Raw genomic sequence first — 264,702 nt, forward strand, 5'->3', positions numbered from 1 at the left:
AGCACCAACAGCTCATCCTGTGTCTGTTATCTCTTTTATGCTGTCAAAGAATCAGCTCTACCCCTACATAGTTTGGGTTTCTGTTACCTATCACTCCAGTCCCAAGTGACATAGCCTGAAGCAATGCTCTGTGCCACCCTTGTGTGTTGATGGACACAGCTGTAAATACCATGTAGTCTTTTTCCTTTCCTTCCTCTAGTCTTTCCTGCAGTCGTATCAACAGTGAGGCCCACAAAACACTTGATAACGATTAGACAGCTGGTATAGATTGTGAGAAGACTGTGAAAATAATAGAGCTGTAATTTATTTACTTTAGTTCCACAACTGGATCTAAATGAGTGAAAAGGGAAAAGGAGAAGAGAGATATACACATATCTATGTACATATGTGTATATATGTACATATAACTATGTACAGGAGGAAAATAATTTCATATCTGAAAAGACAAACAAATGAAAACCTGTTCTTTCATTCAACATCCCAATCTAGAAGAAAATAGATTTAGGGTCTTTCTGTAAAAAGGTACTACTGGAAAAGTGATTGTTCTTCCTTCTGATTCAATAGCCTGTCAGGATAGGCTATCAAACACTTGAGCAGGATTCAAAGGTTTTTTCAGGTCAGGGTCAGGGTCAGGTTCTGGTTGAATGCGTTGCTCTGCCTGAAGACATTTGAACCTACTTCATTCCCCCTAGAAGAATGTAATAAGTAAAGATTCATGGAAGCATTATTCCACTTTCTATAAATAAACATTCACAAGAGCAGAAGTTAGAGCATGTTTGTCACTTCCTGGTTGAATGTCTCAAAAAAAGTGGGTAGAATAACTAGTGCTAAGGTTTTAGTATAGACAATGTATATTTACCTTAACATCCTCAAGGGAGAAACTGGAGGCCATCTTCAAGATTTCTGACATTCTAGGACTGCTAAACTAATCACTTGAAATCATAATGTGGCTTACTAAATATTGAGAGGACTACAGTGGGAAGTGAAATATTTTAATTACTTTTGTTCTTAGAAACAAAATTTGATGCTGCATTTTCTGAATTCTGAATGAAATCTATGATGACTGAGCAAAAGAAGAGACATTGTTGCTATTTCTCTTTAAGGAAGAAACTAGCCCTTTCCCTTCCAATCTTGTAAAATTTTCTGGACACATGTGAGAATTAACACTTGTCAAAAAACAAACAAACAAACAAACAAAAAAACACTTTTACTGTAAATCTTTTTTTCTAGATTTAATCTGACATAACCTAATCCAAGCTTTTCAAGCCCATCAAACGTATTACACAGTCCAGGGTCTCATTACTATGTATACACATCATTTTTTTTTTTTTGCTATTTATTTATTCCCAAAATGACTAGCATCTTCTCATTTGTATTGCACATAGGCATTTGATGTATGGGCATCCTGATACTGTAAAACAATAATTCCTGATGAGAATTATTTTCTGGATGTTCTGGAATTTTTCTGTTCTGTTTCTGGAAGGATTTTCTGGATGTTCAAGAATGTAGAAATCTGAAAAACAATCAGATAATGACACAATATTTATTGGTTGGAAGCTCTTGTTTTTACTGTCTGATGATATCACAATATCACAGTAACACTGTGATCCACACTGCATCTTCTGTGCTATATTTTATTTGAAGAACCACTACTCCCATAATATAATGTTTCCTAAAGCTAAAATTGAATGTTGAACTTTGAATTCTCTTAGACAGTATCTTAACCCCAGCTGAACTAGAAAAATGATCTACACTAGGTGTTCCCAGCTTAAATACTTGAACTGCTTATTTTGGAGACCACATCCCAGAGAAACATAGCAGAAGATTGTGTTTTCCAAAAAATAACTGTCTTGATCTATCTTGGCTGGTTCATAAAATTGTTGTATGAGGTTACTGCAAAGCCTGATTTTTAGGTGAACGTATTCCAGGTTAGATCATTGGACTTTGAAATGAAACCTCTACTTCCGTAAAGTAGAGGCAAAGTGTTGTATTCTTCAGAAAGATCCAAGTCCAAAAATGCCTGAGGAAAGCCATGGTCATGGCTTAAGAATCTGTTTTCTGATTCTTTTTCTTATGAGAGGTGGAGAGGAAGGCTGGAGGCAATGCAGATAGAAGGAATCCTGGTCAGGAGGAGGAAAGACAGCAGAGCTAAATTATGACTTATGGATAATCACTTATTTTGCTGTTGTAAGGTTTTATTGCATTTGGCAATGAGTGGCTGTGTTGTTATATGAATTCATGCTCATTCCTTATTCAAATGAAGAAAAAAGAGTCATTAGTTCATTTCTAAAACAAAAAGAACATGCAGAAGCATCCACAAAGAAAATGACCTCTTTCATTTGATAGAGCTTTAAAAATGCGTAAAAGCAGGACTCGATTGCCCAATTAATTTGGTCAAATTCTTCTTGGTTACCTGTAGATTTCACAGTTAGTTAAGCAGTAGGAGGAAGTTATTACTCATGTTCTAAACTGTGCAACAGTGGATAAGGGAACTTAGAAAACTCAGAGTACTCTAGAGGACTTTTTCATACAAGTTTCTGGAGTTGCTAGTAGAATTAACTACAAGAGTTATCTATCTCTATCAGAGAGGACTCTTTGAGAAACAAACACTGTGTTCTTAGAAGGGTTAGGTACACAGACTTTAAGAGTTAGTCAAGTGGAACCAGTGTCTGTGGAGCCTGATGTGAGGAAACAAGATATCCCACCTCTGTCTAAGCTGGATATTGTATTTGTTTCTTTTCTGTCTCATCTCAGAGATGGACCTATTCAGTGTCTATACATACTTCCCCTAAAACTCCTAGGTTGCTTTTAAAGCTGAGTGACAGCAATACTTGTATTAATAAGAAGTAGGGATTGAACTTTTGTCCAGCAAATCCTATGTATGTGGGTGTTTTCCCAGTTAGACACTCGTGCTCACGGCAACTGACTTGTCATGATGTCCACTTTGATGTGTTATTTTTGGACAGCTGAAATAGAGAACACTTTTACAGCTATTTGCTTCACTTGACTGAAGATGGAATGGTTCCAGTTGTGTAAATACTTCCTGGTGCTCTTCCAGCTTTTCTCCTCACTACCCCCATGGAGATGCATTTGCTTAAGGAGGGCATGGCATGGGAGGAAGCATTGCTGGATTCCTCCCTCCAAACCTTCCAGCATATCTCAGACCTGAACTACAGGATCTCTACTAAGTCCAGACCTTGACCTTTCCTTGAAGAGAAAGAACCAGTTGTACACCTTCTGGTCATGGTTTTGTCAAGTGGACAATTCAAAAAATAACTAAATATGTGCGACTCTTGTTAGGACTTAGATCTCCAGAGATAATCATTTAATATCAAAATTAACTTCACATTCCTCTAATCCTAACTTACCTACCTTATTTTTTAACTTGAGATAATGATGATACAAAGTGAAGTAATGAACACATTAGGTTGGAATCTGGTATTTCTTTTTCTCTTGGAGTGCCTCAATTGAAACCCCTCTTACAGCACTACAGGATTTATGAGGATTACATAAAGAGTTTTTCCCATACCCATAGTGAGTATGAGTTTCATCCATCAATGCAAGCTTGTATAAGCCCTGTGAATGAATGGTTATGCATAACTTTGAAACCCAATGTCAAGTGGCAAAATGGGACTTTTCTCATGTATAATTGCAATCTGTGGTTTATGCATATTGCAATGAGGTTAGAAGGTATAACTTGTTTTGTAAACATGATTTTACTTTGTGTGCTTGATAAAATAAAAATAAGCAAACAAACAAAAAATATGGGAATAACAAGCCATGTTTTGATACTCTCTGTCAGAGTAATAATATCTGAATTATAAAAAAAAAATAAAATATAAAAAATCCTGTGCTGATATAAACTGATGCAGTTACATTTGTTTCTGGAGCTATGTTGTTGATGGCTGTTGAGTATATGACACGCTGTTAGAAAAGTATTAAAAAAAAAATAAATAAAAATTACTGTTGTCTGGCTCTCCATCTGGCAAGAATGACCCTACTTCTCCACAGATATCAAATGACACAGCATGTTGAACATGACAAATCAGGGTGTGAAGTTAGCATTACGGATCAGACAAGAGGTCCATGTAGCCTTTTCTCATCCAGAGACTAGTGCTTGATGCATACAAAGAAAACAAAACCAAAACCTCAAAGAAACAGTACAAATATGTAATGACTGCTGCCCTTTTATATCCTTTCAGCTTTGCCAAGATGAGTGGATGAAACCCTTGAAAGAAGTATGAGATGGTTGAGGCTTCAGAGTACAGATCATCTTTCCTTGTTCCTCCTCAGCATTAACCTTCTTTTTGAGCTCTTCAGTCTACTTACCTCTTATTCTTCAATGAAGCATCAGTAGCATCAGGAGACCAGACAGTGTAACCTTTCAGAAAAAACAAACAAACAAACAAGCAAACACTTACCCTCAAGGCTAGAGAGATAAAGTCAGCAGCAGTCTTTGTCCATGAGCTGATGATCTTTGGCATCTGTTGGTGTTTTGTAACCTCTTTTTTTCACAAGAGGTGAAAATTAAAGTAGTTCTTGGGTTCCTTAAAAATTTTAGTGTATATATATTTATATATATATAAAAGGCCATCAGCAGTATCCTTGTTATCTTCAGAAGAGCTGTCCTAGGGTAGAGAGTGCTGCTAATCATAAAGTCAAGATAAGAAAGAAGTAGGTTTAAATCCAGTTTGTGTAATATAAATAGAGTTCATATTTGAAAAAGTGGTGAGCACTGACCTGGAAAATCAATACCAACACAGAATCACAGAATCATCTAGGTTGGAAGAGACCTCCAAGATCACCGAGTCCAACCTCTGTCCTAACACTAACTCCACTAAACCATATCACTAAACTCTACATCTAAACGTCTTTTAAAGACCTCCAGGGATGGTGACTCAACCACTTCCCCGGGCAGCCTATTCCAATGCCTAACAACCCTCTCAGTAGAGAAATTCTTCCTAATATCCAACCTAAACCATCCCTGGAGCAACTTTAGCCCATTTCCCCTCATCCTGTCACTAGGCATGTGGAAGAATAGACCAACCCCCACCTCGCTACAGACTCCTTTAATGTACCTATAGAGAGTGATAAAGTCGCCCCTGAGCCTCCTTTTCTCCAGGCTGAACAATCCCAGCTCCCCCAGCCTCTCCTCATAGGACTTATTCTCCAGAGCCCTCACCAGCTTTGTTGCCCTTCTCTGGACTCGCTCAAGCACCTCAATGCCCTTCTTGTAGCGAGGGGCCCAAAACTGAACACAGTACTCGAGGTGAGGCCTCACCAGAGCCGAGTACAGGGGGACAATCACTTCCCTAGCCCTGCTGGCCATACTGCTTCTTATACAAGCCAGGATGCCGTTGCCCTTCTTGGCCACCTGAGCACACTGCTGGCTCATATTCAGCATCATATTCATATTCATACCCAGGTCATATTCATACTCATATTCAACCCAGGTCTTTCTCTGCCAGGCAGCTTGCTAATCACTCATCTCCCAGCCTATAGTGCTGCTTGGAGTTGTTGCATCCCAGGTGCAGGACCCGGCACTTGGCCTCGTTGAACTTCATACAGTTTGCCTTAGCCCATCAGTCCAACCTATCCAGATCCTCCTGCAGAGCCTTCTTACCCTTGAGCAGATCGACACATACACCAAACTTGGTGTCATCTGTGAAGTTACTGAGGGTGCACTTGATCCCCTCATCCAGATCAGATATCTAAGAGATGGCACCAAAAATCTCCAGATAGTTCTAATGGCTAAACCCACAAAATGGAAAATGCATTGTCCAGAGAATTCCTAACATCTGTGAAATAAATAAATAAAAAAAACCTGTCTCCTAGACTAGATACCAGTTTGAATGCTTTACTTAATCATTTTTGAAAAATAAGACTATAAAACACAATATATTTCCTGGTAAAAAGATATTGTTGTATTTGTACCTCATTCTGTCCAGTTAGATTAAGTTCTTGAGAACATCAGACAGTTTTTATTTGCTTCTTGTCATGGTAAATTGAAGGACATTTAGTATTACAAAATAATTTGAAAAAACAAACAAACAAACAAATCTTTGCCGTTTAAAAAGGACCTGCTCAGACTCAAAATCCTGTAATTTTAAAATAAATTCACTTAAAGAGCTTTAAATCCAAATCAATTATCTTTTCTCCCCTTCTCACACATATTCTTTAGTTATCTCAGTATATTTTTTTTGCTTAATAAATGAGTTTTAAGTATGGTAAAATCCTATTAAAGAAAATAAATGTTTAGAACGCAGACCACAATCCAGCTTTGTATGCCAAGGGAACTGATACATGTCTTTCACTATGGAGTGTTGTATAGCAATAAAAATTTTTGCAAGTTAAACCGACACGCTTGAAACAGATATCCACTCTGAAATGCCATCATTCTGCAAACATAAGAAAATCAATAGGACACTTTACGTGTCATAAACTAATCATTCAAATGCAATTGGGAGCATAAGCTACTTAGACAAGTAGAGGCTTTAGAATTTAACAACATACCATATTGTTTATAACAAATAAATTAGCCATATAAGTTTTCAGCTCTCTGTCATGTACAGATGTAGACATTCTTTTATTTCCATAATTCAGTTTTTATAATGAAAATGCTTCTGAATCATATGATCACATAGGTCAAACATCATCCCTCCATTAAAGAAATGTGACTCCTTATTTCAGAAAAACGTGGAATGTTGTGTATGTATATAAAGTCCTACTCTTTACTTAGTCTTACAAAATAAATAAATAAATAAATAAAAATTGGACTATCCACAAATTGAATTACAGACCATATTTTGCAGCAATGCTGATGAATCATGAGGGAGAAGAATTGATTTAGCAAACAACTCAGTCAGAAGTACTAAATGAAAGTAGTAAAGAAAACGTTGCATCTGGAAACAATGTGTTTTAGAAAAGGATGCTCATTTCAAGACTGGCATAGGTTTCTCTTTTTAGTTCCATTCACTCTTGAGGTGAAAAAGGCATAAGCTTCACTGTTAACTCTAATTGCAGACAAAATTACCAGGCATTATATAATTAGTATGCAAATTCAACTACCAAATGAGCTGTTTCCTCCATTTGTAGGAAATGTTCATCTACCTAAGTACTTGTCTGCAGTGACTCTTGATTATTGGTGTTTACACAGTTTTTCTGCTTTGAAGTCACACTTTACAATTTAGTTTTTCTAACTGATATTAATAGAAGACATAACCTTCAAGTAACAAGATTAAACAGCCAATATACATTTTGGATGTGAATTTAAGGAACCAATGGAAAGACCCTTTCAGAATACATATAGAGAAAATGTCAGACACCTCTACGCATAATGAAAATGAATTTCCCTTACAATTTCTTATTGACTGTGTCTAAATCTTTCTCTATTTACGATGTTTTTGGTTTGAATATTTGAATTTAATTGAAGTGGTATTGTAATGTCATCAGTGTAAAGCTTTATTCAGAGTTTTCATCTCTCATTTACTCAGTCAAGTGTTATAGACACAGCAGAAAGGATTACAATGAACAGAAATAAATTGCAAGGATGAGAAGATATCCCTCAGGAATTCTAAAAGAAACTTGAAATGAATAATATTAGTAGGAATTCTGTAGGCAGAATTAATCTATATCATTCCCAAACACTTGAAAAATTATGCACTGGCCTATGTGAGAGATTTGAAATACACAGTTTCCTAACAGGGTCTGCAGTTAGGTTTTATTTGCTTTCTACTTTTTAAATTACTGTAGTTTGCATTTCTAAGCTTTTCTCTGTCACAATGAAAGCTGGGGTCTTATATTTTATCTTCTTTTAATGGAAGTGGCTCTTATATGAACACAAAGCATGGAAGTGCAATTTTCAATAAATATTTCAACTATGGTAAGATTTAAGATAATATGATAAGACTCACAGGTAAGAAGCCACTCAGTTAACACTGAAAATTTACTGTGTAAAGTAAGCTTTAATGTCAATTAGACCTTATGAAATGTGAAAAGCAACCAACCAAACACAAAAACATACTTTAAAAAAAAAAAAAACAAAACACTTTTACAAAGTGTTCCGTTGTTTGAGAACAAAGTGTTCACATCTGTGCCCATGGCAGCGGGGTTGGAGCAAGATGATCTTTAAAGTCCCTTCCAACCCAAGCCATTCTAGGATTCTATGAAAGTGCAGAGTTTTTCTATGCAGTATTTTGATGATTTTCACAAGATGAGCTAGTAAGATTCTGAGAATGTCCTAAACATATTGTAGCTGTATTTAACTCTCTTAAAAATACACCCTGGTCCCTTTCACCAACAAAGTAAATAAGTTAGCCCTCAGGTTGGCATTTGAAGATGGGAGGTAGCATGATGTTTTACTTCTCTGATTCAGTGACAGCTTGGGAGGTTCCCTTAGAACCTATAGAACCTGAGAACGGTTCTACAAAGACTTGCTCAAAATACTGCACTATAACTGTCTAGTAAAAAGAGCCTAAGAAATAATCCCTCAGGCTCTTTTCATTGGACCTGGGAGCTTCTACAAAGTACAGAGACTCTCACATGTGATTATGTACAGGACTCTGACAGAAGGAGACAGTGGAAGCCTTCTTGTGATACAGTGCTGGGTCAAGGTAAGATAAGGGCATCACTTGCTCTAAATCTTAAATTTTTTCTTGTTTCCTATATGAGAAGAGAGATAAAAACCATAACGTGTGAGGTGCTACAGCAGAGGACTGCAAGACTGTTGTTTGAAAAGTGCATTATCTATATCTAATGAAGCATTGTAATTCCATCATTAGATGTAAGAACTAGGAATTATACAATATCTTCCTTATCTCAGTCTTTCTCTGTATTTACTTTCTCAACAATTTTCACGGAATTGGTATTAGATCTTCCTCTAAACTGGAAGACTGGACACACAGATTAGATTACCTTGGACAAGTATTCAAAAGAGTTGAATCTGGGCCACCACCAGACCACACAGCTGTTCCACACACTCAGCCAGGTGGAATTCATTTTTTTGTTTCCATCTCAAAACACAGAGATTATTGTAACTGTACTTTGAGTCTAAACTATGCTTTTACTTTATCTCAAAGAGGACATTAAATTTGTACCATGAATTTAATCTACCTTTTATTTCTATCAGGAAAGCAGTCTGACTTTTAAAACTGGCCTGTTGTGATTTCTAAGTTGAAAACAAACACTGAAGGATTTTATTAAAACCAACTACTTAGCTTTTTGTGAAACAACCCTGCTTGGTATTTGCTTTCTACACATAAGACCTGTTTTTATTTTATCCCTCCAAAAAAGTTTGACGAAAAAGACCCTTAAGGCTTGCTATTCAAAAATTGGGCCTTTGAAAACAAATTTTGGGTAATATGAGCTTTAACAACACATTAATATATTTGTTTCTTGGGTTAGTGTATTTAAAGGCTGCAAGGAGTTATGGAGACTGCCTGCTTTTTTTTTTTTTTTTTTTTAAATCACGTGGGTTTTTTTGGCATTAGTGATGAAGCAGTTCTATGCCAGATAACCAAGGTTTACGAACAAAGCCACTTAATTTTAAAAGTTCACGTACAGGTTACAGAATCACCAGTAGCGTGAGCAGGTTTTCTTCTCCTTTCCTCTTCCAATCCATTAAACACCTACCTTGACAAACATACCCAACTGCAACCAAGGGTCATATATGTTCTTGGAGTAAGCAAAATGTCTGTGCTCTTGCTTCCCCAGGCTTGCTCAGTAAACCTGGACACAGATCCTGTGGCAAGCCCTCACTTACTGCTTAATTCTTTTTACAGGCAGCAGGTATTAAGCAAGCTTCTTGTAGCAGCTGCTCTGGGAAACACTGGTATGACTGTAATCCTCCCAGCTGAAATACTCCTAGGTATTTACTGATTCTCACTGTGCACAGCTGAAGAGGCTCCAAGTCACTGGAGCCAAACTAACCCTGGGGTCTAAGTGTTAGTATCCAAACATAAAAATGAAGAAAAAATATGTGTTCAGGATCAGAATTTTAGGTTAAACAGGAAAAATACCCAGATCAAAAACTTCTACTGTGGGGCACCCAGGAAGGTTTGTTTTAGCTATTGAACCCTTTTCAAAGCCTGCTTTTTCTCTAAATTTAATTCAGCTTTTGAAATGTAGAATATAATTTCAAACTGGAATGAGAAACATACTTGCATATGCCTCAAAAAAAAAAATAAAAAAAAAATTGAAGGATTATTATTTTTTTTTTTTCCTGGATCTTTGTTTTAGTTTGAACTATTTTCAGACAAAGATCCATTTCATACTTTGGTACCCTGAAGCTTATTTATTTATTTATTTATTTATTTATAGAAAACTATAGAAATAAAGCATCTACTGAAAAAATATTGCTCAGCTCTGGAAAATCACTTTGGCAACAAATACAATGATGAATGTTCTCAATGAAAACACTGAAAAGGAACTATCAAAAAATTTTAATCCAAGATGAACAGAAATACAAAGAATATAGATTTCAATAGAGAGATCAGTTCTCATAATAGCCTAATCTAATAATCAAGCTGAGTAGGAACATGTAGGAACATTGTGTCCTTTGGTGAAAAGACGGCTATAAGAAATAACTGCATGCTAAAATCCTGCTTCACTGGTTTCTCTCTTAAGTTTTGTATTATGTTAAGTTTTATATTACAACCTCAGCCTTCTTTAGCTTCCTTATCCAGGGACTAGTTTTATGGGCTGAGCAGACAGGGTACTAACTTCTGAAGTTAATCAGATTATCCACTTCTTATTTTACAGAAAATCAGAACATTTTGGAAGGAAAACTTTTACAATATTTATGACTAATATGGGCAAGATGGACCCAAACATTTTCCATCCATAGGATGAGACGTCTATATTTATCTGTCAAACTTGGGAATGAAGCATTTCTTAGAAGAACATAGAGATGTTTGAGATTTCAAAAACTATATGGGATTTCAGGCAAGACTAGGAGGATCTCTACTGCTGCCATATTAATTTACATACTTTTAAAGAGTCAGATCATACTAGATTGTGGATATTGACAATGCAAAGACACAGTGAGAATCTGAAATAGGTTGTACAGAAACACTCTTCGCAGAAACTATTCAGATATTAATATTCTTTTTCAGACTTCTCTGCTAATGTTTCAGCACCATAAGGTTGGTGTCTTTGAAGTAACATGAATGCTCCTTCCTTAGGCTTGCTGTGCTATTGGACTTGTTTTCATCTGGCCATTTTTATACAGAGCAGTCTGAAGAGGCAGAGAGGCTAAAACACAAAAGCTATCACAGTCACAGGCAGACTATGAATATTTTGATTTCACGAAAGGAAACAAAATGTAACTAGTGTTTGGAAATTTTCCAATGACTTCCATATATGACTGCCTGACATGTTCTTTTGTTCCCACTTTACCCTGTCTTTCTAGTGTTTGCATACAAGACTGTGTGCACTGCACCAGATGAAGTCTTACAGTGTACATGGTACACTGACATTTTTCCCCACATACTCTTTGGATCACATATGCCTTTTACACACCTCAACAATACTAGCAGCTCATGGTCATGTTGTGAGTCTATAGTGTGCACAGTCTTTTACTATTTACTATTACAGTCTTTTACTCTTTACTATTTTCAAGTCCTCATCATCCCATCTCTCCAACAGAAAGTTTTAATAGAGCATAAGTGAATGTCCTCTGCTTCTCATAGCATTGAATTTTCTCCCACTTCTGTGTCTTTATCTAATAGCCATCCAGTTCTTTCTCTGTGACATCCCCATCTTTCACCATAGTGACGATGATTTTCAGTTCTGTTGTCATGTTTTATTAGATCACTCACGGGTTTCTGTGCCAAACTATAATGAAAACATTATAGAAATTTAGTCCAAATATGATGCTCAAGAAATTCCACTTCAATGTCCGTGTGATTCAATGTTTCTCATTTAGATATAACTTGTCATTTCCCCTTTTAGAAATTTATAGCCAAGTTCCAGTTCTTGTATTAATCATCTCCAGTCCAAAATATTTCCCCTGTGACCCAGTCTCATATATATTACTACCATCCACGTATGTGACTATACTTACCACATTTTCCTCATGTGAAATTCAAAGGTTTTATCAAAAGAAAAGTGACTGTCCTTATTACAGGACATGTTTGATAATCCATTTCTTTGTCATGTCATAAATTGACTTTTAAAATTTTGTTTGATTCTTTTGTCTTCAATAATATTATTAAGAGTATTGTTTTCTTTTTCTTTTTTTTTTTTTCATCCTTTTGATATATAGAGGTCCTACTTTTTCTCGTTTCCCCATGATAACACTGCAAATTCATAGAATCGTAGGATCAGAAATGTAGAATACCCCAAGTTGGAAGGGACCCCCAAGAATCACTAAGTCCAACTCCCGGCTCCACACAGGACTATCCCAAAATCAGATGCTATGTCTGAGAGTGTTTTCCAAACACTAAAACTCCAGCAGGCTCAGTGCCAAGACCACTGTGAAGAAACATTTCTTAACCCCCAGCCTGACCCTTCCCCGTCCCAGCTCTGTGCCATTCCCTCAAGTCCTGTCGCTGTCCCCAGAGAGCAGAGCTCAGCACCTGCCCCTCTGCTCTTGTGAGGGAGCTGCAGGCCTCCCCTTGGCCTGGTCTGCTCTGGGTTGAACAAACCAAGGGACCTCAACTTAGTCTCATATGTCTTGCCCTCTAGACCCTTCATGATCTTTATTGTCCTCCTTTGGCTACTCTTTAACAGTTTTATGTCCTTCTGATATTGTGGTACAGAAAAGTATACGCAATACTTAAGGTGTGTCTGAACAAGTGTATCTGATGAAACTGACAAATTTATTAACACTTCTTCATATCAGAGCTGTTATTTTATCAGCATTTTGGCCATTGATTTGTTTTTTTTCAGGAAAACCTGAATACATATTATTCTGTAAATGTTCATTTTTTCAGATCAAGGAGAACCTAACACTAAGCTTTCCCCCTGTTTCATGGGTCCCATTCCTCACTCTTACTTCACTTTGCCTTTATGAACAACGTCTTCATGAAAACAGACAAAAATTCACAGGGGTTTGGTTGCTGATCCTTTAATATCAGCTTAGAATCATAGAATGGTGTGAGCTGAAAGGGACCTTAAAGATCATCTAGTTACACGCCCCCTGCCATGGCAGGGACACCTTCCACTACACCAGGTTGCTCAAATCCCCATCCAGCCCAGATTTAAACACCTCCAAGGACGGGGCATTCACAACTTCTTTGTGCAACTTGTTGGTGCCTCACTACCCTCTGAGTAAATAATTTCTTCTGAATATCTAATCTAAATCTACCCTCTTTTAGTTTAAAACCTTTACTTTGTTCATCTGCATGGTTGTCTTGTGCAATCAAGGCTTTTGCTATATTTTTCGCTCGTTCTTTCTTTCTTTCTTTCTTTCTTTCTTTCTTTCTTTCTTTCTTTCTTTCTTTCTTTCTTTCTTTCTTCCCTTTTTTTTTTAATTTCTTTTTTTTTTTTTTTAATTTCTTTTTTATTTTCTTTTTTATTTTATTTTTTGAAACAGTCTTGTTCTCTTTTTACATATTTTGACCTCCATGGTGTAGCTTCTTCATTGGTCATTGGTTGACCCCTTAAGATCTTCTATAATGTCTCTATAACACCTTCTACAATGTCTAGGTCACTTTTAAAATTACAGTTATTTCTTTCTTGCTTATTGTCCATTCATAAAAATTGAATCACACTTGAACACCAACTATTGATTTCAAGTCTATATGTATAAATCTCATACTTGTACAATAGTAGAAATCATGGAATTATTTATTGTATTAGTACAGCCAGACTTGTTTCATCAATGCTCTGCAGGAGGACATTCAACTAGAAGCCTTGACCTCTTTCTGATTGACAGCAGGAAATGACAAAGTACCATCAGTTTTAAGAAGGAATCAATACTACTAAATTTTCTGCCAAAACCTGATGCAAAACAAACCCTGCTTGTGACTCAGAACTCACCCTCCTCCCTAAATTTCATGAGTATATTTTCATTGTTGTCACAGGGCATCCCTGAATTTATCATCTTCTTCTGGCATCAGTAAGACTGAAATGATATTACAACTTGGCAAAACACTACAGTTACTGAGTTTGAAGACAAGAGATTTCCAGTCCTGGGAAACTGGAAAATGTGTACTTAGCTGTATCACAAAAAAAGGTCATGTCAGTGATGCAAAAGATGGCATAAATTAGATGTGGGCTTTGGTATGCATGCAAAATGAAAATAATGTTGCATTCAGAAGATGACAGTAGACAGTCTTCTTTTTGCAATACACAATGCAAAGTCTGCTTGTGATCTTTTTGCTTTGGTTTATGCAGATGGAGCTCTACTTTTGACCATTACTTCTCATGAATGAGGCAGATCTCTGATCAGATTCTTCACCCAAATGACAAATATTTTATTGAAAGTGATACAAGTTTACTTGTATTCAATACCAGTGAACAGGCATTTTTAAAATTCAAGTATTCTAACCTAGTTTCTTAGAACAGTTCTGATGCAGTTCTTTTGTCCCACTTAAAACCTTGAGGCCAGAAGTAAATAAAACAATAGACCATAGAGGAACTTTCCAAGTCATCACAATAGTCACTTTAATATATTCTTTTTTTTTTTTTTTTTTTTAATCCTGATGACAACTCATCACTTGATCTGCTGAAGAGTAGGGTGCACTGGGGAATCAAAATCTAAAATGTCCCCTGTGTCATCTTAACTTCTATTAAATTATTTTGAACTTAAAACTGGGTGAGATGAATCCCAACCATTGTTTCTGATTCTGAACATTATTGTTCAGAATAGGTTTGCTATAAAAGCTCCTTTCAGCAAAAACAGGAAAGATTTAAGGATATCACCTGTCTTTGCTGCTCTAGCAACGTGTGCATGATTCCAGATATAAACATTAGGTCACCTGGAAATACATAGTGTTATCTTAAAAGCCCAGAACAAAAAATGGATAATTTAACAAAATCAATGCTGTGGTGAAAACAACAGCAAAAGAACAATATGAAACTATTTTAGGGCAATTGATGTTTAGAGGTAATCAATTAGCTATGCATATATACATATAAGTAACTACATTAAGACGTCATGCAAAAACAGTAGATGGATTTTTGTAGTGTACCAAAAAGACTTAGATACCCAGACACAATGTCTTCCATTATCTCTGCAGTAAGACTTTTTATAACCACAGAGTAATTTCTTTGGCTGGCATACACTGACATGGTTCAGCTGAGCTGAGTGGAACTAAACAGATTTATGAGTTAATTCCTGACAGTTAATTCCTTACACCTTTATTTTATTTTATTTTATTTTATTTTATTTTATTTTATTTTATTTTATTTTATTTTATTTTATTTTATTTTATTTTATTTTATTTTATTTTATTTTATTTTATTTTATTTTATTTTTCCCCATTCTACCTATACCACTTAACTTTCCCTGCAACTACAATTTCTTTTGGGTGGCCTCTATGTATTATAAAAGGAAATTCCAAGCAAATGTTATTTTTATAATATGCTGCGAAGCATATTATAAACATATTATTTATAGCAATACTGCTGTAAAGTTTTTCTTGGTTGAGTATCTCCCTTACATCTACATTTGGTTATCTGATTTTGTTCTTATTCAGCTCTAAGGCTCTAAGGGTTTTGTTTGTTTGTTTGCTTGTTTTTTTTTTTGTTTTGTTTTCCATCACAATATGTCATTTTTAAATGTTTGCTCTGAACACTTGCACATGCAAGTGGTTCTACCTTATTTCATGGCAGCAAAGAGAACCAGTCCTCTGGGAATTGTGGAAAATGCTTAAAAGTACATTATAAACCCAAGTCATTAGGCTCCAATTACTGAATGAGCTATTCTGAAATCTAATGTGAGCTCCCAGATTTCTGCATCAAACATTGATAATTTTAGCTGGCATTCCTGCGATGAGGTCTTGCAAATTCAATTATTGAATATAGATCACTACTGCAGAGTTGCATTTTTACATTTTTTCTCAGTTCAAAAAGAAAACAAACAAACAAACAAAAAACCACAAACAACAAACATTTAAAATTAATGATTTTTTGAATGTTTCTCATGTTCTCTTTTCTCATGTTCTCATGTTCTCTCTTTTGCTTCTTTTTATAACAAACCTTCACTAGAAGTAGTGGGAAAATGTTAAAACAATCAAAGTTTATGGAAGTCCTTACTGTAATTCAGTTGTTAGTTTTTATGAAGCTGTCAAATCTATGTGTAAATGTCTACTTGTGAAAGTATGTGCTGAGGTTTTCACTGCAGTTGCACATGCAGATGTACTCTAAGGCACCTCAAATGGCACTAAATTGCTACTTTTAAGAAACAGTACTAAATAAAAAGTACAAAAAGCTTTTCACATTATCCTAGACTAGAGGCCTTTATTTAGAATGAGAGAATTAATAGTTATGAAAAGGTGTCAGTTCAAATAAGAATGATTACTAAGTTTACAAAGGATGTGAAAAAACAATAACAACAACACAATTTTAGCTTGTTTACATGAAGGCAACAGAGCTTAAAAGAACAGATTAGGAAATGAGCCTTGTGTTGTATCATTTTGATACTTCTATCAGCATTTGAAAATATGTGTGCCAACATAATGGTGCACTGGGACATACTAGCTCTTACAGCATTTTAAGAATATTCAATAAAAATACTGGGTTGAAAAAATGAAAACACACATTCTAATTTCTGCTTGGATAGTATATTTTACAGTATTGCAAGACAACATGTTATTTAAAGACTTGAAAATTTCTGAGTAAAAAAGATAATCCAGACATGTTCCTTGCATTAAAAGGACCAGCTACCTTTGTGCACCAGAGTATGGTGTTTGTAGATGTGATACTGGAAAAAACAGTGGGCTCTGGGCACATGTAACCATCCTCAAGATGGTTTCAGGCTGTAATAATCATCCTTACTGTCTTATCATTTCTTACATAAGAAGTGCCTAAAATAGTGTTGGTCACTATTGGGGTCAGAGTTTGGAAGACAAACTGTGTGTTCACCATTTCTTCACCTAAATGACTTCAGTGTGTGCTACCTAAGGGGTTCTAGACTGAAGCAGATGAGAATAAAGGACAATTCATGCTAGCTAGTAACAACAAGTAAGCCAGCTTTTTCTGGGTCATGACACCCTGGGTTCTTGGATTGAAGATGTTGCTTTTGGAAATGCAGCAGGAGAACTGGGTGGTGTTTTCCTGGTGTTTCAGTCTGCTTTGCACCTGGTGTCATCCACTCATGGCATGCTCCCATGCTGCAGCAGAACTTCTGTATTTAACAGCTTTATCTGCATTTTCCCTTTATCTGATGGAAGGATATATTTTTTACATAACAAAACTGTTAATTAGTTCTTGACAAGATTAACAGGGCCTTGCTTAGACACAATTGGGCCTAGTTCCATTACTCCTGAGGCTAAGGCTGTATTAGAACAGAGGCTGACAAGCTTTATAGGTAAGCATAACTTAAAAGGTACTCTGCAAGCAAACATATTTTAGGAAGTTTTAATAGACTTATACATGCAAAAGCTGTGTATATAAAATGTGTTTTATAAGCACACTTTGTGAAAAAAGAACATTTTTTTTTTTTTTTGTAGGATTATACTGGAATATAATATAGTGAATAGTTTTTACTTTTCACTGAATTCTATATTTCCAAGCTAAATCATTTATATGTATATATTTGCATGTTCAGTGTTAGAATGAACACAAGTTAGCTTTTCTAATATAAATACTTCTCTAATACTTTTCTCTAATATAAACACTTTGCTAAGGCTAAAACTCTGACTTCAAACTCCTATGTAAACTGTCCTTTGACTGACTAGGATATTTGAATCAGAACAGGTATTTATGGGTAAGTCAGAATATATATATATATATCAATTTAAAACATAAAAATAATTGTTTAGACTCTTCTAGATTTTTTTATTTTTATTATTTATTTTTTTTTGGTCAAGTTCTGCAAGAGTTAGTACAAGGCAGAATTTCATGTACTCCTCTGACACATTGCATGCAACTCTTACTGGCAAGAATATTAATTTCAGAAGCATAGGCAAGATACGAGTTAAACAGAAAAATCACGAACTCAGTATACCATCACTTGTTTAAATTTCTGTTACTTAAATAGATACGGAGAAAAATAACCACTTTCTGAGTTTTGATCTGGTAAAACCCTTTCTTTAAAATTCTAAACCAAAAGAGTATGTCATTAGAAATGTAGTCCAAAGTTCGTTGGATTTAAAAGAAATAAGCATTACTGCAGGGTTTTACTGATCTTAGAAGAAATAGGTCCACTTTAGACAGCTGACACTTCTAGATCTGTTGTGTGTCTATATTATGAAGTACAGGAGATTATTTTTTTTTAACCTTTTAAGTTATCTCTGTCTTGAATCCACATGCAAAGTGCACATTCTAGACCCATTCCTGAATCTAAGGAGCCTGCACAAAATCTTTATTTATGTTACTTGCTCATAGTCTCTGAGAGATAATCTGTTTCTGAGTGGTTATACAAAAAAATATTTTTTCTTCCTGAGACATAATTACCACTTGTGTTGTTACTTTAAAAATATCTCTATAATACACTCAAAAAGTGTAGGACCTATTGGATGTAATGTTAAAGGAGATATAGTTGTACTAGAATACGTTCACAAAGGAACAACTAATGATCATTGATTTATTTTATGAGAACTTTCTGAATGAATAAAGCCTGGAAAACAGAAAACAGAATGAGAGATGTCCGGTCCCTATGCTCCTGCCCATGGTAGAGGGGGTGGAATTAGATATCTTTAGTGTCCCATCCAACCCAAACCATTCTATGATTCTATGAGATTATGACAAGGTTCTGCAAAACCATAAGCAATATTGGAAAGGTGAACAGGGAGTGTCTGCTGACTAGTTATGATACATGAGGTTTGGGGCATTGCATACTTTAGCAACACCTACTGACCAATTCATGAAAGAAAGGATCATGGAAGCATTTCTCACCATGTCAAGCTTGAGAAGGCCATTAGCTGTGAATGAGCTCTTTGGAATGGTGTCTTGGAGAGTCTTCTTGCATAAAAGTACTGTCTGCTTGCTTATTTTGCCCACTCTTGGAGACTAAACACTGATACAAATGAGTTTTGACCTGTTCCTGTACTTTTGTTCTTAGGTTCTAGGAAGACTTCTTCTTAATATTAGAAATGGCATTGCATGTGTTAAATCACAAGAGGCCTCCTATTCAGATAAAGTAAGAAGGTTGGAATGGAAGCAGGAAAAAAAGGCAAAAGTAGACTCTAAATTCTGACTCCCTGGAGCCACATGGCAGTTTAACCCAAGCTGTGAATTAAGGAAAACAAAGCGAGCCTGGATGTGGGCTCTTTGGTAGGCCAAGCATATCTTTGGGAAACAGCCTGAATAGAAGGCCACTATGCACTGGTGCCAACGGAGGAAGCTGGCCAGTTAGAAAAATTTCCTCCTGCTCCTCTTCCCAGGCTTGTTAGCACAGTGTTTAGAGTCAGAGGGAGTGGGCCCTCTGAAATACCCCAGTGTTGCGTCCCTGAAGCAAACAGTGTGCTCTGACCACTTAACAATAATAGTTTATGGGTTCAGTGTTGCAGTATGAACCACTTCATCTGGTGCTTTAATCTCAATGTTAGAATAGTGCACTTGACTTAGAAGGCAAGAACAAAAGAAAATGTCTTGAGAGTAGAGATCTGGGAATTAAACACAAGTAACATTTCAAAAATTGAAAGTTTCTAAAATTTCAAGCTGATCTATTTCTAAAAAGATTTCTTTTACAACTGTTATTCACTTATTTAGCTTTAATTCAACTCTCCCAGTCTTGGTCTTATTAAACTGTATAGAAAGGGATTTTTGCCATATATATAACTTAATTTCCAATGTTAAACATTTCCCTTTTATTTTATTTTATTTTCAAGCCTTGTTTTCAAACACATATGAAATATTAAATGTTTAAAATGTTTTATGCTAAATGTTAAAAATGTTTTATACTAAAATTCTGTCAGAAATTCATTTTATCATTAAGCAGTTAAAAGGAAGCATGTTGAAATACTGTGTGCCAGAAATGTCCCTTTGCTACCTGAAACAAAAAGAGTTTACCCCAAGTTAGAATACATAGTTACAAAAAGGTGACAGGAGTTCTTCAGAAGGCAATTTCAGCGTCTAAATGGTGCTTTAAGGATCATTTAGGTGCCACTAACGTTTGTCAAATTCCCACCTAAAGTTGTAGGTACATTAAGTGCCTAATTTAACAGATTAGAGGGTTAGTCACAAACTTTTAGTATTATGAGGCTTTTTAATTTGTTAATGGACAGAATGTAGCTCCTACAAGCAGACTCCAAGTGGCTGTATTAGGCTTCAGCACTGAAATGCCCTGCAGGGCAGACCCCTCTTTCTCAGCAGGGACTAGAAAGGACATTAGTCTCCCTCAAGTCATCCTCTGTGATTATTCCACATAATTTCCCATGTGACATCTAAACTGAAAGACTCCAGAGCAGAAGAAGGTTCCTGATCTAAGTGTAAATCTTAGCCTGTCCTAACTCCACATGAAAGTGGACTTTAAGCACACCCCAGACATCTCCCACATCATGTTTAATTGGGGAAAGATAACTGCTGAGCAGGCTGGCTGTCATCCATGGTGAACTTTAAAGAGGTCTTTGTTTTGAGACACTGCAGGGGCTTCCGTGGTGCAGAGCCAAAGGTCAGTTTAGGAGCAGCCCTGGACATCTGAATATCTGTGGCAGGAAATGTCTATTTTGATGATGTCCAGGAGCAAGGTGTTAAATTCATGCCTTCCTCCTCCTGGATGTCTTCATCCTCTTGTTCTGCCTAGCCTACCTGCATGACATGACCCAACAGACTTGCTTACAGTAGGTCTCACTCTGATACAGAACAATATATATGATACTGGTAATTCCCCCTGCACTCCATAAACTAGGTTGTAGACATCTTCTGCCTGAGATTAAATTCTATTTGGTATGAAACACTTGAATATTTATTTGATCAGAAAGTAGAATAAATTTCTGTGCAATCTTGTTTGTGTCTTAGAATTAGCTACAAGGTTAAATTGAGTCATGGGAAGATTTGAGTTCAAGGTTTTTCTTAAAGATCTGTCATTTGTCCAAATCTAACTGAAAAATTTCTTTTCAAAATCTCTTTCAAATTTTAAATGTGGAGAAGGTTTTTTCTAAAGTTGTTTTTAACAAAAATTATGGTTTTTAATAACCAAAATAACAAAACATTCATACTGTATTTCATTCTCCGCCATGGCAGAAGACAGTGCTGGGGATGACTTGCATATGAGAGCTGCTCATCATATCTACCAATTGTTTTAAAAATTTTTCATCAGGTTTTCATTCAGAAATGCTGTTTTAACAAAACTGATAAAACATGCTACACTATTTCCAATATGAGATGCTTTGAAATGAACATTTCATTAATCACTACATTAAAAAATGTCCTTAGTAAACTTCTATGGCTTTTCATTTTGCATGTTAGTTTTGGCATGACATTTCATACATCTTTGTAACAAACACATATGTCATAACATAAAAAGTAATAATAAAAAGAAAAAAAAAATAATCCCAAGGCCTTTTGAAGTTCCATTCAGGTCCAATAATGCCTGTAATACTGTACCTATAGAGATATAATGGTAGACAGGTCTCACATTGATTTTCCACTTCTCCCAGCTCTTTCTTGATTCTTCAAAACTTAAACTGAATTTATCTTCTATCAGGTTTAGGTCCTAAAAACAAATCTATTGAAGAGATTTCTTTCATGGAGCATCAATTCTTTTATATATAGTCAGTTAGCCCATATGTATTATAATTATTATTATTTTTATATACATACATTCATGTAGATGCATTTGCTTAATTTCTGAATTGCGAAAGCCTGAATGATTTGCTTTGTTCTTCATCCCATCATTTTCCTATAGTTTACTTAAATTTAGTTAAAAATTTTGCTCCAGAGTAAAATCCCTTCACATATTTCTTTTCACATTGAGGAATTAGAGGATTTTATATGCATAAACTTAAGATATTCAAGAATCATCTGTCTAATAGGATTCAACTGGAACATGCAGAATCTTCTTTCCTTTCAAGGTAGGAAACAAATTTATCTCGTATTAGCAGTGAACCAAAAAAATGTCCATTTTTCTTTGTACTCACACATAATGAATTTTAAGGTTTTCAATAATAATCTTAATGAACAAAACAGGGAATTAGTTGGCTATTTAAGTAACTGCAGTCAGGTCACTTAAAGGGTAAGACAATCTTAAAGTTAGTGAGGCATTGAGGAGGGCTATTTAGAATGTTTCAAAATGTATAAGTTGAGGTATTCAGGAAACCTTTTTAATTCCATCTTTTGCTATGAAGAGAAGGTCTCCCACTGGCTGAAAAATGACAAAACATCCATATATAATTTAATTTGTTTTGTAGAATTTTACACATTATTTTATTTGGAATAGAAGATACAAGTTTGCAGGGCTTCTCAGCAAGTCTCTACTTTATTTGAATTTCTGCGTTTTTGTAGTGCACAGCAGGATAAATACATGGAGAGTTTGTTTGACCTTGTAAGTAATGGAGACTGACAGCGGATTGAAAAAACATATGGAAAAAAAAAAGAATCTATGAATAGTGCATGCTGCTATTGCTTTAATAAAACAGGTCAGTGGTGCTACAGAGTGCCAGCTGATAGCACCTGTGATGACAGTGACATACACAGTGTGCATGTATGTCTTTCCTTCATGTGTTTACTGAGTCCATGGATGACATTTTACTACAGCAGCAATGAATGGAACTGTGAGCTCACCCAATGGAGGACTCACTAAAAAGTCCTTTTCAGACTCCAACTTTTTTTCCATTTAGTTCCAACCCCTCTGACATAGACAGGGACACCTTCCACTAGACTAGGTTGCTCAAAGCAACCAATCTGGCCTTGAACACTTCCAGTAATGGGGCACCCACAGTTTATCACCCTGATGGTAAAGAATTTCTTCCTTACATCTAATTGAAATCTACCCTCTTTTAGTTTAAAACCATTATATATAGGGAGTCCTACACTCCCTGACAAAGAGTTCCTCCCCAGCTTTCCTGTAAGCCCCCTTTAGGTGCTGGAAGGACACTATAAGGTCTCCCCAGAACCTTCTCTTCTCCAGGATGAACAACCCCAACTCCCTGAGCCTGTCTTAAGAGAGGTGCTTCAGTACTCTGATGATCTTTATGGCCCTCCTCTGGACTCATTCTAATACATCTATGTCCTTCTTGTGCTGGGGGTCCCAGAGCTGAACCACCAGGCTCTAGGTGGGGTCGTACAAGAGTAAAGTAGAGGGGAAGAATCACGTCCTTGACCTGTTGGTGACACTGCTTTTGCTGCAGCCCAGGATACAGTTGACTTTTTGGGCTGCAACCACACACTGCTGGGTCATATTGAGCTTCTCATCAAGCAACCACTACTCCCAGGTCCATCTCCTCACGGCTGCTCTCAAATCATTCTCCACCCAGGCTGTATTGTACTTGAGATTACCCTGGCCCAGATGCAGAACCTTGCATTTGACCGTGCTGAACTTCATGAGGTGACATGAATTCATCTCTCAAACTTGTCCAGGTCCCTCTAGATGTCACCACTTCCCTCCAGCATGTCTACTGCACTTCACAGCTTGGTATCATTTGCAAACTTGCTGAGGGTGCACTCAATCCCACTGTCCATCTCACTGACAAAGATGTTAAACAGCACTGGTCTCAATACCAATCCCCAAGAAATGACACAACTGATTTCCACTTGTACATAAGCCATTGACTGCAACTCTTTGCATGTGACAGTCCAACCAATTCCTTCTCCATGGACTGGTCCGTCCATCAAATACACATCTCTACAATTCTTCTCTTTAATGGTATCTTTTGATGTTCCAGTGGTCTGCTACAGAAGTTCTGAGTCTAGTATACACATGTGTGTTATCATAGGAAGGTAAAATGGCAAAAGGCAAAAACAGCCATTAGAGCATGGGTTTGTCTGAGAAACAGAACTGAAATAAAGCAAAGATCAAATTGGTATGCAATAAGTAAAATGGTGCTCTAACAGCAAAACACTGACATTTTTAAGGCATTTTATGTCTTTCACTTCACATATCAAGCAAGGGCTGACAATAGCTAACACAAACTAACCGTTCTGTATTGAAACTGATCTCTCATGTTATGGCTAATAACATAGAACACTAACGTGTTTAATATACTGTAGGTCTAACTCAATGTTGCAATGGAAAATGAGCAATTTATATATATATATATATAAATCATTTCACCACTTAGTTTTTCTGAGAAAACACAGTGGAGAAAATACTTGGCGCAAGTGGTAGGATATTGTGCAATACACAACAGAATTCATACTTTCAGTCCATTGCAATGTTTCAGCATAGCTTCACCGAGGTCATTGCTGCTGCACGGAATTACATCAGCCAAGGATCTGCTTTTGAGCTGAGTTGCAGATTTAGTGTGTAACATATACAGGCCAAAACAAACAAACAAACAAACAAAAGCAACAACAACGAAAAGAACACAGAAGAACTACAAAAAAAAACAAAAACAAATACACTATTCATAATGAAAAAAATAGAATAAAATAAAATACCACAACCAATAAATGTTATAGCTACTGTTGATTTCAATGAGTCATGATTCAGTCCTCGCTAAGCTGTACTAGATATTTGTTTTGGGATATTTTGTTTCTCTATACCAGTGATACAGGAAATAATGTAGCTTAAGGGTCATGGAAGGGGCAAAGTGACATAATAAACCCCAGAAATAAAGCATTCTGCAGAGATAACTGGGAGACCAAAAAGTACAACAAAAAGCCCCAGTAAGCCTATTCCTATGAAAGACTGATATGGGAAAAAAAAAATAAATAAAGGAAAAGAAAAAAAAAAAAAAGATTCAAATATTGTCCTTCTGTTTTTTAAATGAGAAAATTTGTTTGCTTTGATCAAATCCAAGAGTCTAGGCGATCTAAGTAAAATCTCTGTTTCTGGTTCCTCTAATTTAAAAACTACATAAATGTTCAAAGAAATTGCTAATCTTTTCTTCATTCGGGCCTCAGAAGATTCCATTTTTTTCAAGTTTTAAAGGAAGGTGAGAGAATTTCTCTAAAGGACACATGCAAAATTATCTGCTATAAGAGAAGTTCTGCTTAGAAAAATGTATGCCAGTTTTGAAAGGTGCCCTCACTGAAAAATAGTAAAACTCAACCCTAAATCTACTTTTACACATCATCTCTCAAAACATATATTAGACCATGAACAAAAAATGTCACTGCCATTGTAGGGTATCAGTTAAGAAAAATATACGAGGTTTTTATTCTACAGTTTCCTTCACATATTGTTGAGTTTCTGTCTGCCAGAAGATTATCTGCTCTTTGCAGAACATATGTAATTTGACAGTTGTGAATTCAATCACATTTTTCTTCTTGAGTGTTCATGGACAGGATACTGCACTTTAAAGAAATACTGTGAGACTAAAAATTAGAGGTCAATGAGTCTGGCTGGCTATAAATGAGTAGATTTAATTAAGTGGCTAATCCTGAGAGAAAAATCATCTGCTGTTTCCACTGACTGAATATGTGTATTCAAGACATCTAGAGTCACTCCCTAAAAGTTGAGATTAGCAGTTGAAGAATCTATAGTGACCCAAGAGACCTCAGATTCAGGCCTCTTTTTTTTTTTTTTTTTTTTTTTTTTTTCAGAAGAGTATTGAAATGTGTCTGGTTCTGGATATCTTCTCTGAAGTTAGTTGTGTTAATTATTTTGAAGACTTCTAACCTTCTGGTATTCTCCTTAGGATTGCATACCAATGACTTTCTCGGGTTATGGTACTCCCTGCATAAAATGTCTTGAGGATCCATAAACCTTTGCTGCAGTGGTAGCTATGGTGAAAAGGTGTTACACAGAGGTCTTGATAAAAGGTAAATTTCTGCAGCAGTCTGCAGAAAGGGGATTCATAGTGCAGAGGTCACAAGGCAGAAATTCCCACCTTCATCTCTTTCCAGCTGTGTGATACACATGCTCCTTCCTGCTACCATGACTTTCGATGAGTCCCAAATTTGGCTTAGGTTGCAAATCTGACTCTTGATTGCCTTTAAATGAGAATAAAATAAAAAATTCTGTTCCCAGAGTGATTTTTCTTTGATTGTTTTTGTGTGTGTTTGTCTTTTCATTGAAAAATGACTATACTGAATTCTGCTAATTTCTTTCTTGTATAGGGTTTGCAAAATCCTCCATTGATCTATGCCAAAATAAGCCTGACATGCATGAGCTGCACGGGACTTGATTCTTACAGCCATGTACAAAAGGAGTGGGAATAATGGACATTGTCCACTACAAAAATACTTGTTTGATATATGGTTTGTATTTTGTCTCAGAAGTGGTGTAGTATCACAAAAACAGGCTTACATTTTTCAGTGAACTCCAGGCTTACAGTTTTGGAAAAGTAAGAATGTATCTTTGCATAGGCATCCAAAGATATTCCATAAAATTATGAACACAGAACCCATTTCTGCTGCAACCACCACAAAACCTGGGAGTAAGTCTCTTCAGATCACTCCAAAAGCCACTTAGATCTTTGCCAAATCTGTTTTCCTCTATAGTTAATTCTAGATTCAATAAACATAAAGAAAAGGCCATCAAATGAGCAGAGTTTACATAATTTACAATTAGAACATGTAACTGGTGTTTCATAAAAATATGGATATGGTTATGTCTGTAGGCTGAATTGAAAGAACCATTAGTTTTGAAATCTTGCACCTGCAATATAAATTTGCTGGATTTTTTAGAAACTTAAAATACTACATTACATGTATACAACATGTGTATTCCTTAGCTATGGTCCTTTTTTTTGAAACTTAGCTCCTAAACCATGTTGCCAAAAGAAACAGCTTTTGTGCTTTCAGACAGCCAACATCTTATAAAACCAGGCAGACGAATGATGTTATGTGTAAGGGATGAATAAAAATATCAAAGATTTGAAATTCCAAACAGGATGCACAGGCCAAGAAAATGTATTAAAATTCACCCTGTAGAAAATAAAAACAAATAACATTGGGGCGAACCTGAGCATTTAGTGCTGCAACAGAAACTAAAGTCTGTAAACATTCCTGAAGCAGTACGATCTCTGATTTTGCCATCAAATTTCCTACAGTTTTTGAAGTGTGTTGCTACATTGGGTTTATTCATTGACAATAAATATATGAGCCTATGGTTTGTGAAATTTGTGCTGAATGGATATCTGTATTGTTATTTGAGACTGACAGAATTTAGAGCCTTGTTGTTGAAGTCTGACTATTGAATTTGAAGGGAAGCTTTTACCATTGACAGCAGAAGACAGGGATTACATTCACAAGTTAAAGCAAGAAGAAAGTTCTTGATAACTTAGATAGATTACCTTCATGATTTAAGTTATAGAAACATATGCAAAAGAATTTCTGCTTGAGTTAGCACTATATAATTTAACTTCATGAACTCATTCAACTTCATTCCTCAGTGATCTCCAGAGCTACATGTATATCAGTGTACAACTTAAATAAAAATATATATTCCTTAATTTATGTAAATGAAGGAATTAGATCCAGCATTAGTCAGCAAAGCCACACACTGCTTTTAAACTTTCTCATGCCAGTAAAATATGCAGGTGAAAATTTCCTGTTCTTCAAAGCAGTTGCTGGTTCAATCTGTTTTTACTCATATGTATGTAAAACATAAATATTGGTACCATAATGAAATACTTCAGAAAGAGGTAATCCATTTATGAGATGCTATACAAAGGCACAGGAAAAGTAATTATTTTTCTTGGCTACACCTGACCTTAATCAGGAGCTAGCAACTGACCATCAAAAATGATAGGAAGCCTGGCAGCATGCATTAAGAGGTCACCTGTGGGTTAGTTATGGGTAACAGTCATCTCACAAGATTTTACATATCTGAAGATAAAATTTCTGAGTATGAACTAGTTACCTACTCGGCTGCCTTCATGGGGCTCCTCCAAAGAAGAAATCATCTCACTTCTCTAGAACAGAATCATGCTCTTTGGAGATGTCTATTTCCCTTCTTTGACTGATATGGAGTCTCATGTGACTAGAAGACACATAATGCATTACTTTTGTCTCACAATTGCATGGTTGACTATTCTGAACCACCAAGGAATATCCCAAAGAAAAGACGAGAAGAAAAAAAGGTAACTGTAACAGGAATAGGAAGTGAGGAAATAAAACGTTTCATCTGTATGTTTTAAAATGTCTTATTTAATCATAATATATATATATTAATTATTGTTATTATATATATATTTAAGTCTACTCAGGAAAAGGATTGATTTAATATAAAATGATTCTGGCAACAGTCCTCACGGCTACAATACACATAGTGGAAGAATGTAGGAAGCTGAATCAGTCTTTATCCCTCAGTCACACAAGTAACAGCTTGGATATACATGTATATTAGAGCTCCTTATGATCTTACAGATGCTTCTGTTATGAACAATCACTTCATATGTTTCGATCATTCTTTAAATTCGTGTTTTATTTTCTATTGAACCCCAGACCTGAAATCTTTTTTTTTTTTTTTTTTTGTCTTAAAAAATAAGTTCACAAGAAGGAATGTAGTTCATTGATCCCTTTGACATCCAAGTATAGGATAGACTTAAATGGTCCAAAGTAAACGCAGAAATTACCAAGTATTTTCAGTTCTGCTTAGACATAACCTTGAGTTTCCCAACGTCTGTATCTGCTCTGTTTCTTGGTTTTGCCAACACTACATTCACGTCTGGTAAATTGTCTACAGCGTCTCATGTACCAAAGGCCTTCACATTTACGAAAGGATGTCAAAATAATTTGCTGTTGTTCCTTCACTTTCCAAAAATTGGGATGATGAAGCATATTGCTACAACAGGGTTTGCTTTAACACTACTTTAAAAATCAGTCATCTTGATAATGATTATAGTTATTAACCATTGGAACCATTTCTCCAGGGACCACTGGATTCCTCTTTCTTCCAGTTGTTTAGCTCAGAACTGACATTCTTCCTCATGAATAGACTCTAGGTCAGCCAGGGATTGAAGGTTAGACTCAGATCACCAGCTGAAATTCCTGAGTCAAGTCACAGATAAGTAATCAAACCAATTTTGGCCTTCTTTCACTGTGTAAACTAAGTCTTATCTGACTGACACTAATGTGTAAGTGCTGAGTAGTTTAGATTGCTATAATTAAAAAATAATACTAAATCATGGAAATGATTCTATATAGTATCGGTAAGAGAAAGTAGTAGTTAGGTTTCATTTCCATCCTTTTCTCTACTGTGAATTTAATCAATAATAAACTGCAGAAAAAATAAAACTGTAGATTTACTTTTTTTTTCACACTGAACTAAACTAATGAGAAGTACCCAATTTGTAAAAATTCTAGTCTTTCTTTTAATCTAAGGCACAGTTTTCCATTTCTATTATTTTTACTAGTGTTTCTTTGTGAACAGAAAGAACCTGGAACTATGCATTGACTTGGTAGATGCAGTCACTTCCACCCATAAATGCAGTTTGTGCAGGTCTATTTTCAAAAGTATTTACACATTGTAGCTTCTTTTCTATAGCTTCAGGTTCTGTTCTCATTGCAATCCAGGGCAAAAAGCCCCTATTTATTGAAAGGTGAAAGTCTGAAAGATAGTAAATTACAGTTAGCTAAGCCAAACCAACTAATTTCACCTCATATCAAACTGATAGGCAAGAAGAGAACCACAAACCACCCAAACCACAATATCAAATGCTGATTCTTAAATGCTCTGGTATCCTCCACATTTCAGTTTAAGTTACGGTATTCTCAGCTGATAAGCCACTGAATATATAAGCATTTTTATAGATGCACATGGTTTCAATGATGCTAAACTTATTATTCATTGGTTTTGTTGTTGTTGTTGTTTTGTTTTGTTTTGTTTTGTTTTAATTATTATTATTTTTGAGCCATAGCCCTGAAGACTGAATGGCAGCCAGGCATAACCACATGAAGAAATATTGCTGATATAAACTGGATTAAACCTAGTATAAAAGTGAATAAATTATTTCTCCTGAAAGGAGAAATAAACAAAATTAATTAAAAATCTGTTTGTTTAGTTTGAATAAAATATATTCCTGTTAGACTCTGAAGGTAATTTTGTTCAACAAGGAACACCAAAATGTGGTCACTCTGTTTCTAGGTTATAATGCTGAAATGAATAGCACCTTTCATAACAGAGTCCTCAATAACCTCTGGACTTGATCCTGAAAACACTTTGTATGTAATTATGTTGGCTTCAGCTGCACTACTTCAGGGTGGGTTTCACTCACTTAACTGTAGACATTTAGAAGTAGACATGTAGGCTCCCTCTGCAGTCAATGAAGAGATACAGAAAGAAAGCACAAGGAGGAAGTTGTGTTCCTTGTCTCCTCTGAAGTACTTTTTTTTTTTTTTTTTTTTTTTTTTATGAATCATTGCTTAGAGATAATAATTTCCTTCTATTTTCTGGATAATGAACCTACATGCTTTGAAACCTAGATTCTAGGAAATAAATTTATTTTCAAATTTGAATGAATATTTTTTTTTGCCTGGGATCCATACACCGGTCAACTGATATGCTTGTGTAGAGAAACAATCGGTGCAACACTTGGCACAGTATATACAGTGGTATATACATTAGTAACAACCGATACTTTCTTTGGATAGAAAGGTAGCAGTTTAAAGTACATACAGATGCTGTACAACCAAACTTGGATGCAGCCTTGATGCAAATGGGAGTATTATGTGAGAAAGACTCACTACATCACGTGGACCAAAACCATGACAAAGGAATGAGGTGTTGCCCACATTATCTTCTCACCTGATAATGTGGGAAAAATTGAGGTATTCTCTCATAAAAAGCGGTATTGAATTGTGAAGCAAGAAAAAATATGAGAATATTGTACTGGTATTTTCCCAAGAATTACCCACAAAATACATTTCTAATTCAAAATGTAGTTTATTGCAGATTTTTGTGATACTGAGAATATGATGATGTGCTGCAGGGATTTTGCTAAACTTTTGGGATTTGGTTTCCATTCACTGGGTTTAGATGCCTCACTAACCTCTTTTGGCTATGCTAATTTGCTTATACAGAGAAACACATAAACATTTAGGGTCCCCCTGATCCACAGCTTCTATGAATATGAGCCTGTCTCCATTAGAAATGATGAGGTGATCTTCAAATTCAGAGGCATTTTCCTTCAAAACTCTTGCACAGGTACATCACAAATGATTTAAACAGAATATTAACACAGAACAGAGGGAGCATGTAAACAAACACACTATACCATATTACTGTTTTCATCCTTCTGAAAGTGCTAATAACTCTCATATTTCAGATGAAGTTTATACTGACTTGGCTAGTAGCATATTATTTTAAACTGTTAACGACAGTCTGTTCTCACTGCTGAAGTTATAACAAATTTAATGATCACAGTTTAAGGAAGAAAATACTTTAATACAATCCAAATAGTATTTATTGAGGACAATGAACATGAGTCCATGTAATGTACACTGTGAGTCATTAAGGCATGTGGTTTCATTTAACACTATTTTGCTTGTGATGTGATCACCTGGAGTTAAAGTTTGCTCTAAAATGAGTAGGAAAAAAATATCCAATAATAAATAACAAATAGGGTGTGTTTGGGATAAAGCTATGTTTTAGAGCCAGAAAGAACATTTCTATCTATAGAGCCATTGCTTGGATGTTTGTCTTCTGTTAACCACAAGTACATATTTTCAGTAGAAAAAAGTGGCTTTCAGGCATTCACAAAGATTTGTTCATTCTAAGGATAAACAGAACTAGATATACTGTGTTCTGAGATAAGAAAATACATGGAATCTTTTCTTGTAATAGCACTCATGTTTTATTAAAATGAGGGGATATTTTATTATTGCTACACTGCTGAGGGGAACTGGAGTTCTCTGGACACATCTCAGAGCTGAATTTATATTCCTACACTCCCCTGCTTGGTGCTGAAACCAATAAATCTATAGGGCAGTTTTTGCCATTCAATTAAAGCAGGATAAGGCCTTAAAGCAATTGCTTCAACCACTGGTTTCATTGGAAGTCGAGGCAGGAGGTAGAAATGCCTATCCTTAGAAATATAAGAGAAATACAATTTTTATAAAGTGGGAAAATGAGCTTCAGTTAATTTTTAATGGAAATGAATTTCTTGTCTGACTCATAAAATACATAGCACTGCAGGACCTCAGCAGTTGCTTTCCTTTCCAAACCAGGACACATGGAAATAGAGTAATCTTTTTTCTAGTCATAGTATTTATTTTATAGAAACCATGATCTGTAGAAAAGTTTATATTCTTTTCACCATGTTTGGTCCAGATCCCACATGAGCTGTGCAGCAAAGTTTAGACTGAAGTCAGTAGAAATTGTAGGTGCTTCACTAGATGGTTACAGATCTTCAGAAGACAGGGACTAAACAGTGGCAAGAAAGTACCTATGTATGTTATTTAATTTCTACCTAGGTCTGTAACATGCTGGGCTAAGTTAAATGTAGTGAACTCCAATGGAGTTTGAACATGTTCTGTAATTTAAGATCAGATGATTAAGGTTTGAATTATCCAGGAATTTGGCAGCAAGACAAATCTGGATGTTCTACTCTTACCTAATCATTTCAGGAAGCTTTTGTCTGATTTTATGTAACATCTTAAACTTTTCTATGCACCTTTCACACCTTTTATAACAGTTTCCTTTTGTCTCTCTCTTTTTTTTTTTTTTTTTTTTTTTTTTTTTTTTTTTTTTGGTACAACAACTCAGGGAATCAGGATTATCTTTTACATTTTATAGCAATGAACTAAGTGAAACCTGCTCTTATTTGAGATCAGTAGAAGCCAGAGAAGCCCTCTTTTATCCACTCTAACCTGCAGTAGAATTTCTCCTGAGAGAATCTTCACTGCTTGCTGAGCTTTTTCACAAACCTGAAAGAGTCTTGACCTCTGCTTTGACTGCATCTTGTTCTCAATGCTTTAAATAAGGCAGAACTTGGGATGATTGGGTAGAAACAAAACAAAACAAAATAAAATAAAAACAAACAAAACAAAGAAAGTAGAGCGGGACAAGTGCCTTGTGTTGCTCTGGAACCCCCAGTGAGCCTAACTGAAGCAGCACAAATCAATGTGCAAACTCTGTCTGTTCCTACTTTGCAAGGCAAAATTCTGAAATACAGAAAGAAAATGAGAAAAGCCTTTACCTTCTGGTGGACTGCAAGGTGGCAGTTCAGTGCCTTTATAATACCATTTGGTTTCTTAACAACTTTTTTAAACATCTGTCTTTTAATAACTCTATTTAATACCTCTCTTTAATAACTCTATTCTATATTATATATATATATATATATATATATATATATATATATATATCTGTTACATAGCCCCCTCCATCAATCAGCAGAAGATACATTATTGTCAGTGGTAATATGCCTGGTGTCTTCAGAAAACATTGATACAGATTTTTGGACAATGCTGAAGTCTGAATTCGACTGTATTGTAAGTGGAGGACCCAGCTTGCCCAAATGCCTACTCCTGATGTAGGTGCTTAGTGACCTAGTCCTCCCCAAGGAGACATTTGGTGGCTGAGTAACAAATATGGGTGCCTGAAGTTGAGTGGAAGAAGTAGGTTCTGCCCTCATCTGATTGACCACCTACTCCATCTTTCTACAGTATTCTCTGCTTGCAGGTGGAGCTGGCTGGCATATGAAGCACCTCCTTTACCACACAAGTTCATAATCCACCTGATAAATACATCAGGTCCTTTTTTTTTTTTTTTTCTTTTACTTTTTCTTTTTCTTTTTTTTCCCACTGACTTTATTATACATGCCAGGTAAAGATGTTCCATATTTTGTATTTCCATCTATGCATCTTGATCTGAGAATACTTTCAGGACATCCAGGTTTTTAAATGAACAGCCTATTTCTTGGTCTTGTTAGTAGAGAATGAAGACTTTCAGAAGATCACAACTTCCAAATGTATATATTTGGACATGAGTGACAGGATCTTCCCATGAAGGACCTCAAAGACACCAAATGCATAGAAGTTCAATCAGAAGAGATTCACTAAATGCAATTTAGTGTTTTTTTTTGTTTTGTTTTGTTTTTGTTTTTTATCAAATTTAACAAATGTAAGCAATAATAATTTAAAGCATTGTGCAGTGCTACAGAAATTCCTATCACTGTTTGCAGGCGTACAGCACCCAGCATAACAATAAATGCCTACAGTGTGGCAGCATGCTGTGTCACGCTTCTCCTGAAGCCTTTACTAGGAGACCATGTATCTGCTTTGGCAATTTTCTTAGATGAAAACTGTTTTCTCTGCAATATGCCAGTTTGACATTACAGTAACTGGACAGTGTTCAAACTTATGATCAAGCAGAAAAAGAAGGGAATAGAAATTAACAAAAACAACTTACCACTCTTCCTAAATTTAATTATTTTCTAAATATCCATTTGGTCTCTTAATTCATGTTTGTACTACTGTTCAATGAGAGAAGGAAAAGGGAGATATCTGATGTTCAACTTCTGCTCTTTTATGAGCCACTCAGCCTTACAGGAAATCTGAACAGTTGCCCAGGGCACTGGGTGTGGAATTTGGTCTTAGGGGAGCCTCAAATAGTTATGAAAGAAAGAGAAAAAGAAAGTGAGAGAGAAAACACAGTTTTCAATTTCACATTTGTAAGAACCTGTTGAACACATCTTCCACCCAATTGTCCCTTTGGTAGGACAAATAATGTAAACATCATTGCCATCATTATAATCTTCACATCTTCAAAATATTGTAAAGAACTTTTCTCTTCCTATAAAAACTTTAGCTAATTTTGGTAAATTTGGCAGAAATTCCTATAACTTTCAGGGCACTTCTAACACCCTGTAAGGGGCAGATACAGCCCTGGTCAAAAAGGTCACTCAGAGAGTTTCCCAATATTGCTGTACTTACCTATATTAGGATTTTCTGAATAGTGATTTAAAATACAATGCCAAGAACTGTATTAACTAATCATTTAAAATGACATTGTTCAGATGGTGAATGTCTCCTCAGCCTGTGTCCATGGTATGACTTTGTGTAACCTTGTTGTACAGCCTTAATAATAGAATAAAAAGGCATGCTCATATCGTGCTCTCTGCACAGAAATTTTTCTTTCCGTTTTCATTCAGCAAATAGCCACAAGAGGGCATCTTTTTCTTGGTTTCTTCCGTTTCAATAAATTAAGAGCTTAATTATTTCCCAAATTCTTTTGTATAACTCTTGAACGATGAATTTTCTGCTATTTATTCCACTAAGAATATGTGTTTTTATGATCTGCAAGAAGGAAAAGCAGCTCTTAAAATAAAACTATTTCCAAAAAAGTTTTTTTACACTTCAGAGAAACTGCAAACACCTTCAACAAATGAGTGAAGGGGACATTCACACTGATTTCTTTTTCACTTGAGTCTGAAATATCTCCAGTATATGAAGCAAGCAGTATATTTCATACCTTTTTTTTTTTTTTTTTTTTTTTTTTTTAACCAGGATTTATGCTTTCAGAACACATCAAAGTTCAATTATGTTGTTTATTGAATGCTACAAAAATCAACAGGGATTTTCTTTCCATCAACCTGCTTCTCATTTTCTCTTTGCCGAACTCCTTTGGTGTAAAAAAGAAGTTAATAAAAAAGTGCCTGTGATAGTCAGTCAGGATCTAGAAACAAGGTGAAATGCAATAATTATTCCATAGGAATTTAAAACAAACTCTGCTCTGAACTGCATCCTACCTATCACAATGATAATTTTATCAAATCTAGGGGTTAAACCTGTGGAAAGTTTTGTTGATGACAATGTAATGAAATGGGAAAAACAGGAATTGAATCAGGCCTCCCTTTTGGAGGCCTTAAAACAGCAGTAATCAAAGGCAGCTATGGAACAACCTGTCTTTGAATTGCTCCATTTATTTTGTGGGCATATGAGGCACATGTAGACAAGCAGAGTCTGTGTATCTCTGTGTACAGAACTTACAAAAACAACAGGTTGGTACTGTAGTAACAAACTGTTAAAAAAAAAAATAGATAAAAACACGTAAAACCAGCTTTTGATGATTTTTTTAAAAAGATATTTAGATTCTACACTACACCGAGACCACCCATCTGACATGAATAGTAGGTGAGGATGAAGTCCTGATGCCATGGGTAATGCGGTGGAAACTCCAATATATTCCTCTGGACTTCTTTGATTCTGCTGTTATTTCATGGGAGCAACAGTTGGGGTCTGTTCTGCAACTGAGTCACCAGCTGAAGACTTTCAATCTGAGCTCTTCACTAAAGGAAATGCAGTTTTTGACAGAGCCGCAGTGTGTCATGTCTGGAAGGGTCTGATACTATCTGTGCCATGTGTTGAATGGCTCTCAGCCTGTGGGCAGAAAGGCTCTTCCTTGGGCAGCCACAGAAGGAAATGTGTTGGGGAGAAGGGTTTGGTGTGGGAGTGGGTTAGTCCAGGAGAGAATTTCTCTCTTAGGAAGTGGTGTGCAGCATGCGAAAGCTGGAGAACCACTGATGTAGCACATTCCATGGGCAAACAAAAATAAATGCGAAAGCAAATGTATCCCTGGCAGCTTTGCACATGGGCTTCCCATAAACGTGCACCAAACCCTAGCACTGGGCCACTGCCCAGCTCTTTTCTCCTTATCAGAGAGTGTGGCAAGCTTGCCTTTTTTTTTTTTTTTTTTAACGCCCAGTCTACCACCGAGTCACTTTCCCTGGCAGCAACGTGCCATGCGAATAAGGTGAGGACCTGAGGCTGCTTTAGACTTTGTAATCTGGACCAGCACCTGTGCAGGGCGCATGTAATATTAGGGAGAGATGCTCCTGTTGCAAACACACAGGGGATCCTGCAAGAGCAGGCAAGGTCTGTGGACCAGGGGAAAGTGCCACGAGTGCAGGGGCCTCGTGTGCCCGATCTCAGCGCAGTGGGCATGCTGCTGCCGTGTCCGTGGGTGCGCTGAGCTGCTTTTCACGGAGCAAAATGCCTCCCCGAATACCTCCCGGTGACCGGGGCTGTGCCCGGCTCCGGGAGCAGCAGCAGTGGGTGTGAGGCTGGGTTGGCTGACACACACCCACACGCACACACAGCCACACACACACACACACGCACGCCAAGCAGCCCATTTGCTGGAGGGGTGTGCATGTGCGTGCGAGGGAGTGGAAAGGGGTGGCGGGGATGGAGGAAGGGAAGCCAGGGGAAAGTCTGACACTCGGCGCAGAAGGAGCGAGACCCTCCGTCGCCGCCGGCGCCGCCGGGGAGGAGCTCGACTTTCTCGCAACGCCTCCCAAAACCCAGCCACCGGCCCCGGCCCCGCACCGGGCTCACCCCGCACCTCGCAGCCGCTCCGGCTCCCCGGCAGGTACCAGGCGGCCCCCGCGGGACCCCCGCCACTTTGCGCCGCGCTTTGCCTCCGAGGAAAGGGGTGGGGGGGGTGGGGGTGGGGGGGAGGGAAAGTGCATTGGGTCCCTCTCCCCACACACACAGATCCGTGCTCGTTCCCCTCCACTGGGGGCCACCTGCCCGGCTGTCATTCAGCAGCTGGGAGGCGCAGCAGGGATGCGGGGCATCCCCCGGCTCTGCCCCGGGAGAGCAAGCAGAAATGGAGTTTTGGGGTCGGGGCGAGGAGGTTGCAGTTTTGGGGAGCGGGGGTTGAAGGCTGCAGGTCTGGGTGCGGTGCGGAGGGAGGGAGAGGGTTGGGTCCCGCAGCACCGGCACCCTTCTGCTTCGTGTAGGTTTCTGGGGACGATGCAAAGGGCAGGGTGGGGATAGGTGGCTCATGTGCATCAGCCAAACTGTTGCTTGCTGGAAGGGTGGCAAAATCTCTTCTTCCCCGTGGAGTCCACCAGCTCTGCCATGAGCGCGACTCTGCTGGATGTGTCCATCACTTGAAGCAGCAGAGCACCTGGCTGGCCTGGGGTGCTCGGTGGAATGAGATTATTCCTCTTTGGCACAGACAACTCCTCTTTTGCTTTGTGCAATAACACAGAGGGGGGTAAAGCTTCTTGTTTTGCAGCGAATATTACAAAACGAAAGTTGTTGCTACCAGAAAGGAAACATTCCTAAGTGCTTTAGGTAATTGGTGACTGTACTGAAGAATCGTAAAACAGACACCTATGTTTCCTTTAATACAAACAAACAAACAAACAAACAAAACACCTTTGGTTTGAAATGGCAAAACTTGTCCGAGAACAATAGAGATCAATAGGGCAATCTGACCATCAGCAGAGAGCACTTTGCAGAGAAAGCAGCAGCTCAGCCCTGCATCTGTGGCTCTTGCAGAGGTCATGAAGATGCAGAGTACAACTTTTGCAAGGATTTTAGCATGCCACTTTCTCTTTTTTACTACTTGACTTGCTGATCTGTGTAATAGCTAGAGTGATTTGATTTTGCTGCTAACCATTAGTATGTGATTTACTATAATGTGAAATATTTTAATGGAGTTTTTCAAGCTCTCATTAGTATAGCTGATGTGACTTTCACCTGCCTTTATTTAGCTCATTTAGCTTACTACAGGCCTGATTCAGAAAAGCAGTGGTCATAGTTTCCTGCAAGGTGTGTAGGGGCCAAGGTCATTCCCAACTATCTTTCTGAACTGTCTTTCTGAAGAGGAGTTTGGGTATTTTAAACCATAATTATAGTCTTATTGCCAGACAGAGGTACCCAAATTCTGCAGATGTCATACCTCTTCTTTCTTAAAGTTTCCAAAACAAGTCCTGCTCAGCCTTGATCAGGCAGAGCAGCTTGGCTTCACTTTTATTTGAACTTTATTTTGGCTTGGACATCCAGACTAGCCTGAGATCCAGGAACTAAATTTACTTTCCATCTTCTTGCCACTGGATCAGTCCAACAGGGGTTCTCAGCGCTGGCTGAACAGAGTGGTAGACGCAGTGCTGAAGTACAGATATGTGCCTCCAAACCAGGCAGAGAGCTTGGAGCCCAAGTCTCCTGCAGAGTGCATGAAGGCTCTGCCCGTGGCATGCTTTAACCAGAAATGGAAATAGAAGCTTCACTAGAACCCTTTGCCATGTCTCAAAAGATAAGAATGACTGCTCACGGGACAGTCATCCCAGGAAGACAGAGGTGCCTTCAGTAGTTCTAAGTAAAGTGAATAAATCTCAGAAAGATGGCTGGGCGGGTAGCTGCAGTCAAAGTCCCTTGAAAGGCAATACCTGCTTTAGAGCCTCTTCTCAAGCACCAACCTCCACCTGCTTCTCTGCAGCTGTTGTGCTGACAGCCTATTTTAATTAAGCTAGAATATAAAATGGAAAATCATGTTGTGCACTGTGAAAGTGCCTTTTAAAGTGTTTGAGGATACTGCATTGTTACTACTTAGAGATTCAATAATGATAATCAGGCAAGTCAGCACTGTAAGCACCAATGTATTATGAAAAGCCAAGCCAAAAAATGAAACACTCCCCCAAAATCCTGCCCTTACTTAGGTCCTATCAGGAGAGGTATGATCAGCCTCTCTTTCCCTGTTCTATCGCAGAACAAGTGGAGGTGTAACTGTCCCACAAAGTCAGGATTTTTATGGTTTAATTTGCAGAAGGTAATAATCACTGTGAGTTGCTCTGTGAGCATGCTGTCGGCTTAGGGTGGTAAAAATAATGACGTATTACTGGATTCTTTTTTTAATCTTTGCTTGGTGTTTACTCTGGTTTTACTTTTTTGTTGTTAAAAATAGAGAAATTGTGATCTCAGGTGTCTCTTCACAATGCACCGCTGCAATGTAGACATCCCATTTACCTGAGGCTCTGGAGAGGCTGATTCATTAGCCAGTAATCAGCTGAATTCCCAGCACATACCAGCATTTCTTTGGCTAAAACCCCTAGTGCTGGAATTGGCCACTCAGCCACCTCTGTAGTCTTTGAGGTTTCCTACATGAGGGAATCCTTCGGTGCCGGTTACGCAGGATTTCCCACCGCTCTCTCCTGGCAAGGCAGGCTGCGGGACAGCCAGAGCTATATTTGGCCCATTGTCTTTTTAACATGGGGAAAATGCTTAAGGGGCATGCTGAGTGTTATTAAATCAAATAGATGCGGTAAACGCGTGATATGTTTGTTTTCCTTGTTTTCTGGACTTTTTCCAACTGCAAATAAGCAACAGAGAAGTTCAGAGCAAAGCCATGTCTGAGAGACATACAGTGTGGTGACTGTATTTAAACTATGAGTGAAACAAATTTTTGCTCCATGGATGTGCTATTTTCATCTTTTTTATACTACTGTGTTTCTGTCGTGCTTAACACAATTTCCCCCCCACCCTAATATTCTGTCTGGATTTCATGTATTTTATAAACTAAACAATGGCAATGAGTCAGTGCTTAAATCATCCCTATGTAAATTTTTAGCCTTTTTATTTTCCCCTCTCTATCCCTCTGTACTCAGAAAGACACCTCTCTGGTATTGTTATTTGTTTTATGTTTATATAACATATCTGTTTATATGTTATTTTTCACATCTTAGAGGCATGCTGAGTGAATATCCATGTGTTATCTGACAGTGGGTGATAAAAAAAAAAAAGGAGAAAAAAAAAAAAAAGCCCTTCTCTTCTACTCTCCCCAGTTTAGATGGATTCAACGTCACATGGAGGGGATCCAGGATGAGTCAGAGAGCAGTACTGTTGTCCAAAATTCCAGTTTGTGTTACAGCTGGGAGGCAGCATTTAGCATCATGTGGATTTATTTTCTTTTAACGGGAACTCCAAAATAATTTATGGAAGTCATATAGCCTAATGAGCAGAACAGATAACAGTAAGCCAAGAAGAACCTGGATTCCCATCTGGGTTGAATCATAGACTCAATTTGACTATCAGTGTGATGGGTGTGGTATTAAAGCCTAGAACATTATATTGACCTTAACCAAATCATTGCACTTCCCTACAGCATAACTGGAAAATGTGATTAAGGTTCAGAGCTCTTCTGGTACCTAACAGTTTACTGAATAGTCAGCTTCACTGCACAGACCAAGCACACTGCATTACAGACATTTATCTGCAACCTAAATTTGCAGGTAGATTCCTAAACAGTTTGGGGTATATACGGCTAAGGATAAATTTGTGCTGTGGATCTTCTGCATACATGGGGACCTGTAACTTGTGAGGACATTCTGCACTGCTTGAATGCCACACTGTATATTGCTCAGCTTTCAGTAACACATATCCCTTTTGAACATTCTTTTTTTTTCTTCCTGTGTTACTGTAAACACAAAGAAGAGTCGTGTGAGCTTTGTCTTTTGATGTGGTCAGTTTAAAAGCTAAACAAATATCCAGAATTAAACTGTTTCCAATCTAGTTGGTCAGTGAATCAGGAGCCTTGCAGGAAGCAGATGTTATGCAAGAGAAAAGAGACTAAAAATTCCTGTAACAACTGAGCACACTCCGATGATATGCTCTTTTCCTTGTTGTTGTTTTGTTATTTATTTTCTTTCTGAGAGGAGAAGGAGGAGGAGGGAAGATACCCATTTTCCTGGAACGTCTCCTTCCAAAACTCCTGAAGACACTGCAGCCCTGAGTCTGATCTCATCTTGCGTCAGCATAACTAAAGACTACATGCACTGGAAACAGAAAGCCTAGGATTAACTGAAAATTATACAAAACTAAGGCTGTCATGAAATGAAAGACTTGCGCCTGTTCACAGTTAATCTGTATTTAGTGACTTCAAGGGATTTAAGCATGTGTTTAAAGACAGACTGCTGTGTAAATGCTCTCTTGAAAGAAGTACTTTCCTAAAGTCTAAATCTAGAGTGAGATCAAGTCTTTTAAAAGTTAAGTGCAGTCCTGAGGGCTGATGTGGCCAAATATTCCAGCATAATCTTGGCTAGAATTTTAACATTTTGAACAGCTAGATCTAATGGTATGTGCCTACCTAGCTTGTTATATTCCCCTGGAATTTATCAATGACACACTCCATATAATTGTGGTTACTTTTTGTCCGTTTAAAATCCTTTTTTGGTTTTGCAAGGGAAAGACTGCAAAGAGGGAGAATGTAAAAAATTCTTTCTCAACCCAAACCAAAAAAACTTTTTTTTTTTTCCTTCCACAATGAAGAATTAAAACAATGTCTGTTGCTCTCATGCTTTATGTCAGAATCTCTGCTAAATAATAGTAAGAAGGAATATGATGAATTTTTCATATGGAACTTATTCCCTGTAATTTTATAATGCACATATGTGAGGTTTTATGAAGACTTATACTAAAAGGCTTTTGAAGAGTATAATAAAGGAAAATTGTGTTTGTAACATCCTTTGGAATCAAAAGAGCTGAACAGCTACAGTTAAGAGAGTAAATAAAATGAAGAGGCAATGACAAATAAGATTTACAGAAAACAAAACAAAACAAAACAAAACAACCAACAACAAAAAACACAACTCCAGCTATAAGGTTGTGCCCCTATTTGTCTGACTTTCTTTACAGTCTGTGCCATTGCAAGGTGTAACATTCTTATGTCCGGTCTCTGACTTCTGAAAGACACGTTCCACCTGCATATAAAATACTTTTTTTTTTTTTTTTTTTTTTAAGGCAGGTGTCTGAGAACCTTTATTAAGGACATAAATAAATCTTCAAAGCTATTAGATTATGTTCGAATTACAGTGTGATTGTGCACCTCTGAAGATCTGTTGTTGTTTAAGGAGAGAAGACACAGTTGGGGTCAAATTATTTGCATCTGTTTTCCAAATTTCTTAAAACTTTGTTTTTTCACACTAAAAAGGACTGTGGTAGTTTTACTTGGGTGGGCAGTTGAGTTTCACCATGGTAGGAAGTGCAGATAAAGTAGCCATATAAAGTATTGATTTATTACTTCTGTTTCATCATAGAATCATAGAATATCCCAAGCTGGAAGTGACCCATAAGGATCATCATGTCCATCTCCTGGCACCACACAGGTGCCAAAAGTTTACACAAAAGTTTAGACCATGTGACTAAGTGCACAGTCCAATCGCTTTTTAAATTCAGACAGGCTTGGTGAAGTCACTACTTCAATGTTCCAGTGTGTTCTGCTGTTCCAGTTGCCTGTTCCAGTGTGCAATCACCCTCTCAGGTGCATAGTCATTAGTTGCAAAGCAGGGTACCTTTTCTCATTCAGAGAAGGTCATAATAATTTATTAGTAGTGCAGTAACATTGGTCCCAGTCCCTGTCAGTAATGTAATGAAGGTCCTCTCGTGTTGAGCACTGGTGATGTATCTAATTAAACAAACAAACAAAACCACTTACAACCAAAATGTAGGGGAAGAGTCAGCAAGCACAAAAGACTGAGATGAGGGTTCCTCAAGAAAACAAGTAACAAAAACTGTTTTATTTGGTAGAATAAACAGAGGTCTCAGCCTGTTTTTCTGTTGTTGAATAGAATAAGCATCAGGGCAAAGTTGAATTTATAATGGCATTATGAGATCCCCTATTGTGAAAGATAAATAGCAAATTTGGCCTAATGCCTCAGTAAATTAATTACATTGAATTAACCTGACTTTTGATTCCAGTGACCTCCTTGGTTTAGCAGATTAATTTCTGAACAACGCAGCTTCAAAGAATCCACTTTATTTTGTGGAGGTATATTATGGCAAAGTTAGAGGATTTTCTAGAAGCACAGAGTCTCCACATGAACAAATCTGGAATTCTTGGATCCATTGAACCATGTAATATTTTGAGTTGGAGACTCTAAGCCTTTGTGTTTCAACTGGAGCAGAACTTGTCTTCAAAAAAAAAAAAAAAAATCTACTAGAAATACTATGCAGAAACACAAATCTAAGAGGAAACAGAAAATATATATTTTTTTTCCTTTTTTTTTTTTCTTTTATTTATCTGTGGAGCAGACACACTGCTTTTTATCTGGTTTTCACATATCTGAGCACATTAATAGTACAGACGGTGTCATGTCATTTGCTAAAAGCAAAAATACTGTAAGTCATTTATCTGTAGGAAAAAGACTATTCAAAGAACATAAATCCAAGGATAAAGCTGAGCTAATAAAAGTAGATATATCTATTACCTATTTTCCTCCCCTAAAACTGAAATATAACACTATTTTTAGGTAACAAGTTGTTGGTTTTTTGTTTTGTTTTGGGTTAATGGTTCTTTAAATCTGCATGTGTTCATTTCAGAGTTATAATTAAATAAAATACGATTCCTGAATGGGATCCTGCAAAAATAGTCTTGAGTGAGGGGTTTTGTAATGGTCATATTAATTATAGGAAAACTATCCAAAAAGAGGTGGGCTTTAATTTAACAACAACAAAAAGTACTTTACAAGTCCCAGTGTTGGGATACAGTCTGGAGCTGAGAGTCAAACTTCTGCTGAAGCCTGGAGAAGTGGAGAGTGTCCTTGGGAATGATGGTAGCAGAGGACAATCATTGTGTTGGAGAAAAAAAAAAAAAAAAAGTTATAGCAAGCTGCATCCTCAGTTGGTGTAAATTAGAGATACATAATTGAAATTAATGGAGTGGTTAGTGGTTTGTAATAGGTAAAGGCTCTTATCTCTTCAGAAGGACTGAGTAGCTCTAGCTCTAAAAGCTGAAAAGGAACATCAGAGATTTAAATAAACTGTATATACTGAAAGCATTTTGGGGAGTAAAATTATAAAGAGAAACCAGAGACTCAAGTACTGAGCAAGAGTCTTGTGCACTGACCGGCTGATTGTGGCAGGATCCCCAAAAGTCAGAAGTCTTGAGGGATGACTGCAGAAGCCATCTTGCAGGAAGTTAGGAAAAACATTTAAGTCCTGAGCCACAGATTTAAATGCCTAAGTTCATTAGGGATCCTTAGTCATGAGCTCTACCAGCAGATAGCTGTCTATGTAGGGTCAGATGTTTTCTTGTGTCAAAAATAAAATAAATGAATAATAAAAATAAATAAATAAAGGGCTCTAGTATATATTTCAGTGCTTGAGGAACCTTCTTTTGTCTGAGGTGGCACAGAAGTGCAGATTTTCCAGTGCGTGCCTGAGCAATGCTGTTTCTTGTGCTTGGGAGTGTGGCTTTCTCAGCTGTTGTGGGTATCAATGGCTTAACAGAAAGGGTCCATGGCTTGACATGGTGGTTAGAGCACCATCTTTCAGGGACTTATATTTCTGGACCTGCTCCAATTAATATTTTGGAAATAGGTGGTAATATTTCCTGATTGATACTGAACTAAACTATTGAGTCCCACTAGCACAATACCACCTGTCCCTGAAGGAGGGTGCTAACCTCAGGGCAGGTGGATAAAGTGTAATGGGAGAGATAGGTATTGTTCTGGTGTCAGTCTGTGGGAGAACTTGGTACCATTGGGGCCCAGCCTGGGCTTGCAAGTAAGGTGGGCAGAACAATGCCTCTTTTCAAACACCACAAACACTGAACAGCTTGAGATAATCATGACCTCGTTGTATGTGCACCCAATAATCTGGTGACATGGGGGATATGCTGCTAAAAAAGTTTGGATGCATACAAAGCCTTGGTAGGTAGTTTATATATTGGTTTCTAATACTGAACCTGGCTGGCAGAAGAGTCAGTTAAGGTCACAAATCCCTGTTATTAATTCAATCTTTCAGCTAAAATAATTTTAATAAGCAAGGGTGCTTTACATAACTAGTGCCTGAATCATGGTCTCTTGAACTGATGTCATATATGACATCAAACCTTTGTTAGAACAGAGGTTTTCTAAGACCTGATGAAATCCAAGGTGTTCTTTTAAAGACTCAATTTGTTCTTTTATGTTGAACTCCAAATTTGAAAGCTTGGAGGAAAAGCTAACCAGAAGTAATATTTTAAATGTCAGTCTCACGTAACTGAGGAATAAATGACAGAATTGATGCTTCTAAGAGAATTACTAACATTGTCCATGTTTAAGGATCTTTTAGGTCCTCTTTATAGAGGAAAAGGTGCATTTACTTCTGCTGTATTGTGCTGTCCATCTTTTTAAGATGAGTTTCCTGAGTAATACTGTTTGCAGTATAAAGATTTTTTCTGGAATTGCTACTCTGTGGTTATAGTCCTCTAGTGACATCTACAAAAAGCAGACATATATTATATCTCACTAAGCTGCCTCAGCTTGAAAAAAAAAAAAAAAAGTAAAAAATGTGTCTATGGATATGTCTATGGTAAATAATTATGTCATGCAGATAATGCATACACTGTTCAGTGAAATTAAGGGAGATTTTACATGGGAAGAATTAAATCATCAGATCAAATCATTATAGACTGCTGAGGGTGAAGGCTAATTAAACTTAAAAACTAAAATATATGTGAGTGGGGAAACAATAGACTGGTATTTCTATGGTATCCCTCTGAATATTTCTGTGTCTGCTTACCCCCTCCAAAAAATAATAATATATATATATATATTTCTAACTACAGATTGGATATTATTATGTTGTGATCATGAGCTGAAGCTCCTGTGCCTTTGCTACAATTCATTCCTTTCCTGAAAGGCAGCACAAACACCAATATGAAACTATTACCACAGTGATTTATTTCCTCAACCATGTTTAAAATCAATGCTGGATACTTACTGTATGGATGAATTATTGCACTTTGGTTCTTGGTAATGACAACTTTTCTTTTTTTGTTACTTTTGGTAATTACAACTTTTCTTTATTTGTTGCTGTTGTACATTGACATGTAAGGATGAAAAATAAATACTTAGGCACAAAACACTGCTGAAAGCTCGAATGCCAGTTTCTGCACTTTTTCACGGCCTAAGAAAAAAGCAGGAGTTACGTGCAGTGAACAGGGTAGGGAGCTTGTCTCTCTTAATCCCAAACACCTGTTTTGAAAGCTAAAAAAATACAAATAAAAAATAACAGAATGAAATTGTCATATTCAGTTTACCATCCTAGGTGAGATTTTGCTTGTTTTATCCCTGGATTTTCTATTGCTCTGGGCCTGTGCTGGATGCCAGCCTGTCCTGTGGTACAGCTTCATTCCTCCCAGCTGGAATTGCCCATCCTCACCTCTTTGCTGCAACAGGTCTCCAGGTGGTTTTGAGGTACAGGACATCCTGCTCCAACCTCCAAACTCTTCTCCCCTCTGAAATTTCATTTCCTTCCTGCTCCAGTTTAACATGCGCTAGTGCTTTAATATAAAACTCCCAGCAGGATACACAGTTAATTCCCAGAAATGGCTCTGACATGATGAAAAAACTTCACACCCTGAGAATACTCTGCTCAGTAGCAATATTGCCTGTGTGGTGTTAACAGATTTCAGATTTCAGGTCTTGTGTCAGGTTTTTTGTGACAATAGTAAAAATACCTTTGTTTGTGATAGCATTAATGCCACTGATATCACAGGCACAGCTGTTCTGTTGTTGGTCAGTGCTGAAATATGGATAGCAATTTTCTTAGTACAGACAGGCTGTATTTTTATTTTTGTCCTAGGTTATCAACGTGTTTTAATGGGACTAAAATCTGCCTTAATGAGTGATGTTAAAAAACAAAACAAAACACCTTTCCATCCATTCTGTCTTTTCCTTCCTCCCTTCCTTCCTTTCACTGCATGCAATGTAAATGCCACTTAAGTGATGTGAGAAGAACATTTTGGAAAGTGTTTGAATTCATTATGTTTTGTTTTCCATCCAGGAATTCACATGACACAAAGGAAAGTGGTATATGACACCTTCAAGATAAACTGTTAGACTGTCTATAAAGTGTTGCAGTCATCTTTATAAGTGAAATGGCGTGTGTGGCCAGAATAACTGGGACCAAGTGACTTCATTTACAAGTAGCATTGTTATCTGTGGTACAAGCGTCAGCAGAGAATACCATGGTCAATTGTGATGTCCTTGGGGGAAATCTCACAAGGCCTTGCAGTAGGCAATGTAATATTCCTACTGTCTGTTTTCATTCTTTTCTCAACAAAATAGTATTTTGATGCTTGGAAGGAATGACCCATTTTAAATTGTACTGTCTCTCTTCATTCATCTTTGAGCCACGTGGGAGAAGAGGTGTGAGCACAAGTGGTTAAAAGTTGAAAAGATGCTGCCAGAAGATGGAGAAATCCATGATTGGCATCTGTGGAAACAAAGACTGTTCCATAGATCTACTGGGGCCCTGAGGGTGTTACATTCAGATGGGTCATTGCCTCAGTCATTGCCTCCCATGTTTTCTTCTAGAAGATCTGTAGCTTTTTTCGAAGTAGTTTTCTTAGATCCCACTGAACACTTGTATTCTGAGCTTCAGATATATTACATTATGGAAAGCATTCCAGGCTTAACATGCATATATGCCACCACTCAGAAAGGAAACCCAGAGATACTGTGGAGGCAGCAGCAATCGCTCAGAGCTCTTTGCACGTGCTCAGGTTGAAGATGTGGCCTCAGTCCTGTGGTGTTTTTTTTTTTTTTTTTTTTTCCTTGTGTATCTGCTGTCTTTTCTACCTCCTGCTTTTCTCTTAGGCTGGCACAGAAAGTCCCAAAATAGGCATTTGAGTTTTTGGCAGTGTTTGTTGCCTAAGTATTATTTATTCCCTACAGAGATATGGTGGTGATTTGTACAGTTTTGAAGCAGTGTGTTCCTCTTGTGTTTCACATAATGTAGTTTGGGAACTCTGATGCAGAACAAACATGTTTCTTTGTTCTGAAGCTGGCTGATTGGACAAAATTTTATCATTTTGGTGTAGGAGGCTTATTGTTTTTAATTTCAGAAGACAAGTGCGGCAATACAGTAGAAAGGATGTTGCTTTGTCTCATGTGCTTGCTGTCCACAGATACTGAATCCTACCTGGAAATTAAGTGCTAATTCATAAACAAGCTACTGGATCCAACATAAAGGCAAATGTGTAAAGTTCTGCAGTCTGTTTAATATAGGAGTTGGTTTTATTTCCCTCTAATAATATTGTCTAGAAAACCATTCACAATTATTTGAACATCTTGCTTGAAAGAGGTATGATATTTTTACCTGTATGTTTCCCACAAGCTATGCTTATAATTTCTAAAACAAACTAACAAACAAAACAAACAAACAAACAAAAAGACAAGAACATGACTTTGATGATAATTCAAAGTTGATATAGTATTGTTTTGACTAACTACAGTTCAAGGTTGTTGTCCTGGAAGGGGAGAACTACACTTGTGTTACACCAGAAATTGTTCTACCATGTTCTTTGGACAGTGTGAGACCATCAACTCTGCTTTTCTGTTTCACTGTACTGAAATAATTAAAAAAAAAAAAAAAAATTAAAAAAAAAAAATCAGCTAAGATAAAATGAATAGAGCCTATTTTAAAAATCGACATTTTACCAAGATCGAAGTCTCAGAGGGGTCAGGGGACGTGCTTAGCATTCAGCATTTTTCCCCAGGATTATTCTAAGAAACACGTATCACCCAGTACTGAAGCCTGCTCTGGTCTGATAAGGTTTGTCTACATGCGGAAGTCAACATGCTGTTAAACTAAAATGACAGTGTACAGCATGTATCTGCTTCACACTAACTCTCTGCATGATCTGTCACAGGGTACATGTTCTAAGTCTGCTCTCAATGTGAAGTAAGCTGTTTTCTAATTAAAAGCCTTCAAATATGTGATTGCAGAGTAGTCAGTATGCTGCTAATTGGTGTCATCTTATGTTTGGACTCTCTCGTTGACAAGACCTAAATATTTCAGTTTTAAGGTCTTGGTCAGTTATTTGTAAATGTGTAACAAACAATATTTGTGTACTGTACTGTGATACAGAGTGCCCAGATGTTACATTTCAGAACTCTGTGCTTATTGAAGTGAATATACTATTTTCACTTATTTTAATAAAAGCTCCAAAGTTATGTTCATGTTTTTACTTGTTTCACAATAACACTTAAAAGTCCAACCTGGAAATTTTTCCCCATTCTACTATTCCTGGTATTAACATTTAAGGATAATTTAGAGAATAGTAATAAAAACGAAAAAGGAGGCACTGAGTCAGGTTTGATTTATGAGGAAAAGTTAAAGGATTTCAGTGTATGTAGTTTGATTGAGTTTGACAAAGAAGAAGACATGACTTTAAATGCTTCAGAAATTTAATTCCAAAAACAACAGAGGATCTGATTAATGTTAAGGACATTCCAAAGGTTAAGATAGCAGCTCAGGGGACTTGGGGTTCCATGATATACGCCTATGATATACGTTCTTAGGCAAGTCATTTCTGCTTAGATCCTAGCAAATTCCTATAGGCACCCAACTGCAACTTCTTTGTCATCATATTTGGGTGTTAATCAGATGATACTGAACAGCACCTAATTTAGACAATTAGCTTGTTAAAAACCTTTGTGTGTCTGGATCTTGACCTCTACCTGCCTTGGATATATATGTCTGTAAATGGGTAAAAATTACCCTATGTCATAAAAAAACAGAGCAAGAATAATGGGTTCAGAAAATATGGATGATCAGAAAATGTAAAAATGGGAGTCATGCAGATATAATAAGCAAAGAGAAGTTCCTTCTCTTATATCTCATAAAACAATTCAGGAAGTCTTTTATTAAAAACTAACTACAAGATGGAGCTCCCACTTCTCCATTTTCTGGTATACAGTCCTTGTACAAACTAGAAATAGACCAGAAGTGTTATGGTGAACATGCTACCAATGAATACTGTATCAAGTTAGATCTATATTTCCCAGGTTACCTAACCCTACATTTGAAAATCAAGGCCTTTATAAGTAAAAGGGAGCTGAGCAATTTAGGAAATCTATCCCTATTGTCTCATGCTTTAATACAGAATCCATATGCTAGTTGGAAATATCTCTAGGAGGTATTTAGTAGGAAACAGCTACCTTTTAGAAAATGACACTCAAAGAATATACAGTTATGGGCAGCATGAGTTTAAAGAAAAAGAAATATATAAAAAAATGAGAATTATTTGTAGGAGAGGTACAAAAATTCTGGACGCTTCTATCAGAGCTGCTGAAGGTCCATGTGCAAAGAATCTGTAAGATGTCGGGGCTCTGTGGAAAAGTTGATCAATAAATACTCATGATGGAGATCAATATGACCCATCTGAAGTCCCTGCTAACCGATGCAAGTGCACAAGTTTGCACTTCAAAGAAAAAGGAGCTATTTGTTTATTCTGCTGTAGGCTGTGCTTGGCAATAAGAGTCCTCCCTAGCACTATTACTTTTGTTACCCTGCAGGACAGCAACATCTCTTCGTGAGGTTTACTCTTTTTGGTTTGCACTCTTCAAAGAAAAGTCCTGCTTTCATGCTTTGTCCCTTTTGTTTTGGTAGCTCCCTCCTCCTCCTTACACAGCTGGACTCTTATTTCTCTCACAGTTACTTGTTGCTTACCTACTTCATGTTTTCTCAGGGAAGGGAAAGAGAGCATCCCCTTGCTATTCACCCCTTATCTTCTTTCTCATCTATTGACAAAGAGGCATTGGTAAAGTGAGCAATTGGACCCTCCTAACAACAAAGATCTGGTGTCAGAGAGCCTGTGGTTACATCTGGGCTAGACTTATAGTTGAGAATGTCTCAAACATTCCGAATTCAGAAGAACAAAATGTGTTTGCAGATGTTTGTTTGTATTTTTTTTCCTTGACCTTGCAAACCTAGTACCTATTGCTAATCAGAGATCAGCTGTTGTAAGGACTTAGAGGGGGATATGAGGTTTGCACAAGGGATCTAATCACTGTGGGGATCTTGTCTGGGTATGGAACAATCCTGGCTCAGATTAGGATGTGAATTTTATGATTCTATGATTCTATGAAATAAGAATTCTCTCACTGATGATGAGTAGTTGGAATACAAGACTCTGAGCTTAAAGCCCACTGCAAATGTCTGGCCATATTCAACCTCAGAAAGACTCTGGCAGTAAGGTGTATGGGACATGTACCTACATCTGGCTCCCCATAGAGCCTGGGCATGGACCAAACATTGTTACTGTATGCTTTTACTTGTTCCCACTGCAGAAACTCAGATGTCTGAGACACTTACTTTCTGAACTGTTAAGGCATAAGGGAGTAAAGGTGGAGATTATATGAATTGCACTAAGACCAGTTTATTGCTGGGTTCCCTCAATACCCAGAAGTCCTAATCCTTCATGTAAGAGACTCCAGACCTGTGAATTCAGATCACCTGCTTTATGCTGTAATTCAGGGGTTTTGAGTCACCCTCTCTAGGTACCTACAACATAGAGAAACAGAGAGAAAGCGGACTACAGTGACAGGAATGTCACATTACTTATATATAGCTAATTAGCTGCTGTGTTCTGCTTGTTACTTTTATTTTTAATAACTTTATCATATTTTGCTCCGTCTGACTGTTTAATCCATTTGTTGTCATTCATCAGGCATTTAGAACACAAAACGACAAGGGCAAAGGACTCTTGTATCCCCATCACAGTATCTGCAGCACTATGGGGTCCTGCCCCTGACTGGGGCCTCTAGGCACTATCCCAGTATAAACAATACATAAAAATAGATCAGCAAAGTAACATCCATCAAGAAAACCATACAAAGACCTAAATAGTGTTTTACTATTGAATTGCTCTATTGTCTCATGTGTGGTTCACGCAATAGCTTGCTGTAGTTTTCAGAGTTAGAAACAGAAGACCAATCATACAAAGCCTTATATCAATGGGCTATGTGTGGGGAGCTTGGGGGAGATCTATAATTACTAAAATAGGGAAGTGCGCCAAAGACGATTTACAAGTATGGGGAAGAATGCATCTTTTGTGATGTTCAGGACTTTATCAGGTTTATTTTGGAGGTTTTCCAAGATTAATAGCAGAAAACAGCCAAAATTTTTAAAGTGAAGCAATCAAACCAAATTTCAGCTGCAGGAATAGCTGCAATAGCCCAAGGGTTTGCAGTTGCTTCCGCTCTTGACACAGCGCTGATTGTTCATGCCGCAACAGGTAGGATCACATTAAGCAAATCAATTTATCTCAGTGATGTAGACAGCTTTTGAGGTGTATAAGGGCAATACTTAATAGAAATGGGTATTAATAATATTCCTACTTGTATTTGAAACCCTTGTTTCTAAGCTCATCCACTCTCAGAGCCTCGCTAGACTACAATATGTCCAAATAGCATGAGTTAAAACTCCCCTGGACAAAAATGGTCAAGTATGTTAGGGAACAAAGATATATCACAGGAATGATGTATTACAATCCTCACGCAGCTTTGAGTCATGAACGTAGAGTGATTTGCTGTTGCATAGTTGTAGATTATTATTCCTTGCAGTGGATTTGATGGGATTTTGATGGATTTGGGGAGGTATAAATGCCTTTGATAAGTCCATGTCACTAAGGATATTGTGACAGTAGAGCTTATAGCACCAGTTCTCAGATGCTTTGTGAGAGAAATTGATTCCAGTGTTGCTCTCCATGTTGCTCTCCACTTTCAGTGTAAACGTGCTTCAGTGCAAGTACATTTCTACTGGGCTCCAGTACATTTCAAACTGACTCCAGTTTGGCTCAGAGCTCCATGTCTGTTTGGCAACCCCAGCTGAGGGCTCCGAGAAGCAAGCTGGGAGTATCTAAACTAAGATGGTCATATAGATTCTTCATTTAATCAGCAGAGAGGCAGATATTTCAGATTCCTGTCCAAGAATTCTGAAGTGGCTGAGAAGAATCAGCTCCTGAAGTGCCCCTAATGATTAGTCTTTAAATGCCAACTAGATGAACTTACACTTATTTTTTTTTTTGAAGACTAAATTTAGGATGGACAAATCACAGTATTTCTTTAAATCATTTTAACTGTTTTTTCAGGCGTTCAAAGATATTGAGATATTAATGGCAGCAAGAACTTGGAAAGTGGTATCTCTGAAAGCAAACACTAGTCAAAAGGATTGAAGCTCATTTAGGTTCCAGTGTTTAGAAGCAGTGAACTGGGGTGAATCTCTTAATTGTCAGTGCAGAAGCCTGTCTCAGTACCAGAGGGTTTAGACACATAACCTCTGCACTGTGTTTTTGTTGCCTTTTTTTTTTTTTCCCCTTCACCATTGGAGAAACATGCTGTTGCAAACTTGGATGACAGGTTGCATTTCTGGTTTCTGCCACTGAACTTAGAATGTGCTTCTAAGGTGTTGGATGCTGGAACTGTTGTTCACCAACAGCGCTGCAGGAGTGTATGGTATTTAACGAGGAAAACCAAATAGGATTTGATTTTGGAATCATCATTGACATGACTGTTGAGCATCTGCATAGCTCTTTGTTGTGGAAGGAGCATAACAGCTTTCTGGGTGCTTTCATGTCACATCACAAATGACATTAATAAGTAAATCAAAGAGACTGAATCATTTACCTTAACTTCAAAGAGTCAGATAGAGCCTATTAAATCCAGAACTGTGTCTACAATGTACAATGCACAATGTACAGATACAGAAAACAAAGAGAAACTTTCTTATTTACCTACTTTCTGTCGAACCTGTGCTAGTCTTTTATGGTTAAGCTGGATCCGTGGTAGCAATTTTTCTGCTGTCTTGTTGGAATAGGAAGAGGGAGACTTCTTTGTGGCATCCCGTCATTTATTTCTGTTAGGTTTCTGGAGGTCCAGCCGCCTCAGAGGTGAAAGCACTGAGAACTGTGCAAATCAAGCTCCGAGCTTTTTCTGTAAAATCAAACAAACATGTGGCTCCTGATTTCAGAATGTCTTACTAAACAAATTCCTTTGGTTCTGCAGAAGAATTTATAAATGGATGTAGGAGGACATAGCATCCTTGGTTTCCACAGATACAAACAAACTCATAGAAAGAAAAGAAAAAAGTCTCTTTCATTGGTATCAGGAAGAGTTAGGCAAATAACTTGAGCAGCAAGAGAAGAGGTAAGTAGTTGTACAATCTTCATTCATATCATTTACACTCATGTCTTGGGAAAAGAATTCCCAGTATGAGACTGGGCTCAAAATTAAAAGAGAAACATCCCCAAGGCTTTTGGAATAGGACAAAGAAAAGAAGCTGCAGAAGCTCCATTCTCATGAATTGTTAAAACATAACAAGCAGCTGGATGGCAGAATGGATGTTTTTTGCCATAAAACATTCCCTGAAACTCTTTCTTCTAAGATCTATGTTGATTACTTATTTGTTTCAGTTTTTGTTTCACATGAATTTATTTGACTAAAAATAAAAATAAAAATTAGGCATCTCATCTTCTGAATATGTCAAGAAGATACTAGCAATAATTTTGCTAGTTTCTTAAGTGTGATCAGTTATTAATCTCTTCTTGTGAGCATGTGGTGGAAGAGAACAAGGGATTTATCACTCATTCTTGTTTGTATCCCTAACAGCTGAAAAATTTAATAACTGCTTCATCTGTCACAGAACCACAGAATGTTTGAGGTTGGAAGGCACCTCTGAAGGCTGTCTGGTCCAACCCCCTACTCAAGCAGAGCCACTGACAGCAGGTTGCCTGAAATCATGTCCTGTTGGTTTTTGAATCTCTTCAGGGAGGGATATGCCACAGCCTCTTGGTCTGGTCATTGTAAGCTTTCCATCCTCAGTTCTGCAGATCCATTTCCAGGAAGTACAGCAGCACTGCTCTTAAGGTGCCTAAAATAAACCAGCCAATGTCGATTGTACCACAGAGTGTCTCCATGAACAGGTTCTTTGGCAGAAGGGAAGACATGGTGGCATGGTATAAGGACCATGATAAGTACTGTAGGCCAGAAGTGCCCCCGTCACAGTGCTGTCCTCATGGGTTTTATCTCATTTTTCTAATTTTTGACGTCCATATAACATGGAAGGTGAACTAAGGACATCTGTGTAGAAGTCAGTGGACATTTGCTCTAAAAGCAGGCCCCTGGACAGGAACTAGTGGGAGGATACTTGTATGCATTGTAGTGAGTATCAGCTATTTACTTTTCCAAGCTTCTCAAAGCTTTTCTGAAAACAGAGGGTTTTAGTGGCTATAAAAAGCAGCTGATGTTTTAGGCTAACACTGCCTTTTTTTAAAACAGAGTTAAATTTCAAAGACTTCACCTGTAATTTAGCTGTCTACTCCCTCACAAAACCTAGAACTCATTTCCCTTTTTTAATTTCTATGTGATGGTCATGTTCACCTGATTCTGGCACATGTTCACACTGAGGAATATTTTGTGCTGTTTTTACCACATCTCATTTTCTTCCACAGAAATTACAGAATGAAAGACAGTATTTTTTAAGTGCCAAAACTCAACGGGAGCCTTTGCTGGCGCTGTCACTCACTGGCTATCTTTTCTGATGGCTTTAGTGGCTTGTTTCCCTTGTGGGTGCAGGGACTCTCAGGGAGACTGCAAGAGACACAGATGTGTTACATCTGTATTTGCAAGTTAAACACGGCCAAAAGATGATGTTTGCCTGCAATAGCCTGTGATGTTTGTTAACGTGCTCAGTTTCGCTCTTGCCAATTAGCAGTTTTTCAAACTGCTTTAGCATAATCTGGGGGGATATGGAGGGCTCCCAGGAGGCAACGTGGATGAGACCACTCTGTCCTGAAGGGAAAAAGAGTTTAGTTGTATGGACAGAAGCTGTGCCAGGCTGCACTGTCTCAGGACCGGCAAATGGTGTCTGTCACATTTTATTTATTGATACAGACAGCCCTGGGGTCTGGAAGCTCGTCAGAGCTGCACTGGGTGACTGTACAGCTGTTGTAGTTGCATGTGCTTTTCCTCCACTCACCTTTTGCTTGTTTTGTCTTTGTAGATGTAAGCCCACCAGGGAAGGCATTAATACTTGCTCTTTATTTGTGGAGTTTGTAGTACCATGTGGCCCTGACTGCCATAGATTTCAGTGCAAATAAAGGCAGTTGAATCTGGTCTTGCCTGTTTTCTTTCAGCTTTCTGTGTTTTCCTTGACTTTAACTGTACAGTTAAGGAAGGAACAAAGGTACTTACTTAAGAACTGTAAAGCCTGCCTCATTTCAGTCCTGGCTATTTAATTTTGTAGGCTTATGTCAGACCTTTAAGGTTAAAAATGTTTCTTTTCTTGTCTTGTCTTGGCATGAACAGTAAATGGAATGTTTCAAAGGAAAAAAAATAAAAAAATAAAAAAGAGTCCATACAACACAAGTCAGAATGATGCAGCCTTGCCTGTTTTTCTTGATCTGAAACACTTTGCTAGCTGGAGCTCAGTATGGCCTGGCTGTCTCAGTTTCAATCCCATTTTTGGATGGAATTTTGCACACCAAATAGGTTCAGAAGCAACCATTTTCTTCATGAACGGGCAAATGTTTGTCCATGTTCTTTGCAGCGTAACATTTTCTTGGTAAACATTATTCCTCCATCACTGCTCCCAAAACTGCAGAATAAATCATTTTTTGTGAATAGAGGAGAAAACTTTTAGACATTACTGAGAAGCAGAGAATAAACTCTCCATGATGCAGACTTGAACTCTGCATAAGAGGCCTTACTCAGCAAGGTCAGGACTGTGATGAAGTATAAGTTTGGAAGGGAAATCTGCTCAGGAGATAGCATAACCCACTGAGTGATAAGTGCTGACAGACTGGCACCCTGATGTTTGAAGTGCTTTCCCTTGTGGCAGAAATATGTCTCTGATCCTGTTGTGTTATGGCCAGACTCAGTCTGTTTTGAAAACCTATCCTTTCTTCACATTGAGACTCAGAAAGATTCAGGCTGAATGTACTTAACAGAACCCTGAATTTTGGGCTGCAGTTAAAGAAGATGAGTTTTAAAGATTCAATATGGCCTTCTCAAAAGGCATTTGTAAAAATAATCATAAACATATGTTAACCCATTTCCATTATTATTATTATATTTTCACAGTAATGTTTTTCTAATACTCCATTAAGTTATTGTGCTTAGTGCACTAGTTCATAGTGGATGAAAGCATTAAGTTATAGTTTCAAAGGAATGATAAAACAATAACACCTGTGAAGTTCAGATGTCTTCTATTCCTTAACAAATTGGGGGCATTATTCAATCTGTCCAGGGAGGCTCTCACACTGTTCCTGTTCTCTGTCTCTTTCCTGTGGGTTTAGGTTGTGCATAGTCCTAGTATGGCCACACAGGGAGAGCAACTGAAATATATGAGTGAGACCCAGAATGGGAGAGTGAAGATTAAGTGAAATGTCCTGGGACCTTCTAGGAGAAAACTGCTCTACTCTTTGACCAAAACTCAGTGACAGAATTATAATCAGAAGCTAGCCATGGGTGGTTTGAGTAATCTGGGGTCTTAAGTATCAGTAATGATATGATTTCAGTTGCTTGAATCACTTTGCTTCAATTACAGCTGCAAATTTATATATATTTACACAAATATAAAAACAAACAAACAAACAAAGCAAACAAACAAAAAAAAAAAACCCAACAGATTTTGTAAATAGAAATAAAAAAGCTTGGGAGAGAGAGAAAAAAAAAATAAATTTTTTTTTTCTTTTTATCCTTTAGCTTTTGGGGCAAGTTTCCCAACCCCTTTCCTTTATCTCCAGGAGAGCAATACTTTATCAGATTTTTCAGAAGATTTCCAGTACCCAACATGGCAATTCTAGCATTTTGTCTGGTTGTTCAACCACTGATCAGAACATCTGCTCTGGAAGATAAAAGGGGGCAGGTGTATAATGCTTAATTATATACAGGGCTAATCAGACCTCTTTTTAACTACTTGAATACAAAAGGTATACCTGCATAGATAATAGAGGAAAACAATGTTTTTCTTTCAATCAATAATAACAAAATACTAACAGACATTTAAATATGTCATTTTTCAGTGATTTGCACCACTCTCCCCTCCATTGGCAACAATGAGAAATGACTCAAAAGTCCTTTCATTGTCAGCATCCCAAAGGATAACTCTTTTCACTTTGATTCCTTCCCACTCCCTAATGTATATGCACTAGGCTTCATTTTTTAAATATGCAATCAGATATCATATGTACCTAAAGACCTCTGGGTCATTCATGCAGAGGGTGGACATTGAATGACAGATACACCAAGGAAGTAGAAATGTTGTCTTTTTATTTTTAAGAGTTCAGTAAAACATTGTCTTTACATTCCCTCTGCTTCACGGACTTGCCATGAGAGGCAGGATCATGTTGTTTGCCATGACATTCCAGCTGTTGCTCTGACATTTACAACTTTTCTGTTCTTGGCCATGCTCTTCTTGTTTAATTTATCATGGAATCTGTTTTGTTGAATATAACATTTTCTTTCATTTCCTCTCATTTGAGAATATTATAAGGACATGTACACCCAGCATGGCTAATATAATTTTCCTTTTTTATTAACGGAAGGATAAGAGCCTGTTAAGCCACCACTGGAGGGATTCATTCCTTTACCTCCTACAGCAGAGGACTGTGCTTAGACATGCCAGCAGTTTATGAGGTTTCAGCAAATGATACACTGAAGGGCATCATGTATGGAGTGCCTATATGTAAATTTGGAACTGGAGAAACAAAAATAATTGTTCTAGTTATGTTTCTGTTGGTTTTGGAAGTATTTATTTTGGGCTGCATATAGTCATACAGATAAACAAGTAACAGCATAGGCCCCATTTTTTTTTTTTTTTCCTCAAATATAGTATGTGGTATTTAACTAGAATCAGCAGAAGGACCTAAGGAACTCAGGCTGATGGTTCACATGATTAACTTCACGGTGGTTGCCATTTCTCTCTGTTGGTTTATGCATTTAGCTTTGAGTGACCAGGCTGCCAGCTTCTACTTCTTGGGCAGCTGCACTGAATGGAGGTGAGTCTGTTCATCTGAGATGTCATAAAATATTTTTTTTACACTAAATTTAGTAAAGATGAGCTCTACTTTCATTCAAATCATCTGAATGAAAGTGCTTCATATTTATTCTGTCAAATAATAATTCAAAACTGGAACTAAGATTATAAAGTTAATATTTGTGTACTAATGAATGAAAGTATCACTGATATAGCATCATGATGGTCATGATCCTTTTCTATCAAATTAGTGCAACTTAAAGTCAGTGTGAACATACCAAATTATTATTTACTGATTACTTTATGCATTACTCTGATACAGCTCTACAGTGGAGATTTTTTATAAATCTTTATTATAAATCTCAGCTACTTTCATTAAAAATGTGAAGGCATTCACTAAAGTACAATGAAGGTAGTTTCTGGGAAAAGAATGAAGAAGAGAAATGAGTATGAATCAGATAATCTCTGTGCACAACTGGAAGTTTTACTGAAGAATTGATCATCATGATTTAGGCAAAAGAAATCAATTTTCACATTAGCATGTTCAGACATTGTGTGCTCTCAAGAGGCTTGTGTACTTTAAAAGGTATTTTCTGGACAATATTATTACCTCTATATTTTTATGGGCAATAGTACTACCTCTGTTAATAACAAATAATCATATATAATAATTTTATATATTGGATCTAAGTGGAAATCTATGTTTGTAGAAAAGTAGATTAACATTCATCTTCAATACCATGCTTGAATTTAGAAAGGTGAAAGATTTCTCTAAATGTCTATTTCTCTCAATATTTCTCTAGAGTCACTACAAAACTTTCATCTTTACTTCTGTAATGCATTTCTTCAAAAGAATCAATTTACCAGATGGACTCCTCTCATGTTATGAGACAGCTTTATGCCTTTGTAGAGATGCAGTTCATCTTTGTGAAAACAGAATCAGACTGTCACTATGCGGTAGTTTAAAATAAGCTCCATGCTTTACCAATGTGGTGGGTAAGATCAAGACTTAGTTTATAGACCTACATGGGATTTTAGAAGGAATTCATAGGGATTCCTTTGGGACTTGACCTTGTTGACAGTGTTATTGGCATTACTCATTTTCTTCTTTGTTACTCAATGGAAATACAAAATGCAGCCTTATTAAATAGACTCAGGATTGTAGGAGGTCAAACTTCTTTCAACTGTATTTATTTATTAAATAAATACATTTTTCTGTTGGGGGAATTTGCTGTGGAATTTTCAGTTTTGATATTTACAGAATTGATGAAAAAAGTATTTGATGTATCATGTGTGATTAAGAAATATTTTAAACTGAGTATTCTGGAATAAACTTTCTCCTTTTTTTTTTTTTGTGAGGAAAGTGAAAAAAGGGGGGAGGGGTGCATTTATTCTGTTTATTCAGTAAGATGCTTCTGCTGTAACATTTGATACAACAATTATAGAAAGCCCTATAGGAAATGAATTAAAGTGAAAACTGCAGTGCAGACAAGGTGATATAGTTGTGCACTGTGACATTATTAACACTTGACATTTTCTCGTTGTTATACAGCACAAATTTAGTCCACAATATAATAAAAAATGGGCTGCTGATTAATAGGATGGCTTGTGTTTCTCTACACTTGTGAGTGCTTCTGAAGAACCATTGATCATGTTAAGAAGAATATTTTGCACCAATGTTTGTGCCTCTGTAGCTGATCACTTTTTACACTGTGAAAGAACCTTTGCTCTGAAGTGAGGAAAAAAAACCACAAAAAACAGATTATATTGGCTTAGTGTACTGAATGTCTGCCCAGTGATATGTCCAGGATCTATCTTGTTTTGCAGTGATAGTTTATAATTAAACTTCTTGTTCCCTTGGGGGCCCTTGTTTTGGCTTTATAAGAGTGAAAATGCAATGTGATAGATGTGGTGGTTTTTTTTGTTTGTTTGTTTTGTTTTGTTTTTTTTCACCTCAGACAAATGAAACAAATGTCCAGATTTGCCTAAATTACTGCCAGCATGTAATCTTTAAAAAAAAATAAAAAATTTAAAAAAGAGTTGTTTGTTTATTTGAAGGAATTCTGCCAATATTTTGAAGCAACATAAATGTAAGAACAAATGGTTATTTAATTATTTTAAAGCACTAGTATTGTATTTATTGGTCTATTGTTTGTGCTAAATTGAGCTGTTGTCATGACGTTAGCCTTCTTAAAACAACACAGAAATATGCAGTTAATATCCTGAGGATTTTGAAAACGTGGTTGTCTTTTCATATGTTGCCTTTCAAAAGTGGCTGGGTTGTAACAGTTGCATTAGACTGCCTTTTGTCTGGGCAGCTATTGTTCCTATAGTCAGTTCACAAAGGATAATCGGCTCAGCCTTCTCCCACTTCCAACTCTTGTAGACCCTATCTGACCTCTTTCCTTCCTCCCCCTCTCTGCTCCCTACAGGTTCTCTCCCAGAGATTCTCTGCAGCTTCCCAGCAGCAGCACTGGGCAAAGTCCAGCCCAGCAGGGCTGAACGGGGTTGTCAGATGGATAAATCAAGGTCCACAGTTTGGTTGATTGAGCTGAACATTTTTGTGAAGAAATGACAGCTCAATACCCCAGTAATGAATGTGTTCCCAACCTTGTCCATGGCTGATAGCATGTTAGCACTGAGGAGACTGCATTGCCTTTTGGTTCCCCTCAAAACATTCTGTTTTTATTTGAAATGCTTAATTTATTGAAATTAATGCATAAGGATTTTACAGGCAACATCCTGCCTGAAACCACATGTTGGAGAAGGCTGAAATAGAAGACACTTAGGGTTGGGGTTAGTCTGACACACAGGAAAGAAGGAAAAGAGTTGTTGCCAACTTTCAAAATTTTGTGTCTTCCAGCTTGGATATCAGACTGGGCCAGGTACCACTGAATGTATCCTTCAGTTCACTACTCGTACTCACCTAATTCTAAAAATTGTTAAAGAACAAGTTTTTGAAAATGACCAAGCTCCTTCATTTGTTATCTTGTTTCTCTGTCTGCCATTGGATGTACTGGGGTGTCATAACCAACTATCTTGCCACAGAAGCATTCTAAATTAAACATCAGCTTAGAATTAGGTGCTTAGTATGAGCCGAGATGTCCTGGTTGTCCTGTGACTGATAGTCTTGAGTTCGACAATCTGCCAGCTGTAGACATGCAAATTCTGGTTCAACTTTTGCTCTAAGGATCATGAAACATTTCTGTTTTGTGTAGGTGTGCCTCCATTTCTGAAGACAAATGGGAGGCAGGAATCTCTCCTTGGATGGTCACTGCAGGGTTTGGGACTTATCCCACGCCCCACATTCCTGCTTGACACAGCAATAATGTAAATGCAGTGGTGAGTTGGGGCAGCATTTGGAAGAACAGGCACAGGCCTCAGCTTGCTCAGGAAGCTTCATCCTTTCTTGCTGTCATTTGCACTCCAGTGCTCTACCACTGTTAAACCACACCAGCTGTCCCCAGGGTGAGACTCACCCTTTGTGGTGTTGTGTTGCCACCTTACAGCCAGCTTCACTGTATTTATTCCTGCCTTTGTTACCCCACTAAGGTTGTCTGTGAAAAGGGACAACATTTCTTCCCCAGCAGTTTGGGGAGATTTCTCTCTGTGCCTCCTGCCTCAGGAGTTAAGCAATTGCAGTTTCACTGGGTGTAGAACTCTGCATGACCAGTGTGAGGGATTTTTCAACCTCAGCATCCTGCTGCACTGCACCAGAGCCTGCCACCAATTAACACGGGAGAACAGTTCCAGACACATGCATTTGGTTCGGCAAATGCTGCTTGTTTGTTGGGTGATGATGTTTTTCTAAGTTTACACTTTATTTGTGGCATGAGTGACATTTCTGCAAGAGGTAGTGATGTGCCTCTAAGTCTTGTGCTTTTATTTTTTTAAAAAAACTTTTTTTTTCTCCTCTATTCTGATTTTGCAAATATGCATCAAACAGCAGGGTATGTTAGTTTAGCTTTGTATGAGCAAAAGTGCAGCAATAGCCAGGGACTTATACATTAAACTGAAGTCATATAGTCACTAGTTTTTTTGAAATAATATGTCTTTACCATAATTAAATAAATAATTTTGATTTTCTTAGTCCTTAGTGGGCAAGGATGGGATAAATCTCATTTTTAAATTTAATATTAGGTCATTAATAATCCAACACTAATCTGACACTGATAATCACTACATTGCAGTCATCATCATTAAATTACTCGTGGAACTTAAATACAGCTTTTAAAATATAGAAATATGAATATTTAAATAATTCCAGGATCACTATGTACAATATCACCTTGTCTACAAGACAATTTTATAATTGCTTTGATTCCCTTTGATCACAGAAAGATTGCAAACAGCTTTCAGGAGTTCATAACATTTCTTTGTCAATATTCCCACGACTAGGACTAAATTGCTTCCACTGAAGATGTTCAGTGGCCCAAATGACTGCACTTGAATTCTGATTTTTTTGGATCTCTCATCCAAACATCTAATTTTTTTTGTTGTTGTTTCTTTTTTTTTTTCTTTTGTCCTGTTTTCATATTGACAATGGGAGAATAGGTAAGCTTCAGAAAAAAATAAAAATAAAAGGACCATATATTTCATCATGTTACCCCAAAATAAGCTATTATGCATAATTAAAAGAATAAAACTATGTCTTTTTTCAGTGTCCCAAAAATAATACATTTTTTTTTAAACCCTTGCATCACAGTTTTGTACTCCTGTGGGAATGTAAGTGATATCAAGAGTAGCATTTTTTTGAGTGCAGCTGCAGTTATCGTTAAAAGAGATAAACATTTGAAGGAATTTTGATATTTCAGCCATGTTTTGATTTAAAAAGTCTCTTGTGAGAAATACACAACTATGCCAAGAAAATTATAGATGATTATTGATTGGTATTTCCTCATTTTTATTATTATTATTTAAAAAAAACTGTAAAACATATTCAGTTTTTAATGTTTAAGGGATAATATCATAATAAGCTGAAAATTCATATTCAGTTGCTGTGAATCACAATAATTCCCTATGGAACAAGATATCTAACATGCACACTTACATCTGAGTATGGACAAGTTACTTTTCTTTGATTGTTGTATCATTTATATCCTTAGTCTATTTTGGCTATAAGAGTATTCATTAAAGCTCACTGCAAAACTGCTTTTACATTGGCAGCCAGAAATTTGGATCAAATACATTGAAAGACATACATAAAATCTGAGATACTACACATTCACATATTGCAAAGGAATACAGCGTATACTCTCTGTCTGTTTAATTTTCCTTACTTAGTAATATGAAAGTATGGAAAAATAGGATTCTAAGAGGCTAGAAAGTTATTAAATACTTAGAAGAACTGCTTTAAGCTTTCATTGATTTCAATGAGAAGTGAAAAGAGTTACCACACTGGAAAAGGTGTTCAATAGCCTCAAAACAATGAAATCTGTGTCTTGCATACAAGATGAGAGATTAAAATGTAGCAGAAAGGGTGCTAATGTGATATTGAGAGGTTCCATATTCATTGTGAGTCCTGGTTTATCTGTTAGATTTGCTTTTTTATAACTTCAGCTGTGTTTTAGCCAAATACAAGTCTCAAAACTTCACTGACCGACACTTCAACAACAGGCAGAAGTATAAAAATTGAAGGAATTGAAGTTTTACCAAAATCCCTTATTTTGCCATTCTCCCAAAGAAAAATCTGGAGGCTCTCAGAAGGCATTTGCCAGCATTTGCTTTTAATCTATCTCTAGCTTTCTTTAGATTTTCTTTTAGACTATCCTTTCCTTCCTTCCTTCCTTCCTTCCTTCCTTCCTTCCTTCCTTCCTTCCTTCCTTCCTTCCTTCCTCTCTCTCTCTCTCTCTCTCTATTTCTCCCTCTCTGAATCATATTCAAGTAATTTATCATATTAATAAATCTGCCATCCATTCATCTAAGAAACAATACAGTTTAACTGTATTGTGTTGTTGTTATTGCTTTTTTTTTTTTTTTTTTTTTTTTTTTTTTTTTTTTTTACCTGAAGACAGAGTGGATTCAGACACTATACCTGCCAAACTTGGAGGGATTTTGGACATGGGTTCCAGTTTTCACCAGTTCTAGTGATTTGTGGATCTAGATTCAGACATTCTAACTTTGGACATGCTAGTATTTTCTTAAGCATTTAATATTTGGGAGTCAAAATGTCATATTGGCATGGAGAAAATATAGACATGCAGTGCAAAAGTTTGTGGAAGAATGTGGTTTCATTACAGTTGCTTAACAAGTTATTGCACATCGGATAAAGTAATAGTCTGTCCATGCACTTTAGCTTTCCCAGAGTGAGGTAAACATCCATGTGCTCCAGAGATTACTCATTAAATGAAGCATTATGCACTCAGTACTCAACAGTACTGAGAAGTCTCTGCTCTCCTTCCTTTATTTTCTACTTTAAAGAGAAATTCACTCTGCATAAGAGTAATTTTAATTATGTGGTTTGTTCTGTGTATATATTGGATATTTTTCAATTGCTCACGCAGACTATAGACAAATACATACATAAGTGTGCACACAATATTTTCCTTGCTATAATTAGGTATTTTTGGCACTTTGCAATAGCAGGTCCAAAGCCAAATTCTAGGTACCTTTGGAAAATCTTAAAAGTAGCTGTAATTGAAAAAGGAGGTGTGATATTTCTGTTTTAAAACTTAATGAGATTTTTTTTTTTCCCAGAAACTGTTATGTTTTCCATCACTGTTTCAATATAAAGTTTTGATGAAAAAGTCACAGAACTTTTGAATGTGTGCATTTTTTGAAACATCCCTGAAAACCACTACACAATGACAGGAATGTCATCGTATTATTACGATCCTCTGCAGTTAGCAACTTACTTGAAACTTGAAGTTTTTATAGAGATGATCAAAATAACTACAGAAATTTGAATTCTAGATAAGTAAAGATAACTCGCTTCATTCTTTAGCATAATTACAGTTTATGTTATTAAGCTTTAAATCTTTTTTTTCTTTTTTTTTTTTTTTGTCAAAGGAAGTTTTTTTTTTTTTTTTTTTTCATTGTAATATTTCTATGAGATATAACCCATTTGGATATTTACTACCTTTCATGGTTCACTAAGTAGGATATCACTAATGAAGCTGTATTCTGACAGGCCCTTAAATTAACGTCGGTATATATATGAAATACAAGCATGAAGTATATAAAGCACAATTGTTCTTTAGTGTTTATATTTGTCCACAGGTCTACTAGAATATAACACACTTAACTGAGGAATTCCTTTCATGAGCTGTAAATTTCAAGTTTTGACCTACTGACTTCATGATAAAGATAATTCTCCAGTGGGAATAAGATGGTCATCACATCTTAAAATAATGTCCAAGAGTCAAGGAAATGTCCTGGTTGGAGTAAACAAGTAGCTCATCCAGTCTGCCTTTCTGGCACCAAGAGTGGGTAAGACCAGATTTTTCAATGGAAAACATAAATCTTCACAATTTTAGTGTTTTCAACTGTATATTACTGTTTCCTACATTACCCACACTTTGAGACATAAAGATTAATAGATTTCTTAACTGTATTTCCATATACTCTGTTTATAGCATAAATCTTAAAATACATTTAAAAAAAAATCTATTGTATCAGTTTTGAGAACATAAGATTTTTGAGGTTTATTCTCAACTTGTGCAAAAACAACACCTCTCACCCCTTACATTTCCTTTACAATGAGATTAAAATTTCTGGATGTGGGAAAAATTATGTCAGTACGTTAAAATTTAATTTTGCTCAACATGAGAGCACCTTGTCAGGGAGAGAGGTGACCAAGCAATTGAGATGGTGGGTGCTGAGGGTACTGGGGCACTTTTTTCATCCTACTGCCTGAAGGTGTTCACCAAGAGCAATGCATGGAAGTCTTTCTGCTACTGTTGTTGAGCCACCGTGAAACACTGTGATTTTCCCCACCCATATATTTGCCAAGCTTGGTAAAAACTTTTATAGTCAAATGCACAAACCTTGTCCTGGGTTCCAAGCACACATTCAGTTGTGAACCCTTACATCTTCACTTGTGCAGTGACCATAGCAAGGTATTTTCATCTGGCAACAAACACTCAGAGCTGACCACCACTATCACCTTCTTAATTTTTGTTGATCAACTTTCTCTTTAATTTCCCAGACAATTACATCTATAATGAAGTATAGAATGCATAATGCCTCTAATGGCAACTTATCTGAAAGATCATGACTTTTAAATCAGAATCTTCCCATTTTTATTGTCCCAAATAGGAAGATATCTTTTTATATTATTATTATTATTAATAACAATAATTTTATTGATCTAATTTCTGGATAATATTATGAAAGTGGTGGAAAATAAGATGAAAATAGTATGTTGTCATGTTGTTGGTGGTACTAGAGGTGGCTCCACACACATTAGGTAGTAGACATGCAAAATTGTTTGCCAGGTTGTGTTGTAGATGCAAGAATTCTACAATGGCTCAAAAGGAGGCTGGTTAAGTACTTGAAAGTGATATCTAGTGGGGGTTACAAAAAGCTCAGAAAATCTTCTAAACTGAAAAGAGATGAAAAAAAAGAAAAGAAAAAGGGAGGATGGATAAAGGTAGAGAAACATCATATATGAATGCTCCATTCTTATTCTTCCTTAGTATTAATGTTGAAAGCAGACTACTAGATTGGATGAATCTTTGGTCATTGCAAACATGATTATATTTTCATTTAAGTAAGGAGATGTTGTCTAAGAGGGTTTTTCTGGAGTAAGATGAATGTTAAAAGTGGAGAAAATCCAACATTGTTTAAATGTAGAAAATTGGTAATGTGTTTTGTCCTACATATTGCTAAAGAAAACAAACTGAGAGGCAACATTAATGTTGAAAGAAGCTCAAATGTGATTACTTTTTCAGCTACTGAGTGTATGTGTTTGCAGTCTTGCCTTTATAGCTTTTCCATTTCATCTTATATTTCTGAGGAAGAGATTTGCAGTGTTTTCCTGGTGATTTCTCCTGGTAAATTTCCAAATACATACAGATGGACTTTTCTGCATTGCATTGCAACTTAGCTGCAAGTCTTCTATGTGCTGCTTTCCAAACCTGTAGCTAAACTTCAATACCGTAACTCACATTACAGTAATTACAGTACACATATGCTATCGACCAACAAAACCCAATCAGCTGCAGTAACTATATCTGCTAAAAAATGTCAGTCTTCTTCAGAAAGGAGATTGTTTTGTGGAGCAGTTAAAAGGGACGTGGTCAACTCATAGTTCATGAGTCAATTCAATGACTCATAATATTGAAATTCTTTTATTAAGCACACAAGGCATTTATTTTAATCTTGTTTTCATCTTTGGTCTCATCCGTTGTTGAGATTGGCCTTGCATGCTGAATTCTTATCTTTTTTTTATTATTATTATTTTATTTTTTGTGTGTTTTTTAAAAATGTTTATACAAACACTTCTGAAAAACAAGAATATAGCTGAGGTGCCTCTAAATGAATAGAGATGCCAAGGTATGAGTGGGATTTTGAATTGACTCACTCTGCATGTCCTGACTGATACACCTGTGTTATAATTCCAAATGTCACTGCCAACAGACAACTTTCTTATCATATAAATTTGCCTTTGGCAGATTTCTTTTTTTGGGAAAAAAAGAAAGAAAAAAAAAGTATAAAATATGTTATTATAATGGGTGTTGTTATTATTGTTCTTATTATGTTAAGTGTTAATGATGATGGTAAAAACTGTGGTATAACTGTCCTTACTCCAAAAATTTCTCTACTTAATGTTAAGAATAAATAAAATATCTGCTGCAATGTTTTTCTCTGTGTATGTTAATGTTTTGGCAGACAATATCTGCCATTTGTATCAGCCATCTGAAATTACTGCTTGATGATTGCTAGAGTGAGAACAACCCACAAGCTTATAGATGCTCTGGAAACAGTCAAGAAAGTTCTATGACAAGGTATTTTTCCATGAAGTCCATCTGAAAAAAAATAATAAAAAAATCTTGCCTCCACCCAATTTCTTAATTATGCGATACAATAGTAGTTTAGCAGTAATTTTCTTGGTAGAAATTTTAAGTTGTCTTTGTTATTTCAAGATGATACTTTCAGTGTTTGTTTTAATGGCACTCCTGTCACCCTATGTCTCAATCACAGATCTTCAGATAAACAAAGCTCAAGTCTGCGTGCATGAGGCTATGATTTTTCTGGGTTCAGGAGAAATGTGACTATTCTGTGTGTCCTAGAAAAAGTCGTGAGACCTCATCCTGCACTGTATATTATGCAGAAAGAATTAGCAATGAGCTCTTTCTATGCCTCTGGAGGAACACAAAGCAGCTGCAGTGGAGCGAAGGGTCTAGACAGCTGATCTCATTGAGGATGGAGGACGGTCAGCACAACAGAAGAAATGTTCGATAGCTTGTCAATTCATGACCCTAAGGTCTAAGAGGCTTCCATTCCCTCAGACAAATGCTGATCCTATTAATATGAATGGTTGAACTTCATTTGACATCAGCCAGTCCTGGGTTTGAGTGCAAGTACATTATAGCCTATGAAATTAATGCAAGTCACATACCCGTACTGAGCAGACAAGGGAAACAGTTTCCAGCAGTCATTGATTCTTTGGCTTTTGCAGTGCTGTGTGAAGATGCTGAATTGTTTTTTTGCGTGAAGATGCTGAATTGTTTTTTTCCTCTGTAACTCTTCCATGCTTTAGCATCTTCAGGATATTTGCTGAATTTTGTAAAGTTCACCTTTACACTTATAAATAAACATATGCATTTATTTAAAACTTATATGTCATATCTGATAACTTATTAAACTCTGTAGAAAAGAGCATATCACATTTAAGGTAGTAACATGAATAACTATTAATTAATATAATTTGATTCCACATCTTATCCACTTCAAGTCCACCTATGATGGCTAATGAATACATTGCTATCCATGAAACTAGAATGATAATAATGCATTTCCTTTGCAAAGACTCAATAAAGTATGTGCTAGTTATTGAATATTTTGAATTAAAAATGAGAGATGTATCATATATACATTTTAAAAAATACATCTTTTTATTGTTTTATTTGCCTCTGGGCACAGGGATTTTGGTTTTGCGGTGCAGATCCAAAAAAAAAAATAATCAAGTATTAGTTTGTCTAACAGGTTATTATTTTTTTTCCTTATTGTATAGGTGATTACTATTTAGTTTGATGGAGTGGACCAAAGCATGGACCAAGTTTCCTTTTGAATAGCCAGTTATAATAGTTGTTATGATGCTTCATTCTTACTGGTTCTAGTTTTCAGATTTTTTTTACAAAGAAATTGCACATCATACAGACAGTCCATGTACAGCTTTTGTATAATGCATGTTCATTTAGTTAGTAGTTATATTTGTAACTCCAGCTGCAGCCACCACTCTCTAAATCTGTCACTGAAGGATTTTGTTTTAAATTCTGCCTGGCTTTGTTTTCAGATGCTTCTGAATTCCTCCCTGTGTTGAGTCACAGCTGTGAAAAGAGAAATCTACCTCTAATTCAAAGGGTCAGTGGTTTAAAAGCACTAAAGCCCAGTGGGGAATAGCTTAAGGAAGATAGTTAATCATCATGATCCCAAGGGATTTAATAAACTTGCATCAGGCTCATTTGACATGAAGAGTCCTGGATGTCTTCAAGCCCTGGTTTCTTTGGGGAATGCCTGTTTTACCAAGGAATGGGATCCTCTATAGAACAAGCACCTGTGGTGGATGTTTGACACCTGTTCAGTTGTGGTTATGGAAACACAACTTAATCTTCTCCACCACGTCCCTATTCTAGCTAAAGCTGGCATTGAGGCCAAATCCTTTCTAGTCATTTTTCTTCCCACACCCCTAAGAAGCATTTAGTGTAGTAAGTACAGTGGCCTTCATTTCTTGATCTGTCTGGCAGATAATAGACTGAGAGAAAGGAGTTTCTAATTTAGGAAAAAAAAAAAAAAAAAAAAAAAAAGGAGTCAGGCTGGAATACACAGCTGATATTTTCTCTTCTGGGTGAGCAAAGATTGTTGGTATTGTTTGAATGTCACCTGTCCATACAGTGGTATTTCTCACAGCTTCCTCTTCTAGCTCCAAAGGAGGAACCCTGGAAGAAATCCCCTTCTCATCTGTTCAGTGCAGACAAAAGCATTATCTCAAATACAGAGTCAATATTTTAAGATTTTATTCTGGTGCTAGGTTCTCATGGGATGGGCAAGCCAGGACTGTTTATGTGAACAATATCTAGCGTTCTTGAGGTATTGGATTAAGTTGTATAGCTAATGTGGTTTCTATACCCATTCTGTGTGTACTTAATACATCTTGTGTGCATTGCTGTTCTTGATACAGGGATCGTGATCTGCTTGTGAATCAGCTCTTGAATGATTGCTGCTTTCAGACAGTTTCATAGAAGGAAAGACTTTCTGAATTCATATTTCAGTAGTAAAAGGGATTGATCTGTGAGCAGATCAGATAAGTGATGCCCGCATCGCAGGAGTCCTTGATGAGAATGCTCACTGTGGAATAGGAATAAACATTTGATGGCTGTCAGAGCCTTAAGCTGAGGAGTACAATATTGTTGGATGCTGCTGAAGACCTTCAGTGTATGATCTTTTTCAGTTATTTCTCTGTCCACTAGCTGTTAAAAGAACTAGTAGAAAAATGTAGGTAGGAATAGACATCAGGAGATCATATGGAGTTCAATCTGCAGTTCAAAGAAAAGAGAACTTCAGCTTTGGATCAGGTTGCTCAGAGCTATGTCCAGTCCAGATTCAGATGTCTGCATGGAAGTAGATCCCACAGCTTCTCTGGGCTCCTGTTCCACTGTTGACCACCCTCATAGGGAATGATGCTTTAGAAATCCCTCAAGATCAAGGCTGACTAGTCTTCTTAGAGGACAAGTGTTTATCAGGGCAAAAGAAACTAGAGGTGACACTTTACACTCTACCTTTGTTCGTATTAACATACTGGTTATGGCACTTCCTTAGTTACCAACTAGTTAACTGTCTATAAAGCGTTGCTATTTTTCAGTTAAGTTTTGATTCGTCTGTGCAGTCTGTGTCCTCACTTTAACCTCACGAGACAAAGGAAAGTTATTGTGGTTTGAAACCAAAGTGGAAATAGTTCTGTGTTGAATGGAGGTGGTGATGCCTGAATTTTTTTTTTTTGTTTTTTTCAGTATGGCTGTTTCAGATTCCAGGAACTGTTGTGTTAGCACCCTTCACAAAACAGCTTAAAAATAGACCTCCAGAATGACTCTCTTGAACCAAATATAAATTGATTTCTGTTGCAAAAATCAAGCAGAAAGTTCTCTCAGGGTCACGTAGCAGCATGTTCTAACCCTTGAAAATCTTCAAGTTGGTTAGCAGTGAACATAGACTTTGATAACCTGATGTCTGAGCTCACACAGTGTGTGTGTTAGGCCTTACACAGCTCTGTGAAATTCTTGTTTATGGAAAATGAAAGGAATTAAGGAACTGCCTGGATGTCGAGGGGATGTGGGTACTGGTCCTAACTGCTGGTGTGACCTTATGCAAGTGATGTCATCTCCTATGGCAACATTTAAAAAAAATCAATTGTCTCCTAATGGTGAGGATAGTGGATAGTGAATAGAAGCATTAAAGCTTTTAAACTGCTCAAGTGCTGTAGTGATCGGTACTCAGGGGAAACTTACTAAGAGAAATAGGTGCACATTAAGTTAGGATAAAATGAATTGTGTAAGCGTACAAATAGGACGTGTTATAGTGGTTCTGCTACCTCCCTATCACTTAGTCTCCAAATGGAAATGAAATAAAAAATGAAATTAAAAAAAAAAAAAGAGAAAGAAAAAGAAAAAAAAAAAAGAAAAAAAGAAAACAAACACATTCATCCTAACAATAAAATAACTAGGCTAATAAAAAAACATAGATCAGTGTACTGCAATGTGCACGTTGAGTTGAATATCATTTTACACATTGGCTGTACAAAGCATTGACACAAAATTAGTTGGACAACCAGTACAAAAAATATTCATCCAAAAGAGTTCAAGTGTACGATCATGAATTATTAAATCAAAATCTGTTAGAAATGTAAATTAAAATCCTTCAGGCACATCTCTCCCTGTACTGCAGTTTATATATTAAAGCTTTTCGAACTATGCTGTATGGAGTTCACTGACAGTGCATCTAATAATGAGGCCATATACTGATGAAAGGAATTATATGAAAATATGCCGTTGGATATACAGCAAACATATTTGATCAAAAGCCAAATGTCACATGAAATAAACATTTTTTAACCATCAATAAACTGTAATAGCCTGAATTCTTTTTAAAAACTATCACATTAGACAGCCGACAATGAACTAGTAATACTGGTAGGTAATGAAACATCCTATCAGAAATAGTACAGTAAAAATAACTCTGAAAATGGTTGTGTTGAGGCCAACTGTAATACAAAGAGGCCTATCCTTAATATATGCAACATTCTAGTTTTCTTTAAGAGTCCTATAGGCAGCTTTTAGATACAGCTGGGATGTCTGTGAGTACCTACAAGCATATAAGAAAAATTCCAAGAACAATAAACTAGCTGGCGAAAAATTTCTGCTTATATCAGACAAATCTAGCTACAATTTTAACACAGTATTTGCTGTGACATGAAATAAACATAATTATATTTGTAAATGTAAGTATTTATTCTTCCCTTTCTACCAACTTTTTTGCTTGTTTTTGTTTGGTTGGTTTTAGTAGGATCTGTTGGATTATGATTCTATGGATAAACTGGGTGGCTGTGGGCAGAATGACTTTTATATTGTTGTATAGTATGGAGTTAATAAAGCTATTTATAAGCTGGAGAGAGCTTAGGTCTGGGTTGCTTGGATCAAGGACAGATGATCCCTATATGTTTGCATCTGTAGATGTAGATGTAGAAAGCCCACTGGCTATACTCTTCCACAGTATGAACAGTTATATACCTTGCTTTTGTATGGTGACTAGAAATGAGTCTGGACTTGATTCATGACAGATTTCAACAGTGTGAAATTCACTGTCTTCCCGTCACAAACACGCAAAATAAGTAAGAAAAGTCTCCATGCATGTAAATAATCTGTAAAATACTCCTTTGCCTCTAGTTACTGGTGACCCCAGAAATACCAGCAAGTCCAGACCTCTGATAATTGAACTGTCAGTGCTGGAGGACTCATGCTCTACCCCTGCAGATGTTGGCAGGTCTCCTATGAAAGGATGTACAGAGAACAGTTTTTCCATAGTAAAACACTGGCAAGAACTCCTGGAGGTGAAAAAGAGACTGTAATCCTTCCTTTGAGTTGGCTTTTGTAGATGTATATTTCTTCCAACAAAATAATGGTGGTTGCAGGGTCAGTGGTTTAGCTGGCTTGACATTGCTGCCTGGGGTTAATTCAGGTTTTAGCAGCACCAGTGCAATCTGTAAGTGTTTAAATGTTCAAGTAGGTCTCTCCAAAGCGAGCATTTATTTTCTCTGATGGCCATCATGACACTTTTCTGGCTTTTCAAGTATTTTCCCAGTAACAGGCCAAAGCTGTTCCACAGGCTGAGCTTTCTGCATGCCTTCTTTCCCTGCCTACTTTACTCAGCCGAGCCACCCCAAGTGCTCCAGGTGGTGACAGATGTTTTAGAGGAAAATTCTCTGGCTCTCTTCAAAAAACTTCAAACATCATGGTACTCGGCAGGAAGTGGCTTTCATCTAGTCTACCTTTTCGTTAAATGTCTTGAGGAATTTTCATCCTACTGCCTTTTCCTTTTCTTGGATACCTAAGTTACAAAACCCAAAACAGAATTGCTTTTCATAGTTTGAGAGGCTTTTTTGGTCTGCTGGGAAGGCATGCTGTACCTACGATATTGTAATGTTGAGGTTTGGCTTAATGTTCCTTTTGATTCTTATATGTGTTGCTAAATCATACAATACATTGCATTTTTTTTTTCTTCGTCTTTTTTTTCTTGTTTTTCTTCTTATATATATATTTTAATGATCAGGTGTGTAGGGTGTTCTCATATCGTTCTTAAAAAGAGCTTAGCTTATGGGAAGCTGTTACTACAGACATAGTATCTGAAGTCACAGTTCTTCCCACACAAAAGAAAAAAAAAAAGAAAAAAAAAAAGAAACAAACAAACAAACAAAAAGACGTTTGAGATGCATATGCATCTAATATTAGAGTGAATGGCACTCTTTTTTTTTTTTTTTTTTTAATATATATATATATATATATATGGAGGCACAATATACAAAGAATTCATGTTCAGGAATAACATTTCAAGAATAACATCATCAGTCTTGGATTTATGCATTACACATCCAGAATACATAGTGCCACAGATAAAACTTCTCAAAATCACTGTTTTTAGTAATATATAACAAGTTTGTGTACATGGTTATCTATCAATCACATTCTGAAAGGATTACTTCTGTGTCTACGTGAAATCTTTGGGCGTAATCCTGACCCTTTTGACACTGACCTGAAAAATATCCCAGTATCTTCTGAGGATAAAGTACTCATTTCCTATACGTATAATTTTAAGTGCATTATAGTAAAGTTCATGGTCAGATGAACTCTTCATGGCAGTGTGACAGAAACCACTCTATAAAGGTTACCCATTTTTAAGAGTTTTTATCTCCTAACAGACTACATGCCTTTTATAAATGCTTCCATCAGCAGACTAGTTTCATTTAACTCTGTATTCAGAAAAATGAAGCCATAAAATTAAAAAAAAATAATAATAATATTATCTTCAGTCTTCTTCTCTTACATTTCAGTTTCTTCGTCTCCATTTTTACTCTAGCTTTGTCTTAATGAACTAAAAATCCAGTGTAAGCCTCAAGCGTATTTACACCCATTGGAGAGCTTTTTTTTTTTTTATTATTATTATTATCAAATGATTCTCTGCAGTGAAACTAATTTTGACTTCTTGCTTCCTCAATTGCATCCTCTTCGTTTCTCAGTCCCATAATTTTATTTACCTCTACTTGGCTGTTGTCATGTGGGAATGAAAACAGCAGTTTTTCTTGCTTTCTGAATTACTGGTGTTGAATGGATAGAGTATAAATCCTGTGAGGAGCTCAGTAAAGATAAAGCCTGTAAAGCTTTGTAAAACTCCTTATAACCCAGCTGGGTTATGTATCATATGAATTGTTACTATTCATCTGGGTGTTTAACAATAGCAAGGTCTATTTTATGACAAAACCTTATCTAAACCAGATATACCTAAAACAATGATGTAAAAAAATAAAAAAATAAATTAGTCACCCACTGTAGGCTGTAGTGTTAGGAAGTGATGTGATATTGATCTCTCTCTCTCTCCCTCTCTCTCTCTTTTTTTTTTTTTTTTCTGTAAAAAGAATTATTTTTCTGAATCCTGGAAGAGAACATTTGCTGCATTATAAACAGCACAAAAGCTACTTAATAAATGGGAGAATAGTGATGAATAATACTGTTTACCAGTTCTTGGATGGAGTTAGCTTTAAGCTGAGATTTCACAATGAAGAGAAAAGCATCCTCTGCCAAATAATATATCAACAGAGCCTATCTAAGAGCTACATTAGCATAGTTACATTATGCTCTGGATCAATGTCATCTTTGTTACTTAAAAAGCAAATTAAAGATTTTAAGTAAGTCTGGAGATACAATTTTACTTTTAGTCCATTTTATTTTATGAATTATTTTATGACTCATGTGTTTACAGTTTCCCTTCCTATTGATGCAGAATGCTCAATATCCAATCCATGATTATAGTATAGTATTGAAATACACTAATATTATTCCTGAAAAGGTATGTGATAGATGAGATGTTTACAAGAAAATGCATTGGAAGAATATCTATGTATTTGTGGTTAAAATAATGTGCTTTAAATGTGAATGCATATATATAAAACTTCTGTTTGATGTAGTTAAACAGATAATATATCTTTTAATACATTTGAATTGTGGGTGGGAATTTTGTTTCTTTTTGTAGTTGAAAAATTTATTTATTATTAATTATTATTGCTAATAAGCAATATGTTCGTCTAGTAGTACGCTCATGCTCTGTGGTTGATGAAGATATCATCACAAGGGACATCTTTTATTCTCTTCTTATTCCATGGAAAAATAAAATAAAATCCTCAAATCCCAGTCAGTGACAGAGGAAAAGAAAGAAAACCTTGGGTATCAAAGATAATAGTTTACATATTGAGATTAGATGACCTTGGTGACTTATTGAATCTACTTATGAATCCATAGTGATTATCAGATATTTTTCTATTCTATTCTTGCCTTTTTAAAATAACATGAGCCAAATAAAAGATTTTCAGTGGTTATTTGCAATTTATACCATTGCTATTAGATGCAGATCACAATCTGGTTAATCACTTTAGCTTGCATTTGTTGCAGGCTGTTTTCATCATCCTCTTCATCGGAGTACAAAATTCTGAATTTTAAAATGGCCATGGAAAACTAGCACTGGAGACTGGAGGTTTTAAATTATCCTCCAATTCAGAAGAGGTTTTTCTTATGGAATTCAGTTGAGTTACATGAGCTACTGTTTAAAAATTGTATGTTTGTGGATGGGTCACAGTCCTTTCAATTCTGGACTTCATGATGCCAAGGGAGGTCGGACACCTACTCAGTATTTGTGAATGTGAAATTTTGCATTCAGATAGGGTTTAGCTGAACAATCTGAAAAAAAACAACACAACACTCCCATAAGCACAGAGCTCCCTACTGGCTGTGTATTTGAGAAGCCTGAAGAGCTCTGTTTATTGCAACAAAGGGCCTGGAATAAATTATGTTTAGTAAATTGGCTCCAGGTTTTCCTCTTTCAGACAGTAGCTTCAGAGTGATCTGTTTTATAGACTCCACTAAATCTGACCAATTGTAGAGAGGTGACACCTCATTTAGGGGACGTGACATCACACATGTGCCAGTTACATCCAGCTGCCTCTCTCTGGCAAGATGGCAGGACACCGGCAGATCCATGTTTTGTCTTTTGGCAGTTTTCACCCACACTCACTGTGAATTTACAGGCCCCACAGGGAGGTCCAGGCACGATGGAGCCAGGCGCCTTGTCCCCTCTTCAACCAGGCACCTCCCACCCCCGTGTGGGGTAAATAATAGCTCCTTTCTTCTAGTGGAAATACCCTGTTACTGGTGAGATGTGTACATAGCCTCCTTCCTCAGCCAGTCTCACAGGTGATAATTAACACAATGCAGATATTTCCTAACTGAAGGCAAGGTGGGAAAGTGGGAAAGCAATTTTGGCCTCAGCGTTTTTTGTTTTTTTTTTTTTTTTCAAGTTAATTTTCCTCATTTATTTTGTGTCTGACTATGATGAGGAAGTTTTAGAGCATGTTGGTGCTTAGCAGAAATATTGAAGAACTAAAGGAAACAATAATTTTGCTCCCCTGACAAAGCTCTTGTTTTTTGAGCAGAGGAAAAAAAAGGAGTTAGATTAGCTTTTAGGTTTCGTATTTTATTTCTGTTCATGGGTCTGATTATTTTAGAACAGCGTGATTGACATTACATATGGTACAGAGAAGAAGGGTACTTCCTGAAGATTAATGGCCAGTTATTTGGTCTGAAGTTCATTAACCTGGGCTGGTCATTAGACTGCTGGAAGGACTCTGTGTGGAAGCTGGAACTGTATTAGAAGATCATCATAAACTAAAAATATATGTGACAATCTGGCTGAGTTGCAGTGAGTCTAGGACAAGACAGTTGGCTCAAGCTCACACAGCAGCTGTCTTCAGTGAAAACTAAAAGCCTTATGTCAAAAATTAAAGCAAATATTTTTTCACAGACATTGTTCAAGTGAAAGGAAAAAAAATAAAAATTTCCATTAGCAAAAGAGCCTTACATGAAAAAACAAGGTTTCTTATGACCAAAAAGCCGAATTCGGTGCTGATCTTCAGTCTGCAATTAAGCAATTGCAGAAATTTGCAAAATTTGGGCAACTGCTTTCTTTTTTTCTGCCAGTGGTAATTTTTTTCCTGACTTGTCACTGTACTTTGTCTTGAGCAGATGAACCCCAAATCCTTTAGTGAGATCCCTGTTGGCTGAGACCCAGAGCCCCAAGCCACTAAATCTCATCGTACTTGCAGTGAGACTGATTCTCTGTTGTTTCTTTTTCAAGTACGGTTTATCTCTGTCATCCCTGTGAAGATGAACTGGGCTGTTATGTCTTGTCTTAATACCCCCCTGCTTCTCTTCCCTCATTCTTTTCCCCTTTTTCACCCCAAAATGATGTGATAGGACCCTGAAACAGACAAATCAACATAAGCTTTTTTGTTTGTTTTTTGTTGTTGTCCAACTACAAATATGTGTACCAGCATGTAAGAAATAAGGGCTATCATCTCTCAGGATCCTACACTCCAGTTAAGAGAGTGGAAAGAGGAATGAGAGACATTTCAAATTCCTCCCCTCCCCTCCCCTCCCCTCCCCTCCCCTCCCCTCCCCTCCCCTCCCCTCCCCTTCCCTTCCCTTCCCTTCCCTTCCCTTCCCTTCCCTTCCCTTCCCTTCCCTTCCCTTCCCTTCCCTTCCCTTCCCTTCCCTTCCCTTCCCTTCCCTTCCCTTCCCTTCCCTTCCCTTCCCTTCCCTTCCCTTCCCTTCCCTTCCCTTCCCTTCCCTTCCCTTCCCTTCCCTTCCCTTCCCTTTTTCTCTTTCTTTTCCTTTTTCTCTTTCTTTTTCTTTTTCTCTTTTCTTTTTCTTTTTCTCTTTTCTTTTTCTTTTTCTTTTTCTTTTTCTTTTTCTTTTTCTTTTTCTTTTTCTTTTTCTTTTTCTTTTTCTTTTTCTTTTTTTTTTCTTTTTTTTTTCTTTTTCTTTTTCTTATCTTACTAATATGTAACAGCTCTTGGCCAAAAGTAGTGCATTCAGACACAGAATGGGGGTGTTGAGGAAGGGATTGAGAAGAAAGAAGTTTAATGTTCTGCGTAGGAAGGATGCTTCGGGCATTTTACAAATCTGTTCCCCTCTCTCTTTCCTCATCACGCCCTTCCTGTACACTCCCTTGTCCTTTAGTATTGGCAGAAGTGCTGGAGGCTCAGAAAGCCCCAACTTCATCTGAGAAAGGTTTCCTCTGTCAGAGAGAACTAAAGGAGTCCTCTTTCCAGTCTCTTTGTGCCGGGAAGGAGGTACTACCTGCCTCATGAGCTGGTGAATTGATTTTGGATGCCTCAACAGCATGCAGAGAGGTTCTGGCACCAGTGCTGCAGCTAGGTAAAGTTCAAGACAAGGGGTGGCTCATGAGGGGGGTGAGCTGGATTGTATTTCTCGTGGGCTCACAAGGAGCCTTCCTTCTGGTGCCTGTGCAAGTGATAGATATTGTGGCCTTTGAGATCACTCTTTTTATCAGGCTGTTTTGGTACCTTTCAGAAAAGAATTTTCATGACAAGTCATGAGCCATTAATCTCATTATTAACCATAGCATTTCCTTACATCTTGATTTACAGAATCACTCAAACACTGACATTTGTCATTTTGCTGTCTATCTTCCCTAGCCTTTTGTTATGGTGCACCTCCAGGGGAAAGGATCTGGTCTCATGTATATTTTCATGCTCCGACCTCTGTGATTTATTAAACATAAGTTTCAACCTTTAGAACCTCAGGATGTCATGTCAAATAACTTCAAATCAATTAAAAAAAAAAAAAAAAAAAAAAAAAGCAAAATGGATCTTTTATAACTGGGTACAAAATAAGACAACTGTTGCTGCTTTCTGTGCAGCTACTGGGGTGGCTGTGTGACCTGTGTGACCTGTAGGAATTAGGTTCACTACAGTTTTATGATTGCGATTTTGCATAGGGAAAATAAGGACATTGATAATTACTTTCTTTTGTTAAACACTTTAAGATTTATGGAATATGAATGATTGTTATTAAGTGAAAAGTGTTGCAAAGCTGGCTTAGTTGCATACTGTGTTAACATAGTCTCATATCAGCCTATTGACCTCAGCATGAACCACTCATTAAAGTTTATAGGACATTTTGGTGGATGAATTGAGGCAGTTATTCCACTGAAAATATCTTACTGCAAAGCACATTGAAGTCCATCATCTGTGTTGACTTTTTTCTCTATTAAAACTAAACACAACAGCTTGCTGTATCCAATTTTCTTAGTTTATTTATGAAAGTTTATGATGGGTATGTACTCACTGTTAACTCAACTTGTTCACTCATGGTATCTCAGATATTACAGCTTATTCTAGTCATACCATAAACATACAATAGCTGTTGTACTGAGATAAAGAATGAGTTATAAAACTTTTAAGAAATCTAATGGAACTGTATGAGATAATGAGATACATTAATATTTTTGAGTGACAAATGATGTTTTTATGGATATTACATTAATTTAATTTGTGCTCAGACTTTAGTTATGCTAGACATTGGTATTTGAAAAGTTTAAATATTTTTTCATCCCTAGTAAGTGTAGTATTAAAGAAACAGATATACAACATTTAGATTTATACTAAACAAAACAAAACAAAAAGCAAACTTTTGTAACAAATGTGTTAAATTAGCTACTCTTTAAAGATAGGTCTGGCTTGTTTTCAGAAATACTATCTTGTTTTCAGAAATACTATTTATATGATAATGCAAAAGATCTACAGATGTTTCCTTTTTGTTTTCAGATTAAATTTGGATTGTTTGAAATAGCAGGGAGGTATTTCACCATACTGCAAAAGATACAGAAGAAGAGAGCAGAATGAGAACGTCTCAGATACCGAATGCCTGCTGCCTGTTATCTTTAGCGATGCTGCTCCTTCCAGTCACTGGAACATCAAAGCAAACTATACCAAGACTGAAGCTTTCCTATAAAGGTAACTTAACTTATGTGTAATCTTACTTATGTGTATTTCTTGTTGAGGAGGTTGAGAAGGTTGAAGGGTTTAAATATATAGTTAAAAAATTCTTTAATGCCCATGTTCTGTGTGGATTTCTTGTTGCTTTGATTGTACAGTAAACTTGAACAGTTTTCACAAGATACAGAGATATATCACTGATATTGTCTCCTTTAGCTAAAGCAAATGCTCACCAGATTGTTATTTTTCAGTTATGTCAGCACCCTGTGCTTATGGGAGCTCAATTTGCTCTCAGTTTTTCAAACATTGGTCTTTGTATGCATTTCAGAATCACACTCGGGATTGTCTGACAGGACAGGAGGCTGTAAAGCCTTCATCAGTGGTTATGATATGTTTATCATGAGCTCTAACACTCACAGGAATTTATTGAGTAAATAGAATGAAATATTATTTATTTACAGGCTTCTCTTTTGCTAGATGTGTATACCAGTGTGTATGGAATTCCACTGTGTATATCTGTGTTTGAATGTGTTTGCAAGAGAGACAGAGGAAGAGAGATCAAGAGATCTTGACAACATTTTTATAAATTCAGGAAACAGTTACACTCACTTAAGCCAATGAATACAGAGACTGAAAGACCTGACATGAGTTATGAACGTTAGCAGTAAAAAATCCCTAACACATAGCCAGACTTTTCACAACTAGGCTTTTTGGAGATAATTCCCAATAGCAGCATATACCATATGGCAATGGCATTTATTGTGGATTTGACACTCATGATTAGTGAATTCTTCTTGACTTCAAAAGCAGATAGCCTTTAGCAAAATCCTGATGGATGCATTTGGCAGGTAAGGAGAAAGGGAGAGAAAAATTATTGAGGTCAACACAGGGAAAAAAAAAATCACTGCAATCTTAGTTTGAAATAGTGGCAGAGACCTGCTGGGAGTGGTTGGGAAAATGCCTGAGCTCGTTCAAAAAGATAATGAACGGATGATTGATATTTAGGCCCTGACCCAAACTTTTATTAGCAACTTTATAAACCTTTCAGTTTGGCTTGAGGGTTACAGTTTCCTATCCAAACTTATCCACCTATATCCCTCTAGGGGGAAAAAAACAACAACATATACAAACCAGCACATAAATCTTAATTTGGAGAGCTGCAATGTAACTGAAAAATCAAAGGAGAGAGAATTATCAGATTTTTTTTTTTTTTTTTTTGGGGGGGGGGGTGGGGAGAGGGGTGGAGGTGGTAATTTTTGTTCTTCCATAACGTACAAGAAAATAAATTACTGCTTTTAAAATAAGAAAGAGGGAAAAGAGTCTTAAAAAGCAAAACAACAACAACAAAAATCTCATCCATTTTATTCATTTGATATTATACCTCTGAATAATATATGGAGAACAAGTAAAGGAAAACATGGAGCTTTTATTCTTTCTGAAGCAAAACACCACTTCTCTTACCCAGAAGGAAAACAAATGAATTGTTCATGTACATGTACATATATATATTTTTTAAGAAACTGCATTTGATTCCCAGAAACATTGGATGCCTTTCTAAGCCATGATATGAAAAGTTCTAGTGTGGCCATCCACTTCAAAAACAACCAAGATCAGGCATGTTTAATCCACAGATGATATATATATGTATATACATATATATATATTTTTTTTTTTTTTGTCAAATAACCACCCTGCAGCCACGTGTCTGGGTTTTAAAGAGCAATTCTGATTTTTTTCTTGGAGCTTGCTTGTCAATGGGTGATGGACTTTGCGTTGTAAATGATCCAGCTAGTATGTCATAACAAAATCAAGATTTTGTTGTTGACAGCAGTGTGTCAGATGTTATGACTATTTAATATAGTTGTCAGAACTAAACTTACTTTTCTTTTCTTTTTCTGAACTTTTTTTTTTTTCCCAAGCATTCCAGCCAAAATAACTTCAAGGTTTCTGTGCATAAGTTGTAAGAGAAATGAACTGTCTTGCCAATTCTCATAAAATTGGTAGAGTCATGTCATTGACAAGTCCTGGCATCTCCATTCTTTGGAGTTTGAATATCATGAGGATAATATGAAGCCTTTTTCCATCTTTATGGAAAACTGACCAAACTTGGCCACTCAGGCAGCTCTGAAGACCTGAACACACTTGTGTGTTCATTTCACTGCTAAAAATGTCTTTCAAGGGAAGGTTTCATCCTCTTCCAAATGCAAAGTGTTTAGGGAATGGCACAGCTCCATCTTCCCGGAATGGCTGAGCATATACTAAGGCAGTACAGCCGGAAGTGAGCAGAACTTTCCCCTGCAGTTACTTTGTCTCACAGCTGTAGCTGCTGCAGTGTAGTAGCACACACGTCAGCCAAGGGCTAGGAAACTGCTTCTTCCCATTCCCTAAGAGCAAGGATAAGAAAGAGCATGCAAAGTATTGCTTACATGCTGAGGATGAAGAAAGGTAGGAGACAGGAAGAGAGGAAGAAGAAGTAGCTGTATTGAAGAAATATGGAAAAGGAGAAAAATGAGAGAGAAAGAAAGAAGCCGGTGGTGGATAGAGGAAGAAGAAGCAGGGTGGGGTAGCTAAGGAAGTGTCTACAACCACAAGAGCACTCCAATAAAACTCTGTTTGTCACATATCTTCTGTGTTCAGACAGCAATTAAAAATGAGGTACTTTAAGGGGCAGAAGTCTGGGCTGTAAAAGTTAAGATGCAGATATTGCAGTGAATCATAGGGGTACCAACATGATGCCATATAGTAGATTTCCTTCATTCTTTGCCCCAGTTCTAAAAATACAAATGCAAAAAATCATATACCCATAAAACCACATATATAAAACCACTCAAGTCAATTAAAATATCTTTTTACTAGAGGTGTACAATTAAGAATATATTCTACACCTATGTTGATATAATATGTTACGATCTTTAATTACATACCTCATCTTATATTTCCATTTTTTTCCTGATTAATTAATTGAATAATTCTTCAGTATTTCTTTTTATGACTTATATTTAGCTATTAGATATTGGTGCATGCTGTTCGTAACCCAGAAATTATTACTATTCTCCACAACACCTCTCAGTACATAGTCCTTAATTAATTTATTAATTTATTAATTAATAATTAATTTATTTCCTAGATGTTTTATCTGTCATTCTTATTATTATGTTATGCTTGTAAAATTAGGACAAGGTAAGCAAACTGTCTACCAAAAGATTACTACTAGGGCCTGATTTTTGAGCAATACTCCATATTTTATGTCTTTAAATACACTACATTAATTCTCAGAGCAAAGGTGTGTATTCTGATTCATTCATTCTGTAGCTGGAGATAAAATATGACTCTCATACAAACTGCAGAAATAGTCAAGCACAGAAGTGACATTCAGCTTCCCCAAGCAACACATCTTTGCTGTCGACTAACCCATTTAACATCCTTATTTCAACTTCTACAACAAATGAAGAAAATTATCATATACTAATCTCATTCAATACTACCTTTCACAGGACACCAATTCTGTTACCGAGGAAGGGAAGTTCCTGTGTTATAATTCGTACATAAAAAACATGTTAAAGACTTTATGAGTAGTCTGGACACTCAAAGAATACATTTGTATTACAAAATTGTGCACCCTGTTTTGCTGTCTGGGGAACATACCCCACTCTGGACATCATCACCAGTGATATACCCATATTTACACCCACAAACATGTATCACGCAGAGAAAATATGGCCAGGTACCAAGACAAAGACATACTTGCTGTGACCAGTGCTGATATGAATGGTCAGGGGATCAGACTCCTACATTTCGACATAGCACACAAGGAAAGGCAAGACTGAAGACAACCTTGGGTTTTTAAAACAGAATTTATAATATAAATTATAATAGCTATGCACTTATAATAGCTATGGTAGTAATTTAAATCTAATAAATAGGAACATTATACTCAGATGACTTTTTCATATTATTATTAAATGCATCTCATTCCCACTAAAATTATAACACAAGGTTTGCCATTGACATAAATTGAAGCAGGATCTAATATCCACACCTTGCTTTTTCCATCTTACCTAAGCAAGCTAACAATATGCAATTCTGTCTTCTCTGTTTAAGGATGACAATGCTAAATCAATAGCTCAACATAGAAATTAGCCACTTTTCAGAAATGTCTAGCTTCATGAAGTTTTTCATATACATGTTTTTACTCCTTTTAGGAGTGAACCATTCATATGATATGGGGAAAATAAAAGCAGAAGATTACTTCCTGGTGCCAGGAATTCTTTTGAAAAATTGACTGTATTAGCACATTTCCTTAATATTCAAAAAATGAGCCTTTGAATATATTAATTTACAAAGTCAAGTGTCCTCCTGTTTTCTAAATTATTTTTGCTTTAAATGTATAACTTTTGTTATACATTTGTATATATGTATATATATATAACATATATACATATGTATATATACATATATGTATATGTATATATAACATTTTGTTATACATTGTATAACTAAAGAGATACTTCACTGTTGCATCAAAAACAGTTTTTTTTTTTTTTTTTTTTTTTTTTTTTTTTTTTTTTCTGTTTTAGTAAGCCAGCTTATTTCCATGGCATGCATCATTTAATTACACATGTAAAATACAGTTCCAATCGTATAGCTCTGTGAGCCTCATTTAAACTGTCTGTGACATTGCAGTAATCACAGTACTAAGAAGCGGGTGTTGCACAGCTATGAATGGCTGGAACGTGGTAAATTTGTCATGCCTAGAAATTAGCTTCCATTTCTGCAGCTGTGCTTGCTCCACCGGAAGAGGAAGGAAGATCAGTAAAATCATGCTTTTCTGGTAATATTAGCAGCTGTAATTCTGAATGCCTGTGAAGATCAAGAAAAATCTGCCCAGTGAGGAAGTGCTGGTTTTCTCAAATCTCTTATTTTACTTGATATTTAATTCATTTTAATGATTTTTTTATTTGTTGGGAAAAATGTCTAAGATTACTTTATAGCGTAATGTGAGATCTGTATATGAGAGTTAAGATCTCAGTGTCAGATGATTTTTAGTCATGAAATAGATTTTGCCTGATTTGTCTCAAAAATCCTTTATGGAGGAAGTGAATATTGAGACTTAAATGTATTCTATGTTGGAGGCAGATGGGCATTGCTGTCCATGTGATTTAAGAGTCTCACACATACTGTACACTAAGTATAAACTTAAAGGGGTTAATGATGTTTTAGTAACAGGAAAAACGAACAACCTTCTTGCATTTTTTTCCCGTTTTAAACTAGTGAACTTGGAGGTCAGATCCAACTATATGTTGCATTTTCTGTCATATAATTATCACATATATAATGTCCTGGAGAACAGCCTCCAGTCAGTGACATCAACAGTTTACATAGCAGTTGAACTAAGAATAACCTTAGAGAACTGACCCGTATCAACCTCTTAACAGTGTAAACAGCCTGTAGCTCACAACAGTTTTCTTTTTTCATGATCACAAAAGGGCCTCGATTGGATGAAAAAAGAATTGTGTTCACAAATACCAAACTATTCTGTTGAATGTTCACTTGATTGAATCTCAGTAGATGAGAGAAAAACAAAAGAATAAGACTTTGGGAAAAATGACTAGTGCCTTGTAAAAAGGAGGATGAGACAACACTGAAAATTGGTTCCTTAGAACAAAAATGTAGTGATTATAAATGATCGATTGTGTCAACTTTGAAGAGGGTCCTGTAAACAGTATTTCTCTAGTTGCACTTTTACTAAAGACAGTTGTAAAACATAACCAATTCTTAGCTTTGAAGATCCCAGCCTTGCTCTCTTTCTATGCACTAATTTGAGGGCATGATCCTCTTGACGTCAGTGTGTGTCTAGCAGTGGACATCTGTGGTTGCAGCACAGGTCCTCAAGGCACATCCTATTTCCTTTTCCTCCCTCCCCATTTCTGCTGTTCCATATATAGATGAGTTCTTCAAACAAGGGCTGAGGGATTAAGAGGATATCTGTTCTGAAGTCAAAGTCATTTGGAGATAAATAAATACACAAAGAAACAGCAGAAAGAGACAGACACAAATTTTTGTGTATCACACTGGAGCACTATCATAGAATCGTAGTCATAAAATCATAGAATCACAGAATGGCTTTGGTTGGAAAGGACCTTGAAGACTATCTAATTCCAACACCCCTGCCATGGACAGGGACAACTCCCACCAGACCAAGTTGCCCAAAGCCCCATCCAACCTGGCCTTGACCGTTTCCAGAGATGGGCCATCCACAGCTTCTCTGGGCAACTTGTAACAGTGCCTCACCACCCTCTGAGTAAAAAATGTCTTTCTAATACCTAATCTAAATCTACCCTCTTTCAGTTTATTACCATTACCCCTTGTCCTATCACTACATGCAAAGAGTCCCTCCTCAGCTTTCCTGTAGCTTTCTTTAGGTACTGGAACCTATGAGGTGTCTCTTGAGCCTTCTCTTCTCCAGGCTGAATAACCCCAACTCCCTCAGCCTGACTTCAGCCTGACTTAGTAACTAAGTACTCCAGCCCTTTGATCATCCTTGTGGCCCTCCTCTGGGCTCTCTCCAGCAGGTCCATACCATTCTTGTGCTGGGGACACAGAGCTGAACGCAGGGCTCCAGGTATGGCATTCTACTTTGTGATCCATATCCTGGCTGTCCTGGAGAAGTACGTTGTGTTGTACCATAGGGTTTCATGGTTAAAATATTACTGGAGACACCAAAGTTTTATGTTCAACTTATCTTGCAGCTTTGAAAAGACTTTACAGATCCCCCCGCGTCACACATGCAATCTGGATTGTTCTGAAAAAAGATTTCTAAATAATATGTAATGCAACTTTTGTCTATGTGACATCCATTGCTGCCAGAAAGAGAAATAACTGTAAATAATAATAATAATAATAAAAAGTAAAAACTCTGACATTCTAATATTTAATGATACCTCATGCCTATATACTACCAACTGACAAGAAACAATTGGAAAGTGCACATGGTTAGCCTGTGCAGACACACATATCTGATACCTGTCTCAACATTGCCTAAGAAGCCTATAAGACAGGTATTGGGTCCACCTGCATTTCTGCATGTGGGACTCTGAATCTGACAGAGGCTGTTAAGCACAAGTCCAGCACAAATAACCAACATGTAAAGGAATTAATGTAGATATTTAGTGACCTCTCATTTTAATGGTTTAATAAGAGGTTAACTCCTGTCAGTATCAGAAAAAACAAACAAACAAACAAACAAACAAACAAACAAAAAAAAACCAACAAAATTATAATTATGATAATTATGCTGCATTTAGCCAAGTGTAAGTATTATGCAAGGCCAAGCTATTTTAATGCGATTTGTTTTTATTTTCATTTCTGGAAGTGGTTCTTTCCTAATGCTAGTGCAAAACTATTTTAAAAGTCTACCTCTGCATTAGCTAATTGAATTACTGTGTTACACTTGCTTTTTAATCAAATAAAATGTATCTGGAAAAATTGAAAAAAAAATGTTTTCCTAAATATCTTAAATTTCCTGAAAACAATAATTTTCTACATTTAAACCACATTTGTTTTAAAGAATATCCATCCTGTGCAGTTACCACAGATGATGACTACGTGACTTAAACAGTGCTTCCCTACAGCAATTGCATTTCTTTGCATGCCTAGCAATTTAGAACAAGGACATTAATTTGCCTTGAGAGATCAACCAGTCATAATGGAAAAGCTGAAATATTAATGCCCCAACTGTCATTTATAAATATTCTCTTTTCTCATTCAGAACATGAGAAAATAAAAATAAAAATAAAAATCTGGCTTATGTCAGAATGGGAACCCCCTGTGGGACAGGAAAAAGCAGTCACATGTGGGAAGAGCAAGCAGGAACCTCTAAAAACAGGTTTTGTGCCAACAGAGGAAGTGTCTATCCCACTGGCAGGTAAATCTGCTCACAGAGGTCCCTGACCTTCCCCTCCCTTCCTGAGAACACACCTCTTCCACTCAGCCCTGCCAAAGTTTATGCTCTGCTCATGGATTCACACTGGTCAGCTGCTTGCTGTTTCACAGACCTGGTTCCACCTCCTCACTGTATCTCTTCAGCCTCCACATCCAACTGAATATGTTTTGGTGGAGTGGAGAAAACAGAAAAGCTTTTCAAAGTGAGTGATGTGGAATTTTGTTTACCCTCAGAGGGACTGTGGGAAGCATGTTGAAGGACCATCAGCACTTAAGAGATCTTATAGGCTCTTTTAAGGCTTCATGGCAGCTGAGACAACATAACACCATGCTACTTCTGGAAGGAGGACGTCTCCCTCCCTGCACTTCTCTCCCTTTTTACCTGCTCCCAGATGCATGGACCTGCCCTTTCTCTTGCACTAGTTCCAGCTCTCATGAGCTCCTTTGGCAAGGATCTGTTAGTATTTAGGATTTTACATCTTATTTAGCTTTACAGCCTGACCATACAGCTTGTCAGGGCTCTGGTCCAATGTTTGGAGTCAGAGAGAAGAATAGCCCACGTGACTTCTTGCTATACACTCAGAGCTAGATCCTCAGCTGATTAAATTGTTGCAGGTCACAGTGGTTAAACTGAAGGTCTGGCTCCAAGTCATGATCAAAGTGAAAGCAGGGTGTGTGTCTGTGTGGAGCGTGTAGAGGATAGGGGAGGTTGGGACATACAGTTATTCAATGTTTCCATAAAAATCTGTGTTGCACACAGACACTGGTTACAACTGGTATATGATAATGCTAGTAGGGAAATTGCAAATAGGTTTCAATAATAGAAATTACAGGCAAAAACCAAATAAACAAAACAAAACACTGTTTTATATATTTTTTATTATTATTATTATTTTTTCTTCCCTGTCTATGAACTGTTCTTTTAAGTTTTGAAAAGAGGCACTAATGAAGTAACTGAGCAAATAACTCTGGTTGGCAGGAACTCTCCTTTGCGCTGTCAAGTCACCTACTTCAGGAATAGCTCATGCTACTCTGTATCTCTCCTAAGCCTGTTAGTATCAATATTAAGGTGTTTTCCAGTCCCAAGCCATCTGACACTTATTCCAACTGAGTTGTTCATGCCTCTGCAGTTCAAGGTCTCTTGTCTTTCACATGAAGGCCTTGACTGCTTTGTTATGAACATTACTCTCATTAAGGAAGCTGGCAAATAGACTTGAACTTGGTGAAAAAAAAAAGTATTCTTAATACATATGACCTTTTGAAAAACACTATATTTCATATTCAACAGATATAGGCTCAACAACGCAAATTCTGGCATCAGATTAGCAGCCTGAGAACTCAGGTCTTAGCAAAAAGAGGCAGGCTCCCCAAAAGACTTGCCAGCACCTATCTATGGTGTCAGACCAGCTGCTGAGCAAATCCAGACTTCTGTGGCCAATTAGACCTTAGGTTTACATGAGAAACATCCTTGCAATTTCAATTCCTGGAGAGTGAAATCCACAATACAATTCTCATTTGCTTCAAGTATGAAACAAAATCCAATTCTTTTACCTCTTAAGGATGACATTTCACCTACAGAGCAAAAATTGAGTAAAGATTTAAACCTGTGTCCAGTTCTGTACAACTGATACTAGATAATATAGGTAGAAGAAACAGCACAACCTGCTGTTTTATCCCATGGATATATAGGCTATAGAAGTCTTTCTGTAAGGTGCTGTGTGCATCTTCAGATAATGCTATGTTCTCGGAAGTTTCTCCAAAGAAACAGTTACGTGAAAATTGCAGCTCCAGGTGCTGCAAAATACTTCAGCCCTTTTCATATCACTCAAAAAAAAAAAAATTAAAAAGTAAAAAAAGTTGAAAGGTTGGTATTTTTTTGAAGGCAAAAGCAATATGGTAACAGTCATTTAAAACAAACAAACAAACAAACAAACAAACAAAAACAACAAACAGGTAACACTGAATATCACAGAATCACAGAATTGTAGGGGTTGGAAGGGACCTCAAAAGATCACCAGGTCCAAACCCCCTGCCAAAGCAGGTTCCTCAGAGCAGGCTGCCCAGGTAGGCGTCCAGACAGGCCTTGAATATCTCCAGAGAAGGAGACTCCACAACCTCCCTAGGCAGCCTGTTCCAATGCTCCGTCACCCTCACCGTGAAGAAGTTCTTTCGCATGCCAGTGCAGTGCTCTAACTTGCAGCCATTGCCCCTTGTCCTATCCCCACAAACCACTGAGAAGAGGTTGGCTACATCCTTCAGTTCCCCACCCCTCAGATATTTATATACACTGAGGAGATAAATAAATAAAATATAATAAATATAATTTTGTGTGCCATGCTTTGACAAAAGAGCAATGTGTCTTAAAGTGTTAAATATGATCACTGCATAATATTTTTAACACCTGGACATACTTGCAAAGTGCAATACACATCTCCAGCCAAGCAAGAAAGAATGAGTCCACTGCTGCAGACTGAAATGTGTTCATTCATGCAAGTTAATACAAGTTCCAGACCCCAGTATGATTTTGATGATAGATATCTACAAGGTGCAATGTACTGTCAGTGCACTTTGTATGTGTTGCACATTTCTCAGAGTGTGGACTAATCTCCACACTTTCTAATTACAGGTCATATGATTATGCACCTAAAGGTAGGTGGAAAGTTTGTAATATGAGATGATAGACTAATTGAAGCAGTAAAACTATTTCACAAACAATGAGTCAAGTCTCTTTAAATAAGCCAGTCAAGGATTTTAATTACCAATATTTCCAGCTGAAGCTTATCACTGATCTTTTGCTTTCTGTATATTTGCTTTTATATTGTCTCATAGATTGGAGTATACATGAGGCTGGGAAAGGGTTAACCAGGGCAAAAACTGAAATTTTAATGAGAGTGAGTAGACCAACAGTATTCAGCTGAAGGTGTGGGGTTTTTTTGTTTTGTTTTGTTTTTTTTTTAATTAATTTTTTTCTCCAGGTTCAATGAATTTGGAGTTGAACCTGGAGTTGTTTGCTATTGTGGCTTTATTAATGGGGAATTTTGCAATGGCTTTAAGAATAGGTGAGCTGATGGGTTGCTCCCTCAGAATAGATGAAAGATTTTGTTCTTAGAGAACTACATCCCCTTACCATTGGGATACTTTGAATAAAATAAAAACAAGATTAAACAAGATTGCAGCAGAAGAAAGCACATTTAATTCACATAACTCAGATGATTTACCCATTATGTGTGAGACTGACAGCCAGGCTGAGAATCTGTATGAGATAAATGAAAAATAGGTAAGTGAAGCCCTGACAACTGAAACAATTGAAAAAGAGGAAATTGAGGTGATTTTTTTTTTTTTTTTTTTTTTTTGCATAGTCTACCTTTCACTTAGAGAGGAGCTTTGTTGTCCTTTAAGTCCATCCGTGTGCCAGGCATTCCTAGTGGAAAGGCATGTGTGATTAGATGATGCCAACAATTACCTACACCAAGTACCAATTCTCTTACGCTTGCCAGTCATTTTTGAATTCATATTGAATTACGTCTGTAATGCTTATGCTTTTAACATCCATGGTATTTAAAAGGAGAGAAAAAATAAAAATAAAAATAAAAATAAAAATAAAAATAAAAATAAAAATAAAAATAAAAAAATAAAAATAAAAAAGGAGGATTTAATTTTATCTTGGCAATAACAGTGAGTTTGCTTTCCTTGGCAATTTTTCAAGAAAGATAAACTACTTAGAATAAAGGAACCTTACTAATCCATGGCCTCAGATTTTTTACACACACAAAAAAAACAACAAAACAAATGTTTCACTCAGATACATTTTCAGTTGTGCTGTCTAAAAAGTTAATTATTTTGTTTGGCTCTTTGAAGGTTGTGAATTGAGCCTTTGCATTTTGTGCACCAACTACATGAAGTCACAAGACAGCTTTTAATCACCTCCGCAATAATAACACTTTACAAGTTATTTGTGCAGCTGTTTCTCTAGTCAAATTTATTTGCAGTTACTAAAATACACTTCCATAAACATAACTGACAATTGTTTAGCTCGTGCTTTAACAGAGTGTATTTTTGGTGGTTAGCACTTACCTATTTTGTTTTACTGGATTACCATTTTTGCAGACTTAAAATACACAGAGCCAGACAAAGACAGCACTGTATGTTGATTATACCACAGGCTATGAAGTAAATGGACTGAATGTTCTTTAGTAGTCTTGACTCTGATCTTGCAGAAGCACCTCCTTGCAAGTGACCTCTACTAATATGAAAGAGAATCAGGTCCCACATCACACCAGAATTTAATATAGTTTACATATATATAGTTTACATATATATACATACATACACATAAATAAATGTGTTTCTTTTTATGGGAGCAGTAGCCCTCATAAAGCAGACTGGAAAATAAGATGATATTCCTTTCCTGATGAAAGATACTAAAGTATCTTGACAGGACTGCACGGAGTGATCTATTGCTTAGTTACTATTGACTGTAATGATGATTTGAGGAACATTGTGCATGAAGGAGCTACTTATGTTTTCTCTGTGTTGTAAAATGTTGACATTTGACATATGTGAATAACTGTTTCCAAATAGGGATTTGGGACATTTTACTCTTACTTATTGCTAGAAGTGCCTGCAATTTGACATGGAAAGTGCCCTGAAATGCTTTAACGACTGCAGCAAAGCATTCTTGAATTTTTGAGCAATCTTTGAAAAAGTTCTCTTTCCAGTGTCACCTCCTGAGGCTGTAATACCTTCCTGTAGATCAACACAGTCTTGAAAGAGGAACATAAGTGCCTAACCCCAAACTATGTAGTAGAATATGAGGTAGTTTGGGGCCTACCTAGAAACAGAATCAAGATTTTTACATTATGTTGTGCCAACAAAAAATTGTGTTTTCTCTGCTCCCAGTGATCCATATCCTTTTGAAAAAGCCCTGCTGTACCATGAATATGACATTTTCCTCAAGGCCAAATAAAATCCATTGTATAGCAATGAGCCACATGGCATGCACAACAAATCTGTGTCCATGTTGAGCTGCAATTAAACAAAATAAAGCTTACTTCTTGCAATAATTAGTAGAGATTCATAGATGGGAACTATTCATACAAATACATCTGGGGTTAATTGTATGTTTGAACTCAGAATACTTCAGGAATTAAGTAATTTGCTGTATTTATGCTATTTTGACACTTCTTTACCCCAATAATTTAGTTGAGGATTCACGCAATAAAAATGTGAATTGTAATGGATATTTTCCAGCATGTGAAGGAACTTGCTCACATCTAGAGTAAAATGACATGATGCTTGCCTTTCGACTGTGAAAATTACCAAATTATACATATGTAGTGTTCAAATTCAGGATCTTTTAAGGATGTCATTAGATGCAGCTGTTTTGAAACAGGTTGAGATCCCTTTCTGCATTGTCCATCATTACACACAAAAGTCTGGCCACAAAGGCAATTCTGAATCTTCATGAACTATTTCCAGATTGCTCTGTTCTTACACCATGCTGGGGTGAGGAACAACAGTACTGTCACCAAATACATGAGCTCAGGTTAAGAAGTCTAAATATGTTGTGTAAATGTAAATACATATTACCAGAATGCAATGACATTTTTTCATCAGAAGTTTTACACAGTGGCTCTGATGCCATATATTGTTTAAGTAAGCAATGATCAAGCTGTTGTGAGCTGAGACCTCTGAAACAGTTTCCTAAATGACTAAAAAATAGTTACTAATCTATCTTCTGCCACTCAGCAGTGAAATATTAACCCAGTTAGGGAGTTTGCTGTTTAATTTAATGGCCATTTAATGGCCAGACTGGAGTCTGTGAAGAAAAAAGTGTTTAATTTTCAGTAAAACAGTATATACACACTATAAACTGAATGGTGAATGTGCACTTATAAAAGACCATACCTGTAACTAACTTTGTTTCTGTGCACTGCAAGAAAACTATTTCTACACTAGACAGGCTTCAATGATTCAAACCAACAGCTTTCTTTAAACAGAATATATGCTCTGGAACATGAATGGGCAAATATGCTTTTCATGGTAAATTCTTCCAGTGTGATATCCTAGGTCATATTTAAGATATTTGGCTGTGATGGGCAATTTCAACAGATAAAGCTGGGTTGTTTTGTTTTTATCTGGTGAGAACAATGATTAATTTGGCTGTAATTTAATCAATTCTCTGTTAATGTTTACTTGACAACTTGTATTAGGTCATGTTTCAGTTTTAATCTTATCAGTGGCCGTGTTCGGAGTCTTATTTCCAAGCTTTTTTCAACAGTAAATAACTGTCCAAACCTGACTCTTCACCACTTTGCAGCTTATGTTGTCATTTACATTGGTAAGAAATCAGTGTGAAGTGCTGTCATTTTAATCTGGAACATTTTACAAATGTTTTCCTTATGACACAGTGAAATAAATCACTGTACAAGGAACCAGGCAGGGCTCATTCCCATTTGGGCATTTCACCTATGAGACAACATTTTCCCTCTCTGTTGTAGCTGTCCTAGGTGGTTCTCTACTAAGAAATACTAGAAGTGTTAAGGAATAGACAACAATTCTTTTGGGATGGACATTGCAGAGATTCTTTCTACCAAATAAGAAAGAAATAGGAAATAAGAGTCTCAGTGCACTTCTTTTAGATATGTAGAGAATCAGGTTGAGATATTTTGGCAAGTGACATGCTTGCAAAGGGCAATGGATTTCATCAAGGCAATGAAACCAAGTGCTATTGAGCATTTGCACAAATATATTGTATATCCTTACTCAGATCACGTTTCTACTTGACGATGTGAAGGAACTGTTCCTTGTATTCTACATTTTAGTTACCCATCCCACACAGACCAGCACTATGACAGGACTGGAAGCTTGTCCTCAAAAGAGATTGAGGAGTCATGTAACAGAGGATGATTTAGGTTGCTGAAATACAGTAGCCTCTGAAATCCATCTCTATCTCCTGTTTATTTGTGTTAATGCCTGTAAATTACTAATTACTAGATATTGTTATCCCTCATTTCTTTCTCTCCCTCAGTCCTATGTACTAAGTGTTAGAGACAGTTGTTGAATAGGGGTTAAATTTAGACTGCAGAATTTATAAGGAATGCTATATGCAATGGATTGGGTAATCTAGTAATACAGCCAGCTCTTACATCATGGGTGGAGCAGAGAAAGACATTTGCTCAGAAATGCAGAGGTGGTAAACAATATTTTAGAGATCAACTGAGAAGAATCTAAACAGCCCAAGAGAGCTAAAATCTTCTTTTTCACTGTGGTCAGCGTCAGAGAATCCTTTCCCAATAAACAGCTCCATCACATCCAGTGCCAAGAATTTCCGGTCTGGAAAAACAAGGGAGGAGTTTTATAGAGTCTGTGACATCTGATGAAGATGTATTTACATCACACAAAAGTTAAGAGTAACTGGAAGTTGCTGTCCTATAACAGAGAGCCCAACAACACTGAAAGTGTCAGGAGTAATGTATCTTTACCTCTTTCTGTGTGAAAACACACTATTGGAGTAAGATAAGTTTCAGAAATTTGGAATTTAGAAGGCATTTATTTTCCCTTTTTAAAATTTGTATTTATTTTTAACACTGGTTATTAGCCAGGTAGCTAACAGTTTCTTCAGACAGTTCTACTGTAAGTAGTAGTTTGGGTGGGATTTAAGTATTTCTAGTACTGTGCTATCCACAACTTTTTCCTCAGTGATCTTGCTGTCAACTGATAAGCAAGTCTTTTAAACTGTTACCGATTTGCAGAACAGTGACATTTTTGTCTTCACAAAAGGTAGGCAAGAAAGAATAGTGCTGGTGTAAAGCAGCATAAAGTTTAACTTTTGATTTAGTTTTTTAAGGTGAAGTAAGTTTTTTTCAAAGTACTGCAAAATAAATCCCACTTAAGGGAATAGGAGCTGTAATAAAGACAATTTGTTTTAAGACTGTACCTAACAGTATTCAGCAGTGAGCCAGACAAAACCACATAAGCTTAAGCAAAAGTGACAGAGCCAAAAAAATAATTGTAATAATTCTGTTCCAGGTAGTCATATGAATAAAGTTATTATTATTATTATAATTGTTTTTCCCATGGTGCTGTTAGCCATCAACAAGACTTCATCTTTTGCTTTGCCTATCACACGTTTTTTAAGAGACCTTGGGGAATTTTTTTTTTTTCCTTCTTAATTTTGATCCAGAGTTTCTCTTCAAAATGCTGGCTGTGGTTTTAATCATGACCAGGAAATGTAAGTAACTTGTGCTTTAAGTCTAACCTCTTTAGCAGGAAGGATACATTGTCCATCCGGTGCCAAGAAGATGGAAATATCCTTAAGTTTGTATTCAATTAAATACAGGATTTACTTTTCTGTCCCAAAATTTGTGAATGGTTTAGCTTGGAGAGGTTGCTTGTGGAAGAACTGATTCACATGTTTACTTTTGTTCTCCCCAAATTAGAGACTGACCAACATGACTATACTGTCGTTGTGCTCTTTTCTATATGTTATTTGTGTCCTCATCCAAAATTACGTCTGCAAAGTTTTCAGTGAGCAAAAGATTTCAGGCTCTTTACTTTATGGCTTTTTTTTTTTTTTTTTTTTTTTTTTTTTTTTTAATGGGGAAAAACATAGATTCTTTCATTAGTTTCATAGAGAAGCATATTTTTTCTTAATCACCTTTTGAAGGGGAATGAAAGCCACTACTACATCACAGTAAAAGTTATGTTGAAAATGTATGCTTTTAAAAGGGTTCTAACAAGCTATAGCCAGAGCTGTGCCCTAACTTTCCCCACAGAGAGTACAAGGGTGCAGGAACGGCAACTGGTGCCAACTCTGTAAGGAAAGTACAGACCCCAGGAGCTTAGAGGTATTAGTAATCAATGCTCCCCTTAATATGCCTCTATATTGCCTTTTTTTCAATACTATTACCTTTTTTTTCAATACTATGCTTTGGTATACCTACGCTCGATGGGTGTTGATTCAAGTTTCAGTTCTCAATTAAACTTGTAGTAACTGCAAATATAATTGTAGAGATTTTCTGTATTACCACCAAAAAATGAATGGTAGGCAATGGAAAAAATGAACCTTACGCCAAACTTTCTATACTTAAAGTGTCCCTACAGTACTTTAAGGGGCATACAGAAAAGATAGTGAGATACTCATTACCAGAGAGTGATATGACAAGGGGTAATAGTTTTAAACCAAAAGACAGTAAATTAAAGCTGGATAACAGGAAGAAGTTATTCTTCCTGTGTGGAACAGGTGGTAATGGAACAGGTTGCCCAGAGAAGCTGTGGCTGCCCCATACCTGGAAGAGTTCAAGGTCAGGCTGGATGGGGCTTTGGGCAATGTGATCTGATGGGAGGTGTCCCTGCTCATGACAGGGGGTTGAAATTAGATGATCATTATGGTCCTTTCATCCCTATGATTCAACACCTTACAGTTGTTACCTCCTTCCCCCAGTTCTTCTCATCCTTACATGCCTGCCACACCTACCAGCTGTTTCCAGTTCCTTGCTCTTCTCTGTGCTATTGGCCTTTATATGTTGCTGCTTTATATATTGAGCACCAAATATGGTGAAATATTGATCCTTGGTCCTGTGTATCCATGAGTATGACAATATAAACACACATTAGTTTTCTTACAACGCAGTAAAGATATAGCTCTTTTTGTTTCTAATTTCTGCCAAGGAATGTGATTCTTTTATGTCAGAGAGGCAGTTTATTAAGAAAGTTTCATACAGGAAAATCTTTGCGAAAGTAAATATTACCCAATTTGGAAGTAGCAACACCCCTCTCTCCCTCTCCCACAAAGAAAACCAAGGAACTTGGTTTGAAAGGAACTGTATTATGACCCTGGAAAGACATGCTTGAAGACTGCAGTTATGTCATTGGCATACTCCATGCTGGTTGAATATATTTATAAAAGACACCAATGAGTCATATGTAAACATTTTGATTATAAAGATTTTCTTCATTTTCCCACAGACTTGCTGCTTTCAAACAGCTGCATCCCATTCCTAGGATCTACGGAGGGGCTTGATTTTCGAACCCTGCTGCTAGATGAGGAGAGGGGCCGGCTGCTAATTGGGGCTAAAGACCACATCTTCCTGCTCAACTTGGTTGATTTAAACAAAAATGTAAAAAAGGTCAGTTTATTTTCCACAGAGTTCATCCTATAAATTCAATTTTGTTCCTTTTTATCTATTTTTTTTTTCTTCACTGGGTAACTCTGATCTGTTGTGTGATGGACTTAATATTTATAATGTAAATAGTTAGTATTAATCTCACCTTCCATAGTTATACAGGTTATCTTTAATAAAATGAATTTCTCATGGTATCTGACCTTCTGTGAGATTGAAGTCCTACAAGAGGTCACCCACCTGTAGGAGCCCTGCAGTGCATTAAAACAAAATATCAACAAATTGGCAAACATGCACCTGTAAGTGCTTGTTTTTTGCTCTTTTTTTTTTTTTTTTTTTTTTTTTTTTTTTTTTTTGTCATGGTCACCCTTCTGAAATAAAAGCATTTGGAAGATGGTAACTGCAGGCAGATCATTCATTGTTTTCTGGCATCACTGGGATTACATTACTCTGATATTAAACACAGCAGAGGCAATTTGGGTGGTTTAAATTATGGCAATGTTACTGGCAATTTAATATTAATATTTACACTAATATCTGGAATTGCTAGTGATATGAGAATCTTCCACTGGGATCCAGTGTACTCTCTGGCCCTTGCCCTGTGACAATGTGTTAATTCCAGATAATAAAAAGGCAATGTAGCCTTCAATATTTCTAGTACACATGGTGAAACAGAGTTTTTGTAAGCACAATTGACGGCTACATATAAAAAACAGATGCTTGTACAGAAACACGCACAGAAACAGCTTTTCTGCTTTTTCCAGACATGCTACTTACTGAAGAAAATTTAAATTCTCAGCTGTTTGATATATTCTTTAAGCTCCAGCAGGAGGTATTAAGTGACTATATTTTGCTGTCAGCTCTGAAGTGGTAACTGATCCTAAATTAATATGATGGCAGCACAGGGCTTAACAGGTGTAACAGGAGATGATTTTGCCCCACACTTAAATGCAACACTTGCTGTTGTCGTATACAAGTGTTTCTAGTATCAAGTTGTGTATCTTATTTTGACTTCTACAATGTTCCATAGACCACTTTAAAAATCTTTTTATTTATTTATTTTTATTTTTATTTTTATTTTATTTTTATTTTTATTTTTATTTTTATAATCCTTTAAAATTCATATTGTTCCAGGAGATTTCTTCCCTAGGATGCTTTATGAAACACCTCATGTTAATCTTCCATCTCAGTAGTTTGCTGAAAAACCAAAACCTTTTCAGGACATTGCAGTTATAACAGCATTATTAATATTGCAGATTCAGATTATGGATTGATTTTTGGCATAGGCTTTCTGTAGCAAACAAATTGTGTTTGTGTGAAAAGCAGACGCCTGTTTCTGTGGGTGCTGATTGCCTCCTGAGAGATCCTGAGTGCTGTCACTTTGTATTATGTTCAGTGGGGATTGATTAGTTCAGAGCTTTCTGGAGGCATTCACACCCTGGATAGTCTACCCCTCCACCCAAGTTGGTAACATTTCACTTTAGCCATATCACCATTGATTGTTATGGATGTTGCACTTTCCAAGAATTGCAGAAAGAAGATTGAGCCAGGAGAATTAATTTGTGATCAGGCAGTGCCATCAATCATATATGTTTTAGAGCAAAGATTCTAGATTTGAAGTAAAGTTTGCACTTCGTAAGCTATTTAATATGCCTAAATATCTGTAGTAACCCAGGGAAAAAAAAATAATAAAAAAATAAAATAAAATTCATAGCCACTAAGATATCTGGAGTAAAGAAAGAATTATGTGCAGTTTCAAATACATTTAACTATTCAGGTTGTCTTTAACTTTTCAGAGAAAACATTGAGGCAAAGTGTATTTAAATAGCTAAAAGTGACACTGAAACCTTGCAGAGCATTCTGGTTTGTTGATTTCCAAGGTCTCCATGGGCATTCAACAACCTTATAAACTTACCTGGTTGAGTACATGCCCACAAGGCAATGTCATACAGACGTCCTCCTTGGTTCTTCCGTTCTGGGCTGGTTGAAACGTGTGAGTGAGAGGAGAGAGGAGATGAAGGAAGTTGATTTTGTATAAATCTCAGTCACTGATGAGGTTTCAGTGCTCAAGGATACTCTCCAGTAGCAGGGAAGTGTCAGAAAGTAGCATTAGCCTGTGCTGTGTTTAGACTGACCGTGGTTTGCATTGGCTCGGGGCCAGGCGGCTGGCTTCCAGGCTCTCCCGGTGTGAGGAAACCACACAAGTTGGGACTGCGAGGGGCTGAAGTGTGTCCTTTGTCCTCTCCTGTCCTGGAGCAAGAGTAGTCTGAATTAATTAGAATATTAAGCATCTTCTGATTCAGATTACTTAATAAAAGTTCTCAGTTTCAGATATATATGTTTTTTGTATTAGTAACTACTGATACACCAAAAGGCCAAGTTATCATCCCTAACAGTTTATTCCCAGAAAATCCCTGTCTGTGGACATAAATACTTGGCAAAATTATATTGTAGTGTTCATATGTCTTGATATGAAGACATATGTCATCATATGTTCTTCATATGTCTCTGTGTTCATATGTCGTGAATAGTACTCAAAGAAACATTTAAAGCATTGTATTGTGTTCCCTCTCTAATGTATACACACACATCATTTCATAACTTCATTTTTGCAACCTAATTATTTACCTAAATTAATTAAATTAATTTAAATATATTAAGTTATGGCTTTATTTCCTGGTATAGTTTTTCCTGATGAAATAAATCAATAGTTCCTCCGGAGTTCCGATTTCTTGAATCATTGTATTTTTTATTCAATTTATTGTGTAATTGGTTGAAAACTTCTTAACTGTCAGCTCGAAAAAATCTACCCAGTTTCCAGTGCTTTCAAACCTTATTATAAAGCAACAGTAGCTAGAATAATATAACAGAAAAAGACTCCAGAACGAGTGGTGAGAATAAGAAAAATACAGATGACTAAAAATGTAGCTAAGGGATATAATTGTCTTTCTGTAGTATGAAAAAAAAATATCTGTGAACTTAAACTTGTCTTAAATAGCAGCCTGTAGCTCTTATTGCACAAATAGCATTATCTGTGCCATAGTCTTTTCTTGAAAGATTCTGAGGAGCCTGACAGATGTTGCAAGCTATTTACACACTGTAAAATAAAGAAAAGGCAGAGAAGAGCAGCAACCTATATTTATCAGGTCATTGCAAATGTAGACAAAAACTATGTCACAACCAAGTAAAAGTGTGGTGTAAAACAAAATTTTTACTAGCATGAGAGAATGAAAAGCTGTAGAAGAATTCCTTAGGAATCCTAATCTCTGGGATCTGTCTGAAAAGATGACTTCAGTCAATAGAATTTTCTTGTGAGTTTGCCTTAAAACTGTTATTTTAATATTCAAAAACAAACAAACAAAAACTAGAAACTAAATAATAAATACAAAATGTGATCAGCTGAGCAAACACATATGCAGTAGCTGTAAAGAAATTCTGCACCTTCCTGTAACTTGCGCTCACTACCAGTGTGAGCAGGGTTATATGTCAGCACTATTATCGCTGTGCAATCTGTGGTGTGACCCGCCCATCTCTGCAGGAATAGGAATGCTATCAAGGCCTGACAAGCTTTTGAAAGTCTGCCAACCTGCAGGAGCTGTCAGTGCTAGAAGACACAGCCACATGTGGGCCAAATAGATAAACATGTCAGATCCCCAACAGCAGCTTTGGAAGAAGCTGTTTTCATCTGCCCCAGTGTGTACTGGCACTAGGTCACAAATTATTGTTGCCTGGAGTATCCTTAGTTTGTGGTTGCTACCATTTTTTTGGCATTGCCAGGTGCAGCTGTCATGTATCCCATCCTTTAATCTCCTTTTGTACTGATTTCATCTGTGGGCATTTCACAGTAGAAAATACATATGCATATATTTATATATATATCATTTCAGTAAATGCTTATGAAATAGTTGTGAAGAAATTCTGCACCTTTTTATAACTCCAGTGCTTACTAACAGTGTTAATAGGGTTATAAGTCTATCTAAATATTACCACTGTGTGATACCTGCAGTGTGATGCACCCATCTCTGCAGGAATGGGGATATACTTGAAAAACATATGCATGTGTGTATATAAGTATATGTGTGGTTCTTATAAAAATATATATATAAACAATACCCTTCAGATATAGGTGCCTAATTTCATCTTCATTGCTCTGGTAAACCTGTCAGTCTATATAAATGTCTCAATTAGGAATGAAACCAGTGGGAATTAAGCCAGCATTGAAGGGAGGCTTTGGTTGTGCCACCATGCCGGAGCCTCAGGAGTACATGCACAGCCTGAGATGTTTATTGCAGCCTTGAAGCACAGTAACACCAAGATTAATCCTTCATAAAAAAATATGTGCTGTATATATTATATTTCAAAGGAATTTAGCTTTCTGCCTGTTAGCAAAAGCTGTAGACTGCTTGAGGATGACACTTCACCTGTCAGGTGAAAAAGGATTGCCAGGTGACATCAGTAGAGACCAGAGAGTTATCTGGAAGTCACTGGAGATTTCTAAGTTTTGAAAGAGGGGACACAAAGACCAAAAAAATCAAAAAAATAAAATAATCTCAGTGGCAGGGGAGGAGGATGGTCATGAGTCCGTTTGGCAATGTGTTGGTTTCTTTTCAGTCTGTTAGTAGAGAAGGTTCTGAGAAAAGAATGAGGGTGGTGTTGAGGTCTGGCAGGGCCATGTTTTCACCTTCCTTTCATGAGGAATTAGTTCCCAGGCATTAAAGTCATGCTCATGGCCCTGCTTTTGAAAGAAAAACAACCTTTCTGGATATTGCAGTTCATAAAGTACTAATTTCCACATGTTCTAGGGTATTTCCCATCCTTGTAAAATTCGTGGTAATAAAACTCTTCTATCATTTACAGTAAAACAAGACTGTTTCTATTGAGTATCTATGTAATTTAATGTGCTACTACCAAATGCTATTAACATTGTATAATGAAGCAGGATTGTAAGAAGGAGCTATGATGGTGTTTCAAGTTAGGGATGTCCAGAGATAACTGTGATAACTATGCTTGCTAGCCCTTGGAGTGCCCTTGCCATTGATCTATGTAAAGGTTGTTTTGAAGCTCTGGAAACCTTTAAGAGTCCATAACATTGTTTGATAGAGTGAAATTTAGGCAGCTGTGTAGACAAGGTGGAAGCTTTTAATTGATGTTTACAGACACAGAACAACAGACTGAGGCAAAACGTGGAGAAAGCATTATGTAACCAGGACAGAGATCTTAGGTGGAAGAGGGTGTCTCTGTTATTTCCTTTTGCATTGTTGCCATAAATTATTTTTCCATAAACATCCCCTGTTGTTTCTATATTTTACCCATATGTTTAGGTATAAAGAACAGCCAGTATCCTGCTCTCTGAAAACTCATATTGGGCTTTGACTTTTTCAAAAGTAAGATTTATTTTCAGTCTAAAGTGATAAACAAATGAGAAGCAAATTGCGTTTACCCTGAAAATGCTGGTTTATGGTTTCCTTTTAGGAGAAACAGACAGAAGGCTGAAGTCTGTTGTGGTTATACTGTGGAAAATGAAATGTAAGGCCATTGAAGCCTTTCAGGATGTAAATGAAATCAACATCTGGTTTGTTTTCTCTGAGGTTTCACACTTGCTCATAATGTACACCTGAAAATGCACTTTTCAGAAAACCCTTGAGTAGTGAAAGCATTGGCTACTTTTTCGGTTGTGCTTGGTATGGGTCAGGGTTTTAAGAGCCCTGTGGCAAGCTGATATCTGGCTTCATCTTAGACATGCAATACAAATAGCTCATTTAATTCGGACATCTCTCTTTAACAGCCACTTGCCAAATTTAAGCTACCAAAAATCTGCGAATGTATCATTTAAATATACAACTGTTGCTTCCCTATGACTTTCAAGTGCATTAAACTCAGATTGCTATTACCATGAAAATGAAGAACAGCATACACTGGCACTTCGCATAATCCAAATCGATCCTTATATCCCCTCTTCCCTTCCTCATGCCATATCAAATTAACTCTTTCAGAGATCTGATTTTCTGCTGTTATAAAATAATCGGAAATTCCAGTCAAATGTCTCCCTGGAGGTGTATTTCAACTATGGGAATTAGTGTGATGAATGTAGAAATAACTGTTGAAAGACGAGAGGTCTGTGGTAGATATTAAAGTAACAGAAATTTAAGAGAATTTCCCCGTTTTTTAGGGGTCTCTAAGTAGTCCTGAGAATTAGCTAACCTTTGATAAAACTGTTAAAAAGAGAGAAGAGTGAAGAATCCAATTCTAAAAACAGTCTAAGTTTCAAATACAGGGAGAAATTCAGATAAGGCACTTAAATATATTAAAGTCCGTTGTTTACTGATGCTTTAAAATATTGAATTCCAGAATACAGCAAGTACAGTCAGAGCCAGTTACGAGAAATGCTTAGGGTAACCTCCCTCTTCGCATTTGTATATGAGAACAATCTCTGCAGTTCCCCAACTTGTGAACTTCCCATACCAGATACACGAATGCAACAGATGTGAGGTATTTAGAGACCAACTGGTATACTTGCATAGTATACTAAAAACAGCTCACATTCCCATTAATTAAAACACTCTTTTTTTACAGCAAAATAATATCAAAAAAAAAAAAAAAAGAAAAAAAAAAAGAAAAAAAAAAAGCATGAAATTATTTCCAGCATTTCTTAGGAAATTGTCTTAGGAAATTCAACAGATATTTCAGTAGTTTTTTTTTGGTGACATGACCCTAGGTCAGTATACAAAAATGACAAATGTCATGATTCTCAGCAAGCAATCCATGAACACCCACTCTTACAGTATTGAGTTGTGATATTTACGGTATTGTTGTAGAAACAGTGTGATAGTCTTATCATTGGATCACTCATATCTTTTTTTTGTGCTCCTTGATCTTGTTATTTTTCCTTGTTTTTCCTTTTTTTTCAATGAATTACTAAGTTCTTAGTGAAAGAAAGGAGAAAGTCATTTTACTGGTGGGAAAACTGAGAACTGAGTGTTACAAATAGTAGGGTAATGACATAGCTGGGATTAGAGTGTCTCCTTCAACGTTTTTGGATCATGTTGCCCTCTTTATTGCACGTCTTATGATCACATTAGGGTAAGTCAGGATTTTTTTTTTTTTTTCTTTCTTTAATCATGCAGAGGAGTAGAGGCATAGCCTCTCATGGAGGAGAGTTTCTCAGGGGGAGCACTTTGCATATGCCAGAGTGACAATGGGTTTACAGCTTGATCTGGCTTTGTTCTTTGGGTATTTCATTTGGAATTGTCTTATGGGGAATACATTAATACCAGTGAGTTTAAGCTTCTGAATTATGGTCTGTTTGCTTCACAAAGTCTTAATGGGACATTTTGACATCAAAGATGTAATTTTATTGCATGCCTTCTTCTATGAAGCATCAGTACAACAAAAATGTACGACAACATAGAATAAAGTAAGGGAAGAAAGCAGACTTGCTGTATCAAGTAGCTGATTAAAATCAATGTATTTTTCTCTAAGTGCTTCCATTCACCTCTTATTCCTTCAACGTAAGAAGGAAACAATGTCTTTCTTCACAGGACTTAAATTCAGTGAGTGAGTGATACAAGACACACTGATCAGCTGATGTCCGTCACTCCAGATACGGACACATCCTGCTGGTGCTGCATGTACCACTAATGAAACACTTTGGGGTTTCTCGTACCAGAGACTGTACTGATAGAGAAGTGCTGAAGCACGTGTGCAGCGTCAAGCACATGAGAGGTTCCAGTGAAATCCCCAGGGCTGCTGAAAGCCATTGACCTCAATGGGACACTCAAGTGCTTGCTGCTGGCACGAGCGTGACTATCTTGGGGATGTGGAGCTGGGAGGAATCAGACTGGTCAATTGGTCTCACTCCCTGCTATCACAAACAAATACCTCATACAACAGTTATTCCTTTAATAACCCAGTCCAACTCTTTTGGAAGGGATATTGTGGGATACTTTATACGATTTCTGTAGGATGGTCTTTAATACCAGAATCTTACTACTCTGATATTTCATTTTTATTTTTATTTTTATTTTATTTTTATTTTTATTTTTATTTATGATCTATATTTATTTATGTCCAGTTTATATCATTTTCCTCTTACTATTTATAACTCTGTTTTTCAAAGTGCTTTGATTCTTCCTGTGGATTTGCAAGTCTTCAGATTTATTACTGATGTTTCTTAATTTTATATAATTTCTAAATTTTGCTGCAGAGTGCTGTGTTTTTGCCAAGACTACTGAGGAGTACATGATATGATATGAGATATGACATTATTTCTTGAAGAACTACATCAGTAACTTCCTACCACAAGTTCTTTATTTATCAGACCATTTTTTTCTTATTAATAATTATCTAATTTCTCTGGCTGAGCTAATCAATTTCCATGTGGCAACTTATAAAATGCTTTAGTGGAGCCTTTATGAAGAGGATTTTTACCACATTAATGTTCAATTCAGATATGTTATTAAATATCAGATATGTTACAATATTAACCAGGAGCAATGGCTCTTTACCAATTTATATTGTGTAATACCATATTTGATATTTTCTAGAAAATTAAGTTATCCATTCCATAGAAATTTTTCTGAAGCCTTGCAAACAGATGAAATAAGACCAATAGGATTGTATCTTACTTAGGTATCTCATGTTCTCATTTCTGTGTGTGTTGTGATGGTGTGTAGTAATTTCCATTCTTTGGAAAAGCTTTGTATCATCCCAGGTTTAGTAGCTTCATTAGAAATGATTATTGGAAAACCTCTAACCTAATAAAAGAGTTTATTTGCAATCAGAACTCAGTGTTTTGTCTTTGAGCTATCACTTCACCAAGGGGTTTATATTCTAAGTGTTAGTGTAGGAACAAAAGTGGATAGAGAAAGTTACGTACAGAAGAATAAGGGAAATACTGGCTCATAACCAGTATTGTTAATTTATGATGGCAGCTGAAATGAAACTCACAGAACTGTGTCTAGGTAATATACCACTATATATACCATAATTGTGTATATATACATATATATACACACATATACACATATATACATATATTTACACACATATACATATATATGTGTACATTATATACATTATACTTAATTGATTGGTATATATAGCATCCACCAATCAATTTATGTATCAAAATCATCTATATTTTTTGAAAATTTTTTTTTCTTTCCACTCTTCTTACAGTAAAAATGTATGATTGGAGGAAGGAAAAAGTTACTTTTAGAACTTACTTTGCTTCTGATCTGAAAAATATCTTTGTGGTTTCTAATGTTTTGTTTTAATCAGAAATGAATTTCCAGCTACCCTTTAATGTGATACCTTATCTGTCCTACACTTCTGTGTTATTTAATTTTGTACTCCTGGGAGGTTTTCTTTCACTCTGCTAGCAGAGAACTTATAAGCTTACAGTTATTTGGAGATTTTAATTTCTTTTCTGTTGCTAAATTTAAGAAAATATTTGTGCAATTATTTAAAAGTAATGCTAAGGTATTTTGTTTTTAATTGGTCCATAAAAGATAAAATCAGGAAACCATGACAGTAGCCCTAACCTTTGGAATTTTGATATGGATATCTTAAAAGGAAAATAAGCTGAAGCTTAAGAGAAGAAAATAATCCTGTTTAATTATATTGTTCATGTATTTCAACTAGGTAGAGTCTTCCCTTAAATTGAGTAATTGTACTTAGCTATTCTAAGATTTCTCCAGACACTACAGATATAGACCATGAAATATATCATATATATAATTCGTGCTGTTTGAAACATGAAATGATTCTGGTTTTCCATATGAATATCATTGTCATTGTTTTTATTGTTATTGTTGATACTGATACTATTATTTTCCTTTGAAGTTCAAGTTGATTTAAAAGTTAGTTGGATCACTTAACTACACTTTTCATTGACTATTTTGGCCTTGTATGATGCTAAGTACTGAGGTTGTTGAGTAGCCAGAATGTGAGACCATTGATTTTTCTTTCATAACTGACTGCGGTCTTTTCTTTTACAAAGGCAGGGAATGTGATGTCTCAACCTGACTAGTCCAGTTCGTATGACAAACATTATTTCCCATGAAGGAATCTTAACAAGAATTGAGGCTAGAGTTATATTAATGTATATTAATGAAGACATTAATATACCTGATGTCTTCAAGTGGATGTTTTCCATATAACTGGAACTCCCAAAGCAAGGGTCCAGTACTTCTGTGCAGTCAGCAGGAAGAGGCAGGCATTTTTGAAAGCTTACAGAAGGAGATCTTGTCTGCATAACCAGACACCTAAACAATTTTGGGAGAAAAAAAGAAAAAGTCTTCAAGAAGATCAAAGACCTCTAATACCCTTCTCTGTTGTTGATGGGGTGTGCTTGGGCAAAATTGGGCATGAAATTTATGTGACAGAGACTTGAAGAATAGATCTCAGCTTAAGTAAACCAAGCTATTTGGAGATCCATAATTCATATTCCTCTGCCTGTTCTTTTTCATCATATTTTTTTTTTCAACAGCACCAATTGTGCCTCAGCGTCTCCTTCTCCTTAACCCAATGGCACTTGTGACAAAACAGTGCTGCAAGGGGAAGCTGTCCCACTCCACCCAGACAGAGGGCAGATGAGTTCACTGGTACTAGCTTCAACTCTTCCCAATGTATTTGCAATGTTCCCAGTGCTTCTTGCTGTACATTCTGGAGTTGTACACTGTGTAATCCAGACATGCTGGTGCGGCTGATTTCCAATTGCATTTTCATACCTGGATGCTATCATGACATCATTCTGAGAAAATGCTCTGGGAAAATAAATTTTTACTCCAGTGCAGAGATGTTTTTATACTGCCTTATCTCTGACTTTAGGTAAATGTTGCTGTAAAGGGTTAAGGTTTATATAACTTAAAATACACTATTAACCTCTAATCACAAAGGTAACTGCAAATTCATTGAGAGGAAATTAATTTCCTTGCAGAAAGCCAACACATCCATTAGCACTGGGAAGAGAAGAGAAAGAAATTAAATAAAAAGATAGTTTCCATATTGAGAGGAATATTGGCTGTGTTTGGGACTGTGATAAAGCTGGGCACTCCAGCTTTCCATCCCAGAGCCTATGTATGGGGCAAGCCACATCTTAAAAGTTGCCAATACCTGGGTGAACAAAAAGAAATATTACAGAAGCTAACTCCTCTCGCATGTTTTTGAATTACTTGTCCTTACTGGAAGATCCTTTTTAATGATTATTATAACATTTTTTTATTCATATATTCACTATTCACTGCTTAGGATTTTACCAACTGTGATTTGAGACTCGAGTAAAAAAGCGTGTATGACTACTAGCAATCTTCATATTGGTCTCTGGGATGAGGCAATTTCCTAACTAATATTTGCTCTAAAATTATGATTTGTTGTTGTTATAAATTATGAGAAATGGTTGTAGCTTTCTTTTGTCAAAATAAGGAAAAAAAGATACACACTTAGCATAATGTTTCTGAAAAACTTAGTATTCAGCTTCTTTTTTTGAATTTAGTAGAATCAAAAATATACTGGAATACTGGATAATATCAAATTCTAACTGTTTAATTGAAATCAATGAATCAGAAATGGAGCTGTTGCTCTTTGACTTTTCACCACTAATATCATTGGGGTTACAGTAACAGATAACGATTTGTCATCTGGCTCCATCTGCACTTAAACCTAATATAAAGAATTCTATAATACAAACGAAACAAAGAGAAACAGTAATAATATATGCTGCAAATTGTCTAAGGTATATGATTTTTCTCTAAACTTCTATGTCATTTTCTAAATCTTTATGTTTCACTCAGTAAACTTAGTTATTGTTGATTGATGATGTTTTAAAACAATGTGCTATTAATTTCTGTCAAATGTACTTCTTGTTCTACAAATTTCCCTTCAGCTACTTTTAGTTTTTCAAACAAAACTTCTTTTCATTTGGAAATTGGCAGTAACAGCTCACTATTTTTCTATAACTGCTTTGCCAAGTTCACTGGATCAAATTCATCATAAATGTAAATTGCCTTGTTCTGCAGTCAATTTAGTTTCAAGATGATTTAGCTCATCTAATCTTTGAGAAAAACATGTGGTTCATAATGCTTACAAGGTGTGTTAGGTGGATCAACTAAGTACTTTAAAAAGGTAGGTATACACAAAGAAGAAATTAACAAAGAACAAAGGATTTGATTTTAAAGCCTTGATACTAGTGACAAAAAACTGTACTCAAAGCCACATTTACTTCTACTCGCGTAAATTCCTTTGACATGCATAAGTTTTAACTGTTCATTCAAGGAAATAGCTAAGCAGCAATCAGAGGACTATTTATAATACATATCTTAATAATATATTTTTGTATTTTTTAAATTCTCTTCCAGATTTACTGGCCTGCAGCAAAAGAAAAGGTGGAGCTATGCAAATTAGCTGGGAAAGATGCCCACGTAAGTATAGTATCTATATTTTTATTAATGCTGATAATAATATGTGCATCCATATACTCATTTCTAAATGCATTATATAGGTTAGTAAGCTTCTTTTACACTTTTTCTTTTCAGGATTAATTGAAAAAAAGTCTTTTTCTTCTTTTCTTTTCTTTTCTTTTCTTTTCTTTTCTTTTCTTTTCTTTTCTTTTCTTTTCTTTTCTTTTCTTTTCTTTTCTTTTCTTTTCTTTTCTTTTCTTTTCTTTTCTTTTCTTTTCTTTTCTTTCCTTTCCTTTCCTTTCCTTTCCTTTCCTTTCCTTTCCTTTCCTTTCCTTTCCTTTCCTTTCCTTTCCTTTCCTTTCCTTTCCTTTCCTTTCCTTTCCTTTCCTTTCCTTTCCTTTCCTTTCCTTTCCTTTCCTTTCCTTTCCTTTCCTTTCCTTTCCTTTCCTTTCCTTTCCTTTCCTTTCCTTTCCTTTCCTTTCCTTTCCTTTCCTTTCCTTTCCTTTCCTTTCCTTTCCTTTCCTTTCCTTTCCTTTCCTTTCCTTCTCTTTCCTTTCCTTTCCTTCTCTTTCCTTCTCTTTCCTTCTCTTTCCTTTCCTTCTCTTTCCTTTCCTTCTCTTTCCTTTCCTTTCCTTCTCTTTCCTTCTCTTTCCTTCTCTTTCCTTTCCTTCCCTTCCCTTCCCTTCCCTTCCCTTCCCTTCCCTTCCCTTCCCTTCCCTTCCCTTCCCTTCCCTTCCCTTCCCTTCCCTTCCCTTCCCTTCCCTTCCCTTCCCTTCCCTTCCCTTCCCTTCTCTTTTTCTTTTCAAGTCATAGAATTTCTTTAAATGTTGATGCTTCAAGAAAAATATTCAATATTAAGAGCAGCAATCATACTTAGCCATTCTTGTATGTAATGAATTTAGTTGAAAGATGAATGGACTTTCCTCTGAAATTTATTGTGAGAAAGGTTCCCCTGAAATCTTTCCCATTGCAGTGCTCCTCTTTCCTTGGAAATATCCTGAATGTAACTTCATTATACTTCATTGATGAATCAGAGTAGAAGTGGACACTACAAATTAACTTAACTTGTAGACAGCTGCAGTTAAGGTTAAAACAAGATCTCAGCCTCATTAGTGTTTCCCTGGAACCACAAATCTTCTTTAAGAAGTCTCCGTGTATATAAGGTGCATTCATATATACAATAAAACTTTCATATCTCTTTTGCATAGCACAGATTACATCGTGTCTAGAGTCCACTAGAAATGTAAACATTTCCCAGCTGTATAATAAAATTTCTTCCTTTTCTCTCCACAAATCCCATGCTTTCTGTCCAGCTTGTCTGTTACCAAGGTGGACTCCAACTCAGAACAGTCTTTGTGCTCTTGTCTGAGGAATTCCAACTTTTTATCCTAACTTATTGCTACCCTTATCTTTACAGCAGACAAAAGCCAAACAACACCTCTGCTGAACACTGGGAAAGTTCTGATACTGGTCTATATGGAGGATTTGTGCTGAACTATTCCTATGCTAAGACAAAAGGAAAGGCACGAGAGAAAATTAGTTTCTAACATACATCAAAACTATCTCCTTTTTGCTTCCTGCAATGTCTCTGCACTTACGTGTAGGATGGTCTCTTGGACCTATACAAAACTTTTGTGCATTACCTTATTATATGTGCACTACCTTATTATATGTGCACATATTTCTTTAATTTTGCGGAAAACTACAACTTGCCTTTATATCCAGCTCATCCTTACAGCAAGTGGCATCTGTGCTACTTACCTGACATTACCAAGCCCAGCTAGAGCCAAGACTTGACCTGAGCATTCCAAAGGACTCACAGGAATTCCCAAATAAAGGTGACCAGCTGTGGTTGGTGCAAAGAGAGGTCACTTGCACAAAACATCCCCTTGGAAGTATGGTGAAGGCCTTCAGATTGCCACAAGGATTTCTATCATGTAATCTTCAGTGCTAAAGCTTGTGCAGAACCCTTAATTAGGAGCAAAGGTGGGAGGATTTGTGGGCAGATTAATCCAGTGGCTATTTGACCTTTGTTGACAGGGGATGTGTCCACAGCATATGCTGAAGAGATGTCCTCTAAACTATACTGTTACCACATAGCTTCTCATGTCTGTAAGTGTTACAACAGAAAGGCTTACAAATCTGATTGATGAGCTGCCTGATACATTGCCACTGTAAAATTTTAGCCATCACAACTTTGATCTATCCAGTAAACAGTCACTGTTACAGTAGTTTTGAGGTTAAATACAAGGATATTATGGCTAACACCTAGTACAATAATGTCAAAGAGAAAAATAAACATAACAATTAACATTTCTCTCCTTTCCTTTCACAACAGACAGAATGTGCCAATTTTATCAGGGTTCTTCAGCCCTACAACCGAACCCATGTTTACGTCTGTGGCACAGGAGCATTTCACCCTCTCTGTGGATACATTGAACTTGGCACTCACAAAGAGGTAATTTAATTTCCTTGCTACTCTGACATGTCAAGGAGTAACCCTTGTCTTGTTTAGCATTCATCACAGATTGGAAAATACCCTGTGAGTGTATAAAAAATGAACTGACAGCAGCTTGCCTAAATAACAGAGTAAATGGCGGATTTTCTAGGTCAGACGGGAACTTGTGTTCTCACATTTGATGTGTGTATCGCTTTTGAACAAAGCACTTTCCTTGGTAATACTTACTACACAATGCTTTTTGGAATGACATTTCTACATGATTAACTAAGTGAAGAGCACATTTAACCCAGATATCTTTCCTTCTAGTAAGTCATTTCCGCACATATTTTCTGCTTACATACACACACACACATGCAGAGTTCAAGACGACATTCATTGCTCTACTTTTTAAGGTACACATATCCCCTGCTCCTCAGGGCTTGTTTCCCTGTAAGGGTAGTACAGAGTTTGTAAATGGTCTCTGAGCTGAAGGATGGTATCTCAGGCTTTGCAGCTGGTTTGCAGCCCTGTCACTGAGGAAATGCTGGGTATCCTCCATCACAAGTGGCATAGTCCTGGACTGAATTTAGCGGCTGATTGGTCTTCATTTGCTGGTGACAAAGAAATCTCTATCCTAAGTGGCAAATGTTTGAGACCTAACCCCCACAACAGTGTTGTGTCAAGCAGCCACTTAATACACAAGTCTCTTTTTAACTCCTATATGTATCACACCTTGGCTATATTTATAACACTGGCTCTGTTCTCAGACAGTGTCTGGATATGACCTGTCTGGCTGCTTGCCTGCATTGCAGGCTTACTGTGCTGCTGTAGAAATAGCTTTATTTTTTTCTCAGGGTCTAAGTGAAATACTAGAATATAAGAAAAGAGGTTTAATGACATGTTATTAAATGCAATACCCTGAAATATGTACACGCTGGATTTATTCTGACATACAAAATCAAGGGCAGATGCTCCCAGAGAGAAAAAAAAAAAAAAAAAAGGATGTGAGGGGATGGGTATTAATGCTAGCCCTGACTGAGACTCATTTTATTCCATAAAATTGTGGGTTGATTGACCAGGGGTCTGCCAAAGTTGCAGAGAACTGAACTATCTGAAATCTGCATTGTGGTGTTCTTTTCCTAATAAGCCATTAATAAAACGTACTGAATAATAGATAGGGCTTGCAAAGAAATATTTTAGGCTTTTTTTTTTCTTTCTTTTTTTTCTTAATTTCCTTGAATATTCCAATTGAAACAACTGGATCCCTTGTACTCTGTTGATTCCTTAGCATGAATGATTAAATATAAAGCTGAACTGAGCAGAACAGCTCTCAGCAAAAGTTTAAGTAAGTCTCTGGTTTACCTCTGGATCATTAACGAGATTCCTTATCCACTCCGCCACTGCAACTTTATTTGTGAAGGCTGTTTTCATCAGACTTTATAAAGTTATGGAGTTGGCCTGATTGTTCAGTCTGGCAGTCAGTCTAGACAGGGGGTCTGTCTCAATTAGACATGACCAATTACCTTATGAGAGGAAATGGAAGAAGAATTCCCATATTGTATTTCCTAATCCCCTCACTGTCTCCCAGTCTTGCCTTTCTTGCACTCACTGGTTGCTCAGCTGTAGTGGTGAGCTGTGCAGCATTCATCACTACTCCCACCTCCACAGATGGTGCAGATCTTTTACAACCTCCTACTGGAATAACAGTTTGAATGAGACATGGTTTAGTAGGTAATATTGGTGATAGGGGGATGGTTGGACCAGATGACCTTGGAGGTCTTTTTCAACCATAATGATTCTATGATTCAATGTTTTCCATTTCTTCCAGACACTATATATCTACTGTCCTGGCACTGCCTGTCCAGATAAATCTGACAATAGCAGAAGCGTGCTGGGTCTGGTCTCCTTGCAAACCCATTGTTCTGAATTTGACAGACAGTTCAAAGTGTCTCCTGGTCCTCCTGGTTGCAGGAACTGAAGCCAGGAGTACTGTATGGAAATTCAGGGTGCTTTTGTTGCAGATCTGTTTTTTTCTCTGGCCTGTAAGGATGAAGAGTGGATATTTGGTAATTAACAACCTCTACAGGAAGCTGTGGGATGCTTGGGAGAGCCAAGGACTGAGACAGCCTCATGGAGGCTGTGCAATCAGGCAGTGCCCTGCTGACCTTTGGAAGCAGTGGAGGATCTGCCCAGTGGTCTGCTGGCTGGTGCCAGTGCTGCAAAAACAGGCAGGAAAAGAGTGTGGATCAGGTGACTCAAAACCACAGCACACACTGCTTTTGAAGCAGTACAAATCCCCTACAGGATCACACAATTAAAGGGGATTAAAGTCCTAGTCTTGCTATTACTGAAGTCACTGCCAAAACTTCTCTTGGCTGGTGAAGACGAGGTTTGGCCCGGTCGGTGCCGTTAGCCACAGCTCTCCAAGGGATGCTCTTTTCTTTGAAAGCTTTGTCCAAAGTGAAAGCAGGAGTTTAATTCTGTGTGAATGCCTGGTAGTGTCCATTAGTTTGTCTGGGTGCAGTCTGAAATACTTGATGGTGATCTACAAAGCCCTCGGTCTCTGGAGTACTGCTGGATATTGGGACAGTCTCTTGGCATGTGATACTGCAATGGTCCTCTGAGCAGCTCAGGATTTAATTTCTTGGAAGAAATGAGAATGGGACATTAGCAATGTATTGCCAGCAAAATAATGCTCAGTTCTTAATTCAGTTTTGTCCTCACTGTGCTCTGGCCCAGTTCAGTAGCCTGAGAGTTTGGTTTGCCTGATATCCACAGGTTTGAGAGGATAACAAGGGTTCTTGTTGGATTATTAAATTCTGATTTATAGCAGACAGTATTGCTGGAGAAAATGGAATTTATCTTCGTAGATTGGAATTGATTCTTTTTCCCTCTTAAGTAAGGAGATTAATTATTAAACATCCTGGGCTTTTGTCCTCTGAGCCTAGAGAATTTAAGAGACTTCTCAATGAAATAGAACAGCTTGGTTATTTATAATCTGATGCACTATTAGCATGAATTGAATTAATGTGTTGTGAAGTCTGATCTTATGTGTCTATCTTTGGACATAGTAAGCTCAGTTGCACTCTTCAGTCCTCTTGTAATTCAGAGGTATAGAAATAAATAATTAAAGTCACTTCACCATTTTTTAAATGATGGTTTAAATCACAGTTTTTTCTTTGAAACTAACTTCAAATGTTGTATCTCTACAATTAATATTAAACTGACAATAATTGGATTCCTGACCACTAGTCAGGTCATGTGATTTTTAAATGTCATTGTAAATAAGAGAATATATTAAAAACACCTCTGTAGGCAATCTCCCTTCTCTAAAAACAATAAAATTGTGAAAATCAAATTTCTGAACCTACAAAGACTTCATTTATCTGAGTAATCATTTTGCCTTCTGAGGACATTTGGGTTTCAGTTAAGTGTGCTTTTAGGAAGCTAGTGAAAGGAACAAGTGAAACTGACCACTATAGCAATTCAAAACTATAGCAAAACTTCAAATTAATGCTTACAAAAATTGAATCAGAAATATAAGATTCCCCACTGAAATCATCAGAAATTATTTTAAAATAATTTATTTTCTTAATCTCCCTCTATGCCCTTGTTCTGAGACCTAGGCATTAATCACACTGTATTTGGGAACTTTAAGGAAGGATCTATTCTAATATCTCTTGTATCATTAGCCTTGTTAAAAATAACAAGAGAGAACATATGCTGCTCTTACTTAAAAGGGTCTGAACTGTGTCTGCCACAAACATTATTCAGCAGTCCCTAGAGAAATTTAGGAGTCAGCCAGAATCTCATCTGGGTCTCCTGTTGCAACATAGTCTATCAGCACTTTCTCAAATAGAAGCCAGTGCCTTTTAAGTACAATTCAGCCTTTAATTTGAATAGAAAAGAGCATTGGATTTTTTTTTTTTTCTGAAAATAATTTTACTTTTCCGAGATTTATTTATTTATTTATTTATTTGCTATGGAGTGAAAGAGATACATTAAAACAATGAGTGAAAAAAATAAAAAATAAAAAATCCAGATATAAAACAGAGACATGGACTGTAAACATCAATCCTGACATGACAGCTACATGATCTAATACACCTTCACTTCATATGTTAGCAGAATAGTCTGAGTTTTTTCTCTGCAGCCACACCAGGCTAATGAATATGTGTTTATTCTCAGGAAACAACATTCAGACTGGATACCCAGAACCTGGAGTCAGGCAGATTGAAATGCCCTTTTGATCCTCAGCAGCCGTTTGCATCTGTGATGGCAGGTAAGAAACCATCAGAGCCAGACGCTCAGTGGCTTCATGGGCAGACACCAGGGTCAGAGGCTCAGCAGATGTCACTGGTGAAGAAACTCTGGCCGTGGTCGTGCTTCCGATGCTGCTTTGTGCTCTGGGACCTGGGGGAGCCTTCAGACTGCAGACACCAAACAGTTGGAAGTGCAGCAACACAAACAGAGAAATTTGAGTGGCTGTGAAACCTCTGAGCAGGGTTTCATTCTCACCCAGTCACTTCTCCTTTAAAAAGACAACAACAACAAAAAACCACATGGACAGACAATGTTTCAAGCACTTCTGGGCCTCTTTCCACAATTATCAATATGTTCTGCCCTTTGAAGTCTGCTGACATCCACTATTTCCATAAATACATTTTCGAGGTTTCTATTTACTCGAGTAGCCACTTCTGAAGCTGGAAGCCTAAGAACAAGATAGCACAATCTGCCTGTTGCGTGCATCACAGCGCTGTGTGGTCTGACATTTGGTGCCGAGGAATGTCAGCTTGACCTCTGGATTTCAAACCACTATAAGAGCTACTTTTGTCATGGTTTGGTTCATAGCTTTGGACAATTTTCATTTAACTTGTCCATCAAGCCTATGAATACAAGATAAGAGTGAAGCACCATGACGTTTTCATTTACAGCCAAAGAGTAGTGGTGACAATGCTTTGAAGTATCAGTCACTCTGTGTTATAAAAAGAATATGACTAATGTTCAGTCTTTATTCTCAGATAGTAAGATAGATGATTTGTGATTCTGACCCAACAGATGGGGCAGGACTTCCTTTATTAAAAACAATAGATTAAAGCCAGTGCTTATTCTTCTCAGAGATCCCTAGAACTGTTTAATGACCGTGAAGTCTATTTTTAAAATGGAATTCTAGAAACTTTAACTATTTCTTTTTCTTAATGCAATATAGCTCCATGATTTATTATAGAGTTGGCTAATTTCAGTAGCACTTTAGTACATCGACTTCTTTATTAAATCTTGTGAAATGAAGAAGCTGCTGCGCTTTAGCTAACTAAACCATGAACTTTGGTACATAAAAATTTTATGGCTAGATAATATTAATGATTGGGCTGTTCCAGCATCCCTTCCCTGGTGTCTGTGCCTGGTGTCAAGTGCTTTGCAATAATGTACAAGGAGCATTGTAAAGAGTTACAGGCCTGACCAGAGAATGCATTCTTGACCTATCTTTGGATGATTACTTTATTCCCAAAAGTGCTAGGAGAGCAGTATAGCTCATGGATAAGATACACTGGGACTCAGGGAGCTCAGTTCCCATCTCTGCTACTGGAGAGAGGAATAGCCTTTGGAACATTGTTTCTCTCTGCATGGTTTAATTTATCTGCAAAATGGCAATAAATATTACTTCCTTCCTTCAAAAAGCACTTTGTAATCAGATATAAATATGAGCTAAATATTATTTCCTTTTATTTCCGTTCCTGTATGTAGGTTAACATAAGTGAGTAATTTTCATTCTAACAGCTAATCTCTGAATTGTGCACAGCATTTCCCCCCAAGTAAATTCCACAGATTAATTACATGCTATTGGAAAAACTAGTCTTTCCAGCTAAAAATCACCTGCTCATCATCCATCTTCTATTACAAATTACTGCTCACCAAAACCATTCTGGAAATAACTGGAACTTGGACTGAAAGCCACAAGAAGTGCTGAAAGCGCCTTGTCAGCAGAACCTAGACAAGGATGAGCAGTTTCTGTTAGACCTTCAGGTTTATTGATCACTGAGTGCCTGTCAGTTAGCAAACACCAATTACCCTGCCCATTCCTCATTATGACAAATACCGTACTGAATGCACTATTGTTTCTTTACAAAGGCGACATGCTGTCTGAAAGATGTGCTTTCCAGTACGGTTAAGGAAATAATACATGAGTAACAGCAATATTGAAAAAAAAGAAAGCTAACAGATCTTTTTTTTGGCCAAATAAGGTGTTTGCGGGTCACTGGGTTGTGGGGTTTTTGGTTTGTTTTGATTTTTTTTTTAATGTGTTTATAAATTTTGCAAATGAAATGATACAACGTTTGTGTTGATTGATATTTATTGTAAGTTTGCTCTCAACAAAGGACTTCTCACTAAAATATATTGTGAAATGTTTCTACTCAGAGCATCAGAAAATCTGGAAAGTAATTTTATGTATCACACAGATCATTCAGCTTTTTATATGATTAAGGTCCACTTTTTAAAAACTGACTTACAGTTGCAAGCCATTAAACAAAAACAAAGTTTCTCTGACCAATAAAGATATCTTGTTATTTTTGTAGAAATAAAAGAGAATTGTAAAATGCACAATGTGGTTAAAAAATAATAAAAAAAATAAAATCACAGTAACTCTTTGCTTCCCTTTAGAAAAATACTGAGATCTGAAGGAAAGCAGAAAATATTGTGCAATTCTTAAAGTTGTGAAGTTTTACATTGCTCAGAAAACTGACAGAAAATTAAATAGTAACTGCAATTGTAGCAAAAAAAAAAAAAAAAAAAAAAACAAAAAAAAAAACAACAGTATTATATTAAAATTCTGGCTGCCTTATTCAAGCAAGATGTCATTTATTTTAGTGGATCTACTCACTATGTTAAAATGATCACAGTTTGGGTCTGTAGCCATATTCCTACCATTAACGTTACATAGTTGAGAAGGTGCCTAAAGGTGCATAGTTGAGACTAGTGCCTATATTCCTCTTCATGAATGAAGTGTCAGGCAGAGATCCCTACTTCAGGAAAGGGCCAAGATGAGAAGCTCCTGGGTTGGAGCATCCATAGTGTTTCAGCTCCAACCCAGGATCAGCAAAGCCATGTGTGCTGACAAGGCTGGGTCATGAGAGCAAGCTTGGATTACTAGATGGTCCTCTCCACATCATGCCCCCCCACGCTCATGGGGCATAATTTTCAGTTTGGATATTCTTACATCCCCTTAGGCCAAAGCTTATCAAAGCCTGGAAAGGAGGAATTTTTGATGCCTAAAAGCCTTCCAAAATTATGCATGGACTCCTTCGCTTCTCAGAGATGTTATTATAAATACTACTTCCATTTAATATAAGTAATTTCACAGAACCACAAATCCTATTAAAATATAAGACTATAACACTTTAAAGCATTAAATTAGTTCATAGGCAAATTAGATGCAGGTGATATTCACCCAACAGAACACAAACAGTTGTAATTTGTTTACTCCACAGCTGTAGAAACCCCATTTCTTTTTCATTTGTAGATGAGTATCTTTATGCTGGAACAGCTTCTGATTTCCTTGGCAAAGACACGGCTCTAACACGTTCCCTGGGCCCTTCTCACGACCACCATTACATCAGAACTGACATTTCTGAACATTACTGGCTTACTGGTAAGATCCCAAACATATGCTGTTGTCATTTACATTGTCCCTGTCTCTCTGAAGTTAACAGCCCCTTTCTTAAATAAATATATGTCCAGTAAGTATAAATATAGATACTGTATCATGGTATCTTTGGATTATGTAGACTCTTTTGGAAAAAAGCTCAGTGGAACAAAAATGCACTTGAGAAAAGTCAAAAAGGTGAAAATACTAATTAAGGAAAGAGGAGGAGAGTAAGACCTAATAGTTCTTTCCATCTTTGATCTGTACATCTGTATATAGTGCTATAATTGGAATACTATCATGACTAAAATGCTTTTATTTCCAGTCTTGTTGGAATATTCTTTTTTCCTGATCACTTGTTAAAAGCTGTTCCCTCCAGTATGTTGAAATGACAGACTAGAAATTCCATGTTTTTAGGTAGGAGGTCTTCTCTCTCTCTCTCTCTCATTTTGTATTTTTCCCCCCTTTTTAGACGGGGAAAAATACCTTTTGTTGCTGTCAGAATCATTTTAAAACCACTGAGGGCACCCTAAAATAGCTTCCCAAGCAAAACACTGCTTTTTCTTGTCCGTTAAAAACATTCTGAGCTAGTAAACCCTCTAGAAAACTGGCCACATTTACACCCAGCCGGTCTCAAACCACACACAGAGTAACGTGGAAAACTTCGCTCACAAGCTAACCATGCTCAGTTAAAGCGTCCCCCTTTTAGCTGTCATCTGTCTCTAAAGATGTGGCAACACTGGCCCTGATTCAGGCTGTCTGTGTAACTATTATGGGTGTATTGTAAAGCCAGGGTCTGCTGACCACAGGGTTAAGTTGTCTTCCCAGCAATCAACTTCTGAAAGGCATAATTTTGCCTGTTAACTCTTTGAGACCTCAACAAGAGGAAATATTCATACTTTTATTATTACTTCCCTACTCCTTCTCTCCCTCCTCCTAAGCTGTTGCTCTATATTTATGTCTAGATGTGGCTCCATAACCTCAAGATTTCTCCTGGGGAATGGGGAGGAAAGGAAAAAACACTTCAAGTCAACTTACGTTTCCAGATAGGAGTAGCCCTGCAGAGAGATAGAAAATCTCATACTGCAGTGCTAACATATCCCAGTTTCATCACCTGTACTCTTCAAATGTATGGCTCAACATCTCTGTTGCCCCACCTCTTCTATCTCCTCCCTCGCGTTGCTGCATGTCCCTTGTGCAATTTAGACCAGAAATGGGCTGCATGCAGTATTGGACTGGGATGGGTCCATCCCAGAGGCAGCTCTCTAACCATGTTCCTTAGCATCTGATTTTATTACTGTCTGCTTAGCATGGAAAGACAGTTGGGGTAGCATCCTAAGGGATGCTATAATATCCTAAAAAGAAAGATTTACTGCAGTTTGATCCTAAGGAGCATCTGGTGTTATCATTAGTACATATCCACATCGATGAGCATTACAGGGGGATGAAAGAGGGCTCAGTTCCCAGCACACAAGAACTTATAGCTTAAATATCCAGTTCCAAACATTTCTTCATGATATTAATGATTCTTCATGAGCAGTTTGAGACCAGGGAACAGTACAAGAACATAGGATAAACTAAAGGATTGAGAACTCTTTGTGTTTTAGTTTAGAGGTTGTGAGGGGAAGTCTGCCTTTCTTCTTTCCTATAGATTAGATCATTTTTTTTTATTCTGTTTTCACATCTGTATCTGTGAAAGATTTCTAAGGAGAATAATATATTAACATGTCTGGGGTTGAAAAACAGCTTCAGTGTGGCTGCAGTGTGAAAATATACCCTTGTTATGTAATCACCAAAGACCCCATATATTCTTCAAGTTTACTCTCTTTCCAGCCATATAAGAAACCACAGTCATGTTATAAGACTTCACAAACACAATCCATGCAGTGTTATACTAAGAGCCACAGGCATAAACTAGGTACTTTTAATATTTTGAAATGGTCCTTTTAAAGCTGGAGAAAATTTTGAGTGTAATTCTAAATAATGGGGTCAGTTTTGCAGTAAGCCATAGCGTAGTCAGTATATTGCTAGGTGATTGTGTAACATTACCAATTTCATACATTTTGTGCTTTCAGCCGATATTGGTATAAAAAAAAAAATTTACTTAATTTCAGTTTTAAAACCTCCACTTCATCTAAATCCCGTCTTCCCTAAACCTACTACCCATTGACCAAATATGTGTTAGACCTCCAGGAAAGGTCATACATATTTGAGTAATTGTACAATTAGAAATAAATTATTTCCAGGCGTGAGTCATGTTTTACTTAGGATAAGCATAAAATGTGTAACTTGATTTTTTTTTTTTTTCCAGTGGGCTGCGGAAGTTTTTCTATAATGCACCTTAATATTTTAAAGTGTTTTTGTTGTTGTTGTTGTTGTTTTTCCTTTTTTTTTCTTTTTCTTTTTTTTTAAATTATTATTCCATTCCTGGAAACAAGATTATTCTTTCCTGGGGGAAGGCAGAGAAAGACAAAGCACAAGGGAAAAATGCGTAGGATACCTTCCAGTTCCTTGCAGGGCATCTCTATCTTGACTAATTAAGACATGTTTTAATCTCAGTGACTGAATAGCCGCTCTACAAAGGAGAAAGGGAGGAAGGCAGCTAATCTTTCCCATGACTCACACTCACACAGGCTCATACTCCTGCACGCAGTGGCACTGAAGGATGCTGCCTCCACTCAGCACTGCAGGGCTGGAGAATTGAGTGCTGTCACAGCAGCTGGCCAGAGCTGTTTGTTCCAGAGCTGGGGCCCTGGATGATGTACATGGGGCTGGGCCCCTGCTCCGGAAGGCAAAACCGCCCACTGGAACTGTGTGCCTTCCTCCAGCTGAGATGGCAGAGGAGGGCATCCTGCAATGGGGTACCAGACATACAGGCATCCACTAAATAGCTGCACATTCCTCCCTCCTTTACAGGAAGTTAAAGTCAGAGTTAGGATGAGAGCTTCCCTGCATACATGAATCTTTTTTTTGGTTTGGGGGGTTTGTTTGTTTGTTGTCATTTCAATTTAGTCGTCTTTGCCAGGGACAGATACTTACAGGCAATAACTTCTTTATGTCCTGAATGTTTTGGATGGAATTCAGCTCACTGAGCTTTAAAAGGCAAAAGTTAGCATCCTGTCTGAGCTCAGCCGTTTCAGTTGTCTCTGCCTGTAATTTACAGAGAGAGGTGACACTTCCATGGGGTGACTCACTCCACCTACTGTAGGAATCTGTTTTAAAATAGGATTATTTATCATCACTTTCTTCCTTTCCCCAATCAGTCCCACCCTGAAAGAGGACCTGGGTGAGTGTAGGTTAGGAGCCTGACTACTTTGATGGTTGATGGTTAAAGGTAAATGAGGTGAGCACTGTCTTTTGTATCTTATCATGCCCCATATTTCTGGCAGCCCAGATACAAAGAGCTACTGCAGAAAGTGTCTAGCTGTTTTTGTTCGCCTTTTGATTTCTTTGTTCTAGGATTTGCTATGCATTTGCTGTCCTCTTTTTCTGGATTTAATAATTTTCTCTGGAAGCATTATTAATGCATGAGAGGTTGTCCAGGCTAAAATTAGTGCTTGCTTTAGAAGGGTGAAAATAGAAGGCAGGTAACCTACAGCAAACATGACCACCCCTGGGAACCAGCAGTAAAGGATTGGGTGTAGTAACTATTCCTACCAGACCACAGGAGCATGTTTAAAAAAAGCATGAGCAATACCTGAACTTCTAGTAGCTTCTTTCTCAAAGCTCCTGAAGCCTTTAATTCCCTGTTCTGTTGCATACAGTCTGGCTAGGAAATTAATATGTGGGAAAACTTTCTATTGAAATAATTAAGCGAGGACAGTGGTGTGTATGGGAAAACAAATACTGGTTTAAAATGATCACCATATAATTTATTTCCCATGCAAAGAATCCAAAAACCTAATTCACAATTGATTTGAACTTGCTTTTCTATGTTTTATGGAATGATTACAAGAGATGAGACAAATATTTCATTTGCAGAACACAATGTGCTTTTCAGTTCATGATCTCTTTTATTAAATTGTTTTTAATCTCTTGTTCTTCATATCTTTTATGGTGTATTTTTGTTTGGATTTTACTTTCAAGATCAGTGTTCTCCATTGTGATTTAAAATCATTAAATATTTGTGTTCCTTTAATTTGTTAGAGATTCTTTAAAATCTATTCCAGGAATTGGTATTGAGACATTTGTTTTTTCATTTGGCTTGCCAAGTAAAGCAATGAAATTTATTTTTAAAAGAGCATATATTCAGGGTTTTGTTATGTGATTGTGGATTAAAAAAATAAAAATCTATATGAAATTCAAAAGAATGCTACAGAAGCATTTCACAGGTTACTTTATTTATGAATTGTTTAATAAACTCCATACTACAGAAGCCATATTGGAAGTCATTATGTATTTATTCATTGTTGAAGATCTAATCTTCAGAGGCCTTAAAAGCCCTGAGGAGTATCTGAATATTTGCTTTAGACTCAATTTGAAATCTTCACTTAAGTTTGTTGGGCCTGACATCTTCATCATTTCATTTTTCTGTTGGTGCCATTCTGTAGTGTCAGAAAGGTTTAAAATGGAAGAGGCAATTATGGCAATTTTGACCAATAAATTTACTCTTCTGTTATGAAGGTCCATATGCAGCAGCCCTTGAACATTTTGTCTCAAGTCTTTGACTGTGAACCTTTGAATCAAGGACCCTATTTTTGTTCTCTGTGTACCATAAAGTACATTGTGTAAACTCCTTGAGGTGAATATGAAGTAATAATCATTAAAAAAAAAAAAAAAAAAAAAAAAGTAAAGACATGAAGATGCAATAAAAGCTATTAATAGTATTTCCCACAAATCACCAATGTTTGCTCTGCCATCTTACACCATACTCCTTACTATCTTTCACTGCAGCCTTACCTGGGACAAAGACCATGAATTTATTACTGAAAGAATGTATCTCAGAGTCAAGGGTCTCTTTGCATTGTATTTGCATAAGCACTTCTGTTTAAAGAAATATAGCATTGCTCCATGGGCCCTCAAAAGAGCTCATTTATTGTAGCACACTGGGGAATGTCTTAAAAAAAATCACATCCCAAAGCATCTGGCTAACTTGTGCAACACAGTGTGGTTGCCTGCCCTGTTGCAGTCTGGAGCCTATGGAATTTGTTTAATTTTTGACTGTAGTCTGTAAGGAAAAAAGAAAATAAAAATGGTGAAAAAGTAGAACAGAAGAAGATAACATGAACATGAGATCTGAATAAGATGGTCAAGAACATGGATGAAGTTCTTGGCCCAATGAGATGCAGGCAGAGATAGGCTTTCTTTGTCAGAGACCAGAAGTAACACAACTGCCATGCCACTCCTTGCAAAAATCAAAATAGCCCAAACAGAATGTTATAGAATCAGCCTGGCTGAGGTTGGAAGGGACCTCTGGAGGCCATCTGGTCCTCAATCCAGGACACCCAGAGCAGGTTGCTCAAGACCATATCCTTTGGCTTTTGGAAATCTCCAAGGAGATTTCTACTTTACTCTACTCTACTCTACTCTACTCTACTCTACTCTACTCTACTCTACTCTACTCTACTCTAGAGGAGACTACAGCCTCTCTGAACAACTTGCTCCCAGATTGATATAACTAACATGTTTTGATGCAAAACAAGGAACTATCTCCTTAAAACTAATTAGAGTCGTGGAGTTTGGTGTGCTAACCTTTTGCTAATGCAAGGCACTGTGTTGGATTTGTAAATAGAGATGGTAGGATTGTTAAAGCACAGGTTTGTAGGAAACTTTTAACTTGGAAAAGATGTCATTTATGTTTGAATTTTTAATCCCATGGATCAATCAAAGTTCTTTCATTCATTTGCAAGCTATCTCTAGTAAACAGTAGTGTATTTCTATACTCATAACTACTGAAATGTGTAATTAAATTAATTAAATTCTACCATGGAATTTGGGGAAAAAACACTTAGCTTGATATTGGTGGTTAGAGAATGAGTGATATGGCAGACTTTTGCAGTCATTGTATTAAAGGTCTTCTTCCTTTCAAACAAGAAATGATATCCAATGCTGCATATTTATTTAAGTTGTAGTAAACTGCATACATAAAAACATCACACCAAGAGCAAATATCTCAGAATCCCTGCTGGTTTTCTCTCAGAGCTTATAACAAACTTGCCACTGTGTGTCTATATAGTGATATATTTATTTCACTGAAAGATGCAATATAAATGTAGATATTTAAGAAGAATTTTAATAACAAGACTTTTCTTCATATTTATAACATCTTTTTTGGGGGGAACTTCTAGGAGCAAAGTTCATTGGAACTTTTCCCATCCCGGATACCTATAACCCAGATGATGACAAAATCTACTTCTTTTTCCGAGAAATATCACAAGATAGTGGCACATCTGACAAGACAATTCTTTCTCGAGTTGGAAGAGTTTGTAAGGTGAGGGCTCTGTCTTTTACACTATTTAAAACGACGTACATTGTTTGAAAAAGATAAAAAGATAAAAGATACAAAGAAAAAGATAAAAATAATTAAAAAAAAATGGTTTGAGCTGTCCTGAAATTTTTCAGAACATACAATGCTACTGCTGTTTGACATGTACTAATCCAAAAAAATACTTAATATTGACTGCATATATTTTATAAAAGCTAATATGCTTATAAATGAAAATCCTTTGTCTAAATGATGATGTATTGACCTTCAGATATGCAACAATGACCTCTGTTTCATAAACTTTTATTAAGGATTGACTTGATGTTGTGTACACAATGGCAAAGTATTTGGATTTTTGTGAAAAGTGCTCAGTGAATGGAGGGATATACAAATCCATCACTTCAACATAGATCAGCACATCGTTTGTGGGCATTACTGAGAGCTGAGGTCATTTGTTTGTTTTTAAGCATTCCTGATAATCAGTTTGGGTGGGACTGGTTTAAAAAAAATGTAGTTTCTGAGCTACATCCACACCCACCTGGAGGTTTTCTTTCCTGTGAAGTGCTGTCTTTGACCTGTTTACAAGCATGAGCCAGGAACTGACTCTGCTGCAGTATAAGAAGTCCCATTTAGTTGGTGCCTGAATTGCTTTAAGAGATTATTTTCTTTACTTTCTCAATCATTATGTTTGTTTTTGCCCCTTATGAAAGATTTCTCCCCTTATGGTATGCATAATGTAGATTTTTATGAGCTGCACTCTTTCTGAATAAGCATCTTTGTCAAGGGAAGAAGCCTCTTCAAACTGTAATGAGAAGATAAACCAATTTCTGTCATATGAAGGCAGTAAATAGTTTGCGGTTGAACAGCCTGCTGGTTTTGCTAATTTAGTCTTCCTGTTATAGTGGAATGGTCTATTGACTTCTGTGACAGACATACTGTCTATCCTCTCCTTTATCACATAATATTTTAGGAAGAGATGCAGTCAAAGTAGATGCTCCCATCCTGTTCTTAAGTCTTTAGTGAATCCGGGTGCACAGGAATTGCTGGCAAAAGACAGAAAATGGGACTTTAAAGTTGTCTTCATATTAATAAACATAAACTTTGAGCAAATGTTTTTCATGTGCCTAACTAGGTATCAGCAACACTATTATAGCAAGCACATTGAGTATGTACATTTCTGTGATATTTTGTTCATTTTTTTCATTTACATGCATTTTCTGAATAAAGCAGATCCTCTGGCAGTGAAAATAGTCTTCTTAAGGAGAAACTTGATAACTAGGGAAGAAGCAAAAGAGTTTGTGATTTGCAGTAAGATACACCTAGCAGAAAGGCACACAGAAAGCTAATGAACACACATTGAAAACAAAGAGCAGATACATGTGCATGAATGCATAAATCTATGACTGTTCTGCAGACCAGCAAACTTCTAACAACTGAGATTTCAGTGACCACAGCCATTTCACACTTCTGTCCTTGACCTAAAATGTTAAGAAAACAGAAAAAAACACCTCATTCATAAATCAGTTCTCTAGTAGGTTTTTAGCCAGACGAAAGAATGGATAATCTGTAGTTGGGTATTTCACAGTGGTGTGATTAATGGCAGAATGGAAATGCAAACACACATGATTTGCAGCTAGACATGGCATTTGCTGATTATGAGAAAGCACTTAATGCATTAGGAAAAATTGGTAGACAACAATTTTCAAGTCAAGGCACTGGGGAGATTATATTAAACTAAGATATATTAGCTAGAGATGTCCAACATCCTCTACCTAGAGAATAAGCTGATAAGGTATCATAATAAAAGCAAAAGTATTGCAAGAAGATCCTAACAACTGTGTGTAATCGTACCTTGCATTCAAGGTATTGAATGGGCAAAAACAAGACTGAATTTGTAGGGTAACCATGTTAAGTGGAAATAAATTGTTTTGAATTTTATTTTTAATAGTCAAACCAACACAACAGAAACTGGTAAGTAAGGTGATTATTATTAATGTTATTATTAATGTTTTATACCATCTTCTTTACTGAGTGCTTCCTGATGGATTCAGAATTCTCTTGATAGTTTATACTCCTGTGTTTTTGTATGACTGTCTTCATTATCTTGCAAATTGTGAAAATTATTAAAATATAAGTAGAATTATTATATTTAATATAAGTTAAAATGCACAAATAAACTCCTATGTTTACAGACTAAGATCCTCTGTATCTGTGGTCTGCTGTAACACCTCTGTTATGATTAGTCCTCTCCAGTATAAGATCCATGTCTTTGGTTAAAATGATGGATAAAACTACAATTTCTGCTTGCACTGTCTCCTAAATGTACTGTATAACATTAAACTTTTGCTTTCTTTCCTCAGCAAGCATGGAGTAATGGTGGATGGGAGAGCAGAAATTTTTGAAATCATTTGCTTGGTGTAATCCCAATTTTTCTCTACTAGAGCTCAATTGCTGTCTACCTCACTGTGCCTTAGGGCTCCTGTACATTAACGCCAGAAACACATGCTGAAATTAGAATAGGCTTTGTTTTTAATAAGGAGGTTAGTCAATGCAGCCTATTCTTTGGCTAATTTTCAGTGACTCAACAATATGGTCTCTCACTGATCTTACCCCTTAGGGAAAATCTTCTCTGGAAAGCATTCCCTTTTCCCAGCTACTTACACACCCAGAAGATTATAATGCTCTCACTGGCAGCTCTTTGCCCAGAGTCAAACAGCTGTCACTTGTCCTGTTCATAAGACCATACTTATACTTACCGTCTCGAAGCTTGTGTTGTAATAACACAGCCACTATAGCAGTAAATAGCACTAATTTAGATTTGCGTCATCTGCATTCTGTAGATCACCAGGGGATATCAGTATGAATTGGAAGGAAGTGTTTTCAACAGTCACTTTCAGAGTCAGTTGTGTAATTTATCATGGCAAATGGCATTTTCTATTTTTGGTTTGAGGGAGGTGGAAAAGTAGCATTGGCCTATCCATATTACCTGCTACTACTTATAGTATGTTTCTCCTTTTATAAAGAATAATGTGTTAGGTTATTTGCTTTCTTTTCAAGAACAGTCATAAGTGAAGAGAGAGAAATACTATTAAATATTTGCCAGTGATATGTATCTATTTTTTTAAAACATACAGGTACACTTGTGCATATTACATGCATCATACAAACCTTAACATCTTAAAAGCATGGGTCCATATATTTCTATTTCTAGAAACACAAGATTAAACTGTTACAGCTCCACTCTCTTCAAGCCCACACTGCAGAACAATCTTGCATTAGCCAAAGACATGACACAGTCATTACACACTGAGTCTCATTTTGAAAACAAAATGCATCATCTCTGCACTGTGCCCTTTGCAGTCAAATAACAAGTCAGCTACTTTTTTTTTTTTTGTATACATGTCCACCACAAAATAATTACAGAATTGGGATTGCATTTAAGGACAACCTCGCGTATGCACAAATCTAACCCTAGAAAAGGTTTCCCTCCTATTTTTCCCTCACAAAGTGAGAAATAAAAATCCTAACTGCAGAAGCCCACATAAATGTTTTGAATAAGGAAGAAGGTTGTTGGAGTTTTTGTTTGCTTTCTCTATAACATCACATTTTTTTCATAGTTAAAACCTCATTCTATTGGAATGGAGTGGAAATTAGCCAAAAGTGGTAGTTTCTCTGCTACAGTATGAAAATCCTGTTTATTGTTACAGCACTATGTATTTGCTGTATTATAAGCTTCTCTTTAATGCTTTTGGTGATGTATTGCAAAAATTAGTGCATGCAGTCTCAGAGTCTGATTTCCAGGAGAACTCAACTGCCAAGAAATCAGACTTAAGCCCCTGATGTTGTTTTCGTATTTCCCATAGTGTTCAACACCCAGAAGTATCCTTTGTTCTAGTGGGAACAAGTGAGCTCTTTGTCTTTTTTTTTTTTCCTTTTTTTTTTTTTTTTTTTTTTTTTTTTTGAGGGGGTCGGGTTTGGTGGCTGTTATGCCATTCCACCCTAATATATACCCAGCTGTACCTGGGGATGAGAATATACTAATTAGGCACAGCCCTCTAGGTTAAAATGTACTTTCTAAAGGCACTGGAATGTAATCATTTTAAGCACTCCTGAGTTGAGAGTGCGGGACACACCCTGCATTCCACCTTAGGGTAATGTGATTTATTTCCAAAGCCATGAACACGAGCAGAGTTCAAGGCCATGACCTTGCCTCCTGTCTGGTGTTTAAGGCAATTTGTATTCCTGGAGTGGCAGCAGGGAGCTATTCCACCCCTTGCCTGAGTACAGGGTCTCCAGTGGGCTCTGATGTGGGACTGCTGGCGTGCAAAAGCTGGGGGGTGGTTTTTTTTTTTTTTTTTGTACTGGAAATAGTCTAGCCATGCCTTTACTGTGACTGGAAGTAACTGGGTCATTAACATTCTTTGTACTTCTATATCATGTAATGCATCATTGTGTAGATAATTGATCTCTCTCCACAAAACATTGGAGTTATCCACATAGTGTAATGCTTTACCAGTCAGCAATATTAGCTAGGATCCCGGAAGCGAAATAGCCATGTTAACATGTTCTCAGCAGGGTTAATTAGTCTGGGCTCACCGCCATACTCGTGTAACTATCCTGCTTCCAGTTCTGCAGGCAACTCATTCCAGACTAGATTTAACTTACTGCGTACTACATGCTTACATACTTTCTTCGTCACCATAATATTGCCTAGCCGCAATGCTAACCAAAGCTAGTGGTTTGTATATTTATTTATTTATTGAAATCTCTGTGATCATGATTAAAATCATTTAGAAAAAGTAATCCCTAAGAAAACTTTGGCCCTTATTTGACAGCTGGGCAGTTTTGCAGCTGTGTATCCTTCAGCAGCCTGCTCCTCCTGGACTTCCAACTTTGACATTTTAATGTTATATGCTGTCTGAAAGTTTTCAGATATTGTAGAAAAGCAGATGCTCATCAAGATGATTTCATTTTAAGGACTGGTGTGCTGGAGACAGCCCAGCTCCATACAATATTTGTTTTCTAACTGTGATGAATTATGAGATATAACACCAGGCTTTGACAAGTCTTTTGGTCCAGCTTTCCTTATTGGCAAGGGTACAGGCACAGTATAGGAAGTTTGGTATGTTTTTGTCTCTCATGGGTGCATTTCAACAATGTAACTGGAGTTTGTTTTGTTTTGTTTTGTTTTGTTTGGAGGTGTGTCATGAGTTGCAGATGAAGCAAAAATATGTAAGATATGCTTATATATAAAGAGGTGTGACTGCATTTTACTGAGCCTCAGGGAAAATGAAAAAGAAATTACAGTGTCAATATAGTGCTTTAAAAGCTGGATTACGGAAATGCAGCTGCACAACCTCTGAAGCAAATTCTAGAAATCATCTCAGTTGCCTGAGACACTCATTGCCAGAACATGTTTTTGACAACCCAGAAGCTCAGAAGTGAGGAACTTGCAGAGTTAATTGGAGTGATGTACCAATGCATAATCCAAAATTCTGGAGTTCAGAGTGCTTTGATTCAGACTTTTGTACATCTTTAAGACAGTAAATGACTTTGTGATTTTGGAATTTTTCTAATGTGACAAAATTAGCTCTCTGAATTTTTTCTTTCAGTACCATTAACCTGAAGATGTACTCTTCATGGTTTACTGTTCAGACTTTACTGATGTTTATTGACTAGTGCTGAAATCTAAAGAGATCTGAAAGACCTACCTCTGTTTTGTTCATCTGCTTTTCCTGCTCTATGTCTTTGGTTGTGTATACTGAGATCACACTGGCCCACACTAGTGGCTTTAGGCGCTTGACAGTGTCAAAGCTAAGAAAGTATCCAGGCATCCACCTCAGTTGGTAAATGAAGATGACTATTTTTTTAAAGGAAGATGCAACACCTTCCATCTTCAATCCAAATTGTTCTTTGAAGGCCATATTTTCCACTAATTATAATGGGAGCTTTGTTGTACTGGGTCCTGAGGATGTGAAATTCAAAACATTCCTATTTAAGAATGTGAAATTTTATGGCAAATTCAGGCCTATTTGTTCAGACAGAAACCAATTTAACCTAGTGTTGCCTCACGCTGTTTTACAATACTTCTGTATAAGATTTCACAGTGCCCTTAATGCACTCAAACATACAAACTCACCCCTTCTATATGACACTAATTGTGTGATCCTTCTAACCACTTGTCTTGCTTGCGGCTTCACGATCAAAATGGTAGATATCGTAAGTTGAAGTTTTGTTGTTTTTTTTTTTTAACCTGTCATTTTATATCCTTTTATGTATTTATATCATGTAATTTATATTAAGTATATATGAAACTACAGATAAAAAACAGGTAAAGGCAATTCAAACATACTGGAATAAACCACAAACAGATTATACCCAAAATTTAAGGTAGATTTTCCTGAGAGTTAATTAACATTTTTGTTTGGTTGAGCCATAATTTTTTTGCTCAATTCAAATTTCCACTGAGGTTAAAGCGAACAGCCTAATGAAATACATCTATTTTGTGTCAGCCTTTAAACAGTTCTGGGGAGTGTTCTTAGTATTGTCAAACCTGTTGGAGGTAATTTCAGCAGGGTTACGAAATGACTCTGAATGACTCTGCAGTATAATGGTACTTTATCACTTCAAAGTCTAAAAAGCTTAATTTTATTATTTCATTTGTCCCAAATCACATTCCGACATGCTCTCTCTCTCCCTTTCTTTTTATCTTAACCTGTTAGTTTCTGTAATGTCCCTGTTCCCTCCTCCGCCCCCCCCCCCCCCCCATATGCTTTGCAACCATCCAGAAGATCTCTTTGCTGGTTAGATTTTCCAATTTGGATCTCATCCAAAGTTAATTCAGTAGAAATGTCTGAGTGTGTGATGTTTAAACACTTTCCAAAATAAAAATCACCATTTTCCATAGTGAACCAAACAATTATGTATGCTTAATGTGAGTACATTACCATTCTGAATGAAATAACAACAAATCCACTTGACGAGCAAGAACTCAAAGCTACAATATAGTTTCTTACACCCATAGTTCAGACAGAAGGCATTTTCACACAGATGTGGCCTATAGTCTTGTAGTTTGAGCTATGGTTTTCAGTTGCAGTAACGACCCTCTTTCCACTAGTCTTAATGCCTAGAAAGATGTGATTGCCCAGAGAGGCATTCTTACCCATAGGTTTCATATCAGTTTTCCAGTGATGGGTTGTGTGATCAATGGGCTTGGTAATTTTGCCATAGATCCAGCTACTTGAGTTTCATTCTAGTTTCAAGCCAAAGGCTTCCCTCATTCAGTCCTTCTGGGCATTTACTCATTTCAGCCACGAAAGTCAAAAACAAGCATTCCACTAACCACAGCACTCCTGCATGCTTCTGGTAATAGAGATGTGTGCCCCTCCTGTCTTAAGTCTGCTGTCTAGATAGGGCAGAGGTTGAGGCAAATGTTTATCTTTTCTATTTGTTTTGGTTTCAATATCTATATTTGACCCTGGTTGTACAATCAACTTTGTACATGCACAGCGGTTGATAAATGATTTGATCCACAAGCTATAATCTTAGTCTATAGAAGATACTAGTTAACCTCTCCAACTCCTTTTGCACCAATCAGTGTGGATTATGCTAAGGGAATGAAGCCAGCCAGTACAAAGGTATGAGGGCAGTGAATCCACTGCACTAATGCTGAGGACCATTTAGTCAAAGTGCCTGACCAATGGCACTGTCTCAAGATGGGGACAGTAAGCAGGCAGCAGGACAAGGTATGCAGTAGGCTCTGGACTGTGATGGGCTATGATTTCAGAAAGGTATTCAAGAGTGTCAGCTCCCAGGGATCAAAAAGCAGTCTGGGGTTTTCCACACCTGTAATCTTGAATTATGGATTGTCTGTTTCAAGAGGTGATGGTATTCAACTCTCCAGAAAAATATAGAAATTATTATAAAAATATTCTCTGTAAACAGGTTTGCTTAGGGAAAACTTAATGGCAAATTAAGCAAATCTAGAGGAACTTCTGAATATGCTGTTGGAGGTGATAAGGGACAGTTAGTCTGCTCTCTGAGACAGTTTGAGAAGCACCGTAGAGCTATCCAGTTGATGCTTGGTTGCATCAATATATCAATATATTAAAAAGAACTTCTTTACTGAAAGGGTTGTTAGGCATTGGAATAGGCTGTCCTGGGGAAGTGGTTCAGGCGCCATCCCTGGAGGTCTTTAAAAGACATTTAGATGTAGAGTTTAGTGATGTGTTTTAGTGGAGGAATTGTTAGTGTTAAGTCAGAGGTTGAACTAGGTGATCTTGGAGTTCTCTTCCAACCTAGACCCTGGTAAGCAGGAAGGCTAAATTTATTCCAGGCTTTCTTGTTGAGGTAATGTGTGACTCAGGCTCTTCCTATCAGTGGTTCATGTACATTCACATCTTTAGTTCTCCTGTCTGATTGTGTGCAGATGCTACTGCAGTGTTAGAGAACTTACAATGTACAGTCTGTAGGCTGAAGCATTTATCCCATTCTGCCAGGCTAGACTCTGCAAGGGATATCTCTGTGACAAAACACATTATGCACAAGGCCAAGTCCTGAACACATCATGATCCTTGGATCAACTAGCTTAAGCAGCAGAAACAGCAAAACTAGCAATATCTACTGTGTCCAGATGGGTTGGTGTCTTATATGAAGCAATTTGCAATCCTGTAATAAGAAGCTTTCCCTGTGAAAGATTCGGTCATCTCATATAAACAGCAGAATTACTAAATAGTCACCACTCTCACTTGAAGATGGAAACTGTGCACATAGAGATGAACTGACTTTCCAAGTTTACTCTAGGTATCCATAGCAAAGAGCAAGCAGTCACAGATCTAAATTGCATGCACCTCCTTTCTCTTGTTTATATTGCAAGTGTATTTTTATTCTCTCTCTCAGTCACACTTCATGGATTGCTTGATGTTTTTGGACCTGAACCATAGCTTGCTGAAATCATGGGAGGAATCTTTTATCTGACATCAATATGGTTTAGAACAGAACTTTTCAACCTAAATTTATGAAGAAGGAAGTCTTACTTTCCTGTGTTATGCCAGTACCTGACAGGATAAGGCCAGAATACAGAAAATAAAACCTAATAATTAAAAATAAAAATAAAAATAAACATTTGAAGACAGAAGTCCACTGATAAGGCTGTTGGCTGTTTCACTGTTTATAAACATAATTTAAGTCTGCTAGAAGTGTTTTTTTTTTTGTTTGTTTTGTTTTTGTTTGTTTTTTGTTTTCTTGTTTATGTGCCCCCTGCCTCCCTTCCTCCTCATAATGTATGATTTTGCTGCTGGGCAATGCATTTTTTTTTTTTTTTCTGATGGCTTTGTAACTTAGCTAGGCTGCCCAAAAGGGAAAAGGCTCCAGGGTCTTTTGCAGTTTCAGCACTTCTTCCCTCTGTTCTCCAATATTTCCTTTTACTGAGGCCAGGAATTTGCTTTGGATGGTCCTTTTGCACATCTTGCCACTGGCTCTAATTAATAACCTGCTTCTAGAATTTTCACTAATTGTCTTTTTTTTTTTTTTTTTTTTTTTAAGTGACTGTTCAGGATAATCACTGTCTTTAAAGTTTTATGAATCACAGCGTTTGACATCTTTGATGTTGATTGATTTTCAGAAAACTGCACTTTTTGTTCTAGTGTTCATTTTGTCACTGTTACTCACAAACAAATAAGAGATTTAAAACCCCATCGATGCAGATGTTCTTTAGCCTTGCTGCCATCTGTTTTCCTGCCTACTGGATTCCAACACATATATTTGTAAATTTCAATGAAGCTATATGATGTATAAGATAAAATAGAGTAGAAAATATGACCAACCTATTTTTTAAGTGAATTTTTAAATCATTTATTCATTGACTGTAGTCTGATATTTTTTTTATTTTCTCAATAATCTGGTAACTTATCACAGATCAGAGTTTTTGAAAAGCAAGTTGTTTTGTTCTTTTGTACATAAATTACAGGACCAAAGTTGAGATTTGCATAGAGGTCTCCAAAGGAAGACATTTTATACAACCTTATTTTACTTCACAAATTTTGCATTGTGACATTTAAACAACATTCTTTATTGCTTTCAGAAAACCTTACTTACACGTGAACCTGGGTTCACTGAAGTTGTGTATTAAATATTTAAATTCTTACAATAGCTTGGTAGTAATTGTTTTTTTGTTGTTTATTTATTTATTTATTATTTTTAGAACAAATTCATAACAAAAAGATAAAAATTGAAGATTTTTGTAGAATAAAAATATTTTTAATTAAAAATACATATTTAATTTATTTTTAATTTATTTCAATTGAAATCATACTGGATTTCTTCCCAAATTTTGTAGATATTTTCTGTGTTTAGGTCTTTGTGTTCTTTTTGGTATTCTTTCCTCAACACATGACAGATTGAACTGCCCACCTTCTAGTTGGCAATAATCTAAATCTCTAACCCATGCAAACACTAGCAACTGAGATTTTACAGGCACTTCTTCCTGTTAAAAAAAAGGTATTTCAGGCGGAAGTGTTGGTATCTCTTACAGTTTGTGAGATTACGAAGCAGTAAGTGCTAATTAAACCTTTATTTATATTCAAAAAGAAATATGCAGTCCTAAGTGCCTTCATCTGTAATGTAACAAAGTTTATAGTAAACACTGCTAATCCAGTTTGCTTAGAAGTGATATTTATGAAGATAAAATTTCAGATGCTTGTGGCTGCTCAAGTGGCTGTTACAAGTACATTAGTAATGTTTTGGGAATGAAGGTTTTCTTCATTCTGCCTTTCCCTTCTCTTTGCACTTAAATTTTTCTTGTCTCATCTGCCTAAAATGTTTACTGTTCTTTGTCTTCAGTATCAGTGTCTCTTGGCTGAAATAATTTCAATAAATCAAATTTAACACACATTTCTCTCATTGCTGAGACCAGTTCTTGCTTGGTGTAAATTGGTCCAGCAGTCATTTAGGATGTGGAAACTTTGTGCTGAAACCCTGTTCCTGGTCACTTATGCATTGACTGGTCTCTGCTTTGGTGATTTGCTCTCCAGTTTTTCTTATCTACTGACTATCCAGCCTGTACATCTTATTATATAAATACCATACTTTACAACCAGCTTGCAGTATTTGAACACATCATTAATTCATTGTAGACTGATATTAACTATTGTCTTCTTTTTGTACCAACGCAGTCTCAAACAGATTTTCAGGCTGTACATGTATGTCTTCTGACAAACCTTTCAGAGGCCAATAATAATGAACTATGGTGGTCCAAGGAATCTGTAGCAGAGTAGGCAGATATGATTCAAAGCTAATGAGTTTATACTAATGTGGTCTGAAGGTGAATCATCACATGTTCTCCAGCAGCTGAAGCTTTGAGACATATCTCATAGTCTGACCTAATATGAACCATAAAATGTTGTTAGGAAAGGAGGGGGGACACCTCCTTTAAAGCATAGAGATGTTCAGAGATTTCTCAGACAACTACTGTTTGAGAGCCCAGGAGCACAAATATGCCTAAATTGTTAATAGGTTTTGAACCCTGTGCTTTGAGCTGAGCTAACACCACCTGTAGATAAAACTGCCACAGCCTTTGGCAATTCCTGCACTTTATCCACCAGTGAATCTTGAGCACATTTTAGGAAAACAAAGACACTGCATTATTCAGAGATGACACGAAGAGTTGAAGAGTATTATATGACTGTAAATCAAACTAAAAAATTACATTTTTTTTTTTAAAGGAAAAAAATAGAAAATGTTCGTTTTGCTATATTCAGCAAAAGCAGTAGGAAGAAGCATATTGGTGGATATGTCAGTACAAGTACACATTTTTAAACCATTGAAAGGTCCTTTGTGTCTGATTTCTGCAACAAGACTTTTTTTTTTTTTTTTTTTTTTTAACACTCTGGCCTCAGAGGAACTTAGTAAATCATGAAGTGCTGGCTGGTCATTGAATTCCCTTGCTGCTTTGTATATAGTACAGTATTATTGGCACCATTTGGATCTATCCTTCAAACTTAAGACACACTTAGTGAATGTCTGTATTAATGTCTTTTACATTCAAGTAACATAGTTAACATCATGTCCTGGCTTGAGAGTGAGGAAATACGGATACATCTTATACTCAGTGGAATCTTATACTTTAAAGAACATAGCACTTGCTAAAACTGCTTCCTTCAAGAACAGGATTTGGTTCACACTACTCTCTAGGAATTCAGTGAAACTACCGATACATTTCAAACAAGCATTTACAAAAATTTTCTGTTGGATTAAGGGTGGTAAAACACAAGTATGTATTTTCCAATCTGTTGCAGGAGGAGCTCAATGCCTGCAATGGCAGGAGCCTGAGAAAGACATTTTTCTTTTTTATTATTATTTTTTGCCCCCACTGCAGCTTCATCATATCTTGCTTCCTCCCCTGTTCCTGATCCTAGCCTGGTTTTTAGAGACATCTCAGGAGCCAGTGATGCTGTTCCCCATCCACTAGAAACCTAAGTGGATGCCCTGCAATGTGAGAATTCCTTAGCTAATCCGAAATGCTAGAGGAAGAAAAAGCTTAAAGCTTTTTGGTTTTTAAGATTCTTTCTTGCATCTTTGTTTGGGTTTAATTAGTCAAAAAAGTTTATCTGTCACGCCTTTGAACAGAACACACACATGCAAAGCTTATTTTTCCTATTGGCTTAAGGCTGCTAATTTTGACACCTTTGTAATAAATCTGTTGGCTAGATGCAAAGCTCCAGGCTTGGCAGGACTTCAGGAAATCAAGAGGGGAGGTAGCAATTCTTGTAAGAACATGAGTTCCAAAGGCGATAGATTAACAAGAATCATTTCCAACTGAGCTAACCTATTTAAAAGTAGCAAATGCATGAAAAGGAGAGCTGGTTAGAGTACATTACCAGAGAAGTGTTACTCCTTGTGAGATGAATTTCAGCACATTAAACCATCTTTCTGAATGCCTCTAATATTTATGATACAGCCCTGAAGGGCCAAATACAGTCCATGGAAATACTACATAATACCCTTACAGTTACAAAGCCAAAGAAAGAAAGAAAGATTTCTCCTAATAAATCCAGATGAAATGAATAGTTATGACCAAATTTGTTGTGCTTAATTATACAGCACAGGCCCAATGAGCTTCAAATTTTGTAAATGAAAACAAAACGGCATCTCCTACAGCTGAGAGACTACTCTTGGCGATAAGAACATTTCTCTTACAGGATTGAATTCATGGTTCCTGCTGGAGTAGCACTGTCCTTAAAGATGTCAGCTTGAAAAACCTGGGGCATAAATAGAATTGCAGAACCTAAATGCATCTGTTATTTGGAGCCAAAGAGGACAGATAAATGTCATTCAGTACATTCTTCATACACTCAGTGGAAGAAGAAAAGCTCCTAAACAGACACTTAAATTGAGCTTCCTATAATTTAAAACTTTCTTCTAAGTGCCACTCCTCCCACACAACTCCTTCTCTCTCTCTTTTTTTTTTTTCCTTTCCTAACAGTCTATTACTACGTTTTTTTTTTTTTTTTTTCATATTCCTTCTCATAATGCTCATTTTTTTGGGGAAAATTTCTGATGTGGTATTCCATTTCCCTCACAGAAAAAAAAAAAAGGATAATGTCTAAATATTCTAGAAATATCTTAATTTCTGAAATGTAGCTAAATGGAATTAGTGTACCTTTAGTGTATCCTTTCACCTATGTAACTGAAGCATGTGGAATCATAGGATCAAAGTCAATAGAAGGACACCTACTCTTCAGGATAATTCAGTTTTCAAGTGACCCTCTGTGATGTTTTTCTTTCTCTGTTAACCAAAGGGAACTTGGGCAAGTGTGCTCATATCTTGGAAACCTACAGTAAAAGATATTTAAAGAAAAAAAAAAAATCCTTTCTGTGGAGGAAGAAATGATGATTCCATAAAAAAGACTATTGAAATAATATGACTGTTTTTCCGAATGCTGTGCACTTGTTTTTCCAAAATCTGTGTACTATATAAACAAAACGACACAGTACTTACGTCTCTGGAACAGAGGAACAGATGATGAACATATTTTCTCTCTTTTTTTTTTTTTTTCTTTTCTCTCTTTCTTTCTCTCTTTTTTTCTGTCTTTCTTTCTCTCTTTCTTTTCCTCCCTGCCTCCCTCCCTCCCTTCCTTCCTTCTCTTTTTTTTTTTTTTTAAATCTATCCAGAATGTTGTGTATTATTTTTGAGTTTGTAAACAATTCTTGAAGAACCATTGATTGCAAAAATTAGCATTACAGAGAACAAGAAATCACATGATATAACATATGCTTCACAGCATTCCAGCTGTGGAGCAGTTCTAAGAACATTGCAAACAGATTTGGGTATAATTAGGAGTTTTTAATTGCTCATTGCTGAACTGAGAAGTGACTACTCTAGCTACTTATAAAAAGGTTGTCTTGCACTTTTATATCATGTGTTAGAACTGTTCTTATTTTTTTTTAGTAATTTAGTCTTTTCATTTTGTTTTTACTAGAATGATATGGGAGGTCAACGGAGCCTAATAAACAAGTGGACTACTTTTCTGAAAGCCAGGCTTGTGTGTTCAATACCTGGTCCTGAAGGAGCAGACACACATTTTGATGAGCTGCGTAAGTTGAGTTATCTTTGATGGATTATTTTGTCATCAGCTTTGCTTTTTTTTTTTTTTTTTTTTTTATTTCTTTGTTGGTTGATTGTTTTTGTTTTTCTTTTTAGAAAAGTACCATATCTAATTCTGATTTTACTAAATTTCCAAGTAGCTCCCAAGTTGGAAAGTATATTATTTATTATAATAATATTATAATTCTATATAAAAAACAGACTACCTGCAAATGGGAAAACGTCAGAATATTAGTACAAATTTACATGGCAGATGTTAGACAAAAATAAATATTTGTTATATTTTTACAAATCTTCAAATTATAATTGATAAATGCAGAAATGTTCAATGAATGTTTAATAAAAAATAAATAAATATGTTCCCATTACAGAAGATATATTCCTGCTTTCTACAAGAGATGAGAGAAACCCTCTTGTATATGGAGTCTTCACTACAACAAGGTGTGTATTAGGAACATGTTTACCTCTCGAAACAAATGCAGAAGACCTTAATTGGGGATAGATTAATTATTTAATGAATCTCTCAGCTGTTTATTTTATTGAGGTGCTTTATGTAATATTGTCAGGAAGGAAATTATTATTTTGTTCCTGTAACCTTTGATTTAAGTGTAAATAATAAGGATAGGTAATATACTGCACAGTGCAATTACAAAGAAAAATTACCAAGATACTCCTTAACTAAGAAGCAACCACTACTGTGGCTCCATAGCCACATATTTTGTGTGATATATAATCACACAAAAATATTTAGAATTGAATTGAGTGTAACACAATTAATGACATAGCACATGAAGTAGCTGAAATACATGCCACTCAACAGCCTGGGATGGTGTTCTTTGGGAAAGTGATTTCTTATTTATTTATTTATAGAAAAATACATAGGAAAATAAACAAATAAATAAATGTTTATTTCTAACTCTTTAATTATCTCGTAAATGCAATTTTAATTCTCGGGCACATCATCTGTGTTATCACTAAAATACAGACTTTCAGAAGTGAACATAGGATGTCCTTCATCTGTAGAAAACTATAAATTTAATAGTTAATAAATGGTATCTGGAATCTGCTGAATACTAGAAAAAATGACAGTCTATGAAGTGATCCCAAAGGCTAACAAGTTCAGGTTTCATCTGAGCAAAGCTTTACACTGTAATGATAGTAACATTAAATATCTGTACTTATCAGACCTGTCCACATTGTCTGTTATTTAGCACCACTTATATCAGCTCTCAGGTGCAGGGTTGATCGAAAACCCATCTCACTCAGTGGAATTAATTAATTCACTGAAGGAGGTGTGCACTGAAGATGTGCTTATCAGTCTGTCTTCTTTTTGCAGCTCCGTCTTCAAAGGCTCTGCAGTTTGTGTGTACAGCATGGCAGATATCAGAGCTGTTTTCAATGGCCCCTATGCTCACAAAGAGAGTGTGGATCATCGATGGGTGCAATATGAAGGTCGTATCCCATATCCTAGACCTGGTACAGTAAGTGTCTCCTTAATTACATACTTCTATTTTCACTCAAAGGCAATCATACTTTTCTCCCCTCCATGGACTGTCAATTTATATTTTCCACTCAGGATGTTTCAAATTATCCTCACAACCCTATCTCTTCTGTTGAGAGCTCAGACTTCTACCTACCCTTTTTCTGTTTATATATATAAATATACATTTTCCATTTCTTTGAGATAACATTGTGTCCAGACTTTTTATTTTCTGATTGTCTCCTATTGTGGTCTCTTACTGTCCAGCTGTATTTCCATTTGTTGGGATCACCTATGAGGCACCAATACTTTATAAAAAGCCAAAAACATTTATTTATGGAGGATTAAATTATGATAAGGTATTTTATTTGGAGTCTTGTATTTCTGTTAACTTTGCATTTGTTAAAATCCCATTCCTTGAGATATGGTCATTGATTCTACCATGTGTGTTTGGGCATGTGTTGTGTTTTGAAATGAAATAAAGAGTTAGTTGTTACAGATTTTGTGTGATGGAAGACAAGTAATAGGAGGAAAAGTGAAGTTTAATACCCGAAAAATTCTAAATTCAAATCTGTTAGACTTGAGATGTAACCATCAGGTCAAAAATGTTGAAAGAATTTAGTAAAGGCTTTCTGTACTTCTGTCTTGATATTAAATTTGGAAAGGCATGAACCCACAGCTACAGCTGGGGGGAAAAGGGTATGTCTAAAAAATGCATTTACTTTTAAAACATCAGCAAAACTTTGAGCAACTCTTGCTACAATCACTGTAAAAGAGCAGTGATTTAAGAATAAGACAGATACTATCCAGGACATCTTTACATTATCTTGGTCTGGTATTCATTGAATTCTAGTATTCATTAGTACTAGAGAGCTGCATAAATCTAGCCAAATACTGAGCTACTGAGGTTGGACTGCTGCTCCTACCTTGCCTAGAAGTCACCTGGTTGTCCCTACACTATTTCTCTGACATCTGCATTGGTGTAACCGTTGCTTCAAGCCATATTATCTTGCTCATTTACCTCTTTCTTTTTTTTTTTTTTTCCACACTCTTTCTTGTATCTTTGTGTTTTCTTCATCATCCAGTGGATCCAGTGGATCCAACTGTTTGGTCCATTACCTTGCTCCCTGTTGCATTTGGTCATCTTTAGCTTCAGCAGGTCATGCCATGTGCTCTGATTATCTCCTCTCAGAACTGTAGGCGGGTGGGAAAGGAAAGCTTTCCATAAACAGTAAGGCAGCTCCAGCCTAAGATCTGCGCTGCTGGAGCAAATAAGCTCCTAATTTAGACACTGCAGGATTACACATCTCTCTCTCATGCAGAATATATGGTGCCCCCAGAAAAGAAGACTACATTTAATTCTTTTACTATTATTATTATTTTAGCATGCGCAGCTCTGGTTAAGAAGTGCAGATACGTTTAGTTTTAAGTACAAAAATGGTGCCTGTGAGAACAATAGCTGGTCCCATGGTATCTAAAGAGATTAAAATAACTCTCTTGAAAACCTCACAGTGCCCCATAAGGATGAACACTCTGCACAGATAGATGGGTCATAAGCTCATTGCATTTTTGAGTGTATTAGCCATCACATGGTTGAGCTGGGATTCACAAGGAAGGAAACATGTCAAGCTGAAGCATGTCAATGCTGATCTTTATCACTGATTTGAATATCTATACTCAAAAGTATTTTAAAAGTTGGAAAGTTTAAAGTAAATGGATATTTTCCATGAGCAACCCCTTCACTCTCTAACTGCTTCCTTTAAACACCTGATAACAGCCGTGAGAAAATGGTCTGGTAAAAATCCTTAGGAACTCTGTACCCAGTGGATTTCTGTAGGAGTTTGTCTGATCAGGAGCTGAGAAGGGAAGTGGAATTTTACTGAAGAAAGTTCTCTAAAGGGAGATATCTGTAATATTTACTATGTAGATAAGGTAAACATATTGCTGCATACTTATTTATCATTAGTCTTACAGAGCTGGAATAGGCTTGGATTACAACATACTTCGGGCTTGGTAGTTTAAAATAGAGTACCCAAATAAGAGGTGGATTCACACCTTGCTCTAATCCTGAAGTGGACTAGGCCAAATTTCTGGATCTGAGCAGATTTAGGGTGGGATCTGGAAGGGCAGTGCAGGGCTCAAAGACAAGGAAAAGAAGCAGCATGTTACATGCCCACAGAATGCTGCAGTGTGTCTGTATGCTGAAATGTTCTTCTATAAAGATTAATTTCACCATTTCTTGCCAACTATGGGGTGATTCAGGAATGCACAGAACAAAGCCAAAGAGGGATAATCTGTCCAGTTTTTAGTTACTAGAGCATTTTTGAAATTTAAGCTGTACTTAAGTGTTGCATAAAGCTTAGCATAGCCAAAACTGCCCTAATCTTATATTTCTTATATTTTAAGTTATTGGCAAAGTCTAAAAATGGCAGTACTAGGAAATCCATTTACTTTGATGTTTGTCTTTGCGAGAGGCATTGACTTCCTTTTCAGCATTTACACAGAAGCAAGAGACTGCTTACCCTAACTTAACTTTTTGCTCAGCTGCCTTTATCTCCTAAGTAAATAAAGCTGTTCACTATAGAGGCTGTGACCGCTTTGATATTGAAATTTTGACAAAATGCTTCCTGTGGCAATTTGTGTTGGAGATAAACTCCCAGCATGACCATGATATCATACCTTGGCAATGCTGAGCATCATGAGGGCGATGCAGTGGGGTCTGCCTGCCCTCTGGCGTCCTGCGAGACCCTGGCCAGGCTGACTTGTGATCAGATGCTGCAAAGCATGCAGCATTTCTACTCCAATTTCTCCCAGCAGTATTAAAGAGCAAGTGGAAATGGTGGAAATTAAATGGAAGCAAGGCTTGAAATCTATTTCAGTTTGGAAGATGAAGGAAAAAAAAAAAAAGAAAAAAAAAAAGAGAGAGAGGAGAATCAAGCAGCAGGCAGCCTGGTACAAAGGGCTATTTGAAAACCAAGAAAGCTTTTTCTTTTTCTTCTTTAGATGCCTAAACAATTGGACTTGCATATCTGCAGCTGCCCCCAGATAACAAGTCCAGTTTTCTTCCAGTCTTTTAGGGTTTCATCCAGAAAATTATCCTTTGATAAAGAAATCCTCAAGGACTTCCTTTAAAATGTATTCTGTGTTCTGAACCAGAATTTTCATAATGCCCTCCTAGTAATCACAGAAGACTTTTGAACAAGATTTATCTGTGAATTAGAAGAAAACAGCAGTTCTAGTTTATTTATATAACTGTAACTATTGCACCGAGACCAGCTTTTGAGAGGAACATCAGTGTTTAAAGATGCAGATTAATACATAGTCTGGTATGTCATAGGGCCCAGGTATTTAACTGCTATTCAAAGCGAAACTGAATACAATGTATCTAGATTTCTAGATCAGCAAAGCATATTGCAGTTTAATTGACTTCTTTGCTACAAGAAACAGCCCAGCACAGAAGTCACTGCTTTTCTCCATTTGTGGTGTTATATCTCACCTCTTTCCACTCCAGATCTGAATACCAATATATGGTTCTGAGCTTCTGTATTCTTTATGGTTCTCTCTCTCTCTTTCTTTCTCTCTCTTTTTTTTTTTTTTTTTTTTTTTTTTTTCTAATAAGTTCCTTTACCCTCAGATCTTTCTGTGATCTTCCTCAATTTTTCTTTTCTTTCTCAGTTGGTTTTTCTTCCTTTCTTTAGTGAAATCCCTTTATTTCTTCTGCTAATACATTGCAAAGCCTCATTGAGATGTGGTGTCCATCCCATTGTGACTTGGCTGAGCCACAGAGAAATACTGTCTGGCAAAAGCCTCCTCCTGTCCTCACGTCTGGTTAATTTTCCTGCTTTAATAAGCATGTTCATAAAACACTGAGGGTTGCACAGGTTTCCTTTGTTATTTTTAGACTTATCTTTCTCTTTACCTGATCTTTTATGGGATAGGCTGCATTCTTTGCTTCTCCAATTCCTCTCTCCTTTGATCTTCCCACTGTAAATGGGGCTGCTTAATTAAGTGAAATGTTTCACTTTATAGGTTTATTTTCCTGAGAAAGCCTCCCCCACCTTCTCCTACGTACCAACATGTTCTCCCCAACATGAATCACCTCTCAATTCATAGCAGCCTTTCAAAAGGCTGCGAACCCAGTCACCTTTCCAGTGTGCTGAGGTCGGCAGAAAATTGCAAAGTGCCACATACAAAGTCAAGTTCACTCACCTAGCTGATCTCAGATTGTTAACCTCACATTAATGTTCACTTATGTCAGCCTTTGCTAACAGCAACACAGGTGTGTTAAATGGAAAAGCAATACAAGGGGTTCAAGACAGACATTAGAACAAACCTTATACATCGAGTGGAATACAGTCTATAGCTAAAAAAATTAATAATAAAAAAATAAAAATGTTAGGGATCCTATTTGTGTGAGTGTGCATGTGTTTGTGTGTGTGTGCGTATTTAGGGGGGTGTAGTGAGATTAGACGTTGATTTAATTTAAAATTTTGGCTGTATCTGTGTCCAGCAGAACCTAACTCAATATGCTGTCCCCCATCTTCTTTCAGGCTTAAGCTGCAAGGTTGTTGTGAACATCTTTACAAGATGGACAGTCACAGTATGTTCATCCTCTAGAGAAACACTAAAGTTTCAGAGGGGCGTGTCCAAATGTAAAATGTATTGTGAAGCTCTGATCAGACTACAGAAAAGAAGCCAAACCATATTTAGGATACTCAGGAATTGAAGTTCCTTCTCCAGAACAGATTATTACGGAGTCCCTTCCAGCACATTAAGTGCTTAAGCCCCAAGAGTCATCTCTTGGCTGTCATGTAAATCACAGAATATCCAAAAATATAAGTACCCAATATCCTAAGGTTCTTCTGGGCATCATACCAGTTCCTCAGTGCTACATCTCAGTGGCTCAGTCCTCAGAACCTGCATTTCTCATTAAACTTATATGCACATAAAATTCAGTTTGTTGGGTGGGTAGAGGATCCCCTTTTAACACAGAAGTGACTAGCTGTAGGTATTTTTTGTGTTTCTCTGCTTTTTTCTTGATGGTTCACTGATAATGGAACTCATTTGGAGTTTGGAAAGCTCTACCTTGCACAGCAGGAGAATGCTGATTATACAGCCATATTAACTCCTACGTAGTTAAACATTAATTTACTGAGAGCTTGAGCGAAAAGGACAGCGTCAGTATTAGCGCCTGGCTGCAGTTAGTACATTCCCTCCGAGGGAGGGTCTGGTTCTCTAGTTCTTGCTAGAGAACCTAGCAAGAGTAATATAAAATAGAGAGCTTTCCAGTGGAAAACAGATCTTCTCCATTCCTGCTTAACATCTAAGCAATATTCTTTCTACTCTTGGCTAAGCTGAGACCTAATTATCCCATGAAAAGTGAAAACACTTTCAAACAGGAAGGAGGGGGGAGCTCCCAGAATGGCTCTGGTCCATGTGTCTAGAACAAATGGACACCTCTACCAGAAGGGAAGCCCAGGCTAAGGCATCTAATCCCCCAAAATGAGAGAGATTTAAGTAGTATTCCATTCTTTCATGTTTCACACTGGCTACTTGAGATGATCCCATGAGAGTGCCTTGCTGGTCTGGTGCTTAGTACTGCTTGTGAAATGCATGAAAATTTCCAGCCTGGATATTGCAAGATCTCCCCAGCAGATGCCTGCTTCAGTCACTGTTATCAAGTCCCCAAATTTGCACCTAGCCTATGTGTTTGAATCTCATTGTTAAGTGGGTCTAAGGGTAAATGTGACAAGTCTCTTTTAAAACGAGGTTTTTGACACATTTGAAATTGAAACTCTTGTAGTTCATAGGGAGCATCATTGTATTTTAAAATGATCAGCAGACAACAGCACTGCTGAATTAAAGATACATAATAAAATGAAAAGGATTTTTTTTTTACATACCTTAAATTAAAATTCCCAAATAATTGTCGCAGTTTTAATAGGTGTTAGATCCAGCAGCTCTTACTGACTTCACTGGCTGGTGTAAAGCACTATGATTTTGGCAAATTGGATGTTTATTTAGGAGTCTTACTTCTGGCACCAGCTTTTAAAAATCTTGGCCAGGGTTCCCATATAATGTTAACACAGTCACACCATACATCTTAGTATTGTGTGAGATCTACACGTCCAGCACTCTACTAAGTTGTAAATTTAATAAAATGAGAGGAAAAAAGGAAAAAAAAAAAAAAAAAGAAAAAAAAAAGAGAGAGAGAGAGAGAGAGAGACGTGCAGTATTGCTAACTTAAAGCCTACTTGCTTTTATTTGAGAGATTAGCCTTAATTTACCAATTCATGATTGCATTTGGATACAAATAAAAGACGAGGGAATAAGTAAGTATTTTTGCAGATCACCTGGGCTTAGGACTTGGTCCAGGGTCAAAGTGAGCTCATACTGAAGACACTGGAAAGGCTTTAAGTTACTACTGAATTGATTCTTTAAAAGTTCATATAGGGGTATATAGAATGATTGAATAGAGATACTCAACAATTCTAACTCTGTTTCTGTTTTGGAGGCTTGTTTTTGTCTTTTACTTTTCACTTCTGAACATTTAGATAAAGATACCATTTATGACAGTGAACACCTGAAAACTTTGAAGAATAAATTACATGGTGAATATGTTTCCTGCAAGATTCCTACCTAGCAGTACTAATTTTACTAATTTAATTTTTCTTGACTTCATCTATCTAAAAGAAAAGCATCTAATCTGAGCTAGTTGTTTAGACTTCTCTATCAGAAGGAAAGAGACAGTCCGCAGCTCAAACACGGCCAAGATAATTTAGGTCAGGTGAGATGAATCCCATGTCTGTTGCAAAAGCAGAAGCCAATGAGATAGCATAATGATGATACTCTAAGAACTTTTATGGAGCCAGACTCTCTTGTAGACCACATGAAACATCCCTGGCAGTGTATTCCTGTGACATTTGATATAAATGCAAATCTTTTATTGTCTCCAGTGGAAGATGTCACATATCTGAAACAGCATCTGGTGTTGCTGATGTGAATAAATGTGAACCGGACAGAAAACACTGATATCATTATCACATATGACATACACCAGGATAAGAACTCACATTTTCAGAGGTGAAATGCTGCTTCACTTACTTACTTGGCCATAAAGCCTTTATCTCTGTGCAGCCTATTGATTGCTATGAAAGGAAGCACAAACCTACAGGAATTGTTCTGTTATGATGGGTGGATACAGCTTCAAACAGCTGCCTGAGGACTTTGCCAAAGGGTGGCCCAAATGAATTTTTCATTCCCCTGTTCCATCCGTCATGACACAGTTAGTGATGCCTTTGGAAATAGTTCCCTTGGCCAAGCATAACAGGGTCACACCTGCCCAGCTGCTCCTGGTGGTCATGCTGTCTTAGGATGAGATCCAAAGCCTACTGAAATAATTGGAAAAGTTCCTATTGACTCAAGTGGATCTTTGGATCAGACCCTTAGTTCTTGTTTCTACTAAATTAGCTCTGCAAACTGGCAAAGATTTCCCTATATTATGCATGGTAGGGTTTAAGTCTTTGGTAATACTTCAACAGCTTTATAGTTCCATATTGGTAGACATTTTATCCTAGTAATTTTTTAGTAAATGATGCCATTGCTCTCTCATCTTCCCCTGTTGATAAATTTTTGGCAAAAATTTAGGACATTTTTAAGATCTGTGGGTCTACTCCTTTTTTTTTTTTTTTTTTTTTTTTTTTTTTTCCAAATAGAAATGGACTTCTGAGATTGAGCTATGAATAGGTGAGCAATCAGCAAAGTTCCATAAGATGTGACCTGTAACTCAGAGTTAGTGGGTGGTAGTATGGACCACAGAAAATGTACATGTAAGGGAAATCAACCTCTAGTACGCAGTGAGGGGGAAAGTGAATTACTGCATGGTTGGGGATGCAAAGAATATTTTTTTTTTTTTTTTTGTGGTTCTGTATAGATTAAATTGAGGTACAGGTAGATAAAGAACATGGGTTTCTTTCTATTGATTCCAAAAAACTTTGAATCAGCCCACCTTAAACATATAACCTTGCAAAGCCTTTAATTTCTGAAAGCATAGCAGAAAGCAGAACAAGGGAGATTCTACTCAAAGAGTGAATTTCTTACGGAAAAGCTAGCATAAAGCCCCTAGGGATAACTCACTGCAACATACATTTCTAAATGAACTTTTTTTTTTTTTTTTTGGTAGGATTTTCCTCTTTTTCTTCTTTTCTACCTGTATTAAATTGGGTTTGCAAGGAATGTCCTTTGAGCAATTATCAGACAACAACAATAATACAGACCAATTTTTGTTATCTTGTTAGTTCATTCACAGACATACTTTAAATTGTATATTGAGAAAAATGTCTGAGTATGTGATGGATCATATCTTAATTCATAGACTTATTGACGGTGGAGAAATTTGCAAAAAAATTTGCAAAAAAAAAAAAAAAGATGATTCATGAGCCTAAGCACTGTTCCTGTCTGGACTCCCATTTCAGTAAGACCAACACTTCTGCTGAGCTCTCTCCTGCTGCTCCAGGGTGTGTTGTGTGCATCCCATAGTCCAGGCAGAGAGCAGGCAGTGGAAACCCAAGGAAGGGAGTGTTCCAGGCTGGTCCTGAGCCTCTGGGGACAGCTTTGCTGCTGGTGGCTGTGAGAAGGCAGTTCGCCAGCAATGGAGAAAGGACAGGCTCAGTTCTTGGCACTGTATGTATTGTTCTTAATGTGAATGTTTTGGATAATATCAAACACTACATATTGGAATGAATCTTAACATCAAGACCTTAACTGGCACCATAGACAGAATACAAGTCAAGCTGGAGATGTGGGAATGTAATCTAAAGTTTTTGTAGAAATTAGTTCTGAAGGAGTGTACTGCAACTTTATTACATATCTTAACATTTTTTTCTAGCACACTACAAAAAACATTATTTCATCACATTGCTTTCTTCACAGCCTGTGTTATGGCTCCATCTGGCAGGAAATAAAGGGATTACTTAGTGTTAAAAAAAGCAGAAATTGGCAGTTCATATGTAAAAATGTGTATTTATATATAAAAATGTGTCATTCCAATGTAACACTGGAATAGTGTTTCCAGCTCATCTTATTAGTATTCAGGATTAGTATCACCACAGTAACAAATCTAGGTGTCTCCAGCTTCAAAAGAGAAGCTTTCTCAGATTCAAATTAGAGACTAAGTTTAAAGCAAAGGATGACAAAGAGATAAGGACAGCCATGGGAAGGAAATCAGATGAGCATGAGAGATGATGGGTCACCAAAATGATTGGACCTGAAAGCAAATATTGCTGGACTCACCTGGAAAAGCGTGGAAGGGAGAGACTTGAAAGTGGTTGAGGAGGTAGGTTTATGGGTCTAACAGAGGTGGGAGTTAAACCCATCAGTAAATAGAATATCCTGGGAAGGTGTCTGGGGGGGGAGGGGGGGGGGGGACACAGAGGGTAGGGTGTTCACATTAACAGTGGTCTGGACCTGAAGAGGAAGAGGCTACAGTGTTCAAAATCAGAGAAAAGGATGCTGTAGCAGACAAGCTGTCAGCCTGAACAGAGTTTCAGCTATGTAGAAGAGTAAGAAGAGTAAGAAAAGTTACTTCTGAGAAATAATGAGCTGCAGGGATCATCTGGCATCTGGAGAATCTGCTTTTATTACAAGAAAACTAAATGTGAAGTGTAGGATGTTCAGTTCACCAAAAAGTTGTGGCCTCTGTTTACAGGCAATATACAGGGTATTTCAGTCTAGAAAAATTAGCATGATTAAAGCACTTGTTAGCGGCCTTCTCCCACAGTAGCTCTGGGAGTAATTCCCAAGAGAAATCAAACTTTAGTCAAATGTGGGGCATACTGGTGTGGCTCTTACCAACTTCTGGCTCACTGCACCCACAAGGCAAAAGATCAGCTTCATAAAAGGAGCAGCTACCCATCTCTGATCACACCAGAGCAGGGAGCTGGCAACAGTATTTCTGCTTACATCCCTCTCTTTTCTTGTTGTACTTTATTCTTCTCTCCTTTGCTATGCACAGATGAAGTATTCTGTGATTTTGCTGAAAGAAATACTACAAGAAGTCTTCAATCACTGAATAAATAGAACCTGCATTTTAAATACTTGAGATTATCCTATATTAGACAGCAGAGGGCACTCTAGATTTACTGTTGAAAGTCACAGAGTAAAACTATTAAGCATGTAACAACTTTAACTGCTTATAGCTATCTGTGCCTTGAAATGGAGAGCTAGACTGCATAATAGGTCATTTAGTTCTTCCTTCACCCCAGACTTGATTTCCTTGTCTTGTAAAATAGCCAAAGTGATAATACTCCCATGAGGGGGGTAGGGAATGAGGAAGTGAAATTCTTTGCAGATGTACCGATCCCACCATGAGAACTTTTCTGGTTTATAGCAGTGCTTTTGAAAAATGAAGTAATGGTGTCCAAATACTTCTTTTGGATGAGAAGAAGAACTGAACAACCTGATTTCTGACTGGCTTCAAAGGTGTTTTAATAGAAAATACGATTTCTAATAGAATATAGGTTTTATCTGTGACTTCTTTATAAGATCAAATTTCTCTACTAATTACCTCTACTGATGGCATCTATTATAGTATAATATACAAGTAGTTCCTAAATATTTTAATAGGTGTTTTCCTACATTTGTGTATTGTTTATAACTAAATTTTGCTGTCTCTACTATATGATGTGAAAAAATGTTAAAAATGCACCACAGTCTTGGGTGAACTGCTTGAATGTTAGTAACAATGATGTATTCTAATTACTGGTGATAGTGGTGTGGATGTTAAGGTATATCTCCTACTCTCTTTAGGAGCACTGCTAGATGAAGAAACAGAAAGAATTTGGGACATGGTTTTAAGAGACATTTGGTGATAAAATTAAAAAATTATACATAGTTTCAAAGAAGTTTGTGTTTGCAGATTTGTTAGTGCAATAAATATTAATCATTAGCATTTGATTCAACATCAAACATCTCTTTTCTAACATTGTCTTTTTCTTTTCTTGCTGTCTTATAAAAGCAATTAATCTCCCCTCTAACTTCTAATTTAAGTTATCAAAACTCTGACTAAGAAAGAATAAAAACCTACAGGAGTTTTTTCTTCAAAGCTTGCATATATCTATAGGTAGGTGCAGGTGTGGGCACATAACTAACAAGAATTCAAGATTATTAATTCTGAGTAGCAGTAAGAAATAGTGAGATGAAACAAATTAGCAAGTGTTAGATGATTTTAAAAGATAAAGGAGAATATGCAGGATAAATAAAAATGAAGATGAAGGGAAATCACTTTTGAAGACAGATAAAAATTAAAAGAGAAGAGGTGAGAGTAGAGAAATAAGGAAGAAAGCTGCCCTTTGAAGAACTGGAGGAGCACATGATGGAGGTGAATACAGAGCTTCCCAGTGTGCTTCCACACTTTCAAAACTTCACAAAGCTTTCTAAATTGTAAGTCAAATTACCATCCAACTGGTAAACGTGACTTACAAATGGATATAGCTGATGTGCTAGCAGCTATTCTTTGAATTGGTGTGTGTTTATATAAATACAAAACAAGAGCACAGAGACCAAAATTTCACTGTAAAGAAATAATTGACTAAATTTACACACCTATTTAGCCATCTAGGGAAGTGTTCTGGTTTTCAAGGTAGGTGAGGAGCTGGATAGAGTCCTTGAGATTTCAAAATGGACAGGATGTTTTTCCCAATAAGCAGGAAAACCTGCAGATTTCAGGTATTTCTTTCACAATATTCATCGCAACTTCTTGGTCTCTCTTTTTCTTTCAGTGTCCAAGCAAAACCTACGATCCACTCATAAAATCTACCAGAGACTTTCCTGATGAAGTCATTAGCTTTATAAAACGCCATCCTCTGATGTACAAATCCGTTTACCCGGTGACTGGAGGACCGGTATTCACTCGGATCAACGTGGACTATCGGCTGACGCAGATTGTGGTGGATCATGTCATGGCAGAGGATGGGCAATATGATGTTATTTTCCTAGGAACAGGTATGACTGGATTTCCACTATCATTTTGTACATGCCCCGCCCTTTAAAAATACAGTTTTAAAAAGTCCAGCAGGTCTAGAATAAACTAATTGACTAACATATTTTCCCTAATCACACAGCTTCAGGAAGAATTAGATGCCCCCAGTTCTGTGCCAGGGCTTCATAAAAATGCTAAGATTATAAGAATTTGTCATCTCAAGAAATTTCTCCTGAGATTTAGATTTTAACGTTGCTTGGTCCCCAGGTGATAACCCAGTTAAGGGTCAGAGTACCTGGACTTTCAAGTGTCCAAATGTCCTTCACGACTTGTCTTTATGTTATGTGGCTCCTGTTCCTGTTGGCAGCACATCAATAAGCAATTAAAAGAAAAAAAAAAAAAAATTAACTTCAAGGATAATTCCTGTTATCAAAAGTGACATGTGCTTCAATAATATACCTCATGACACTGAAAAGCTAAGAAAGATTTCAGATCAAGCCTAAGGCAACAATTCCACTTAAATACCTTTAAAGATACTACTTTGCAACATGAATAGTTCCAAACAAGAGGGCCAGGATTGAACAGAGAGAGGCCAAACTAACTTGTTAAGGAAGAAATCTGCTTTGCAGTCTTTTTTCAATAATTACGTACGTATTTACATTTTTATGGTAGCTTAAGGAAAAAATTCTGTTTTTACCATAGTAATTAAATTCAGAATCACTGAATAGATCACCCAACAGCATGGCATGCTAAAAATTATCGTGTCTATTCATAACATTTCTAAAGTATAATCCCTCATCTTATTCCACAGAAATGTCTTGTTCTTAATCCACAGTTTGAAGTTTCCTCAGTTGTAATAGCTCTTACAAAGCACTTTGCACCAGAAGATCTGAATGCTTTACTAAGGAGGCCATTGCCATTATCCCCATCTCACTGAGGGTGAAACTGAGGTACACAGAGGGGAAAAGATTTATCTGAGGATTCACACGAGCTTTGGAGAAACCAAATCTTGGTTTAAATCCTACCTCATTGTTGTTGGGTTGTGCAGCATTTTGTCTGGACTATACAGTTTGATAACTATGCATACCCTCAAGTGATCTGGGGACTGGTGTGAATTGTCACAGAACATCGTCTTTTAAAATGTGTGGGTTTTCTCAACCTTCAGGAGGATCTCAGATGCACTGTCACATACACAAGTTCAGAGAGAGCCTCTCTCTTTTCATTTACATCTTTCAACTCAATCCACTTCACAACTCTGTCTTCCAAAAAAGAAGGTGTGAGACTCCCCTACAGTCCCCACAACTCAGTACAACCACAGTGCAGTGGTGTCAAATGGAAAAGTGAATTTTCATAGAAAAGAACATTAATGTGGCATTTGCTCCCTGGCTGCCTGAGGAGGCTAGGAATAAAATTTACCCATGATGACAGAAAATCTTTGTTTCTTTCTGAATGTAATCTTTAATATAGTCATTGGCAAATGAAAGTGAACAAATTCAGGCTGTGAGCTGCATAAGATTTGAGAGTACCCATTAGAGATTGCTTTTCTAGTCATACTAGTGAAGAAAATTAATGTAAAACAAGCTATAAGAAAAGATGAGTTAGAGCTAAAATATACAAGATATTCTTTCAGTGATTGCAGAGGTTGCATTTAGATGTTTTCTATCCTCTGCTACAAAATCTGTCATAGGAATAAAATTATACTGAGAGACCAGCAACCTGAATATTGCCATGTTACCTGTCACTATCCAGCACTGGTGCTAACTCTTCAGAGTAATTCATTCGGTTTGGACGTGTCCAGGCTCACAGGTACCATGCAGTCACTAGGTGGCACTCCATAACATGCAGATACTTTTTTATCATGCTTTCATTAAAAATGAGTTTTCTTTTCCAGAGGCATGTGGTTTTGTTCCATTTTATCTTCTAAACTTGTCCTATGGAAAAAAAAAAATATCTAAACACAAATATAAAATTTCAAATAGCACATAGAGAAACTGAATACAAGTATACCAAATAACCTATGATTTTTTTTTTTAGCAGCAGATCAGAAACCTACTCTGTGTTTGAATGTATGTAACGATGTTATTGTAGAATTTAGAAAGTCAGGCACATGCAACCATGCTGCAGGTCTTTTAACATACACAGTCTTTGGAAATTATGTCCAAACAAAACAAATGTCTAATATATAAGACAAACTGAAATACTTTGATTGGTAATATGATCTTTTTGTTTGGAAAAACAAATAATTTCTCATTCTTTCCATTACAGTGTATTATTTTCCATTATTTCAAAAAGATGAATGCTTAGCACTAAGCACTGTGTCATTTCCACACTGAATATTCCAGCACCCAACCCATTTCCCTGCACATTTTTTTTTCCCAAGGCCAGTAAAGATTCACAATGTGTAATGGTCTGAAACAATATTTTTATTATTATTTTTTTTTACAGATGATGAATTCAAGTTGAAATTAATGAGCAGAGAAAATAAAAATATATATATTAATAAATAATCTCAAGGTAGCATAAAGAAATAAATTTTGCAATATTTAATCTTTTTTTTTTTTTTATGTTGAATGGAGATTTTGTGTAAAAATCTCCCTAAAATAAAAAGAGAAATGAAAAAAATGCGTCACGTAATTTGCCAGATTAAAACGAAACCTACTTCTGATTAAGAAGCTGTGCTGATGAAAAATAATCCTAAAAAATAAAAATAAAAATAATAGAAATAAAACCAAAAAATGGGTCTGTTTGGGGTCAGATGGGTCCCAATTCCTGCTCAAGAAAACATGCAGAAAGATCCAGCTGGGATCATGAATGTGCTTGTGCTTATGAGTATTTGCATGTGTGTGTATTTGTGTAGAAGCAGTGCTAGTCCACCCCTGTTGAGCACAGTCTACAATTGCATTGGCTCTGCCATATGATAAAACCAAATATCTTTTATAGAGTTATGTAGGTAGTGATAGATACCTACATGGCACCAAGGATAGGTCCCATTTGAAGGCTACATCCTTGAAGATGCATTAGGTTTATTTTCAGTGCACAGTTTTTGTTTTCTTTTCTTTTTTTTTTTTAATTTTGTATTGTTTATTTTTTATTTATTTTCTAGTTTAAGTATACAGCATCACTTTTTAAAATATATATATGTAAAAGTTGATATAAAGTAAGAAATGGAGTAGCTGAGATGTAACAGTGGGGTTTACTTGCTAAACATTTGTTTCAGATGTAGGCACTGTCCTGAAGGTCGTGAGCATCACCAAGGAAAAGTGGACTAAAGAGGAGGTGGTCCTGGAAGAGCTGCAGATATTCAAGGTAAGAATTAACAGACAGTATTTCTATAATTCAGGGAACTTTAAGGCCCAAACTGGCCTTGTCTGTATGGTTGTTTGCTTGTTGGAACTAGTTCGAGTTTTCAGAGGGACACTATGTAAATTTTTAAATGTCTTGGTATTCTTTGGTGACTTAATTGAAAACAAACAAACAAAAAACCAAAAAAAAACAGGCCATGATTTTTCAGGCTCATAGAAAGTCCCATTTTTCCTTCTTTGTTCTAGTCTGCAATCTTATTATGAGAACAAATTATTTATTATTATTGTATTTTTAATGTTAATTTTCCAGTTGTCTCAGCTTTATGATTATTCTTTGTATAATTGTAATTTACGAATCAAACAAACCAAAAAAATCCACAGATATAGAGAAGTTCTTTAAAATAAAACACCTTAGGAACTGAGAACTGAAAGAAAATAAATCAGGTTTTGTTTATCATTGTGTTTTAATCTTTTGGAGTGGGTTTTAATCTTTTGGAGTGTTTTTGACCATTTTGATTTGGTTATTCTGGCTGAGAAGAAAAGTCACCAGAGCCCTGTGAAAACCATTATCTTATTCATAAATAGAACTTGTAAAAAACAAACAAAAAACCTTCTTTCTGTTGCACAGGCATAATTTCTTATTAACCTCATTGCTGGTGAGGAAGCTTACACACACATTCCATTACAGTAGAAAAATAGAGATGTGCTTTTCTGGCTGATTTTCTTTTCCATTTTGCAGTTTCTTCTTCATTCTTTGCATTCTCACTTTTCTTCCTTTTCACCTTCACCTACATAGCTCTTTTGCTTCATCTTCACCTATATAGCTCTTCTTCAGTTTTCACTTTGCTTTTTCATTAAAGTTTATCTGTGTCCCTGGCATCTTGATCATGTCCCTGTATATTCTTTCTCTTATATGAGGTCTCAGCCAGAATTTCTGTCCATGCTAAAGAAATGATTTTGAGTCTTAGAGGCTGTGTTTTCCAAGCATGAGGACAGAATCTTTAAAAATTATTTTTGTAATGCTTTTTGATATGTCAGATGTATGATAAAACTTTGATTTAAAAGTTCTCCATGCCTTCTTCTAACCTTCTTGGACACAGATTATAAATATTGCTCTGAAAATACCAAGATTACTCACTGGCCTGCCAACTAATCAGGAGTTTCAGCATGTGCACCAATTTGCTGCATTCTTAAAATATAACGTCAAGGGCAAATGTACCATATCATATTTAAAACAAAACAAAATAAAAGGTTATTTATTTTTTTTTCTACTCAGCAGACATTCCTTCACATTTTTACTGGTAACATTTATTTTACCTCTATGGTTTTGAATCCAGAAAATTAAAGGGGGTGAGGGGCTGAAAAAAACATCTCTTATTTTCTAGAACCATATTAACATTAAACAGTAGGCGTAGATTAATTATCTTCTATCTTAATATCTTCTATTAAGAGACAGATAATACTTAGAGCTTTGTCCTGTTCTTACATCAGTCACCGGCAAAAGATTCACTGTTTTTCACAGAAGTGAAATGTATCCTAGTGAAGAAGATCTGCCTTTGTATCTCTTAAATGCCATGCAAATAGCGTTTAATAAGAACTTAACTTGATGCAAAGGCTCATTGCCAGTCCCCAGGTCAGGATACTTTAAGAATTAGAGCCAGTCACCTTGTAAGTAGCAGGGAAAAATTATGGGAGGTATTTTTGGAAGCAAGAATTGAATGTTTTGTTTGTTTTTGTTTTGTTTCAATATTAGTTTAAACCACATAAATTAATCTATAATTTAATTTACCTTTTGGGTAAGTTAGTGTCTGTTCTCATTTTATTAACAAAAGGGAATGTGTAAACTAATGCACTTTCCTAACTTATTTTTTAGCACCCTTCATTTATCTCGACTATGGAGATTTCTCAGAAGCAGGTAATCACAAGCTCATTTAATTACTGCAGGATATATGGTACACTGAACAGTTTGTAATTTTCAGGTGGTGCCTGTTACTTATTGGCCAAACTTTCCATGGATAACTCTTAAAATGGATGTGGAAAGAAGGGGATATGTTTGAACTTGTTTCCCTGCCTAATTCACATTTGCTTACAAACAGTAATTTGTGTACCCAAGCTAGTAATTATTCATGGAAACAAATCTTCAGTCATATGGCTGTGGGATTTGTGAATGAAGTCAATGCACATTCATTTTCTGGACACTAGAAATACTTGGCTCTTTGCAATCTAACAATAAATTATTATTATTATTATTATTGTTATTTTTTATGCATTAGTAGTCAGGAGAGCTCAGGGCCTCATGGTGCTGAATGTTGTGCACGCACAGCCTGCACACCAGCCCCCCTCCTCTTAATTCACAGTCTAAATCCGGGTGGTCCCTTCCTGTCAGGGACTGGTCCCAATTGGCATTCCCCCTATGGGAAAGGGTTTCAGGGTAGCTCCGAGCTCTGTGGCGGCTCCGTGCAGACTCGGGAGGCAGCATGACACCAGAGCCACCCCTTCTGTCCCCATGGAGGTGGCCAGAGCATCTTCAGCAGAACACACCAAATACAGGAGGTATTTTGTTGTTCAGGCACGCACAGCACAGCTGGGTCCCATCTCCCCCAAAAAAAGGTGGCAAGCCAGCTGGAAGTGCTGCATGAGCCAGCTCTGGCTCAACAGCAAGCACTTGGACCACCCTTGTCTCAACAAGCAATCCACTCACCCACTGGGGGGGGGGGGGTAACATTATCCTCATATTACTTGAAGATCAGAAGCAGAAGATGATGCTTTATTCACACAAAGTCATCACTAGTTCCCAGACTCATAACATCATGAACGTCATGGCTATCCAGCCCCTTATTTTTAAATGTGTTAATAAAGCCTCCTTGCCATAGATTGCTTCTGTTTTGCTTTTGGTTTGGTTTGGTTTTTGACACAGTGTAAGGGTGTTGAGTGCTGGTGTCTTTCCAGAACAGCAGTCCCCTTTCCATCAGGGATTAGTTGGGAATGGCCGGTTCACACTGAGCCCTGAGAAACAGCTTACAGTAAAAGAGAAATTCTCCCTCTTTTTTCAAAAATCTGGGACAAGGTTGAAAGTCTGCAAGTGTGGCACGGAGGAAGGGAACTTTTTAACTGGGCTACTTGGAGAAAGATCCTAATTCATTCGCTTTGCCTGATTTGCAGCAGCAATTGTACATTGGTTCCAGGGATGGATTGGTTCAGCTCTCTCTGCACAGATGTCACACGTATGGGAAGGCTTGTGCAGACTGCTGCCTTGCCAGAGACCCATACTGTGCCTGGGATGGAAACTCCTGTTCCAGATATGCCCCCACTTCTAAAAGGTAAGGAAAAAATATATCATGTGCTGTAAAAGATCTTGCTGCTTGCAAGAATTTAAGAGGTTCCCAATAAGAATGTGTCACCTTTTTCACTTTTTTTTTTTTTTAATTACTTTAACATAGCATGTCATTTACCTTAAAATTTGATCAAACTCTGGCCGTTTTTCACATTTTCTGCTTGAAGAGCTGGGAAGACATCACAGCATTGTTTAAGTGTGTGTGACAGTAACTCAGCTACTGCAGCTAACATAATAAATCCATCACTTTCCTTTTTTATGCTGAATTCTTTAAGGCATGAGATGCTCAGATCAAGGGCCAGGCTGTGACAATAGAAGAGAGATGTGAGAGCCTCATAAGCTTTTGCTTTTTGTTCAGGGCACCACCATAGTTATGAAGCAAAGGCTATCAATCCTGGGGTTGGGACTACATGATCCTTAATGTCCCTTTCAACCAAAGCCATTCTATAATATTACCACTACTGGGATACTACTACTCTATTATCCCAGATTGGTCAGCAATGAAATGCATTTAACTCGATAAATTCATTTAACTCCCTGATCTAAAAGAAGAAGCTTTTCCTATCTGATTTAACTAACTCAGATAACATAGTTCACTCTCCTAAATTTTATCTGTGGTCTAGCCATGAGAGGGAGACAGAGATTTAAGTAGTGCGATTGGTCTGCAGCAGGAGCAGTTTTTCTACAGTGACAGAAGCTTTATTTGAGCTCTCTACCTACCAGCTAGGGCTGCAGCATGGATCTGCATGGAGGAAGAGTGTGCTGCAGCCTCCAGCAGTGCATTACCTAAGCTGTTGATTCAACGTGGGATGTGCCTGTTGGAATTTTTGGCTGATTTAGCCATTGCTCTGAGCTGGCTGATTGAGCTGGAGTCCACAGCCCCTTCACTGCTCTTTGCACGAAGCCTTCCTGACAGTAATTCTTGTAGCCAGGGTCAGAGGTTGCAGTCTGAGCTCAGGATCTGGAATGAAATTTTCTACCTCAGGGGCTGCAGGGCTGAGACCTGAGCAATTAGACAAAGCATTGAAGTTAATGAGTCATAGGTTATTGTGTCATGGTGTCAAGGAACTTTATGTGTTTTTCCTCAAAGCCAAAGCAAACTAAATTCAGAGAAGCGTAAATGAAAGGAGAAAAGCAAGTGTTCAGGCTCACTGCAAAGTTAGTCACACATGAGGCCTGCTGAAGTCTGAAGTGGGCTGGAGCATGGAGATTGATGGTCCATGCATTTCAACAGATGTGCAGTTTGGTGGGTAGGCCAAAAGTCTGTGGCTCTGAAACAAAGGATGGGGTGGCCAGTCTTGGGAATCCTCCAGTAGATCAGTTGGATGTTTTTCTTCCATCTAGCAGCCTATGCCTCCAGCATGTCTACAGCTTTCACCGCAGCAGACAGTTCAGCCTTGGGAACCCACTCTCCTGCTGAGGCATTGCTCTGTAGATGTGAGGTCTTGCTCTAGTGTGACTGTGAGAAAGGGAGCTCCTCCCCAGGTCTTCAATTATTCCACCAAAAAATTAAAACATAAACATGTTTGTAACTCTTGGGAGATAAATGCAATCATTCACAGAGGAAGAGTTTTTTTTTGTTTTTTTTTTTTTTGTTTTTTTTTTTTAATACTATGACACTAAAATTACACTAAATCACAGTGAGTTTAAGTAACACACCCAGAAGTTACAAAGAAAGTTAATTGTGGAACCAGATCATTGGCTTAAGCTCTTTTTCTATACATGCAGATGAAACATAATCAGATTTGGCATTTTTTTGTTGACAAATTAAAATATAAGTTTTCTCCTCTTCATTTTAATGGCAGATTTACCAATCAGTATTACCTTGGGCTGATGCTGAGCTCAAGTTTTATTATGACTTGTTGAACCTCAGATCTTTTTCATGGCACAGCATTAAGGATGTTTCCAGATAATTCCAAGACTGTCCATCCCACCAAGAGACCTACACCCAGAATGGACAGTTTTAAAGCAGTTTTAGCTATTCTTTCTGTCACTATATGGCACGTTCTTTATTCCAGGCAGATTTATTCTTCTCTCTCTCTTTTTTCCCCCCTCTCTTTCCCCTCACAGCGGTTTTCCCAAATCACAGGCCTTTCTCTTGATGTCAATTGTACAAATCTCTCTAGGCCACATGCAGCTTTGAGGGTGAGGCTGGTTTTAGTTAAGACTGTAATTGTCAGCAGTAGGGTGGGAGCAACGTGCATCCACATCTGCTGAGCCCCTCTGTATTTTGCTGTTGAATTCCAGCAATTATGCCTGAAGTGTTACAAGTTTTCATGCTCTTCCCATAGGCGAGCCAGAAGGCAAGATGTCAAATATGGAGACCCGGTCGCACAATGCTGGGATGTGGAAGACAGTGAGTATTTTGCACTTTTCCTTGCTCTGTAGTCCTTTTGACAACAGAGTTTGCTTTTAGGGTTCCTGTTTGTCTGTGAAAACATGCTAAACTGGGGAAAATAACACCATTAAAGTAGCTGCCCTGTGATTCAGATATATTAACCCACAGTTAAATTCATGGAGCCAAGCCTAGGGCAGTATCATTGGATGCTGCATGGGCATCCCTCCCCGGCACCCACCCAGGGGAGGGAAAACATCACACATATCACCACGAGCAGTTATTGGGACTTTGGTTAATTCAGAAACAGGGAAGACAATCCCACAGAGAAACCCTCAGGGGCTAAGTCAGAACACACCAACTTTTCCCCTTCCATCACATACACTGGATGCAAGTCCTAAGACCCAGCTCCAGCTGGTAAAGCATCCCCTTCCCCTCCCCACAGCTACTTAAATACTCCTGTTATTAACAAGAGCCTACGCCCCCTCCTGTCAGTTCCCCCCTCCCTTTCCCACACCCTGTTTTCGGGTGCCAAAGAATCTGGCTTGCTCCTTTGGCAGCTGCAGCAGTTCCCTTGCAGCGTGCACTGTCAGTATGAAATCCTGTGGTTACACGGCAATCTCTGTGGCAGCATAAAATAAATGAAAAGCATTCAAAACCAAGTTTGGGTTTGTCTGGGGCTCTTATATTTGCTTATTAAAGTGAGCAACACAGTCAAAACAGTATTGATTGTATTGCTGCACTCAAGCTTTGATTCAGGAAAAGCCACCACTTTCCATTGATCTGGTGATTTTCATGCCGCAGCAATGCTGGATGCCTGCCGCAGATCTCGGCGTGAATCCCTGCAGAAATCAGAGCTGCTTGCCACAGGATCAAAGCTTAAGTCTGTTGCACAGTGTAGAGGACTCTGGCTGTACATGTGTACATATAGACATAGTAACAAAGTCAGGGTAATGTCTCATTACCATTAAAGCCAGTGGCAAAACTCTTGTTCTTTACCAAAAGGCCAGAATTCACCCACTTGCTGCTTGCCATCACTTCCAAGCAGTGGCATCTGAGACCATGCAAAGCTCAAGGGTGTAGAAATGCTAGCAGAAAGACTGACAATGTCATGTTTTTCTGGACGGATAAAGAGCTACTGGAAGAGTCAGTTTTCCTGACTCTTCCATATAAAATGACTTAGCACACAAATTGGTATTAATCCTTCTCCATGACATAGCACTACCAAGAGAAATTTCATCCAGCTGGGGATAACCTCTGTGTGCCATAAAACCATGAAGCTGACCTGTGCCACTCCAGGCTCTTGGTTAATTTATGCTATTTGTGATAATTAACAACATTATGGCCCCAAAACCTACTTAAATTCAGTGCTCCAGTGTGCGAGATTCCATCCCAGAAACTGCATTGGTTGCATGAAGTTGTTTGGCTCTACTAAAATCTCTGTGGCACAGTGAAATAAAAGTATTTAATGCAAAGAGCTTGAATTTCTGCAGATCTCGATGTACCTTCAGCAGCTGCTCCACCTCTCTCATGTTTACTAGTTGCATTACATAAAGGAAAAATATAGGCCAGATTTTAAATTCCTCAAAGGCAAAAGCTTCAGCTTTAAAATGGAGCAAGCTCATGCTATAGATTTTATTGACCTCCTTAAAAAACAGTTGCACTGGAGGAAGGTTAGCAGCCGCCTCTAAATCCTCATAGTTATAGTTTAAGCTAAAAGTTAAGTTTCCTTTTGCTTTTTTATAATTCACTCACTCTTATAGCATCTGTTCTGAATCAGGCTATTTTCCCATTGCTTTAAAAAAAAGGTCAGGGTTAATCTCCTGTACCATGTTTGCTTTCCAGGCATTAGTCATGAAACTGCTGATGAAAAGGTGATTTTTGGCATTGAATTTAATTCAACTTTTCTGGAATGTATTCCTAAGTCCCAGCAAGCCTCTATTAGGTGGTACATTCAACGCTCTGGAGAAGAACATCGAGAAGAGGTAAGTTATAGTCATCAAGACAAGTTTCCTCTGCAGAGAATTCAGCTGAGTATTGAAAGGCAGGAGTTACTGGGATTAGCCAATGTTTTACTTTTCCTTGCCTCACCTTAGGTATTGCATAGCATTCTGGTAACACCATTTAGGGAAGAGAGAAGCCATTTGCACTGAATCATAAGCAGATTTAGATACTTAATTTGAATTACATGCTCATTCTATAAAAAAATAAAAAATAAAAAAAATAGAGAAATTAGGCTTTAAATGCTGGTAAAAATAAATAAATACTGCAAGTAAAAAAAACAACCAAACAAACAAACAAACAAAAAAAAACCCCTTTTTGTTCAGTAACTAGCACAACTACTGCTTCAGGCAAAAGTACGTTCAAACCTCTGCTCCATTTAGTGTCTGACCTTCCCTCATACTGTTAAATATTGTGGCTTTGTATGTCTTGCTGCTTCTCTCTTTGTCTCCCCATCTCCCCAGAGAAAGAACAGTTTGTGCAGCAAGGACCTTTTTTGTTTTGTTTTGTTATGTTTTTTTTTTTTTTTTTTTTTTTTTGGAGTCTGAAGATTTTTCTGAAATGGCACTCTGTGCTGATGTAGAGATTCAACTTTAAAGAATTGTACCTTTCACCTGAAGTAGAAAGCAGTGAGATTTGTGATGGCCCTTAACTCCTGCAGGAGGCAATTCTGGGGTCTGTACCAGTGGAGAAGTGCTGGAAAAACCTCCAGGTGCCCCTTGTACCATGTCCTGCGGACTGCTTTCTGGCCTAGTGACGAAGGGGACCTCTTACATGCCCAAAAGGTCAACAACTGGGACTAATCTGGACTGGGTTTGAGAGAGTTTCAAACCTCAGGAGCCTTCATAGCCTTTCTATTACATGAATGATTTTGTGTCTGAGGCCAAGTCCTGCTGTGGCTGCAGCCATGGCAACGTGGAAGGAGAAGATGGGAAAAGAAGAGCCCTTTCAAATGAGCTGCTCCCAGGTGTTAGATATGCTTTTTTGTTAAATGTTCATCCCAGATAAAAATTAGGAACTAACAAACACACAACCAGTCTTCCACTCTCAATGATAACCTGTCCTGTGAGGTTTTCTGAGTGCATAAAGTAGTCTAGTTCTTTGTAAAAGCTGGGGAGATGCAAGCCATGGCAGGTGCCCATGAGAGCATCACCTCTGGTTGAGACCTTCCTCACTGCTGTCGTCCCCTAAGCACTGCTTGTAACATGAAGGGAAGTCTGTAGGGATGAAGCCACCTCAAAGTTGAGACCTCAGTTATGGTTTGACCCAGGAAGCAAGAGTAAAGGGATATGAGTCACCTCTGAGTTTTCTCCTTAAGAAATGGAGAAATTTTAATTTACTCCCTTTTACTTACTTATGCTTTGGATTGGCAAAGATTCTTCCCTCTGTTGGGAATAAACATCTCACTAATTTATAGACATACTGCTTCCCCCAACATGAACTAAATGCCAAAGTAAGGAGCTTACTGGTTTGAAATACCACCTCTAACCTCCATTACAGTCCATAATTGGGAAAAAAAAAAAAAAAGTGGTCTTCTGATCAGCAGGCCAAACATGATCATAGCCACAGGTGGTTAAAGTGAAAACCCAGCTAGAAGTGTATCAGGCTTTAAAAACCTATGGGCATTCATGGTTTTTGCTTTAATTGATTTACCTTTAAGTGTCCTGTACAGAAGACTCTGTGCTCTACTTCCCTAAGGCAGCAGTTTGCAAATGCAATTACATATTTGATCAGAGAAAAAATAAAAGTATTTGCTTAATTCAAACCATGTGTTTAAGAGTAATTTTAAAAATAAATTTAAGCAGGTACTTTTTTTTTTTTTTTTTTTTTATTCTGAACAGTAGTTCATATCAAGTTATGAGGAGACCCAGTCATGTTTTTTAAACAATGCATCACAACTACAGCGTGTGTCCAAGTTCCTCAGAGCTACAAGCTTCACCTGAAGCAGTCAGGTCTCTGTGAATAACATAATATATCTATATCATAAGAAGCAGCACTTTCGAGATTTGAAAGCCTCTTATGGAGTGCTGTTTCTAAGTTTTACCTGTTTCAATTTAGGAAAAAATAAATAAATTGATTTTCTCCTATGTCATAGGTGCAGGTACCTGAAAGTCAGGAAGCCAAGTTTATTTATTTATCTATTTCTCTTTTATTTGATTACAAAACAAACAGCAGATCAAACTGGCTTTTGAACAAAGTCAGAGCAGGCTAAAAGCCCATATAACATAGCTTAAAGTAAGGCTATGCCATTTTTTGCCAACATCTGTGTTTCTAAAAGGTTAATTGTGGGAATGTCTGGGCTCCCATTCCCATTTTTGCACTAAATACCAGTAATCCAGACACCATGATTCCTAATACTACAGGAGTACCCAGCATGCCAAGATTGTGATCTAGGGAGAGAGGATGGAAATGTGCACTTATGTGTGATGGCATTTGAATCTCCAGCAAGCGCACAGTATACATCTTTGCACATTAGCAGCCTTCCACAGAAATGTTTACTGGGCTTGCTCTGTGTAAACAATCTGACATCTGTTTGTATGAGAAAAGTAAAGCTTTGCTAAAAGGCTAGATTAACCTCTGAGGCAAATTTAGAAGAAAATTTGAAGAAGAAATCTGCAGACAGATTTTCTACATTATGAATGCTAACAGTAGGCAAATAGCTTCTTACCACATATTGTCCCTAAAGCCATAGCAGTGTTTCTGTGATCTAGCTTTGATAAAATAGAAGTTGGAGCACATGTTCCGGAACTCCTTGGGGTGGTTTTGTTAGTTTAGTTTATTTATTTATTTATTTATTTTTCCAGTCTTTGAAGGTTGCAGCTTGTATAAATGCATATGCACACATTGACAATTACAGGATCAGATCACTTAAAGACAGTATATAGCTATTAGTTTTGCTTGATTCCTGCCAGAGAATTCTTTTTCTTATTTTCTAGTGTTTTGACCCAGTTTAGTTCCAGTCTCCTAAGAACTGGAACTCATCCTGAGTAAACTCAGCTTTCACATCTCAAATTACCATGTTGGCACATTTCATTTTTTAGAAGGAAAAGAGAGAAAAAAAAATATATATATATATATATTTAAAATAGAGTTAATCATATATGAATGTCATGTTTAAAAATGCATGTGCCCGAAGTTAAATTCCTAATTTCAGATATGACTGCCTAAATAAACCCACTCAATCTGTAGAAAAGCTGAGCATCACTCTTCCTGTTAAAGGGAATAAGAGTATTTGCAGGTTAAAATGTTAATCCCTTTTTTAATTTGGGCATTTTTAAATTAAGATTTTCAGTTTTCCTAATTTGGAATCTATTTTATCAGTGGAAATGAGTTCATTGGTATTAGAGCCTAATTGGAGGCCTTCCTGGAAAATTCAAAGACAAGCATAGTAATTGACTTTCTTTGCAAAGTACTTCAACTTGACTGAAATACCATATGTGACAGCAACAAGGTAGTCATATTTAATGTGTAGCTTGATCTTTGCTTAGCCAATGCCTCACCATAACTTTTCCCATTACAATTATATTTTCTGCTCCCTCTCCCTTCCTGCAGCAGATTTCTCAAATAACACTGTGCATTATTTCAGTGCGTGTCTTAGCGGTGTAACTTATTGTGATGACGATACCATGCTTTGCAAATGACTCTGTGCACCTGGAAGTTAGGTTACGGACTTTTAGTTCCAGGGCTGTAGCTGCAATGTCTCAGCAAGTCTTTAAGCCTCGCTTTGCAAATAGACAGCTACGCACTCTCTCTGACATGTAGTACAGCTTCCTGAGGGAAGGAAAAGGGCAAAATCCAGAATAGGTGGGAAGCGTTGTGCCCAGCAGGATGTCTCCAACATTTCACCCTTCGGGTCATGGTTCAGAGTGTGACTTCCAGCCAGAGCAACCTGTGGGGAGGGACCGGATCTCCTGTGGTCCAGGAGCTGTCACCAGGTCATTTTGCTGCCAGTGGGAGTACATTTTCCTGTAGTTTAGGGCTGTTTTAAGGTCAGGAGTCAAATATCTAGTGCTTTTGTGGTTAGTGTTGCTCACGCAATTGATCACATTTGTTCCTGTGCTTGCAGTTTCAGTCACTGAGATGAGGGAGAGTGTTTTGGTGAATGGAGTTCATAAAATAAATAAATAAATAAATAAATAAATAAATAAATAAAGTGGGGATGTCATTTCTACATAATGACTTAAGGTGCTGAAGTTTCCTGAAGCTTAAACTCAGTTATTTATTTATTTTTTCCTGAAATTCCTATGTGTTATATTCCTAGGTATATAATAGGCATCAGGACTGGAAACAAACAAACAAACAAACAAACAAAAAAAAAAAAAAAAAAAAAACAAGTGCAAGGCTTCCTATGAAGCCCTCAGTTTTGGTGCCTTGTGGCTCTGGAAAGTGTTAAGCCTCCTGCTTTAGGCTGGCCTTCACTCTGGGCCTTCTGGGGCTTGGGGCCTGCCAAACTGCCACACATCCATGCAGGGGACAGAACAAACCATATGGTCTGAAGTGACAGAACAGGTGCAGGTCGCTTTTAACTCTCTCTTTCCTGGTATATTCATACCTGGAGGTGAAAATAAATCCTCTGAAAGGCAGAAGAACATTCCAGTTTCTTCTGCAGCCATTCTCACCCTGTCCCATTTTCCTACCCCACAGGGGTAGGAAAACAGGCTGTGTTTTTTCTGACAGACCCAGCCCAATGACCATCTGATGTTTTGGTAGGTACACTAACATGATTCACTCTTGTATAGGACTTCTAGATGGGCGCAGGAGCATGACCTTATCAGGGAAGAGCTGTTTCCTTTCAACATTTTAGCCAGACTAAGACATTTTTCAGTTTGCCCAGGATCTGTGTCCTGTTCAGTTGACCTTAGTGGGTGTATGCTGGTGAATGAGACGTAAGTTTCCATATCTTTTTGTGGCTGGAGATTCTTGCATCATGATGGCTGTGATTTTCATTGTTATAAACATCTGTTCAGAAGAATCTTGTGAAAAAAATATAAAAAAGGTGATAAAGGATGCATAGGCCAGCCCTAAAACCTAAAAGTCAGATGAGAGAACTGAGTAAGGAAGAGGACATATACCAAGGTCTAAATTTCTAGTAGTAATTTCTGTAACAGGAGTGAATTTCAGTATTTTTGTAGCAGACACAGACTTAATCCTTCGGTCGATAAGAAACAGATCAAGAGTGGGAGAAAATAAGATTTATTCTGCAGCCTAGGGACTAATTATAGCTCTTATGCTTTCACTCTTTTATTTTATTATGACTCATTGGCTTGGCATTTTTTTTCTAATACCTTGAGATTTTCAAGTAAGACTAATATTTTTGACAGTTTCCTAAGGGGAAAAAAAGATGTAACTCTGAGCTGCTATATAAGGTGATATTACTGCTTTCATTTGAATATATCGGGGGGTAAAAGTTTAAAAATTAGTCATGGAATGAGAAGTTAGCTTCATCTTGAGAATAATAGAATGCACATGTCTCCATAATGTCACTACCAACAACACGTTCTTCATTTTAGTTGTGAATTCTTAGTAAATAAATTAAAAAAATGCTAAAAAAGGGAAAAAAAAAAAAAAAAGAAGAAGAAGAAGTAGAGAAATTAACTCTACAGCTGTGTTGGAGTTACATGATTAGTTTACCAGGACAACAGAAAAAAAAAGTTGCATATAATAATAATTCCAACAAAAGCAGAGTAATCTTTATTTCCACTCAAATGGTGAGAATGAATAAGAAAGCAATAGAAAAAAAAACACAAAGTTGAATGTGATTTCTAAACAAATGTTCCTCATTTCTCTCTCCTCCCTGCAACAGTTTGTTCAGGGGTTGCTGCTAACCCATGATTAGTCCAGCTTTACCTCTAACATTTTTTCACATGGTGATTAATGAGGGAAGGCAGGCTTTGAAGCCACTTTCTTCTCCCAGACAGGTGCAGTGTTTTAACTGTGAAAGAGTTGACATGTGAATTATTTGTAAAGAGGGAGCTATCTAAACACGTCATTAGCAAAGGACAAAAGGTATTGACCTAACCTGGTGCCACAGCACTTTCAAATCCTTGGTTGTTTTCCAATTTACTGATTGTTTGAAGATTTGCCATCATTATTGGCAATGTCTATTGATAAATTTAGGTTGCAAAAATCAATTTGATTTACGTGGAGATATTTTTCCTTTGTCAAATATTGCCAATTCCTATGGCATGTGCCATGCTTTATTTAGTGTAATTTTCAAACCTCAAGTGCCTACCGTAAAGAATAAAATGTATAAAATTCAGATATTAAAAAAAAAAAACAAAAAAAAACACCTGCTCCCACTCCGGTAAAAAAAGAAAGTTAATGGTAATCAATTGCTTCATTTTTTGTGGTTTACAATTGGTTCCCAATTGAACAAAACTATTTCTCTCCTGTTTAATTTTTATTGTATGCTGAAATTTAAGCATGTCAGCAAGCTTTTTGTGAATTAAAGCCGTTGTACTTCTGAATTGTTAAAACCCTGTTTATAAATATTTAAGGAGAGGTATTGATTATAACTGGGGGGGAGAAGAATCCACAGTTGACCAAAACAGAATGATGTATTTAATCTAAGTAGCCTTTTCACTCTCCTCAAAATTTAATAAAATGTGTTTTACATCTATAGGTCAGGAACCAAAGAGCACATTAAACATTCAAGTGAAAGGTTAAAGATCTACTACCAAGTAATGAAATGCCAGGTGTTTATGAAACTCCAGAGCCCTATGGGGGAAAAAGTAGAGAGGAAAGACAGGAAGAGTTCTGAACCTATGGGTAAAACAACATAAACAGGATACCAAAAAGAGAAGTGAGGGGGGAAAACAATAATGAAGTGTTGCTCAATACGTGTGAAATCAGAGCCATAATTTCATCCTACCAGAGGATAAGAAAAGAATGAACAATGAAGGCCCAGAGAAGAAGGAGGTGACAGTCACTGTAAATCAATATCCAAGGTTAACACAGGACATTCTGTAAGAATGCTGCTTCATTAAAAATAGAATCTGTGATGGGCTGGGATTAAGGGACACAACCAATTTAGCCTCTGTTAGCTTTCTCTGCAGTATCCTGAGGCAGAGTGGGGCAACTCTCTGAGTTAACACATTTACAACTAGAAAGGGACTGCTGCTACACAAACGGTAAATACTTATGAGTAGCAGGGTGCTAGACTTGGGGGTCCAGTCATCTTTTCAAGTCTAGATATGCCATTATTCTCCCTTCCTTTCACTGAAAATAAGCGAAGCACTAGTGAGGGCTTTTTGGCCTGGTGCCGAGCCAGCCAAAAGAGCCAGCTGGAGCACTTCCAAGTGTAGGAGGTACACAGCTGTCAAGGCACTCTAGACTACAATACTGGCAGAGCCACGATAGGCAGATGCTACCGCTGCAATTGCATCCAGCCCTGAGCTCAAAGAGGTCTGTCCCGTTTTCACTGAAACAATGTGGGAACTGGGTCTTTGCATAGAGCTTTATGAAACCCAAATGTCTGCAAATTAGCTTCACCTTCCCATCCCTCTCCCTAAATTCCTCAAACTGGGGGTCTGTAGGATTTTCCATTGTTAGCATGAAGCCTGGGCAGAAAAAAGAGGGGCTTCCTTGTCATGTTGCAACAGCCAAACCCCTGAGCACTTCCACCTGGACTCTGCTCCTGCTTCGCTTTGTGGAGTACAACAGCACAAGGAAACACCTGCCCTAGACATACTTCTGCCTACAGCTACTTATCTTTGGGTTCATTTTTACCTTTTATGATTCTGTTTTTTTTTTTTCTGTTTTTACTGTAACCATGAGAAAGGTACATTTACTTGGGACAAAGTGTCAGTATCTGATAAAATTGAAGACTATTATGCTGTAGCTTCTGGAAGAGAAAATTTGGTCTTTTCTAATCTGTCTCCCTGCTATCTTCTGTGTCTGTTCTTCTGTTTTGACCATAATTTCTCCAGTTGGAACTCCGTATAGTAATTCAAATATGGCTGGTGCTCATGTAGCACCTGTTGTCAGAAAATAATCAATTTTCCAGGAATTTTCAGAAATTAGCATGATTTCACCCTGCTGGTGCCAACGGGCATGATTATATCCAATTTACAAACAAAGAAACTAAAACTCAGGGTTGACACAAGACTATCGACATGTGTCAGGATCCAAACAATGCCTGGCCACAGAAGCAGGCAGCCAGAGCCATGTTCTAGCATAGGTTTTTGTAGCATTTGATTTCTCCTCTCTGATGCAGTCAAAACAATTGCAGTACACAGGCCAATATCTACCTATATCTAATCTATAGGTAGATATACAGGTAGATTAATCTACTAATCTATAGGTTGCTGAAGATTGTAATAGCTGATACAGGCTAGCAAGGAAAACTCTCTTTCTGTTCATGTATTACTTAGATACACGTGTGTTATATTTTCTGCTGATCTTGAAAAGGTCTCTTAAATCATTTAACCCTTCCAAAGTCTTTATCAAAGAATATCAGAAAATGGGAAAGCAAAAAGCCCTGGGAAGGGCACCTCATCCATCTTTTTGCTCCAAGATACCCTCTTATGATAAAGTACCAGTGAGTTAGAATCATAACAGATGGAGAATCATATGTATAAATACATTTTTTTTTTTTTTTTTCCCATGGAGTAGAAGAGGGAATTGTGTGCAGATTTTTTACATAAAGAAACAGTGTGTAGCTTACCCACTGTGAATAAATCTAATTTAGTCATCTTTATGCCTCCATGATCTTCATTCTCTGAAGTCTGTTGGAGGGTCAGATGTGCACTCCGGGAAATTTTCCAGATTCTGTGTTGGTTCTCTCTGCCCCCACCCCTCTTTTTAAAGCCGGTGCTCAGCCCTGTGCAGAAGATTTTCTTCATTATACCAGTACCACCAGCAGCGCTCAGGCTGTGATCAAGACACTGGCTTTGCTGCAGGCTGAGTAAGCGGCACCCCGGGTCCTTCAGTGCTGTTGTGGCCTGCAGCCTCTGTGCGGCAGCAGAACATCGCATGCCAGGGAGATGACAGCTCTGTGCTGGAACAGGATTGTTTTCAAAGGAAATGCTGGTGTTGGAGTCTGGGAGTTAGGGCTCTGCTTTCTGCTTACACCTCTGCTACTAATCTTTATATGGTCTTTGGCAAATCATTTACTTTCTGTGTTCCCCAGCTGCAAAAATACTTAGATGCCCAATGCCCAACTTGTTTTTTTATTGTATTGTATTGTATTTCTATTTTATGTTATTTTTATTTTATTTATATATATATATATATATATATAATTTTAGTTTAGTTTAGTTTAGTTCAGAGTTAGGTTATTTTGGAAGTAATTTTCAGATCACCAAATATGTAACTTATCTTACAGTGTTATTACTTTAAGGTGCAACTTATTTTTTAGCATTTCATATCACGCTATGTTTTTGGAAATATTTCCATTTATAAATGAAACTGCAGTTCCATGATGACAGATTTCAGCTCTCACTTACAATCTTTTTTTTTTTTATTTATTTTTTTATTTTTTTTCCCCTGTAAGTTCTTCTAACCTCACTGGGTGCTTTTAAGCATGTCTCAGTAAGTCAAAGGCAGGATCAGTTTCCTTTTATAAATCCCAGTTGAAGAAGATAAAAATCAGAGCATTTCACTTTAAAAATCAGCAGTAATAATGAGACATTATTTTCAATGCAATAATGTCTCAGATCATTCCAGATATACAAGTACCCCCATATATTGGATATATTACGGATACCTCAAGAAAAGCAGTTAAAAAACAAATGAGATTTATGGCACTAAACGCCTAACCTTCCTTGGAGAATGCAGCCTATCTATTGCATTCTGGTGTGATGAGTGCTGCTGTCTGGCCTTTCAGCTGTACACTGTGTATCTTTTACTAATGCATGCTGAAATGTCACTGATGCAGATGCTATAGTTAGGAGCAGAACTCAGGAATTGAAAGGATCTCATGGTATCTGTCTGAGCCATGCATGCCCCATCTTGTGGTGCGACAGGATGTGCAGTGTGCCCGCCCTGCCTTGTCTCCACTTTGGTATTGCACTGACGCATGTTCTATTTTTTTTCTGAGGAAATTCACATTCACAATTCACATTCTTCTCTGTCTAACCATGCAGCTGAAGGCAGACGAAAGGATCATCAAAACCGAGCATGGGCTGCTGATCCGCAGCTTGCAAAGACGGGATGCAGGAGCCTATTTCTGCAAAGCCCAGGAACACACCTTTGTCCACACCATCGTAAAGCTGAATTTAAATGTCATTGAGAATGGGCAAATGGAAGGCACTCAGAAAACTGAGGACGAGGATGGCCGGGTGAGGGATTTGCTGACAGAGTCCCGGCTGCGGTACAAGGACTACATCCAGCTCGTCAGCAGCCCCAGCTTTAGCCTGGATGAGTACTGTGAACAGATGTGGCACCGGGAGAAACGGCGACAGCGAAACAAAGGTGGTGCCAAATGGAAGCATGTGCAGGAGATGAAAAAAAAGCGAAACCGAAGGCACCATGAGCCGGCCAGGCCACCATCTACGTAGTTTGCAAACACTATTTAAAGAAAGGACATTTTCCACACACACAAAAAAAAAAACAACAAACAAACAAACAAACAAACAAAAAACTGTGTTATGTTTTTGTGCATCTTGCCTATGAATTAGTACTGCTTCTTACTGAAATCAGATAGCTCACCATCACTATTAATCTGTACAAGACTGTACAATGGGATTCGATACCAAATGAGATGTTCCTTATTGGAGTACCACATGCCAGGCAATAATTTTGAATGCATTCATTAAAAAGAAAAGATGTACACTTTTAGCTATTTTCTGGGTAGCCTGAGGCTACGTGAGCTGTGTTCTGTACTTCTTGCATAATTTTCACATAGGATTTAGCGTCTGTGTTCCCATGTTAATATTTGCTGCCATGTTCCACCCCAGAGGTGGATCCATTTCAGGGGAGGGTAGATGTATTCATAGTTCTTTGGCATCTTTCTGAATAAGAAGCACGGTAGAAATGTGTGACAGATCTGCAAAAATACCCACTAATTTACCCATTGGGCTTGTATACAGGCACATGGGTGGGGTTTGCTAGCATAGAGAGGCTCAGTGAAAAATCAAATTAAGTATTGGTTTAGGGATTACATTGATTTTCCCCATTAAAAAAAAAAATAAAATAAAATAAAAAAGAGAGAGAGAGAGAGAGAAAGCATAATCAGAGTTTAAGAGAGGGAAATTATCAAGCCTTATTCATTAGAGTTTGATAGCCACCAGTTTGCAGTCCATCTGCTGAAATGAAATGTTCACCCTAATTGAAATTGCCACTGAGATGCTTGGGAGTAAATTTCCTAAGTGGTGTGTGGGAGGTATGTGCACAAATCCTATTAACAAATAATGGGATTCCTGCCTGCACCTCTCCTGTCCCTCTCAGTGTTGTACTCTGGCTGTTTCTCTGGCCCTTTGCTAGCCTTATTTTATGCAGAGGAAAAGAAAAATAAAAGACAACAAGAAAGCTAAAACAAATGACGATGAGGGAAGATATTTAGTGGCTGAGATCAGTGCTCTTGACACAGAGCTGACATTCCTCAGATGTGTGTATTCTTTGGGATTTTCTCCCAAAGGTCTTATGTATTTTTAAGTTGAAAATTTGCATTGTCTGAATTAATACTTTTATTATAAATAAAGAAATCAAAAGATGTCAAAGTGTAAATAAAACTTGTAAGTTAGAAGTTTGCTGTATACCATGATTCCATTTGTAAAATGTTCCTTGTTCCTCAATTCATATTTTTGTTGTAGGAGTGTAAATCTTTTTAAATCAGGAAACCCTGGCCTCATTCTTGTCTGTTTGACATCAGTATGATTTTATTGAACTTATTCCTGATATGCAGCAACAAACACAAGCTCAAAATCAGGCCTACTGTCTCTTCTCATGAGTCACAGCCCTTCTTTCTTCTCTTCCAGCTAACGTCCTCCATTTTGCCTTTCACGCCTTTTTGAGTGTGAAATGACAAATTAGCCACTTCCTCACATGGAAGAGAGCTTTGATGGATACCAAAATGACAGACTTTACTCGTTTCTCATGCATTCTACAGATCAGGAGAACAAAGTCTGTGGGAAATCCGTGTAATTGGTGTGCGCCTCATTAAGGAACAGAGAGCATTGCTTCAGAAAGCTGCCCTTACCCATGCTGGTGTTTGTGTGCACATTCAGTCCCGGGTTGATAACTGTGTAGCTACCATTTTCATCACTGTTCATTTCCTTTCTGTTGTAAGTCAGATACAGCAATGTGTATGTCAGACTTCAGAAAGGGAACTCAACTTACCCATGCTTCCTGTAAAAACCAAAAGCTGAGTCTGCATGTATTGTATAAAAGCCAGCAATACCATATGTCATTAATTTTTAGTGTTTTTTTTTTTTTTTTTTTTTTTTTTTTTTTGTAGGAGATGTATGAGTTAATTAGGAGATACTAAATGGCATGCATACAATGCTTTGATAGTGTAAAGCACTGAGTGCTAGATACTATAATGTCTGTGGGGAGGAGGGAATTTCTCAGCACAGGACCTTTAATCAGCAGAAAGACTGATGCTGAAGACACTAACCAGCAGTACAGTACTTTGAGCATGTGCCGAGAACTTTTTTTTTTTTTTTTTTTGCCATTTTTGCTGCAAAATAACTTAGGCCAGGCATTTCACAGGAGTCTCATGGTTTTGAGTACCTTGATTTTAAGGCCAATTACAACTACTTAAAGGAGGTTTTGGGGGGTAATAAACTACTAAATGTAAAGCACCCTATGACTGGCATTCTCAATATTCTTGGCTGGAAGGTTGTACTGTCATCATACAGAACCTTCTCAGTTATTCCTTATTAGATTTTTATCAGTCCATAAAGTCCCATTTCTCTTACTTAATACCTAAGTAAATGAGTGGAATCACAGCAAGGCTGTGGTCTGCATTTACATGCACTGACAAAGGGCCTACTCTTCTCGCCAGTGGTGACAGCATTTTAATTTTAGAAAACCATCATCTCATGTTCACCTAGAAGCAAATCAGTTCTTCTATTTTTTTTTTAACGTCCTTCATGAAAACTAAATTACTTGAATTATGTTTAGATATAACTGAGGGTATGTATTCTAAAAATGAATCCTCGCCTCACTGACTTTAGTAGAAGTCTTGAATGGCTAAGAGTCTCAGTGCTGGGAGCATTAGATTTAAATGGTTGAATTAAAATGTTTTTACTCTAAAAAACAACTTTCATTTCTTTTACTTCCAATGTTGTTGCAATGAGATTCTTCTTAAAGAAATTATCTCATCAGTGTGGGTAACATAAAACCCCAAGTGAGATATATGACCACTTCCATCATGGGGAAATAAATTCAATATCCTCCAAACCAGTGGCCTGTACTAGGTTCATACCACCCCAAGGAGAATATTTAATAATATTGCACTGATAAATGTCTCTGTTTTGATACATTGGATAAGAGGTATGTATCCTAAAGCTGTCAGGGCTAGCTCAGTTTCTCATGCACAGAAGATCTGACATGTCCAAGGAGGCCAGAGGATGTTGGGGACCAGGGATTGAATAGGACATGTCAAGGATCACTTCAGAAAACAGGGTTTTGTTAGGCAGGACTCCATAATGCAAACCCATCAGTAGGAGCAGGAGGAACCATGGGTCTTTCAGCCACCTGCAGGCCCAGAGAGGAGTTTACAGCATGAGCTACACTAGAAACTAGATCAGTAAAGGATTGGAAAGTATAATTTTCTTTTCAGAATAAATAAATAAATAAATAAATAAATAAATAAATAAATAATCATCTTGTGTATAATATAAAGGCTAAAACCTAAACCTAACTAAATTTCAAACTAATGATTTGGATATTGCTTGGGTTGCTACGAGCAGTACTATGAGCAACAACAGGCTCATAGTTAAAATGAAACTGAGCCTTGCCTCCTGCAAGAGCCTAGTAAAAAGAAGTTGAACAAAGTTTTGTTCCACAGTGGAAAAAAAAAGTTGCCTCCACCTTAATAACTGCAGGTTTTAAGCAGCTCCCTTAGTGCATACTATACAACATAGATATTTATTTATGGATTCATTCATCCAGGAGTCCAGTTATTAATACATTATCTTTTCCTTCAACAAAACCTGCCCACTGATCCTGCTTCAGAAAATGGCCAGTGCCTGACTGAACTGCAGTGGCTTTAAACAGATTGCTAGAATTACTAGCACAATGTGATCTATAGTTATAAAAATGCTGAAAACTGACATAATCTTTAAAGCTCAACAGGGCCCTAAACTCTGTAGCAATCTTGCAGTCGGTTAAAATAAAACAGAAAATGGGATTAGCAGAAAAAGGAATAAAGTATTAACACTTATTGTGATAAAGTAGTTCCGTTACTGGAAACTGTTCCAACAGGTGTGAATGTGTGTTCATGCATTAAGCAAATACTTTCCTCTCCAAACAGTTTAACTTACACTTGCTTGAGGTATCAACCTCGGAATGTGAATGCTTTCCAATTCATAAGTAGATTTTAGACCTGGTCCTCATGTCACTCATAATGCAGTAATTAGGTTAGACGCTACAACTTTCCTTTAGTTCATGTGCTTTTCTGAAAGTCATGACTTTCCCTACAGTTAAAATGCTATAAAGTCTTTAATATATCCATTATACATATTGATCTACATTTAAAATTTCAGATAACGATTGTTTGTTATTTTTACTCATTATTCGTATAATTAGTCCATGTGTCTCATAATAATATCTCAATATTTAATAGAAACTAATGGAAATTGATTTTGCTAAAGTGTTGTCACATGAGCATATGTGTATACCAGGACATATTTGAATGTGTTATGTTCATTTTGTAATAGAGTGTAATTGAAAAAGACAAATATGATTTTTAGAGCTAAGGTTCAGATAGGCTCCCACTGACAACAAAGATTAAAATCGTATTGGAACCAAATCACAGCCTAAGTAGATTATACTCTATTTACAGTCTAGTAGTCAAACAGCCAAAGCTATGGGTTATCTGGTACAGTATATTGGCCCGGTTCTTGCATACTCTTGTAGTTGAGATGTGGGGGTCTAAGGAATGACATTTATGTGAATGGAAAATTAAGCCCACGTGTCTCTCTAATATATTCTGTTACATTTTATAAACAATAATGGTCTTCACTGTAGTATTTTACCATAGTGCTTCTAATATGACCCTGAACTAAGCTTCTGTAGCTAGCTGAAGTGTGACATTCTTTGCAGTTGTAATCCAGTTTTCAGGGTTCATAAAATAAGTTAATTACAGTAACAAAAAAAGGCACAAGATAAGAGTTCAATTAAAAATTCTAAGTTCAATTATAAGACAGATTTGTAAGATGTTTATTTCTGTATATCAAAATAGTGAGTGCCCTTAAATGTGTCAGGAACTTCAGTATTTGTTTTTCTTTTCTTGGTAAGGTAAGGATACATAACAAATTATAATCTTGAGATCATCACTTGCCAATGTGAGGCTGAAACATCTGTTCTGACAGCTGTAGCAAGGATGGATTTTTACTTGCTTGTTTTTAACTTCCACCAGTTAAGCCCATTTTCTGCTACGTCTGAGACTCTGCTGTGTCAGGTAACCCTGACACAATGGAGAAGTATTGCAGGATCTGCATTTCCTCAGCATATAAACCTCCCCACAAGTCACAGTATCACAATCTGCCTTCAGACAATGACTTTCCTAAGCATTAGCTTTTGTATAGAGCTGCAGATGTAAACCAAATACCGAGAGGTAAATTAGAGACCAGATAGGCTTGCATTTACAAAGGAAATTTTTGGGACTTGCTTAGAGCTCTCCTTTTTCCTTTTGCTTATGTGGTTACTGTGTATAACACTTCAATTTAAAATCAAAGTTTTTAGTGCTTTAAAGTATAAGGTTTTCCATGTGATATAAGAAACAGAACATTTCCAGGTGATCTGTTTGATTGATATGGACTGCTGGTTAATAGTTTCAAACAGTACAAACCAAGGAAGTCATCTGTCCAGCCATACATGGCTGTGATATTTGTAATGATCCTAGACATATCTTATTTTTTGGTATATTAGTGCTGTGGCTATCCCTTCCCTTCCCTTCCCTTCCCTTCCCTTCCCTTCCCTTCCCTTCCCTTCCCTTCCCTTCCCTTCCCTTCCCTTCCCTTCCCTTCCCTTCCCTTCCCTTCCCTTCCCTTCCCTTCCCTTCCCTTCCCTTCCCTTCCCTTCCCTTCCCTTCCCTTCCCTTCCCTTCCCTTCCCTTCCCTTCCCTTCCCTTCCCTTCCCTTCCCTTCCCTTCCCTTCCCTTCCCTTCCCTTCCCTTCCCTTCCCTTCCCCTCCCTTCCCTTCCCTTCCCTTCCCTTCCCTTCCCTTCACTTCCCATTTTATTCATGCTACTTCTGCTACTAAGAGGAACCATGTCCAAAGCCAGACATGTTCTGAAGGTGCTTCATCTGATAAATCAGTAAGAGGAACAGAAGGCTTGGGCAGATATTTTGATATGGAAACAGCATAGTACATTTGCAGGGAACAAAGTCTGATGGGTTGAATGAGTATGCTAAAATGTACAAAGACCACAAGGTCGTTTATCTTGCATAGACTGAATTAGAGAGTAGATTTTAAAAAGGTATATATTTATTTAAATTATGAAATGCTTTTGGTATAAACAGATCCAGAAAATATAAGCTCTTATTAGGTTCATTATTAAATCCATCATTTTCCAGAAATATCAAAATAGAAAAAGAACGAACAGAATTTTGCAAATTTCCACTTTCTAAATTTATTTTCCTTTTCTTTTAATTGAACTTTTATTTTAAAATGTTTATTAAAATGTTTCTCTGTAGGACAAGATTTTTTTTTTAAACCTATACTTTCACATCTCTGAAAAAAAATCAAGAAAAACTGGGAAATTTTAAATGGAACTGAAATATGTTTCATATTTTCATGTGTACTTAAACTTGAAAAAGCAGCATCAAAAAATGCTCATGCTCTCTTTCTGAGACTATATGTGGCTTCCATCAAGGACTTATTCCATAGAAATGAACTGCAATAATCACATTTTAAGACTGCCTGTCAACATATCTCAGCTGTAAAAACTGGATACAAACCATACAAATCTATGAAAATACAAGTGAGAACAGATTATCTCCAAATGTTTACTTTTTTTTTTTTTTTTTCATGATACATGTATCTCTATTCCTCTCTCCCCCAGTGACTATCTCAGGATGTATGTTGGCTGGGGAGAGAGGAAGAGATTACAAAAGCATATCTCCAAATTACAAAATGAAAAGTCACACTAAATGGACTGCTGATAAGGATTATGATTAATACCTCACATTTGACCAATAAAGACTATATTTTCTCCTAAGGTAAAATTCATCACTCCTTCCAAACCCCAGCACAGGAATTATATGCCATATATAATCTTTTTTTAAATTGTGAGGCATAAGTGGTACTCAGGCTGACCTTGTGAGTGGGGTTCAATTTCATTCTTTAATGTAACTATTTGTAGAGTAATACAGCTTTTTTTTTTTTTTTTTTTTTTTTATAATAAGTGTATGTATTTGTAAATGCTGCAGCTAATTAAGTTAAAATGATGACTGAAGTATCATTTAAAACTGATAATAAGCTATGTGTTTGCCATGCCTGCTGTTTTACTAGAGATTTAAATCTTATATGCAAAGGTAACACAAAAAAATGTATATTTCGTTCATACTATAATAAAAGACAAGTACTGAGTTTCGACTTCTTATTTAAACCTATGTCAAACTACAGAGTAAACATGAGCTTTCAAAGAAACAAAATCTGCTTCATGTCTCATGGAAATGAAGCAGCTTGGGTATTAATGCAAGGTCAGTAACCTAAAGCATCTTAATTCATAAGGTTTTGTACTGGGTCTGGCTGGAATGTTAACTTTCCCGGCAGCAGCCCATACAGTGCCGTACTCTGTACTTGTAGCTGGAACAGCAGTGTTATCACACCAGTGTTGTGTCTACTGCTGAGCAGCAGTGGCACAGCATTGGGCCTTTCTCTAACCCTCCTAAGGGGTGGGCAAAAAGTGAGGAGAGACACATCACTAGGGCAGCTGACCTAAACCAATCAAAGGCATATTCCATACCATGTGATGTCACACTCAGCAATAAAAGGTGGAAACAGGAAGAAGAGGGGAGGGGTGGGCTCTCGTTGGGAAAATGTTGGTCTTCCTCTCAACACCGGCTGCGTGCGTTGAGGCCCTGCTTCACGGACGTGGCCAATCATCGCTCATTTGTGGGAAGTAGAGAGTAATTTCTTTCCTCTGCACTTCCATATAGCCTTCATTTATTTTGTTTGTTTTCCTCCCTTCTTTTTATTTTTCCCTTTTCCCCCTCCCTTTTCCCCTTTCCCTTTTTATTTCCCCTTAGTTAAATTGTTTAGTTCATGGTAGTCTTTATTTAATTATTATAATTATTTCCCTTTAATTAAATTATCCTTATCTCAACCCGTGAGTTGTTCTTTGCTTTACTTCTCCCCCTACTCATCTAAAGGAGGGGGAGTGAGAGAGTGGTTGTGGGGTTTAGCTGCCCAGCATGGTAAAACCACCACAGGTTTACCTTGATAAGGGCTGTCAGAGGTTCAGCCTTCATGGAGAATACGCTTACAACCAATAGACTAAGTCTACAAAAACGTCTTTAAGAAGCCATGGACCTGAGCCATTTGGATTAGTATGTGTAAAGCAGTACACAATAGGCATGTTCATAGTTATTAATTTAAATTCAATAATAGCTTTTTAATGCATGCATTTATAGACATTGAGCAACTATCGTTTTCCTTAAAAACTGCACTGTCATTGTAGTTTGGAGTTGCCCTCAAGACAAACAGATCACCCAACCATCCTAGACAGTCTCGGGAGCACTTTTGGCTTTAAGGGAGGGTGACTGTTTCCTGCCCTTCAGAATGTTTTCAGGATGGGGATAATTGGGTAGAAGGAAGGGCTGTGCATTTTTGTAATGAAGCAGTGTAGCCTTCCTCCATTGTTAAAGGGAGAGGGAAATTGCTGGGAAAAAAAAAAAAATAGGCTCACCGGTCACCTCTTTTTCTTCAGAACAGCCCCCTGTGTTTCACAGGATTTATTAAAGGCCAAGGAGGATATTTTGTTAGCAGACGGTCAGCATGTCATTTCCAAGGACATCCACACTGGTGCACTCAAGGATGTCTGCTTCCCAATCCCATGCTGTGTCCATTAGACCTCTATGCTTCTGACCCTTCGCTGAAAAGGTCCCAGGGTACTGCAGGCCTGAAAGCTGACTCCACTCCAAATCCCAACTGCAGCAATTGCCTTCTGCTTACCTCCATTCCACCTGCAGTTGCAATTGGATATGGTATTCTTCATTTCCGAGCCTGAACTCTCATTTCTATGTTCCTGTGCACTGCTAAACAGCTGCTGGGTTCCCCCGCTCCCTCCCCACAGGTGGCTGCATTTGATAATATCTCATGTAGGATCAATCTTGGTCCCATTGAAGTAAGTGGGAATTTTGCCAGGACGTCCCAGCTCTGGTCCTGCCTCCAGCTGGTAAAGCACTTACAGCTCCTGCAGGAGAAGAGGTGCTCTACACAGGCTGCCTGATTAACCAGGTTCATTAGCAGAGGCAGTGTAAGAAAGGAAGAAACCCTTCAGCTCCTTTCTGCAGCCACTTGCTCAGTAAGAGATTACATGCAGCACTGCTTTGTGTGCACTCACAGAAACAAAAGCTAATTAAGCTGAAATCTGTCATTTTCTCTGTAAGGATTTAAGCAGGCTCAAACTTCCAGACAATTAGTGATGAGTCTCGGGAATGAGCAAAAGAACTCTTGCTGCAGTTGCTCAGAAACATTTCCAGAACTGATTGGCTTCCTGAGCAATCTCTGCTCTGCTCTTTGCTGTGTGTGGTGCCTCCTTCCAGACCCTTGGAAACCAGAAGTGCTGTTAGCTGAGGAAGTCTGTGCTTAAAGTAAGAGGTATGAGGTAAAATCCGGCCCTTCATGATTCAAATCACGGGAAGTGTTCTGGGATGTGTTCACACACAGAATCCATAGGTACTGTGAAAACAAGCAACTGGGAGCTAACAGTCTGTTCATAATCATTTGTATTTCTGCAAAGTAAAATATGGTGTAGGGGATGATTAGGGGTTCATATACTTTGCACTAATGTGTCCATGCAGTTACTGCTACAGTAATATCTGCACTGGGGCAGAATGACGCAGTTTGCAGTTCACAACCACATTTCTGCAAGAATGCTCATCAAACACTGGACAAAACTGTACACCAGCACACGTGGGGCAATTTATGAAATGCTAATAAATGTTATCTCCCACCGTGCTTTTGCCTACAACTGCTTAGAACAAATTTGTAACTGAATATGTAATGGAAAAAGCTAGCAAGCATTTTTAAGAATTGCTAGATGAAACTTAAGTGTTAAGACAGGAAATGACAAACTTTGACTCTTTAGCCAGTTTGATTCTTTGCCTTGCAATAAAAATGTTAATGACTATCATTTCATACATCTACCAGCGTTGCTATTACAGTACTTTACTATTACGTCTTCCAGTATTACATTCATTTCCACACGCAGGGAAGAAAGTCAACAGCAAAAGAGTAAGCTGCTCTTTTCCCGTTGATTTCTTACAGGTTGGTGTGGTCCATAACTTTCTCCAAGGAAAACTTGGTTGCTTTTTTATTTTTTCCTCATAAAGGAAATAACCACAAGCATGCAGTGTTTGGACTGTATCTGCTAACACATACTAGACTTGCTTCTCTCCATTTCTTTCCATGATTGGGATTATTCTTTGTGACTTCAAGTTGAGCACAGATGTTGGCATTTGCAGCACTGGAACTGTTGTTTTAGCTTTGGAAGTTGACAGCTTGGGCACATAGGAGGCTTTTAAAAAATACTCACATGAGAACCATTGTCATGAAGGTTTATTGTTTAAGGAAACACAGAATTTTGTTATGGAATCAAAGTAGTATCTGCTTTGGGTAATATCCATTCTGCTGTTTCCCAAAGCACATCAGTGGATGAAGGCTTTTTGAAGTGCAGGTTTCCAGACAAATTACAGGTTAATTCTCTTTTAATGGAGCAAAGACTAGAAACTTTCTCTTAGTCTGACACAAGCTGATGTTCAGAGTGTGTCTTAATTTGTATTTTCCAAAATACTTTTAAGGTAAGGAAGGTACTTGGGGTACACTTAGGGTGTGCATGGGCTGCACTGTGCAAGAGATGTTTTAGCTGATACTAAACAGATAAGTGTATCTACTGCTGGTTAGTATATTAAAAAAAGGCACCATTACTTCTAGCTAGATGGTAAACAGTGATCTAACTTTGTAATGTGAAACTGCAGACTCATTGCCAACTTCTATCATAGCCAGCATTCCAGCCCCAGCTTTTCCTAATGGCTTGCTATAAGCTTGTCCCTTAGAGGTGCAAAACAGGAAAACAAAAACAAAACAAAACAAAAGAATAACAAAACAAACAAACAAACAAAAAACACTTGAGAACTTCTTGTTGTAAGACCACTGAATCTCCATGTATGTGTTTGTGTAAGAGAGTGAATCCAATGTATTGGAGACAAGATACTTGCTCAGGGAATCCATTGCAAATACTGTTGGGCTTGAAACATTTGCATAAGTGACCCTGAGAGGCTGTGCAACTGCAGCATACGCAAGGATTTGTGGATATGAATGAGTCAGTCATGCACTGAAAGTAACCTCAACACAGCATGCCACAAGAAAATTTAGCAGCTACTTAAGTAGGCAACAAAGCAGGATTGCCAGTCATTATTCTAGCCCTCAGCTGTTTTCTTGTTGTTGTTGTCTTCCTTTTTAGTTCCTTTGTTTGTTCTTTCCTCTCCACTTTTCCAAAACCATTTCAGCTTTCTGTAGTCAGCCCAGCCATAAAAATCCAGAACAGTAAATATCCTTCTGGAGATTAAGCAGCTAAAGTTTAGGAACTGCATTGCAGACTGGCAGTGCGTCATACAGAGGATTGAGCCCTAAATAGAAATTTAACATTTGTGGTACAGAGAAGTGAGTGAACTCTAAACCTTAAGATATTGGCTAGCAATGTAGATCTAACCTTTTTCTGTGTGTATCTGTCTTTTACTACAGAAACAAAATCTCAGTGTGCTTGAAATTCAGTGAACACCATAGTGTCATCTGCAGTATGCCACTAGATAAAGAGGAGGAGGATTGCTTCAATTACATGTAGATAAAAGTCAAGGTTTTGAACAGGGTGGAAGTTATAGCATTTTTCAATTTTCAAAATGTTCACATTTTTCCACCTTAGTTAAGTCGTGAACTAAGCTGAAAACATGGGAATCTGTTTAATTTGCTTTAGGATGGTTTCAGAAGTCTCTACTGATGTACCTCCTGTACCTTACAGAAGGAAATGGCAGTACTGAATATGCTGCCAGTCAGAAAACCATAATCATATACTCATTTTGGATAGAATGGACTATGAGTAAAGTATATTGCACAAGACAGGAATATTTACCTCTTAATTCAAATACCTTTCCTTTATGAAAAGAAAATCTCAGAACATGAACAGGTAGTTGTTGCAATCTACTCTGTTGAAACTGTATATTATTTCCTTTGTTTTTCTCTTCCAGCTGGTAAGTATTTTTATTTCCTGACCTTCTTCTTCTTTCTTTCTTTCCTATTCCTGAGGGGATGGAATATTCTCATGTGGAGCATGCTTCAAATTGCATTCCTGACCAGAGGATTTAAAAGAGGGTGAAGAACATAACAATGTTGTAGTTCACTTAATGCAATGTAAACTTCATTTTGTAGAGGTGCCTTTATCTGAGGAATTCACAATTCACTTGTTGCATACTTCAGCTTCCCTCCCTGGTCCTTTTCGATGTCACTAAAGCAGCATATGAAAGTCCTCTAGGCTAAATGAAAATGCTCTGGAAAATAAGTGGTAGGAAGCACATGCTATTTTACGCACTGATGCAACTCCATTCTGTTCCTATTAAAAGACTTTTTTCATGAGTGCTCTTGTCCTTTTTCTCCACACACGAACCTATTTAATGACACTAAATCTTCTGGGTTTTATTTTCTAGCTTTTGTTGTTTGCGCTATATGTTCTGCTTTTGTTTAGACTGCAAGGAGACCTTTTTATTCATAACAGAATTTAGGATCACATTTATGGATAGAAGTTATTTGAAAGAGGAAAACATAATACACATGATCTGCCAAAATTTCAGACATAATATGGGAAGCTTGGTTTATGTAATGTGCAACCAGTTGGCTAAATGATTCAAAAGGAACTCAAAGACCTGGAAAGTATATGTGGAAGACTGCTGTATGCTGTATGTCTTATGCTGTATTGCGTTTTGTTATACACTGGAGTTTTTTCAAAGACAAATCTTTTTGTTTGCATAGTATAGTCTTATATTTAATTAAAAAATCCGAGCTTTGGTTACAGCATATATAGAGACAATTACAATAACAGGAACTGTGTTTGAAACATATTAAAAGTTATACTTGTGTTAAGACAATTGAAAATATTTTAGTAAATCGCAGTCTTGAAGAAGTATCCAAAACTTTTAGCTACCATACCACCTTTGGCAGTGATATGATAGGTGATACTGGTAAGAGAAGGATATACAAAATAAAGAATCTTGATCTTAACTTTTTGGGCAGTAAGAGATGTATGCACAGCTTTTAATGACACATCTTAATATACACCAGGATAAGCATTTGTGAGGTAAACCTAAACTAGGTGAGTGGCTAGGACTGTGTCATAAACATCACTGTTTATGAGGTGGAAGAATTAATAAAAGTTCTGCTGAAATGAAGATAGAAATTTGCCCTTACCCTTGATCAAGAACTAGTGGAAATGATAATGTATTTTCTATTTTTTATTATTTTGGGAAAAATACATTTGTGAATGTGATGTGTCTATCAAAAAAAAAAAGAAAAAAAAAAAAAGAACAAAAGATACACAGATGTTGCATATTTGTTCCTATGTCTTTGTAGACATTGTTGCAGGACTAACTATAATCTTCAAAAGGGAAAAATAAAAAGCTTTCAAAGCATTTTCCAACATGCTTTATAGCCTATACACAAGGATCTTATTTTATTACAAAAGATATTTTATAAAAAGCTATTGGCAAAAGTCGTTGTTATCTAGATGTGTCACTTGTAGCTTTACTTCCTATTGAAATATGGGATCCATCTGCTTACTGATGGTAGGATAACAGCCATCATTCCCACTTGCTTACTGTAAATGATATATCTGAAAGTACCAGAAATGTGATGGAGTGCAATCCTAGCCCTTGGTCATTCCCTCAAATGATTCATAGTTAATTTAGGCCAGATTAATATACTTCCAGCATACTGACTGAATTCCAGCTTTAGTAAGTTCATTCTGATTCACCATACGTTTCCAAAATATGCTAAAAAATATATATCCTCTTTTATTAATTTTCCCAGTAGCCTTGTCCAATCCCTTTTCCAGCCATACAAATAACTTAAACTCCCAAATTTTAAAAAGGTGTTATGGAGTTCTGATTAGTCTTTTGGATTCACTTATCTCCAGCTTGAATTCAGCTAACTATTTTATCCACCCTTCCTAGCCAAAGCCATAAAAAGTTTGTTCAATTGAAAATGTTCTGATAAACCCACCCATGAGATACCACTTAATGTTATTCATTCACAAGTGGCACAGAATTCTTCTGAGAAAGGCCAAGTGCTGCTACTCTTGTTTCCCCAATTACTGTACAAACAAACATGATGAAGGGCTGAAGCATCTGTCCTATGAGGAAAGGCAGAGAGAGATGGAAGAGTTCAGCACTGTAAAGGGAAGGCTCAAAAGAGATCTCATCAGTTTATATAAACACCTGAAGGGAGGGTGAAATGAAGAAAATGGAGCCAGCCTCTTTTCCGTGGTGACACAATAAGAGACGATAGGATCAAACTCAAACACAGGACGTTCTCTTTGAGTATCGGGAAACACTTTACTATGTGGATGATGGAGCATGGAAACAGGTTTCCCAGAGAACCTGTGGAGTCTTGCTCCCTGGAGATCTTCGAAAGCTAACTAGACATGGTCCTGGGCAACCTGCTGCAGATGGCCTTTCTTGGGCAGGATGGTGGGAACCCCAGAGGTTCTCTGAAACCCCTTATCAAAATAATCTTCCATATGCTTAGGATAAAGGGATGTCCTTTTATTATTCATAATTCCTTCCAAATCAAATGTTTGAAGTTATTAATAGATAGAGTCCCTACCTCCTGGATTTGGCAAAGTGAACATTCTTCTTCAACCTTAACAATGTTCTGTGTGGCAGCAAAGTAAGACATTTTTATAGTACTGAAAGACCGCTGCTTTGTACATTTTTTTAACATATAATGCAGTACATGGAATGGAGATGACCACAAATTCATTTTGCTTTAAAAGGTAAAAAATAAGAGCCCCAGGGCTGCATAGTATTTCCATGTGACTTGACCAAAGACACACATTCACTGTATAATTTTAGAATCCCAATTCACTGTCTGACCTGCACTAAGTAGGACTCTATTAAACTAGTTGTCTTGTTGAAATCTTTTGATGTCCCTCCATGATTAGTTAGCAGATGATGTAAGCAGGGTTGAAGAAATGGATTGTAAGCCTTAGTTGGACATTATTCCTCACTTAAAAGCTTCTGCATCAGAAAACAATTTCATTGATTAAAATGAAGGACCTTCTGTTCTACCCTAGCAAAACTCAAACATAAAGTTAACTACATTATTTCACAAAGTTTAGTAAACCACTGGATTTTCCTTTGAAAGTTTTTAATGGAACTATGCATACAGAAAGCATCATGCTAAGTAAATATCACAATCTAGTGACGTGTTAGCTATGCTGTTAGAATTTTATATGAAATTAATAAAAGTACGAGTTCTAGTATATATTACATCTATTTTACTTGCATAATATTGCTGGAATTCATGATGAAATTTCCTAGTTTTATTTTTATTTTTATTTTTTGCCAAGTGTTTTAAATGTTTTTCTGTTACTCATATTTAATTTTGCAACTTTTCCTATAAAAGTTCAAATATGGTGCGTCTCATTATTTCAGTGTTTCTAAATGTCAGCTAGTCTAAATATCAAACAGTTATTGTGATGCTCAGAAGGAGCTGGGAAAGAAAAAGACAAAACAAAACAAAACAAAAAAGCAACAACAAAACCCCTTTTTGCCAATCAAAATGAAACTTGTTCTAAAATATTTTATATATTTTTCTTGTTTGTTTATTTCTCTAAAAGCAACGCTTTAGTATTGACTATGGAATATTCATTTGCTCTGGCATGCAGGAGTAAGAATCCAGTGGAATTATTTGGTAATTTACACCAAGATATTGTCATAAACCGTAAATTCAGTGTTACCAGGAAGTCCAACTTCAAAGAAAAGATTTTCAGAACCATGGCATTAAGCAATTGCTAGCGCGATCATGAGGGATTGACACAAATACTTTACTTTTTCTTACTTCCAGCTAGGAAAACACTGCTAAGCATCATTCCAATGCCCTGTGGAAACAGATGGTATGTGATAGTGAAAGACTATTTCAAACTAAAATATGCTCACTCTTTATTCTTACCATTCTTATCATTTTTGCCAACTGTCCCTTATTATAGTAATTTGTGTGCATATTTTCTATGGAGTCTTCTTTCAAAAACATAACCCAGACCTTTAACATATTCTGTGCTTCTGTGCCGAATCAGATCAAACCCAGGTCACCAAAGGAAAGATGCTTATATTTTCTGCGTGTGCATTTTGCCACCCTGTTCATATCATTTTAAAAATCTAGTTAAATCCACACAGACTGGTTTCATTTGTGCATTTAACCTCTGCAAAGGTACGACCAATAAAGATCATATCCAACTGTCACTGTGTTAGATCAAGATCTTGGCCTAAACATATGGTACAGAAAGATTTAGGTATATAACCCTTGAATATGGATTTGTGGTATAGAATTTCTCATCTTACTTGGTAAAAGATGTGACTGTCAGCAATACAATTTTCTCAGCTTATATAGCTACAGGTCTGGCATGACTATAAATATCACTATATATTATAAATAGAAAAAGGCCAGGCTTTATTATGCAGCCTTTGTAAATATGTTCCACTGAATAATTTAGTAATTAAACCTGTCTTTATCTGATACTATCTGATACAGAACAATTTTACCAACTCCTACTATCCTTAAAGCTTTCCAGGCTTTTTTTTTTTTTTTTGTATTATTATTATTATTTATTTATTTATTTATTTAACAAGGGAAAGCTTCTTCTTATTTGAGGATAATTATTATTATTATTATTATTTTTTCCATCTTCCACTGTGTACTTATACTAAGTTGAGTAAGTGAACTTATACTAAGTTGAGTAACTATTTAGATAACCCTCAAAGGCAATACTTTCCTGCAGACATATGACTATTGTGGTAAGAATCATTAAAACAATTTACTCTACTGAGAAGTAAAAATAAAGCACATTTCTGAAAGAGGAGAGGTTTTCATTCTCATACTGTCTCAGAATTTATTTGCCTATTAACTATTCCATAATAACCTAACTGGTCATATTGCATTCCTGATTCATCCAATAACTTTTTTTGAAAGTTGGAAGGCTAATTGCAGAGGTGATTATTTATAATATCTGAGTGCTTTATTCAGGGGACCCATTAAAAGAATAAACAGTGGGGACAGAGAAAGGTTACAACTGTTTTAATGAAAAGAAACATATGAAAGGTTTATACAAATATCACTCCTAAACTTGTCCAGATTTTTAAATAAAGACTTCTAATGAAAATAATGTTTTCCTTCAGAGGATCCATTATGTTTTATACTAAGCAAAAGAGGCTATTTTACTCCCAGTATAGCTATTTTATTTTACTTGTCAGTGTTGTTGTCAAGATTTTCTTGTGGTATGCTCAAAATCAGATGTTTTTGTAAAGCCATGGTGTTAAATGAATAGTGTGAATTTCAGCTTGTACTTTAAAAATAAAGGTTCCAAAAAGCCACCATTCCAACTTCAAGTCATTTTTTTGTTTGTTTTGTGGGATTTTGTAACAATGTTATTACTGGAAAATCAATCTGGTGACTCTCCGGGATAAGAATATTTTACATTAGCACTATGTAAGATCTGCTTTTAGATGAATATAACACCTCTCAGAGCCCACAGGACAAGTGGCATCATGCACCGTCTGGTATTCCCTTACACAGGCCAAATCATCCAAAAGTATTTTCCTTGCTACATCCATGATTCATGTGTTAAATGTTGAACTGTTTGGAAATATATATATTATTTTTCTTTTGCATATTCATTATTTGTCAAGACTTTTTACTTGGTGATAACACACACAGACACACACAACTGTTAGGTCCTCATGCCAATTGTTCCCCAAAAGAGTAGGTTCTAACACTTTTGATTAGCTTTTTGGTTGTTGTTAAAATATGATTTTCATTAAGACAGAAATGCCCTGCAGGAACTATCTCAGTTTTAGTTCCACAAGATGTGATTTTGGATGGAAAGAGAAAAGAAAGAAAGAGGCTGATTAACCCTCCTTTTCTTGTGCATAGAAGCCTTATGCATTACTGCATAATGACACTGAGCAGGGATGAGATCTAAGTTTAGTGTGTCTGCAACAGACTGATCTTGTGCATCTGTAAAGTAGGAAAGAGAATCTGGAGATGTGACTATTTCACACCCCTGTTAACATCCTGCATGCACAATCTCAGTTTCAGACTAATGTTTGAATTCATCCTTTGAGACAATCCTTGAATATCCTGAATATTTCATTTTCAAAGTGATATTTGAATACAATTTTAATTTTTACAGGTTTTTATTAACTTTTGTGTTGCCTCCTGATGAAGAATAAAAAAGAAGTCATGAATGATATTATAAGAGATGATTCCAAACCTCCATGTATCCCTAAACCTGAGTGTTTCCTACTCCACTGTAGTCAGTTGTATTATGGGGTACTCAGCAACTCCAAGGCATTTTCATAATGAAATATTTTCTTCGCAGATAAGAATGTGCTGGTATAGCTTGTCACAGTTTTTCCTTAATTTAAATTTTACTCTAATTTTTGTATCACTCACTGTTCTAAGCCATGATATTGTTCACTTCTTTCATTCATTTCCTGGTCTTTGGGAAACATTCAGAGTGATACGCAGTATGAGCAAATCATTCTTTTACTTTGCTGTGCCAGATCTCTGCCATGTTAACAGCCAGAAGGGAGGTTCCACATCTGGAAAGTAGATGCCCTCCTGCGGAGTTAGGTAGACCACACATCTGTATCTGGATACATCCTGGAGCAAAAACATACCTTTACACAGGGAACAGTGCTACATCTTGACCTCAGAAACATTCATTATGGCTGGAGAGGGATTTTTCAGACAAAATGTTCTTACCAGCTCTAATTTTCAGTTGATGGGTAAGGTAGGTGATGGCTTGTGTGTGATGTGGTGAAGAGAAAGACATGGCAAAACTCTCTACTGGGCTCCTCCTGGGACACCAGGAATGAATTACTTGTGACAGATGTTAGTCACTTAATGAATAATTGGAAGAGCCTCGGATACAACAGTGATGAGAGCACTGCAAGAACCCATGGAGAATATAATCCTGATGGTAACAAAAGAATGTCCAGCTTCACAGCAACATGCCAAGAGCATGATCTAAAATGCTTAACTGGCTAAAATATCAACAGATCAAACTGAGCAAGGCTAAGACATAATGTCATCCTTCAAATTGCAGATTTGGGACTGAACTTGCACTTATAACAGTTTGATACTCTTCCTACTGAAGACAGTGGCAAGCTGCCAGTTGACCTCAGTGGGAACAGACTTGGCCAGAAGCTACTGTGCAAGTCAAATGTGCAAAGTGCTGGATTGGTACATTGGAGACATAGTTCACAGTTTAGATGCCAGAGAATACTGGGAAAAAAAATAAAAAATAAATAAATAATAATAAAAAAAAGCTAAACCAATTTTTTAAAGTACAACACACAAACACACAGTCCAGGATGAACAGTCAATGGCATCTGTTAGTAGAAGAAGGTAAGTTGACAAAAGAGAAACAAAGGGAAAGAACTCAGCATCAGTATCTACTTGTAAAAGAAGGGGATTTGGTCTCTGATCAGACAAGTGACACTACGGATTTCTGGCTGCTGAAGCTGGCAGTCTGGTGCTGGGGTAGCCCTGCAGAGGGCAGGTTGAATGTAGTGTTGAAAACAATACATTCTATTTATTTCTTTTACTGGGGGCATGGGAACACTTTACTTTGGGGGGCTGCAGGATTAAGTGCAGTAACTGTATATAAGTTTGGAGTAAAACAGAATCACAGAATCACAGAATTTCTAGGTTGGAAGAGACCTCAAGATCATCGAGTCCAACCTCTAACCTAACACTAACAGTCCCCACTAAACCATATCCCTAAGCTCTACATCTAAATATCTTTTGAAGACTTCCAGGGATAATATGCTATCTATTACAGATAAAACGCATCTGCCCACTTGAAAGAATGGATAGAGAAATGCATATTCTGGAAACAACTGGAATGGTGAAGAAACCACAAATGTGAAAAAAAAAGGACTCATCCATTTTGTGAAGAAGCCACAAGTGCTACTGTAAAATGGAGCTCCTGCACTGAGTCCTGCTAATGATGTGACCTGCACTTTGAGAAGTCAGTAATGCTACAAACCTTAACTACCTGACTAAATAGCAAATGACATGTAACATAATTTTATTGAATGATTTAAATTAAAAAGTCACATCCCTGGCAATCCGTACATCCCTGTATGACTGTGTTATATTGTCACAATTAACCTGCCTTGAAACACAGCACAATAAGTGGAAATAACCAGAACATTGCCACTGTTATTGCCCATGCAAGGCATCAGTTTCTTGACTTTGATGTGTGTTAGAGCTCTTCAGCCTATTAGCTTTTGTTGCACACAAGTGTAAACTCATTCTTAATATCATCTTTTTATGGAGGTCTCACCTGTATGCTGGTACCCATCACTGGAGCACGTAATAGTAGTGTCAAAGTTAGTAGAGATCCATGTTGTTCCAGCTAGTCCATGAGGAAGGCACAGGCTTGTTAGCTCTGGCTGCACTGGCTTTAGCAGCTGTCTTTACTCCACTATGGGGCAGTGGGTGGAAGAGGAGTGCAGAGCCCTTGATCTATGTCTCCCCTTTAATCAGAAGTAGATTAACACAGAATTTCACCACATATAGGAACCACATGTCCCCACTGAGCTGCATGGTTTTAGCAAAATTACTCATTTGTAATGTTACTTATGCTGTTAGTAACAGTAACTCTAACATTAAAAATAAATACATAAATAAAGTTTAGCATTTACAAGATTTTTCCCTTGTAGGATGCTCAGAATTTTTGTGTGTGTGGAGTTTTTCTTGAACTTTGTTTTAGATGCCAGTTTGTCAGAATTTTTGTGAAACTAAAGATTGAAAAAAACAGTGTGTTGTTTTCCAAATATAAGTAATTAAATCCAAAAAGAATGCTACATTTCTAAGGTACACTTGACATGTAAGTCACTCAGTCAGCTCACTTTTGTTTAAGAACATATATCCCTAAAGTAAAACATCATGTTGATTTGAAAAATAAGCTTTTGTTTGAAATCATAAATACTAATGCTTAATAAAAAAAAAAAAAAAAAGCTTTAATACTTAATGAAATTTCTTTCTGTCATTATCTAAGACAGGACAAATCTGCAACTTGCTTTAATGAAAAATAAGTACTTCTTTTCACTTTTTTTCTGTCTGAATCTAGATGTGATCAGCAATAGCAGAATCATCATTAACAGTGATCTACAGAGATAACCTGAACTCCTACAGGGTTCAACCTTGTCTCTGGCTGCTTGTTTGGTTTCTATGTACTGAGCTGTCTGCTCATCAGAGTTTCTGTGAGCAAATGTGAAAGAAAAGAAACAAACAAACAAAAAAACATTCTGTTCTTTGCATTATAGGTAAGCTAATAACATGAAATTGAGGCATCTTTTTCTATAGTTGTTAGAATATTAAATTTGTCTTTATAAATTTGAAGTACAGAAACAATTCTGTATAAGAATAGCAGATAACAAGGTGAAGGATCTGAGGCTTAACTGATTGCTCCCTGATGTCCAGCTGAGAATCAGCACAAATAATCATTTTGGCATCAGACAGAAGTCAAAGGTCAGGATTTAAAGCTGTCACAGAAAGATTTTTCAAATAAGCCAAGAAGGTACTTACTAAAGCATTATTGTCTGCTGTGTTTTGGGATTCAGAGCTTGATGGGAATGGGAATGCAAGGTCTCCATGGATAAACTGAGAGAGCTGTTTTATTTGGAAAATCTTTCCCACTTTTTTTTTTTTTTTTTTTTTTAACAAGTCTGTACAAAGCTGGTGGGTAGAGTTCTGCTCTTTCTTACTTTTCTTCTCCTCAGCTAATTAGATTTGTATTGTACTATTATTATTATAAATTTAAATAAAAAATAACCTAGTTCATGAAAAAAATGTATGTGCTCTGTACACAGAAATTGCAAAATGGCTCAAGTGTCAGCCTTCTGGAGCAGGTAATGCATTCGTTATTGTACCAGTGCAGAACAGCAAAATATGACTCCTGATGCTTCCTGCTGTTGAGGATGCTTAGCTTCAGAGCACTAGCAAAGCTGTTACCTTATTGCTGTCCTCTCCAACATGAGAAGATGGGCACATCAGTACCAAGTCAACTCAAAGGTTGGACAAAGCCCTTGTATTTACAGGTCTGTGCTCAAGGTGCTGGTTTCTACAGAACCTCAGTATCTTAGTTGCCAACTTGACAAGATGATCAAATAGTCACCTCCTGTAAGTCCTCAAAGTACCCATACTTCATTGATAGCTACAAAAGATGAATTAATTAGAAAAAAATGCTGTCTCACCTTCTACAGCATATTCTAATGTATTTTACTATTGGTGTTACTAGGAGCAATCAAATAGAAGGGAGGTAATTAACTCAATTCATGCAGTGTAATTTGCCTTTGATACCATTCTTCATGCTGACTTTTCAATCAAAGAAAAAAGTCAGAGATATGCAATTGCTTGAGGGCATATGAGGGCATAATGAAAAACCAGCTTTAGCTTAGGTTAAAACTGAGTACAGTATTAAGCATCATCTGATAGTCAACTCTGAAATTTTGCGTATGATTTATGAAATTATGAAATTATCCCTCATTCCACAGAGTACTTCTCTGAAAATAGAGGGATCTTGGACACCTTTTCAAATCTAAGACTGCTTCTTTAGGACAGGATAAACATTTGAAGCCAGAGTAAGAAAGATTTCCTCATATGCTGTTGACCGCATCTTGAGAGTTCTCGATACCCTTCCCCAGCTTTGCAACACAAATTATTAATGTAGATGTGGATGCGCATCCTTGGTGATCAGTTGAAGCTTTCAGAAGTTGAACATTTTGCCACTTCCTGGAGAAAGTCTCAAATTCATTGCATCTCCAAACTCTGATCCCATGGGAGTGAATATTTATAAAATCCCTTTAAATGTAGTTAAACAAACAAACAAACAAACAAAACTTGTGTAACGAATGCCAGCAGTTAAGCAGGGAGAAAGTGAATGTACAGAGATTGCAAATTGGAAAGATAGAGACAGACTGCCATAGGCAGCCTTGGCCATGCCATCAACCTTGTCTCCATACTTCTTAACAATTGTTAGATTTTTAGATCCCTGAGCAAGTCTCTTGTTTGATTTCTTAGATCTCAATGTCATTCCCATTTGGAGCTCTTCCTGTATTTGTGTTTTTGTTTTGTTTGTTTGTTTTCTTACAGCATATTTAACACATACTGTAGACCAAGGGACAAATTGGGAGAAGGTTTGGAGTACCTGCTGCTTCTGTTGAAACTAGCTGGAGGTTTTAGGTGCTTTGCAAATAAAGTTCCTACTGGTTTTGAATATTATCAGATAAAATAACTGCTTCTCATTTACAATGACAAGCAAGGATGTCTCCTTACTCCTTTTCACAGCCGGCTAGGTTGAGACACCTGAGTTGGAGCTGATGCAATCCATTTCATGAAATGAGCCATCAGTTTAAGGGAAGGATAGTAACAGCAGAGGAACTTCTTTACCACAAGACATCACTAATCCATCTTATCCAGCATCTTGCCTCAATTCTGTATACCTATGAAGAAAGTGTTAAATGCACTTAGTGCATGTAGTATTATACCATGGGGGATATTTGTTACCCCATCTGGTGATCAGTTTATACCCTAAGGCTTGAATTCACATTGAAATTATTTAATACTTTCATTTTCAATGCCCAGAAAATATATGTTGCTAAATTTGGCTACATCTGACTACCAGATACAGCAAATCTGCAGTTTTCAGTAAACTACATATATGATTTGCCCTTTAAAATAAATAAATAAATAAATAAAGTTAGAAAAGCAAACAAAAAAAAAAAAGTAGAGGCAGAAAAAGAGCGAAAACAAACCAAAACAAACTAACCAACCAAACTAAAGAAAACATTGGAAATAAAAAACAAAAACAAACAAACAAAAACAAAAACAACAGGAAAACAAAAACAAAAACAAAAACAAAAACAAAAAAACAACAACACCTTTAAAGCTATTTTTTTACTAGCTTTTTCTGTTGTATTTATATTTGACCCTTGTGGTTCTAGGGCCAACGTTCAGTAATCTCTTGTAGTTAAGATCACATTCTGCATGCTGCTAGAAGGTCTTCCCTCCTTTATTTTTTGTGACTAAGATTCACAAGGGAGTTGAAGGATGGTTCTGCTCTAGTTCTTTTAAATTCAATTAGTAACTGTTTTCCAGATCCTAACATAGTTTTAGAAAAGGCCTTTTATTAGTTTATCCAGAAGGATGTATCCACAATCCTTGCACCTAATTTCATTGTACTGTAATACTTGTCCCAAGAGCAGACTCTAAAACAGTTTTCCAGCCCACAGGATATTCTGACACTTTGAAATATGTTTTCCTTCAGAATTGTTACAAAATAGAAAACTCTTTGAGACTTTTTGTCAAACAAGATATTCTGAAATATTTCAGTTTTGACCTTATTGAAATGATTTAACATAGGTTGTGTTTTAAAGAATATTTGCCAAGATCAAGCATCCTGATGGTTTCCTCAGAAAAAAATGTTTATAAAAATGTCACGTTCCTCTGAACATTTTCCAGCTCATCAAGCCAATGTTTTTGCTGGAAAACCGTTCCTTTGGAAAAAAAAAAAAATAATAATAAAAAAAATATATATATATATACACATATATATATGCATATATTGCCTCACTTTTCTGTGACTGATCAGTACAGTCTGGGATCGTCTAACTATGGGAAAAAGAAGTATAAATTGATATTGCTACAGTCATATGTTTTTATTAAGATACAGACCACTTGGAACTTGACTGATCAGTAATAAATCTGAATAGTCACTTCCAGTAACATGAACAAGACTTGACTTTTCTTTCTTGATACTTTAATAAAGTAACAATGTTAACAATGTTGTTGATATCCAGTGTGGTTTGAAACTAAAAGTATTCTCCATTTACCTGAGTCATTGCAAGGTTAGCTCAAATTCCACTGAGTATGGGGGGGTGGGTGGGGGTGGGGAGGAAGAAAAGGAAAGAAGGAAAGGAAAGGAAAGGAAAGGAAAGGAAAGGAAAGGAAAGGAAAGGAAAGGAAAGGAAAGGAAAGGAAAGGAAAGGAAAGGAAAGGAAAGGAAAGGAAAGGAAAGGAAAGGAAAGGAAAGGAAAGGAAAGGAAAGGAAAGGAAAGGAAAGGAAAGGAAAGGAAAGGAAAGGAAAGGAAAGGAAAGGAAAGGAAAGGAAAGGAAAGGAAAGGAAAGGAAAGGAAAGGAAAGGAAATATGCTAAAGTACAAAGCCTTTCAGCTAATTGCTTTTTATTTATTTATTTATTTATTTATTTTTAAAGACTGTTGTTCAAGTGATATGTAAAAATAGTTGCATTTGAGACTTCTATTCTGTGTGGGGTAATCAATTTTCTTCATCCCGTTACTACTTCCAGTGACATCACTAGGAATAAGAAAAGTATGAAAAGATAGGAAATTTGCCCTCAAGCCCTACAACAAGGTTTTAATCAACGTGTAAAAGGTGTATGCAGTCCCACTGCAATGAAGAGGAATTACACAAATGGGAGAACTTTGCCCTTACAGCACAAAGTACCACTAAGGTGCATGTAGGAGGCATGCAGGAGGTAAGATTTACAGGAGCAATCAGCAGAGGGGCTAACACAACTTCTCTGAAAGCAAAACAAACAGTTTCGGCCATAATCTTCCATGTCCTTTCCTAATACCAAAGTGTCAAAACTGAAAAACATGGTCTGAATGTCTCTGTATTTCAGCGACTCAGAGTTTATCTTTACATTCTAACAGTAATTTAGAACAAGCCTTTCAAAATTGCCATGCATTTTCTTGAAGGGGAATAAGTTACAGATGATGTGTTACATACTATAGTATTCCCACATGGAGTTAAATGATACTCTCCAAGGCATCCAGTAATGCCATTTACAGTTGGTCTTATCTTGAAAATGCAGACTGCTTGCCAAGAGGCGTTCCTGACCATTCAAGTCTGGGCAAAATCTTGCATGATCCAGAGGGCGCATGGTTGATTTATGTCTGAGATACTCTTTTTCACTCCATTACTCACGCATTTTAATTGCAAAACACTGCATAAGCACATGTGTTGGAGGACAGGACTCATTTACTACATAATCCAAAGGGGAAGCATCAGGTTTTCTGGATTGATATTTAGTTCATGAACAATGAAAAATGTTGTGTAAAAGCCAAGGAGCTGGAATGATTGTCAACTGGTGTCATCTTTGCTCTGGTTTACAGTCACTTTCTGTAATTAGATATTAAATTTGGTAGAGAGTACACTTGATACTCCAAACATGTCAGCTCTATTAAATTGAATAGAATCCAGGAGGGATGTGAGCTTAGATTGTGGTAAGCTTTGAAATCAGATGTTGTAGCTAATAGCCATTGTATTTTTACTATCTTTTTTTTTCTTTTTCCTTCATGAAGGATGAAAGTCAGATAACTCATGAGTTGCTTGGGACTGCTGAGTCAGTTGGAAAGTTAGTGAATTATTTCCTTCAGCTTGGAGAATTAGTAGATGTAGATTAATAGATCTGTAAGATCTTCAAAGACTGACTCCCAGCTGAGAATAGTTTATTGCTTTATCTGCTGACTCAGCTAGAAGACAGTTCCTGGCTTGAGTCTCAGAATTAGCCATTTAAATTTGGATTTCAAATGAATTCATTTAGGAGTCTATTGCTATCCTATGACTCTAAACTTGCAAGTTGGGGGCTCTGAATTAAACAGCTAAATGGAGATCAGAACTACCTCCTTTGCTCTCTCGGTCATTTAAGTTACAGAATCACAGAATCGCAGAATTGTCTACGTTGGAAGAGACCTCAAGATCATCGAGTCCAATCTCTGACTGAACACTAACAAGTCCTCCACTAAAACATATCGCTAAGTTCAACATCTAAACGTCTTTTAAAGACCTCCAGGGATGGTGACTCCACCACTTCCCTGGGCAGCCCATTCCAATGACTCACAACTCTCTCAGTAAAGAAGTTCTTCCTAATATCCAACCTAAAACACCCCTGGTGCAACTTTAGCCCATTCCCCCTCATCCTGTCACCAGGCATATTGGAGAATAGACTGTACTGGGTCTGGCTGGAATGTTAACTTTCCCGGCAGCAGCCCATACAGTGCCGTACTCTGTACTTGTAGCTGGAACAGCAGTGTTATCACACCAGTGTTGTGTCTACTGCTGAGCAGCAGTGGCACAGCATTGGGCCTTTCTCTAACCCTCCTAAGGGGTGGGCAAAAAGTGAGGAGAGAAACATCACTAGAGCAGCTGACCTAAACCAATCAAAGGCATATTCCATACCATGTGATGTCACACTCAGCAATAAAAGGTGGAAACAGGAAGAAGAGGGGAGGGGTGGGCTCTCGTTGGGAAAATGTTGGTCTTCCTCTCAACACCGGCTGCGTGCGTTGAGGCCCTGCTTCAAGGACGTGGCCAATCATCGCTCATTTGTGGGAAGTAGAGAGTAATTTCTTTCCTCTGCACTTCCATATAGTCTTCATTTATTTTATTTGTTTGTTTTCCTCCCTTCTTTTTATTTTTCCCTTTTCCCCTCCCTTTTCCCCTTTCCCTTTTTATTTCCCCTTAGTTAAATTGTTTAGTTCATGGTAGTCTTTATTTAATTATTATTATTATTTCCCTTTAATTAAATTATCCTTATCTCAACCCGTGAGTTGTTCTTTGCTTTACTTCTCCCCCTCCTCATCTAAAGGAGGCGAGTGAGAGAGCAGTTGTGGGGTTTAGCTGCCCAGCACGGTAAAACCTCCACGTAGACCAACCCCCACCTCACTACAGCCTCCTTTAATGTATTTGTAAATAGCAAAAGTTCTTAACTAGCCTCCCCAGTTAAGGCTGAGAGTACTTCAGTATACAATTTAAATATATTTAACAATATTCTGCCTCTATTATACCTTTATATGAAACCTCTGTACTGTATCATGTAGTAGATTTAAAAAATAATAAACTCAACCATTTCATAAAGTATTTGATGTGCAACATGGGGTATTGCATCTTAATGAAAATTATAAATACTTTTGTAGCCCTTTTCATTCCTAGTCTTCTCAGTGCACTGTAAAGCATTACAAACATTTAAATCTGTGTTTCAACATCTAGAAATAATCAGGGAACAGAGACAGAGGCAGATTAAGATGAAATTTAGTGTAGTTCTTGTTTTGACTCAAAGGCAAAGGCAGGGATAATAAAATGTTTGTGAAATCCATGAAATCGGGAGAGTTGCACCACTTGAAAATCTGAACCTCAATCTACTTCATTAATCAGTGCACAATTTATTTCCATTGGTCCCACATTAAGTTTTCTTCCTTTCTAATTTATTATTGTTATTAATTCCTATTTCTGCTATTATGGCTGCTATTTCTCATTTAAAAATGACCTTAAATAAACTTCAGGAAAAAACTTTTGAAATTTAGGGCTAGAGTAATGAAATGGTATTTTACTTTCTTGAGCTATTCCAGTTTACTAAATAGTAATTTGAGTTTGTTGTTGTCATTGTTGTTTGTTTGTTTTTTGGTAGTTTATTTGTTCGCTTGCTTGCTTTTATCCGAATGAGGATTCTGTATGTGCTGCAACATTTGAACATTTGTTCTTTTCATTTCTTAAATAAAAAAGAGGAAAAGGGAAGGAGAGAGACTCACACAATTTTATAACAGCCGCCCAGATATCCTACTAGATTATTTACAAGTTAATATACAGACTAAGCTGCTTTATGCTTTAAATATGTATAGAAATGAGACATTATAACTGACTGCAGTATTTATAAAAATGTTTTTTAAATACATGGCGAGTGTGGGGAGAACACAATAGAAAAGGTGAGAAAGAGTTACAGAGAAAGACTGAGACATAGTTCTTAGTTTTTAATAAGCCTAACAAATCACATAATATCCTTTAAACAATTGTTGCACCTTGGACTCCCGTTGAGCCCACCTCACCATTGATATTGCAAGTGTGACACCTCTTATCCCTTTATTAACCTCTCAATTTTATGATCTGTTAGTCATACATGCACATCTGCTTCACAGGCCATAACAACAACACCTGCCTAAACATCTTAAAAACAAGGCGTCTAAGTGCATAAACAGGACATGTGCTCCCCAGCAATGGGAAGCAAATCCTCCCCAGTGGTGGTAGAGCCAGCAGAGCAGCTATAGCCTTAGTGGCTCATATGGTGCACACTTGTGGTTGGCTGGCATGGGGCTTGGCCGAATAGTGAGAGACTCTCAGGTCCAAACAGTTGCAAATTATTTAACAGAAATAGGGGTGTGAATTTGTTATGTGATCATGTAATGGAAGAGCCTCTCATGATACCTATGTGCAAGCCACGGGGTCAAGGTTGTGAACACTAAGCCCGAATCTCTGTTCTTTCATGGAGCAGTACAATACTGCAGTTTACTGCCCAGTAAAAATAAACTGTGTAAAAGTTCAGATGAGTTCTCTTATTTAAAGCTTGGTGGAAACAGCTTTGATATCCTGAATACTCCATCAATCAATCAGTCCTGTAAATGAATGCCTTTCAACCTCAAATGCATTTCAGGTGCCTCTGTCCCATCTCTCCCTCCTCAGATACTCCAAAAAACACAGCCATTGCTCAGATGTTGAATGAATTTTCTTGCTAAGAGATAATTTTGGGAAATAGATGTTTGAGAGCTATGTGTTGGAAAGAACCCGTCTGCTGCCCTTTAATTTATCTGTTTGTTTAGCATTAGTGTTCCCTGAAATAACATTAAAACTCTTCTTATATATGGTAATATATATATATAATATATGAACACAGAGAACATTTTTCTTCATATTCCTTTTTTTAAATATAAGCATTGATTAAAGACCAGAGTATAGGGGCAGAAATGCTGCACAGCTGAGCAATTTCCACCAATGGGGGCTGTATTTCAGAAAAGAAAAAAAAAAAAAGAAAAAAAAGAAAAAAAAAAAACAAACTCCATGCTCAAACCACTGTTTATAATGGTTTAACTGTTGAGACAAGTTTGCACTTATGTTTGAAGCAAGAGAAATCAGGACCCTGATCTCACAATGGTTGAATATCTTGCAAAAATTGCAAACATGACACCCATCTACAAGAAGGGCCGGAGGGTAGACCTGGGGAACTACAGGTCTGTCAGTTTAACCTCAGTGCCAGGGAAGCTCATGGATCAGATCCTCTTGAGAGTCATCACGCAGCACTTGGAGGGCAACCAGGTGATCAGGCCCAGTCAGCATGGGTTTATGAAAGGCAGGTCCTGCTTGATGAAACTGATCTCCTTCTATGACCAAGTGATGTGCTGGTGGATGAGGGAAAGGCTATGGATGTGGTCTACCTTGACTTCAGTAAGGCTTTTGACATCGTTTCCCACAGCATTCTCCTCAAGAAACTGGCTGCTCGTGGTTTGGACTGGCGTATGCTTCATTGGGTTAAAAACTGGCTGGACTGCTGGGCCCAAAGAGCTGCGGTGAATGGAGTCAAATCCTGTTAGAGGCTGGTCACTAGTGGTGTTCCCCAGGGATTGGTAATGGGCCCAGTCCTCTTTAATACCTTTATCGATGATCTGGACGAGGGGATCGAGTGCACCCTCAGTAAGTACGCAGATGACACCAAGTTAGGTGCTTGTGTCAATCTGCTTGAGGGTAGGAAGGCTCTGCAGGAGGATCTGGGTAGGCTGGACCGATGGGCTGAGGTCAACTGTATGAAGTTCAACAAGGCCAAGTGCTGGGTCCTGCACCTGGGGTGCAATAACCCCAAGCAGAGCTACAGGCTGGGAGATGAATGGTTGGAAAGCTGCCAGGCAGAGAAGGACCTGGGAGTGATGGTTGATAGTCGGCTGAATATGAGCCAGCAGTGTGCTCAGGTGGCCAAGAAGGCCAACAGCATCCTGGCTTGTATAAGAAGCAGTATGGCCAGCAGGGCTAGGGAAGTGATTGTCCCCCTGAACTCGGCTCTGGTGAGGCCTCACCTCGAGTACTGTGTTCAGTTTTGGGCCCCTCGCTACGAGAAGGGCATTGAGGTGCTTGTGCGGGTCCAGAGAAGGGCAACAAAGCTGGTGAGGGCTCTGGAGAATTAAGTCCTACGAGGAGAGGCTGAGGGATCTGGGCTTGTTCAGCCTGGAGAAAAGGAGGCTCAGGGGTGACCTTATCACTCTCTATAGGTACATTAAAGGAGTCTGTAGCGAGGTGGGGGTTGGTCTGTTCTTCCATGTGCCTGGTGACAGGACGAAGGGGAATGGGCTTAAGTTGCACCAGGGGTGTTTTAGGTTGGATGTTAGGAAGAACTTCTTTACTGAGAGAGTTGTGAGTCATTGGAATGGGCTGCCCAGGGAAGTGGTGGAGTCACCATCCCTGGAGGTCTTTAAAAGACGTTTAGATGTTGAACTTAGCGATATGTTTTAGTGGAGGACTTGTTAGTGTTCAGTCAGAGATTGGACTCGATGATCTTGAGGTCTCTTCCAACCTAGACAATTCTGTGATTCTGTGATCTGAGAAGTCAGTGACTGAGAGCAGGGATCGGTGCTCCTTCCTTGCTACATTGGCTGCACCAGGGATAATAGCCTGGAGACAGAGAAATGACCTTGTATCACCCTTCATCTGGAACAAGAGGAAGCCTGGCACCAACCTTGAAATTCATTCGCTTGTTTGCTTCATACAAATGGTCCAGAAATTTTACTCATAAGCTGCCATGTATTTTCCCTCTTGACATACCTCCTTCCTTACCTGCTATTCTGCTTGAGCATAAATCCCAGCGCTAAAATTGAATTGGGCAGAAATTTTGAAGTCACCTGTCATCTTGTGGGCAAAATCAGGATGGTTTCAAATAGACTTGTGGTTTGGTTTAACGTGTCTGTTTGTTTACAAGAGATATAGATAAACTTGTGAAGAAAGTTTTTCAACAGTGATTTTTTGAATTGCTCTTGGTGTAAATGCTACTACCCTGTAACCAACAAAACAGTTCATTTGGCTCCCATCTTTTTGGGATTCCCTTACCTGACTTTAACTACTAAAACACATTGAATTAAATCCTGGTCTTTCCTAAAGCCATTAGCGGCATTCCCTGGACTCAGACAGGGCCAGGAATTCACCCACTCCCTCACATTTCTCTTTTGGCCTCTAAGCTTTCTAGCTGAGAAATTTCAAAACTGGATTGCTCATCTCAGCCCACGGGATATGGCTGTTGACCCACTTTTGCACAGCAGCTGTGGAATACAAAGACATTTCAGGAAACTTCATCTGCCAAAAGGTGCTTTCAGCCACACTATCATCTTAACAACTGCTGGGGAGTGAGTACATAATGTGCATGACATTAGCACCTGTTTTTATAACACTCCTGTTAAATACCAGAGGCCAAGACTACTGGGTCTTATTCAAAATACTACTTGCCCTCAAACCAGATTGTTTCCCAGAAAATGCCAGAGAAGAAAATGATTTCCCAAAAGACAGTCAGCCTCTTTAATCTACTGGGGTGATTGCTTGTGAAAAATCACTGATTGCACCTCTAAGTTAAAATTAGTCATGTTTAAATATCACTGATTGGAATACCTGACACTGTAAACCTAAATGAAGGAGAGTCTGATAAAATATCCTAATCAGGAAAAGAGAGCATTAAATTAACTTAATATTCTAATGTACTTAATGAATTATACAAACTTTGATTAATTCAATTCTAAACCAACTCAGTAGTGACAGTCAGTGGATTCTTTAGTTCTTATCTGGTGTTTGCTTAAAGGCCTGTGTAGCGATGAGTTTAGCAAAATCCTTGCCCAGTTCATCATATTGAGATATCAAATAGAAAAATAAACAAATACAAAAAATAAAGGAAAACATTTACTGCATTTGAACCAAACAGTGAAGGCATCATCATCTCAGAGAAATCAGGCAAGGCTGAATGTCTAGTGCTTACTGGATCCGTGAGTAGAAAAGAGTTACAATCATGGGGTTCAATGGTTAGTGTAGTACAAGCCACATCTCTTTACCTAATAAATGCCCTCCAAAGCTCACTATGTCTAACCCAAGCACATATTTTGCTCATCATATTATATATTTAAAGTTCTGGTAACTTTATCACAACTCTAGGAAAATTTTTTGCAATGAAAAAAATTATTTGCAATGAGCCTTAGAGTTTGTACTTTATCCTGGTGTCTAGTCATTGCATTATGATGTTCATGTATTTTCCTTGTAAATAAAACATCTTATTCTTAACTTAAACCTCTGAAGTACTAATTGGTACTGAAAGAAGCTTCATTATTCCATGGTTTTCCTGTGAATAAAAGGTATGTACATTTATGTTAATGATCTGCTACCTTTTTTTCTGCTATTAAATAATGGAAATGCAGCAAAGATTGCTTATTGCCCATACCTTCAAACTGAAAGAAAAAAGTCTAGAACTCTAAATAAAATAATAATAATAATAATAATTTTCAATCTATCCTTTTGTGTATCCAAATTGTATGCATGATAGGCAGAAAACCAGAAGATAAATATTTTCATGTATACCTTATTAAAAGATATGACATGAGTAATAGGGCACTCACCATAGGATATGTATGAATAGCAGAAATGCTGCATGCTTCCATTGACAAATGGCTCTGAGTTCACAACCATGAACAGCCATGGTCCCTGAAGACTTCTACTGAAGATTACATAACCTGTTATGTTAGATTGTTTAGATTTTTCTTATTTTTTTTTACTGAAATTGAATACTTAGAAAAAGAGTGAACTAGGCAAACTTACAATTCTATGATGAGAAAGTAACTTGTTTAATCCAATGAATATTTCTAAGAAGCTACTGTACTTTCACGGGTGAAAATACACCCATTGTGGTGTGTATCTCTCACAGATGTTCAAACTGACATGTATCCCTCTACTTTGTCTGACCAGGATCGCCCTAGCCTGGTGATTAAAATATCACACAGCTAAAGATAATTAAATTGTCAAGGAGTTCAGCACCAAGGATAAGATTTGTTGCCCCTTCATTACTTCCCATAATGCCTATTGTTTTAAATACAGGTGTTTGTGGTTATCAGTCATCTTGGAAAAAAAGCTCCAAGAAAACTCACTGTTTTGTTGATGGGGTGAACACATATGCCTGCAGCCACTGGTTAGCAATTACATGTAATTCAGGAAGAAACATGTCTGTGGTCTATGTTGGAGTATTAAAATTATAAGCTTTTACACTGTTGAGAGGATTTATGGGCAGAGGAGAGAGATATGTTTAAGGAGTTCCTTCTGAAAACACTGAGAAAACAAGGGATTTTTTTCTATATTCCTGGTATGTAATTCTTTATTTTCTGTCTCTAAGAGATACAGTCTGCCCATAGAAACATTAGCTGTACTGTAGATTTCTCATAGTATTTAACAAGACAGTGTCTGAGGCAGGGAGGCTCAGGTTCTGATTTCTGGTTCTAGAGCTAACTACCTGAAGGTGAGGGAACAGAGACCAAGGTCTAGCTCTCCACTGTACCCCATGACTGTCCTAGTCATGGACCAGGATAATCCCTCTTGTTCACTGAATCACAAGTCTTTTTCTAAGTGGAATAAAGTAAACCTTTTCACCTGAAACAGCTCACATATGGTTCTCCCCTGGGGGTGAGAGCTATGGATTTGAAATTAATCCTTTCATGAGAAGATAATCTTCAAACCCAGGTTTTCTGATTCCTCCCAGAGTTCCCTGGGCAGGGACATGATGTATAGATGTAATGATGTTGCACTTTTATAAATAAACACCAACTCTGAACTCCAGATTTTTACACAGGCAGATAGTGACAGGACAAAGGGTAATGGTTTTAAACTAAAAGAGGGGAGATCTAGTATGGATGTGAGGGGAAATTCTTTACTCAGAGGCTGGTGAGGCTGGAACAGGTTGCCCAGAGAAGTTGTGGATGCACCATCCTTGGCAATGTTCAAGACCGGGTTAGTTGGGGCTCTGGGCAACCTGATTTAGTGGATGGCATCCCTGACCATAGTAGGGGGATTGGAAATAGATGTTCTTTAAGGTCCCTTCCAACCCAAACCATTCTGTGATTAATGCATCCTTCTATCATGAGCATAGGCTCTCAACTTCCTAACAAGAAGTGGTGATCTGGTACTCTTTTTCTAATTATTTCACAGAGTTACAGAATGGTTGAGATTGGAAGGGATCTCTGGAGGTCATCTGGTCCAACTCCTCTGCTCAAGCAGGGATACCTGAAAGAAGTTGCCCAGGCAGTTTTTATTTTCCAAGGATGGGAGACTCCACAACACCTCTGAGGAACCTGTTCCAGTACTCAGTCACCTGTACATAAGAAAAGTGTTTCCTGATGTTTAGAGAGAACCTCTTTTGTTTGAGTTTATCCCATTGCCCTGGCATGGGGCACCACTGAAAAGAGCCTTGCTCTGTTTTCTTTGCACCCTTCCTTCAGTTATTTATACACTGATGAGAGCCCCCCCGAGCCTTCTCTTCTCTAGGCTAAAAAGTCCCAGCTCTCCCAGCCTTTCTGCATAGGAGAGACACACCAGTCCTTTAATCACCTTTGTGGCCTTACGTTTCATCCTTTCCAGTATGTCCATCTCTCTCATACTGGGGATGGGACAGAACTGGACACAATACTTTCTTATGGTCTGTTTTTTTTTGTTTTGTTTTGTTTTGTTTTTTTTTTTTTTCATTTGTTTCTTTTCTTTTCTTTTTTTTTTTCTTATTTTCTTATTACCTGTTTTGGTTTGTGACTTCAGGTGGCTTCTACCCTCCACTCTGACGAGATCTGTACATGGAATCTAAATGTCAGACCAAAGGTCTAACCGCAGACTGTGCTGTGAGCAGACAACTAGAAGTTAAGCATTGTACCAGTGAATGTAGTGATCCCTAAGTTCCTTTACAGATTCATATTTTAACTTACTTAATATAGAGTTCATCTAGAGCTCTTCCCATTATCAGTGGAAACAAATAGGCAGCCTGAGGGAGAGTGACCTCGTTCCAAAATAGCTGTGCAATGTTGGAGGTACTTCCTTCAGTAGATTCTTCCTACTTAAACTAGACTTCATTCATTCATTCATTCATTCATTCATTCATTCATTCATTCATTCAATTTCCCCTAGAAGGAAAAATGTTTTTTTCACTGACTAGAGATGCAGAGGTGATCAATTTAGACTAAATGCCTAACTTTTGAATAGGTGGAACCAATTGAATGAATCCTAGCCTTTATGACTTACTTTGCCATCTGCAAAATTTCAGCTGTTCTCTCCCTCAGCAGGAGGGTGAAAAGCTAAACACTTTAAAGACTGACAAATGCTCAAAAATGGAGGTTGTGAACACAGAAGTCAGCAGGAATTTTGCTACTGACTTCAGTTTTTCCAAGATTTAATGCGTATGATTTAACTTACGTTTGAAGTAAGCTTTCATTGTTTTTTATGTCCTGGTATTCATAGAACAGGTAAAAAAGTCAGTATTAGATGGCTTTCAGAAATCTAGGCTTTTTTATTATGAACTGCTACAAAAGACAGTAATAGAGCTCTAAATAGCAAAGAAGGCTTAAATAATCTCATAACCATGTATGTTTTATAATGATTCCGAGTATGATTGCTTTTGCAGATGCTGGTTGCTAAGTTTCTCATATGGGGACTTCAGCTATTTTGGGATGTATATAGCATATTGTTCCACTGAATGTCAGCTATTGAGCCATTAGAACAACAACTAGAGGAAAACTGCTTTGCCATTAAACAGGAGTGTGATAAATTCACAGAATATTTTCAGCCTTGATAATCTCAAGACAGTTACAGCCTTAAAACCATTCTTATTTTTCCCTAAGCAGTAAAGATGTAGAGCAGACATAATTATGTTCTGCCTAATATTACCAGATGCTGGAGTAGTTCCCGATTTCTACATTTGTATGCTCTGTTGCATCCCAGCTTCATACCATTCACTATACACATATTTTTTCCCCACCTTGTTTCCAGGCAGGAGAATAAAACCCTCAGGGCATTTTAAAAAGGAAGTTGACCAGCGGTGTCTAGACACAGACTTTTGTGTCAGGTATCCTCTGGTTTAATAGAAGTCAAGCCTTTGCCAACAGTTCACCATGGCTGCTGCTATCCTGATGACTGCTGATCAGGATCTCAAGGAATCTTCAGGTCATCCTGTTACTTCAGAGTTTTGTAAGAACTTAAAAACATATGGGTATCAAATAGAGCTTATGAAAATAGCTTCTTATGTAGATTTAGATATGAATTCAATAGTGAAAAAACAGGCTCTGCCAAGCATTAGCAATAGCCTAGCAAGCTAGTTCTTTCTATGGCAACTACACTGCTGGTTATTCCACCATTAAGTCCACCATTAAACCATCACTAAGCACTACATCTACACTTTTTTGGAAGACCTCCATGGTTGGTGACTTAATTACTTTCCTGGACAGCCTGTTGCAATACCTCACAACCTTCTCAGTGAAGAATTTTTTCCTAATATCCAGCTTAAACCTCCCGTGGTGCAACTTGAGGCCACTTTCTATTGTCACTTGCTGCTTGGGAGAAGAGCCCAATCCCCACCTTGTAAAAGCCTCCTTTAAGGCAATTGTAGAGTGTGACAACATCTCCTTTGAACTTCTTGTTCCACAGGCTAGATATCTCCAGTTTCCTCAGCCACTCCTCATAAGACTTGTTTTCTACACCCTTCAACAACTTTCTTGGCCTTCTCTGGACATGCTCATGGGGTTGTTGTGCCCCAAGTGCTGGACACAGAACTTAGCCTTGTTGAACTTCATACTTAGCCTCGGCCCATTGGTCCAGCCTATCCAGATCATCCTGCAGAGCCTTCCTACCCTCAAGCAGATCGACCCACGCACCTAACTTGGTGTCGTCTGCAAACTTACTGAGGGTGCACTTGATCCACCTGTCCAGATGATTGATAAAGATATTAAGGAAAACTGGGCCCAGTACTGGGCCCTGAGGGACACCACTAGTGACCAGCCTCCAACTGGGTTTAAGTCCATTCACCACAACTCTTTGGGCCTGGCCACTCAGCCAGTTTTTAATTCATTGAAGATTACACCAGTCCAGGCTTTCAATAGCCAGCTCCTTTAGAAGGATGCTGTGGAAAACAGTGTCAAAAGCCTTACTGAAGTCTAGGTAGACAACAGCCACAGCTTTTCATTATCTACTGAATGCATCACCTTTCCGTAGAAGGAAATCAGGTTCATCAAGCAGGACCTGCCTTTCATAAACCCACACTGACTGTGCCTGATCACCTGGTTGCCCTGTAAGTGCTGTGTGATGATATTCAAGATAATCTGCTCCATGAGCTTCCCCAGCACTGAAGTTGACTGACAAACCTGTAGTTTCCCAGATCCTCCTTCACACCCTTCTTGTATATGGGTGTCTCATTTGCTAGATGCCAGTTGACTGGGACTTCACCTGATAGCCAGGACTGCTGATAAATGATGGAAGGTAGCTTGGTGATCACTTCAACCAACTAACTCAGTACCCTTGGGTGGATCACATCCAGACCCATAGGCTTGCATACATCTATGTGGTTTAACAAGTTGCTAGTTTGCTAATCCTCATGGATTATGAGGTCTTGATTCTGCTCCCTATCTCTATCTATCAGCTCAGGGGACTGTGTACCTGCAGAACAACTAGTCTTGCTGCTAAAGACTGAGACGAAGAAGGCATTAAGTACCTCAGCTATTTCCTCATCTCTTATGACTATGTTTCCCCCCAAATCCAATAAAGGATGTAGATTTCTTTGCAGATTTCTTTGTCCTACTTGTCTTGTTTGTGTATTAAAATAAATAAATAAATAAATGATTTATTAACAGCAGTAGTCAGATTGAGCTCAGTGTTGTTCTAATGTTCTAACCTTCTAATGTTGTTCCTGCACAGCCCTACAATATCTCTTCATAGTCACCCTTAGTGACCTGCCCCTTCTTCCAAGGGTCATAATCCTCTTTTTCTTCCTGAGCTCTAGCCATGGCTAGACTCAGCTAGGAGTCTTCTTCCATGATGGCCCATCTTTTGACATGTGGGGACATCCTCCTCTTGTGCCTTTAAAAATTTTCTTCTTGAAGACTGTCCAGCCTTCCTAGACTCCTTTGCCCTTCAGGGCTGCCTCCCAAGAGATTCTGTCAACCAGTCTCCTAAACAGGTCAAAGTCTGCCCTCCAGAAGTCCACGGTGGCAGTTCTGCTCACTTGCCTCTTTACTTTTCCAAGAATCGAGAACTCAATTAATTCATGATCGCTATGCCCCAAACAGTCTCCAGCCTTCACATCACTCACAAGTCCTTCTCTGTTAACATGCAAAAGATCCAGTGGGGCATCATCCCTAGTTGGCTCACCCATCAGCTGTGTCAGGAAGTTATCTTCCACACACTCTAGAAACTTCCTAGTCTGTTTCCTCTTTGCTGTGTTGTATTTTCAGAAGACATATGGTAAACTGAAGTCCCCCACAAGAACAAGGGCTAGTGATTGCAAAGATTTCTCCCAGCTGCTTATAAGGTATTTTGTCTGCCTTTTCCACCTGGTTAGGCACTCTATACCATGACATCTCCCACCATGACATCTACCTCACTGGCTTTCTCCCTGATTTTTGTCCATAAACACTCTACACTCTCATCATCATTGTTCAGCTCTACACAATCCAAATGCTTCATCACATTCAAGGCTATCCCCCCACCTATCTTTCCTAGCCTAACCCTTCTGAAGAGTTTGAAGTCATCCACTGCAGTGCTCCATTCATGTGAGCTGTCACACCATGTTTTGATGATAGCAACTGTGTCACAGCCCTTCTGCTGCACAATGGCTTCCAGCTTGTGGTGGTTTTACCCAGCTGGGCAGCTGAGCTCCACCACAGCCAGTATTTCACTCCCTCTCCTCAAAGTGAAAGGGGGAGAAAATACGATGAAAAGGGCTCAAGGGTTGATATAAGGACAGGGAAGTCACTCACCAATTACCGTCACAGGCAAAACAGACTCAGCATACTGAGATTAATATAATTTATTACCTATTACTAACAAGCTAGAGATGTGAGAAGCTAAAAGCAAATGAAAAACACTTTCCTCCCATCCACCCTTTTCTATGTCCTTCCCCTGTGTAGTGCAGGGGAATAGGGAATGGGGCTGCAGCCAGTCCATAACATTTTGTCTCCACCACCCCTTCACAGTCACTCTCTGTGGGCCCCTGCTCCACATGGGATCCCTCCCATGGGATGCCATCCTTCCCAAACTGATCCTGTGGGAGCTGCCACAGGCAGCAGCTCTTCAAGAACTGCTCCCACATACGTCTGTACCATGGGGTCCATCCATTGGGAACACACTGATCCAACATGGGTCCCCCATGGGTGGACTCCTTACAGAGGCCACCCTTGCAGGCCCCTGCTACCAGAACCTTGCCACATAAACCCAATACACAGCTCCTTCTGTTTGTTTCCCATACTGTGTGCATTTGTGTAGATGCACTTCAGTTGGGCTAGGGATCCTGCCACCTTTTGGGCGAACAAGCCGTAATTCCTGCATGACTATTCCTAGACACTTTTGTGATTCCTAACCTGGGGGTGAATACCACCCCCAGGCTTGTCTCTGTCAAGCCTGGTTTTATCCCTTTCCACCTTCAAATCTAGTTTAAAGCCCTTACAATAAGCCTTGCTAAATCCTAAGCAAAGATCCTTTTCCCCTCTAGAGACAGGTGATCCCTGTCCACTGCCAGCAGGTCTGGTGTCTTGTGAAATGACCCATGATAAAAAACCAAAACAAAACAAAACAAATTTATCTCGGTGACACCAGGCTTAGAGCCAGGTATTGATTTGCTGGTTCTTCCTGTTTCTCGCTTCGTCATTCCCTGGTGAGGGAAGCTTAGCAAGAATATATATAGGACTCTCAAAGTTTTACAAGGTGTCTGAAGGTTGTTTAAATATTGATTGCCTATTTTAGCCAAGAACAGGATTTAAAATGTCTAGTGGAATCATATAATAGTACCTTACAAAATGATCAGAGAGGCAAAATGTTTCTTCTACCTCAAAACATTTCCCAAAAGACCTTGTGAGGTCATAGCAAATGGCTTGCAAGAAGAAAGAATTATATATATTTTTCCAAGTAAAGAAATTACACTTCTCCCTACAAAACTCTGCATAACTTGTAGAATAGAAAAGGCAAATGCCTCTCTTCAAGAGTTCCAGAAGAAATAATTCCCAGCAATGAGCTACAGTTTGCCATCTCTGACCTCCAATCTTTTGGACGTCATGTGTTTTCAAGCCCTCACAATCTGCAAGAATAAGCCTGGCAAAGAGAGAAGTGTGGGTTGCTAAGGGAGTTCTACAGCAAAAAAAAAAAAAAAAAAAAAAAAAAAGACCACATGCTAGCTCTGTGAGTGAGAGGGTAAACCTTAAATCACACTCTGGAGTAGGCCCAAATTTCAGCTACTTATGGGTCAGCAGAACAGAATAATACTGGCAGCTTTAGAGAGAAATTTCTGATGCTTGTACGGATATGGAACAGAAATAGTACTAATTTAAGCACTGGAAAGCTTTTCTCTTTAACCTTTTCTTTACTGTTTCAGTAAGTTTGAATCATGTTCAAGCTGAAAGATTCTGTTGATGTAAAAAATACATAATTACTGCAGAATGATAATTCATGTCACTATACTATAAATCCCCACCTATGACTCAGCAAGGCTCAAACCCAGTTGAGCTGTTCTAGCCAAGCCCATTTGCCTGGAGCTCCAGTAAGTTTTTTGTTCAGCAGTAAATTAAATTACATCTTTCTATAACTGCCTGTTCCTATCATATGAAAGCCTTTTTTTTTTTTTTTTTTTTTTCCCTTTTGCCTTGTGTTGCAGGACATTCTGATTTTCAGAAACATTAAATACAGGAAATTCAGCACAAGACTAAAGATTTGTGTTTTGGACATTTTCAGACTTATGTGTGAGCTTTAGATACTTCTCCATATTGTTTTGTTCCAATACATGCATATTCTGAAATGTGTATGGTTTGTGATGTCTTGTAAACTGAAACTTTTTTTTTTTTTTTAATGGGTGAGGTTGACCTAGTTGAATTTTTATGCGAACATCTGTCAGTGACATGAGGAAAACAAGAGTCTTGACTATCTGGTAGCCATCCATTATGCATACATGTTGGTAATAATAAAAAATGATCTGTGAGTTTGGCCCAGCAATAAAAACACATGGAAACTGTCGACTTAAATATTGGTGCTATGTATTATGAGAAGAAAGAACAATTCAAAGATTAATGAAGAATCTCTAATCTTTTTTTCCCATTAAATAAATAAATAAAAATTGTTGTGGGACAGCATCATCTCCATTAAGGGAACAAACAAACAAACAGAAATATTGGATTTGGACAAAATTATTTTACATGGTATTTTAATTGTTTCAGTGTCTAATCCCAGAAACTGATTTACAGTGGAATAGCTATATTCCTCCTGTAATATTGTAGTGCTTTCATATTTTAAACCAGGTTCAAAGAGCAGTCTGTATACATTTCCACTAATAGAAAAAAAATGAGTTACTATAGGTAGGTCAGGGTAAAAGAATAGTACAATAGCTCAACAAGCAGGGATAGGGTCCTTTCTTTACTTAGTGGAAAACTGATTTAAAAGCTGTCTGGTACACATCAAAATGCCTGCCACAAAACTGATTCATTCTACTTTATAAATTACACAGAAATAAAGGGTTTGTGATTATTTATTTATTTATTTATTTATTTTTAGTGTCCAAGCTACTCACATAGAATGTTTTACAATGGTCATCAAATTTGATGCCCAGAAAAAGCTGTGGGAATTGAGGCCCATGAAATCTTGTTTCAACTGCTTTTATATTTGCTGTCGGAGATGGATATCATTCTCAAAAAGAGAAGGGCGTTACTTTGGCTCGTAGTGTATTGCTGATCTTTCCCTTGTGTGCTTGTCTCAGGAGAAGCAGGAATAGTTGTATAGCCTAGTCTTCAACTGCTGATCAGTAAAACTATTTATTGGTCATCACCCTATACTCAGAAATGCTACAGTCCGGAAGCTTGTAAAATCAGAAAAAGTTTCCCAAAATGGAAAAAGAAGTGGTTATCTGCCGCAAGCTCCTTATTATTGTGCTTTTTAATAATTCAATAGGTTGTGGGAACTTTCAGTCACTTTCCACTATCACTTTGCTTGGAGTCCAGATGAGGGAAGTAAAGGTAATAATTCAATAGTTCCAAGGGAGGAACAAAGCTGGGAACAGATGGATCTACTACTGAAATCTCAGGTGTTCACTAGCAACTAGCAAACAGAGCTTGAAATTAAGGAGGAGAATGAAAATCTAAAAGCAGGAAATGCAAGATCTCTTTGCATTATTTAGGGCTTCTGACGCACGTTGTGTACTCTTTTCTTTCAAAAAGTAGGCCATTGAAATCTTGAGGGGTAATAGTGAAGTGTAATACTATTCCTTGTGAGGAAGAAATTTACTCATATGGTTGAATTTTTGATGTCTTACAATAAAAAGCAATGATCCAAGCTCTCTGATCATTCTATTTCAAAGCCCTATATACCACGAAGTGTTAGCAAAGTGTTTTTTTTTTTTTTATGCTCTTTTTATGCTCAATTTTAGTGTATGTTAGTGTGTTTATTTTTCTGCTTAAAAATTAATGTTCCTCTTCCACAGTGGCTGCATGTAACTTGTGCTTAGTTTTCTTTTTTGAAATGACATTGAACGTCTTTTGCAATTTCCAGGAAAAAAAAAAATCAAAATTTTAAAAGTGATTTTCTAAACATGTACTAAAGAAATATAGTGTAAATAGCTGTGCTTGCACAACTTCAGAACCTATCACTTATATTCTGCTACAGGAAGCTCCAAAAGAAGATTGTATTACAGAAATGCAACAGTTAAGTAATAATTGAGGATATGGGTTTTTCTAGCAAACACGCTGAGAACTATACATAAGACTTGTCTTCTAACTTGGGAATGTTTACATTTTAAAATGCACTGATCTAATTAATCTGTGGTCACTGTCAACAGAACTTAGAGCAATAGTCACTTTGTGAACCTGCACAAAGGAAGCAGTCAGATAACCCTTAAACAAGCTGCCGAGCCCAGATGGGTGGTCTTGCAAGTTGTCACTTGGTTTGCCCTTTCTGTTTACATCACTTAGTTATTTTTTCCATTAGAGAAAGCCTTCAGATGCAGGGCTGATTGGTATGTTTTCTTAGTTTCATAGCCATTCATCATGTTCTAAGTATTGATTCTGCAGCTAGAAATGCTGGTTGCTCGAATCAACAGAGGATATTCTCGTTACTAGGCTAACAGAATGTGAATGTTTGTGACAAGACTTTTATTTTAACTGTGAGGGCCATCACTGTGTAAGATAAATTTTCTTGTGAAGGACTAATATTTTAAGATTTCTGCATGCTCACAATGAAAATACTATGTACAGTTGGGTGAGAAACACCTGTTTTCTAAAAAAATCTTTCTGTTCAGTTTAATTTTGTTGCAGATTTCACAGATGCTTTAGGGAAAAAGAGGGACTGCATCTCACACCCTAGGATAGACAGGAGCCTAGGACAGGGAAATCAGAAACTTATACTTTAATTGTCAACATGTCTGCTTCAAGTAAGGTGTCATCATTTTATAAAAGAAACATTAATCAAACAGTTTGCAGTTACATTGTTTTCATCCCAGGTTGTGCAGTAATAGGCACTTTATTTCCCTCCCACTTGTTCACACACACATTCACCCATCTAATATTGCATTTAGAACAGATTTCTTCCATCTTGGACTCCCAAATGTTTCCACTGGGAGACAGTAAATACCCTATTTGTGTAGTACAAAAATCCAGTGTATGTACAGTTCCTGTTTAATGAGATAAAACATAAGCTGAAGGTCTGAATGGTCCCAGATAGACTTATACATTAAACACTGAACCAGATGTCCAAATAAATAAATAAACAACTTCATGGTACTAGTAAAGAAACTGGGCAAGAAAAATATAAAAATCTGTCTTTTGATTTTATTATTATTTTTTTTTTAAGTGGATGTTTACTGGTAAACTACATTTCACTTAAAATTAAGAGACCAATGCAGATAAATATATATACACATACGTATGTATATATAATCAATATAACTGTCAAATTACACTACATATAGAAATGATCTCTTTTGAGGGGGTGAAATTGCAAACATATATTTTTACCTGTAAAAGAACTATTCATTCTGAGAAGCTGAGTTTATGTTGAACTCCAGCACCAGTGAAAACCTTCCTCAAATCTAATTAAAAAAATCTCTTTTAATGAAAAATCTTTTCTTGCTTTAAATGGAAAATTCCAATAAATGTTTTATAACAATGAATCCTTTTAAATATGTGTAAATATAATGAAAAATAACTATATTTTCAAAAAAAAAAAATTATCAGTTTCCTGAAAAGAAAATGTCAGAGACCCATGAGTGCATGCAGTACCAAGTAGGGGCCTACAACGAGGGTTTAGAAAAAGCCAGAAAGAAAGGACATACACAAGCTTTTTGTAATAGTTCAGATGTTGGACTGAAGCCTTGGTTTGGGTGTTTTGTCTGAATCAGTTCACTTGTCACTAACTCATTTCTATATAGTGAACAAATGAATACATTTGCTCTTGAGTATGGGTATAGTCAATACGTGATCATTCTTGTTGATAAATTGACTCCTAAAACTTAAGTGAAAAAGTCATAAGTAAGAGCTGAGTGTTTGAGAATTCAAATAAATAATTTGTCAGGAAACTGTAACCATCTGTCAGTCCCTTGCACTTGTAGGCTTTTTTTTTTTTTTTTTTTTTTTTTTTCCCCAGGCCACTAACAAGAAAACTAAACTGCCAAAACTAAATAAAGAACATATCATTCAGGCTTTTGATCAAAACAAGTGAGAGATGAGCAGTCATATATAGGGAAAAAATAAGATCATAAAGAGATTACTTAGATTGTCAAAATGGATCACAGATTTATACTATAAAATAGAGGCCAAAAGTACATTCCTCAGTTATTCTATGTAAACAGACATTTAAAATGGCAAGAAACTTGTTCTCCAGCTCTACTCTACAATTAACTTTGCAAGAACTAAGGCCAACATGGAAATGACAGGTGCTTGATGAGAAACAGCTAATTCGAAATATTGGCATGTCATTAAAAATAACCTGATTTTCCAAAGTGTAGAGTTGCATGAGAAACCACTCAAACCCTGTCTCCTTTGGAATTTAGATGCCATATCCTGCTTGGAAACTTTATACCAATTTCTGACAGGCTAGGGCTGTTTCTCTACTTTGTTACTCACATAAATGATAAAGATAATCCATGATGCAAACAATTTTTGCAGACCAGCTCAGTTTTAACGGCAGTAACTCAAAAAAACAGAAGCAGGATAATCACTGAGACACAGGATACAGTAGTCTGCACAGGCTTGTTTTGGCAAGCAGACTTCAGCTGCCTGGGGCAGCAGCAGTCTCATCTACTGCAGGCATCTACATATCCTCCTCAGATGCTCCTCCTGGGGTCATGGCGATGATAGAGAGAAATAGACACTTTTAGCGACTAATTCATCTGACTTATTTTAGACATCTACTTTAGGAAGTGATCAGTCTATGCTTAGAGAATGCATTAGGTATCCAGCAAAAGCTTTTCTTAAAAAAATGCTGCATAGAGATTCTCCAAACGGGAAATCATCCTTTTCATCTTTCTGCAATTAATGCATCTAAGGGAAAGTCAGCTAATCACAGTGAGTCCCACATGCAATTAGAAATTTCTTGACTTAAGCCTAAATTCTGGTTATCTTTCCTCTTTCACTATTGTACTTTTTTCAATCAGATTTGCAAAATACCCATGTGCTAGATATTTCCTTAGCAATGCATGGTAGTTGGCTAGTTAAAAAAATAAAATACAAAATCCAAATTGCCAGGCAAGACAATAATTACTCTTACTGCAGACTTTGTGTGGCCTTTTCTGATTGGCATATACCTAGGTTCCCCAAAGACTTGAAGCTGTTATTTCCAATACTGCCAACCTCTAGTACTCCCAAATCATTCCTATCCTTTCTATAATCATGAAATTATCTTAGGTTTCCACTATTTATAAATCTTTTCAGAAATAAAATAATCAAGGAGTTTTTGATTTTTTTTTTTTGAGACTTTGATGATTGCTTTGGATTAATAAGGAGAGAGAAAAATGTCTCTTAGAATCATAGAATAATCTGAGTTGGAAGGGACTCACAAAGACTCTTGAGTCCAACTCCTGGGTCCCCAAAGGACCACCCAAAAAATCAGACCATGCATCTGAGAGCATTATCCACATGCTTCTTGAACTCCATCAGGATCGGTGCTGTGACCACTTCCCTGAGCAGCCTGTTCAAGTGCCTGACTACCTTCTCAGTGCAAAAAACTTTTCCTGATATGCAGCCTGAACTGCCCCTGTTGCAGCTCCATGCTGTTCCCTCAGGTCCTATCGCTGCTTACCAGACTGAAGTGTGGTGGTTTAACCCAGCTGGGCAGCTGAGCTCCACCACAACAGCTTTCTCACTCCCCCTCCTCAATGGGAAAGGGGGAGAAAATATGATGAAAAGGGCTCAAGGGTTGAGATAAGGACAGGGAAATCACTCACCAATTACCGTCACAGGCAAAACAGACTCAGCATACTGAGATTAATATAATTTATTACCTATTAACAACAACAAGGTAGAGATGTGAGAAACAAAGAAAAACTAAAAACGCCTTCTCCCCCATCCACCCTTCCCCACCCCCTCCCCCCCAAGCAGCACAAGGGAATGGGGAACAGGGGCTGTGCTCTGTCCCTGATGCTTCATCTCTGCCACTCCTTCATGGTCCCTCTCTGGCCTTTCTCCACATGGGGTCCCTCCCACAGAACGCTGTCCTTCCTGAACTGAACCTGCGGGGGCTGCACCCAGGCAGCAGCTCTTCAAGAACTGCACCCACATGGCTCCATACTACAGGGTCCATCCCCCAGAAGCAAACTGCTCCAGCACGGATCCCCCATGGGTGGCAGCTCCCCCTAGGCCCCCTGCTCCTGCGTGGGCTCCTCTCCATGGGCTGCAGCTCCTGCCCGGGGCCTGTTCCTGCAGAGGCTCTCCATGGGCTGCAGCCTCCTCCAGGCCACATCCACCTGCTCCACCAGGGGCTTCTCCACAGGTTGCAACATGGAGATCTGCTCCATGTGGGACCCATTGGTTGCACGGGGATAGCCTGCTCCACCAGGGGCCTCTCCATAGGCTACAGGGGTATTTCTGCTCCATGCCTGGAGCACCTCCTGCCCTCCTTCTGAACTCACCTTGGTGCCTACAGGACTCCTCACTCTCCCAGCTGCTGTTGCACAGAAGTGTTTTTTTTCTTCTTCCCTTCCCTTCCCTTCCCTTCCCTTCCCTTCCCTTCCCTTCCCTTCCCTTCCCTTCCCTTCCCTTCCCTTCCCTTCCCTTCCCTTCCCTTCCCTTCCCTTCCCTTCCCTTCCCTTCCCTTCCCTTCCCTTCCCTTCCCTTCCCTTCCCTTCCCTTCCCTTCCCTTCCCTTCCCTTCCCTTCCCTTCCCTTCCCTTCCCTTCCCTTCCCTTCCCTTCCCTTCCCTTCCCTTCCCTTCCCTTCCCTTCCCTTCCCTTCCCTTCCCTTCCCTTCCCTTCCCTTCCCTTCCCTTCCCTTCCCTTCCCTTCCCTTCCCTTCCCTTCCCTTCCCTTCCCTTCCCTTCCTCCTTTTTTTTTCTCTTAAATCTGCTCTCACATAGGTGCAAATAATGTCACTTATTGGCTTGGCTCTGGCCAGCAATGGGTCCCTTTGGAGCTGGCTGACACTGGCCATTATCTAGCATCTATCAGCTTCTGGATTCTTCTCACAGAGGCCACCCCTGCAGCCCACTGCAGCCAAAACCTTGCAATGTAAACCCAATACAAAAAGAGATCAGCACCTGCCTCTCCGCTCCCTTCATGAGGAAGCCGCAGGCCACCATGAAGCCTCCCCTCAGTCTCCTCTTCTCCAGGTTGAACAAAACAAGGGACTTCAGCTGCTCCTCATATGTTCTCCCCTCCAGATCCTGCACCATCTTTGTAGCCCTCCTCTGGACACTCTCTAATAGTTTTCTATCTTTCTTATACTGTAGTATAAGAAAGGCACTGAAGTAAGTTCCTGATAAAAATACTTACCTGGTAAGACTGACAAGCCTGTAATTGCCCTTCTTGAAAACTGGGACCACATTTGCTAGCTTCCAGTCAACTGGGACCTCTCCAGATTCCTGAGACCCTCAAAATATAATTGAGAGAGGTCCCACAATGACATCAGCTAGCTCTTTGAGTGCCTTGGGATGAATCCCATCAGGCCCCATGGACTTACATACATCCATCTGGAGCAGCAAATCCTGCACAAGTTCAGGGTTGTCTGGGAGTTTCCACAGTCATGGTCTTCCAACTCAGGGCAGCTGGGGTCCCAGAGCCCATCACTTGTGTTGAAAACAGAGGCAAAAAAAAATGCATTAAATGACTCTTCCTCATTCTCTTCCATTTCCTTCTAAGTGAAAGTGAGGATCTTACATTTCCCTCAGTTTTAAGAGCAGCCATACTAAGCAACTAATAATCATGAGAAATGAATTAAAATTATAAGAACTGCCTCCCCCATATGGCAAGATTGTTTAAAGAAATTGTACAGAACTTTTTTATTTTTTATTTTAATCCCTGCTTTGCTGTGAATGATGTAAGTATGCCAATGTAAATTATGTACAGAACTTCCTTGTTATCCATCTGTTAGAGTATCTTCTACACATTCTTAATGTTCATTAGGAACCCATAAATAGAAATAATAACACAGAGCCAGATATTTAGCTTAGAACATTTTTAGTAAAATATTTATTCTAATCGTCTCCTCTAGCTAGTTGAAGTAATATAGGTGTTTGAAGAATACAGGAATAATGTATTGTGGAGTCTCTGCCAGTTAGACCATTACGATTTTCAAAAGCATGCCCCAGGATAATATATGACCCAACGAAATGTCTAACTACATGCAAAATGGAGAAGTTTTTTAAGTTGGCATCTCAACTGTCCACGATTTTATTTTAAAGTATTTCAATGTGAAGGCAAGAGCCTTGCTTTTTTTCTGCCTGAAGTCTAGGGCATCACATCTGACAAAATCACACCATATCATTTTAATTTACATTCTAGATCTGAGATCATTGTATATGGGCATCACTCTGATCCTATAAATAATGACATCATTTTCAAATGTGCCATTTGCAAACGTTGACAAAACCATTATTTTTCATGATCTGTTATTGTGAAGAATTATCACCCGGCTGTGGCCTCAGTCCCATGTGTAGCAAAATATTTTAAATTTCTGTGCCTGTTAAAAAAATAAATATTGAAAAAGAAAAATACTTTGTGGAAAGCTATATGGAATAATTCCTAGTCTTTATACTTGGCAATATGCAAGCAGCTTAAAAAAAAAAATAAAAAAAAAATATGAAATACAAAACATAGTATGATACAGTACCTGGTAGATACTTGCCTTACATACTAGATGAATAGCAGGAACTCCACTGAAAACAAGTTATTTTTCCTGTACAGTTTAGATGTATTCATGAGAATATTTATGGGAAAAACAAAATAAAATAAAACAAACAAAAAAAGTATAAACCTAACAAATAGAGAGAACATAAAATTGTAACATACATGTTGGATCAAGATACTTGAATTAAATTATTTACTCCATGTGCAATATTGGGAAAATTAGGAAAATAATGCTATTGCTTTTGCAGTGTTTCTCTGAGAAGTCTTAAGCTGCACATGCTGCTGTGGTTGGTTGCATGAACACCTCAGCAGTCACATGTCAGCACATGCTATTTCTTTGAACTCCAGACAAACTCTACTACCCTGTTAGTCTCATGGTGTGGCATGTGTCACAGACATGCTTAATGACTGAGGTAGAAAAGTCACAGAAGCTCTCTTCCTCTGGAAGTCATCTTGCCCAATCACCTTATAGGTTGCCCAGGACCACACACAGATGGCTTCTGAAGATCTCTAAGGAGGAAGACTCTACAGCTTCTCTCAGAAACCTGTTTCACTGCTCAGACTCTAAATTTCATTTTTTCAACATTTAAACTAAGCGTCATATCCTTTTTTTTATTTATATTATTTATTTATTTATTTTTAATTAGTAGAAAGGCACAGAGTAAATACCTGCATTGTTTTGCAAAAAACTTTTCAGTACCTTTTCTTGTTAAATATTGCTGCTATTTTTTTTTTTTCCATGTTGCTAAACACTGGGGTAAAATCATTTCAGCAAGAAATTGAATATAGCAGTTTTTCTTATAATTAAGTCTACTGAAAAAAAAAAAAAAATAATAAAAAAATACAGCATCTTCTAAACCACTGGAAAAGCTCTGTAAAACATTTCTACCTAAAAATAGGTATGTACTAACAAATGCTAAGTTATGCAACCTTTGTTATTATTGTTTGGTATTACACTAAAGAGTGTAAGTTTGTTACTCTAATCATAACTTGATTCCAATGCCTTCATGGGGAGAAACATAGTCATTTCTGTTTTACTTAAGTACTCCAGTATTTTTTTTCTGGCAGTCAGAGATGAACAAACATAAATGGTGAAAACTTTAACTGTTTTAATTGTTTTCCCTTGGGTAGTATCTGAAGTGTTCTATGGTCAACATCTCTCCATCTCCATTTTTTTCTCTCCTGGAGAAATCATTAAAGTTCTTTGCACTATTCAACATCTCTCCAAACCTTGTGCTTCATTATGGACTAATATATCAGCAGTGAATGTCCTTGGCAATTCATGCTTAGCTCAGATCTGTCTTAGACAGAAATTGCATCATCTCCACCTTCCTCAGGGCCAAACTGAAATTATATTTCTTTTAAAAGAGGTGGGAAGAAGGAAGGAAGGAAGGAAGGAAGGAAGGAAGGAAGGAAGGAAGGAAGGAAGGAAGGAAGGAAGGAAGGAAGGAAGGAAGGAAGGAAGGAAGGAAGGAAGGAACAGTCTAAATAGAAAAGAGCACTTGGAAGAAATTTTATTTCCCTGAATTTTCCAGCTCTATCTGGAGAGCTGTCTTGCAATGAAGTCAGTAAGAAAATGGGAATCTTTCCCAGCTGTGCTACTGAATGCCTGAAAAAGGCAGTTTCCATCTGCATGGGCCAGAATACTGTTTCTTCTCCCAGAACACACACCTGCCTCTGCTGGTGCAGAAATTAATCCCTCTCAGACTTGACTAATGCAACTCTCCATTCCCAGGAATGAAGTTTCATAAACCAAGAAAGCCACTATTTGTTTGAAGCACAACAGTAGACTCTGCTTAGCAACATGCTACCATGAACAAAAAATTATGACTTTCTGCTCTGTGTGGACCACACAGATCACAGAGTTGAATTGAGGGCCTACTTGTGAAGTTTTGATGTAGTCATGTAAAACAATACAATGTTTTAGAAGGAATTTCCAAATAACAACCAATTGGTTTTAAGGTAACAGAGACTATTTTTAGTTCTTTTCCAAAGTAGAGACTGTAATTCCCCAGAAGACTGGAAGTGTCCAGAGGGACTCAAGAAAACACCCTGAGGATGGAGTGAGCAGGTTTTGGCAAGAGGTGCTGCCATTCTGCCTAACTCCAGGACACAGCTCCAGGGCTTGTATCCTTCAGGCCTCTGGGATAATTTCGGATCCCAACCCACCCCTCAGCTTAAGATATGTCAGCAAAACATTATAAGCAAGGCAAGTGCTGGGAAGTGGAGCCAGCCAGCGTGAGCTGGTGGACATGGCTCCCTGTGAGAGGACCTGAACTAAACACGAGCAGTCTGGGAGAGAAGGGTGTGTGCAGCTCACCCCTGAGACAGCATGGCTGCAGGCCTCATCACATCTGGGACAAAGCAATGGAATTCCACTATTTTACTTATAGCATGTCTATTCTTTAGGCCACACTGGAGAGTAGGATTAGCCCAAAGTAGCTGCAAAAGAGCCAATTCATTCATGAGACAGCATGACCACAGAAAAATGCAATTGAAAGTATAAGCTTTGCTTCTCAGAGGTGCAAAATAGCTTGAACTGCATTCCAGTATCGCTTGTTGAAAAGCTAGTTTGAGTATCTCTACATTATTCTTCAGAAAGAGAATCCTTTTTATTTTTTTTTAATTTTATTTTTTATTTTTTATTGTTATTATTATTTTTTTAAATTTATTTTTATTTTATTTTTATTTTTACTTTTGTTAGTTTTTTATTTTATCCTGAGCTTTTACCCAAACTCACAGACTGAAAGAGCAGAGCCAAGTAAATGAATCAAACTGTGCTCTATGTCTTTCCTGGGAAGACAGGAAATAAGAGAGAGAGAGAGAGATTTATTGTTTTTAATTTTTAAATCTTGGGAGGTGCTCAAAAGCTATGTTGATGGGACCATAGAAGTAGCTAGATAGAAACAGTAAATATCAGGAGAACCAATGATAAATCTTGCTTTTATTTTTATTGGGACAAATCCCGAGTTTATATAGCTGAATTACATGCCAAAATTTTTGAAGTTGAGTGTCTAGAAATAAGCACTTATATATACATGTGGGAATCAGTGAGAACTGTTCTCAGTACCTCTGAAAATTGCTTTCACATAGGTACAATTTATAGGACTACCTTCAGACACTGAGCTTTGAAAAAATTGGCCAGGATTTCTATCTATTTATTGTTTCCTGGGCCAGAAAGAGTGATGAAAGTAGCGCGCTTTTTATTATTATTTCCATATGCAATATATTTATAAAAATATTTATTCAAGGAACGTTACAGAAATTCCATGCTTTGTTTCCTTTGTGAAAGATACCTTCCTCATAAGAAACACATTATGCTTGGTCAAATATTTCTCTCTATGGGAGGATTAGATCCACAGAACTGTGGGGTTCTCATTTATCAGAAGCACTTAATTTATCACCTGGCTTTTATTAAAAAAAGAGAGACATCGATTCTGTTTCCATTCTGTTTGGACAGCCACTGTACACTGGATTTAGGAGATTAAGGTTGACTCTAGAAAAGTGTTATTGTGAGATATGATATGAATAGCATGACATCATTTCTGGCAATACAGTATCAGTGAGTGAGAGAGGAAAAAAAAGCAAGATGCAGACAGTTTTCTGATAGAGGGAAATGGTTCTATATTCTTTTCATAATTTACTGTGTTTTAAGATTGTGTATGTCATATACCAGTCTAGAAATAAGAATAGACAAAACAGCAATAAATTCTTCAGAGGACATTATTTCAAAAACACACTGATGTTTCTAAGTGGGGGAGAAAGTGGAATTTAGGGCAGATTGATGAGGAGCCAGTGGGCTTGGATATATTTTATCACTTACAAGAAAACTAGGGATTTCCAAATGTAATTTACATCTTTGTATCAATACAGCACTTAAAATTTAAACAGCAACAACAACCAATTGTATGTCTTGTTTTGATCAGTTTTATGATCTTTTTCAAATTTGTATGTCATCATGGGAAGAAGATATAGTAACTCAAAAAGTAGTTCATTATAATCACCATATTCTCCCCAAAACCATGACAAAATTTTATTAAATCATTTTCCGTATCATACTCGATATTTTTTTTTTTAATGGAATAAATAAGAACTAGCTGTAACAATATAATTATAGCTATAAGAACTAGCTATAAAAATATAACTATAATTATAACTAGCAATAACTAATATTTAGTTATGCAAGAGTCTGTGCTGATGAATGAATTTGTTTTATTACTTATATCTTTTAGAAAGGATTTTCATGACATATATTCCCTACCTTTAAAATGATTTGAAATCATCACAGAAACTTGTGCCAGATTATTTATTATTATTATTAATAATAATAATTATTATTATTATTTGTTAATATAAATATAATTATAATTTAAATATAACAATAACAATAACAATAACAATAATCATAATAATTTTATCTCCAGTTCAGCAGTTTAGGTGCATTGGATTTCAGGTGTACGAGATGGCGTCATAGACTGTCCTGTTACTGGGTGGTCTTAACAGCAGAAACGGTGAATGCATATAAAGAAAAATATTTTTTTTTCTTTTCTTGAGAAAAAAATTATTTCCTTGAGCTTTTGGACTGTAAATATACAAGTAACTCTGTGTCCTTAAAAAAGCTAAGAGGTACCACTGGTCTTAACTTTGGTGCCAAGAGCTGGAATAGCACTCTAAGAGATATTCTGTACCCCATTTTTTTTTTTTTTTTTAGCAGATGGTTTAAATTTAAGACTTAATAGTTGCAAACACAATGTCAGAGTGGTTTTGTTGATTTCTTAGTTTCAATGTCCTAAGTCCTGGATCACATTGCATATACTTGGAACCACAACACTGAGTTTTATTTATTGAGTTTCTATTGTTATACCAGTTTACATTATATTCATAGACAAGCCCAAAGAGTCGTGGTAAATGGAGTCAAGTCCAGTTGGAGGCCAGTCACTAGTGGCGTTCCCCAGGGCTCGGTGCTGGGGCCGGTCCTCTTTAATATCTTCATCGATGATCTGGATGATGGCATTGAGTTCACCCTCAGTAAGTTTGCAGATGACACCAAGCTAGGTGCGTGTGTCGATCTGCTTGAGGGTAGGAAAGCTCTGCAGGAGGATCTGGGTAGGCTGCACCGATGGGCTGAGGTCAACTGCGTGAAGTTCAACAAGGCCAAGTGCCGGGTCCTGCACCTGGGGCGCAATAACCCCAAACAGAGCTAGAGGCTGGGAGATGAGTGGTTGGAAAGCTGCCAGGCAGAGAAGGACCTGGTTGATAGTCGGCTGAATATGAGCCAGCAGTGTGCTCAGGTGGCCAAGAAGGCCAACGGCATCCTGGCTTGTATCAGAAACAAGCAGGGCTAGGGAGGTGATCGTCCCCCTGTACTCGGCTCTGGTGAGGCCGCATCTCGAGTACTGTGTTCGGTTTTGGGACCCTCGCTACAAGAAGGACATGGAGGTGCTTGAGCGGGTCCAAAGAAGGGCGACGAAGCTGGTGAGGGGCCTGGAGAACAAGTCCTACGAGGAGCGGCTGAGGGAGCTGGGCTTGTTCAGCCTGGAGAAAAGGAGGCTCAGGGGTGACCTTATCACTCTCTACAGATACCTTAAAGGAGGCTGTAGTGAGGTGGGGGTTGGCCTGTTCTCCCATGTGCCTGGTGACAGGATGAGGGGGAATGGGCTTAAGTTGTGCCAGAGGAGTTTTAGGCTGGATGTTAGGAAGAACTGATTTACCGAAAGGGTTATTAGACATTGGAACAGGCTGCCCAGGGAAGTGGTGGAGTCACCATCCCTGCAGGTCTTTAAAAGACGTTTAGATGTAGAGCTTAGGGATATGGTTTAGTGGGGACTGTTAGTGTTAGGTCAGAGGTTGGACTCGATGATCTTGAGGTCTCTTCCAACCTAGAAATTCTGTGATTCTGTGATTCTGTGATTTTACTTGATTTAGCTTTACACGTCTGTATGGTAGTACTAAATGAGTCTTTCTTTAATGTAATAGGTTGTTTGCCATTATTGAGCTTAACAGAACTCATGCAGTATGTCTATGAAGAATAAACATCCTATATGTAAAAAAAAGCTGCAGTTATACCTCCATCCCTGCAGTACAGTTGAGCTCTTAAGTTGTTACTGATTATTTATATCATTTCTGTATCAAGCTATTATCCTATATTAAAATGCTGTGAAAAGACTTTATATGTGCTATGGTTTATTTATCATTGCATTCACCCTGTATTTTAACAATCTTTGACAACTTCCTTACATTCCTAGGATTAGTTTATATATTGCCTTGTCTTATGTTAATATTTGCAGTCCTTTCCTTTATGTCAATTAACTACCAGGACATCTATCTAGACACAGTATGCTCAAGTATAATAAAGAAAAGAAAAATACTTCAAGATGCTAACAAATTATAACCATGCTCAGATATAAACCAGATGTATGAGTGATAAACATAAAGATACTGAATTGTCACCACTTTTCAAAATCAGAATTTAAAATGTCTCCACCTTTGACCTGTGGTAATAAGCTTTACTAGGGCACAACAGTGATGGAAATTTAGCCTTGTATTTTTGTTCTTTTTGAAAACATCCTTTCTTTCTTTCTTTCTTTCTTTCTTTCTTTCTTTCTTTCTTTCTTTCTTTCTTTCTTTCTTTCTTTCTTTCTTTCTTTCTTTCTTTCTTTCTTTCTTTCTTTCTTTCTTTCTTTCTTTCTTTTTCTCTCTCTCTCTCTCTTTCTCTTTCATTCTCTCTTTCTCTCTCTCTCTTCCTTCCTTCCTTTATCCATCTTTTTCTTTTTCTTTTTCTTTTTCTTTTTCTTTTTCTTTTTCTTTTTCTTTTTCTTTTTCTTTTTCTTTTTCTTTTTCTTTTTCTTTTTCTTTTTCTTTTTCTTTTTCTTTTTCTTTTTCTTTTTCTTTTTCTTTTTTTTCTTTTTCTTTTTCTTTCTTTTTCTTTTTCTTTTTCTTTTTCTTTTTCTTTTTCTTTTTCTTTTTCTTTTTCTTTTTCTTTTTCTTTTTCTTTTTCTTTTTCTTTTTCTTTTTCTTTTTCTTTTTCTCTTTCTCTTTCTCTTTCTCTTTCTCTTTCTCTTTCTCTTTCTCTTTCTCTTTCTCTTTCTCTTTCTCTTTCTCTTTCTCTTTCTCTTTTCTTTCCTGCCTTCCGGTCTGCCTTTCTGGTGCCTTCTTTCTTTCCTTCTTTCATAGCAACATCTCCCACACTGTCCTTAAAAACAATACCAACAGTGGGGAAAAAGAAGTGGCTAATGGTGTTGTGGTTGTCTGTTAGCAGAGCTCAACACAAACATGTGCTTCAGGTTATTAAATGGAGAAATGCTCACAGTAATGAACAGCCTTTTTCCTTCACTCACTATTTAACAGCTGTGTTTAGTGATGGAGAATATATGTGCTGATATAAACCAAGAGCACACATTGGCCAAATGTATTTTATCCATGCTATTTAGTAACAGCAAAGTTCCTGAACAGACCTTCAACTCTGGAGGACTGATTAGTTTCTAAAGACAATTTTACCACCTTAGATTTGATGGCAATGGAATTATGTTAACTTTTCTTTGGCAATGCAAAGAAAACAGTGTTGATGAAAAAGAATATTGCTTTGCTTTTTAATCACTATGAAACAGTTCTTATGAAACATGATGTCAAGGAATATCATCTGTTTTTTTTTTTTTTTTTTTTTTTTTTTTCATATATATAACTGTAAAACAAAAGCAGATTTATTTATTTATTTATTTTTACCCCTAGAAGATACAGCTTACTAATGCACTTTTCAACCTGTATCCTGTGTGACCCTGTTAGTCCAAGGAAAAGTCATAACGGTTTAGAAATGTCAGCTAAAGAGAGTAGAACCAACACTCAGAGGGCATTACTTCATTGTACTTCTGTTGTAGTCACTGGGATCTGAATCAAAAAAGATGTCAAAGATTTAGTTCAGGAAGAAATAATAACCAGAAGTCCTGAGGCCTCTGCTGAGCAGGCTACAGATTCACTACCTTCCTTCTGACCTTTCAGGCTGTGAGACTTGGCTGGGCTTCACATGACCTTGGACCAAATTTCAAGCACAGCAATTCATACTTCTATAAGGAAATCATGAGATTGATTCAACTAATATTTTTTTTTTTTTTTTTCCTCAAAAGTGAGAAAACAATAAAAGCTTTTTTCTTTTTTTCTTTTTTCTTTTTTTTCTTTTTTTCTTTTTTTTCTTTTTTTTTCTTTTTTTTTTTTTCTTTTTTTTTTTCTTTTTTTTCTTTTTTTTCAGAGTTTAGCAATGCCTGGTTGTACTTTTGGATACATCTGTGAAGGATCTGCATTAATGTGAAGTATGTGAAGAAAAAACAAAAGCAATAACAACTGCATGTTGAGGACAGTCTGGTTAATATATATGTCATTATACAGTATACATGTCAATATACAGTCAGTCAGTGCTATAAATAAATATAGTACAAGATAATTCTATGAAGGTAAGAAGAAACTGAGAACAATTTTACTTGATAAAATTAGCGTTGGATCAAATGTTTAACGGGCCAGCTCAATATAGTCAAACAAGATCCCAAGTTCCACTTTAAATTTTGAAGGAACTGAGTGCATTCAAATTTCAGTCTAACAGTGGTTGAGTTTTATGTGAAATGTAAAGAAAAGAACAGAAAAAAAAAAAAAAAAGTTTGCAAGGAAAGTTGTTAAATATTAGCTGAATGTGAGTGATATTAGCTAGTATTTCAAGCAGTCTCCATGTACCTGGATCTATAGGTGCGTTAGTACTTAAATCTACAAGAGACCAAGAGAACATTTCAGATGCATGATTTACTTTATGTTTCTTATCTAAATATCCCGTTGCTTAGCAGGCTAGCCTGCTCTGTTCTATTTACTAGCATAGAAATCACCATAGTGTCTGGTGCCTATACGTCTGGCTGGAGTGGTAAATTTAAGCTGGAGCTCCTGAACTGAATCTAGATGCTGTCAGCATCAGGAGGCTGCCAACACAGGCATTGCATATCAAAGACAGGATTAACTGTAATTTTAAAAAAAAATCAACAAAAATGCTACAACTTCTAATCTCTTAAAGGATGGCTGTATCATTTCACCCAGTGTAGACTGCACAAATCTATTGTTCAGAGGTTATTATGTAAACTGCCAAAGTCCCTGAAATGCTGGGGATAGTTAAATGTGTAAACAGAAATAATTCTATATTTAAACATTATAGTTCTTCTGGTTGTTAAACTATCATTAGAACAGGATGGAAGTTGGTTTACAAGCTCCACTGTTGTACTTCTACACTGTGGGTGGTAGAAGCAAAGCCATTTTAAGACAATAAAATTTCTTTGTCAAATATTCTGTAGATGGCTGTTTATACATAGCAAGAGTTGCCTCTCACCTTCTGAACCTTCAGGATAGAGCATGGATGAAATGGGTACGTTGGTTTTAGTTGTTGTAGCTGCCTCGAAAGTCAGTACTTGAATCCGCTGACATGGCTGTGGTTATTTGCCAGTTCTTTTCCCTCTGTTGAAGACTTAGTCTTACTTTCTTACTGACTATGTAAGACATGCTGAAAGATGTCTCCTTTAATACACAGAGTGAGAAAATGAAAAGTTGGAGCTCTGTATGGACATATAGGTGCTCTGCTTTTTTAAAAATAATCATTGGATACTGAGAAAACAATTTTTAGCTATATAAAAGCAGTTTAAAACCTTATGAAAATACTATTAGGGTGACAACAGTATTTAGGACATTTCTGTGGTTTCCCAATAGATGTGAAATTTACCACAGAATTTACACTTTAATGGAAAGCAAAATTGATTAATATATACTGACAAAATGCATCATATTAGTAAGATAGGATTCTAGTCTAAAATCCCCTGACTCCCCTCCTCCTGACCCCCATTTCAGCTGTCATGTTCCAAATCTTAGACAGTAGACTGAGACCTATTAAGAGACTGGAGTCCCAGATACACAGAGGGATTCAAGCATCCTATTGTCATTTTAAATAGATGATTTTTAATAGGAATCATACAACTACCCTTGTGGATTGCAGCAAAGTACCTTCAGAGTGACTTGCTGCAGTGCCTGCTTAGTAGAATTTGAATTTCAGACCCACAGAGGTGTGCCACCTTGCTGTGAAAGCCTTGTAAAAATGCCTCTTGAAAACATTCAGTAAAAGAAAAACATCAGTCGATAGCCATCTCGGATGTGCCCAGAAAAATTAACCACTGCAACACAGTACATGTGCCTTGATTTCTCTCCTCATGTCATTCAGGCTAACAGGATAAAAGAAATAGGAGCAGGGAAATTTCTCTTGAGGGAACTACAATGAACTTTTGAAAGAACAGGCCAGGATGTTTATTTTAGAACGTTATCAACTTGCCACTTCATTCCATAATAGCCTAGTGTTTAGTATTATTATCAAGCAAGTGGGACAATGAATTGATACCCTCCTGACCAAGCCTTCTGAAAGTGCATTGACGTTTAAGGGCTGTTCTGAATGGGGATGTTCTGCTGTGCTGGATGGAGCCTTCTGCAGGAAGGATTATGGGATTTCTGATGGTTGAACAGAAAAGGGAACACTCACATGGGAAAAAGCAGTCTTGGACACCTGTCTCTGCTCACAGATTTATGTCTGCTCTTTTCCTACCCGCTGTCCATCCCATCTCCAACTATGTAATGTAAAATACCAACAAGCATTAATAAGTCATCTGGGGAGGCCATGGAATTTCTGTGCCTCATTCCTGGTTTCAATGGAGAAATACAGAAATTATGTTTTGGAGTTTTTTTCATGAAAAAATATGGAATGAAGTTCAATTTCAATGAATGTTTTAGGAAAAAAAGCATAATAGGTCATGTATTTTTCTTACATACATTATTCTGGTTCTGTGGTATTGAACAGTATTATTCAAACAGAGCAGTATTTAAAATAGTATTTACTGTAACTGTTGATTCATTTCAATGCTGTTTTCAAAAAATATTTATATATTTATTTTTAATTTTTGAATAGCTTTAAATGTATAAAACAAACCCTAGCCTAGAAGATTCAGTACTTGGGATTTTTCTGTGATCTATCCAAATCTGTTTGTAAAAGGCAAATTTTCATTATACTGATATATCTAAGGTAATTCATATTCCACTATTAAAAAACACACACACAAACAACAACAAACCCACAAAATTTTTAAGGAAGTACATTAGATCCTTTCCTATTACATATCCTGAAAGATACAGATAATCATCAAATCAAGACACACTGTTCTCCATATAAACAATCCTTATCTTTTTTTGTTTTCCTTTTTTTTAAAAAAAAAAATATTTATTTATTTATTTATTTATTTTCCCATGATGTTTCACTCTTGGTAATATTTGATTTTTATTTATTTTTTTTTTCCTGGAAAAATCGATATATTTTTGTCATGAAGTATACAATCAGAACAAGACAAGTTCACTTACTGAAAATAAATATGATTTCAAGTCATGTTGACAATTAAAATGAAGTTTTTTATTTGAAGATTTATTATGATGTATCTTAGTTGTATCAAATTTATGACCAAACATGTCAACAATATGTTACTGTAAATTGTGTTTATTGAATTCAGTTTCTCATAAAGTTTAGCAAATGTAAGACCAGGTTTCTTTCATTTTAAGACTTCATTGTTAAAATTTTAAAATACATTTAAAAGGAAAATGAATGGTATTAAATCATTGAAACATCCTCTTTATCATTCCCATCTTAGCTTCCTAAAAGAACTTACAGTTAAAAGATACAAATTATATCTGGTCGGTTTTCATCTAATGTACAAGAGCAACATTAAGCTATTGAAAACAATACCCAGAAGTTTTCAGTTACTGGAGATGTTTCTTTAGATACAGGAGTATCCTCAACATTTCTGCTCATTTTAAACTGATAAAATGTTTTAATTATTTTATTATTATAATTATTTATGTATTTACTAATTTTTTTGGTTGGGGTGACTTATGAATGCTTTTATCAAATTAAGCATAGAGATGAAAACTGTTTTCAAATGTTGGTTTATCAACCTATCTGATCATTCTGGGCATAGTTTGTGGACTATGCATTGTACAAACTGGTCAATTAGCTGGATGAAACATTTACTTCTACTGTTTTGTTAATGTGCAGTAAATTGGTACATCCCTAACTTAACATCAGCATTATGGCTCTGAATTAGGCTAAGCTCTAATGGTTGTTTTAAAGGGCATATAAATCCATGTGATTGTAGATTTGTCCACACATCTCTTAAATACCTCCAGCGAACTCTGCCACTTCCCTGGCAGCCCAGTCCAGTGCTTGTCCACTCTCTTCATGAGGAAGTTCTTCCTAACCTCCCCCAGTGCAACAATCAACTTCTTTCTTGCATCTTATCATCACTTGTCACCTGAGAAAGCAGACCGACACCAGAGCAATTGGAAGGTATCTTTTGTGAATTCAGATATTCCTGAAGTGAACTGGCAGCTAGACAGGCTTCTTGGTTTAACTTTTCTGAACTGGTTTAAATTAAGGTGCCTAAATTCAGTTTTGAATATAGGCGATAACAATCATACATACACAGTGTTACTGGATATCTGTGCCAAGGTGTTGGCAGTGAAGGACTTCAGGGACCTCTGTGGCACGGGCTGCCCAGTGCTGAACACAGCAGGCTCCAGTCAGTTCCAGCTGGTGCTATGACAGCTCCCATGCCTGTAGGTGAGCCCATCAGAGATAGGGCTGACTTAAGAAAGGGAAAAAATGCCAAACAGGCAGAGGAGGAGGAACAAAAAGACTTGGAAACAACAGAGAGAAAACTAAAGTCAGAGGAGGGAGGAAGGGAAGGAGATGCCCCAGGCCTGGAGCAGGTGTCTGCTGTGGCCTGTGGAGGACTGCATGCCACAGTAGATGGATATTGCCTGAAGGACTGCAGCCCATGGAGAAGCAGAAGAAGGATACGAGGAAGAAAGAGCAAGAGAAAGAAACAGGAACGTACTGACCATAACCCTCCTGCTGTTCCTCATCATCCTGAACCTCTAGGAGTAGGGGTTAGAGGAGTTGGGAATGAAAGAGTGAAGTGGAGACTGGGAGAGGGGGGAGGAAAGGTGTTGTTTTAATGCTTGTCTTTTCATTACCCAAGTTTGTTTTTATTGGCAATGAAGTTAGTTTTCCCCAAGTCAAGATTGTTCTGTGTGTAATGGTAACTGGTAAGTGATCTCCCTGTCTTCATCTCAACACATGAGATTTCTCATCCTTCTTGTCACTGTTTCCACCCCTCCACCCATCCTACTGAGGGGGAAAGTGAGTGAGCAGTTGGGTGGGAGTTTGGCTGTTTTCCCAGGCTAACCCCCCACATACAGAAGCAGAGAAGTCTCATTTTTATGGGTAGTCATCATCTGAGAGAAGAAAATGACACAGATGTAACAGAAGGATTCCTTGGGAGGAACCTGATAAGATTAGTATCAATAAGAGAGTGGAAGATCTGAGATGAAAAAAAAAAAATGGGGGTGAGGAGTGCTCCTACAAGGACACAGTTAGGGTTTCAGTGCTTATCACCAGAACACAAATTTATTGCAATTTGAAGGAAGCTCCAGAGACTTCAGTCCTGTCTGCTGCTGTGCCAGGCAGCTGCTCTAGCAACATGTGCAAGTCTCTTGATTCTTCTTTCAAACAAGGTTTGCTGACAGTAGTCAGACTGCTTAACACTTAAAAGTGCTTAAAAAAGCAAGTGAAGATTTCATATATAGAAGTGTAGCAATGTACTAAGTTAAATATAGGTTGCTGTGCCTCTGATTTCCATACAATACAATAATTTCCATACAATAATCTGACTAGTCTGTTTAACTTACACACATATCCTTGAGGAGTTGCTTGTATATAATGTTTAGAACAATGATACTTAATTCAACTGTACTGCCATTCATAGTTTTAACTATAGAAATGGTCTCAATGAGGTCATTTTCAAATTCATTTACAGAATATTAAGCATGAGCACGAACATTTATGTAACATGAACCTCCGAGTGCCTGAAAAGGCAATGTAAAATGAATAAAATTTGGAATGCCTGTCCAGAGATGAGAGTATGAGATGAGATGAGAGATGAGTGTTAAAGCAATTATTATTATTATTAATTATATTATTATTATTATTAATAATAATGAATCAAAAATCAGGGCTATCCTGAATTGCTAGTGATATGGATGTTTATTAAGTCACAGGCTCATAGTAGTTCAGAATACTATTACGGTTTTTGAATTCATTTGCTTTTCATGCTACTCAAGCATATAACAAGGGGCTGTTGAGCACCACTCTCGATATCCAGCTTAAGGACGCAGATGCAAGACTTTTTAATTAACATGCCTTTACAGGCTAAGGCATCTTTGAAAATAGAGTTTGCATAGGGTTTATCACCTTTTTTACTTTTCTTTCATCTGAAGTCAGTGATTAGTTATAGGAACCTAGCTCAATGTTATTTTCTATTTGCTTAAGTTTAACTCAGTTGTTATTCTCCAAAAAGTTTTGCTGCAGAAACAAAGGTGATTCTGAAACACAGTATGTACAGGAAAGTTGTTCTGTCTTTGATTTCTGACACTTGGCTATACCCAGATGTGTAACAGGAATCGTCCATTTTACGGAAGTGATGCTTATAATTTGGGGAAGATAAGCTTCCATTTAAGTCAAAATTACGATCTTGCACATTTACTCATTTCCCAGAATAAAATCCCTTGATAAGCCTTTATCAGGAGAGGTGTTGCTGATTTGGTTGTGAGCTGGGCACAAGGCGCTGCAGGCCATGAGTGATTAGACTGTGAGGTGAGAAGTGTGGCACTGCCAGTAACGTGGCACTTGCTTGCATAGATTGTTCAGTGTATGTCTGAGGTGAAAACAAATGCTGTGCTGAGAAATATAAACCAGATTTCCTTTTGTTGGCCTGAGGATAGGAAGTGGAAAGAAGAAGAGAGAGAGGGAATACTGTAAATTGAGGCAGAGGTGAATTTTCCACAATAAGACTACTATATGAGCTAGTGTAAGCTCCCTGAGGGTGAAATTCACTCTTCTGTACTGGGATAACACATAACTGAGGTTGAATTTGAAATCTCTTTTGAAGACTTTAGGACATCTACAGCCCTGTTCATATAATCCACTGGCTAGTAGCCCTCGCTTCCCTATCTGTGCCTGATTTATGGTGCTGAGTCCCCATGGGTTTAATGGCCACCAGATGAGGTAGCAAATTCAGCACATTGAGTAGTAGAAAAAATGTGCTCTGTAGCTTGGGCCAAATACTGAATCTGTATTTGTTGAGCTGTTACAAATCTATATTCTCTATGCATTGTGAGGTGGGAATGGTGTGGAACTTGCTTTCTCAGCAAGCTGTTAACATTCTAAAAGACTGAAAAAATAATGGAAAATGCACAACTAGAAAACTTAGTAATATGAAAGCAGAGCAAGAAGGAAAAGTGAAAGAAACTTTTATCATTCATTAATGCAATACATTAGACTCTTGCAGCAGAAAACCCCCACTGGAACCAGTTGTGTGGGTTCAGTGTGAAAGAGAAGAATTTGGTCATACATTTATTTATTTATTTATTTATTTTTTCATTTCAGTGAGCCAGTAGAGACATATTTTCTCTTTTAAAGAAAAAAATAAAATAAAATAAATTTAAAAAACAAAAAAAAAAAAAACAAAAAAACCACGTAAATAGTGACCTTTATGCATACCTTCCTGATGCTGCCATTTTTAAAGAAAGGACATAGTAGAGACAGTCTCACTGACCACGTCTTGAGTAAACATAACAACTTTATTTAGTTTTTATAATACCTCCATGGTCTTGACTCTGAAAACATAAATTACAGTTCTTAATGGCAGCATAGATTTCAGTGAGGAGTTATTACTCAGCCTGAATAAGAAGGACCAAAATCTACATTATCATTTTCATTTTGCGTAAGAAGTTACTATGTGATAAAAATTTAAATTAGCTCAAAAATGTGCCAGACTTGATTTTCCCTCAACTGTACCCCTAGCAGTTATAATTCATGACCTAGTCTCCTCGTGAAAGGCTAATGGATGTTTTAAATTCCTTTAACACAAAACCTGCAATTTGAAGAATAAATGCTAGTGGGTGGAATGATTCTTAATGCTTCCTTCCTCCTCCCCATGTGTTAACATACCTCTACCTAGATGGTCACCTAATGTCTTTATTTCTCAAATTTCTTGTTTCATCTCTTTCTTCTCAGCTGTGTAGCCTGCCATCCTCTTGGCATTTCCCTTGAATTTATTATGTAATTGAAAGGAAGTTCTCCTGCTTTATAGCTGCTGTCTGCCCTCCCCCCCAACCCCCATCCCCCATTTCTTTTTCCCCAGATTTCTCAATTCCAGAATTGTGTGTGGTTTTTATTTGCCTTATCTCTCTTTTCACAGTAAGATTAATAAGAGAGTACTTTAGTGAGGTTTTCCAGGTAGGAAAGTATTTACTAAAGGGGAATGACAAATATTCTAAATTAATTGCCTTGTTATTTAATGACATTATACCATTCAGCAGTGTCACCTGACATCTAGCCATTATTGTTCCTGAAGATATGTTTGCCTCAGTGGTGCAAAAGGATCTTTTGTCATGGTGAACCACCACTGTTTTAAACTTTGGCATTTTGTTCAATGCTTTTCAACTCTAATGTGATCTGAAGTATTAGTACAGAATATTATCAAATGATCTGTACTACTGCTTTATTCCTCATCCCACTGTGAACTTTTTCTGCACGTATACCCTGTTCTGATCTATGTTTCAGTGATTTCTTAAGTATTATGAATAAATAAAAGTTGTATAAATAACACCAAACCAAGATGATAAGACGCTAAGATTATGGACATTAAATGATCATATTCTGTTTCCTTTGCTTTCTTCCAGGCCCTGTTTTAGGCTTGCCTCCCTCTTCATCTCCCCACTCCCCCCTGCCATATTTTTTTTTTTTTTGGGTGAAGGTGAGGGGGGAGCGGGGGGACTGGATGGGGAGGAGGTGCAGAGGTTAATGTAGCGACTCATCTTCAAGCAGCTGTATCCAGCTAGTACATCCAGAAAACTAAACCTATAAAACTGCACCATTATGGTAAAAGGAAAGTAAATCCATCCATCAGAGGTACATCCAGCCTAAGGGAAGCTGGGGTATGTCATTTCCTGTGGAATTGATCTAACCTGGTCATGGTAAAAAAGGAGACATTACCTAATTCTCCACAGCTAAATAAGGACAATGATGTTGCTGTTGTACTTTGCTTTGAGATCTGTGTCACAGATGCAGAATGGATTTACGCTGTGCACAGTTATTGGTTTGAACTATTTGGGAAATATGTCAGTAAAGCTGAGTATCTGAACAGGTACACTGAATGCTCAGTTCAGTTGTAGTGCTCTTTAGTAACTTGTTCTGGAGAGGGGTCTTTTTCTTAAATGATTTAAATATAGTATTTTCTGAAGACAGCCTATGCCTTTGAATAGGTAAGCAATGGCCACTCTTCTAAGTAGTTGGTGATCACTTCAATGACAACATTAAATTTCTTATTGCTGGCATTTAGCTAATGACTCTGTCAGAACATCCCCATCATAACGCAGTGCCCATAACTTCTATAGTGCCATTGGGATTTTTCTTTGACAGAATTCTGAAATATCTTTGCATGTGTGGCTGTGGTGTAATTGCCTGAAGTAACTAGGAAAATAAAACTAACATTTACATTTTTAAGGAAAAGGTACAGCATTGAAGAGGCTTTCAGGGTAGGGCATAACTGCATTACCTGAGCATTTCCTAGGCTCCCAACCTTAGATGCTATCGTGCTGGGGAAACTTGGCGTGCTAGCACTAAGGAACAGCACGGAGCATAGAGTGGAGTGGAGACACCATGGCTAGGCTCTGTAACCAGGTGGGGACTTGATTTTTCTTGTGCACAAAGCTGCACTTTTTGCCACCCTGAGCCAAAGACCTGTCATGTTTTGACAAATGCTGTACCCTAGTGTACTTTTTGCTCATTATAATATCATTATAATACCAAAACACACCTCCATCCCAAAAGCTACCCGTCTCCAAGGTGCGACCACCCCTCACTGAGCATGCGCTCTGAATTTCTCAGAGCCTATTACTTTAAACGGAGATGGGAAAACTTTACACCAATCATAACTAAGATATGCTTGACTAGAGCCACTCAAGCTCCACCTAAAAGATAGAAAATAATATAAATTGGCCCAAGAGAGAGGGGATGTTAGGGAAGATACCACTGTCAGGGGAGATACCATCCCGAGGAAATACAACATCCTTAGGACCTCCTGACTCCTGGGATCAGTCGACGGGCTGAGCCTCTCTTCCCCCCTCCCCCCCCATTGGGACGCCTTTGGGTGAGATCTGAATATTTGTTTATAAATCTCTATAGAGTCTTTGATCCTTTTAACGTGTTTATTTCTAGGCTGCGCACCTGTAACACCTATAACACCTGTAACACCTATAACACCTGTGTATTTCATGCATACTAGCTTGCTTTTGCAGACAGTCACTATTGCTGGCAATCCAAAAGAACCTGATTATCTGTTGCTGTAATAAACCATACTTGATTGCATTAGTTGCACTCTCATTAAGTGCAACTAGGGTGATTATCTGTAATAGTTCAGTGTTCTGAATCCAACCAGACCCCCAGACCGTTAATGCATTGATGGTGAATGTCTGACTGGACCCCCAGACAGTTAACGCGTTTTTGGTGAATTTCCGACTGGTTCAGTACCCTGAATCCAACCGGGCCCGTAACGGTTAATCAGCTATACCCCTTAATGTGACAGTGGACGTGCTATAGAAATTTTATTTATTATCACCACCACTTCCAAATTTATACTATATTTTTCTATGTCTTAAATTTTAGTTTAAAAATTAGTATGCTGCTACAGCTGTAGAATTTCTAGTACACTGCAAAATTTTGCAGTAAGATTTTGCATAAATGAAGTGAAACCCTCTGTAAGGAATGAAAGCTCATGTTCATAGTTGCATAATCATTTTTCTATTTTTTTTATAAGTATATTACTTAATAACTTATCCATAACAGTTTCTATTCTTAATGCTGTATACTATTTTTTTTTTTTAATAGGAGATGTAATTTTCAGAAGCAGATGGCCTTGCAAAAGAATGTAAAGAATATATTTTGTATTTATTTTATATTTTCTGTAAATGCATGCATTTTAAATTGGATATTGAAGTTATCTGACTTTCCTGTAGGAAATGTTCAGATCTGCTATGACTGTATTTTGTATTAAAGACATCTAGGTTATGAATTTGCAGTACTTGGGATATTTTCCTTTTATTTCCTTTCACTACCTCTTTTTAGATAGTAATTGGACATTTTAGAAATTTAACAATAATGGACACTAAAAACTGTTTTAGGGATTAAAATATCAATTGGAGATGCATATGTAATAATTGGAAACGGCTTCTAAAGTGGAGAATGACTCCTGTTTCTCCTTTGCATCCCTTAAGGATTTGTTGGCAAACTTATCTCTGACTAATGTAGCCTTCTTTCTAATAGGCATTTATGGTCTAGGCAAATCATCATGGTAATTAGCTTACAATTTAAGGCTGAAAGAAGTGTATCACTTTTGTGAAGAGCCCAAGAAGCAAAATAATTGGATTAAAAATAAGATGGTTTTCAAATACTGAATAATGCAGTGCTATGAGAGTGTTATAGGACTCGTTCTGACTACCCAGAGAGAATTAAAGCACAGAACCTTACTCTCTGTGATGTTGATTATTAGGAACTAGGGAACCAAGCTGAAAGGATATAGCTGCAATTTAATGCGATTAGCCTGCCATATCAAGTCATTGGATAATTGTAGACCTTGCAAGACACTGCTCTTATGGTGTTGATATTCACTGGCCTTTGGGAGCACTGATTGAAGAGGGATGATGAGAGTAAAATAGAATTGGATAAAATTAGAGAACAGGGGCAAATGTATGCGGATTTTTCTCATTCTAACACAAAAGAAAACTAGCTTACGTGAAATGGAATCTGGCTGCAATATGCTGAAAAGCTACTTATCACAACTCCCTGTGGTATATGCAACAAACATATGGAACAATCTTGTGACTTAATCGGTCTACTCAAGTTCATATGACAGATTCATTATTTTCTACATTAGAGAGAGAATGTCAAGATCAAAAGCTCTGCACTGATTAGCTGGCAAATGTGCAATATTGTAGTACAGAGCATGCATTCATGTATGACTACTTTGCTGCATTTGGAAATCAATTTGTTTCATTCTTGTTGAGGAAGTATTGTAGTATCATTTCACAAGAATAAAAGGCCTATGTTTAATTTCTGGCCATGTGAATCTGAACCCTTGTTTATCACCCATACCTCCCACAAAGTGTATGTCAATTCCACTGCTGTAATTTTCTTTTATGCAGAGATAACACAACTTTTCATTCACAGCTACTATGTATGCCATCTACCTAAGGATGGAACAATCCAAAATTCATGAAAATAGTGCAGTGTCATGGGTTTGGCTGGGATAAAGTTAATTTTCTTTGTAGAGGCTTGTGTGATACCATGTTTTGGATTTTTAATGAAGGCAGTGGTGATAGCACGCTGGTATTTTTAGTTGTTGCAGAGCAGTATTAGAGCCAAGGACTTTTCTACTTCCTGGGCTGCACTGCCAGTGAGGAGGCTGGGGGTGCACAAGGATCTGGGAGGGGACATAGCCAGGTCAGCTGACCCAGGCTGACCAAAGAGATTCCACACCACATGGCGTCATGTTCAGCAATAAAAGATGAGTAAAGAAAGAGGAAGGGTTGGACATTGGAAATTATGGTGTTTGGCTTCCTAAGAAACTCTTACGCGTGATGGGCCCTGCTTTCCTGGAAGTGGCTGAACACCTTTGAAATGAATTCCTGTTTTTGCTTTGCTTGCACTTGCAGCTTTGCTTTATCTATCTCTCAACCCATGAGTTCCCACACTTTTACTTTTCTGATTCTCCTCACCATCCCACCTGGAGAGAATGAGCAAGCAGCTGCCCATGGGGGTTAAACCACCACATGTAGGTACAAGCCATTGATAATGTTACATATGCACGGCACTAGCTGAGTGGGTGGAAGCAGTGCTACTGAAGTAAAAGCAAAATAAATCCGGGTTGTTATCTATAGCCCAAATTTTACGTTCATTTATACAACACTCTAAAACAAACAAACAAACAAAAACTATTAGTTATCTATAGTCCAAGGGATTTAACTTGACTAAATCTTTTGTAAGGATCTGGAACCAAGTCATTAATCTTTTTTTTTTATTATTATTATTTTTTATTATTATTATTTTTAAACACATTAAGAATTGTAATCCATGATCATGAATTTAGATCAATGGCATCATACAGACTACTTACTGATAAAGAAAAAAAAAAAAAAAAGTACATCCTATCTTGCTACTTTTTATTTATTTTAACTATTTTTTTCTTCTTTTCCAGATCAGTACAACTGAAATAATAACATACTCTAAAAACAAAAATTAGATTTTGGACCAATTGTATAGCAAGCTGTCATACTGTCATACTGTTATTCTATACAAACAAGCAAATAATATAAATTCAGGAATAAAAAAAGTGTCATTTACAAACATGACAAACTGACATTTTAAATTTTAAAGTGTAAAGAGACCCATGGAGGCCACTTGTGCTAGCAGATGCTTTATTCAAATTAATAGTGAGAGCAGAGCTCAGCGCCTGCCCCTCCATTCCCCTCCTGAGGAAGCTGCAGGCCGCCATGAGGCCTCTCCTCAGCCTGCTCTGCTCTGGGCTAAACAAACCAAGGGACATCAGCCACTCCTTATGTATCTTGCCCTCACTGTCTTTATGGCACTCCTTTGAGGGCACTGTCTTCATAACCCTCTTCTCTAATACTTTTATGTCCTTCTTATACTGTGGCACCCAAAACTGCACACACTACTCAAGGTACTACACACCAGCACTCTGCACTGGAGCAGAGCAAAGTAGGACAGTATTTTCCTAGTTAGCAGTGCTAGTGCCTGGTACACCCCAGGGTACAGTTGTCTCTTCTGGTTGCAAGGGCACACTGCTGGCTCATGTTCAATTTACTGTTGACCAAAACCTCCAGATCCCCTTCTGCAGGGCTGCTCTCCCCTGTAGAAGAAGCTCCTCATCCCTCAATCTGTACGTATAGCCAGGGTTGCCCCTTCCAGAGTACAGAATCCAGCACTTGCTCTTGTTAAATTTCATGTTTTTGGTGTTTGCCAAGCCCTCTAATTTGTCCAGATCTCCAGATCTCTCTGCAAGGACTCTCTACCCTCGACAGGGTCAACAGCTCTTTCCAGTTTAATATCATCTTCAAACTTACTCAGAACACCTTCTAGTCTTCCACCCAAGTCATTTATGAAAATATGTAAGAGAACTGGCCCTAAAATGGAGCCCTAGAAAAGCCCACTAGTGACTGGTCACCAGCCTGATGTAACCCCATTTACTATAGAACTTTGAGCCTGACCCCTCAGCCAATTGTTCACCCATCACAATATGTTTTTATCTATTTGCGTTCTGGACACTTTGTGCAGAAGGATACTGTGAGAAACAGTATCAAAAGCTTTACTAAAATCCAGAAAGATTACATCAATTGGTTTCCCTTGGTCAAGCAGATGGGTGACCTTGTCATAAAAGGGGATTAATTTTGTTATGCAGGACCTTCCCCTTGTGAACCTATGTTGGCTATGACCAATGACTGCATTGTCCTTCAGGTATTTTTCAATAATCCTAGAATAATCTCCATAATTTTACTGGTCACTGAAGTGAGACTGACAGGCCTGTAATTACCACAATCTTCTTTCATGCCTTTCTTGAAAACTAGGACAACATTAGTGAGCTTCCAGTCATCTGGGACCTGTCAAATGCAAAGATCATTGAAAAATATTTCAGAGGTCTTGCGATGACATCAGACAGCTCTCTGAATACCCTGGGATGAATCCCATCAGGCCCCATAGACTTAAATGCATCTGGCTGGAGCCACAAATCCCACACAAGTTCGGGGTTGACTGTGAATTTATTTATTTATTTATTCCCACAGTCACAGTCCTCCAACTCAGAGCAGTTGGGATCCAGAGCCCAACTTGTAGTGAAGACAGAGGCAAAGATGGCTTTAAACAACTCTGCTTTGTCTATGTCCTTGTTCATGAGGTGACCATCCTGTACAAAGCTAGGAGTGATATATCTGCCATCTAACTGTGGTTCACTGTCTTGTCAGAAGCAGTGTTAATTAAAATAACTACAGCCAGAACTTAATTCTGTGAACGATGCTCAAAATATCTGATGGCTACAAACTGGGAGAGTAGAAGTTTCCACATTTCCTATAAGCTTTCTGCATTTTTTTATTTTATTTTATTTTATTTTTTTGATGGAAGCAAACCATGAGAGACCATCAGAGACCCTTTGATCTCTGATTAGAACTCTTAATAGTTCTTAACATTTTCAATGTTTCTATTTGATTGTCTTTTTTTTTTTTTTTTTTTTTTGTATCTTCTACCCAGAATCTTTTTAAGATTTTATTGGATACTAAATGTTAGGTTTGAATCTTGAAATGCTGGGAAAATATATTCTTGAACCTGCTTATAACTCTTTTTGTGAAAAATCTGTTTTAACAAAAGATGTTCCTGAGAATCTTTTCAAACCTAGCAAAAATGTTATTCATATGTTGTGGTTTGTTTTTACATATATAAGGAATTTCATAGTCTTGTTCCATAATATTTTTTTGTATTTTTTTTTTCAACTATTTTTGGGGGCACCTTGTTCCATCATTCTGTTAAAGACTTTTAGTTTTATTTTTGCGTCAGTCATTTTTGTTGGTATCATTATTTTGCTGTCTTCTGAACTATGCCGACAAGATGTTTGGGACAGTGCTAATTTGTCTATGTCAAAAGTTTTAACAGTATAAGTGATGAAGGTTCTCAGTGCTTGGAAATGTTCCTTAGCACCCTTTAATTTGTCAATATAGTTTTAGCATGAGAGAAAATAAGTCATAAAGACATTAAAGTTGTCTGCAAATGTTACTGGGAAAAATGTATTCTTAAATGCTGTGATTCTTAAATGTTGTCTACCTATGCAAAACTCCTAATAGATAGGAGCTTATAATTTCCTTCAAAAAAGCTTATGGGTCCACATATCATAAAAGTTTGTAAGCTTGTGCATTTTTTTTTTTTTCATTATGTAGAGGTTTTCCAAGCCTCAAATTCCTTTATTTTTGATGAAATATTTCTTAAATATATATACTACTCCTGTTCCATTTAGAATCAATTACTTGGTTATAGATCTGTATGAAATCTAGTGGCTCTTACAAGCTTTGCAAACTTTGTTTTTCCTCCAAAATATCAGAATACTGTCGTTATTTTTCAGTGTCTGTGTTTGAATTTAAAACCTTATAGAAAGATTTGGTCAAAGATGATAGTTTTATTCTGGGTTTACTTCAGATCTGTGATTCTCAAATTATTTTCTTGCTGATTAGAAATCAGATCTGTTCTGTTTGAAACTGGATTCTATCACAGCATAAGATGTTTAGATTTCATAGCAGTTCACATATTTCTTTCTGCTTTATGGAAAAAATATATATATATATTCGTGAGTTGTGAGAACAAACTCACAAATATTTGTTCATCTACAATATATATTGTAGATGAAAACCATATTTTTGTAGAATCTCTCCTAAAGCCCAGATATTAAAAAGAATGAATTCACTTTTTCCAATTGCATCATATAGTATTAATTTTATTAAGAATTTATGCAGTGTTTTTATTCTCTTTTGTCTTTATTTATGATACATATAGAAATCTGTAGAAGTTCTGCTACAAAATTCTTACCTGTTTGAAGACAATTACAGTAGTCTTCATTAAGACTGGTCTTTTTGTCTTCCAACTTCAGAAAGCTACCTTACAACTATAAGTTCCTATAATTGCTTGTGACAGTCTGCTTCTCTTCACTCTTGTTGCAAGGGAAGCTGTGAGAAGAACTCTGACTATATATGGCTGTAGACAGGGGAACATTGATAGTGAAGATAATTGAAGTTAAAAAAAAAAAAACACAAAAAAACACATATATTTTGCTATAGCAGTTCCTTTCTAGAGTAGTTCATAACTTCATAAGTTAATAAATGGGTTATTCAGATACAACAAGCATCTGAATAATTTTTATTTTCTTATTTTTAAATTAGGGTATTACATGCAACCAATAAAGTTCAATTCTACATTTCTTTCAGAAGATAATACTAAACTAATATGCAAAACACGACTAACTAACTAACTAAATAAATTGTAGAGCTAGAGCTGAGCATAATTTTCTGTCCAAAAGGCAAAGAAGAAAAAAGCTGGTGTTCTAAATGTGCTATTTTAAAACAATTATAATTTAATTTCTAAATCCAAAGTCACCTTTCTTAATTCTAAGTTTCACAAAACCATTTTGTTGTTCATCATTTTATTGTTATTTCTTACTTACATTTTACAGTAAAATGTCATGGCCAATATCTTAAATTCAGAACAGATACAAATAAAGTATCTCACATCAACATATATTACATTTAAATATATAGTTAATATAAGTAGTACTCAATAAGAGGGTAACGTGTTTCAGTTTCACACTGTGCTCATTACTGAAAGATACTTCAAAAGATGGATTGAAAGTCTGTTGGACCAGATAATCTTGGAGGTCTTTTCCAAACGTAATGATTCTATGAGTCTATACTTGATAATGATTGAAGAGGTACTGCACATATTCTGACCTGCTAACTTTAACTCCATGGTTTGAATATCCTTGGAGGATATCAAGGAATCAAGACTCACATGAATACCATGAAGTCTCTCCAAACAGAGTACCTTAGTAAAATCTTTTAGAGTCAGTAACTACAACATGGATACATTCAAAATTATAAGTAATTTTTAACTTCTTTTATAACAACTTGTAGAAAGAAATTAGTTCCAGAGGAAAGTTAAAGATTAGTGTATGTGCTTAACACTATGGTTCATGATAAAGTAGGTAGTGAAGTCAAAGACTTTTGCATTTCCTTTTGTTTTAATTGATTTCTCATATATATTTTTAATGAAATAGTACCAGAGTCAGATGCAGATAATAATTATTCTTACCTGGTATTCAGAAATCACATGAAGGTGATTGTCTTTTACTTTCGGTTACAGTTGCAGATCACATGTGTGATCTTCATTGTCCATAAATTTACACATATTTGCTGTTGATGTTTGATTTTTGCTGATCAGAAGAACATTGATATGATTTCAATATCTTGTTGAGGGTCAGTATAATCCACCCTTTTGTGTAGGCTATCGTCCTGGTTTTAGTTAGGATAGAGTTAATTTTCTTCCTAGTAGCTGGTAGAATGCTATGTTTTGGCTTCGGATGAGAGGAGTTCTGATAACACGCTGATGTTTTAATTGTTGCAGAGCAGTGCTTACACCAAGCCAAGGACATTTTAGCTTCTCACTCCGTCCTGCCAACGGGCAAGCTGGGGGTACAGCAAGAGCTGGGAGGGGACGGACCCAGGACAGCTGACCCAAACTGGCCAAAGATGTATTCCATATCATCTGACGTCATGCTAAACAATATATAGGGGCGGCTAGCTGAGGGGAAGAGGGCCAGACTGTTCGGGGTTAGGCTGGGCATCTGTCAGTGGCACTTGTTCTGTACATATTAGTAGTACTATTATTGTTATTGTTATTGTTATTGTCATTGTTATTGTTATTGTTATTGTTATTTTCCTGTCTTAATAAACTGTTTTTATCTCAACTCACAAGTTTTCCCATTTTGTCTCCCACTTTCCCATTTTATCTCCCCCATCCCAGAAAGGGAGGGGGGAGGGTGAGCGAATGGCTGTTTGGTGCTTAGCTACCGGCTGGGTTAAACCACAACAGCTATAGAGTCAGTTTGTGCAGTGATAGTGACGATACTTCCTTCTATCTTGTCCCTTTATATCACCTAACTGCTGAAAATATTTGGTCTGGAACTCATGCATTAAAGTTGGCCGTTCAAATTTGATGGATTCGGAAGAGTAAAACTCCAAAGGGACTTACTGTGCACAGTAAGTGATAAATATCTTGCAAAAGAGGAGAAATGTGTCAAATTTGGAGCAGACGTGAATTGTAGCACGATTGTTTTCATAAAACCAAGTCCTCTTGAGTGCATATTCTATTATTTTGGTGTGAATGCAACACTATCCACATCTAATCTGAAATGAATGTTGTGTTTCAGTTTTATTGCTATTTTCACCCACCAATAGGGAAAAAAATGAAATATCCTGAGGGTCAAGAAATTAGAAAAGTATATCCATATTGAAACTCGTATCCTATATCCGTACTAAAACCTAGATGGATGATCAAAACAAATGCAGTTGTTTTCAGCATAGTTATAATCTATTTGTAATCGGTTGGTAACTGTTAAAGTATTGCTGTAAAATTGCAGCTTATGACTTGTCCTGAACCAGGTCATGAATCTACTTCATTAATTTACTTGAGTTCTGAACCCTATACTTCTGCCATAATTGAGATTTTTACTTCAATTTGTTGGATTAAAGATGTCTAAAATGTGCTAAGTACACTGATTTCATGCTCCTCAGTTGCATTATAAAGTTCCTCTTTCCCAAGTGGATTACACTAGGCAAGAAAATATGGAAATACAAGAAACAGATTTTGTTTCACACTCCTGTCAGTGAGAAAAAGTATTAATAATAATTAATTATTGTGAGATTCTATAACATTATTTAGAAATAATAAAGAGATTTGGTCTCTTAACTAAAATTTCCTTGTGTGGTATATAGGCAGAATATTGAGTATATGGTCCATTATATTGACTGAAAAATGTGAAAAGGTAGACACACAGAATTTAGCTAATTATGTAACATAGCTTCCATTACCAACATATGTGATGATCACCAAGAAGATGTTGCACTCTTGGCATTCAGGTAATTTGGAAAAATATTATTCCCTTAAGGCATTATGCAGGGATATGAACTGGCATCTCATGAATGTTATCTCTTTTCCCTTTGTTTTAGCCATTTTCAGATGGGGAAATAAAAATATGCAGAAAATATGTGCTCAATTGTTAAAATAGAGTCTCAGTCCCCTGCATAAAGCATCCTATCATATCTCCAAGCACACATGTAAACAGACAAACACAAGTCATAACCAACACTTTTATCCATATAGTAAATATAAGCTGGTAATGACTTATTCTTGTTTTGAATAAGGACTCACCAACCTTACAAGACAGAAAAAGAACAACTCCATTTCCTCTTCTTTCTAGGGATTCAGTAAACATTTTGTTACTCTGATTTTTCTTTCTCTGAGAAATAAAAGCCTTTTAAAGATACTCTCTAAACTCATTCTTTCTTTTTTTGTTACATGCATTTGCCCTGTTGCCAACATCATTTTGTTAACTGCCTTTATCAAACGGTTTAGGATTTCTTTTCTAAACTGATGCACAGAATAAGAGAACTACCCATAGAAAAGTTAGGGGAAAGTCGACGGTAATGAATTTAAATTTCCTAAGGTTAACTTGGATATTCCAGGGTGAAATTCTAATAAAAGTATACTTTTATTATCTTTTATTGTTATTACTTTTTAGGTATTATCTATTTATTTCATTTTATTATTTCAGTCATGTTACTTAGTTCAATGTCTCACTTTAGCAGCTGTTGTTTACACCTGAACTTATTGTAAAAGTCTAGGATATCATCAGATTTTTTTCCCCATTATTTTCTTGATTTTTTTTTTCTTCTGACAAATGAAGCCTTCATAAATTAACTCAGCAGGTGCACATTTGACCCCAATTTTTGAATGCATTCCTGGGTCAAGTACTTTTGTATGTGAGAAGAGGGTCTTTCTTCCCACCCTAAGGCAATCAGAGTATTCATGCACTTAACTTACAATCAACACATTTTTAACAATAAATGATTTTTCAACAGGTTTAATCTAAACAAACAAATATAATACCTAAAGCAATAAAGACAATTACAGTTTATTTTCTGGCCTCTGCTTCCCTATATTAAAGTACAGGACCAAATGATAAATACAAGTAAAAATCTGTTACTTTATGATAGCTGGTATGTGGGTGTTTCAGCAAATTTAAATTAAAAGTTATTTTGGTCTGAAAAATCCAACAAATCTTACCCTATTTTTTAATTTATTTTTGATGTTAAAAATGTATTTTAATGTATTTTTTTTATACCTGTACGTGACTCTCTCTCTCTGTCTCCCCCACCCTTTGTCTTACCAGTTCTTTCCATTGCTGAAAGTTTTGCTTCCACAACCTAAGCGCCAACATATGGTTGCATTCTGTAACATGAACTCCTAGCTAAATCTATAAGTTTTTTCTTTAGTTTCCACCTTTGGGACATCAGTAGGTGGTAATCTTAGCAACCTGGATGTGATATCACCATTGTGGCATTTCCATTGACACAGCTCTGCTACAGAGACCCCCTGTCCCCAGTATAATTCCTGAAAAATTAGCCTCTCATTACAAAACATTAAATCCCTTGTCACTCAACCCTGTAGCTTGATGGAAGTGTTGGACATGCAGTGGGGGTAAAAAGCCCTCTGAAGGATTAAACTTGGCACTTCCCTGTTTGGTGATATGGTCTCTGGATGGGTGGTCCCTCTGGATCTCCTTTCAATAACAGGTTCATAGGCAGGTAGACAACAGCTGTAGAGATGATTAGAAAGCCTTAATTTAGAAACCCCAAAATTTTATGAGTTTTAAAATGCCAACTGTATTATTTTTATACATAGTTATATTGGCAATGGAAAGGATTCTTTGATGAGAGAGTAATTTCTTAGTTATTATTATAAAATATCTTACAAAAGCTTCCCTCTTGGGTGGTTTGTCTTTTCCTAATTTAACTTTCTAGAGAATGTTCAAGTTGCCTATTCTTTCCTCCTTGTGGTGATTTAGCTTTTGTGAAATCTAAACAATGTGTTTAATATTTCTTATTTGCCAAGAGAGACTTTTGGGCCAAGGCTGAAAGAAAGCAATGCTTTTGGTTAACGTCTCCTGTGAAAGCAATATATCCAGGACAATTCTCCTGGGAAAAGGAAGCCAAAGAAATTTTTTCAGCTGTAGACTGACCAAAGAGCTCAGCAATGTGACAAATGGGTTACCTTATCTGTGTGCTGAATAATGTCAAACTGTATATAGCAGCTTTGATATTCATGCAAATTATTATCACATTTAGGTAAAGAAGAAACTTCCTTTAGGAATGTAAATGCTAAAATGTTCCTACTTCTTACAAAACACTAGTGGCTAGGGTTCAATACTAAGAAACATGCATAGTGAGTATGTTTATATAAACTCATTCTGGAATTAAAATTTTGAGAAAAATTTAAATCATTTTAATGTTTTTGTCTACGTTAAAAAACAACAGAAAATCAGATAAAAATAGTTAGTGCTCATTAACACAGTAGTTAACAGAAAGGTGAGATGACAAGCATGACATTTTGTTTATTGTATCAGCAGGAGACGATCATTTAGAACAGCAGTTTTGATCACTGCTTATGGATTTTCTAGAAAAACAAGTTAAGGTCAGTGCTCTCATAATTCAAAACCATTCAATTTGTTAAGCAAGTAAATAACAATTGAAAGTGTTATCACTGTTTTTTCATTTGAAATCTGATTGTAAATGTTTATGGGAGTTTCACAAATTTGCCATACCATTTTAATATCTGTTTTTACAGGCATATTTTATTTAAACTACGTGTTAAGTGTGCAACAAACCATTACAGAAAATGGAAAGCAATAAGAATCCCAGTTTAAGCCAAATAATTTGAGGATTCAATATCTAAATGACCATGTTATGGCTGGATTCATTTTTACTATCGTATTAGTAATTAGATGCATCATTATTAAGAATAAAAAAAGATCTGTGTATTCACTTCAAAGGCAATAAAATAACCTGAAGAGCTACCTTCACTATAGCTTGTTTATACTTCTTTCTGGAGTTGAAGGGCACTGTTCATCTTCTTATTAATTGTTTAAATTAGAAGGTTGTATAGCCCAAGGTAAAAAACAAACAAAAATAACAAAAAAAAAAAAAAAGAAGAAAGAAAAAAAAAAAGAAAAAAGAAAAGCGATTGTATTTCTGGATTATGCTGCCCATTGGCCAGTCTGTTTTGAAACAGTGCTTAGAAGAGATTCATTCCCTAGAGGTATCATGATCATTTTTCAAGTACAACCACTGTTCATTCTCCCTGGAGATGCTTTGGCCTATCAGCTACACATGTAAGGAAGGTATCTCTTCAAAGTATGTATTAGTGAAATTCTTCTCCTGGCTTTTCACCTACTAATTGCAAGCAGGGAGCGAGTTCTCCTTTTTCAAACAAAGCCACAATTTTAAAATCTTCCCTCAGTTTAACTGCGGTTGTAGGGCCATATACTGCATAAATTGTGATCATGATATTGTAAAGCTTTCATCTTAGCTTGAAACTGCATCTGTCTGCTGCAACATCTTTTAAATCTTGATTCATAAAGGATTTAGACCTGGTTTTAATTATTGTCTAATGTACTTGGCAAAGGTTAATATTTTGCATGGGGAAAAAGATCAACCTCTAATTCCTAGATTAAAGGAATGGAGTCCAGAATTTTGCTTAACTGTGCCTTCCAATGCTAGAGAATTTTTGAGATGTAGAGATTTACTGTTTGTTTGAGGAATGTGGAAGGCTTTTAATGGCGTGTTCAATTTATAAACAGAACATTTAACAAAATAAAATCAACAAAAATAGTTTCACATGCATTTGTTCACTTTTTTTTTTTAACAAAAGATAAATATATTTTTTCTGCTCCATGTTTCAAGTTCATTAAGCATTAATCAATCCTAAAGTTAAGGGAATTACACTAGCATTACATTCAGCCACATTTGTCTGATATACTGATCAGACCCAAATGTACACCAAGTCAAAGTTTTCAAATTGTTTTATTCCAACTGCTGCCAATCACAAGATCCATCTGATTAAATCTTACTGTCATATAAGTCTTAGTGTAATGTCATATTTTAGGACATGACCAGCAACACAAATGAAATATTTTTTAATTTTCACTTTCAGTGTGTCTTGAAGACCGTGTTTTTTTTTTCTCTTTTTTTTTTTTTTTTTTTGACATATGTCTATAAGCAAACAACAATATATGACCTATATTTTAAAATATTAATATTTTAAAGATGTAACAAAACAAAGAAATATACACAAAAGTTTCTAAAGCAGAGTTTTGATATCCTTGTAAATTCTTTCTTTTTTAGGCTAACCAATATTCTAACCATGAGTTTTAAACAACCAACTTAAAAAAAAAAAAAAAAAACAAAAAAAAAAACATTATCCACATAAACTCTAAAAAAAGTCTGTACATTTTGCACAGCAAAATATACTGAAAAATATTTTCTTCTGTAAAGATGATCTGTCCTAATTTGAATAGAAGAATTTTGAGAGTTCAGTGTAATCAGATTGGATATTTTATTAAATGTTTTCTATTTTAAAAATGAATTACTATAATGTGGATTGAAGAACTACTTTATACCCTATTCAGTGCATAATATCATGTCTGTATTCCCTATCTTCAAACTGATCCATGAAATCAATGTTATAAGTCACAGATTATATACTATTTTAATTTTAGATTATTACAGCGGGAATTACAGAATTGTAGAAACATTTAGGTTGGAAAAGACCTAAGACCTTGGAAAAGATCATCTACTCCAACCATTAACCTAACACTGCCAAGTTCACCATTAAACCATGTCCCTAAGCATAATATCTGCATGTCTTTTGAATACCTCCAGGGATGGTGACTCAACCACTTCCCTGGGCAGCCTGTTCCAATGCTTCATAACCCTTTCAGTGAAGGGTGTTTTCCTAATATCCAACCTAAACCTCCCCTGGTGCAACTTAAAGCCATATCCTCTTGTTCAATTGCTTGTTTCCTGGGAGAAGAGACTGACCCCCACCTCACAACAACCTCTTTTAGGAGTTGTAGAGGGCAATAAGGTCTAGCTTGAACCTCCTCTTCTCCAGACTAAACAACCCTAGTTTCCTCAGCTGCTCTTCACAGGACTTTCTATCCTGTGAAGGACAGAATACCCCCAGGTCCCTTTCTTCAAGGTAGCTTCCCAGCCACTCTTTCTCCGGCCTGTAGCGCTGCATGGGATTGTTGTGCTCCAAGTTCAGGACCCAGCCCTTGGCCTTGTTGAACCTCATACAGATGGCCTCAGCCCATCAGTGCAGCCTATCCAGATCCTTTTGCAGAGCCTTCTTACCCTCGATCAGATCAATACTCATGCCTAATTTGGTGTCATCTACAAAGTTACTGAGGGTGCACTCAATCCCCTCATTCAGATCGTTGATAAAGATATATTTGTGAGGCATTGGTTAAAGAGCTATATATACACAAATATTAGTTTCTTGTGAACATTGAAAAAGCTCTTCAGTTGAACAAGCATCTAAGTTTTTCAGTCTTCTCCGAATCTTCAGAACATACAAAATAAAGTTATGCACTCTGGAAATTAGCTAGTCTTTGTGGTGTTGAACATGGGGCTGATAAATGTGTAAGCTTCACACTTTTTTTTTTTATTATTTAATTTCTAATTGTGTTTAATATTTTACTTTATTTTTTGTTCTAAGACATCCATGATGATAAATTCATATACACAAGTGATTTCACTCCTTCAGCTTTTGACTTTCTCTGGGCCTTCTTGTGTGATACCATGCAGAACACACCCATAATATATATATATATATTTTGCTTAGTATGTGGCATGCGTTTTTTATGCTTTCACAGAAGATGTCTTTGGCTGGCTGACTGTTTATTTGAAAACTGTTTTAACTACTGCTGTATTAATAAACAGCGCTACTTACAGATCATGACAATATGTTTTGCATTTTCATTCCCCATTTTTGCATTATTCAGACATGTAATGAAAACAGTATATGGGGCTAGCTTTTAAGCATTTATTTTTAACTACTGTTTATGTCTCCAAATTCATTCCTGGTGTAAGATGTGCCTAGAAAGTCAATGAATATGGATGAGATTGACCCATGTTCCTGTATTTTCACATAATTTCTGCAGAAGACAGTTGTCTGTGTTAGACTCTGTGGGAGAACTGTATAACGTGCTAACTTTGAAAGAGGGTTAAAGAGATGATATAATAGTTTTTCTTAACTCTGGTTCAGTGATTCTTTATGATGTGATTATGAGGTGAGCAGCCAAAAGATGAATAAAAAAAAAAAAAGATGAGCTTCCATATCCAAGGAATAGCTGTTGCTCATATAGCTGTTTCATAGAATAAAGAAAGAAGAATCAATTCACTTCATATATACATGTCAATTCAAGGGAAGGCAATGAGCCTTTTCATAACCACTGAGCAAATTTGTAGGATTCTATAACCTTTATCTGTTCTAGATGTGTTTTTTGCTCAAACATACATTTATACATGTACTATAGCAAACCAGTATGCCACAGTAAGAAGATTCTTTCTGGCAGAAACATGCCTGTTTCACTGTGTTAATCAAAGAAGAGTTTTGTACCCCATGAGTCATTAAAACACTTTTTATTTATTTTTATTTTATTTTCTCCATGCTATATGCTTATAAACAATTGAAGACTGGGAGATAGGGGCCTAATTAGAACAAAAACAAACCCCAGAGAATTAGGAGCACAGTTTCATTGGCTTTCACTGTGACTTTAGAACTTCAATTCCAAGACACTTTTGAAGATCCCTCTCTGTACTCCTTAAATGTTGAAACATTTTCCATAAAGTATCATTCATTAGTCCAGGTTCCCCTAAGGTTAGGTCCTGCCATTCTAAATGCATTCTGCTAATGCAAAGAAAAATGAACATTCCAATTGTGTGGTCTTCTGTAATCTCTGCTGTGAGGCCAATAAACCTGAAATAAGCGGTTTGCAAAAATGTACTGTAAAACACTTCCCAAAGTCACGGGTGCCAGCTAAAAAGCCATTTTTTAGCCTTTCACTGATAAAGGAAAGCACTTAAAGAATGAAAAGTTTAGTTTGCTGGTTTTGTGCTAACTAAAGCTTGTCTCTAATGACAAATATTTTAAAATTGGCCTGAGCAATAGAAAAACATTTGACAATTGAAGTTCCATAATAGAGCTATGTCAGGGACGAACCAATTTTGTCTATTGTGCAACAGAAAACTCATATGGAAATAACTAACCAAGAAACTAACAATAAACAAAACACGCACATACTATCTGTATTTCTTCAATGTACTGTAGAAGTAGAACCACCCCACAATTACCGTAGGTTTGCATAACTCCTAAAAAGTGTAT

The 264,702-nt window shown here is 37.1% G+C and overlaps 1 protein-coding gene and 1 long non-coding RNA gene across 5 annotated transcripts; one reads left to right on the forward strand and one right to left on the reverse strand.

Annotated features, from left to right (window-relative positions):
* Positions 1 to 1,241: 1,241 nt before the first annotated feature.
* LOC106020136 (uncharacterized) lies at positions 1,242 to 9,806 on the reverse strand. The gene is made up of 3 exons (XR_001195535.5): positions 9,631 to 9,806; positions 4,330 to 4,381; positions 1,242 to 1,513 (listed from the first exon to the last, which is right to left on the reverse strand). It is a non-coding gene; the product is annotated as an uncharacterized lncRNA (long non-coding RNA).
* A 27,391-nt stretch (positions 9,807 to 37,197) lies between these two features.
* SEMA3D (semaphorin 3D) lies at positions 37,198 to 180,094 on the forward strand. Of its 4 annotated transcripts, XM_038186215.2 has the most exons (19): positions 37,327 to 37,468; positions 82,238 to 82,426; positions 100,319 to 100,479; positions 112,830 to 112,892; positions 115,210 to 115,329; positions 119,500 to 119,593; positions 122,831 to 122,959; positions 129,241 to 129,383; positions 143,855 to 143,969; positions 144,351 to 144,420; positions 145,316 to 145,460; positions 157,237 to 157,459; positions 160,654 to 160,742; positions 162,612 to 162,653; positions 163,901 to 164,058; positions 166,364 to 166,428; positions 168,253 to 168,392; positions 177,217 to 177,313; positions 178,494 to 178,633. In XM_038186215.2, the coding sequence occupies exons 2-18, from the start codon at positions 82,312 to 82,314 to the stop codon at positions 177,283 to 177,285; spliced, it is 1,941 nt and encodes a 646-aa protein (XP_038042143.1). In that variant the 5' UTR covers positions 37,327 to 37,468; positions 82,238 to 82,311; the 3' UTR covers positions 177,286 to 177,313; positions 178,494 to 178,633. The 4 variants fall into 4 exon arrangements, with proteins under 4 accessions (XP_027315919.1, XP_027315894.1, XP_038042143.1 ...); XM_027460118.3 differs by lacking the exon at positions 177,217 to 177,313 and having other exon boundaries at positions 37,198 to 37,468; positions 163,904 to 164,058; positions 178,494 to 180,094; XM_027460093.3 differs by lacking the exon at positions 177,217 to 177,313 and having other exon boundaries at positions 37,199 to 37,468; positions 178,494 to 180,094.
* The last annotated feature ends 84,608 nt before the right edge of the window (positions 180,095 to 264,702 follow it).

Source organism: Anas platyrhynchos, chromosome 1 (assembly GCF_047663525.1).
Source record: "Anas platyrhynchos isolate ZD024472 breed Pekin duck chromosome 1, IASCAAS_PekinDuck_T2T, whole genome shotgun sequence".
Classification (NCBI taxonomy): domain Eukaryota; kingdom Metazoa; phylum Chordata; class Aves; order Anseriformes; family Anatidae; genus Anas; species Anas platyrhynchos.

Bases quoted from the DNA above. Each gene is read 5' to 3' on its own strand.
- SEMA3D (XM_027460093.3), top strand. From the start codon at position 82,312: ATGAGAACGTCTCAGATACCGAATGCCTGCTGCCTGTTATCTTTAGCG. The intron at 122,960-129,240 runs GTAAGATCCCAA...GGGAACTTCTAG, and splicing joins TGAACATTACTGGCTTACTG to GAGCAAAGTTCATTGGAACT. The intron at 164,059-166,363 runs GTAAGGAAAAAA...CTCTTCCCATAG, and splicing joins TATGCCCCCACTTCTAAAAG to GCGAGCCAGAAGGCAAGATG.